General features: G+C 43.7%; 5 protein-coding genes, 1 long non-coding RNA gene and 2 other non-coding genes across 8 annotated transcripts in view; 5 read left to right on the forward strand and 3 right to left on the reverse strand.

The window, feature by feature from the left end:
- C14H8orf74 (chromosome 14 C8orf74 homolog) overlaps positions 1-8970 on the forward strand; it is a 28400-nt gene extending 19430 nt beyond the window's left edge. The window contains exons 3-4 of the mRNA XM_043487393.1: positions 7495-7898; positions 8615-8970. Coding sequence (XP_043343328.1) covers positions 7495-7898; positions 8615-8851 — 641 coding nt within the window. The 3' untranslated portion in view covers positions 8852-8970. The remainder of the gene's footprint in view (positions 1-7494; positions 7899-8614) is intronic.
- Positions 8971-29853: 20883 nt separating this feature from the next.
- SOX7 (SRY-box transcription factor 7) lies at positions 29854-36868 on the reverse strand. Its single transcript, XM_043487076.1, has 2 exons — positions 36421-36868; positions 29854-32930 (listed from the first exon to the last, which is right to left on the reverse strand). Exons 1-2 carry the CDS (start codon positions 36656-36658, stop codon positions 32005-32007), a joined length of 1164 nt encoding a protein of 387 aa, XP_043343011.1. The 5' UTR covers positions 36659-36868; the 3' UTR covers positions 29854-32004.
- Positions 36657-40210, forward strand: LOC122452772 (translation initiation factor IF-2-like). Its single transcript, XM_043486408.1, has 4 exons — positions 36657-36693; positions 36747-37209; positions 38322-39015; positions 39982-40210. The coding sequence occupies exons 1-4, from the start codon at positions 36657-36659 to the stop codon at positions 40063-40065; spliced, it is 1278 nt and encodes a 425-aa protein (XP_043342343.1). The 3' UTR covers positions 40066-40210.
- Positions 40211-53329: 13119 nt separating this feature from the next.
- Positions 53330-114772, reverse strand: PINX1 (PIN2 (TERF1) interacting telomerase inhibitor 1). Its single transcript, XM_043486965.1, has 7 exons — positions 114621-114772; positions 109822-109931; positions 107686-107778; positions 105751-105829; positions 100448-100540; positions 94094-94170; positions 53330-54019 (listed from the first exon to the last, which is right to left on the reverse strand). The coding sequence occupies exons 1-7, from the start codon at positions 114637-114639 to the stop codon at positions 53549-53551; spliced, it is 942 nt and encodes a 313-aa protein (XP_043342900.1). The 5' UTR covers positions 114640-114772; the 3' UTR covers positions 53330-53548.
- LOC122453437 lies at positions 86170-86278 on the forward strand. Its single transcript, XR_006273060.1, has one exon. It is a non-coding gene; the product is annotated as a U6 spliceosomal RNA (small nuclear RNA).
- A 5084-nt stretch (positions 114773-119856) lies between the features above and the next one.
- LOC122453095 lies at positions 119857-138826 on the forward strand. Its single transcript, XR_006272948.1, has 3 exons — positions 119857-120073; positions 122269-122270; positions 138798-138826. It is a non-coding gene; the product is annotated as an uncharacterized LOC122453095 (long non-coding RNA).
- Positions 138827-182415: 43589 nt separating this feature from the next.
- XKR6 (XK related 6) overlaps positions 182416-288358 on the forward strand; it is a 255255-nt gene continuing 149312 nt past the window's right edge. The window contains exon 1 of the mRNA XM_043486779.1: positions 182416-184046. Coding sequence (XP_043342714.1) covers positions 183310-184046 — 737 coding nt within the window. The 5' untranslated portion in view covers positions 182416-183309. The remainder of the gene's footprint in view (positions 184047-288358) is intronic.
- LOC122453424 lies at positions 228538-228644 on the reverse strand. The gene has a single exon (XR_006273047.1). It is a non-coding gene; the product is annotated as a U6 spliceosomal RNA (small nuclear RNA).

A 288358-nucleotide genomic window follows, 5' to 3' on the forward strand; every position in this document is an offset into this window, starting at 1 on the left:
CTTACAACCACAGACAGCTCTGAGGCATGGCCCCAGCGTCGAGGCCGTCTTCAGGCCAGAGGGCTGCCCTGGGCTCCCTGGTGGCCTCCTCGAAACTCTGAATGGTGGCTGAGAACAGAGCACATGGTTGGCAAGGTGCAGAGTGAGTGGATCCTGGGTACTGTGGTCTTGGTGTTGGTCAGGCAGCAGCTATCAGCATCGAGGCAAGACTCTCCACCAGCAAAAAGATGACACCTCCCTGAAGGTTCGGTGATGGTTAGCATTTTCAGAAGTAAATATTTTTTTTAAAAGGGTTGCACACTATTTTTTAGACAGAGTGCTATTGTACACTTAAGACTACATATAGTGTAAGTGTAACGTTCATGAGCACTGGGAAACCAAACAATTCAGGTGACTCACTTTATTGCAAAGTTCGCTTCATTGCAGTGGTCTGCAACTGAACTTGATATACCTCCAAGGTCTACATGTGTTTGCCTCCAATACATCTAAGAAATATTGCATAGACTCAACCCTTTCTGGCCATTTGCTGAGCCTATTAGCATATTCTGCTGTGCTCATGAGCATGTTAAGGACACCTGTTTAATTTCCCTGGCTCCAACCTGTATTCAAGGCCACGCATTTCTGTGTAATACCTGTTGCAAAACCACCTTTGGAAAACTGTGACCGAGAGTGTTGGGGGCCCCTTCCAGTGTCCATCTCCAGGGTTTACAAAGCAAGTCCAAGCCACTGCAGTCTGGATGCTGAAAGAGGCCTCCCCAGGTCAGGCTGGGGTTGGAACTCTGGCTCTGCAACTCTTCAGCTGTGTGTGTGCATGCGTGCTAAGTCACTTCAGTCGTCGTGTCCAACTCTTTCGCCACTCTGGACCGTAGCCCACCAGGCTCCTCTGTCCATGGGCTTCTCCAGGCAAAAATACTGGAGTGAGTTTCCATGCCCTCCTCCAGGGGATCTTCTGGACCCAGGGATGGAACTTGCGTTTCTTATGTCTTCTGCATTGGCAGGCTGCTTCTTTACCACTAGGGCCACCTGGTGTGCCCTGCGGCATATCCCTTGACCTCTTGGAGCCTCAGGTTCTCTCTCAGGTAAAGTGGGGCTGGCGGTTCCACCTGCTCACCTTGCCGGGAGGCCTTGGGCGGCGCCTGAGATGACCCAGGGCACGCGGGCCAACAAAGGGAGCTCCCTGAATAAGAGTCCTCTCTTGCCCCAAAGAAAACACACACCCTCTTCTGAGCTGGCACCAGCACCCTGGGGCGGATGAGTTTGGCAGAACCTTTTCAAGGGCACAAAGGGGGTCATCGGGGGCAGCATTCGGGACCCCGAATGGGGGTGGGGTGGAGGGTCCTGGCTTTCCTCTGCTTTCCCAGCGTCCCAGGCTGCCCTGGCAGGAGCTCAGGCATTGGGAACTGTAAGGCAGGTCAGGCTGCAGCCTGACGGGTTTCCTCCCCTCGCAGCCAAGGCGGGGGCAAACCAAACTGGTTTGTCAGGGGCCACCAGTAGCACCTGGATTCTCCCCCTCATGCCCACCCAAAAGGAGCAGCCCCTCTTCTCCTTTCCCAACTCCCCCCCTCCTTCCATGTGCTCCCCCTTGCCCAGCCCCAGATCCTACAGTCTGGGTGGGAGGAAGGGAGGGAGCCCGGCCCGCCTGGTCCGGGCCCTGGGTCCCTTTGCCCTGATTCTGGAGCATCTAGGCTGTCATCCCACCCACGCTATCCCCAAGCTCCCCTCCCCACTCCCACCAGCTTTGCGCAGGTGCTGGCCTCCAGGCCCTTGGGGACCGTCTTCAGGAAGTTCCCAGCAGCCAAATGCAAATTAAGCCAGACACTCCCTGTAAATTGAAGAGCAACTTGCAAGGACAGATCTGGCCGCCTGGCAGCCGGAGACTTCTCCCAGAGACTTAATCCCTAGCTTTCTGAGTCATCAGGGGCTTCTCTTGGCAGAGAAGAGTGTTATGGGGCTTTGGCACCATCCTTCTACCAGTTGGTCAATTCGTGATGGCCCCTGGGTATGAAAGTCTGAGTTCTCTGGCTCAATCTGCCTCATAACTCGGATGGAAGTCAGGCAGCAGTCATCGTGGAGTCAGACCCCATCGTGGAGTCAGTGGTTCTTTTCCTGAGATGGTTGGGAGTATGTGTATATGGGGAGGGAGGGGGTGCTGTATTTTTAGAAAGCTCTGGGTGGTGATGGAACCCAGGGCTCCCGCTGGTCCCTGGGGCACAGGTTCAGGGGTGGAGACCCCAGAATCAGCAGCCAGCTTATTTCCTGGCACAAGAGACAGTCCAAGGAATGAATGGGTCACTGGTCTCTGTGACACAGGTGGGAAGCTATGAGGCTCAATCAGAAACAGGAGGAAAGTGCGTTGTTCTGGAGCTGCTGGAGCTGTGTCTCCACCCACGTAGTTTTATCACTATCATTTCCCTGAGAAGCTGTCACATTTATTTATTTTTCTGGGTGGTTGTTTGTTGTTTAGTTGCTAAGTCATATCCTACTCTTTTGTGATCCTCACGGACTGTAGCTCTCTAGGCTCCTCTATCCATGGGATTCTCCAGGCAAGAATACTGGAGTGGGTTGCTATTTCCTTCTCCAGGGGATCTTCCCAACCCAGGGATTGAACATGAGTCTCCTGACAAATAAAATGTATCCATTTGTCAATAATTGAGAAATAAGTACTGAAGTTACACCCCAATGATTTCCTCATCCACTACCTCACAGAGTCACCACTTCAGTTTGTAGCGAGAACACTTGTAGCACATTTCAAATACACAGAGCGGTGTTGTTGGCTGTGGGGACGTCCTCTGTGGTCCGTCTCCAGCGCTTTCTCGTCCTGTATAACTGAAGCTCTGTCCTTGACTCACAGCTCCGCATGTCCCCCTCTGCGTCTACGAGTTCCACCTTTTTAGATTCCAACTACGAGTGAGATCATGCAGTATTTGTCCTTCTGTGTCTTGCTTATTTCAATTAGCATAATGTCCTTCAGGTCCATCCATGTTGTTGCAAATGACAGCATTTCCTTCTTTTTAAGGCTAAATAGTATTCCACTGTGTGTGTGTGTGTGTATATCCTAGTTTATTTAACCATTCATCCATCAACAGACCTGACAGGCACAGGCTCTTTCCATACCTCAGCTCTTGTGAATAACATGGGGATACAGCTACAGCTTCAAGATCTTGGTTTCATTTCTTTGGACGTATACTCCGAAATGGGATTGCTGGAGCCTTTTGAGAAGCCATTTTAGAGCTTTTTTCCCCTAATTGCCCAACGTCATCAAATTTCAATAACATAAGTATTCTGCATGTATGATTATACACTATATGTATATCTGCTTTATACATTATAAAGCTTACTCTTTATATTCAATGCAAGGTTAAAGATGAGTAAATAACATTTTAAAATTAAATTGAAAATTGAAAAACTATTAACATCAAACTTAACTGTACTTTCTGAGTAACTTTTAATGTGGCTTATTTATGTACCTAATTTGCAATTGTCAAATTATATAAGCAAAGAAACTATATAAATATGACAAGAGCAATGCAAACAATTCTTAAAATGTCATTCAAAACTGTTATTTTCCTTGGAAAACAATGGACAAAATTAATTCCTTAAAATTATTTTCAGTAAATTTAACTTTCAACTTTTGCTTAATACAGCGAGGTAACCAGTTGACTTTGGCCACCTCATGCGAAGAGTTGACTCATTGGAAAAGACCCTGATGCTGGGAGGGGTTGGGGGCAGGAGGAGAAGGGGACGACAGAGGATGAGATGGTTGGATGGCATCCCTGACTCGATGGGCATGAGTTTGGGTGGACTCCGGGAGTTGGTGGTGGACAGGGAGGCCTGGTATGCTATGATTCATGGGGTTGCAAAGAGTCAGACACGACTGAGCGACTGAACTGAACTGAACTGAACTGAACCAGTTGATAAGAGATGTGGGGTGGGTGGTCTAGGAGACCTCTGTGAGAACCAGGGGTCCCGCTGGCTGCTCTCCAGCCCGCCAACCCCCAATCCTCAGCATTTCCATTCCTCAGATGAGCCACGTTCTCTCCAGCCATGCGGCCTTTGTGCATGCTGTTTCCCCTGCTTCCCCCTTTTCCGCCTTTCTTTGCTCAGTGATTCCCTCTGACACAGCCCGCCCCCTGTCCTTCCCCACTTCCTCAGGGACCTGATCCCTTGACTTCCTTGAGAAAGTCCCTTCTTTCTACAGTCTGCCCACCCAGCACTAAGTAGCCCTGAGCAGGATTATACTGTGTGTGTTTCCCCCAGCACTTCACCACCTTCCTGGACCGTAGGTGAGTTCTTGGCCCATGGAAGCAAGGTCCCTAATGAATCCTTGTTGAAGGGATAAATGAATAGCTCCATTACTACACTTCACATGTCACAATTTGTCCACTGACTCACTAGATATGTATTGACCCTCACTGAGCACAGAGCCCTGAGCTGCGGGCTGAGAGAAAAAGAGGGAATGTCATCTGTCCAGCTGTCTCCTCTTCCCCAGACTGGAAGCGCTCTGAGGGCAGGGGTCACAACAGACTTACATCCCACCTGTGTCATATTATCGTGGTGGCCGTCCTGCCCCTTAAGGGTCCCCAGGAAAAGGCTGTGAGTCAGGCAGGCCTCTATCCCCCTCCACACCTGACCGTTGGTCCTGCCACTCAAATCTGTCCTTGCTGCCCGTGCCTGCTGACCTGGCACTCTTAGGCCACATGACTCCTGTCTGGACTGGGCCGAAGTCTCCCCACAGGCCACCACGTGACCACAGTCTCCCTGGGCAGGCCCTGGGCTGCCTGGAGTACAAGTGCTGGCTTCCAACACAGCACTCAAGGCCCTCCCATCTGCCTTCCTCCCACCTCTCCACTCTACATGCTGTTTTCTGCCTCTGCCGATAGGTGCCAACGACAACAAACTCAGTCTTGTTTCCCACCCGGGCCATGTGGCTCCTTGCCCCTCGGATCTCGCTCAGGCCGCACCCATGCCGTGCCTCCCCCTCAATCTTTCCTGGCTCAGCCCCACTCAGCCTCTGAGATGTCGCTTATGCCTCATCTTCTCCAGGAGAACCCATATCCTCAACTGAGCATTCCCTATCACCTGATTCTGTTCCTCTTTACACATGTGTCAATATCAGCTTGTGTATCTCTCCTGTGTGAACTTTGAAGGCAAGAGATGTGTCTAGTAAGACACATCATAATGTTGCTAGAACTTAGCATAATGCCTAGCAATTAATAGGCCCTCAGTAACAGCTTGACAAATTAATTGTGGATGGATAAATAGATGGATGCAAGCATGCATGGATGGAAAGATGGTTGGGTGGAGAGATGGATGAATGAATAATGAGTGAATGGATGATAGGTGAATGGAGAGATGGATGAATGGATGACGAGTGAATGTTCGGATGATGGATAGATGGATGGAGAGAGGGATGGATAAATGACAAGACCTATGGAGAGGTACAAAGATGTGGCCTGGAGAGTTTTCTCACAGTGGAGAAACAAACACTTCTTTTCCTGCAGCATTCATTGACTACTACCTTGTAGTGGGCTCTGTATAAGGCACTTGGACACACCATCCCACTTGATCCCCCTACCAATCCTGTGAAGTAAACATGACTATTCCCTATTTTACATTTGAGGGAATGGTGGTCCAAGAGTCACAACTAGGAGGACACAGAGTTGTGTCCATCATGCAGGCCCAGCACCCTCCCCTACCCCATCCTGAGACGGGCTACTGTCTTGGACCGTGGAGTTGCTGATTTGCCTTGAAAGGAAGGGAAAGCACAGCCCACTAACCTTTAATTCTGCACGGTGGAGAGGCTCCCCGCTCCCTTCCCCCAGGGGTTGCTGTTGTTCAGTCGCTCAGTTGTGTCTGACTCTGTGACCCCACGGACTAGAGCACACCCGGCTTCCCTGTCCTTCTCTATCTCTTGGAGTTTACACAAATTCATGTCCATTGAGTCAGTGATGCCATCCAACCATCTCATCCTCTGTCACCCTCTTCTCCTTCTGCCCTCAATCTTTCCTAGCATCAGGGTCTTTTCCAATGAGTTAGCTCTTCGTGTCAGGTGGCCAAAGTATTGGGGCTTCAGCTTCAGCAACAGTCTTTTCAATGAACATTCAGGGTTGATCTCCTTTAGGATGGATGGGTTTGACCTCCCCTGTGAGACTAAAGCCTAAATCTTAGTGACACTTCACAGCACTTTCTACTGAGGTTCAAGGTGGAGCAGTGCTCCATGTGCTAATATTTCTGTAAGCCCTGCTCTCTCAGACTCTGGGGAGAGTTAAGGTTAAAACACCCATGCAGAGCCAAGACTGAGGAGCCAAAGTGAAGGCAGAATCAGCGGGTGGGGAGGGCTTGAAAAACAGCCCTATGGGCCGGGCAGAGACAGCCCCTCCTGAAGGCCCCAGGGGCACTCTGGCAGGGCCCTGAAGAGGATGGTCACCAGGTGGGGGGATCTGCAAGCAGGCTGGCCTCCACCCCAGGAGAAAAGCCAGGCTCCCTGGTCTCTGTCGACATAGAGGGAGCTGTGAAATCCCCCTGTCTGTGCCCAAGCTCTTGTCCTGCAGAGCTGACAATGAGTCGGTGGGTGAGAGAGACATGGCTGAGCTCACGGCGCCCCTAGAGGGTGGCACCTGTGTGAGGGTCCAGGGTCCTTCTCTGTCACTTGTCCTGTCCTCTCCCTGCCAGAGATCTGTCCACAGGGCACGCACCTCAGTCAGCGAGACCCTTTACTGAACCACCTCTGTCTTGAGACACAATCACATGCTCGGGAGAGTCCTGCCCTCCTGACCACACTCTTACCCTGAGCCTCTGATGGAGTTGTGAGCCAGAGGCGTGAAAGGCGGACTTCTCTGCTGGTCCAGTGGTTAAGAATATGTACTTCCGTTGCAGGGGGCATGAGTTCGATCCCTGGTCAGGGAACTAAGATCCTGTATGCCACACAGTGTGGCTGAAAAGTAAACAAATTAAAAAAGAGTGAGATGTGAAAGGAAGAAGATGGGAGAAGATGGTTTATCCTCCAAGGAGCATTGCCCAGTGCTACCCTCAGGGCTGATCTCTACACAGTCTAAAGAATACTTGCCTAAGTCAGTGACCCCAGTGGCCAGTATAATGTCTTTGTCTCTGCAACCATCTCACACTCCACTCATATCAGAATCCCTTTGATACCCTCACTTCGTTCCTGAAGGGTCTGAAGTGGAAACAGCATAAAGCACAGCTGAAATAAGCCTTTAAAACAAGAGCTAAATGTCAAAATATAGGCAAGGAGTGGGATAATCATATAAGAAAAAAATAGGATAAAGGTAAGTTACTGCATAAAATTGCCCCTGAGCTTCCCAGGAGCCAAGGGAAAAAGGGAAACATGATACACCCCACGACTTTCTTGATCTAAAAAATGGTGACATACAACAGTTGGTAGGACATGGTCTCTGGGGTCAGCAGATATTGATCAGCCATCCCTGCCACTTTGGTCCGGTTCATACTTGCTACCCGGCCCTTCTGTGCCCACAGGCTGCTCCATCACCGAGGCTGTGACAATCCTGGGGAACAAGCTCAGAGATTACCAGGGGCAGTTCAACACCACCCACCTGCTGGCCCTGTGTGACTACTTCCACAACACCTTCATCCGCCACTACAAACTCTATCAGTACGTCCTGGGCCAGGACCGGGATGTCAACCTGACTGTTGCTGACCTGGAGGTGTGCACGCCGCCCCAGCCGCTCCCACTGGCCGAGGGCAAGGACCGGGAAGTCTGGAAGCATGAGCAGCAGCTGGAGGAGCTGAGAACGGCCGAGGTGCAGAAGCGGACCAACATGCTGCTGCTGAAGGGGGCCCTGCGCCTGGAGCAGCAGCACCTGCTGCAGGAGACATTCTCCGAGCTGCCTGGGCAGCGGCACCAGGCTCTGAAGAGAGAAGTGAGAGGGGCCCGTGGGGCAGGGGGAGGCTTGCCTGTCCCAGCCTACGTCCCTTCCCGCCAAGAGAACCTGCGGGCGGGACCCTGGGGTTCTCGCTCCTGGGAGGGCACAGGAGGGGACGGGTTTTGTGCACATGTTTCATGAAACATCCCTCAGATGTATAATTCATGTCCCCATTTTAGTGATGAGATGGCTGAGGCTCAGAGGGTTTAACTGATTTGCCCAAGGTCCCCGAGCTGGCATGTGGTCCAGTTTACATTTGGACTGAGGCCTGGTTGACCCCCAAGTCCAAGTTCTTTCTAGCACAGATTCCACCAAAGGAGCCCCCAGTTTCCAAACCACCATAGACTCTCGCAGTGCCCTGTCTGCCTGCAGAGCTGGCATTCATGGAGGCATGGGAGTGAAGGAAGGGCCATGGAGGTTTCATCCTCTCCTCGCCCTCCGATCTCCTGCCAGGGCCTCCCATTGGCTGAACCCAGTCGGTAGTGACAGGTCAAGGGAGCTGGTTGATGCAGCTCCTAAAAGTCACCTCCTGGGGCATAGAGTAGGGTAGAGATGGATAGAGAGTAACTCTGGGGAGCAGGGGATGCAAGGCCCCAGCACACTGAGCAAGGAGGCTGCTGGGTTGAGAAGTGGCACCTGTGATGGGACTCTGTCTGCAGGCGGCCTCAGCTTTCCCCAGGCCCTGTTCACCAGCCACGTTCTGTTTCTTCCAGGAGCTAGAGAAACTCATCAATGAGGCCATTCACATCCAGATCGAGTGCCTCAAGGAGCTGCTGCAGTATGAGATACAGATAACCTTTGATATTTTGGACCTGAAACTTCAGAAGAAGACTCTAAACCTCAACGCTCCCATCCCTCCCTTGGTCCCCATTGCTGGTCAGTCAGGCCAAGACGAAGCTCTTCAGTTGTCCAAAACCAACAAAAGGAAGAAAGCAAAAGCAAAGAAGTAGAAGGCCCCTGATGTCTACAGTCTGAAGACTGAGGAAGAACCATTTTCAATGATGAAAGGATTATGTGATGTGCTCGGCACCCTATAGGTCAGAGATGTCTAGTGATTAAAAGAAACACACGGAAGTCCTGGCTGCAGTACTTATTGAATGTCTGTTTCATGTGTAACTGAGTTACGTGGGTGAAGGAGGTGGGGACAGGGAAGACACAACACTTATTGCATGTTCTGTATCTTCTTGCTGGACATCATCTTTCACCACCTGAAAATCCAATCCAAATAGATTTTCCCTGCAGGATGGGAGAGGGCTGTCCCATGAGGCCAGTCAGACACCACTGGTGACTAAGTCTGAGCTCAGACAACAGACACGAACAACACAACAGCCTCGAGAAGGTCTCAACAGGAAAGAGGGTGGGTGGTCCTGTCCCCCAAGGAAGACCTGCAGCACCGTCCGGGGAACAGATGCTGGGACCCCTTCCTCTCTGAGGATCTACCATGTGCAGCCTGCCGTACCTAGCGGCTTTCCTGCTGGAGGGCGCAGAGCCCATACCTCTGGAAAATGCTTCTTTCTGTGAGAATCCATCTTGTTTAGCCTGAGACAGGGGAACGGGCACCATCCTAGAGGCCAGAGACCCAGCGTTGCACCCAGCACTGTTGGCATCTGTGATCTTGTCCATGTCCCTTCTGTCTCTGAGCCCACCGCTCGGAAGTCCCACTCCCACACTAACCTCCTCAGCGAGAGATGAATCACCCCCGAGAGCCCAAGAATAAAGCACTCCAGAGGCGCGGTGACCACCCGCTCCGGTTGGTCTGGGACGGTCCTGGTTGACTTTTATTGTCCTGGAGTCTTGCCTGGTGTGTCATTGTTCAATGGAGTGTTATTCGGAATCTCTCTACAAGAAGCCAGGACGAGACCGACACCCCTCCACTTGGACTTCAGCTCCTGCCAGCTTCCTAGTTTGTGAGTCACATGGACAGTGAGTGAGTTTTCAGTAAACTTGAGGCTAAAACCGGAAGATGACAAGGCTTGACCTCTGTCTCCTTCCCAAGCTTTTCCTGCCTTGGTGTAACCCTCTCAAAGACAGAGTGTGCGGCTCTCCCTGGAATGCTGGAATTCTGGCGGGTACAAGCAACTCAGGAGAGCTGACTCCTGCTCTGGGGTGGGCAAAGGGATGGACTGTTGCTGCTCTAGCCAGTGATGCCAGGCCTGTAAGAGTCACAAGGCCACTGGGCCACCGGAAGGCCAGTGGGGAAGCTGGAGTGGCAGGCGAAGGGTATATTCGTGACATGCAGGACCTCTAAGGCAGGAATCTTGTAGAAGGGCTCAGAGGCAGTACTTGGAGCAGACTTGCTGCAGCAACTTTGCCACTTACTGGAGGGTGTAAACCTGCAACTATTTATCTTGGTGTTTGCAATTGAATTTTCATTTTTCAATACACCTATAGCAGCAATGAGTTCAACGAGAAAGTGCCTGAGTTGTGAAAATGTAAGGATCTAGACTTCCTCTTTTTCAAGAAAGTTAATGCAAATGGTTCTCTGCATTTACCAACCACCCTGAGAACCATACTGGTGTTACTGAAAACAAGACAAAAATCTGCTCCAGGATCATCAGCATGTAACTCAAAAGACTGTCTAAAGTCCTGGCCAAACATTATTCTGCATGTTTCTGACAGGGTGTTTTTTGGATGAGATTAACATTTGAATCTGTAGATTCAAAGTAAAGCAGATTGCCTTCCCTAATGTGGGTGGGCCTTGTCCAATCAGTTGAAGGCTTAATAAACCAAAACCCTGACCTCTTGAGTAAGAGCAAAATGATTGGAGGGATATAGAGGCTGGAAGAGGGGAGACCAGGAAGGGAGCTATTAAAATAATTCAAGCCAAGTATAATATTAACTATCAGGTATGTAGTACACAAATATTTAGTAAGTACTTACTGTGTGCTAGCAGCTATTCTGAGCCTTGAGAATACTGCACCAAACAGTCAAAAAAGAGCCCCTGCTTTATAATCTCATGGGATGAGAGAAAGTCAGTGAATTAACAAGCAAATATTTGATGTAACATGATGACAAGTTACATGAGTTGAACATATACTGTGTGCCAGGTACTCTTGTAAGCACTTGATGTGTAGTAACATTTTATTTTCATGACAATCCTATGAGGTGGGTACTATTATTACCATCACCGTTTTACAGATGAGAAAGCTGATGAGCAGGGGCTAAAAAAACACCAGGGAGGCTAGACATAGATAGTATTCTTCGCCTCCCCATTTTACTGCCTTTCAAGTATCGGTGGCCTGGCAATGGCAGGGGGTGGGGAAAAGTCCAGAAGCAGGGGCCTCCCTCTCCCCAGACCAGACATCCTGAGTCCCTCAGCCTCCCTGCTCTCCTCCACTCCAACAGCTCCTGAGCACTCATCATTTTGCGCTCCTGGTCCTCGTTTGCAACTCCTGCCAGCCTACAACTCCTTTGAGAGCCAGGAGCCATTGTACATCTGTGATGTCGTCTTAGATCATCAGACGGTGTCAGGCACATTGTATGGGTGTAGACCGGAGAGCATTGCCAAAAATCACCAGTTCAGCAAAATGCGGCTGTGTGGACAGAGTAGAAAAAGAAAACCACGGTGGGAGAAGTCCTTTAAAGGCACTCACAGTGTTCTCTGTTTTTAAATGAGAGAACTGTTTTATCAATACGACATGGAATTTTCATTAATAGGTGATAAGTCAAGTCCTCAACCTTCTTGGCCAGGATACTCAGACTGGAGCAGGGTCTCAGTCCCCGGTCATCCTCGCAGAAACACAGGTACAGGGCTAACAACAGAAATACTGACATTACTTTACAGGGACCCGGCACCTATAGGCTTACAAAGTAGCCCTACACCTCAGTGAACACTTACAGTTTTGACTGCCCAGATCAACAACTTCTTCTTTGAAAAACTGGTCTCCACTGCCTGCCCCAACCAGAGGGTTCTGATGGAGGCTCTCAGCCTTAATGCCTCCCTCCCTGGCCAAAGGAAGAGCACATTCCACTCGTGGACCAGTACTAGGACACCATTGCGCTGGGCCACCGTGATTGGGCCAGGCATGGGCACATGACCCGAGCTAGACCAATCAAAATGCTCCATAGTCACCCCACCTACCCCACCTCCAGCCCCGGTGACTGATTCAGGGGTTTTTCTGCTTAAAGCTCCCTCCCTTTTGGTGGGAGGCTATAAGGATTCTAGGAGACTGATATTCTAGCAGCTAAGATTCCAAGCTGAGAGAAGGAAGACACCACGCAAAGGGGAGCAGAAGAGACAGAAGAGAGGTTGCTCCTTAATCCAGTCGCCTGAGAGGCAGCTCCACCCTGTCAGTGGTTTGAGCCGCACACCCATTACTTGATTGACGTCAGTAAGCTGGCAAGGCAGGGAATGCTTCTCCCATGAACAGATGAAGAAACTGAGGCTCACATAGGTGAAATGATTACTCAAGGTCACTTGACTAATGGGGGCGGGGGGTGAAGTCATGACAGATGCATCCAGAGCTCCAGCCTCTAGATGAGAGCTTTTGTCTTCTCTACTGTCTCAAAAGGCAGGGTCCCTGTAGCCAAGACCACCACCCTCCCTGAATGTGTAATGGCACCTGGGTTTAAGCCACACTTTTTGTTCTGGACTCTGAGCCAGACCACAGTATCCACTCTTAGATGGAAGACTATTCAGGGGCCAGGGGACAGAACCTGAATAGTCTCTTCTATGTGAGCTTGCACTTTTAAAGTCAAATGGGTGATTTGAGCAATGCTGACCTGACTCATATGCAGAGTACATCATGAGAAACGCTGGGCTGGAGGAAGCACAAGCTGGAATCAAGATTGCTGGGAGAAATATCAATAACCTCAGATATGCAGATGACACCACCCTTAAGGCAGAAAGTGAAGAGGACCTAAAGAGCCTCTTGATGAAAGTAAAAGAGGAGAGTGAAAAAGTTGTCTTAAAGCTCAATATTCAGAAAACTAAGATCACGGCATCCGGTCCCATCACTTTATGGCAAATAGATGGGGAAACAGTGGGAAAAGTGGCTGACTTTATTTTTGGGGAGCTCCAAAATCACTGCAGATGGTGACTGCAGCCATGAAATTAAAAGATGCTTACTCCTTGGAAGGAAAGTTATGACCAACCTAAACAGCATATTGAAGAGCAGAGACATTACTTTGTCAACAAAGGTCCATCTAGTCAAGGCTGTGGCTTTTCTAGTGGTCATGTATGGATGTGAGAGTTGGACTATAAAAAAAGCTGAGTGCAGAAGAATTGATGCTTTTGAACTGTGGTGTTGGAGAAGACTCCTGAGAGTCCCTTGGACTGCAAGGAGATCCAACCAGTCCATCCTAAAGGAGATCAGTCCTGGGTGTTCATTGGTGGGACTGATGTTGAAGCTGAAACTCCAATACTTTGGCCACCTGATCTGAAGAGCTGTCTCATTTGAGAAGACCCCAATGCTGGGAAAGATTGAGGGCAGGAGGAGAAGGGGACAACAGAGGATGAGATGCTTGGATGGCATCACTGACTCAATGGACATGAGTTTGGGTAGACTCTGGGAGTTGGTGATGGACAGGGAGGCCTGGCGTGCTGCAGTTCATGGGGTAGCAAAGAGTTGGACTCGACTGAGCAACTGAACTGAACTAATGACCTGACTTTATCCATCATTATCATTCCCTCTTCAGAAAACATTCACCCCAACAGCAATGTCATCATACCCTGTTCATTCAGTAGTCTCTGCTATAAAATTCATTAAGTCCAAACTTCTGTCAACCATTCATGCTTTATTATTATAACTCCCTATGATGGTACTTTTAAAATGTCCTCCAAAGGACCCCAGGACTTTCTGACATTTTCTGTAAAATTCTTTCATACCAGCTCCAAAGGTTGATTAAACAGAGACCATCCCCAGTTCCCACATTTTTGAAACGAGGAGCAAGGTAACCCTTGTAACCTTTCTGAAAGTGAAAGTGTTAGTCACTCAGTCACGTCCAACTCTTTGTGACTCCATGGACTGTAGCCCGCTAAGGCTCCTCTGTGCATGGGATTCTCCAGGCCAGAATACTGGAGTGGGCTGCCATGCCCTCCTCCAGGGGATCTTCCCAACCCAGGGATCAAACCCGTGTCTCTTATATGTCCTGCATTGGCAGGTGGGTTCTTTACCATCTGAGGATCCTGCCTACTCCAATCTTCTGATAACTTGGCCATGTAGCTCCCAGCCTAGGTTCTAAGACAAAATGAGGGCAGAGACAGTTTTCTGAACTTGCTACAATATTGATACATATACACTACCGTGTGTAAAATAGATAGCTAGCGGGAGGCTGCTGTATAGTGCAAGAAGCTCAACTGGGTGCTCTGTGATGACCTAGAGGGGTGGGATGAAGGGTGGGAGGGAGACCCAGGAGGGAGGGGACCTGTATACACTTATGGCTGATTCACGTTGTTGGACAGCGGAGACTAACACAGCACTGTAAAGCAACTATACTCCAATTGCAAAAAAAAAAAAGGACGGTATTCTCCAGGCGCCATCATCCCGGAAGAGTGTCCTGGGAGGCTGTCCTTCCTGTGGATTTCAGATTTCCAGCACAGCCTGGGAATGCCGCCTCCATGATCCCTGTCCAAAGGAAGTGGTACAGCTAGAAAGAGCCTCTTCTGTAAACCGGACTTAGGTGTTTTCTTCCGGAAGACTCCCAGTGCCTCTAACGTTGTTGCGAATAATTTAGGCCAGATGGGTGAACAAAAGCTTTGGAGCTGTCTTAGCAAAAGGATAGAGCTGTTGCTGGAAGGTGGGCAGCGCTGCTCAAGGTTCTTCTTTGCAAGAAGCACTAATGTGGGCCACCAGCTACTGCCTCCAGGACAAAGCCAGTTGGACGTCTTAGTGTCCTGAGGAGACTCGCTTTCAAGCTCTGAACCAGGAGGTTGCTGGTGATCGGGACTCAGAGCCCAGAATTATCACCAGCCTGCAGGTGCAACTGAGAAAAACCGACAGCTTCACGGAGGAGCCACAGCGCATGCGCTAAGAAGGGCACCAGCTGTTCCGCTTCTCAAAGGGCCGTGTCATCCCGGATGTTTCTTGTGGGCCACCTCCCATTCTCAGGGCCTCACCTCAGATTCCAGCCACGTCTACAGTAACTGCTTCGTGCTGATTTTGTCCATTCAATACTGCCAATCCTTACTCCAATGTTTGCCAAATGTCCCCCGCTTCCTGCCGGGGGGCTCCTGTCACAGCCTGAGGCACTGTCAGGGACCATGCACATTCTGGAAGTGCGGGGGGCCCTAACATCCCATAGAACACTCCAGCCAATGGGGGGAGTGGGCCGGTGGCTAAATACTTCTTCCTTTCGTCTCTCAGGCAGACCATTCTAAGTGAAACACCATCTATGGGGCTCCTCAGAAGGTCCCATGGGATCAAGCACTAGTTGCCCACAGTAGTGGACAACTCAGAGACACACCTAAGTATTGGCTTTCCCCCCTCTGTCTTCCCTGTTTGGGCTTCATTTCTGCTTTTTGAGGTTACTTCTCAAAGAAACTATATGCTGCAAGCAAGCCTTTGTCTTAGGTTCTGGTTTTAAAAGGAACATAGACTAAAACATGAATTTATCTTTGGGTTCCCACATACCAGCACTCCTGGAGAATGAAATGGCTACCCACTCCATTATTCTTGCCTGGAGAATTCCATGGACAGAGGAGCCTGGTGGGCTACAGTCCATGGAGGTCACAAGAGTTGGACACGACTGAGAAACTAAACCATCACCACCACCACCATACCAGCGCTAGCTCTGAAGTTTCAGTCACTATTGCTGGGTAACAAACTAGCTCCAAAATTAATGGCTTAAAATAACAACGATCAGGATCATTCTACCTGGGCAGGGTTCATATGGACTGCTTGTCTCTGCTCCACATGGCTCAACTCCACATGGCTCAACTTGGGCTGAAGGAGCCACTTCAAAGATGCTTGACTTGCATGGCTAGCAGGTATGTTGGTACTGGTGGCTGGCTGGGAGCTCAGCTGAGACTGTTGACTTGGAGCCCTGACCTTCCATGTGGGTTCTCTGTATGGTTGCTTGGGCTTCCTCACAACATGGCAACCAGGTTCCAAGCAGTAGGAAATAGAAGGTGATAAACCTCTTAAAGCAGAGCATCACTTCAACTGCATTCTATTGTTCTATTGGTCAAAGCAGTGCCAGATCCAGCTCAGAATCAAGGGAGTGGGAAAATAGACATGCCTTTCAGGGCAAGGAGTGACAAAGCATTCTTAACCAACTTTGATCTGCCACACTGACACAGAACACAGGATAAATGAAGAGTTAAGTAAATTGTTAATTACAGAAGCAAATTCATTAATTAATGCTACCCACCAATACTCAACAATTACTATCCCCTGCAACCCATATGGCTACTGTCATTCTATCTGAAATTTGAGAATAAAATACTACTTTTATTTGAGACAAGGAGGGTTTTTTTACCTCAGAGTTGTAGAACAGCAGAGATGAAGGGATCCTAGGGGTACCCACTTTAGCCACCTTGAAGTACAGCAGAGGAGAATGAGTACCAGGGAGAGAAAGGGAACTGCCCAAGGTCACCATCGTGGTCTTTGGTGATGACACCAACTCAGGGATCAAATACCTGGAATGCTGGGTGGAAGGGTGCCAGAGGGGCTGCCTTCTCCCTGCCACCAAGTCTTTGTCCCCGAAAATCCCACACTCAGATCTATTGTGAACAGCTATTGAAAACTTTTCAAACGTGCAGCACAGGAGGGAGGCTGTGAAAGGGCTGAGGGTATCAACCTGGGGAAGGGGCTCAGATTAGAACCGAAAAGGCCTCCGGGAAGAGCTTTGCTTGTTCCACGTTCGTGACCATCACTGGCACACAACCTAGCCAAGCATGCTGGCTGCTACTCCATTCAAAGAGCACTTGTGGAACCCCCAGAATGAATGAGACACAGAGAAGACTGCAAAAAATAGCACAATGAAGGTCATCTCTAACTTAATACCAAGTAACTACCAGGTGCCAGACACCTTATTTCAATACACTCATTTTACAGATGAGAACACTGAAGTTCAGAGGAGTCAGAGAACTCACCTACCATTCCCAAGCTAATAAGTGACCTGCTGGGTTTTGAACCCAGGTCCCTGACACCTAACCCTAAGCGTCCACTCTTCTCCCTAAACCAGCCATCACATCAATGCAACCCCTCCCTTCTAGGAGGCTGGAGCTAGAGGTGAGCCCCAAAGGAGCTGGTACCCTGTCCATAGGGCACGTGTGACCGTGGGTGACAGCCCACAGGCACACAGGTCAGGAGGGCGCCAGAAGGGAGGCCTCAGGGGCAGGTGGAGCTTGAGTAAGGGCTCCTGCTGGGAGGAGGGTGATGGTTAGGGTGGGTGGTGGTGACGGAGGACAGGCTGGCTGGTGGAATCTGGAGCTCAGAATGTCTGTGTATAGAGGGGTGCTGGGGGCCTCCTGGAGTCCAGGTTTAAAGGGAAATAAGGGAGCCTACCTTGAATTTGCATTTGCACAGTGACCCTCTTGTATTTTAATTTCTGTGCACCCAGGCACCGTCCACCAAGCCAGATTGGTGCAGACCAGGATTGGGAGGGACTGTGGGAAAGGGCCCCCAGTGTGAGTCGTGTCCCCAGATGGGCAGTAACAAGATGAAACCAAAAGAAAAGCGCGTATTTATTAAGCACCACTTTTGAGTCATTTGATGAGAAACTGGAATCTCAATCCACCCTCCCATCCAGTGAGGGGGGCCTCAGGATCCGTGTTCTTCCAGCTAAGGAAACTGAGGCTGGAGGAAGTGAGTGACTCACCCCAGGCCCCACAGGCAGCAAGAGGGGGAGCCCTGCCCTCTGGGCATTCTCTTCCCCGATATCGGGGAGACAGGAAGACCATGTCCTGCACAGTCACAGTCAACCTGGACCGAGGGGACATGCACAGGAAAAGGTCACCCCAAAGTCACTGGGCCGTTTCTAGCAGAGGAGGCACCTCCAAGCCTGGTCACCCCTGGGCCTTTACCCTCCTTCCCAGGAAGAGAGGTTTCCGCCCTGAGCAAGACGGTGCACGTCAGAGGCCGGGCGGCCGTGCTGGGCCCCGGGCTGGTTCCCAGCACTCAGGGCAGCCGGGCCAAGCTGCTGACTCACCGCGAAGCCGCGGACAAGTCACTTCCCTCTGGGTGCCCGGCCTGGCCTTGCAAGTGGGCATCCTTGCAGCCTGCACCTGGGCCCTAGGGGCCTTACCCTGAGAGCCGGCTGGTGGATGACTCGGGGGAGTATGGAACACATCATTCGAGAATAGACATTCAATGGCATATAAAACCCAAATTTATTTATTTAGCTCCCCAGCAGGTGGGATCTTGTTTCCTGGACCAGGGATCAAAACTGTACCCCCTGCATTGGAAGCATAGAGTCTTAACCACTGGATCACCAGGGAAGTCCCAGAACCCACATTTAGAAAGTGAACATGTGCCTCCTTATCTTTGTGGCAAGAGAGCCCCACACACTCTTTGGGCAATGGGAATATGCTCAGGAGAGAGCCCTAAGGTGGGATGGCTTCTGCAAAGGGGGCCTCGCTGAAGGCTGAGGTACACCAAAGATTTCGGTTGTACACCTTGCTCCTCAGTGTGACCGGCAGGTCAACTCTCTGGTCGAGGAAGTAGGTTCTCATTTACGGCAATTCAGGCTTCGTCAGCAAACTGGGGCATTTGTGGGGTTCCGTAACATGGGGATCGGAAACGTGATTTCTAGAAGAGCCCACAACAGAGTTCATCACCTGTTCAGAGGCCCGCACTACTGTAAAAATGTATTCAGGTTACATTTTCACTTTTTACAAAAGCGAATTTACAAAACAATGTAATCCCAATATCCTAAAATAAAATTTAAAAATATATGGGTAAACACATACATAAACCTAGGGTGAGAAAACTCTAGAAGGACTACAGCAAAAAATAATAAAAGGTTTTTAAATTAGACCTGGAAAAGATAACTTAGCAAGGGGCTAAATTTGCTTCCAAAGTGAACGTACATCCTTATTACTATAGAATTAGCAGCCAACTCCTTACTTTGAAGGTTGAGCACCACAGAATTGATACTTTTAAACTGTGGTGCTGGAGAAGACTCTTGAGAGTCCCTTGGACTGCAAGGAGATCCAACCAGTTAATCCTAAAGGAAATCAGTCCTGAATATTCATTGGAAGGACTGATGCTGAAGCTGAAGCTCCAACACTTTGGCCACCTGATGTGAAGAGCTGACTCATTGGAAAAGACCCTGATGCTGGGAAAGATTGAGGGCGGGAGGACAAGAGGGTGACAGAGGATGAGATGGTTGGATGGCATCATCGACTCAATGGACATGAGTTTGAACAAAATCTGGGAGACAGTGAGGGACAGGGAAGCCTAGCGTGCTGCAGTCCATGGGGTCACAAACAGTTGGACACAACTGAGCAACTGAACAACAGCAACAGGAATCTTTAGAGCCAGCTGCTTGGATTGGCCCCATTGGGGTGGGAGAATAAGCTGGCCCAAAGTCTTTTGTATCAGGCCTTGGAAAGTCATGATATGTGTGTATATGCATGCAGTATGTATTTATGTATAAGTGATTATGTGCAATATATGTGTGTACAGGTGTATAATATATGTGTATGTAATACATATGTGTGTGTAATATATGTATATATAGGAGTTTGTGTAATATATATGTGTATGTATCATCTCCCCACATGTAGCACTGATTTTCTTCCTGACCTGCTCCTGTGGGGACATTACAAATAGTTTTCATTCCTGACAGACGGCCAAGGGTGGGGTACAGGCACAGGCTAAAAGGTGGCAGACAGCCAGTGTAGAATTAAAATTTTCCAGTGATCATCAAAAGGTGATTGTGGGACTTCCGTGAGGGTACAGTGGATAAGAATCTGCCTGCCAATGCAGGGGACACAGGTTCGATCCCTGGATCAGGGTGATTCCTCATGCTGAGGAGTAACTAAGCCCATGCACCACAATTACTGCAACGAGTGAAGCAGTAGTGAGCCTGCATGCTGCAACTAGTGAAGCCTGTGCTCCGCAACAAGAGGAGCCACCACAATAAGCAGCCCACTGCTCCCCAACTACAAAGAGCCCCAACAGCAACAAAGGCCCAGCGCAGTCAAGTTTAAAAAAAAGAGAGAGAGAGAGATTGCATTATGAATGTAAACTTCACCATTGATCATCTCCTGAGTTTCGATTTTTAATTGCCGTAATCTGAAATCTCTCAACATAAGCGAGTACTGACTGATTTACAAGTAGAAAAACCAAGTCCCAGAGAAAAATGAAGCGACTCGTCTAAGGTCAAACACTGAGCAGAAGGCAGACCAGAAGTGTTGGAGCCCTGAGCAGCTTCTATCATCCAGCAGACGCTGAGGGGGCACCTACTGTGTGCCTGGCACGAAGCAGGTCCCAGGGAATCAAAGATAAAGACGATGCTTTTCCCAGATAAATCCATTCCTAGACTAGCAGGAGGACACAGGCTGGAAAACAGAGGCATTATCACGTGCTCGGTACTGCATGAGAGGCTGGGGGGACATGCACACACGCTCTGGGGGCGTGGGCTGGGGGAGGTGGGTCGGATGGGTGGAGAGTGCTTGGAGGAGGCTTTCTGAGAGGAGAAACATCTGAGCTGCGTCCTGAGACATGGGTAGGAGTCCAAGTGAAGATGTGGGGAAGGGCATCTCAGCCTGAGGGAACAGCCCAAGCAAAGGCAGGGGGGAATGAGGAAACAAGCCCCATTTGGAAATCTGCTGTGCCCAGAACACAGGGCGCGCTGTGGGCAGTGAGTCAGGGAAGAGGAGGCTGCCAGCTGGGCTGGGGCCTGAGCATCCCTCAGAGAGGTCTGGGCCTCACCTTGCTGGTGGTAGCAGGCAGGCAGAAGCTTGCCCCAAAGCGACATTTGCAGACGTTATGGGCCCCTCTGGCTGGACTCAGGACCATAGTCAAGTGACTGTGGGGAGGCCCGGGAGTGGACAGCGCTTGTGGGCTTGGGAGGGTGGAGTCCTGGAGTCCCCCTTGACCACGGAGGGCCCAGCTGCAGCCTTCCCTTGGTCCTGCCTGACGGGAGGGACGCTCCTGGGTATCAGGGTTACGTGAGGACCTACCAGGCTGGGCTCTGACAGCAGAGGCCTCTTGCCTCATCTCGTCAGGCCAAATACCCTCTGCGGAAAGGGAGACAGATCAGGTGACTTGGGCAAGGTGAGGCAGAGTTCCCAGGAGGTGGTGCCAAGGGCTGGTGACACATAGAATGGGGCCCAGCCAGGTGTCTGGGGGCCTTAGGCCGTGGCCTGGCGACAAGGCTGGGCGAGAGCCCAAGGCAGCTGGGCAAGGAGGGATGATGAGGAAGGATGTGTTCAGGGCCTGAACGTGGGAGCCACACCCCCAGCACAGGTGTGTGCAGCTCAGGGGGACCCCACCCAGGGACTCCCCCATGACTGCCACCTCCCTAGAGACCACTCCCAGGCTGAGGCCAGGAGTAGAGAGGAGGGGAACACCTCTTCTTCTTGCTCCTTTTCACAGGTTCAGAGAACCAGGGTATTCTAGCCTCCAGAGACTCTCAAGTCCAGATTTCTAATTTACAGAGGCCCAGAGAGGGAAAGTAACTTGCCCAAAGTCACACAGCAGACAAGTGGCTGAGCCAGGCTCTGCAGAGCATAAAATGGAAAGGCTTAGAATACAGTTTCCTTCCTCCACCCACCTCTCCTATCTACAGGCCTCCCATGACCAGGCGACCCCAGATCAGGGGACAGCACAGCCCAGGCAGCTCGCGTGGCCCTGCGCCATCAGCCAGGCTGCGAGCTGACTAGCAGCCCAGGGAATTCCCCACCTTCCTCTCCGCTGCCCACCAGCTGTTCAGGGTCAGCTGTGATGGGTGGACGCTCACCCCAGGCACAGCCATCCTCTGAGGCAGGAACCAGGGAGGGTACGTTTGTCTCCTGCTCCATCGGCGGGATCCCCGTCTCTAAGCGACGGGACCTGACTCAGCCCTGCTTTGCCTCACCTGAGCATCAGTTCCACCTGTGAAAGGGTATAATCATACCTGCATTGGGATGGCTGCCATGGTCACGGGAGACACCATTCATCAGAAGCGCTTTGTAGACAGTGCCTCCAAGTGTGAAGGGCAGAGTGCTGCCCACGTCTCCTCATGCACGTGCCCACTAGGGTGTCCGCCAATACCTAGGCACATGTCTTCTGCAAGGCAAGCACATGTTCACCTGTGCTGGGCATTAAATTCTCCCTCTGCACACTTTAATGACCAAGAACTGGCTTCCTGCTGAGGGTGGAGGGGGTGCCTTTATCAGGGGCCTGGGGAGCAGGTCTGGGCTTGAGGGAGGAGGTGCACCCCAGTTTGGGGGCAGAGTGCCCAGAGCAGAGGGCCTGTGAGAGGGCCAGCTGCTGGGTTGGCAGGGGGCATGCCTGGATGTCGGCAGCCTGCGGTCCTGGTGGGGTCCCCATTGATGGCTGTGTGTCTGAGCAGCCGCCTACCCTCTCCAGGACTGGTGTCTCTGAGAAGCCCCCTCTTGCCTGCCTTGGGGTCCTAGGCATAATCCTTGCCCCCAACCTGGAGTCCCAAGTATCCTGACTCCCAGGGAGGAGACCGGGCCCAGGGACGGGATGGCGGGAGCGAGACCGGAGAGGATGTTCTCTATGGGAGAGGAAAGCAGAGCAGGGGCAAGTCAGCTCAAGGTGACATTAATGAGCAGGCGCTGCCCCTCCAGGCGCTCCTCCCCTCCCTCCGTGGGGACGGGCTGCTCTCTGAGAGCCAGCCCTTCTCAGGGGGGTGGTCACTGCCCATGCGGCTCCCCAAGTCCCTGGGAGGGAGACCCTCTGCTCCTGTGTGGCTGCTGCTCCTCATCCTTCCAGTTAGAAGGGAGCAGGGCTCAGAAAGGGTCGGGACCTCACTCCAGCCACACAGCCCATTAGGGCAGAGCAGGGCAGCAGCTGGGGCCCCGGGCAGCCCTGGCCCCTCCCTCTGCGCCAGCCTGGCGTCGGGCCTGCCAAGCCCACCACTGTCCGCCCTCTGCCCTCGGATGGCGGCCAGGTGGGAGGGGGCCAGTGCGTGGACTGACAAGAAATGGACCAGCTTTGCAGCCTGAACCCCAGGCATGAGATCTGACAAACACATTAAAAGATTTGCAGTCCCTGCCCTCCTTGGAGAGGATTGACTTTGGAGCAGGAAGGCGTCCGCTCTCGGGGGACGTGGCCTCTGAGGCCCCAAGACAGGCCGGAGTCCCTGGGCCTGGAGCCTGAGTGCTCTGAAGGTGGGGACCTCTGGGCGTGCTGGCCCCAGCCCCGTTTCCTGTGGCTGCTTCAGTACGGGGCGGGGGAGGAAGGCTCGGCCTGGGCTAGCTAATCTGGAGAAGTGATTTTCCTCCTCGGCCGGCCCCTCCCTGGGCAGGGCTCTGGGCGCGAAGGTGGCCTGGCCGTGGCTCCCAGGGAGGGGCCGGCTTATCAGGCAGGAAACACTGGGCTCAGGCCACATCCTCCTCCTCCTGGTCACAGCAGCTCCCAGGGGCAGGAAAACACTCGGCACCAGGCTGCTCCTCCGCCCTCTCCGGGCCCCTCCTGCAGGCCTTCGTCCTCCTCTCGGTCCCCCAGCCTCCAGGGAGGCAGACCGTGCTGGGTTGTGATGGCCACTTCGGGGTTCTGCCCCGGCTTCCCAGCCCCTCTGCCAACCCTGAACCACCTACTACTTTTTTTGGGCGCTGGCAGCCTGGTCACAGAGGGGGCAGGCGGGGGTGGCAGAAACACTACAAAGGGGCCCAGGCTTCCAGAGATGTCCGGGTTCTTCTGTGCCCCCCTCCACCATTCCCAGAAGGGCCGGGGAGCCGAGGGCCAGGTGCCCACCTCCCACCAGAGCACACGAGGCTCTCCCTTCCCAGGACACTCATCCCCAGCCTCCCTCTCCTGCGTCAGCACCCGGAGGCTGCAGGAATCCAGGAAGAGGCTTCTGGGGAAGTCTCCTGGTCATGCCCACTCACAGGCTCCTGCATCCCCTACTGTCTGCATTCCGAGGAACACTTTGTCCCATCACCTGTGTCCTTGCTGTGCCACTAGCCAGCCCCCCACCCCCCTACCCCCACTCAAGGCTGAGACGCCCCTCATCCAGCAGAGAGGCCACGGAGGTGGCGTTCTCCCCCAGCCAGCACTGCTGAGGATGACTGGCCAGGCTGGGTCCTGAGGGGCGGGGCCCCTCCTGGCCCCTCCCCTTCACAGCTCCGCACTCAAGGCCCTTCACCAGTTTCTGCTCCAAGCTGCTCCCTCTCAAGTGAATCCCTTGACCTCTCCTGGCCTCCAATTCCTTTTTCATCAAATCTGGGGATTGACAGCACGATAACAGTTCCTGGGGTTCCCTGGTGGTCCAGTGGATAAGAATCTGCCTGCCAGTGCAGGGAACACAGGTTCAATTCCTGGCCTAGGAAGATCCCACGTGCCAAGGAGCCTGTATCCCACAGCTGCTGAGCCTGTGCTCTACAATAGGAGAAGCCACCAGGGTGAGAAGCCTGTGCACCGTGAGAAAATAGTCCCCACACCCTGCAGCCAGAGAGAGCCTGTGTGCAGCAGCATAGACCCAGTGAGTCAAAAGTAAATAAACAATAAATAAATAAAGCAAAAAAAAAAATTCCTTCCAGCTCTGACCTCTCATTTTGTTCAGGGTCACAGAGCTAGGATGAGAATTCTTTCCAGTAAAAATGTAACTGCTTTATTTACATGAGGACACCTCATTCGATTGATGGTCCTCATTGGAACAAATCAATCTAGCTTATTATACCCTGTCTTGCAGATCTTAACGACGTTACACATGCTTTCCTGAAGCTTCACAGCACCCTGAATGGGGCAGCTGGTGCTTCTACTTTTCAGGAAAGGGGATAAAGAAAAAGGAAGTCATAAGGCTTGTCAAAGTTGGAGCGGAGGAGCTACACAGCTCTCTTGGGTTCTCTGATGTGACAAGGACAAGCCAGCATGCTTGTGGAGCACGTGGACACACGTGTGGAGCATGTGGACACCCTGGGGCACCCGTCCTCATGGGAGGACCCCCACCTGTAGAAGCTGACCACATCTCTCAGGTCTCATCAACAGAACCTCTAAGACACAGTGGCCCTGAGGCCCCTGCTGCAAAGATATTTCACTCATCAGAATCCACTGATTTTTCCAGAATCCAGGGGCTTACGTTCCTTGTTTTAAGGTTCCCCAATTTGTCCCAGAACTGTGCCTCCCCAAGGCCCCTTAGATGGATGGAAGGTGAGTGACCAGTGAAAGGACAGTGAGCAGAGCTCGGGGACTCACATTCTGGCCCAGATGTGACCCTCTGAGAGATGGCTACACCCCAGGCCTACACGTAGAACATCCCAGAAGTGCCCACAGAGTCCTCTCCCAGTCTTGGGTGATCCCCCGCCTTCCTCGCTCATGGTTTGTATAACAGGGGGACCTTCCTTGTCACCCCCACCCTAATCCCATGTCCCTCCAGTTCAAGAGAAGGCAGGCCTGAGAGGATCTGGAGGAAATCCAGGCTGCATCGGGGCCTCTACATGGTCTCATGATGAAGAGGGGAAGAGCATGACCACCAGCCTCCAGGGGGAGGACCACTTGAGGACAAGTCCCGTTAATTTCTGCAGATGACATTAAGTGTACATGGATTGAAACTGAGCAGGAGGGATTTAGGCGCGGTACAAGAAGGTACAAGATAGAACTTTTTAAAAACTTTTTGGCCGCACTGTGCAGCATACGGGATCTTGTTCCCTGTCCAGAGATCAAATCTGCACCTCCTGGAGTGGAAGCTCAGAGTCTTAACAAGTCAAGGATCTTCCTGGATCGCCAAGGAAGTCCTGAGAAAGAACTTTTGATGATGGAACTCATTAGACTCTCTTAAGAGAGAAAAACCCCTTTCTGTAGAGGACTCAAATCAATTAGAAACCCGTCTGAAGAAGAATGGCTAAGACTCAGTCCTCAGTATAGACAAGGGAGTGGACTGAATGACCCAGACTGTCTCTGTCAATCCCAGCTCGGGGCCAGACAAGGAAACAGAGGGTTCCTCTCTACAAGCCCCTCTCCCGCATCGTGAGGTCTATTGCACAATCCATCTCAGTGTGATAAACTGACTAACACATAGCTCCATAGCACCAGCCTCCAGGTCTAAAAGAAATAAAATTTGTTTAAAGAGATGTGAAGGAGACAACAGCTATTCTGTACGTGTGTATAAAAGCTTTACAATTTCTCACGAGCCCAGAAATTCACTAACTATCTGTCCCGGATGAGAGAACAGGTCCAGACATTAGCCCAAGTTCCAATCAAAATCCAGGGATGTGGGGAGGTCACTCCTGCCCTGGTTCCCAGGTCTTTCCAGACCCTCTCCTGCTCCCCGGAGCTCTGAGTGCCCTCTGAATGCAGCCAGCTGCCCTGTGCCCTGGGGGACTCTGAGGACCAGTTCGGTTCCCACACTGACTGGCAGGGGAAGCCTGTCTTCCGTAGAGTAAACTGATGATGCTTCAGGAAGGGTGTGCTGTCTACCGTGGTGACTGAGGAATGGAATACCTCCAGTGCGTCAGTAAAGCCGGTGGCAAGCTCATAACTGGTCCTTAGGAAGACGAGCTGCCGTGACAGGGGAAGGCCACTGAGCATGAGCAGATTGGAACCAAGTGTAGACTGTCTTCAGGAGCCTTCCTTCTTCCTGGTAGGAAAGAGTTCATTCTGGTGATTGATTGCATGGAGTCATTTTGTGCCTCGATGAAAAGCTGTAAACTTACTCATAGCTTAGACCTGCGATACCCGACTGTGAATGCAGCCAAAGGCAGAAACAAGTAAATGTTCACTGCCGTGCTATTTATAATGGCAAAAAATGAAAATGGAACAACTTAGTTATTTAGTACCAAGTAAATTAAGCCACAGTCCTGCACTGAAGTACTGTGTCGTCATCAAAAGTGATAAGCATGCAGACAGCTATCAATGTGGGACAATTTCTATAATAAGATGTTGGAAGGATAAAACCAAATACCAATGGTATCTATATCTCGAACGCATGGGGAGTTGAGTATACAAAAATGAACCAGTTATGTCAAGGTCATGGAGTGTGTAATTTTTCTTTTTTTCTAATATTTTTTTCATGTTGATTTTTCAACTGCCCTTTTCAACACTCTTAGCAGAAAAATAAAGTTTAAGGACATAAGAAAATGTCTATTTAATATTAATGAATAAAATGCCTGTCACAAAACACATGTGTCTCTGCAGAGCTAGACAAACAAAACAGGACTGGCATGAGTAAACAAACAAAATGCACTGATGTGTATAAAAAAATTACCAGTAATGTCACTAAGTTGTTGACCATAGATGACTTAATTTTTTCCCTATGATGTTATTTTTTCCTAAACTTTCTACAAAGACTATGTTTCTTCTGAAAATTAAAGTATCGGTAGATGATAGCTAGATAGATGATAAACGCCTAAGTGGGTGGATGGATGGGTAGAAAGATGATCAATGGGTAACTGAAGTGGGTGGATGGGTTCAACGGATGGATAGATGATACACAGATAAATATTTCGTTCCCTTCCTTCCTTCTTTCTGTCTAAATCCCTTTCACTAGGATGAAATCAACAGCACAGGCTTTCCAAAAGAAAGGTAGGAAGTTACAAATGCTACAAATCATCTGCCCTCAGCTGTATTCTGGTATTCTAGGATGAGATGGGAGAGGAGATGCTTGGGTCCCCTGTGCCCACCTCCTGACGTTTACTTCTGTAACAGGGGAGGGTATCTGGCCACGGCTGCATCAGATTCTGTCTCAGAGCCCCGAGAACTGCACACACAAGGGTTCCAGGGTCTGGGTTTCCAGAGATGAGTGGGAGATTAGGGACCCAGAAGATTTCAGGTCTTTAGCACCAGGACTCACTGCAACACCTACAGGACTTCTCAAATGTTTACCTTATTCATTTATTCATCCATTTACTTGTTGAGCAGCTACTATCTGCCCTGCTGGGGAAGACTCACACAAATGGATGACACCAACACCAGCTGTAAGTGCTAGATCCCATCAAGTCCTGTTGGAGCTCAGAGAGGAGAGTGACCCGCTTCCCCCACCCCCGAGCCAGCACGAATGGGAGTGTCGGAGCTGGATTTGGACAGTGGGTCAGATGTCATCAGACAGGCCGTGAGAGTGAGGGTCTCCCTGGTCGGGGAATAGTGCTGGGACACGCACAAAAGCCTGGGGAAAGAAAGCATTTTCAGAGAACAATAGGCTTTCCGTGCCATGGGTACACTGTGGGGAAGGGGCAGGGGGTGGGGGCTGGCCATGTGAACACAGTACCAGGGCCCCTCCCCGGACCCATGAACCTCGCAGGGCCCCTGGGGACCCACCTCTGCACTCACCCTGTGTGCCATGGGCGACGCACAGGCACCGAAGTGTCTTAAGGAAGTGTGACGTGGTAACGCTCATGTTTTAGGAAAACAGCCCATAAAACAGGGCACACGCATCAATTCTCATCAGCCAAAGCCAGAAATACGCGTGTCCTGGGAGGGGCAGGCAGGAGAGCTGGGTACCTGGGAGGGGCGGCTAAATCTCTAAAATACCCCTGGCTTCCGGGCATGACCGTTTCACTCACAGCTGAGCAAAAGTGAGAAAGCACCCTGTCGCCGGCCAGTTTCCTGCCCTCCCGAAGGCGGGGGACACCACCCTCGCCCCCACAGTGCGGCCGGAGTGAAACACGCCCCTCTGGCACCGCCCAGGGCCGGACGCTGACGCTGACACCCAGACACGACCAGTGGACGTTGCAGGACAAGCTCTCCTGACAGCGGATGACACTGCAGGCATTCACTGTCAGCTGGCCACGGGGGCGGGCCTAGGCAGCAAGGAATTCGGGTGTCATCTAATGCTAGCCTTGTCATTTCCCCTTTGTTCATCCTTTTTCCCTGGGAGGTGAGAGGTAAAAATGGGCCGGATGTAACCCCATGTCTGGTGAGTCTCCAGAAAAGGCATGAGCCTTCGAACTGGGAGACTGTCAATGCCAGCAAATGTATTTGAAGTGCTGAAAACCCAGCCTCCACCAGTTGAGTAGGGTGACCCCAGGGTGCCACCTCCCTCCCTGGGCCTCAGTGTTCCTGACTGTGCAATGGGGTGGAGTGATGACGGGCCCCATCTGGGGCTGGGAATGAGAAACAGACCATAAAACTTGCTGTAAAACTCCCTATATCTATAAAGTGCTATTAAAGTAATGACTAGAGATTACGATCCAATTTGCAGAAAGAACGTCTGCCCAATCAGACCCTCCCAAGACCTACTCCTTGGCCCAGAGGCCCTGGAAGAACACAGGGCTTCTATTGACATGAACAAGTTACAACGGCTTTCCCACAGAGAGGAGCCAGATGTAGTGAATGGCCTGGGGACTGAGGAATCATCACTTTTTTCCGGACACTGTTTGGCTGGGATTTTCATCCTAAACCCTAACAAGATATTACATCCTTTAATTACCCACCCTTGTGCTGCCCTGTCTTCTCTGCAACGTTCCAGGGAGCTTTGAGAACACATGATTCTTGTAAGACCACATCCCTAGATGCATAGATGCATAGAGGACAATCTAAATAGTCTTCAAAAGATGATTTCAAAAAGAAGGGGAAAATGGAGTTTCCCCTTAAGGAAGCAAATACTTGGGCCCCACTTCCCATCCTGAGACAGCCTGAGAACCACTGCATTCCATCTTACAAGTGTGAAGTCATCCTTTCCGAGGAGAAAATTGTTTCGCAACTAGGCTATGAATTTGTCTTTTCTTTCAATATCAAGAAGAATGACACTGTTTCTAAGGTGTAAAACTAGGCTTTATCTCTTTACCATAATTAATAAAATCAACCAATCAACTACTCCAACAAGATAACTTTTTAAAAAAAAAAAAGATGATGAAGAGAACATTTTGACCAACACCAGAAGGAGAACTGGCATAAATATCTATGCCTCACTTGAAAACTTTTTCTTTCACCAAACTGTATTTCAAATGATAGAATGATCGTGGTACAAAAATGTTTATTTAAATTAAATATTTTAGGCAAACCAATATCTACAACCATTCCAAAGCATATATAGTTCCTACAGAAAATGGAACAGTTTAGCTTAATGTCTGTGATACTGTTTTATAAGATTATTAATACACATTCTGGACTGCACCAATCATATTGTCCATGGTTTACTATTTATTACCAAAAGTCACATACAGTAATAGCATAAAGATTAATCATATCTTATAAGTGATTTTACAAGAGAATTCCTTGGAAGAAAAAAAAAAAAGGATCTTTCAACAATACAAAATATAAGGTGAAAATAATAGGAGAATATATAAAAACACTTACATATTTCATACAGGCAATAAAATGCTGAAATCATAAGACAACTGTCTTTTATGTCTGATAGGTATGTTCCTTCAACGGAGACTTGGAGGAAGGATAGAAATGTTTTTGGGATGGGGTCAGGGCTCAGAAATATTTTCTGAATCACAGTGCATTTCTATTCTTTGGGAAGTAAGTATAATAAAGGGAAGTTGCTTTGATGTGTTGGCTGAAGATGTTACCTGAAGAACCAGAGGGCTGGTGAGGAGAACAAATTCCCATTTCTGCCATAGGAATCATGCCTGGGATTTTTAAGTCAAGGGATCTTTGAATCAGTAGCCAATTCAGGGGTGAAGAAAGAACAGAAAAGAAGAGAAAAAAGAAATTTCAGGAAAGGAAGATCATTTTGCATCTGCAGAAGGGAGAGCATGGTGAAATTTTGCTCAAGAAATCAGCACAATCAGATTGGAAGACACTGATGCCACGGTGCTGAAACTCTTTCCAACTCCCTGCTCTTAGGTTCATTAGGAACGGAAGGCTGACAAGAAGTTGCCAAGGTCAGCAAACTGTATCCGATTCAGGCTGAGCATGAAGGTGTATGTGTTGTGTGTGTCTCATACACACTGTAAATATTCAGGCATGTATTTTGTTTTGAAATGTATGAAAGTGAAAAGAAAGTGAAAGTCACTCAGTCAGGTCTGACTCTTTGCAACCCCATGGATTATACAGTCCATGGAATTCTCCAGGCCAGAAACTGGAGTGGGTAGCCTTTCCCTTCTCCAGGGGATCTTCCCAACCCAGGGATCGAACCCAGGTCTCCCGCATTGCAGGTGGATTCTTTACCAGCTGAGCCACAAGGGAAGCCCCGAAAAACTGGAGGGGGTAGCCTATCCCTTCTCCAGCAGATCTTCCTGACCCAGGAATCAAACCAGGGTCTCCTGCATTGCAGGCAGATTCTTTACCAACTGAGCTATCAAAGAACTTATCTTAAAAAAAAAAAGTATGTTTTTAAAAAAGCAGCTTGAATTCAATTTCATTGTCAGTGATGCAGTTAACCCCCGGCGTTAATTCCCCAAATCACGATGAGTGTTTTTTCTCAAACTCATAAAGGGTCCTTTTGGAAGACTAGGATCATTCATATTGGAAGATGGTGACCAAGGGCAGCAGCCTGGCGTCCTTGGGCAGTGCACGGAATCCTCACCAGGTTGCACATGAATGAGTTCACTGAGGCCAGCTTCAGCTTCCTTTGGAGAGAATCCTAAATCAGAAAACCCTGGAGTGGAGGGTACCTAAGATACGGAGTCTGTCCCTCACTCCGTAGATGGGGGGGATGGGCTGGAAGGGGAGGCGAGGGGAGTCAGGTCTCCCCAGCCCCCGGAGGCAGAACTGGGATTGGACCGCCAGTGCCCCAATCTTAGCCCAGGGCTCCCCTCACCTGGAAGACCAAACAAAGGTCAGGACGGCAGGACCCCTGCGGCTGTGTCAGAAGCGGCAGGGATGCGAATGTTGCTGGGCTTTCCCAAATTTGTTTCCGGATTGAAGACTGAGAGGAGAGGTCAGTGAAAACTCTACCGGGAAATAGCGTCCTCAGCAACGACCGCGCCTGATTCCCAGGGTGGAGCCAGTGGAAACTCCTTTGAAGGAATACACTCCGAACGCAGGCCGCAGGCGGGCGGGGCGGGGCGGAGGGGCAGGGGCGGGGGGCGGGGCCCCGGACCCGCAGAGCCGACCGGTCGGCGGGCGGCGGGTGGAAGTGCGCGCCCACCCCGGGGCGCTGCGCTCGGCGCGGGAGGGCCCGGCGGCGGCGAGGCCGGGCCGGACGGGCCGCCCGGGCTCTAGGACACGCTGTAGCTGTTGTAGTACGTGGCCGTGGCGTCAGCCAGCACGGAAATGAGGCTGGTCTCTGTGGGGCCCGTCGGTGTCACCTCGGAGACCGCTGCGCCCTGCCCGCTGAGGGCCCCGGCGGCAGAGTCTGGGTGGCCGGGAGTGTTCAAGTACTGGTCGAATTCATTGCGATCCATGTCCCCCAGGAGTTCCACCTGGCTCAGCTGATCCAGGGCGTCGAAGCCGGGATGCTCGGGAGGCGGGGAGAGCTGGCCCAGGTGGGCGTGCAGGTTGGAGTGGAGAGGCGGGTAGGCGGCCTGGGAGTAATAGGCCGGAGACGCGGGACAGCCAGGCACGGTGGACATCATGGAGACGCCCGAGGACTGACCGAGGGCCAGGGAGCCCAGGGGGTGGCTGCAGTGGAGGGGGTTGGGGGCGTACTCCGGGGAGTAGGGGGGCCCGGGCAGGTGGGGGATGCGGCGGGAGTGCGCATGGTCCTCCTGGCATGGGGAGGAGAAGAAGGTCTGCTCCGGCTCCAGCACGTCCAAGGGTGACATCTCCGGCGGGGTGGGCAGCCCGTAGGGGTACGCGTCCACGCTGCCCGGGGTGCCGCCGCCGCCGCCGCCGGCTGGGCCGTCGTGGAAGCAGCCCCGCAGGCCGGGCAGCGCGGAGCCCGGGGAGTACTCACCCCGGTCCTCCTTCTCCCCCGGCGCCCCCCGGCCGCCGCCCCGCTTCTCGGGCAGGGAGTTCTGGTCGCGGGAGAGCGAGCTGAGCAGGAAGCCTGGGTCCACGCGCTTGCACAGGCGCTTGGCCTGCTTCTTCCTGCGCGGCCGGTACTTGTAGTTGGGGTAGTCCTGCATGTGCTGGAGTCTCAGCCGCTCCGCCTCGTCCACGTAGGGCCGCTTTTGGGACAGCGTCAGCGCCTTCCACGACTTTCCTGCTCACACAAGTCAGACAAGGCCGCCGTCAGTCTCTGCGCGGCTCGGGGCGCCCCCGTGCACCTGTCTCTGGGGCCGCCACATGCTTGCCGCCTCGGGTCCCCTGTCCCTCCCCCCACCCCAGTGCCCCCTCTTCACACAAGGCGCCCCACACTCCTCGCACCCTCTTCTCAGCCCACATCCTGCACGCGCAGTAAGGCCAAACCAACCTCTCCCACTTGCATGCTCCAAGGCATTCGTGCAAAAGACACACACACAAACACAATCATGGCACCTCTCCTATCAAAGCCACCAGACAACACGAATGTGTAAACAGTGTGAGATTCTCAGTGAATGGTCCACCTAACCCAGTGTCACCCACAGGACAAAAATATGTAGACCACAACATTGATTTGGGCTCCCTTCACCCTCAGAGGGTCAGTTCTTATCATTTGTGCATCCTAATGAAAACTCTGCCTTCCTGAGTTATCGCTGCCCTTCAGGAAGTGACACTATATTATTTATTTGTGGCATATGTCTATCACAGGTTTTCTTGTGAGGGAACTCAGGATCAGTCAGCTTCACAGATGGAGGTAAATTACAAGATGTAAACTACAGGGTCTCACTTATGGCAACAGAGGATTAGCCCTTACATTTGAAGGTCAAACAGAACCTTCATGCCACACACACACACACACACACACACACACACACACACACAAGCTATGGCTTCTGTCTACTGTGACCATGGCAGAGGGCACCTTATCAGCCAGACTCTCTATACAGAAGTAAACCCCTTACCTTCCCCGGATCTTTGTTTTCCCCGCAGTAAACCAAAACTCCCGTCTGAAGAAGCATCCCACAATTGTGTCCCACTGGTGCACAAATGCTGCTCTCATGTGTATTTTCTGTTCATCCTTTTCACTTGTGTGTAATTGCGTAGATTACTTTAGTGTCTCTTTCTTTCTTAAAGCACATTGCCCATCCCGCTGCAGGTTTTCTAAAGGTCACTTCTGGACACCTTAGATGGTTACCTCCTAGGGTAGGCTTGGGAACTTAAGTTCCCCTATGACTCTACTGTACCCGAAGTCTGAGACAAACTAGCCCAGAGGGCAGCCCCCTGCCCCAAAACTTGGAAGGAAAGGGGCCGCATCTCCCACCCAGAGCACTCGGCACAGGGCCAAGTCCAGAGCTATGTCGTGGCTGCCCTTCATGGGGGTGCTGGCTGGCCCTCGGTGTGAGGTACACAGAGGAGGCTGGAGGAAAGTGATCATCCAGTACCGTTTGGATGAAAGTATATAACACTATTCCAGTGATGTTGTCAATTAATACAATTAGCTCTCAGTTGAAAAGACAACTTTAAAAGTGTCAGGAACTCCAATTTTAGTATATGTGCCGCCAAAGCGAGCACTGTCAGGAACTCCAGATTTGGAGTTGGCCATTAGTTCCCAGCCTGTGGTTAAGGCCACAAGTTGTGGCAAGAGGCCCAAGACCCAGACACACCCACACCCTGACTGTGGACTGAATGTAAAATGTGACTCAAAGTTTCTGAGTGTACCGAGATATTGTAGTATTCATAAAATATAGGTTCATTTTTAAAACCACTAAATGTATAACTGTCTTTACCTGCTTTCTCATTCATAACATACATGAGTGCTACTGTGTGATGCTTTTAGAGTCAAAGACTGGAGAGCTAATAGTCAAAAAAGTCTGGGCTCTCGCATTCAGCCTTTTCCCTTTCCTAAGTCAGAAAGGAAAGGGCTGGGCAAGATCATGGGCTTGGGATGGAAATAGATCATCCTGCTGCCCCCTCCCCTTCAGCAGGTGTAGAAAATCCACATTTTTCAAAGCAACACTAGGTCAGTTTCCTTTGCCTAGTGCCAGGGGCTGTGTGGTTAAGCAGGAAGGAATCCATATCTTTCCTGCAAAATGCACTGTAACCTCTAGAAGCCTAAGTGCCAACTGCCAATAGGAACCAGCTTACAGGAGGCATTTGTTACCCAAGTCCCTTTGCCTGTCCCTTCCCTGGGAGCAGGCAGCCCCAATCCTGCAAGGCTCTCCAACCTGAGTTCTCCCACCCTTGGCTGGGCCTGCTCTATCCTCCTCACAAGAGCTGTGCTTGGGCAACAGGCGTAGCACCTGGGTCACACCAAAAAATTACGTTTAGGAGCTCACCAAAAAAAAAGTATATTCATTGCTTTAGAAATCTCAAGAAAAATATAAACTTTCTGCTTGAAGAAACTGTTTTATTATTGTATATCTTAATATATTTGTCTTTATGCCAACACAGTATAAAGTATGATTTTAAGTATTTTTTATCTGGGACAGGGCTCGCTAAGACACACTGGCCCACTAACTCGTCCTGGGAACAGCTAGCCAGGGGGCTGGGCAGAGGGTGGGAGGCTCTTTGAAACCAGCACTCTATCAGCTGCTTTGAAAGGGCACTCAAACTGCAAGAGGACCCCTTCTGCCAGAGGGCCTGTGGCTTTAGACAGCACAAAGAGGGGTGGCAGGCCTCATTCCACCGATCTGGGGAAGGAGCCCCAAGCTCCAGTGGAAAAAGGAAAAAGAAAAGGCTCCAAGCTGGTCCGGGTGGGGTTGCTGGGGGCAGGGCCAGCCTCGGGTGACCACACACTGTCCTTTTTCACAGGGCCTGGCGCCTGCTGGGCACACAAAAGTGCTTTGAAAGATTCCCATCCGTCAAAATGAATAAAAACTACCACGAAGGGCAAAGAGGTGAGGCGTTGGCTGGAGCTGATATAGTGCCCAGCTTCTGACAGTGGAGAGAGAAGAAACCCCCGACCTCCAGAACATCCTTTCTCTATTGGCCTGACTTGTCCCCAGCCCAGCGTCTGGGGCTGGGACCGCGGGGCAGCCCCAGGGAATCGGCCGGGTTCTGGGACATACCCGCACAGGCCGTCCTAAGCCTCCGAATCAAATTTTCTACACTCCTGCGACTGAGAAAGAGGCTCGAATCAAGTCCATTTTGCTGTTGGTTTGATAATTAAGTTAAAGCAGGAATAGGCCACCGCAAGGTCTCTCTTTACGAATATTCGTTAATGAGAGGTACGACCTCCTTCTGTGATTGTGCCCGTGGTGAAGTTCAGCGGATGATGGGTTTTCCTGTTGCCTTACACCCGACCTGTCCGTGCACGCGAGGATCTCCGAAGCCGAGTCCCCCGCACCAGGCCGCAGCTCAGACCCGCCCGTGCCCCAGGGCCCCTAACTCGGCTCCCGTCCCTTCCAGTGGGCCTCCCCGGCCACCCCGGCGGGCCGTGCCGGTTCACTCTGGGCCTGATCCACGCGTCTCTGCGTGGAATCCCAGTCCCCGCGCGCACACCCACGCTCGCCCAGATGCCCAACCTCGCGGGCACGGTGCGCGCCCCCGTGCGTCCCCCACGCCTAGTCTGTCCCACCCCCGCCCCGCGCGCCCTCACTGCACCCGCCCGGCCTCCAGCCCCCAGACCCCCCGCCCGCCGACTTCGGGCCGCGCCCCGCCCGCTCACTCACCCAGCATCTTGCTGAGCTCGGCGTTGTGCAGGTCCGGGTTCTGCACCGCCAGACGTTTCCTCTCGTCCTTGGCCCACACCATGAAGGCGTTCATGGGCCGCCGGATACGGCTCTCCGAGCCCTTGTCCCCCGGCGGGCGGGGGGCGGCCGGCGGCGACAGCCCGTCCGACAGCTCGGCTTCCAGGGCCGGGCACTCGAGACCCTCGGGCCACGGGTAAGTTCCTAGCAGCGAGGCCATGGCCGCACGGGGGTCGCCTCGCTTCGCGTCGTCGGGCCGGCGCTGACCTGGCCCTCGCACCGGTTGCGGCGTCCAACTTGGCCGGCAGCCGCGGCCCGGCCCCTTATTTATCAGCTTCGAGAGGCCGCGTCCTCCAATGACTCTCGAAGGCGGCGCGGCCCCTCCCTCCTTCACGGCGCGGGCCCCCCTCCCAGCGTCCCGGGCCGCCGCGTCCCGGCTCCGACCTGCGGGGAGGAGAGGCGGGAGGCGGGCCGCTTCCCCAGGGTGTGCCCGCCCCCGGCCCGCCCCTCCGTCTCCCCGGTGGTTCCCAGGGATCAGTGCCCCGAAGCCCCGGGGGCGCCCCTCCGCCCGCCAGCTCCCAGCGCAGGTGCCTCCGGCAGGGAGGCGGGAGCCGCCTGTGATCGCGGGGCCCGGGAGCGGGAGCCGGCCTCCAGCCCCTCGTCCCGACTGGCTGCGGCCTCCCAGGGCCAGGTTCCGCCAGCTCCTCCCGTGCGTGGAATCCTACGGAGAATAGAAGCCAAACAGGTTTCTCTGGGAATGGCCTGGCACGAGTGACTTTTGGCGATGACACCCGGCCTGTGACCTGGGCGGCCACAATCTCGCCCCCCACCCCCAGCCAACTTGGGCAGGCAAAGAGACTGGAGGCGGGGCTGGATCCCGTTTCGGGTTCTCCGTGGCACCCACTGGAGGGTTTCCTCGACGCTCAGCAGCTCCCTGGCTCTTCAGAGAGCACGCCTTTGGCCTCAGTTCTCTCATTCACCCTGGCCTCTGATGTCTTTCTATTTACACCTCTACCCCCACCCCACCCTGGTCTCTGGCGTCCCAGCCTCCAGTTCCCTCGCCTCCAGCCTTTCTCTCGCGAAATTCCCTTTTCCTGTCTTCTCTGTTCTTTGCCGACCATCAGTCCTGCTTCTCAGAGCAGAGTCCTTCTGTCCCTCCACCCCTGCCGTCTGACTATCCTAGGCTTTGGCACAAAGCGGGCTCCCGAGTTCCCCTCCTCCTGACACCACCCCCCTCACCCTAGACCAGATTGGGCCTGCGCTCCACTGGAAGGCTTGCGGGCTGGAAGCTCAGGGCCCTCTGTGGGGCACATAAAGCCCTGCTCAGAGGACAGCTCCTCATCCTGCTTCATCTTGTGAATAGGGCTGTTCCTCACTTGAGCACCAGCACACAGTAGGTGGTCAGGAAAGGCCGAATAAGTGGATGAATAAATGAGTGAGCAGATATGGCTTAGACACACTCTACTATATAAAACAGGGAAGTCGTGAGGAATCCGATCCTGGAATCCGATCCACAGAGTATTTACTGAGCAGCCATCGCCGTGCAGGGCTCCGCAGAGGTGACCCTGAAAGCACCGGCATTTTGAGAGGACCGTGGGATTGGGTCTGGAGGTAGGACCGGTCTTCAGTGCTGGGTTACCTAATGCATGACTCAGGGCTCTTCTCCCAGTCTGAAATGAGGAGGATACGACTGACCTCACAGGGCTGTGTGTGAAAGCTGAAACTCCATGCATACATGACGGTTGATGTTAATATAACTTCACATGCAGCCCGTAAATTCTAAGCCTGGACTTCAGGGTCCCTGCCTGCAGTGACTGACCTCACGGGTGCCTCTGTGGGCAACATACCCTCCGGAAGCAGCGCCAGGGCTAAGACCTGGTAAGCGGATGGAAAAATGCAACTTCTCAAGTCCCACCTTCAACCTACAGCGCCCCGGGCTTTACACGTAGAATAGATTGCCTACTTTTCCTCCCTCCTCCAGCCAGGACCCAGAGGCAGCACCCTAGGCTCCAGCTCTCCACCCCTTCGCTCTCGCGGGCCCCAGATGAACAGCAAAGGACGGGGAGCAGCCCTGGCTGGACAGTGGATGCCGGAGCGGAGAGAGCATCTTGGAAGCCGGGGTGGAGCGGGCGGAGCTGGCTGGCACCGGGGACCGGGAAGGAAGGGGGTGATTTGCCTAGTGAATGTGTCCGCGGTCTAGGTGGACTTCCCTATTTGGGGAAGCCTAGGCCGTTGCCCCTGTTGAACTCCTCTACCAGAAATCTCTCAACTAAAATCCCCAGACCGGAATGCTCCGGGAACCTCGGGGAGCTACGGCCGCGCCTGGCCGGGGGTGGCCCTAGTTGTGGAGAGAGAGACCGGATCCCCGCAGGTGTATTTGCGCGGCAGCCCCCCTGGAAGGACTCTACCCTTTCTAACCGCACTGCCTCTCCAGGACGGGACGATGGTCCGCAGGATCAGAAGCCTCTAGGGGACAGCGCCCCCTTGCCGGCCGCGGGCGTCCCCTTCCCCGCCTGCAGCCTCGCGCGCTCCCAGCGCGCGGTTCCGGAGCAGAGAGTGCCCGCATTCAAGCACCAGGTGAGGAAGATGCTCGGGCGCCGGGGAGCGCAGGGCTGTCCAGAAGGATTCCAAAGTCCGACAGCAGATGGAGGAAACGGCGAGGGCAGAGAGAATAGGTGTTGCGGTTGTTGTCTACAATAATTATTTCTGGCATTTCGTCCGGACAGAGCGCGCGAGCCTAGATTGTGCAGGACCTGGGCGTTAAACGCCGCGTTGCCAACAGGGGCTCCGCTCCGAGCGCGTGAGCTGTGAGCACCCAGGAACTCGGGCTCTCTAGCTGTCTCCCTTTATTTCTTCATTGATTTGCATCCACGCATTGATTCACCTGGGCAACTTTATGCAAAAGCGCCCTGGTGCGGGCGGTGCTCAGGGTTGCTGGGTAGCTGTGACCCCAGCTGCCTCTCGGACCTTCAGTGCCTGAGCTCCGCATGGAGCTCAAGCGTCCCCAAAGCCCGGGGCTCAGAGGGCTGAGCGAGAGGGTCCAGGACTGGCATGCCCCGTCCGAGGCATCCCCGATACCTGTCTGAGCAGCGCTGGGCCCAGGACCTGTCTGACCAGTTGTTGGCAGAGGTTCATCCGTGGAGATGGCGAGGTGCATTCAGGGCAACTATGCCAAGAAGGACTGAGATGTATAAGTCTGCGGTGCCGGGGTCTGCGGGCGCTTGGACCGCCGCGGGATGGGATGGGTGTTTCCGAAGCCTTGGAGAGTACAGCTGAGGGCTTGCCATGTGACGATTCAGGGGGACAGTGGACCTGTCTGCTCACAGACTGAGCCTTACTCTTGCGGTGTATATTATGCGAACTCTACCCTCTCTCAAATGACTTTTTTCCTTCTTCCCTTTTTCCTTTCCTCCTTCCCTGCTTCGCTGCTCACCTCCTTCCCTTTCTAGTCTCCCCCTTCTCCTCCTTCCCCTTTCTCCTACTTCCCCTCTCTCCTTCCTCCCCTCTCCTCTCCCCTCTCCCCTCCCTCTCATCTTCCTTTAGGTTTGTTGTAGTTCACTGAACAGCATTTACAGGAACACGGGACTTGAAGTCAAAAATGGTTGCTTCAAGTTACTAGTGGTGTGATGATAGTTCATTCACCCGATCTCAGCCTCAATTTCTTCGCCAGTGAAATGGGGATAATACAGGATTCCTGACATGGTGTTTTTGAAAGAACCTCAGGCAACCGGTCCCATCACTTCATGGCAGATAGATGGGGAAACAGTGGAAACAGTGGCTGGCTTAGTTTTTCTGGGCTCCAAAATCACTGCAGATGGTGACTGCAGCCATGAAATTAAAAGATGCTTACTCCTTGGAAGGAAAGTTATGACCAACCTAGACAGCATATTAAAAAGCAGAGACGTTACTTTGCCAACAAAGGTTCATCTAGTCAAGGCTATGGTTTTACCAGTAGTCATGTATGGATGTGAGAGTTGGACCATAAAGAAAGCTGAGCGCCAAAGAATTGATGCTTTTGAACTGTGGTGTTGGAGAAGACTCTTGAGGGTCCCTTGGACTGCAAGGAGATCCAACCAGTCCATCCTAAAGGAGATCAGTCCTGAGTGTTCATTGGAAGGACTGATGTTGAAGCTGAAACTCCAATACTTTGGCCACCTGATGTGAAGAGCTGAATCATTTGAAAAGACCCTGATGCTGGGCAAGATTGAGGGCAGGAGGAGAAGAGGACAACAGAAGATGAGATGATTGGATGGCATCACTGACTCGATGGACATGGGTTTGGGTGGACTCTGGGAGTTGGTGATGGACAGGGAGGCCTGGCATGCTGTGGCTCACGGGGTCGCAAAGAGTCGGACCTGACTGAGCGACTGAACTGAACTGAACATGCACCTTAAATAACTGTGAAATGTTATATAATAATGAATGGATGGAACCTTAAATATAAAATTAATAGGGTTCAGCCCACAAAACTTTCCCCTCGAGGAGCTTCCCTGATTCTATTCCCAACTGAAGAGTTCTGGTGATTCTAGAAGGAGAGAGAAGGGAGGCGGGCACACATCCCTGCCTCGAGGCAGCAGGCCTGGCTCCTGACCCTGCACTCTGCCCAGGAGCACGTGCTGGCTGGCCATGCTGAGCTGGGGCTGCCGCGGCCCCCAGCCCTCCTCCCTGTGGTTTTGTGCACGTGTCTTATCGGGGCTTTCTGTCCCTCACACAGGCTGGAGGTCGAAGTCATCATCACCAGGATGGTCATCTTTGCTCACACTGACTTATCTGGACTCCACTGACCGCCCTTGCAAAGGTCATTCCCAGGTTGTCCTTGCCTCCATACAACCCTCTGTGAATTAGGCAGCCCAGATGGTAGTATTAATTCCCAGATAAGGCAGGTGGCAGAGCAGAGACCTGAACACACATCTCATCCTCAGGTCTCTGCTCCTCAGTTCTGGGGCTTCCCTGTGTCGGCTTCTGACTCAGATCAGAGCCCCACAGCAGACAGAGTGCTTCTAACGAGCACGGATGGTTAGTGCCACTCCTGGTGCTTCTAATCAGAGCATAAGTGCTTCTAACCCCTGCTTGTCTACCCTCTCCATATGTATCGCTCAAGTTCCACTGGACCTTTCCTCCTCCAAAGGGCACTTGAAGTTCAAGGTAAGGCGAAAAGCAAATGGGTAAACCCTGTTGCCTACAGGGGAGGCGGGAGACCTGGTCCAGGCCTGCTGGCTGCCTTCTCCTTCCTCCTCGCCCCCTCCGCAGGCCTGACTTCCCTCTCAGAAACAGAGTTCCCCTCTTTCAGCCAAAAGAAATCTCTTCACAGTCAGAAGTTTAGGAGAAATTCATCATGTTCTTGGATTTAGAATAATTTGGGGGGATTAAACCAGACAGCAGAGATGTATGATAGACATGGAGGACCACCTCAGTGGACACAAGGACAGCTGGACAGAGTCCCACAGCATCCTAGACGTGACAGCTGCTCTGCAGGGCACCTGGGGGAGGTGGGAATAGGATTTTCAGATGACACTGCTCCTGAGTGCGGGTAGTGGAGGCGCCTGGTAACATCAAAACCCTTGATGTTTGGATTTGAGAGTAACAAAACACTGGGGTAGAGAAACTTGGGGTTTCCCAGATCAGACTCTCTGGTTACTACAGAATGCCCCCTCTACATGTGTGTGTTTATGTCTGATCAGTCACGTCTCTCAGCGAATGGGGGACAGATCCTGACCTAGAGCCGCAAGTCCAGTCCCATCTGTGCACATCTGAGCGAGTCTCTCGGCCAGCAAACAGGGTAGGCAGCCTCGGAGGCCCAGGGAAGCGCTGAGGGGCTTGCCTGTGCTGTGTGCATGCCCAAGACAGCGCCCAGGTAAGCGGTGCTCATCCCGGGATCTGTGTTTGCCCCCTCCCTAGCACTGAGGGCCAGGAGAGTTCCATGTCAAGAACAGATGTTTTCCACATTAATTTTCTCCTGCTCCACTCTGAACAATGATCAGATTTCCTTCTGCAGGGAAGCATGCATGTAGAATGACTGCACTGAAATGATCTTTTTTTTTTTAATGTTTATTTATTTATGTATGTGTGTGTGTGGTTGGTTGTACCGGGTCTACATTGCAGCAAGCAGGAACCTTTAGTTGCAGCAGGCGAACTTTTAGCTGTGTCACTTGGGATCTAGTTCTCTGACCAGGGATCGACTCCGGGCCCGCTGCATTGGGAGCGTGGAGTCTTAGCAACTGGACCACCAGGGAAAGTCCCTGAAATGATCTTTAATTGGTCAGAAGCTAAACTCTCAGACAAATTTAAATGGAAAACCAGCAAATGGCAAGAAAAACTAAGAACTGGTTCAAGGAGGTATGTTTCTGTCTCTTCAATCCTATTGCCTCTTCTTTTCAAATGTCTCAGAGGAAGAAGAGAGACTGACTAGGAATCACCTATAATTAATACAAAATGGGAAATATGTCTTTTCTGAGCCTATGTGAACACGTGTCAGGATAATGAGTGACATGATGAGGCAGGACTGATAGCGATCTCATCACGGGGCACTCTGTCATCAGGCAGCAATTCTGGTGTGAGAAACCAAGGATACTTCTTTATTTGTTTGGCTCTGTGTGATTGCTTTAATGGGTGGGTTTCAAGCTACCATTATTTTGTGTTTGGTTTTTTAATCAGATGCTCGCTGAGGTTCAGTGTACCCACGGAGAAGTGCACAGACATGCGTGCTGGCAGAGATTTCCCAGGGGACCACACCCGCGTTAAGCAGTGCTCACATCATGTGACAGAATGCTGCTGCCACCGCCACCAACTTTGAAATTCCTTTAGGGCAGGGACTGGGTGTCATTCTGTAATACTGTATCATAAAAAAATCAATTAATCTAATTTATACAAGACAGGAGAAGAGGAAAAAAGAAACAAACAAACAAAAAACATATGGGACAAAATAGAAAACACAATAGGGTGTTAGATTAAAACCCAACTATATCAATGATTACATTAAGCATTTATGACCTAGCTACTCCATTTAAAAGGCGGCAACTGTCAGATTGGATAAAAAGAAGCAAGACTCAACTGCATGGTGACTGTAAAGAAATCCACTTTAAACACGAAGACACAGATGAATTAAAAGTAAAAGAATGGGAATTCTGGTTTCTAGTTTGCCATGCAAGGGGCTTAGAAGTTATCAGTCACATTTGTGTTGTTCACTCAAGTTATGTCCAACTGTTTGCAACCCCATGGACTGCAGCACGCCAGGCTTACCTGTCCTTCAGTGTCTCCCGGAGTTTGCTCAAATTCATGTCCACAGAGTCAGTAATGCCATCCAACCATCTGATCATCCGCTGCCCTCTTCTCCTTTTGCCTTCAATCTTTCCCAGCATCAGGGTCTTTTTCAGTGAGTTAGCTCTCTGTATCAGGTGGCCAAAGTCCTTCCAATGAGTATTCAGGGCTGATTTCCTTTAGAATTGACTGGTTTGATCTCCTTGCAGTCCAAGGGACTCTCAAGAGTCTTCTCCAACACTACAGTTCAAAAGCCTCAATTCTTTGGCACTCAGCTTTCTTTATGGTCCAAGTCTTATATCTGTATGTGACTACTGGAAAAACCATAGCTTTGACTATATGGATCTTTATTGGCAAAGTGATGTCTCTGCTTTTTAATACGCTGTCTAGATTTGTCATAGCTTTTCTTCCAAGGAGCAAACATCTTTTAATTTCATAGCTACAGTCACCGTCTGCAGTGATTTTGGAGCCCAAGAGTATAAAATCAGTCACTGTTTCCACTTTTTCCCCTTCTATTTGCCATGAAGTGATGGGACCAGATGCCGTGATCTTAGTTTTTTGAATGTTGAGTTTTAAACCAGCCAAGTCACATTCTAACAACAAGAAAAAAAAGATGAACAAACCAAAAATCAACAATCTTCTTAGATCCATCAGAGAATTAGGTCACAGGATGTGAGATAATAGAAAATATACATTGGTCTCTGCCTCTGGTTCCTGGCACAGAGTTCCTGAAGCCCTTGTAAATTCCTAAGTGATAAGAGCACTAGGGGCATCTTTTGTTCTACTGAGGTGACTCTGGGTGGGCATCTGGACAAGGGCTGGTCACCAGAAAGACCAAAGCATAATTAGAAGCTTGGAATTTTCAGCCCCACCCTCCATCCTCCTGAGAAGGGAAAGGGGCTGAAAATAGAGTTAATCATGCATGAAAAAAACTCCATAGAAATTCTGAAGTACAGTATTCAGAGAGCCTTCAAGATGGTGAACGCATCCACATCAGGAGGGCGATGGGCCCCCAGCTTCAGGGGACAGAAGCTCCTGTGCTGGGGACCCTCCCCGACCTCTGACCTGTGTATCTCTTCATCTGACTACTCATGTGTATCCTTTATCACATGCTTTAATAAACTGTTAAGTGTAAGGAAGAGTTTCCCTGAGTTCTTGCAATTTGATTACACCCAAGGAGGGGGGTATTGGAACCTCTGATCTGTAATTTGTTGGTCAGAAGCAGGTGACAACCTGGGCTTGCAGCTGGGGTCTGAAGTGGGGCAGGGGGCCCCGGGTGGGGCAGTCTTTTGAGACCGAATCCTTAATGCTATCTCCGGGTAGACGGCTTCAGAACTGAGTTAAATTGTAGAACACACAGGTGGTATTGCAGAAAATTGGTCAGTGAAAAACCACACATTTGGTGACCAGAAATGAAGTGTTTTGTTTGAGTTAGTGAAGGAGAGTCATAGGGAAGAAACATACAGTAGGGAAGAACTGGTCTGTTTGCTTCCCCACAACACCCCCACCCTTTGCCATTCAAAAGACAAAAACTGAGGTTTGGTCTAAACACAGGACAAGCTGATGCTCCCAAGACTGGAGAGATACAGATGGATACAGAAGAAGGGCAACTTACCAGAGGACAAACCATGAGGATAAACCTCCTCAGGAAGCAGCACCAGGTTCCTTTTTACCCAGTACATCATGTCTGGCTTTCAACAAAAAATTTACAAATTATACCAAAGGGCAAACCACACAGTTTGAAAAGAAGGAGCAAGTATCAGAGTAAATTCAGATATGACATGGATGTTGTGGTTATCAGACTGGGAATTTTAACTGTGATCAGTAATTCCCTGGCGGTCCAGTAGTTAGGACTCCTCACTTCCACTGAAAGGGCATGGGTTCAGTCCCTGATCTGGGAACTAAGACCCCACAAGCCTTGTGGTGTGACCAAAAAACAGAGAAAAATCTCTATGATTAAATTGCTAAAGGTCTAGTGGGAAAACTAGACAACATGCAAGAACAGATGGGTAATGTAAGCAGGGAGATGGGAATTCCAGGAAAGAGTAAAAAAGAGATGCTCAAAATCAAAAACACCGTCACAGAAGTGAAGAATGCCTTATGGGTTCATTAGTAGACTGCACACAGCTGAGCAAAGAGTCAGTGAGCTTGCTGCTGCTGCTGCTGCTAAGTCGCTTCAGTCGTGTCCGACTCTGTGCAACCCCATAGACGTCAGCCCACCAGGCTCCCCCGTCCCTGGGATTCTCCAGGCAAGAACACTGGAGTGGTTTGCCATTTCCTTCTCCAATGCATGAAAGTGAAAAGTGAAAGTGAAGTCGCTCAGTCGTGTCCGACTCTTAGTGACCCCATGGACTGCAGCCTACCAGGCTGCTCCGTCCCTGGGATTTTCCAGGCAAGAGTACTGGAGTGGGGTGCCATTGCCTTCTCCGCAGTGAGCTTGAGGACATGTCAATAAAAATGCCCCAAACTGAAAAGCAAAGAGAAAAAAGACAAGAAAAAAAAAAAAAAGAAACAGTATATTCAAGAATGGTGATTCAACTACAAAAGCTGTAAAGTGTTAGTCACTCAGCCATGTCTGATTCTTTGCAACCCCATGGACTGTAGCCTGCCAGGCTCCTCTGTCCATGGGATTTCCCAGGCAAGAATACGAGAGTGGGTTGCCATTTCCTTTTTCGAGGGATCTTCCCAACCCAGGCTTCCATGCCCAAATGGACTAAGTTATACCTTAAGCAAAATTAATTCAACTATTCAAAACAAAAAATCAAATGTAGTACTCAGGCTTCCATGCCCAAATGGACTAAGTTACATCTTGAGCAAAATTAATTCAACTATTCAAAACAAAAATCAAATGTAATACCCATAACCTTTCCAGGATCAAAAAAGGGTTGGGCTTGGGGAGACACCATTCCAACGGGCACTTTGTGAACTGACGACCTTGGTCAAGGTACTTAGAAACTCTGAACCTCTTTCTTCATCTTCAAGATGTCGTGGGGTGGCTCTCGCGGCGTTGAGGAGAGCAGAATCGCTGTTCTCGGAGACGGCAGTTTGGAAGGGTCCTCTGGTTTGGAAGCCCAAGGACACTTGTCGCGCCTCTGCCGGCACCGGCTCGCACTGTGCGTTCATCTCGGGTTGGCAGCACCTCGCCCCATCATGGCAGGATGTTGTAATCCCTCCAGGCTGAATTGCAACAACTTGCTCGACTCAGCCCACCAAGGAGACCCAGGGAGGGCAGGATCCGGAGTCTGCCACCTGAGAAATCTGAGTCAATGTGACCACACCCGGCCTGCCTCAGGGCCCAGCCCACAGCTCGCCTCCCAGTGGGAGTGCTAAGCCCTCCTGGGACTCTTCTGTTTTCAGGATGACCTGGCCACACCTTCCTCTGCTGCACCCAGAGCCGGTCCCCCACGAAGGGGTTCGGGAGCCCCCGGTGACAGGGAGCTGGCCCTGCTGCCAGTACGTCCTCTTCTGAGGGGCCACCAGTGCCTTCCCATGACTGGGGTCCCCACTTCGTGTGATGAGTTAGTTGCTAAAGTGAAGTGAAAGTGATAAGTCACTCAATCCTCTGCGGGAATTCTCCAGGCCAGGATACTGGAGTGGGTAGCCTTTCCCTTCTCCAGAGGATCTTCCCAACCCAGGGATCGAACTCAGGTCTCTCACATTGCAGGCGGATTTTTTTTTACCAGCTGAGCCACCAGGGAAGCCTGATTTAGTTGCTGAGTTGTATCCAACTCTTGCGACCCCGTGGACTGTAACCCGCCAGGCTTGTCTGTTCGCGGGGTGTCCTGTAGGCAGCTCTTACTCTCATTCTCCTCTTGTGCTCGGAGGAAGAGACAGACTGCATTGAGAGTCTTCTCCAGGTGTTTCACTAGGTCCTTTTTTCATTTAATCCCACAACCACCACTGGAGGAAGGAAACCTTGAGAATGGGGCCCTGAGAAGGGCCATTTGAGCTCCCAGTGGCGAGGTGACAAGGAAGGCGTGGGGGTAAAGTGGGGAGAAGTTCATGATCAAGCCCCCAGGCTGGGTGTGGAGGTCTCAGACATAGGGGTTCTCGTGTTGAGAATCGGAAGGAACTCCCAAGTTGGGGCTGTAGCTATGGCGGTGCAGCCCTGATTGAGCATCTTCATCTCGGGATACACTTCAGGCCTTCAGGGCGCAGTCCCTGCTGTGGTCTTTTCATCTGCTTCTTCATTTAAGGGTCGTCCTGAATCTGCGGTGCGCCAGGCACTGTCCTGGGAGCTCCAGGAATACAAAGATTAACTCTGCCTCCAGAGTTAATGGGGAAAATGATACATCCCAAAGTTGTAACACAGGGCTTCCCAGGTGGCACTTGTGTAAAGCATCCGCCTGCCAATGCAAGAGACATGGGCTCTATCTCTGAGTTGGGAAGATCCCCTGGAGAAAGAAATGGCAACCCACTCCAGTATTCTTGCCTGGGAAACCCCATGGACAGAGGAGCCTGGTGGGCTACAGTCCGTGGGGTCCCATGCAGCCCCTCACCAGGGGAAGCCACGAGGATGAGGGAGAAGGGGACTCTTCTGCCAGCCAAGGTGCTGGGCATCGCCCCTGAGTTCTCACACCTTCATTTCCCCAGGTTCTGAAGGCTGGATGGAGTTGGGATCTGCCTTCAGCTGTTTTCTATTTTCTTAACAAATGTTTGTTCTTTTGTTTGTTTGTTTACTTCTGACTGTGCTGGGTTTTCGTCGCTGCGTGTAGGCTTTCTCTAGCTTCCTTGAGCAGGGCTGGCTGCTCTCTGCTGTGATGCCGACCTCTCGCTGCGGCAGCGTCTCGTGCCGCAGAGGACTGGCTACAGAGAGCAGGCTCAGCAGTTGTGGCACACGCCTTTAGTTGCCCTGTGGCCTGTGGCTCGTGGAATCTTCCCGAATCAGGGCTCGAATCCATGTTCCCTGTGTCAGCAGGGGGATTCTTATCCACTGCGCCGCCAGGGAAGTCCTGTTAATAGGCTTTTGTTCCATCTGGGTTCAAAGGGTGTCCCGGCTGTTAGGTGAAGGGAGGCTACCTGAAGGCCAGCCCCTCTAATTCTTCCACACCTGGTTCCCTCAGCTGATGCGCTGGTGACAGGAGGGACAAGGGGAAGGGGAGGTGGAGATAGAAGCTGGGGTCTTTCTCACACTCCCCACTTACACAAAACACGTTTCTAGATTACTCTATATGGAGGGATGTGGCTTCTCAGGTGGCATAGTGGGAAAGAATCCACCTGCCAATGCAGGAGACACAGGTTTGATCCGTGGGTTGGGAAGATCCCCTGGAGGAGGAAATGGCAGCCCACTCCAGTATTCATGCCTGGGAAATCCCACAGACATAGGAGCCTGGTGGGCTACGGTCCATGGGGTCACAAAGAGATACTATTGAGCACACACGCATATGGAGGAATGTGCATATAATTCTGCCTATTTATCACAGAGTTAAAAATGTTGTTAATAAAGGAGATTGTAGGAGAAAGTCACTCTTCAGGTTCAGGTCAAATGAGTCAGCAAAGAACTTCCCGAAGCTCACCACCCAACCTGATAACGCCCACATGACAGCTGAGGAAGGTGCAGCACCATCAAGCCTGTGTAAACGTAGCCAGGTCTCAGGTATGGCCCACAGAGTATGTCCCAGGGCACGGCAACGCATTCCCAATGACACAAGTTGGTAGGTCTTGAGGGTGGGTGGACCCTGTACTAAATTTGTTTCTCTGTCCTGAACTGGCCTGGGCGCAGCCTGAGGTTGGGGCTCAGTAGACATTTTCAGAACTAATAAATGTCTTTCAGCAACCATGTACTTTTCTCTGAGGAAATGCGACATGGGACATACCAACAGAAAATTTAAGATGAAACTGGTTACAAAATTCTTCCTTTGGTCAAATAATTCACTGTGCTGTAGTTTTCCTTAAAAGTTGACTACTTATGTGGCGGTAAAGAATCTCCCTGCAATGTAGGACACGTGGGTTTGATCCCTGGGTCTGGAAGATCTTCTGGAGAAGGAAATGGCAACCCACTCCAGTATACTGGCCTGGAGAATCCCATGGACGGAGGAGCCTGGAGGGCTCCAGTCCATGAGGTTGCAAAGAGTCGGACACAATTTAGCGATTAAACAGCAAACGCTTCTGCAAAAGTTCAGCTCAGGTGGGAGGAAGGCACCCTGCCATCACCCCTCGCTGGCAACCCAAACGCCCATTCCTCCCTACCCTTTCCTACGCACTGCCTCTGTTTGCATCCCCTGCGCTGACCCCATCAAGGCTTTGAGCGTGGCTTCTGAGTGTATTCAGGATTTCCTAAGTGAAGAGCATATTTTCCTCAAGGAGTCTAGTCATCCTCTTTATGAGGACACGATACTAATTTGCTCAGTAATAACTGAGCGCTATAAAACCTGGTATCAGAGCATCCAATCTGACCTGGCCAGCTCCACAAGCCAGTGCAACAGGCTCCAAACTGCAGTGGCTGCAGAACCTGCGAGACAGACAGGGTGACGGCGGGGAATTTCTTGCTCAAATCCAAGGCAGGCGCTGCTGGCCGGACCAGAGGCTGAGATCGCTGCGGCAGACGGTGCTGACACGTTTCTCTGATGTTGTTCCTAAAAAACGCAGGTCCCGGCTTGTCCTGCCAGGGTCAGCCAGCAGGTGAGTAGAGAAGAGATACGCACCGTGGTATGAAACAACTGCTCGTTTTGGTTTCACCTTTCAGGAGCATGAGTATTTTCTACAAACTGGAAGGAATTCCATCTTTGTTTCATAGACTGGCAAACAGGTCTTAGGAAGCTGAGTTACTCACACAATATCCCACCAACCTCTTGACCACGATGGAAAAGAAAAACCTATTGAGAATTTCTAACATGCCATGAACCCAAAAGTATTTTCCGGTTTGTATGAACAATACTAACTCAAGTTAACTGTAAAAATCTTTGCAGTTTGCCAGCTGCTTTCAAATATATTCTCATTTAAAAGTAACTAGGGCATGTGAAGAGCATCAGCCATAGAAAATTTTGCTAAGATCCCGCATGTCGCATGGCCATGGCCACAAAAAAAAAGAAGGAAAAAAAGAGAATTTTTTTGCTAGGACAGGTGACGTCACAAGGGTGAGGACTAAATAAAAAATCTTGGGTGTGTGGCCAGGGAAGAGAAGGGACTGGAGCATCGCTGGTTCCCTGGGAGCAGCATCAACCTAGTGATAAAAATTGAAAGAGGTCCTTTTATAAAATACAGTTTACCCATAAAAGGGGATAACAATAATAGTTAACAATAATAATAGATAACAATAGATAACAATAGTTAACAATAGATAACAATAATAGTTATCTTACTGGGTTGTTTGAAGACTAAATGAGTTGATTTATTTAAAGTGCTTGGAACAAGGCTGGGCACATAAGACCACATGTAGTAATATTATTTTCTATTACAATTAACAGTAAAGCAAAGAAGGGCATTACCGACAACATTTAAGAACCTCTTAATGGCAGAAAGATTTTCCTAGGCACCTACATTCCCCTCTTAAAATTGAAGGATGCCAAAGAAAGCATTAACAGCTACAGTATTAACATATTTTCACCTAGTGAGATAACCTAATGCAAAAAACATGGCTCATATATTAACTGCTTTTAAAATATCACGCCTATGAAATTCAGGTGTCCACATGCACTTCATTGTTCTAAATTCCACCTTAGATCCGGAAAACGAAGTGGCCTGAGAAAGAGATACTTCGGAAAAATGGAAGCTGAGCATTTCTAGAGAAAAATAAAAGATTCTGTGTCAAAGCAAATGGTCACACTGTCTGCTCTTTGCTGCGTGTGTGCCTTTTTCTCAGGCTACCCTCTCGATTATTAAAGTCATCTGGTTCCTTCTGTGGCCCACTAAAACAATCATCACGGTCTACAGGTGCTCTCCGTGAGAGCCACACTTACCTAGTCTCGCCATGTCACTGCCCTGGGCTTCCAGCTCTGAGAGCGCCCCGCAGCCCCTCCCTCCTCTGGTCTTCCCACCACCCCATGAACCCCAGGTGACTGGTGTGCATTTAGCTGCTCCCTAAATGCCCATTCACTTCCTCCTCCTGCACACAGTTCAGCATATTCTCCTGACTCTTCATTTTTATTGGTAAAGGAAGTTAAAGTAAACAAAAGGCAAAAAAGAGACAAACCCACCCCAGTCTATATACATATAAAGATAATTATCTTTAGGTTTTCTACATGGCCACTCCCTTCTGAAATTCTAGTTCCATAACAAGACAGGACAAGCAGAGATAACTTGGGCATGTGCCTTCTGGGAAGAAAAGTGACTTTAAAAATCTTTGGTGCTTTATTATACCGGACCTTGCTTGGAATTCTAAACGCTGAGGGCCACGATAAACTCAGAAACTAGACCTCATAAGAATTTTCCCTGTGGTGTGTGTGTGTATACTTTTAAGCAGTCAGCATCATTCAGAGTATTAGGAGACTAAAATCAAACATACTTCATACACTTTCTCCGTTTTAAGAATCTCAGGGCCATGCTTCTTCATATATAATGTGTGACCCCAAGGGTTTAAATCAAGGGCATGAGTTCATCAGGTGGTGGTTTGAGTTTTCATTCCTCTTATCCAGGAGCATATCTACAAATCAGGTGGAAGGCAGCACATTGCCCGCCCGCGTGCCACAGCCCCGCCGGCTCCAGACAGGTCTGCAGGATGGGGAGCAGGCAGCCAGCAAGGGCTAAGAGGAAAACCGGGAATGGAAAATAAGAGGGGAGCAGGGAGGAGGGAGTGCAAGGGGGAAAGGATGCAGAAGAGAAGGCAGAGGTCAAGAGAACAAAGAGAGCGGAAGAGAGGAAACCACAGCACTGGACCTCAAAACCCGCTGCACTTTTCTTTTTCATTCTGTGTCCCAAAGAGGTGTCATGGTGTCTGCAGTTTTCTGGGGAAACCCGAGTGTGGAGAGTTGAACCATCACACAGGCAGACAGGGTGTGTCGGGGCGGGTATAAACACAGGAGGTGACACCAGTTGGTGTGAGCAAGGCTGAAGGTATCTTTTACACTTTATGTAATATTCATTTATTTTATTACTATTACGGGAGTCTCAAACGTGATGAAATTAACTTCATAAACTTAACAGTCTCATTGTTTTGTTTTGTTTAGCCTCCTGAGGATCTCCTGATGGTCAGAGGTGAAGAGGAGCTCTCTCTAGGGGATCTGTCCTCAGGGACCCCAACTGGATACGTATCTGACCTCCGACTCCCGCTGAGGAACCGCGAGAGGCCTCCTGTGAGAGCCGGGAAGTTAAACTGTCTTCACTGTCACCTTACTGCTTCAATCTGCAGTCTTGGGGAAGAAGACCTCAAAATGCACGGCTGTCACTGCTCAGTGGGGGAGCGAGCATTAGCGCAGTTTCCCCATCACCACCAAACCAGACCAAAGCAACGCTCTGATTTGGGAATGTAATCATATAAAACCAACTTGGCAGAGACACGTGGGTTGGCTATAGAACAGAAAGAACTCTCTGGATGCCTTTTAATCCTTTAATTAGACTAAGTCCTTCAGAAGCAAGCACAGTTCATTGTTACTGAAGGAAACCAAGAGCAAATACAGACAGTGAGAGACACACACACGTGTGTGCATATAACGCTGTGCTCACACGAAGGTGAATAAATGTGCCAAAGGACTCAGAGTCTAGTGAGAAATTTATTTGTCTGTGACAGCCATGACTTGGAACATTGAAACGTTCTGGGAACAGGATTTGGGAAAACGTGGTGCGGGCGAGACGCGGCAGGGGCCAGGCATGTCGGAGGCGGCGTGGCCCCCCGGGTGAACCCGGCTGACGCCCGGCCGGGAGTCTGTCCCGGCAGCGCCCCGACACAGAGGAGCTGGGAGGCGCTGCCCCAGAGAACTTACTTGGAACCTTTCTTCTTTTTCTTCCTTTTCACTGGTGTTTCATCTAGCATACTACCCACTGCTGCTTCAACTTGCTCTGGTCCCTTTTCCTTTTCTCTCCTTTTCTTGGGCTTTGGTGGGAAGTCCTGCTCGTCGAGTGGCCCCACGCGACCCTCTCCAGCCCCAGCTGAAGCCCCAGGATTCTCGTCCCAGCGAGGGTCTCCCAGCTCACATTCCACTTGGTTTCTCTTCTTCTTGGCCTTAGGTTGGATGTCGTTGTCTGCATTTTTATCTTTTGCCTCTTTCTTTCTCTTCTTCCCCCCTTTCCTTTCCACTGGGGTCTCTGAAGCCTCGGGCCCTGCAGCCCCGCCTTGCGCCTTGCTCTTCCGCTCCGCCATGCGCCTGGCAAAGTACTCGCCGATGGTGAAGGCGCTGGTGGTCGTGCGGGAGGTGTCCGTCTCCTCCGTGGCAGACGGGCTGGGGAGGTCCTGGGGTGGGGAAGAGTGAAAAACAGTTATTTACCAGCTAATTACGCCTCACCACATCCAGGAGGCCTCCGCCCGGAGCCCCACACACTTGGCAGCCCAGAGACCAGGCTAGGGGACCAGGTCTCCCCTCGTCTCCTCCTCCTTGCTGGCCAGAGCCGAGCTGCACGACACGGAACAAGGCGGCCAGGTGCACCGGCTGAGGACTGCCCAGGGCCGGAGGCCGGACAGGAAGACGCTAACTTCACAAGGTAGACGGCAAGTCACCTGGACGGAATTCTGAGTGAACAGCTCCTTGGCAACAACACGATAAATGGCAACAAAAGTCCTAGAGGCTCAGAAACAAAGACCCTGAAAGCCCGGAGCTTTGTGGTTTCATCAAGACACCTCCTTCGGCTCGCTGTGGATACACAGGCTTTTGTGCCCTGACCCACAAGCTTAGAAACTGTGTATATGTAAACCCCAGAAGCCACATGCCAACCTGGACCCTAGTGTGTCCAGGGCACCTTCTTTTCCCTCCAAAGGCAAAGCGTGGCCCTCTGGCAGCCACTCAGGGGAGGAGGCGCCAGGGCTGGGAGACGGGAGATGTCCCCTCCCGCCCCCCAACTGCCGTGACCTAGACACTTGTGGCTGTGTCCGTCCTGCTTCTAAATGGAGGAATTACTCACTCGTAACCACTGGGATTAACTGCGGTTTACATTTTAATTTTAAATAAATACACTCCCAGTTGTAAAGCTTGAGAAGAGAAAAAAAAACCCTAACTTAATAGGTTGGGGAAAAAATGAAATGCTAGTATCACACCATATAGGTTGTGGCTGGCTGGTAGTAAGGAGATAAAAAGGTGTGTGTAAAAAAGGAAGTACCTTCAAGTGGAAGAATATAAGGACTGTGTTTTAAGTAAAGTCAGTGTCTGGAATAATTTTGCCCACAGTCGTTTAAAATAAGCCATTAAGCAATTAAGCTAAACTTAGGTTTTCATAATTACCTGGGTTCTTCCTTCATATTCACTTATTCACAGAGGAAGAGATTGGTTGTCCGACCCTTTCCAGGTTGGAAAACAGTTTTCTAAATAAATCCATTTCCAATTGGAGTCCACAAATTATTCTGAACTTGGCGGGCAAAACTCTGTTCATGCAGCTAACTTTATTACAACCAACACATATAACTGAACTACATATCTTCTTGTTACAGCAACACTCCAGACCCAGCCCAGTGGCCTCCAGCCTGAAGCTCTGACTGACTCAGTATTATTTCAGTGGGCAACGGGGCTTTGAATGGCCATTGCCCCAGACAGCTGTCACCAAAGATACCTTACCAACAACAGCAAACTTATTTGATCAATACAAACCTAGTTTTACTCAGGGCTAAAAACACAAAATCATGTAGTCAGTTTTTTAAATTTCAAAAGGTAAAATGTAGAACACCTTTAACCAAGGTGGAATAAACCAACTGAGCTTTTTAAATGTTATCTATCAAAATAAATAAATAAATAAATGTTATCTATCAGTATTCGATTTTGCCTGGAAGCCCAAGAAGTAATTTTGAGGAAAATTTAAAATTAGCTGCACAGGAGCCAAAAACAAGGTCACTTTGTCTTCTGGTTCCTCAAATGTTGAAAAAGATCTGAAGTTTTGCAGAACAGGATGAAAAATCTTAAGACTCTCTTGATCCCAGCCAATCCCAGTCTCATGGACAAGAAAGGTCCTGCCTTCCATGAAGTAAGGGCACACAGCCACACACAGCAAGTCTGTATGAAGGCGGCCTGTTTATATAAAACAGGGCTTATTTAGTTTCACAGTATTAAAGGAGTTTGTTTTATGTGGGCCAACTCCTCTGGGGCGTCTCTGTGTCTTAGGAGCTCAAATTCAAGTCATATCCTATGGCTCCTTACCTTGTTCACTCATTTATTACCTTCTGAATTCCTGCTTTTAACAGTTAAATCACAGGAACTAATTACTGGTGTTAATCACACTTTTAGTTACTAGAAAATACAAGATCATTTTTGAGTCACTTATTGAATTCAGCGGGCCTTTCTAGTCCCAGAAAATAACTCTGCTCATAATCAACTCCTCTGGTGATGAGGATTTTGATAATCACGGGCCACTGCACATCAAGCTCAGCAGGGCATGGAGACAAGCCAGAGGTGCCGGCACCCAAATGCTGTTGATCCCGAGGAGAGTGTGGGCAAGACAATGACTTTCGGGGAGAGCTGGGGAATGCCAGGGGCAGCCTCCCACACTCCAAGAGTGTATCTGATTTAAACACCATGGACACGAAGGAGGGACAGGTTGCAAATCTGAATGCTGTAGGAGCAAGGAAGGCCCTGGTCTCATATTTCATGCTTTTACAGATCCAACACCCCATTTTACTGCAGTGATTACAATTCTTGTTTCTATATTCTCAGCCACAAATGTGAAAAATGCACACTTCTTCAAGAAAACTAATACTTTTCATATCTAGTTGCTTCTTCAAAGTAAATAAGTACTGAGAAACGCGCTAGATACTTTTTAGTACTGAGATAGAATCCACTTGCTTCTTCCCAGGTTTCCACTAAACACATAATGCAACCTCAAAAAAATAAATTCTGTAATACCAGATGTGACTCACACTACTTCATAAACTTTGAGACTCCCAATTTGCTAGCAGTGTTCTAAAAATGAGTAAAATAAGTTTAACTGGAAAACTTCCTGGTTCATACAAAATACTAGCAAGGGAGGTATGGCTAACTAATGATTTTACCAAATATTTGATTAACCTCAGGGATTTAGGAAACCTCTTCTTTTAAAATTCCAATTTCTGCTATTAACTAATGGAGAGCCTTAGATAAATCCCATAACTTCTCTGGGTCTCAGTTACTAAGCAAGTGAAATAAGTAGATTAGATTCAACTTGAAAGTCTAAAGGTTACTGAACTCTGAAATGATGTTCGGGGCAGCCATTCCTCTGGGCCACCGAGAGCAGAGGAGGGAGAGTGAGGCCGGAGAAGCAAGTAGCAGGATGAGCTCGGCTCAGAGAGGACGAGCACCCCAACTGCCAAATCAAGATGCAGAAGTGCTAGCGATGCACTCACAAGTCCTTGCACAGAAAATATTTTATATTAACCACCTGTATAAAAATACTTTATACCAACCATCTGCCAGAGAGCAGATCTAGTAATCCACTTAGGAAAGCAGAAGGGGCCAAATACTATTTGCACTGAATAATTTGTAAGAATACATTTAAAAGAATTAACACTATATATTAGAAGCTAAAATCAATAAAAGCAAGAAACTGGGGTTGACTATTAACTGGAATATGAATCTATTTTAAACTTACTTCCTGGAAATCACTCCAATGTTTCTAAAAAAAGGTGGTAAGAAGCTGTAACTTTTAAAATAGCAATCCCATTTTGTACTTAAGGGTTTTTTGTTTTTTTTTAATTATTATTATTTATTTATTTGGCTGCATCTTGTCTTAGTTGCAGGCTTCCCAGGTGGCGCTAGTGGTAAAGAACCCACCTGCCAACATAGGTAGACATAAGAGATGTGGGTTCAATCCCTGGGTCAGGAAGATCCCCTGGAAGAGGGCACGACAACCCACTCAAGGATTCTTGCCTGGAGAATCCCATGGACTGAGGAGCCTGGCAGGCTGCAGTCCATAGGGTCGCACAGAGTTGGACACAACTGAAGCAACTTAGCACACACACAGTCTTAATGGAGGCGTGCAAAGTGTTAGCTACAGCATGTGGGATCTAGTTCCCTGACCAGGGATCAAACCTGGGCCCCCTGCATTGGGAGCGTGAAATCCCATGGACAAAGGAGACTGGCAGGCCACAGTCCATGGTGTCATAAAGAGTCAGACACAACTGAGCACACCCACATCCCACAAGCATCTCGGGTGCCTGAAAGATGCCCGTCACCTTTTCTCAGAAGAGGCTGTCCTTTGCTTTTGTTAGGCGCTCTCTCTAGAGGCTGCCAGCTCCGTGAGCCATGTGCTCAGCCTCTCTGGGTTCCCTGTCCTCCGTGCCACTCAAATACCCCATCAGATGGATTAACAGTAAAAGGACCAAATAAAGAGGGTTCTCTTTATTATTCTCAGAAGACTGTTGTTAGTAATGTTTGAGGCAGGGAAACACAGCAGTCTGGATAGAGAATTTAGAGAGAAGTTTAACAGCAGATGCACCTTAAACCTAAAATCTTACCACTTGTGATAAGCTTACAGTCCAGGATGAAGTTTAAAGGCAAAACTTAGCAACCCAGCCTTTCTCATGTGTCACTGCTGATCTTAAGTGACAAGATGATTGAAGCCTTTTGATTTCCACACCAAGACACAGAGATCACGGTGCAACAGTAATCCTCCAGTGAGCTTTTCTCACTGAAAGGAAAAGCAGACACCAGCGCTCCAGGGTGATAGACTCGGCAGTGGGGTCATTAGCTCTGAGTGCTGTGGCTTGTGAAGAACAAAAGCTCACTTCCACCCTGGCCTGTCATCAGCTTGCGCTGGATCCGTCTGGGAAGAGTTAAGAGAGCTTGGCAAGTGACAAGTTCGAAAGAACACTTGGCATATTTTCTAAGCTCTCCAGAGGGACAGTTCTGACAAACACAAATTAATTACGTCTTGATGTCATCGTGGGAGGTAGAAATTGCACCCATCCACTTAGGACAGTGATGAATTCAGGTCAGAAGCGATTTCATGTCCCATCAAGAGGAGGGCAGAGCTGAGGTGAGGGCGGTGCCTGACTGTGGGGGCACGAAACGCTTTGCCGACAGAGGGGGCAGAGGTCGCTGCTGGGGTCATCCACTGTGTTCCCTGCAATGCTCTTCAGACCCTCCGTATGCAGCCGCAGGCATCACTTCCTTAAAGATCAAGTACAAAAGCGCCTCCCCCCAGAAGCTGGTCCCTTGGGGAATGACCTCTCCTGTTTACTACCTGTGACTAGCAATTTGTTACTTTTACATTCTGGTCTTGTAGAGTCTGCTTTCTAAGCATCTTCCCATGGAAACTGTAAGTCCCCTGAAGGCAGGAACCATTGCTCTTTCATCTGAAGCAAGCCTCTCAAGAAAAGCAAACACATGGTGCGGGTTCCAGGGAAGCACCAACCCCGGCAGATCAAGGCTGGGACGCGCTCCCACCACCCCCACTGCACCGGAAGCTCTGTGTCTGCTCGCTCAGGGTCCCCTGCAAGCCAGGCAGGGCTAATGACTGGAAGGTGCATGGAAGAGCGGGAAGGAAAGACAGAGCTGGCATTCTGAGGTGGCTGTTCTTCCTACAGGATAAAACCATGCTCCTCTAATCAGAGGCCACCAGTGCCTTTTTAATGTGATCAGCCGATTACTCCCTGCGGCCCTGAGCAATGCACAGTTCTGCCAAATGATCCACTCATGTCTCCTCTGGTCTGTTATTCCACTTGTTATCACACCACCTTCCAGAAAATTAGGTATTAATAAATCAGCAAAATGACGTGGCGTGTTGTAGGGGTATTGTCACAGGCGTGATGTGTGGTGAGCTGAACACAAGCAATAAAATAACCTGCGCGGTTTAAGCTAACTATTCGTGCCATCAAAAGAAGAGACTGGAAAGCAAGAGAGTTCTAGGGTACAGAGGCAAAGGTAGGAGACATTCTGAAAAGACAAACAGTCGGGTCAAGTTCCACGAGAAGCCCCACCTTGACAGCAGCCTGCAGGTTGTCTTGAGCTGATCACACAACTGGTGAGGCTGCTGACTGCAGGCAGTCATCAGAATGGTTTGTCTCCAAAGGTTAAGCTCAAAAGTGATCAACACGCTGGTTAGAAAATACGGACAGTGTGACTCTGTCGACACCTCTTCTCTTGCCTTCTATGGCATCTTTTTGGTTTCCATATGATTGAAAACAGTGTTCCACTGACAAAGAGCTATTTCTGCACTCACAAGAAGTTTACGCAAGTGTGAAATCTTGCGTGTTTTGTTTTTGTTTTTTTTTCAAGATTATCATTTACTCACATCTGGAGTTAGGCTAAACATACAAAGTTAGGCTAAACATCTCAGGAAATAACCAGCCTTGTGGAATCTGCCTGGAAGACACAATCACTTTCAGGTGGGCAAGTATCCTAAGAGTTAAAATCAAATACAAGACTCTACTGACCGGAGGAAGGTTTGATTTGAAGAGAGGTTAAAAATAAAAAAGTACAATGGGACTAGAATTATGCAGCACCTCTTAACTTTATGTGTGTGTGTGTAATGTGTATCTGCTCATGCAAACAGGTTCTAGGGGCCTGTGCAGGGGTTCCAGGAAGGCTCGAGTTCTCTCTCTTTTTTTTTTGCCGCAGCACACAACATGTAACATACGGGACATGTAATATCAGTTCCCTAACCAGAGATCAAACCAGTGCCCCTCATCCCCATGTTGGAAGTGCAGAGTCTTAAGCACTGGACCACCAGGGAAGTCTCCAGGAGGGCTCTTTCTAGAACAGGGCAAGCAGAGAACAGCCCAAGGGCCAAATCCAACCGCTGCAGATCTTTGCACACCTCACGGTGTGCTAAGAACGGTTTTTACATTATAAATAGTTCAGGGGGAAAAGAAAAATCAAAGGAAGACTATTTCATGACATGTGAAAATTATGTGAATTTCAAACTTAAAGTTTTGAATTTCATCAGAAAAAAAAAATTGTGGAAATGTGTTTTTTCTCCAGTATATACGTAAACTAAGTAACTAAGCTAAGTAAATACCTGCTGAATGAATGAACTGATTGTGAAATATAATCTGCTATTTGGAAATGTTAGATGCATGTGAAGTACATACACGCACACACATACACACACACATACGGAGTTGGAGGGCTTGAGGCTTCGATGAAGTTCTAATTTCAGTCTCTTGCTACTTTACTGAATTATACTGGTGAGTGCTAGAGAGGGCCGCTATTTGCCATTTGATTTCTGACAGACAAGGAAGAAGTTTGGTTATGAAGTGATCTGATGTTAAAGAGAACTCACACCCCCCTGTAAGCAGGCAGACACCTCTCTAATGTTAAAACGCTGGAACACTGCCTGGAACCTACAGACTCAGAGAAATGAACTGGACATCTCAGAGAAGATAATGGGAACTGGAAGGGACAAAGTATCTTGCTTTTCCCTGGACAACAGCAGAGAAATACAAATAACGCCAAATTCCTCATAGGAAGGTCAACGCTAACAAAGCTGTTCATTTTGTTTTTCCACTTGCCTCATCAGCTGCTCAAATGACCACCCATTAAGAAAAGCCAACATAAACATATTTTAAAAGGATGGTTCTCTATGACAACAACTCCTCTCAAGTAACTGACATCAGAGCTCCTGATAAGAGTCATGCAGCCTCTGGGGAAAGAAGAAAGGAGCAGGTTTTCCAGCCTCTCTGAAAGGTCTCAAGGCTTGGAAAGTTGCAGCGATCCGTGTGGCAACAGCTCACAACACACTGGCCGTTACAAGATAAACGAGGCTCCTCCAAAGCTAGAAATGATCAATGTGACATAGGTACCAACTGCTTTGAATGAAGCCTAAAAATAATCCAAGTTGACTGTATTTTATAATTCTAGGTCAACTGGTTCTGTTCCCTGCTCTCTGGAGGCAGGACAAATAGCTTTGATAAGTGGTTGAAGGCTTGTGCCGGGACCTCCAAAAGCAGACACAGCAGCTAACGAAGGGTCTGTCTCCTCCTTCTTTACTCCACTGACTTGAAAATTGCTTAAGAATCATAACACCTCAAATTTAGGCCTCTTATTATAGAAAGCATAGCATCTTTTGAAGATGCTAGAGAATCTAGTATTTTGAAACAAGGAATAGAATATGAACAGTTATTTGGAAGAGTCACGATTATTAAGAAGAGAAAGATAAATTAATTTAGGTGAACGAAGTTATTATTAAGTCCTCTCCCTCTGTTCTTGTGTACTATATAAGATTAATTATCATATAGACCTCTTTTTAAATTTTTTATTGGAGTAGAGTTGATTTACAACGTTACGTTACTTTCTGATGCACAGTGAAGTCAGTTTTATATGTGTGTATCCATTGTATATACATGTGTATCCACTGTTTTTTAGATTTTCTTCCCATATAGGTTATTACAGAGTACTGAATAAAGCTTCCTGTGCTATACAGTAGGTTATTATTATCTATTTTAAATATAGTACTGTGTATATGTCATTCCCAATCTTCCAATTTATCCCCTCCGCCCCATAACCACAAATTTGTTTTCTACATCTGTGATTCAACTTCTGTTTTGTAAATAAGTTCATGTGTATCATTTCTTTAGATTCTACATATAAGTGATGTCATACTTGTCTTTCTCTGATTTACTTCACTCAGTATGACAATCTCTACTATAGACCTCTTTTTAATTGACCAGAAATTAAAATAGCAAATGAAAATATTTCTAAAATACTTCGAGGAGTAAATATGGAAGGGCAAAATAATTCTGTGTTTAAAGGATATTTAAGGTGCCTCAGTGGCATCTTCTTCCTGCTAGTGCAAGAGACACAGGAGACATGGGTTTGATCCTTGGGTTGGGAAGATCCCCTAGAGGAGGAAACGGCAACCCACTCCAGTACTCTTGCCTGGGAAATCCCATGGACAGTGGAGCCTGGAGGGCTACAGTCCACAGGGTTGCTAAGAGTCGGACACCACTGAGCACACACGCACAGTTAGTAAGAGTAAATTAGACAAAATTCTGAAGTCATTGAGTCATGCTATAAAAGTGAATTATACAAAAAAAAGGAGAGAGAGACTGAGGACCAAAAATGTGGCCATCCAGCCCTTCCTGGAGCAGCTAGAGCAGCTACTGTTTACTTGACCAGGGCCAGGGCCCAGAAAGGAGCTCCCACCTCGGGGAGACACACAGTTTAAAAAAAAGCCGGGGGGAGGCGGGGAGCGGGGGAATGGTCTGAGACCTCATGTAAGTATTCTTACCACAATAAAAATTTTTTTTTTAATAATATATCAGGAGAATGTATTTTTTAGGGCAGAAACTAAACAAGAAAACTAACTACAACACAACTCCACTCAACAAAACCTCTAACCAATTAAACTGAGATTACAATTCCAGAGAGTTCATAAAACAAAAAAAATTATTACTGCTATTAAATATATAATCCTTCTCTTATACATTATCATACATATAATGTAAATATATAATCTCTTAGTTTCACATAAACTATAATTTTATTTTATAACCAAAAAATTATTAGGGAGAAAGAACAAGTAATATACTGCCTCCCTGTTTGTTCAGAATCCTAAAAGTTCCTAAAGCAAGAGCTGCCGCTTGTTTGTAGACCCCTGACTGGCTCAACTCAATGCCTACAGAACAGCACTTCCCAAACTACCAAAGGAGAAGGACCATTTTTCATTTTACTTTTTTTCTTTTTAAAATCTCCAATCCATTGCTGGCCAAGATTTTTGTTTAAAATAAAAATAAAAATTACTAGGAAAACAAAATTTCAAAAAGACACATAAAACGCAAGTTCCAATTTCTAAAACTTAATATCACACTATTATAAAAGTTTCTAAATGCTTACTCTCAATTTCTTGCCCTGTCACAAGCTGGCCATACTTTGAGTGGCACTGGTATAAAATATTCAAAGGAAAGAAAGGTGCTGAGTTTGGTACAATAGAAATGGCAATGACCTAGGTGTCAAGAAATCTGTCCTTTTGGACCTCAAAGCAAATCGTCTGCAAAACAAGCAAGGAGGGCTACTCAGTGACTTTCTTTAAACACGGTTTTAGCAGTGTGTGCCTTTCTCCAAGCAAAGTCTTAAACAGAAGGTTAGCGTGTAACACCTGAGGGGAACTGTGGTTGAGGTGTCACTGGGAAAACCAGAGCTCACATACCTCCTCTCCCCTTGTCAGGCCCCGGACAAACTCAGTGCTCTGTGGAATACAGTTTGAAAAGCAACAGCTATTGCTAAGGTCCATTACAATTTTAATGTTCATTTTAGCCTAGATAATTTCACAGCACTCAGTAACAGGAGGCTAAAAAGCTTTCAAGAATAAAATTGGACATTTACCATTACCTAATAAGTACAATTCTAAAGCTGTTAATAACTTTTGGAATTCCAACAATTGGCTGTTTGTGAGCACTGGCCAGTGACCAACGTCTTCCAAAAGTGGTAGCAAAGTACCAAACCTGGTCTCTTCAATAGTGTAAAGTCTTAAGCTGCAAACTAGACGCTGAGGGTCTAGATGACTGAGGATGAAGTCAAGGTTGACCGCCTCCTACCTAGCGTGGCTCCAAAGAGGACCCAGAGGAGAAATAGTTAACTCGTAGACCTGCGTCACCAGTGCCCTACCAGTCACTTCAGACTACAGCAAGACAAGCAAAGCGCCGCCTCGCTAGCCACTAGCTGTGCCCTAACCCAAGGGAAGGTTCCTCTTCATCCTATTTTCATTACAGCACAGGATGGAGATCTCAGAGAGAATGTTATTTCTACTTTCCAGCCAGAGGGAGCAAAGGAAAAATGTATCAATATTTCACTCGTCTCCTCCAACACTGGGCCATCTATGTGTCGATTTCTTAATATCACAAAAGCTTTTAAACCGTTTGTTTGATCTGTCAACAAACAAAAAGCCAAATCTAATCCTTTCAGGCCAAACCTATGTCCTGGCAAAAGTCTAACCAAACAAAACAGCCCAGGGACTTGTAGCTCTGGCTGTTTTGGTAGCCCTTTCCCTCAGCCCTCGCTGCTTTTTCTTTCCTTCTGCTTTTTTTCATTCGTGTCTTATTATGAAGTTATGTTTGTTGATCTGGAAGACGACACACATTTTTAGTGGTACTAAAACAATCTTCAAAAAAGTGATGACCCACTTTCTCCTTTCTGGCCTTACAGAAAGTAGAGGCAGGCTCCCGAGCCCTGTTTGAAGTCCTTGCTGCCAGGAGATGGTCGGTTTATGTCTCTTGTCTGAGGACAGGAAAAGGACGCACTCTCGGCACCGTGTGCTGGAGAGAGATAAGACCAGAGATTTCTGTCCTCGGCACCTTATCAGCTCTTCCTGCTACTTTCCAGAGCGGAGAGCACCATGACTGGCAATAAACTAGCCTAAGCAGGGGCTGGGTGGCGGGCAGCTTGGGGATTGGAGGGAGGGAGGTAGGAAGGGGTGCAGAATGAAGAAAAGATATGAGGTTTGTAATATATATCAAAATGGTTCGGTCCAAATAAAATTGCCTTAAAAAAGGTACAAATACCCATATTTTACATCTCACTTTGCTAAAACTGCAGCAACAGGGGTAGACGTTTTTATAAGAACTTCCTCTCTGGTTGGAATGCATTACCACCTTCCTTGCTCCGAGCCCTGCCCCTAACTGCTTTGTGCTACTGGCTTCCGGGCACGTAGCACAAGTCTGATCTGCCTGTCTGCCTGTCTGCCTGTCGATGCTCTGCCTGGCGGGGGAAGGGGAGGGATGGGGGGCACGCGGCGGGAGGCCTATGAACTAGAGGCTGCAGACAGAATGGTTTCTATGGGCACATGTGCCTCCACTTATTTGACTTCTAAGTTAATTTTTCTTGGAGTCCAGTTGCTTTATAATGTTGTGTAGGTTTCTACTGTACAGTAGACGTGTCTTCATTTAGAACCAGTGTTTCTTTTGGGGATTATGTGTGGGCAGTAAGAGCTGCACGGCCTGACCAGTGGGATAACCAGGTAAAGAAGAAAGATCTTGGAATCAGGCTCCATGCAAAAAGTCTGTGCAGAATTTAAATTACAGAAGTGAATAATTCACAACATAAGAGAATAAAAATGGAGAATATAATCAGGAATCAGTAGACAAATAACAAAGTTAAAATTTAAGAATGCAATTTCTAAAAATAAAATGAAGGCTTCCCTGGTGGCTCAGTGGTAAAGAATCTGCCTGCCAATGCAGAAGACACAGGTTCTATCCCTGGTCCTGGAGGATCCCATATGCCGTGGAGTAATTAAGCCCATGCACCACAACTACTGAACCTGAACTTGAGTCCGGGAGCCACAATAAGCAAAGCCACTGCAATGAGAAGCCTAGCACCCCAACAAGAGAGTAGCCTCCATTCCCCACAACTAGGGAAAGTCTGCACACAGCAACAAAGACCAAGACAGTCAAAAATAAATAAATAAAATTCTAAAAAAATAAAATGAAATGAACTTGATTTTGCAATCAGTCAATTGAATCCTTTTACAGAACAAAATTCCAAATGACTTTGAAACACTGTAATTTGACTGTACATAACCTAATAGATATACCATAAGGGACAAAAAGAATTGCCAAAAATAATTTTTTAAAAACACCTCAACCTACTTTTTCTTCTTTTTTTTTTTTTTTTGATAATCAAGTTATTGATGTTATTCTGTGACTACTATATATTCAATGGGAAATAAGCAAATGAATAATGTGTCATTTAAATGCTTTTATTTCTAGAATTGAGAAATTCCTAGATTTCTTACTGTGGCTAAATAAAAATAAAAGATTAATGACATTAAGTCTTGTGGTCCTGAATTTGAATGAGCAGTGTGAATATAAACTCATGATATACTTTATCATTTGAAAAGGGTTGTGTCTTATTTGTTTAATCATCTGTCATTCAACAATGCTTTTAGATGGCAAGGAGAAATATCTGAGTTAAGAAGAAAAAGGAATTGGAAGGGTCTGGATCAAGGGAACTAAAAAGGAAGAAAGCAATTAAAATAACGTTACTCAGAAGAAGAATGATCAAATAATGAGAGATTATACTGCAGGGAGCTGTGACCATCCCTGGAGCCTCTTTATACACAGCCTGTTATACAGTATTGGCTAAACTATAAGATCCAGGCTGAGCCTAAATGACTAGAAAGCGGGCTCTGAAGTTCACTTGTAACTTCAACTCAAAGACAGCTGCTTTTATCCAATAATTTTAAGAAGGTGCCTCCAAGATATCAGCCTAATAGTCCTAGATTTTTCTTGGGATCTCTAAAAAGGAGTCTAAGATACATGGTAACCAATGATAATGTGTCATACATCATGATTAATCCAATCCCAAGTAACTGGGGCCCATTAAAAAACAGAATAGTGTGAATGCCAAGCTTTTGCCTCCATAAAAACATATTTATCATGGTAACAAGGAGGAAGGGCTGGGATGAGCATGGGGTGTGATAATCTAAAATTAGATGACTGATTTAACTAAATGAATAATGTCACTGTTTTAAAAGTACATCACACACTTTTTAAAAAGAATTTCTTAGGATCACAAAGTAAGCGGGTAAACAACGTCCAATCTGAAACTTTAATAATTTTGGAATAAGAGTTAGATGACTAAAACTGACACTCTATTATAGGCCTCCTTTTATTTATTTAATAACTTCATTTACTGACTTTTGGCTGTGCCGGGCCGCCGTTGCTGAGCACGGGCTTCCTCTAGCTGTGGGCAGTGGGGCCCCTCTCCAGCTGTGGTGTGCCGGCTTCTCACTGCAGTGGCCTGTGTTGCTGTGGAGCAAGGGCCCTAGACGCACAGGCTTCGGTAGCTGCAGCAAGTGGGCTCACAGTTGCAGCTCCCGGGCTCTACAGCACAGGCTCAGGGGTTGTGGCGCATGGGCTTAGTTGCTCCGAGGCATGTGAGATCTTCCTGGACTAGGGATTGAACCTGTGTCTCCTGCATTGACAGGTGGATTTTTACCACTGAGCCACCAGGGAAGCCTATAGGCTTCCTTTTAGAAAGAGCACCAGCAAGAATGTTCAGATAGTACTTAGGGAAAGCAGCTTCCTCCGGTCAGCTTCCGTGTTTGAAACCCCATCTAATCTAGGTTACAGAAATCCAGACATAAAATGCATTTTAAGGCTAATTAAATTATCCAACCAGTCCATCCTAAAGGAGATCAGTCCTGGGTGTTCATTGGAAGGACTGATGCTGAAGCTGAAACTCCAATACTTTGGCCACCTCATGTGAAGAGTTGATTCACTGGAAAAGACCCTGATGCTGGGAGGGATTGGGGGCAGGAGGAGAAGGGGACGACAGAGGGTGAGATGGCTGGATGGCATCACCGACTCGATGGACATGAGTTTGAGTAAACTCCGGGAGTTGGTGATGGACAGGGAGGCCTGGCATGCTGTGATTCATGGGGTCGCAGAGTCGGACACGACTGAGCAACTGAACTGAACTGAAAGTTCAGGCCCACAAAACATTTCAAAACTGGTCAAGTAAAACTGAGACCCTCCATGTGATTTTGAGAGTTGAGATGAGAATTACAAAAGGAGCCCTGGACAAATGTCAGGGGATGCAAGTGAGCAGGCTGACTGTCACTACAGCTACTACATTGCTTAAAATGACTCTTCCTAATGCAGAAAACATCAGAAAGGCAACAGATGACAAAACAAAACCCAGCCACTTTGGCCTTGCGCTATTTGCAGAGACTGAGTGCTGTTTGAAGAAAAAAAAAGCTGGGTGAATTTCCTAGCAGCTCACTGGGTTTTAGTTAAGAAGTAACAGAACCCTGACCAACAGAAGTACCATTTTATGGTGGGATGAAATGGGAGATTAGGGTTGACATATAGACACTACCATGTGTAAAACAGAAAGCTCGTGGGAGCCCGTGTAACGCACAGGAGCTCGGCTCAGTGCTCCGTGAGGACCTAGAGGAGTGGAATGGGGGGCGGGGGGGAGGTCCAAGAGGGAGGAGATATATGCATACATATAGCTAATTCACTTTGTTGTTCAGCAGAGACCAGCACAAAATTGTAAAGCAATTACACTCCAATTAAAATAACAGAATACCATTATAATATCAAAAAAGAAAGGCCTACCAGAACTCTGACTCCCAATAAACACAGAGAATTTATCATTTAAACCTTATGGAAGAAAAAAATTATCCAGCAAATTCCTGTAAAGCTTTAAAGATTTTCTGTTTTAAACAGAATTTTTTGGCTGTTAAAAAGTAGATCCAGTGGAATTACTTAGGATTACGATGTAATGACTGATAAGCATTGAGAATTCTATTAAACTACACTAAGAGCTCCTGGTGAAATCCTGCTAATTTAGGGCTGAGTTTAAGCTTCTCCCATTATCTCTATGGCCTGGCAAATTAACAAATCAGAATCCTCCTTAATACTTTCCAGTCAAAGTCTACAGAAGACAAGATTCTTACGCTTCATCCAACAGTGCTTCAGTGATCAATTCTCCAAACGACTTAATGACAAAATAGTCCAAATTACAAAGAGTGCCTAAGAGAAATACTTATTTAAACAACACTGAACAAGCCAGTGTTGAAACAGCAATTTTTAAATAACCAGTTTATGAATGCACGTTGTGATATATGACTCTCTATATCTTTCTCTATATCAATATGTGGGTATACACTCTCCACATGAGGATAGAGTCATGCATCCTAAAAGGAATACGGCAATGTACTGTGAAAAGTTCTTTCCTCCTTAGCGAAACAAGGAGCGATTTGTTGTCAGGGAAATCAAATTAAACATGGAAGGACTGGTTACCTAAAAGATCCTGGGCTGGTGCCATGGCTAGGAGATGAAGGGCTTTTGTGTGGTTAACCTGGCAGAACTAGGACATGCTGTGCGGAAAGACGAGGCCATCCATTTTCCCACTGAAGATGCATAGGACACACAACGTTCAGACTGTGCTTAGGTAAAGTAGCTTCCCTGTTTATAGAAACAGAAACCTCACCAAATCGAGGTTGTTGAAGTCAGACACATAAAACTAAGCACTTGTTGAAAAGCCATTTGGAGTTCATGACCCTGGTCGTTTTTTTCACATTTTCATTAATCCTTGCAATGCTATAGAATCAGCCCTTCATCACTTATTTCTTTGTCAACATACGTGAAGAGTCATTGAGAGGAATTAGCCAGCTGAGAGTTTTGATGGCCAGAGAAACGACTCCTTTCTCAGTTGCTCCACTGTTCTGCAGTAACTAACCATGTAAGCCTGTGATGTGACATCTGGTGGGAGAGGATGCCTAAGTCAGATACCGCTGATCACCTGCTGCCCTGGCAGGAGTCTTACATTCTAGGTGAGTTTTTCAGGGCATTAAGCCTGATAATATCACCAAGAACAAGTCTGTGGATGGCGACACTTTCTCAAGTCAATAAAAAGGTGAAGAGGCCTTGGAATTATTCCTTTTCTCTTCTCTTGCCTAGCTTGTAGTGTGACAACAGCTGTATCTGTAACAACAAGCAGTTTGTCTGGCACAGGTGAGCAGGGGAAGAGTCATGGTAAAATATGGAAGCTGTGTGATTTTTCCTAGGCTAGGGGAGCCAGGACAGCGTGTGCAGAAACATGCTTCCTGAAGGAAAGGAAAACACCCCCCAAACCTCTCAGTTTGGCTGTTGCTCAGGCAGAACCCTTTTGGCTCTATTTTGAGAAAATTAAAATGAGCTCTGGCAGCAACTCCCGTGCTGCATCCCCAGACCTGCCCTTTAGGACTGAAGGGTTTGTTCCTGGGTCAGTCCTCCTGGGAGCAGCCCCCTGACCTAAGGTCACACTCCCATTCCTGGGGGACAGGGGCCTGGCCCCAGTGACTGCTCACTGCAGGGCCATGAAGGCCCAGCTCCTGCAAAGATCTGGAGGGATTCTGAGGAAATCCTGGGGAGCCAGCTGAGGGAGGACTTGACTACATCATGGAGGCCCAGCTGCTCTCCCTGCCTGATCCCGTTTCCTCCCCCTGAGCACCCCTCAAAGCGAAGTCTCCACACAGCACCTCGCAATATATTTCCTTCATGCTAATTAATGTCCATTTGAGAGTCTGCTTCCTGGGGAACCAGGCTTAATGGTGTTCCCATAGTTCAGAGCTCCACTTCCATCCTTAGTAACTTAGCGCCTACAAGCCAATATGTTCATGCTACTGTTTTTGAGTTTTAAAGATCGCCCCTAGTAGCCTCCTTGGTCTGAGTGAATTATTTCATGAGGCAACACTGTGTGTGTGGTGGGGGGAGGGTGGGGAAAGGTGGGGTGGAGAGGCCAACGTGTGTGGTCTTGGTTACAAAACTGCATAGATTTCAGCAGTTTACCTCTTACCTGAGGTTCCCCACAAACTCTATTATTTTTAAAATGGAATTCTGCAAAATCTAACATTTTTCAAGCACACACACATTGTGTTTTAACAGAGATGCCTATATTTGACATTATGCTTTATAATATTTATTTCTGGACACTGGTACTTTGGAAGAGCTTACGATATTAACTACTGTCTTTCAGAATATACTGTGTCCCATGAAGGCAAGAACCATTCACCTGGTAAAGAGCCAGGCAAGTTGCTCTGTTACGATACAAGAGGGGTGTCAGCAGGCATGGTGATTTATGCTGTAAAAGGATTCATTGTGGGACTTAAAAAGTGAATGTAGTCAATATATTAAAGGATGTAGATGAAGTCAACAAGATCCAGCATACAGAAAAAGCCTGTAGGACAAGGAACTCAAGGTTTCTTCAACAATAAAGTACAAGGAAAAAAGAAAGGAGGAATTAGAACCTATAGGTTAGAAGAGTCTAAAGATATTATCATTTAACTGCAATATACAAATCTTGTTAGGATCCTGATTCAAACACACACACTAACTAAAAAATTACAAGGCAACTGGGAACATTTTTGAATACTGACTGGATCTAATGCCATTCAGAAATTGTGGTTCAATATTTAGGTGTGATAATGGTGCTGGGGTGGTGTGTTTAAGAGTCCTTATCTGTTAGAGAAGTAATAATGAAATGCTAAAATCCGATAATAAGATAAAGTGATATGATGTCTAGGAATTGCTTCAATAACTGGAGAGAAAAGTGGGTGGAGTACAGCTGACACAATATTGGCCACTGAACTGATCACTGAGGATTGAGCTGGGAACAGATAGGTAGGGACTCTGATTATTCTGCATTTTTACATGTTAAGTTTTGCATAATAAAATATTTTAAAAAGTGAATGCCGGTGTATAAGGAGAATTGTCCCTGGAGTAGAGTGAGTAACCCAAGGCATCTACTGGTGAGTAAAAGTGATCACTATCTAAGTGGCCTAACTGAAGCTGGCGGTTCCATCATCCTAAGAGACATCACTTAGGGCTCCAAGAAGGGATAAATCAGAGGGGAACCCGACCGTGGCCAAGCGGTATTCCCACATGCGTGCTGACTCAGACGGGAACACAGAGGCCAGCATGGTGGTGTGCTTCCCATGTGAGATCATGGATTGGCCACCAACAGTCACTACTAATGTTAGAACAGGGTTTTTCCCTGAAAGAGTCACAATTCCTCTTCGCTAGCAAAACAGGAACTGATTCTAACAGGAATATTATGTAATTCCAGGGAACTGAGGAGACTGGGAAAAGCAGGATGAGGGGGAGAGAACAGCACAGGATGAAGGTGGAGGCGGGGAATGGAAACTGCTGGTGGGCTCGTGAAAGGGGCCCAGCCCGGGACAGCTTCCTGCCTGCCTCACCCCTTCCAGCCAGCTCCTTCACTCCCTGGGTTACCATGCAACTTTTAGGCCATCAAAACATGATAGGGTGTGGGGGTCACTTGGTGGGGGGGGAACAGATGGGGGAGTGAAAAAGCCTCTCTTCTCCATAGCTAACAAGCAGAACTAAGGGGATCCTAGGGAAAGAGAAGAACAGTAGGCTAACGATGGGGCGGCAGGCCACTCTCCCTGTAGAAAGAACAGTTGTCCGGGGGGGTGCCTTCAGGAACCGGCCAGGAAGTATGGGGCCCGTAAGCAGCATGCTTCTCAGGCTCAGTGGCTAAAATCACAAGCTCCCAAAGAGGCATGTGCACATTTTTTAAAAGCTGCACCAGGGTATGTACACTGTGATCCTGCTTTTGAGACGCCAGGAGGTGGTAGACACCGCCTCCAGCATGCCCACACTCCTCTGCATTCCGAGGTTTAATTAGGGTTATCTCTGGGTGTTTGGATCATGGCTTTCTTCCTTTTTTCCTTACCCTCAATTTAATGAGAAAGTCTTTTTTTTTTTTTTTTGCCACAGAGCATGGGGGATCTTAGTTCCCTGACCAGGGATCAAACCCACACCCTCTGCAGTGAAGGTGCAGTCTTAACTACCAGACCACCAGGGAAGTCCCTGGATCATGGCTTTTTTCCACTTCTAAATCCATACCTATAGGCAGTAGTTTTTCTACAGTGAATATTTACCACTTTTATAATAAAGAGATCATTTGAAATTTACACACACACACAAACAGGAAAAAAAAAACAAACCCACAAGCTTAGGGCAGAGTGCTCTTTCCTCCAGGATAATCACACTTAGGGCAGACTACTGTCATCCCAAGAGGCAGGTATAGCCTTGACTCTGAACTAATAACCCCAGGAGCATCTTCTGAGTTTCCTCTGCCACTCGCTCAGCTCCTTCCCACATCCCCGCACCTCCAGGGGAGTCCCTATGCCTCTCTCGAGGCCCCTCCCCCTCAAACCCACCAGCTTGTGTCTACAGGGACTCTCATGAGACCCAAGGGAGAATGCCTTCAATCACATGAAGTGATAGGAGAAAGAAGCCCAGTGACAAGGAAGGAGGATCAGCAGGAAGACATGGCTCAAAGGAAGAGAGGCTTTGGCAGACGTGGATGGGTCCACAGAAAAAGGACCTCATGGCATCAGGTGAAAGGTGAGCAAAAACAACAGTAACAGCAAGAAAATGAGAGGCAAGTGAATGCATAGTGAGTGGGAACAAAGAAAAACGTGTGACAGCAGGGAAGGCCCAGAACGACACGCACACGTGCTGAGTTAGTACTTCACTGCTGCGCTGATCAGCAGCCCAGATCTGTTCCTAGCTCAGTACTCCTCATCCCCGGGAACCACACTACCGTCCACTCGTGCGGCTGCCTAGCTGAGAGCCGAGTCAGACCCCAAGTCCTGGGGCATCCATCCTGCCCTCCAGCATCACTCAAACCTGCTCCTTTCTCTCCAGCTTGGCCCAGGCCTTCCTGACCCCTCTGGAACAACAGCCTCTCCACTGAGGGGTCTGTTTAGTCTTGCCCCCTCCCGCCTGCACCCTTCTTCCCATATCTCCTGCAGCCAAGGGATCTTTCTAAATTGCAGAAATGATCATGCCCTTTGTGTGCTTCAGATCCCTCAGTTGCTCCAAGTGCATGCAGCGTTCCCGGCGCTGAGTTCCCGGCACATGTCTGCACAGGGTTCCCTGGAGGCCTGTCTCCAGTATGCCTGCATTGAAGAGTGCCTGGCACACGGCAGCCTCAGGAGTTGCTCATGATTAATGAAAGAAGTAAAGCAGATTCACAGTAAGACAGTCTTAGAATGGATTTATGAGGGATTTGCAAATGGCATGCCATATGCAAACAAGGGACTCATATAAGGTTTAGTGATATTTTAGGACCTTCAGACTAACAGTTTATCAACAGGTTGAACACAACAGGGAACAAGCACCAATTAAGTGCTTCCGGTGGGCTTCCCGGGTCGCTCAGTGGGTAAAGAACCTGCCTGAAATTGGGGAGACGCCAGAGATATGGGTTCGATTCCTGTATCAGGAAGATCCCCTGGAGGAGGGCATAGCAACCCAGTCCAGTATTCTTGCCTGGAGAATCAGATGGACAGGTGAGCCTGGCGGGCTACAGTCCATAGGTCACAAAGAGGCAGACACGACTCAAGCAACTGAGCGTGAACAGGGATAGGACAGGCTCGCTCTGTGTGTGACACACGGCCCACAGTGTATATGACCTGGATTAGCAACAAATAGCATTCTACTGTATGCATGTGTGTATATAGACATCACACGTATATATGATGTAGTTACAACTTGTGATATTACTTATGTCATAATGTATATTCAGTTCAGTTCAGTCACTCAGTCGTGTCCGACTCTTTGAGACCACATGAACCGCAGCATACCAGGCCTCCCTGTATATCACCAACTTCCGGAGTCCACCCAAACCCAAGTCCATTGAGTTGGTGATGTCATCCAACCATTTTATCCTCTGTCGTCCCCTTCTCCTCCTGCCCTCAATGTTTCCCAGCATCAGGGTCTTTTCCAATGAATCAGCTCTTTGCATCAGGTGGCCAAAGTATTGAGTTTCAGCTTCAACATCAGTCCTTCCAATGAACATCCAGGACTGATCTCCTTTAGGATGGACTGGTTGGATCTCCTTGCAGTCCACGGCACTCTCAATTACATACAGTTATAATATATCATATGTACAACTGAACAAAATAAACCCCTTTTCACTGGAGACTCCCATCTTACAGGCTGTCCCAGGTCACTGCCCACCTCTTCCCCAGGGAGGCATCTCCCATGCCCAGGGAGATGCTGACACTCCTAGCCTCGTTCCACAGTCTTCTTCGCCAGTCATGTTCCCCTGGCGGTGGATCTCAGTGCACGCACACCTCCAACCCTAGCACCATCTGCGGCGTGCCTGCTGCGTGCCAAGACTTTGCTAGAGTTGGAGATCTGCCTTGAGGACTTTCTAGAAGCATAAGCTCGAGTAGTTCCTGCCCTCAAATGTGTATCCACTCTTGCTTGCATTTCCTAAACTATTTTAACGAGCAAGTGTCTATATAATCCTCTTTAGCTGGTCTTTAAAAATTGTCCGGCCAAATGATTATTTATGACACAAGAGTTTTCTGAGCCACGAATTATGTTCCTGAGCCTGGTCTGTTCAAATGTCTTGTGCCAGACGATTATTTCCCACTCAAGAGCTCCTAATGGGCTAATGCTAAGGGAAGCACTCAGAGATCCACTGGAACGTCGGCACTTGCTTTAACTTTTATGGCGAAAGGTCATTAGTTTTAATAACCAAACAAAAAGGAGTCTATCTTCAAAAATAAAAGTAGAGTAAGTTTACAAGTCATTTAGCCTCAGGGACCTCTGTCAAAAAGCAGCAACATAAATACAGTTAATGAATGTTGTTATAACAAATCATGGTAACATGAGTCATTTCAGTGTGTTCCTTATTACCTGTGGAGATCTGACTTAAGATAAACTTAAAACAAATATTATTGCAATGAGTATCCATTAACATATTGAAACAAGAAGCAAGATAACTCAAACAGGGTGTGGTGAAAGCTACGCAGTCCAGCACAGCTTTTGTACAAGAAAACTACATCCAAAGATTTAGGAATTTGAACAAATGTAAACTGTTAAAAAATGGATTTGCTAGTGGCCTAGCAGTTGTTTGTCAATTAATATAATAACTCTCTTCATTGACTTTTCTGTTCAGGAATAAAAATGCAATGCAAGAGCCGTGAGGGTGTATTTCTAGGAACAGTCTCATAAGAACCAAAGTTACCAATGCTCACTGATTGGTAATCTGTCACCAATTAAAATCTGTAATTACAAATATATAGCTTCTGTACACATTCACACATACACCTCCTTTAATTAAGAAGAAAAGGAACTTTTGTTTTCTCATAAGAAGTAGCTTTGTTATATATTTGCTTAAGGCTGAAGCAATATGGTGAAGTAAAAAGCATCAAACCTTTTGCCTATTATTACTTTTGCTTTTGTTCAGCTGTGCTACATGTGGGATCTTAGTTCCTGACCAGGGATTGAACTTGTACCCCCTGCAGTGGAAGTACAGAGTCGTAACCACTGGACCATCAGGGAAGTCCCTATTACTAGCTTTAAAATGAGTGGAAAAATAATGTATGCTTTCAAATTAGACTTTTGGAATTCAAAACTAAAATCCAACTGCACCAGTATTTTTAAGATGGCATTTTTTGTGTTGCGACATCAAAACAAAAAGTGCTCTGAATTCTTCTCAGGAAGAGAAAGACCATTTATTTACTGTATTTATTCAGGACAAGCTTTCTTGTGTGTGTCAGAATGGGAACTTTAACATCACTGTAGAAGAGAAACAGTGATAAAGGAGGTGGAAGTCAGAAAAAGCACATCACACATTTCCAAATATTTACAGAGGGTCAATGTTCTGCCCACTTAAAAAGTGGGCATTCATTTAGAGAATCAGAAAATTCAAGTTTCTTGATTTTAAAAGTGAGAAAGTCTAAGATTAACGCACCCGACAGCAGCAACAACAATCACTTGGACGGGGGTAAAGTGCTAATATCAAAGGAAAAAAATATCACCAGACCCACCGGGCTAGGGGTTATCAAGCTTCCTCCTCAGCCAAGTAAGCTCACAGAATTCCTCTGACCTGGTTGCAAAGAACTTGGCTCACTCCCGTATGCTTTCTTTCTCAGCTGCTATAATCAAGAGGTAGAAAGGGTCCCTTCTAAAGGTGCCAACAAACATTTTCAACAATCAATGTCACCTTAAGTAAAAGAAAGTCTTTACCTTGTAACTTCATGACACACTTCATAGTCACTACTTATTTAAAAAAAAAAAAAAATCAAGACTCCCAAAGCATACCTAAATTGGTAAAGTTAAAATTAAGGTGATCCCACAGTTTTTAAAATTCAAGTCTATGATAGGGAGTTTCAAATATTATGACAGTCACAAAAACCAACGAAAAAGGCCCCATCCACAAATATTATTTGAATCCTTTTCACACTGCCTACCATTCCTTCCTTTCAACTGAACATAGAATTTGTATGGGTGAATAAAATAGAGACACTCCTTTAATTGCCAGTTGTGGTTTAAGCAAAACTATTATCCACACAGAAGAAAGGTAAAGATACTCCATAAAGAGAATTAGCTGATGACTTGGGATGCCGAGTGGTAAAAGAGCTCAGCGATCTGGAGAAATAGTGGGCTCAGAAAAGAATGAGATGGAAGGTTTCTAACGCTGCAAAGCGTATCTAATGACCACTGAGTGCATGAAGCAGCCTGTTCGCACTGATAAGACTTCTACGGAACTGGATGCAAAAACTAGGTGCTGGGCAGCCTGCAGGAGGGCTCCCCTCTGAAGTCAGAGGGCCGCAGGCAGGTGAGGGGCACAGGTGCTGTCCCCCGCCCAGACGGAGCTGCCGGCAATTTTGATTTGGTTAATTTCCACCAGAGTGAAGACAATCTGTAAGAAATCCAGTGAGTCAGAACCTTTCAAACTTACATTACAGCCTCCATCCTAATATTCACTTGGCTATCAAATCACACTCCAGAAAACAGAACAGGAAAAGAAATGACTGTAATTCTCTGTTATACAGAAGACCCAGTGAGTGAGGCATGCCTTGTCCACTGCTGTCCTATTTGTTTAGTTGTATCCTGGTAATAAATTTTCCTCTAAGCATACAATGTTTAGGACATAGGAAAGTTCTAGAAAACTAACTTGTTTAACTTCAGGTAGACCATAAAAATCTGTTGCTCTGCCTAGACTTCTTTATGGGTAATTTCTTCTTTTAGTGACCTAGAGCAGTGTTCCTCAACTTTCTGCAAGAGGTATAAACAGGTGGTTTTTCAAAAAGAGGTGTCCACAGTCAAATAAGTAACAGAAGCTTTGAAGATATATCTTCAAAATATGTTTATTACCACATAAAGAATTTTAAGAATGCAGTAAAAAAAACTACATAAAACATATAAACTAAAACTACATATAAAAACTTACATAATTATATGTTTCATCAGGTGTTTCCCAAATGTATTCAAACATGTGACATGACAATCATCAACTCCCACCGTCAAATATCTATTAACACGGTCTCGTGTTTTGAGGAACATCTTTGGGGGGATCCCTCCCTGACAGCAATGTTGACAGTAAGACCCAACCACGAGAAACAGCACCAAGGTGTGAACTGAGGTTGATTCGGTCTCCCTCTGACCCTCAGCACAGCTCCCCTAGGTCAATCTGCAGCACCAGGAGGCTGAACTACAGCACGGATGCTGCTGAGTTCAAATCAAAATCCCTGTTTTACGGCACAGGTCCTGACACTTGTTTGAATCCTCAACAAAGTAATAAAATCTCTGAATCGTCCTCATATTCAACACCTGCCCTGCCCACCTCTCAGAGTTGGTATCTCATGATGTAGAATGAAACAATATTGAGACTGTACTTGCTAACCCAAAAGCGCCATAAAAAATAAGGCATTATTATTACTGTTGTTGTAATGACAAAAACAACTCCTGGACCTTCTGTATTTAGTTCAGACCTGCCAGGGAGAGTCTAAACCAGTCAATAGTGGTTCTACTGATCTCAGTGAAAGCTTTGAACCCGTGTCTGGTTATAGCAGGCAACATAATTCCTATCCAAATGACAACAGTAAAACTCACAACAACAGAGACTTTCTAAAGACAAAAGCACGCCTGAGTCATGTAGATTACTGCAGTCTGAGCGTATTAGCACACAAATATTTTATTCAAAATAAAAAGAGAACCTCTGAGTCAGAGATACAGAAAAGAAATCTAAATCATAGATGCCCGGGATCAAAGATATCTGAAACTCACTTTTATTCCTAGCGCTTCATCATCACGATAAAAAGCTCCAAAGACATCTTTTGGTTATTTCTAACAATTTAAAGAAACAGTAAACTAGTAGCATACTTTGAGTCACAGAGAAATTCATAATTATTTGGTAATTACAAAATGGGACAATTGTAACTAATGTCTTTTCAGTTTCTGATGGAGAGAAGAAATCTGCATTAACACATCAATGTCAGAAGAATCTCAGTCATCCTAAAATGTGTTAAAGCTATAAATGATGAATTAAGCCAAAACAACAGCTGCTACTCTACTTAGTCTTTAGGTCTCACATTTAAGTCTTTAATCAATTTTGAGTTTATTTTGGTATCTGGTGTAAGAAAGTAGTCCAGTTTGATTCTTTTGCACACAGCTAACCAATTTTCCCAACAATATTGATGAGACTGTCTTTTCCTCAGTGTATAGTATAATCTTGGCTCCTTTGTGATAAATTAATTGACCATATAAACATGGTTTTGCTTCTGGGCTCTATATTCTGTTCCACTGATCTATGTGTCTGTGTTTGTGCCAATACCATACTGGTTTTGATGACTACAGTCCTACAGTTTGTAGTATGGCTGAAATCAGGGAGCATGATACCTTCAGCTTCATTGTTTTTTTTGAAGAGTGTTTTAGCCATTTGGGGTCTTTCGTAGATACACAGAAATTTTAGGATTACTAGTTACAGTTCTGTATTTTGAGAGTGGTTGCATTAAATCTATAGATTGCTTTGGGTGGTATAAAGACTCTAACAATATTAATTCTTCCAATTCATGAGTGCAGTATATCTTCCCATTTATTTGTATTGTCTTCAGCTTCTTTCATCAATGTTTTATAGTTTTTAGACTATAGGTCTTTCACTTCCTTGGCTAAATTTATTCTAGTTATAAAGTTCCTAGGTATTTTATTCTTATTCAGGCAGTTATAAGTGGGACTGTTTCTTAATTTCTCTTTCTCATTGCTCATTACTAGTGTATAGAAATGTAGGTTTCTGTATATTGATCAACTTCTCCTAGAGCATATGTGATCTGGGTAAAGCTTTCAAAGCCCACTAAAGTGTGTGCATGTGTGTAGGACTAGAATACTGAGAGCAGCATAGTGGTCAGCACCAAGGCCTTATTTAAAGATGGCTTTCAGGCCTTCCCACATCCATTTGCCCCACACATAACCAGTGAAGGAGGTAGTATGGCTAACATTTTTTTTTTAACCAGCTTTTAAATAGCAGGTGGTTCAAAAAGGAAAAGTCAATATGAAGGTATACTTTCAACTGATATATATTTATAAAAGAAAACCATAAAATGGAAATTATCAAAGAAGAGAAAAAATAAAATTTCTTATTATCACTCAAGCTTGCAGCTGGGACTCCTGATTTATGAAAAGTCAACCAGGAAATTCAAAAGCTGTGCTGGGTGGGTATTTAGGAGAAGTCCTTTGGCAGTAAGCTGCTGAAAACTGAAACCCTTCCACATCATTATAAATTACTTTTGCAACTAATATGGTGGGGGTCTGGGGGCTGTGAATAAGTCACTGCTCAGTAGCTCCCTCTAGTGTTAGCTTTTTTCAGAAAATAATGGTTTTCCCAAATTATGCACAAGAAGCAATTATTTGATATTAGGAAAACAACCATCACCCCCACCCCCAAAGGCTTGCCTCACTGAGAAAACCCTCCCCTCTCCTCGGCTGTTCGTTTGGTTAGGGATTATCTGTGCTGAGTTACACATGTTGCCTGCGCCTCACTTTCTACTCTAAGGAAAGCTGCCCCTTCCATCACACATGTATTGTAAGAAAGTGAGAGCTTGTACCTAAAAACACTTTTACAGAAAAGAAATTAGAGATGAGGACTCTTCCTATTTTTTTAGAAAATAAGTGGAGCATGATGTATAAGATTTGTTTGAATAAACTACAGGATTTGAGAAAGGTTTTCTGTTTGTCCATATTTTAAGTTTCAGTGCATTTAGAATCTATTCTACTATTTGGACAGAAGAAAAAAATTCAGAAAATGGTAGGCCTAGATAAATATACGACAGACCTGCATTTATGTTTTATACTGTTAACTGTATTTGAATACGTTATCAGTGTAAGATAGTCTCAGTAAAACTGACAAGACTTCAAAATGTGTGTTCACGCCTGAAGCATTTCAGTGTTGTTGCTTTTACGTTACAGGATAAACAGTTCCCTTCAAGCCCCAGAAGCCTGGCAGTTGCTGGGGAGATGAGTGGACCTGTCTGCTCTTGTTTTAACTTTTCTCCAGTCTGGCTCTGCTACTCACCTTACTCTGCATTCTACAGCTGCTATGAAAGATTCCAGGTCATTCCCACCACGTGTGCCTGGCTTACGGAAGTCCATCTTTGATGGGATCCGAAATGCACAGGTGAGTGGCTAGCCCAGAGGAAGTATGCAGGAAGAAGCACAAATACTTGAGCCAAAGCCAAATGGGCAAGCAGCCCACAGCTGTTTGGTGTCACCCACTGCCACTCTCAGCTCGGGTGCAGTGAACAGAACAAGATCTCCGCATGCACCTGAGCATGCACGGGGGCCAGGAGAGGAGAAGTCAGCTCATGGGGTCAGAGGACAGTGTTCAAGGAGTATGGGTTTGAACATGGATCTTAGAAATTTTATTGGGAAAAGTAGGTTCTTTTTCCCCAACGTAGGGTAACTTCCAACAAAGCTGAAGAGGGAACCTATTCCAAATTGGAGTCTAGGTAGTCTTGGCTGGGCTATCTGTCACCACCTGCCTCCTGGAAAGCTGGCAAAATTCCTGCTGAAGGTCGGAGAACTCACGGGGCTGAGTCAAGACTGAGACCCAGGTCTGCAGCAAGCCTGTACTCATCTGCTACCCCACACCGTTCTTCCATTTGTTACCTCTGTTCTTTAAGATTTCTGTTTGTCTTAGTTTTAGTTTAAATTACATTTTCTGCTGACACTGTCACTGCCACAAAGCGAGACCCTGGGTGCAGGCACATTACCTAGTAAGAGTCTGTTATTCGGTACGAGCCTTAGGGTTTCGCGGCTGCTTTGACACTGGAAACGTATGAAGGCACTGGCCAATTGAAGAGTGACCCTGCACTAAACTGGGCTTCCCCGCTGGCTCAAACAGTAAAGAACCCGCCTGGAATGCAGGAGATCTGGGTTCAATCCCTGGGGTGGGAAGATTCCCTGGAGAAGGGAGTGGCTACCCACTCTAGTATTTTTGCCTGGAGAATCCCGTGGACAGAGGAGCCTGGCGGGTTACAGTGCATGGGCTGCAAAGAGCCAGACAGGACTGAGCGACAAATAACACAACACTGTCACTAAACTACACCGATGCAACCGGCTGTCACTGCAGAGTTCTATGCAGTGTCAACAATGACACAATGTCAGTGGGACTGCAAACGCTGTTATGAGTAAACTGGGTTTCTCTTGGTCATGGTTAACTAAAACAATGGGATGGAGTTCATCTACACGTGCAGGTTGAGAGTAAAGTGCACATTCTTAAGGTGACACGAGCCTCAAAAGGAAAGGCCACTGCCCTCTTGTCCTTGCCCCCCACAGCCTCCCCCCAACACTTCCCAAGGCGAGCGCTCAGCAGAACCCAGTAACAAAGCATGTGGACAACAAATCTGTCCAACTCTCCTCTCTGCACTCTGCCTATGCTGACGTAGTGGCCCTGCTGGATCTGTGGCAGAGGTCTGCTACATTTTAGTATCACAAACTCAGCAAAATAGAGACAAATACATTTCATGTACATAACTGCTACTAAAAATAGAATGCTAGAACACACAAAAACTTAAGTGAATTCTTCCTAATATCACAGATTAATCTGGCCTCATCCTACAGAAAGAGAAGTAAGGTGGGAATAAAGACTGAAGACTCACACAACTGCACCCCAAACTCAATTTCTCATATGCTAAAGTAGAAGAAAATGAATATGATCCAGGTTATTTGTTTGTACTTACTTCCTATCATTTGAAAGATAATGACACTCTTTACATTTGCTTTCTGTCTGAATGAAATGCTCTCTCTCTCTCTCTCTCACACACACACACACACACACACACACACAATTTCATCCATACTGTCCAGATGAGGAAGCAGAAGCAAAGGGCAATTAAGTAGCCAGATAACGGTGTAGTCCCTCAACCACAAGTGAAGAATGGAATCCTCTCACCCAGCCTGTGGTTGAGCCCAACCTCTACAGACTCTGGTTTCCTTTTCTGAAAGTTAAGGGGAGAACTAGATGGTCCCTTTCTGTTCTAAAACCCTACAACTCGCTCAAAGTCACACAGAGGGTTAAGTGACAGAACTGGGATTTGCACCTAAGTTTTCTGGCTTTTGACAGAATCAATACTCACTGAACTATGCCAAGCCCCTTCTAATAAATAGAACATCCATTGTCCTTCTAATCTGATCCTGGATGTTTGAAGCCTGTGATCAGTAACTCAAGAATCCTAACTACCAGCCAAACAAGTTTGCCTAAAAGATAAAAGCACTTCTATTATGGATCGTGGATTTCATCATAGCCCCACAAGAGACCCTGCTGGTCATAGACTAAGAGTGGTAAAGAAAACATCGCATCTTGCAAGGGAGCCACTGAAATGAAGCCAACTTACAACACTGTCCCTCCAACGTGAAAAGGAAGTAAGAGATGTATTAAATGCCTGACAAGTCATGACTCTGTCCTATGAATAAGCTGAAAATGCACAGTGAAGATAAGGAAAGGAACCCAAAGATAGCAGAGAAATGAGCAAATAAAGAGCTTGGGGGACGGGGGACCAGAGGAACAAGTCATAAATCGGAGGAACTCCCTCCCCAGCAGCACACAGAACAGCTTCAGGAGTAAGCTCAGGGAGCCAACGACACCTCAGTCCCCTGGGCTGGTGAGACAAACCTCTGAGACTTCACACAGTGAGTAACTCACAAGTCAAAGACAATTCCCTCTGAACTTTTCACTGCACGGACAAGGGTAAACTTCAGTCTGAAAACAACTTTCACTCATGGAAAATGAAAGTGAAAGTCGCCCAGTCGTGTCTGACTCTTTGCAACCCCATGGACTATACAGCCCATGGAATTTTCCAGGTCAGAATACTGGAGAGGGTAGCCTTTCCCTTCTGCAGAGGATCTTCCCAACCCAGGGATCAGATCCAGGTCTCCCGCATTCCAGGCAGATTCTTGACCTGCTGAGCCACAAGCAAAGCCCAAGAATCTTGGAGTGGGTAGCCTATCCCTTCTCCAGTGGATTTTCCCGACCCAGGAATTGAGCCAGGGTTTCCTGCACTTGTGGATCAGTAATCATATCTGGATACTGTAGGCCTGGAAAAGTTTTGCATTCCACTCCTAAGTCTGATGATAAAACCACCATTTTTTGAACTTGTTCCCACTCTGGGACTAAAGTCTTTTTGCCAGAGCCCAAATGATGGCAAAAACCTATGAGTTACCCTATGCTCCTATATCTTTCTTCCTGCTTGTTACTCCCAGATCTAGATTTCCCAAGCAGGCACAGACAGGCAGAGGACAGTGGACCCAGGAGGAACCAAGGACTCTGCTGTCTCTACACCTCGTCTCTGTGCCACGCCATCAGGAGGATGAACTGTAAGTAAGGACCGTGGCAGAACTCCAGGTACGGGGGAAGGAAGTGCTCAGAGAACAGGCAAATTACATTCAGTGAAAGAATCAAAATACCTATTCTCTGGTGGCATGCATCCTTCATCCACCTTTATTCCCTGTCTCCACTGGCTTCCATCCTTGATTTCTATTAATATTAACATAGATGACAAGAAGACTTATTGAAAGGATTTAAGGGAGGAGCAAACTAGGACACATTATGACAAAAATAAACTGGGCACTAACAACCTTGCACTTGAAGAATGACCATGACATTTTGACCTACCACGAAAATAATTCAACTATTCTTTGAGCAGAGTGAAATAAACATTAAAGAATATTACAACTAGTGGGTTCTTTGGCAGATTTTGTATTATGGAAACTTTCAGATACATACAAAATTGATGAACTCCCAATATTTCTGTCAATGTCTAGCAAGATTTTGTCACGTCACTACTTCATTCTTCTGTTCTTTGCTAATGTAATTTTATTTTATTTTTTTTGCTAATGTAATTTTTAAAGCAGTAACGAGAAGCTTAACAATTCTTATGTACAGTTATTGATTAAGAAACAGGAAAATTAACCTGTAACTAAAATGATACATTTGGATTCCCATGAGTATTAAAAAAAAAGTTCAGCCTATCTAAGCATTTAATTATACCAATTAACTCACAGTTATCTAGCTTCTTAGGAAGCAACTATTAGAGACAGTGGGCTAGGGCCTATGAATGAACAGAAGTCATGGCCATGGTCTAATGGGGTAAATAAATGAGTAAGACAGGGACTCCCCAGGTGGTCCAGGCTGGGGAGCTGAGATTACACGGGACTCATGGCCAAGAAACCAAAACATAAACAACAACAACAACCAAAAAAACCCAGAAATAATATTGTAACAAGTTTAATACAGACTTCAAAAATGGTCCACGTGGAAAAAAAAAAATCTTAAAATTAAAAAAAAAGTTAAAGAGAGAAGTGAGACAGACACGATGAAGAGGAAAATGAAGAGGTGCCTCGCTAAGGCGGCACCTTAGGGAGAGCAAATTCAAACGGCTGCAGAGGCGGGTGAAGAGAGAGGCCGCCGCGAGGAATCCTTTCCTGAAGGTGCAGCTGTGACGCAGGCCCCGAGGGCAGCAGTCCCTGTCTGCTTTGCCACGGCTGCATCACTAGTGCCCAGCAAAGAGGCATTTAGTCAAAGCCTGCTGACATGAATGAGCCAGGACTTTAAGTCCAGTGCTTGCTCAACTGAACAACTGTGTGTCCCCTCTTACTTCCTCGATGGCAGGAAGCAGGACTAGAGCTGCACTGGAAGGACTCGGACAGGCAGGGCGGAGCAGGCAAGGGCAATGAAAGTGGAGGCGGTGCTCGCTTCGGCAGCACATATACTAAAAAATTGGAACGATACAGAGAAGATTAGCATGGCCCCTGCGCAAGGATGACACGCAAATTCATGAAGCGGTCCATATTTTAAAAAAAAAAAAAAAAAAGAAAGTGGAGGCGGTGATGTGGGGGCACGAAGACGTGGGAGGAGAAGCTGCCCGGGGCCGCAGGGGGTCGTCCTTGGTGCGGGGCGGTGCTCTGCAGCTCGGAGAAGCAGGCATTTCCACCAGGGACAGACAGCAGGGCGAGCTGGTGGAGGCTCTGGTGTGCTGGTCATAGGGAGTCAGTGAGGGAGTGTGTGTGGGGGGGACGTAGGTGATGACTGAGAAGACGCTGATGCTACAAGAGAGAGATTTTGAGAGAACAGATGACAACAGGACACTCTGAAAAGAAGAAAAACTGGGGTCAGGGAGGCCAGTTCCGAGAGAAATTCAGGGGCAATCATGATCAGGACATCAGTAAACATGGAAAACCAGGAAGAATGCAGTAGCTATGTTAAACATACAAAATCAACAGAGTTGGTGATGTTTGACAGGATATGAAGGTTAAAGGAAAGAAGCAAATCAAATATTATCCTCAAGTTCACTATCCGACTGCATAGGGTAAGTATGATCCACAACGATGAAAAAGATGCTTCATGCTCTTAGGTTATTCCCCCTGTAACTTGGGGTACATGTTTCATCTACTCATAGTTGTTCTCACCTGGAATGACCCTGCCAATGCCTCCATCTAAACTCAGGACCAGAGAAGTTAGAAGCTTGGCTTGGGGCCACAAGGGTGCCCTGAGACTAAAGAGGAGACTCTCTTGTCACTCAGCTCATGACCATTTCCACTTCGGCATCATGACTAGTGTCCACGCATCTCTCCCAACGAAGCAATGATAATTCTGAGAAAGGCACATCTGCAGCAGGTGAGGCTCCTGTCTTCCAGCAGAACACCGCGCATTCTTTCTGCAGGAGAGGAAAATGGAGCCAGGGCCAGAGACATGACCCATGGCCTCCCATGTGTGCATGGAGAACACACACAAGAGGCGGCTGGCCGGCTACAGGAATCAGCCTAAGAGGCTTCCGCGCTGGGCTCACAGCAACAACAGTGTACTTCTGGATGCTCCGAGTACTTTCTGCAACCCACTCACACACCACTAGGGGCTGAGTTAGGAACTGCACATTTTCAAGACATGCTATAGACAACCGAGGAGCTCAGAGACTGCGTTGTGCTAAAATTCATAACAAAGGTGAATATTAGAGCTGATTCTTTACCAGCTGAGCCACAAGGGAAGCCCAAGAATACTGGAGCGGGTAGCCTATCCCTTCTCTAGTGGATCTTCCCAACCCAGGAACAGAACCGGGGTCTCCCACATTGCAGGTGGATTCTTTACCAGCTGAGTAATGCGGGAGACCTGGGTTCAATCCCTGGGTTGGGAAGATCCCCTGGAGAAGGAAAAGGCTACCCTCTCCAGTATTCTGGACTAGAGAATTACAGTCCATGAAGTTGCAAAGAGTTAGACACGACTGAGCGACTTTCATTTTCATTAGAGCCGAGGGAAAGAAGAGTAACGAAAAATACACAAACTCCTTCACTTCGAAGTGGGAGTTTTTTCAGTCTTAACCAGGTTCATGTTCTGAAGGTGGGAGTAGGAGATACTCAAGAGGATGGGGAGCAGGAAGAGGAAGTCCACAGGAGAGGCCAGGGACAACTTACAGTTTAGATTATTTCTAGACCAACCCTGTTTAAAGACACTTCATATAAGGAAGTAAATCTGAGTAGCAAATAAAGCAAGATTTTGGTTTTTTGTTTTAGAATCAGAAAAATGCTGGGGCCAGGATATGAAAACAACACCTCTACCCAAGTCTTTTGAGATAGAACAGTTTACAATTTGGAACTGATAAATGAGGAAAAGGGTTGTTAAATTTTGAACAAAAGTTTTCTTTTGATTCGAAAGGGCTTTCTCTCAGTTTCTAACTCTCTTTCCTTTAGTAACTATTAGCTGAATGTCCCTATCCACTTACAGAATGAGGAATAGACAATTTTTCCCCCTAAAATAAAAACGTGTGAGGATACACAGGCTTACTCTTTCAGGGAGACTGAGCTTCAGTGGCTCACCTAGGCCGCGGCTGGAGGGCAGGGAAGACAGCCACCCAAGGCGGCAGAGGACTGCGCATGCGTGCAGGGCCCTCCCGCCCCAGGCGCCCCCTGGGGCAAGAGTGCCTTTCCGGAGGAACCGAACCGCTGAAGAAAAGACCTGCGAGAATTCTGACATCCATCCGGGGGTTCCCTAAGGAAAAAGCCAACTCGCCATGACCACTCCACAGCACAACTCAGGCGCTGAGCGCTGCCGCTAGGCAGACAGGGCCCTCGATCCGCTGCTCACTGACGGACTCTTAAAGCGCAGAGCGAAGGAGCATCGGACAGTGCGGACCTCCCCCGGCACCGAAGAAACGAGTCAAAACTGAGAGAAAAGGAGCCCGGGGACAAAGACAGAAAACAACCTGTACGTCTCGTAACATGCATTCAGAGACAAGGGGACATGTATGGAATCCATGAAATAAGAAGATGCTATTTAAAGATAAAGATAAATAAAAAGGGACAATCAGCTGATGAAAAATAGCTCAGGGAAATTAAAAATATGAGAGCAAAACTCAAAATTAACAGAAAAATTGGAAGATAAAAGTCAAGAAAATTTTTTTAAAAATCAAGAAAATCTCCCCAAAAGAAGAACAAAATAGGAGACAAAAGATAAGAAAAATCTGAGGAATAACCTGATGTCCACCACTTACCTAATGATTCCAGATAAAAGAGAAAAAAAAAAAAGAATCAAAGAATAAAAAGTAATTTTTCAGAACTGATAGAATAACATGAATCTTCACACTGGGAGGCCTAGCAAGAGTCTGATGAATAAAAATATGCAAAAATTGACATTTCCACAAGATTTTAGAAATCTAAGGATAAGAAGATTCTAAAAAATCTTTAAGACAAAATAAAGAAAATAAATATGTGTCATGGAGAGAAATAAGAAGGGTACCAATGGATATCAGAAGACAGTAGAGCAACATCCTCTAAATTCTGAAAGCAAATAATGTTCAGTCCAGAATTCTATACCCACACAATGTGCCATGATATTCTGATTTTCAGAACTGCAGGGCTTCTCAGAAAGCTGCTGGAAGACGGGCGAGCAGACAGACACGGGATGCAGGCCAGAGCAGGTAAGAGGAGCAAGGCAGAGTGGACCGTCTACAGTGAACAAGGCAAATCCAACAGCCAATCCAGAGTGAGCGGCCGAGGGGGTCTGAGGAGGGCGGGGTCCTGGGGAAAACACCGAGCTGACAGACCGTCAGACATAAATGACACAGCAGAAAGTTCTGCACGCTGTGGCCAGCAGAGGGTACGGGGAAATTACACAGTTACACCTCACTCCCCAACAGAAAACATAACAAAAGTGTGAAAAGAAACGTCATGAGGGTACGCTACTTGGCTTAGCAGGGAACACTATTTACATAGTCATAAAAATATAAACACCAAACACTAAAATAACACTATAATAAATAATAAGAATAATGCATCAGCATTTTGAGTGGTAAAAGGCCTAAATCCTAACCTACCAAAATAAAAGTCCAGATAACATCAGGAACTAAGACATGAAGAGAGTCAATGTAAGATCTGTGCTTTAAATGTAAAGATAAATACCATATAAGATACCATGTGAAAAATGAAGGTGCTATAAGAAACAGGCTTAGGAGATAAAGAGGTGAGGGGTATGACTGAGGAATGTTGTTTTTTGTGATGTTTACTGCAGCTTAATTTTTTAAATCTATGTGCATATGTTACTTTGGAAGCAGGATTCAAATTCAGACAGTGTGGACCTAAATCTGGAGATCTTAACTTTGAAAGAAGGCAGGAAAATTTATAATCCATCAATTATTTTGGAGACAGCTATCTGATTTTCTTTCACCTCCTGATAAGCCTAGACAATCAAAAGCAATCAGACTAACAGACACGAGTAAGGAGAAAGCATTTATTTTCTCATATCTAAAATCCTATATTTTTCTATCAACAGCAACAGAAAATACAGCCTAAACAGCCAGAGCAGCAGAAAAGGAAAAGTTGGAAAAAATTGCAGTCACACAAACTATAGTTAAAAAATGACTAAGTTTCCTTGATATATGAATTTGTTGGAAAGCCATTTATCAACAGCCTGTTTCTCTCCAGCAGAGTCCCTCAAGCCGAGAGCCATGTCATTCCCCTTTGACTGATTAATTAGCCAATCAGGGGACATTTTTCATTGTGAGGCATGATGGTTTATTCCAGCTAATGTTTGGTCTCTAATGGCAACATATTAAAGCCAACTCGGCTATTTTAGCCCCGTGGAGTGACCAAAAGGAAAGGATAGAAGATAAATCAAAAGAGCTCCCTTCAGTTTCCCTTCAGTCCTTAACAAAACCCCCAAGGAGAAAATGGCTGGAGGAAAGATCCTCTACCAATAGAGAAAAAAACAAAGAAAAGAAGGGTGGAAACGCCTTCAAGCCAAGGGGGATCCTTTCCTGCTTCTGAAGAGCAATAATTTATCCTCTGTTGATTAACAGACCACTGATAGAACAGGCACCAAAAAGTCAATACCTAGCTCTTCTTGCTTTTATCAAAAGCTGTGTTCAATAGAAAATCTCGCTCTGCAATGCTTCTTCCTCACTTGGAACGATTTCACCCGCACTCTGAATTAGACGAGGCTAGCGAGGAACCTGATTGAAGGCACTATTTATACCCCTGCAGACAGGCAGCTGCCCACTGTGCTCCACGTTCCCTAAGCTTCTCACCCTTCTCTGTGCCCTTGACAGGCAAAGCATGGAGAACTTGGAGCATCAGAGGAACACAAGCTCCTCCAGAGGACAGATATGAGCATTCACATATCAGGAGACAGGAAGCACATCTTACCCACGCTCAGTACACACTGCCAAACACTCTCAACAAGACAGTCCAAGCAGCTAGTCTCCACCACGCAGTTCCACTCCTGTGTACATAACACTGCCCAGCTGTCTCACTTGCAGGTAAGTGAAGGATTACAAACTAGCAGTCTGCGTCCGGTGAGATCACTGACACCATCATCATGGTTATTATTTTGTGAATCTTGCACACTTTCAGACCAGGCTATGAGTTTCCCTGATTCCCTGTCATCTTAAAGTCAGACTACTCACACATTTCCAGTCACATGCCTGGACCCACTGGCACTTGAGTTTGAGGCCTGGGAAGAGCTGTTATTCATGGTACATATTCTTTTTTGTGCTTTGTCCATTCAGAGACTCCTGCCCTTTGGGCCCAGGTCAATCATCAGTTTTCTCTGTAGCTGTTTCTAACTTCTCCAGTAGTAGTGTTGATGATGCCCTAGTCTGTACTGTTCCCCCAAGGATTAAAGTATACATCAACAGCTGAATTCAATTCAACAAAAACTTCATTGAGAACCTACTCCATGGCGGGCCTGGTTCTAGATGGTAAAAACTGCTGCCCTCATGGAGGTTCCAGTCTACTAAGGAAACACAGATGGTACAAGCAAACTATTTAGTACCTCAGACGGTGATAACTGCTATGGAGAAAAATAAAGCAAAGGAGAGGGGACGAGAGTATCAGGGAGTTTTGTTGTTATTGTTTGTATTTTCTGCTATTATAAATTAGGGTGTCAAGGAAGGCCAGCTGAGGCGACATTTGCACAAAAATGTGAGTTGGGGACAAGCACTCCATGCAGAGGGGCCACCAATGCTGAAAGTCAAGGCAGGAACCCTCCTGAAGTGCTGGAGGAACTGGAAGCCAGAGTGACGGGCAGAGCCGCAGGGAGAACCAGCTGAGGATGGCAGTGAGCGCGAGGGTGAGTGAGAGCTGGGAGGGCTGGTCATGCAGGGCTTCAGGCCCCTGTGAGGGCAACCTGCTATTTCACCTCAACATCATTTGATTTCTTCTTTACACACATCAAACAATTCACACTCATCTCCTGGAAAAAGGACATAAGTAGATAGTCAAAACTGCCCCACACACCTGAAGTTAAGGAAGAGCATTTGGAGTAATGGTCTCTCCTTTGCGGTCTAGGAAAAGGTAAACCTTCAAGTCAAATACCATTTCAGATGTGCGTATTTCGTGTGTTCACTTTCCTCCAGAATCAGAGAACGTTGGACCCGAGTGCTCCCATGCACACAGTTCATGCTCACCTATTGCAAGAATCCCTCCAGGAAACTAACCACGCGGTACATCCTGCCCAGCTGGCCCGCTCTGCCAGCCCACACTGTTTCCTTTCTCTGAGGAGAAATCTTTCTATGAATTTCGTCCACCAGTACTAGTCTGTCCTCTGAAGTTTACCAAACCAATCTGTTCCTTTCCTAGAGGACCCCTGAAACCATTCAAATGTTCAAAGTCAGGGTCTCTCTGTAGTCCAGGCAGAATCTCCTAACTGCTCATCTGCTAATTCCTGTGCAAAACTCGCTTTCCAGGTATCTTTGGCCCAACTGCCACGCTCTGAACACATTCTTATAAAATACAGCACCCAGTCACCAGTGCAGAAAACACCCCCAACATCTGTTGCTTCCAGTTGCTTTTAAAGCAGCCCAAGCCTGAACTCAGGACAGTTGCCACACTGCATTTCTTATTCTGACTTAGGTCAAACTTGTGGGCAGTTGACATGTTCCCAGCCTCTAAGTTAATTCTCATTCAGATGAGTTCTTTTCAAAGATTCAATTAGATTTTACACATCTTCACAAAATTTGATCTATCTGGCTTTGGTCAAATGTACCAGCTCAGAGAAATTATTATGAATCTTGATTCAAAATCAATGGTCAACATGCTGATAAAAATTACTGAAGTCATCACTGCTGGCAAAAAAATACAGACCTAAAATGTGTTAATGAGCTTGTTTGTGGGCTTAGTTTAAATTTACTGCTAACCAAAAGGTGCTTCCTAGAAAAATGACCTTAGCAAACTCTAGGCTGGGAAAGCAGCTCAACTCATGAATGGTGATGCCAGGTCTGGGTGAGGAGGAGGAGGCAGAGAGACAGAGACTTGTAGGAGGAAGGGAAATTCAAATTCAAGAGTCCACATCTAGCAAACCACTCACAAGACTCAACCCAATTCACAAAAAAGAACATGAAAATTTAGAACTAATGAGGAACAACCAACCAACCAGGGACTTCCCTGGTTGTCCAGTGGCTAAGATGCCGGGCTTCCAATGCAGGGGCCCGGGTTTCCATCCCTGGTCAGGGAACTAGATCCCACATGCTGCAACTAAAGATCTCTTGTGAAATCAGTTAATCAATCAATAATTCTTCTTTTTTTTTAATTTAACCAACCAAAAAAAAGTCTGCTTGGAAGTTCGTTTTCAGATTTGACAATCAGCAAGAAATGGGAGACACTAAAAAACTATTTCCATTTAGTTCCTATCTGGTTGAACTTCCTGATACTCCTTTCTTTTTTTTTCCTTCTCTCAATTTTTCCCTCCCCCACGTTCCCAGTTTCCTTCCGCTATCCAGCTTGTTTCCTGTTTCAGCCTTATCACTAGAGAAAATACTCCTAAACCACATAGAGGATCGAGAGTGTGCCCCCAGCATTCCTGCTCTGTTTCTCTAAACAACACGCCTCTGGCTTAGGCTTTTGGCAACGGGAGTTCTTCCCTGAGGTTAGTCTAGTCCACACACCAGGAGGAAAAAACTCCAGATAATACACATTCTTTTTAAGGCTCCTTGTAATCTATCAACTATTATTATCACCTATCAATTTATTATCAAGGGGATCACATTTAGCCTTTGTATGAAGCCTCTAAAGGTTTTTTTGGTAACTTTGTCTGGAAAGTACTATTAGTAATAAACATAAATAGCTCTATACACAGCTGAAAATCAGTGTTGAGACACAATGCATCAATCGTCAGCAGTTTAATACCTCAGGAGTCGTCTTCTTCTGTCTTTTTCCAAAAATGCAGTCAAGATCTGTTTGGCTCCGAGATGAGAGATCCTTCCCTAGAAAAACATGATGCCTTCAGTAATACATTCTAGAATAAGGAGCACAAATATAAACTATGAAACTGGGTTTTGGAAAATAAATAAACAATTTTGTAAACGACCAACTTTCTCTTTCCCTTTCACAGATTTTTGTTGTTGTTCAGTTGCTAAGTCTTGTCTGATTCCTTGCAACCCCATGGACTGCAACAGGCCAGACTTCCCTGTCCCTCACTATCTCCCAGAGTTTGCCCAAATTCATGTCCATTGAGTCAGTGATGCAAAATCCAACCATCTCATCCTCTGCTGCCCCCTTCTCCTTTTGCCTTCAATCTTTTCCAGCATCAGGGTCACACTGTTTAATCAGTAAATACAATTAATTAAACTTAAAAATCAAACAAGTGAACCAGAACCCCTGACTTCCTCTTAATGGTACAAACAAGCCTGAGTACGCAGGTGGAGAGGAAAACTAAATTCTCAAGCTAGCTCTACTACTGGTACACTTTCAAGGTATAATTTCTGGGCCTCTGGGTTCCCTTAGTAAACAGTAAAATTCCGTTACTTCAAGGAGACAGAAGTTATACTCAATGAGGGTTACAAACTCTAGAATAAAAATATGCTGCTAAGATACATAGCTCCAAAACCCCACCTGTGCACAGGAATGAGAACATCCTATGTTGACACATACAACCTCAGTAATTAATTGAATGTATGAACTTTTTTAATAAATGCAAATAAAAATTGCTGCATTAGGGTGAAAAGATTTCAGGCTTTTTTTGTTTTTTTCACTGTAATAGTGCTATCATTTTAAATAAAAGGATAATTAATGAGTAGGAAATTAAATGGCTTCTGGCAAAAATGGTATCCAAAGGATCCTTGATTCTTATTAAAAACACTAAACTCTTTAACTTAATTTCAAACCCACAAACCAACTAATTTAAAATTCACTTCTATGGAATTTCCACTTCTACCAACAATACTGTTTGAGCAGCCAACCAAATCTATTCCCATTTGTCAACTTCGTGGTAGATGTATAAGTCTGAAAGCTCTGGGGGAGTGAGGCTCTGGGTTAGACACAGGAATCTGTGCTCTGAGTTGGAAACCTGAGTGCACTGTCAGGGGCTCAGTTATCTTCTTGGCTTCCTGCGGCAACCTGACTTGGCACAGAACTGTCGTGACCCAGAAGGGTTCCAGTTCACTGGCTATCGCTGGGGCATTCAAATGTGATATTGCTCAGTGACTCCATGAAATTAAAAAAAAAAAAACAAAAACACCCTGCAATGTAATGCAAAACCAGGTGCCAAAACCCGTCTCCGAGGCTGCCGTCCCAGGCTCGCGAGTCCAGTCGGCGCGGCCTGCTCCCACCTGGAAGGCGGGCTCTGCACTGCACTCCCCTCTCCTCTGAGCTGGGAGTAAAGATAGCTTCCTGCTTCTAGCCGGTCAGTCCACAGAGCCCAGACAGGTGACCCCAGAGCAAGCCTACTCGTGAGCAAAATGAAGCCTCCCAGATGGGAACGCAGACAGTGAACCAGGAGAGTGGAGAATAAAGCTGGCCACTGAGGGGAGACGTGCACAACCCTCAGGAGGCCTGCGGTCTGTTCTGAGCTTAGTCCTCAGTATGACCCATTCCACACTGCAGAGAACACTCAGGGCGGCAGCTTCTATTTCAGAAAAAGGAGTTGTACTGGGATCAAAATACGTAGTGGCCACCCACCCCTAAGCTAGCTTCTGAAACAGAACAGACACCCTAAAAGAAATGCAAATGACAATCACTTTTACAACAACTAAAAAGAATGCTCGAGGGATTTGGGGGGGGGGGGGGCGCGGCGAGCATGCAAGATCACAGTTCTAAAACAGGATGCCAAAACATGAACACGCAGAGATGAAAAATGAAGCTAAAAATCAAAGGGAAAGCTGTCAAGCTAATAAGAGAATGTACCAATGAAGGTGCAAGTGTCTCTAAAGTTTTGGTGACGGGTTCTTGTATCAGAAATGCTTATCCTTTAGCAAAGTTCACTTAAGCAAATGTGGAAACCAGGACTGTTACAGGCCTTGCTCTGGATTTGATCTGGAAAACAAAACACAGAGAAGAATTAAGAGTCAGAGACCAAAGGAAAGGAACTTAAAGGTAGATAAAACTGTGAAGATGGAAGTGATATTGAAATAGTTATTAGTTAATCGTCCTGGTTGAATAGTTTATAAATGTTATAAAATTATGGCCAGTTTTGAATACAATATGTATATTAAAAATGAGTTTGAAAGTTACTGGTCTCCATTCTCAATCATGGTCAAATCACAGCAAATACTGTTGATGAACTTCTCTCTTAGAGAAAAGGACATCAAAAAATTGAACAGAATAGGAAATATATGACATCTGCCTGGATTTGGTTTCTGTCCCCACTAGTCTTCAACTGGCCACAATATTCTAAGAATCAAGGAAAAAAGAGATTCCAGTAGCCAAGCTGATGTAACAAAGTCATGAAAGGATGATCTGATTCTTTCAGAGAACAGCACTTTACTTATGATCATTTTAGCTGTTTTTCTAATAATGAGGACTTTCAGGTGTTCCCGTCTATCAGTGTAGCAATTTGGAGAGAAGAATGTGACCACTACAGCCAGACTCACTTTCAACACCAAGAAGTCCATGTGGAAGCATGTGAAACTGTAAAAAACCAGCACAAGAACCTCAGAATCATGGAGCTGCAGAGCCTCTCTTAGCTTAAGGGCAAAAGTCATAGAGCCCAACAAGTGAGCACTGTGTTATAACCAGAGCACAAAAAGCTGAGTTTTTCTCCTCATAGTAAAGGCACACGGGAAAGGAAATGCAGGTTGAAAAATACACCAGTTAAATAAAAAATACTGAAGGGTTATATAGGTAGCTAGCTTCACTTGCTTCAAAAATTTACTTGCATTCCCCAATCAAGAAGGATAAAACAGATGATATTATATTTTGACTTTGTTTTTTAATGAAAACATATAGAACTGCTAACAAGCCAAGGAATGGAAGATTAGAAAACTTCTCTGAAAGGGTAATATTGTGAGAAAATCAGGAAACCTGAAAGAATCGAAACAGGGGGTGAAATGAGATCCTCACAACTGCTAAGACAGCTGGAATATTTTTTAAAGCCCGCAATGGTGCTCCTTTTACACTTAAATGTGCAAAGAGCCAGAAGCAGCAGAACACCCACCTCTAGTAGAGTCTGACTGCAGGGAGCCAGCCTCGTCAGGACACTAAAGTCAGTGTCGGACGAGCAGCTGACCACGGGGACACGCGAGAGGAGTGCAAGCACTTTCCTTATTTAAGGAGTGAAGTATCACAGACTGTTGCAGGAAAAAGAAGTCTAAATACATGAAGCTGCACAAGTAATGTCTACACAACCTTCCACCCACTCAGCCACCGCACGACTGGGAGCAAAAAGCTGGGCTCTCTGGACAAGGTCTCCCTGTTAAACATTTAAAACCTCAAAAGCAGCTTTGGAGAAATTGACGTCTTCCGTAATTTTCTTTTCTTTGCAGATACAGCCTCACCAAATGTTTTTTAGATTAAAAGAAACTACCACTGAGTTTAGGCCCTTAAACAAATATGGATGGAATTAACATCTTGGAATTATGTAATAAATTATGTCAAATTTAAATTATAAACTTAGGATGAGAGAAAGGAATAATTATGTATCAGAACTAAAATGCTACAGCCAATATTTAAACAGTAACAAATTTTGCTGCTGTAATCTCTCTGCAGTGAAATTTTTATCTTCACTCTTCACATCAAGCTAAATAAAATGCTACCTTCTAGTGTTTTGGTTTTCTGGACCACTGATGGAGCTACAATATGAACCCTCCTCATCCAATGAGTGAGTTATTGTAACTAAGAGCAGATCCCTGAGCTAAAATCCTTATCATCCATTATGCTGAACACCCATGATTTCCACATAATGGCATCATTTCTGATAAATTCTAAAAAAGAACCTACTTTAGAACTCAACAATGACTTAAAAAAGATCTTTCATTTCACAAAAAAGGAAACTGAGGCTGACAGAAGGCAAGAGGTTAAGAGATTTGTCTGAGAGAGTCACAGCCAGAACCCAGTTTCCTGTGACCTAAGATAGTCTGCCATGGAGGAAACAGAGTTTATCATTCACATGCAGTGACAACAGTTGCTCTGCAAGGAAGACTTCTTTCAATAAATTAAAGAACTTTAAAATAAACTTACACTGTGGACTGTTAAAATAGATGGCAACTGATTATTTCCTCACTACCTGGATTTCTGCCTCCTTTGTGTTTTCTACTGATTCCCACTCTGCTTTTCCTCTGTTTTCCCACTCAATCTTCTCTGCTACCTTTGTAATATATCTTGAATTATCATCCCTGCATACCAATCCTCCCTTCTCCCCAAACAAAGCTAATAAATAAGCAAACCTCATATTATTTTATTTTTAACAATTTTTTTTTAAGTCTTCAATTGAATTTGTTACAATATTGCTTCTGTTTTGTTTTTTGGTCCTGAGGCATGTGGGATCCTAACTGCCTGACCAGTGAATGAACCTGCACCCCCTGCATATGAAAGCGAAGTCTTAACCACTGGACCACCAGGGAAGTCCCACAAACTTCATTTCAAAAGAGACAAAAAGAAGGAATAACACACCAAGCAGGCTGACAGGGTGAACTGGCAAGGGGATGGCTTAACTAGAAATAGAAAGAAGATATTCCCGGCATCCATAGATTAAAGCAGATCGAAGAGGTTTATTCCGGCTTCAGCAAATGCTTCAGGTGAAATCATGCATGCAGGCTACCACCAAAGGAAAATAAGAAGATTCTATTTGCAAAAGTGAAAGCTTAAAAGGCTGCCATGCTATCCAAAAGTCACAGGGCACTTTTAATTTCATTTGTTTGCTCGGCACCCTTCTGCTGTATCTTTTTTTTTTCTTCTATAGGGTCTAATGAAAAGGAAGGTTATTTCAGGGATGGGGATGAAGTGAGCATTTAGCCCCTCCTGAAAAGGACTGAGGGGCCACCAAGGACTGTTTTCTGTCCTGCAGCAGGTCAGGGGTGGAGAGAACCCCTGCTCAGAAGCCATACAGGAGAACGACAGAGAAGGTTCTATCCTGGGAGAAAGAAGAGGGGCCAACGTGATGAGCCAGATGACCATGCCTGCCGGGAGACGGAAGGGGGAAGCCCCAGTCTCTCTCTGCATATGTCCCCAAAACTAATCAGCTCTGCCAGGAGCCCTTCCTCACACTGAGCCCAGTCTATCTTGTGGGGTCCTGCTCCAAATGAGAACCACCGTGAACAGTTTAGAGCAGTGGAAACTCCAGCTCCTACTGCCCCTCAGGGGGTTCTAGGAGTCAGGGAATTCCCAATCACGTCAACAAGACTAAAGCAAAGAGATGTGCTTTGCTCGCCATATAGAGGTAGAAATACACATCCAGTCCTCCATAGATGAACCATCACATGGTGACTAGATAACATAATTATCATCATACTTATACTTTAAGTATATTAATATAATAAACAGGGTTTTGTACCTGGGAAGTATGCTTAATACATAACAATGGGAAAACATCTGGGGAGTTGAGGAGTGCAAAGTTAAATGGTTTCTTTCCAATACAAGACTGCCACCTCCTGGTTAAAGAGGACAAGCTGCACCCACAACTGACCATGTACAGCCCTGGAACCGGAGTCGGGAGGTGGCGATGGAGGAAGACTAACATTACCTTTGCAATGACCATGGAACAGTTAAGTTTGCACTACGTGAAACAGAGAAACGGTATGGAACAAGAGAAGAGTCAACTCAGGACTGAGATCTTTCATACTAGAGAACTCAATACAGAGACCACTTCATGAATATTTATGAATCTCATATAGATTCTATATGATTTCTAAATGGGTCCATTTCAAGAGCTGTTCAACACCAAAATTAAACTCTAAAAAAAGCTTAATGCAACTACGAGAAATGTAACTAAAAGTACTGAGCGATAAATTTAGCCACATAAAAGTCTGTTTTCTCCTCTAAATATTAATAGAAAGTTAACTTCCGCGCTCAGCTTTGCCAGAGGACTTGCATGCAGTCTAAGGGCGAATCTGGGGCCCATGAGTGAGGCTGCGTCTGCACTTAACAAGACCCCCGGTGACTCACAAGTGCGGACACCTCAGCACTGCTGTGGATCAAGCCGGTCAGGGGGTCCCTCCTTTTCCAATTTGTACATAAGACAAGTGATGCTGGCGAAGAGCTAAAAATGCGCTAAGAAACCCAGATGTGAACACAGAGATTTAAAACAAATAAAGAAACACGCAATTTTACCTTTTGTGAATTTCATATAGTGAACACGGTTTTTGGAGACTTTGGACTTCTCCTCAAGACTGAAAGACTTCTTTTCCTTGTTGTCTGGGGAGTCTTTTAAAAGAAAAGGATGAAAAGCATTACGTTAAACTCTGCATTCCATTCTCAATCCCCTACGGTGACACAGTCTTATAGAAATAAAACCCTTAGGAGCCTTATCATTTATTACTGAACTGTAACCAAAAATTAGAAATATTCTTAAACTATGTACTACGGATCAGGCAAGGCTATTTTCCAGAAACTTATAACATCCTGAAGGACGAGAAATGAAAATCTGTGTTCACACAAAACCTCCACGTGAATGTTCATGACAGTCTTATTTGTGACCATAAGATACTGGAAATAAACCAAAATGCCTTCAGTGGGTGAATGGCTAAGCAAATTCTGGTACTCCCTTACATGGGAGCATTACTCCACGATAAAGAGGAAGGAGATATTGACTCTGTGTGACAAGCTGGATGGACTTCACTGGCGGGGATTATGCTTAAGAGAAAAAGTCAATCTACATACTCAATGATCCACTCAGACATTCTGGAAAGGAAAAACTACGGAGATGGAGAACAGTGAGAGGTTTACAGGGGACAAAGATGAAAGTGGATTTTGGAAGCTGGAGGGGTAAGGTGGGTACAGATACAGAAAGGCAGCATGAGACAGCTCTTTTGTGGTGATAAAGCAATTCTGTGTCTTGAATGTGGTGGTAGCTACATGAATCTATACATGTGATAAAGCTGCATTGGAACTACACACACACAATTAAATGAAGGCTAAAAAACCCCAAAACTGGCGAAAGCTGAATAAGAACTGTGGTCCAGTTAACAGTCAACACCAGAGTCAATTTCCTAGTTTTGATACCATGCTATGGCTCTATTAGATGTCATCGTTGAAGAAACTGGATGAAAGGTATTCAGCACCCTTTCTACAACTATTTTTGCCATTTCCTGTAAGCCTAAAATTGTTTCAAAATAAAAGGTTCTTTTAAAAAGTGCGTAAAGGTAAGACAGGCCAATGATAATCCAAACACAGATCAGAGGTGAGATGAGGAGCAGAGCTGGCACTGAGCAGATTCAGCTGGAGGCTCACCTTCCGGGGTAAAAGCAGCAATAAAAACAAGTCACTGAGGAATGAAGTCAGTGGTAATACTCCTTTGATGAAAGAGGAAAATGTGGGGGAGAATGCAGTCCCTCACCCGAAATATCAAAGCAAGTAGATTTGGGGTGAGAGTCAGTGACAGGATTCTAGCGAGCTGCCTGTATGCCCTCATCTTTATCTATTTGTCAAATTCAAGTAGCAGAAAGAGAACATCATAGGTAGAAAAGAGACTGAATTTTCCTATAGTTATGTCATAAGGAAATACACAAACATGAGATTAGAGAAAGGAGAAAAAAAGAAATTTTCACTTTAATGCCGAAGGAAAACAAGCGCATGCTTGTTTAACATGATTAAACATGTTAACTAACTGTAATTCTTCCCAGGAAATTACACAGTAAGTCTCCAAACAACATAAAGGTAGATGCTTCAAGTTTTCAGATTAAGCATGGCTTAATCACATTAACAGCCTGAAACATTCTCCATGATCACTTCCAAGAACAACTTGCAACTTCTTTCAAAGACATCCTACCCATAAATTTCTTCTGCTCTTTTTGCAGGCAAAAAATTTCATATACCACATTACAGTCTCTATTTTGATGTTCCAAACACAAATCACCAAGTAACGTACCAGATTGAAGTACTTTTTACCAATGGAAGGCTTATTAAGTCCTAGGTGCTGGGCTAAGCTTTCTATGCATTCCTGCATTTCATCTCACAACCACCCTGGAAGAGAGCTGCTATGACTATTAAACCACCTCACAGGACACCGAAGCATGGGGGGTAAAATAAGACCCACTGATGAGGTGGCTGTGAGGGAACTGGAAGCCAGGCAGATACATCTGAGAGTGTGCATCCTTAACATGTGCACTTATCCCCGCAGAGCTGTGCTCACACTTAGGGGAGGGGAGAACCTCCTGGGAGCCTCACCACCTTCCCAGAGCAAACCTGAGCCCTGACACGTCCCAGGGCACCAGTTTCTACCTGCCTGTCCACGTGCACGCTCACCTAAAGCTGCTCTGTTCTGTGCAAACGCATCACTCCGGTTCCTCCTCCTTCGCTTCTCCTCTGCGTCCTCCTCCCACTTTACACCAGAGGAGCACAGGTCTCCTTGCACCAGGATCAATAAGGAACAAGCTGCAGTGCTGGTGTGAGCGAGGGGTCCTTTCATCAAAGCCAGTCCCCTCCCCACCCTATCTATCTCATCAAGAGATGCAGTTCCAGAAAGGTTTTACCATTCTAACAATTGTTTATCAAAACTTGCATTTCCTGGTTTTGTTAATTGTTGTTCAGTTACCCAGTTGTGTCCGACTCTTTGCGACCCCATGGACTACAACACACCGGGCCTCTCTCTCCCTTACCATCTCCCGGAGTTTGCCCAAGTTCAAGTTCATTGCATCGGTGATGCCGTCCAGCTGTCTCATCCTCTGATGCCTTCTTTTCCTTCTGCCCTCAATATTTCCTAGCATCAGGGTCTTTTCCAATGAGGTGTCTGTTTGCATCAGATGACCAAAATACTAGTTTACTAGTTATAACCTACTAATTAGTAATGACAACTGAATCCAAAGGAAAAATATTTACATGGAGGCCTTGAGGTTACTAGAAATAAACCAAAAGTGTATATGTATTTGTTTTGTAGCAGAGAAACATGACAAGGTGATGAGTTTTTAAAAATTCAAGCAAAAAATATATTAATACTAAATATCATGGGGTATATACAATGGAATTATTTCAGAGGAAAAAAAAACTAGAAAATATAGTATTGCTGAGTGTTAAAGGACTTGCTTTTCTATTTCTAAACAGAAGACCATGGATACCAAATTGCCCTAGTATTAAATACCTACTGAACACATTTGAGACTGATGAAAAGCTCTTATTTTCAAAAGTCGATATTTCGCAAATAGGCCAGATACACATTCTTTGCAACTATTTAAAACTATGATTAAAAACATTACAGCCATCAATCTAAAAATGTGAGACAGAGTATCAGTTCAATTCAGTCACTCAGTTGTGTCCGACTCTTTGCGACCCCATGGACTGCAGCACACCAGGCCTCCCTGTCCATCACCAGCTCCCAGAGTTTACTCAGACTCATGTCCATTGAGTCAGTGGTGCCATCCAACCATCTCATCCTCTGCCATCCCCTTCTCCTCCCGCCTTTAATCTCTCTTAACACCAGGGTCTTTTCAAATGAGTCAGTTCTTTGCATGAGGTGGCCAAAGTATTGGAGTTTCAGCTTCAGCATCAGTCCTTCCAATGAACACCCAGGACTGATCTCCTTCAGGATGGACTGGTTGGATCTCCTTGCAGTCCAAGGGACTCTCAAGAGTCTTCTCCAACACCACAGTTCAAAAGCATGAATTCTTGGGTGCTCAGCTTTCTTTATAGTCCAACTCTCACATCCATACATGACGACTAGAAAAACCATAGCCTTGACTAGACAGACCTTTGTTGGCAAAGTAATGTCTCTGCTTTTTAATATGCTGTCTAGGTTGGTCATAACTTTCCTTCCAAGGAGTAAGCGTCTTTTACTGTTTTTCAAATTGCCTCAGAGGCTCTGGGAGCAAAAAAACTTGAAGATCCTTGTCCTAAACCACACCTCTGTGGATGACAGGCTAACAGCATCCCAGTTTATTTCCAAAAATATTTAAAATCACAAGGAACAAAATATCTGATAGAAGTAAAAAGCATTTCTTGAAACCATGAGGTAAGTCCACCAAAAAGCCAAGCTGAGTCATATGTTAACTACTTGAGATAGGATAATTTTTAAAAATAAAATTTTAAAGACTATAGAGTTTTCTCGTGTCCCACAAGGAAATAAGTGTTATTTCTAAAATTTGTGCAAGATTCTATGAAGAAAATAGTTTGGAATCTGTTTAGTTGACAGGCAAACTGTGTAATTAGGTAAGCAATCTTAAAGAACTAAAAATATTATAGCAGAAAAATAGGTTACTAGGTTAGCCATCAGCTTTAATTCAAGTAATATGACCAAAAATTCATCTGGATGAAGATATTGTATTTACCAGAGATGATTTGGCAGAAAAATGGTCTCAGCTCTCCAGGTCCCTGGCCAGGTTTTCCCTTAAAGGAATATTTAAAGGCTTTTCAGTACTGGGACTGGCAGTAGCAAGGCCTGGTTTGAACTGTACTGGAGACAGAGCTAATAGCACCATACCTATCACAGGGAGACAGTGCCCTCTAGTGGTCTTGAGGTGGACAAGTTCAGAGTTGGGGCATTGTGCCCACGGGACATGAGGTGATATCAGGAGATATTTTTGATTGTCACAACTAGGGAGAGGGTGCAAATGGTATCCAGTGGATAGCGGTCAAGGATGCTGCTAATCGTCCTAAATGCAGAGGACATGCCTCATAGCAGAGAATGATCTGGCCCAAAACATCAGCAGTGCCATGGCTGAGAAAGGCTTTACAGGCTCTTGCAATGATCCACAGGAAATACCAGCTGCTCAGACCACGTTGGTTACAGTGTAGGTGACAAGAGGAAGTCAGGGTCTGAATATATTTTAAAGGCAGAACCGACAACAGCTCTTTCGCTGGAACAACTAGAAGGATGAAGCTGACATCACCTGAAATGGGGAAGATGGTGGATAAAACAGGTTGTGGGGTATGCGGGTCCAACTGTTTGCAGGGTGGGAGTTGAGGAGGTGCAGAATTGAAGTTTGGACATGTTGAGTTCCGGAAGTCGAGGAAACCCTGATGAGGATGCTGAGCAGGGGGCTCAGTACAAGTCTGGGATCCAGGAGACAGGGTGGAGCAGTGGAGAGAAATGTGGCAATGGGCACCACACCCGCTGGGAGGCCGGATGGCAAACTAAGAGTGCAGATGAAAGATGAAAAAGGGCCAGGCCTGAACTGCAGGGCCCCGGACACTGTAAGGCTGGGATAAGGGGACTGCAGCAGAGAAATGTAAACTGAATAAACTGATCCTGTCATTCTCAAACTCTTAACGGGGAAAAAAAGCCTCTGCTTATGACTAATGTTAATTCAATGTGAGTACCCAGAAATGTAAACAGACTATTTGTGATAGCTACAATCAATTAACTTTCAGATATGACACTAACAGTAAAAAAAAAAAAGTTGATAAAAATATTTTATATTGAGATTCAGTTCAGTTCAGTCACTCAGTTGCGTCTAATGGATAAAAAGCAAAGGTTTCCCCACCTGTTGTTTCCTGCCCATGGCAAGTGTTCAGCTGGGCCAGAAGCTGGTTAAAATCATCTTGATGAGCAATCCAGTTGTCCTGAAAAATACCAAAAAATCAATTAGAGGCAAACCTGTTATCTACCTACACTGAGATAAGATATATACTGCAATCAAGGAAATCTGAATTTTTAAATGTTTCACCAAAACATTACTTTATAAATTTGAATGAAGAAGAAATAGTATAAATTTGAACTGTATTTATCTATTTGTTGTTGTGTCTGACTCTTTTGCGACCCCATGGACTGTAGCCCACCAGGCTCCTCTGTCCATGGGATTTCCCAGGCAAGAATACTGGAGTGGGTTGCCATCTCCTTCTCCAGGGGATCTTCTCGACCCAGGAATCAAACCCCAGTCTCCTGCCTTGCAGGCAAATTCTTTTCTACTGAGCCACTGAGCATCTTGGAAGCTTAAGCCCTGATTTCAAATGTGGGTAACTTATCAAGTCAACTAATAGTCAAATAAACAGCAGGCAACCTTTGTGCTAAATATTAAAATAAAGCAAAACAAAAAATTTTTTTTCACACTAAGGGAAAATTATGTAGGTTAAAGGGAAAAAGCAGGGATAGATTTGAGGGCTTTGCTTCGCTTTTTGGAGCCTGTATGCCAATTCTATTTGCTTACATCCATCCCAATGTGAGAAACCACCACTGGGGAGGGTGAGGGAAGGGCTCCAAGTCCCCCAAGTCAACAAGCGCCCACTGGTAAGGTGCTCAGTTAGTAAGTTCATCGTAACAGAGTCTCACTTAAAACAGAATGAGCATCTTCAGAATAATATCAACTTGTAGGGAGCAGGGTTTCCCTTTAGGAAGTTGCCTCATAGGTACTTTTCAAAGAATGCTTAAATATGTTATTTTTGAAAATGCTAAAGCCTATTAAATAGGCAATGTTTCTCCTAAAAAATTAAGTATATTTATATATCCACCTCTAAGAAGCTACCTACAAAAATCAACCTTATGCAAACTCTTTTAAAAAAATTGTCTAAGGTGTGTTTATTAATTGATGAAAATACAGAAGATATCGCTACACGTTGCAACTACTAAGTGTGTGCACTGTGAACCCCCTGAAGTACTGGTCTTAGATTTTGTCAGACAGTTACCGCATTTGTTTCCATTTTATTGAGATATAACTGACATAAAACATTGTATTAGTTTTAGGTGTACAACATGATGATTTGACAAATGTATAAACTCTTCCTTTAGTGGTTTAAGCTTTCAGCTGTTAGCCCAAACAATCTTAGCTGCTCCAGTCTACCACTCAGAGCTACTGAACAAAGCAAAGTCATCCAGTTCACCTAAAGTAATTCTCCAGATTTTCTACCAGATTCTGTTGGCTGCAAAAATGTAAGAACAAAGCTTTCAGTTTAGATGCTTCCTAAAGTGAGCAACGATACTGAAAATGAAAGGCAGGGCAAGCCATGAACTTTTAATTACAGGGTCATATTTTCGAAGCGTTGGTGTTTACTAGGAAATGTGAATTATCTCAACTGCTATACACCAACAGTCAGAAACAGACAATGGACAAGAAAAGAACGGTACTCTCTTGCAGTATTTCCAAAACAAAATGCCACCAATTTTAGCAGTATAAGCTAATAGTCCAACAGAGGTCAAGATGAAAATTCCTCTCTGTCCTAAAGTGCAAAAAAAACCCACCACTTTTTGCAAAGTTCAGCAATAAGGCTACTTGGAATCTTTTATGCATAAGCAATAAGGCAAAATGATTGCATGTTCCATGATGCACAGCAGCTTAGTCACTGGCTTGTTATCCAAAACATGGACTGCACACTCTTGAATAGCTTAAAACTGATCAATCAATTTGACTGGATTAATTTGTTTTTACACTGACAAAAATAACAACGATGCAGGGAAACCCCCCAGCAGACACGCTGTTGCTCACTTCGTTATTGATAGTAGCTCCTAGTCCCAGGTGGTTATTTTTGACTTGAACTTTGATATGATCAGTGGCTCCTTGCTCCTGAGCCCCTAAACCCTGTGGAGATTAAACATAAAGAGAGTTAGCATTTTCATCAGGTAGAAAAGAAATTACCTCTCTCTTCCTTCATTAACCGATTCATCACTCACATTAGAAGGCTCCATCCTTGTCCTCAAGAGGACAGTCTAGTGGGTTCTTTCAGATATGTCTGTAACACCAAGGATGCGCTTACAGTGTGGTGCTGCGTAAGTCGCTTCAGCCGTGTCTGACTCTCTGAGAACCTGTGGACTGTAGCCCACCAGGCTCCTCTGTCCATGGGATTCTCCAGGCGAGAATACTGGAGTGGGTTGCCAGGACCTCCTCCAGGGGATCTTTCAACCCAGATATCAGACCTGTGTCTCATGTCACTGGCCTTGGCAGGGGAGTTCTTGACCACTAGCGCCACCTGGGAAGCCCTGCACTCAGAGTAATGAATGCCAATTCTTCAACCTGAGGCTCGCTTTAAAGACCATGAAAATACTAAAGAGAACGTGCCTTTTCCTGATGCGCAAAAGCAGAATGCTACTACCAAACTAACAGAAGCCCATCAGAGGCATTACAAGTCTGTGGCACTTTCCATTAAATAATTCTACAAAACAACCCTGAGGAAGGGGACCCCAAGTCCCCCGCATCATTAACACTCATTTGTAAGGTGTCCCTGAGCACCTGGTGTACTAAAAGTCACCCGAGGTGGCTCTAGTAGAGTGGATGGAGAAAAAAAATAAGAGATATAAAGGGACCAGATCTCAAGGACCTTGGACATTATGGGAAGAATTTGGATTCTATTATTTTTCTGGTTTTTTTGGCCACGCCCCCTGGCTTGCAGGATCTTAGTTCCCCAGACAGGGACTGAACCCGTGCCCTTGACAGTGAAAGTGCAGAGTCCAAATCAAGGATCACCATGGAATTTCCAGATTTTATCTCTTTAAAACAATGGGAAATCACTGAACTTTTAAGCAAAGGAATGACATGATCGAATTTCTATACTTTAAAAGCTCACAACGGCTGCTGTAAGGCAAATGCCCAGAGAAGGAAAAGAAGGGAGGCAGGGAAACAGCTGAGAGGCCGCTGTGTCGGTCAGGACAGGCGGTGGCGGTGGCTAGTCCAGGACAGGCCCGCGCAGAGAGGAGTCGTGACTGGGGGCGCAGGAAGTGAGGCAGGGGTGGGGCCAGCACCACCTCCAGGCTTCCGGCTTAGGTAAAGAAACTTGAGAAGAAAAAGATTTGAGAGGGATCAAAAAGTTTTATAATAAAAATAATCAACTTAAGATGCTAACTCAAGTGAAAATGCCAAGCAGGCTGATGAATTTATAACCTTGGAGCTCAAAGGAGAGGCTTGAATCTGGACTAGATAGAAAAGTGACAACTCTCAGAATTTAGATAATTCAAAGCATGGCATGGAATGAATGAGTTCACCCAAGCAGAGGACAGAAAAGGGCCTGGGGCTGAACCCCAAGGAATTCCAAAGCTCAAGAGTCTAGAGGAGGAAGAGCCAGCAACACATTTTGGGGTGGTTAGTAAAGCAGAGGGGAAAACCAGGACAGAGGGCAGTATTGTGGAAGCCAAGACAGAGGTACTTCAAGCAGGGGTGGTTGATGACATCCAATGCTGCTGAGGGATGAAGTGATGTGAGAACCAAAAAAGGATTCACTGGGTTTGGAAACAAGATCTTCAAAGACCTTGGCAAGAACCATATAGAGACATCCAGAAGCCCTATTTGAGTAAGGAATAAATGAAATGAGAGAAAAAGGAGAAAATGTGTAGTCCAGTTATAAGCGTGAATAAAACTTTAAGCAACGTAAAACTGATGGTTAAGTGTGATTCCAAATGCAACCAACTAAAAGGCACCATCGACAAATATCAGAGCAGGTTAAACGATTAACAAAGACAGCTGGCACGCATGTTCAATTCTAATTTTACTATCACAACGTCTTTAAAACTTAGTTATTTTTCTAAAATCACTTATTGATCCAAAATAAATTCTCCCAGTCTAAGAAAGATACAATCTCCTGATCTATAATTCTCTGCCTGGCTCCAATTCCTGTGCTCTTCTTCGAGGTACCTTTCCTTTAGACCACCCCATCTTCTCCAGCATCCTCTGGCCAAACTTGGAATCATCGTTACTCCACGCAGTGTTTCTTGGGTCCACAGCCCACTTCTGCTTCCGCCGACCTGTCAATGACAAAGTATCACATGAGCAGCTTGTCTTTCAAGTCTGAAAACACCTCACAAACACACACACACCTATGGCACACACACAACACTTCTATAAATGCAACATACAGTTTTATTAGATACAGATGTCAGATGCGGCATCCACTGGGACATAATATCAGCTTGGATCATTCATCCTAGTTTCCCCAAAAACTCTATAATCTGAACATACAAACTGATCTTGTAAAAGTGAAATAAAAATGTTTCCTCCAAATGTGACAAATCGAAATACATGATGCAGCATCAGTCGGGCCTTCCATTCAGCGATTGGCAGCAACGTAAGGCCCCTGTGACACCAAGGTCGCCATCACCCGTCATTACACACACATGGGAAGTGCCAAATGCATCCATACGCTCTCAGTTTCCACAGTAACCCAATGAGGGGAGACAGTCTGATCTCTGCTTTTCAGATGAGAAAATCTGAGGCCTTCAGGAGGCATACGCCTAATACCCCCAAGCAAAGACCAGAGTCTTTATACAAACCAAGGTCCTACCAACTCCAAAGCTCACATTCTTAATCCATAGCACACAGCTGTCATGAACTTGGGGAGAATCAACCTCCACACGACCTACAGATACTAATCTCACTGAAACACCCTACAGCCATATATGACCCCTTCTCTGAACTCACACGATAAATTACCTGTTTCTTTTCTTTGGCATTTATTTAACATTCCTCTGTATTACAGTTGTTTACATCCATCTCTTATGTTTGCTATTCTGCCATAAGCTCTTTAAGGCTCACATCTATGTTCTTATTCTTTCTTATGCTTCATTGCATTTGCCCATAGCAGGCATTCAGGAAAAAACACGATTGAATATATGAATGACTGAGAAACAAAAAAAAGGAGGGAAGGAAGAAGAAAGGCGACAAGAAAAGGGGAAAGGGAAAAAAGGAAGATAATTGAATTGAGGAAACTGCTTTGAGTCCCTACAAGTTGTTTTTGTTTTTTAATGTATATAACTAACTGACCCTGATGCTGGGAAAGGTTGAGGGCAGGAGAAGGGGACGACAGAGGATGAGATGGTTGGATGGCATCACCAACTCAATGGACATGGGTTTGGGTGGACTCCGGGAGTTGGTGATGGACAGGGAGGCCTGGCGTGCTGCGGTTCATGGGGTCGCAGAGTCGGACACGACTGAACTGAACTGAACTAACTGACCATTAGAAACTCAAACTTACTGCTACACTTTTAAGGAAACTTACAGGCGAGAAAAAGGACTCCAGAAGTTTATTACACAAGCATATGAAACCCAAAGTAAACGGTGGCCAAGTGGAAAATCTGAAGGTCAAATGCCATCACCATTTATCTGTCGCACCAATGGAAGCAGAGTACCAACAGCGGCTCATGCGTCAGCAGTGTCCTAACTGATTTACCGCACATAAAACCAATTAAGAGATTTTTAACTATCCACACTGTAGCAATAGGTAAACCTTTACAGGCATGCAGGCAGAAAAAGACGACTGAAAAAGGAAAATGAGCTGGGCTTAGATTTATCGTGTTTCGCAGGGAAAGGGGGACCCCAAAACGCTACTAAGGTGACTAAGTTACCACTTACTTATCTTAGTAAATACACAGCCTCACGTTGCCTCTGCTAACGAAGAGCTTAAGAGATGAGCCTGGCTAACGAGGGCTCTCTCTGCAAGGCTGCTTCCAGGTGCATGTTGGAGCCATGTCTCCAAACTAGCGTCGGCCAGGGGTCTCTGACTGGGGCTTGTGTGAAAGAGACATTTTTGAGAATGAGTGTGCCCACCCTCTGCAATAAAGATGGCATACAGTTTATGTCACAAACCCATTACTATAATGCTGGCACAAGAGCAGAGTCAGCCAAGGTCAGCTTTGCTTTCCCAGGGAAATGGCAGGTATCTTCAACCAACAGAGTGCACACATATGTGCTCAGTCGTGTCCGACTCTTTGTGACCTCGTGCACTGTAGCCCGCCAGGCTCCTCTGTCCAGTGGATTTCCCAGGCAAGAATACTGGGGTAGGGTGCCATTTCCCTCTCCAGGCGATCTTCCCAACCCAAGGATCAAACCTGCATCTCTTGTGTCTCCTGCACTGCAGGCAGATTCTTCACCAGTGTACCACCTGGGACGCCAATGCAGTAGGCCAGTGTTTCCCAAGTAAGGATGTTAAATGCAGGGGAGGACTCAGGATAGTGTCCTGAATCTGCAGAATCACTCTTTGGGATGAAGGGGGTAACCATCCTCTAGCAGGGACTCCTCCTATATGGAGATCTAGCCAGATATTTTCAGGGTAACCCTAACAAACAACCCTGCACACAAGAGGTACCAGGTCTAATCACTCCACGCCCAGGACCACAAAGTTTATGCCAGGATTCAGCTTACTCTGGGAAGTGTTTTGAGTGCCAAGAGCCAGGGGCAGAAGTTTTCTCTTTTTTCTTTTTTTTTGCCCAAAGACACTTTCAGATATTCAAGACCTCAAAAAATATATCCTCCACCCATGTATTCTTATTAAAACATTTTTTGAGACATAGATTAAGGCATAGATTAATTTTGAAATAGAGTCAAGATTAAGGGAACAGCAGCATAAAATTGTAATGCAATGACCACTAAAATCCGTTAATGATAGCACTGTCATTTGATTAGAAAATGTAATAATTGCAAGTGTCAAACACTGGTCCTAATAAAATGTGGGTCTAAGACTCCAAATTAAATAAGGATTCAGAAGTGAGAGTGATAAATGAAATTTTTCTCTTATGTTTCAGTAGGCTAGATTTCTTACCTTAAATAGGGGAAGTCAATAAAATATATTTGACAATTAGAGAAACGCAGGATAAAGGATGTTTTTGAGAAACATAAAGAAAAGTGCTACATTTTTAAAACAGGATAGATGCCTGTGAAGATAAAAGAGAACACAATCTAGTCCATATGGCAAGGGAAAACAAAGGAAACAGTAGTGAAAATAGTAACAGAAGGTTAATCAGCGGGAAAAAGTAGGTTACAAAACTGTATCTACAGAATTATTACAATTTTACAAACTATCAGAGAAAATAACTGCTGGGTAGTGAAATGGCAAACTGGGATTTCTCTAAGCTTCTGTTTTCTCACTTCTAAAATAAGAACACCAGTCCTAAGTGTCTAATATCAGGGGATGCCACTAATTTAGTAAATCATATTACAAGGCAACACAGAATATTGGGTTGGCCAAAGTATAGGGTATGGAAAAAACTTGAGTGAACTTTCTGGCCAACCCAATGTTATCTATTATTATGCCAAAGATTTGAAAATCTGGAGACATGGGGATGGGGGGAGAACTGAAAATCCTCTCTTGAAATCCTGCAGTCTGAATTACTGATGTCCCCAGATGGCACCGCGCATCCGTGTTTTGAACTGTTTTCACATTCACCATCTCACTGACTTTTTTAAGGCAACCTAGTGATGAACATAATCAAACATGTTTTTAATAGCCCCAGAGAAACAGGTCATGGAAAGAGACATAAATGAATAGCAGAACTAGAGCTAATGTTTCCAGGTACACGCTGAACTAAGTGTACATCAGAGAATATTAAAACCAGGAGACATTTAGCCACGCTGGTTATACAGATGAAGAAACAGCCCACAGGGTCACTCTAACACATACATACTCCGATCTGGAAGTTCTAATTTAAAAACCAAGAGTAGTCTGCTGACGCTAGTGACAAGAATGTAAAGAAACAGCGACAACTAGATCAATTTTGTCACTTTCTACCTCAACGACTTGGGGTGAATTATTTCCTCTGAATCTCAACTTCTGTCCCTGTAAAACTTGAATGGTGTCTTACCCACTTAGTTTTGTGCTCCCAATCCTCCATCTCTTTAGATGAGAGGATGCCAACAGCATTTATTTCAAGGAGTCCCTGTGTAGTTGCTGTTGGTCTGTTAAATATGCTGGTTTTGGTCCTTGTTCACCAAACACTTTCAAAGTGACCGGCCGGCTTTTCAGGGCCAAAGCACGACTGCCCTCTGGTGGCCGGTAGCCTTAACTACAGGTGCCATTCAAAACTTAAAAGCCGCTCCAAAGGAAGGAAATTGACGAACTTCACAAAATAATAGTGAATGTCAAAGGCAAACAGGCGCCGCGGGCGTTGCGGCCAACACGCCTCTCAAAGAAGACTGTTACTAATTCCAACTACCAAAGTCACACCCACCGCGATTTTATTTAGAATCATTCATTAGCCCTGCTTCCCCTTAAAAACACTAACTTCCAGTGTTTACTGCTCCTAAGCTCTTGGCTTTTCTTTTTCTTGAGTCAATACATCTTCAAGGACGGGCTTTCACTGCTGGCCCAACAACTTCTTTTTAGCCAAAGGACGCTGAGGCCTGGGGAAGTAAGAGTTCAGGTTCCCAAAACCAGAGTCCTGACCCCCACTGGAACCCACCGCCCACGTGTCCGGGCTTGAGAGCGAGGACAAGCGTCCCAAGTGGACACTCGGTCTCATCAGCAGGCCTGCAGCTAACTTTCGAGGAAGGCTGAGCCGGGAAATCTCCGCGGCAGCCAGGGAGAGCCGAGATGGGCTTCCAGGACACCCGCCCCCGGCAACCTCCGGCCCACTGCGCGCCGGGGACCCGCGCCGTCTGTGGCCACCGTGTCACCCAGAACCTTCACCCTCGAGCCCGGTCGAGCCTCCGCGCCCAACACTCACGCTCAGCCAGCATCGACATGTCGCCGAGCCTGTGACGCTGCGGATCTCGGGACCTGAATGACCGCAATTACCGCAGGGCCGACCCGAGGAGAAGCTGAAACTACCGAACTCGCACGCCGGGGAAACGGCAGCGGCGGGGGGCGCGCTCTGATGACGTCACGAGGCGCGACTCGCTCCGCGAACCGCTCGGCGCCGAGTGGGCGGGGTGCGGGCCGCGTAGCACTCTGCCTTTGGGAGAATACCCGGTAGATTAAATGGTTTCCAAGGCTTGTTCCAACTTCAGCGTTCCGCGTGTCCGTGAAATATCTATGAGGAACATCCACTAAAAAGAACCGTTACTAAGTTTGGGTGTTTTGTTTTGTTTTTTTATATTACAGAATCTTGATATTTTTAAATTGTCAGCTGGAAGTTCCTGGTGGTTCAGACGGTAAAGAAAATGCCCGCAAAGCAGAAGACCCGACTAAAATCCCTCGGTGGGGAAGATCCTCTGGAGAAGGGAATGGATACCCACTCCAGTATTCTTGCTGGAGAATTCCATGAATAGAGGTGGGCTATAATCAGGGCATGGAGTCGCGAAGAGTTGGACTCGACTGAGCGACTGACACTTTTAACTATTTTTCAGTAGATACTGCACTTTTAAAAAGAAGGTGACAATGTGAGACATTCCATCCTGTTCTTTAGTCTCATGGCAGACCCGCATAGAGCAGGGCTGCCCAAACTTTAAAGTGCGAGTAAATCACCTGGGAATCTTGTTGAAATGCAGTTTCTGGCTCAGCAGGTCTGGAATGGAGCCAGAGATTCTGTATTTCTAACAAGCTTCCAATGATGTGGCTGATGATGGCCTTACTTTGTATAGCAGGCCATCGAACAACCAAAGGCAGGAAGGAACTCAGGGTTAAGATATACTCTTTTCTTTTTTCCTGTTCAAGAAAAATACTTTATGAAGAACACTAGATGATGGTGATAAACACTTTCAAAACACTTCAAAGAACTGAACCCAGATGATTTAGGTAAGTCATCTGTGCTATTCCCCTACCTTCAGGCAAGTAAAGACCAGTATCAGGGACTGAAGGTCACAACTTCTTTTCTACACCTCTGGTAAGTCTCATATCCACCCTTGCTCGCCCCCACCCCACCGCCCCACGCCATTACACACTCACAGTTGTAAAAACTAGCTACACATTTCTGTACAGGCACAAAAAAGGATTCTTATGTGTTGCGTTACATCTTTATTTTCTATTCCAGATATGTCACTAACATTGTATCTATAAAGGAAATAAAGCTGAATCTTGCCAGTTTAATTTAGCTAATTTCTAAGCAGCACTAGAGCGATACAATGCAGGGCTGGGGAATGGGGAGCAGTCAGAGAACAGTGACAAAGCCTAAATTCTGCTACCAGCTTGGGGTGAGCCCTTGGGCAAGTCATTTCACCTCTTTTGATATCTCCTTCCATTCTATGAAAAAAGGATGATCTCTGGGATCATTTCCAATACCTGAAAGATTTTCAGAGAATTACTTTAATCAGATCTAGTTGCTGTTACCCAAAGAATGAAAGGCTCATTGCTCCTGGAGGATTTCTCCTGCAGTCCTGGCCATGTCTTCCTCAGTCCCCACGAGGAACACAGGTTGAGAAGCATCTACCCACCCTGAGATCTAATACACTGGAAATGGTTGCTTGATGTCTTGCTGAGATTTATTTACCTATTGTGGGAGATGGGGAGTGTCTGGTTTTGCTGGGTTCTTCCCCCTTCAATCTGCTTTAAATTCCATCCCATTTCAGTTGCTTATACTGCCTCTGAGTAGGAGAATGTGTCAGTCATTCTGGTTTTTTTTTTTAAGATTTTTTTTTTTAATATGGACCATTTTTAAAGTCTTTGGTGAATTTGTTACAATATTGCTTGTTTTTTTTTTAACCTTTTAGTTTTGTTTTGTTTTTTGACCTGGAGGCATGTGGGATCTCAGCTCCCCAACCACAGATCCAACCTGCCCCCCTGCATTGGAAGGGGAAGTTCTCACCACTGGATGCCAGGGAAGTCCCTGATAGTGTTTTATTTCAAGTCGACAAGCCCCATAAATACCAGCTTACGGCCCTCACGTTCCAGGCCACCCAGTAGTTTATCTTGTCCTCTCTTGAAGTCTTTATCTGTTGTGGAAGCTCAAACAGAAAGGCAAGCCCTAGCCAACTGCTGTGGGCAGAGTACCCTCTTTCTAGATCCCAGTCTAGAAATGACTTCCGGCTCCCCAGCAGCAGTTCTGGCCGGCCATCCCTCCTCTGTTGATCCTGCCTATCAAAATGTTGTGACTTCAGGCTTTAGCCTCCACAAAATCTATGAATCTCAACAATGGAAAATTGTGTCCAGAGGTCAAATCTGATTTTTTTTACTGCCTTATGATCATTTTCTTTACTGTCTTAGGTGAGCCTTCTCTGGCCTTCGAGCAAAATAACACTTTAGTTTCTTTATCTCGAGATAGTTTTAGGACTATAGGTGGTGGGGAGGAAAGGTATAGGAGTGGGGTCAGGGAGATGCCTGCAAAGGGAACCAAGAGACACGGAGTGGGAGTTGGATGATGAAGGAGGAAGGGCTGACTTGGTTACCAAGGGCTGACATAGTCTGAAGGCCATGCTAGTCCACTGGGACCAGAGCTGAAATAGCTCAGGTCGCTTGTAGAATGTTGTGAGGAGTCCAGAGTGTGGGAGCCTGGCTGTTTGCAAAGGTATTCATTACCCTTTCACTCTTACCTGGTATTTAGGAAGGGCATCTGGAAAGCTCCGGCAGTGAAGGGAGTGGGACTGGTGCAGTGGCAGGCACAGAAGGACCCCATGGAGAGTCACTTTCTAGGGCTAAACCTAGCAGAGCCTGAAGTTGTTTTATTTATTTTTTCCAAACTTATTTTTAATTGAAAGAAAGTTGCCTCAGAATATTGTGTTGGCCTCTGCCATACATCACCGTGAGTCGGCCGTAGGTATACATGTGTCCCCTCCCTCTTGAAGCTGCCACCCCTCCGCGCTCCTCTGGGTTGTTACGGAGCCCTGGTTTGCATTCCCTGAATCATATGGCAGGTTCCCATTGGCTGTCTATTTTACACATGGTAGGTAGTGTATATGCTTCCACGTTACTCTCTCCATTCATCCCATTCATTTGTGTGTGTGTTTTTAATCTTTTTTGGAAATCATAATTGGACCACAAACAATTAACAGCAAATCTGGGAAACCTCCCTCCCAAGGAGAAGAAGTAGGTGGAAAAACAAAACAAAACCAATTCTAGGAGTCTAGGCTCTAGGCTGAGCTGATTTTCTGGAGGCGTATCGATGTTTTCTTGCAGTCATCTGACATCATTTTATGATTCTAGGCTCTTGATTCAAGGTCTATAAAGGAATCAGCTGCTCCCAGAAAACAAACAGCAAATGAAAAATTTTCCAAGTGTTTTCTGTGTTCATGTTAATGTGGTATTTCCAGATACAGGGCCAGACACAGCAGAGTTTCCATCTTCCTGGTACAGCTTCTAAAATTCCTCCCCAAATGCCTAAGGCCCTTCCTCTTCAGCAGATAGATGAGGAGAGCTTGCCTAACAAGATGAGAGTACTGTCCAATAAAGTTGGGGTGGAGGGGTCAATATACGCATGAAAATTCTTTACTCTTCCTTTGTGTTCTACCATAATCTGTGCGTGGGTTGGAAAAGAATTTCCAGATATGAGGCAAAATGAGAGGAAAATAAAGTTTATTAGAGTAGGATACACTGTTAGAACAGTGAGCTGGCTCAAGGGAGAGCTGACCCCTTTCGTGGGCTGGTAGCCAATTTTTATGACCTCAAGATTCCTATGGAAAGGTAGCATTAGGTGATTGGTTAGGGTGTTATATGGTGGGTATTTTATCTAATATGAGGTCAAGAAACTGGCTGATTTAAACCCAGAGGCTCATGGCAACAGTCACGAAGTTGTTCAGTCGCTAAGTTGTGTCTGATTCTTTGAGACCCCATGGACTGCCGTACGCCACGCTTCCCTGTCCTCTCGGGAGTTTGCTCAGACTTGTGTCCATTGGTCGGTGATGCCATCCAACCATCTCGTCCTCTGTTACTGTGGGACTTGGTTAATTCTGGAGATTTTCATCCTGTGACCTTGGCATAGGGCTGCTCAGTACCTTAGCTGATACACCGCCTCATTTCCACATTCTTCTGGAGTTGCCTTCGAATGAGGCATTGCCTTTATTTGACTTTGTCTTAAGTATGTCTTTTTATTCTGATACTTTAACATCTGGGGCCTTGCTGACCCAGTTCATGGATGAAGTAAACTGTAAAACAAGTTCATGTGACTGACGCACAGTGAGGCCAAACAGACTGAAATGTTGGGGTTTTGTGTAGAGGAAGGTTTATTGCAGGGCCATGCAAGGTGGCCCTAAAAGATCCTCAAGTTCCCTGAAGTTTCGGCAAAGCACTTTTAAAGCCAGGTGTGGGGGCCGGGGGGCGGCGCTGTGCGATCTGTGATCAGCTTATGCACATTTCTCTGATTGGCTGATGGTGAGGTAACAGGGCAGTGTCCCAGGGTTGAACAGTTTCAATCCCTAGGCTCCAGGAATTCTGGGGCTCTGTGCTCCTGGTCACCAGATAGTTAATGTCCTCTTTTTGTTGGAGAGGGGGAGGTTTTGTTTTTGTTTTTGTTTTTTTTTATGTCTGCTAAATAAACAGCTCAGGAAGTGTGCATCAAATACTGTTATCTAGGTACTTCAGAGAGGAGCTAAAGCAGAGGATGTGGGGGAAGACCCGTTTCCACACACCCCCAATCTGCCAAGGTCCCGTGGGGACCTGCTCCAACTGAGTTACAAAACCACTTGGCTAGGAGCTCTCCTTTCCTATGCAAACCAACCCGTCCAGCCCACTTCCCAGACCACCTCCTTTATTGGGCTCTGACAGTCTGGGCCACTGTCTCCTTGTCCTAATCACCCCAGGCCCGGGTACCAGACAACTAGAGACAGCCCTGTGCCCCTCCAAAATTATTCAGACTAGCCCACCCCAGCCTGCTTGTCCTTGTGTAAACCACAGCTTCCCCTTTCTCCCGCTGCACCCTGACCAACCCTAGTGCTTCCCACGCGGCTCCCCTTAGCTTCGTGTGCGCCCTCCTCCTGAGAAGTGTGAGTCATAAACTGTTATCTCAGTGTGGCTTTTCTTGACCTGTCAGCCTTACCATACCTGAATCATAGTAAAAGCCCACATTTCAAAAGCAGACATATTGTGAAGTGGCAGGATATCAGACCCGTGTATGTTCAAGTGTAGGTTCCAGGGCAGTTTCCACTATCTAGAAGGACTATCTGGCATATTGTGCACAGCACTTTAACAGCATCGACTTTTAGGAGCTGAAATAGCTCAGTTGGAATCCCATCACCGCCACTAGCTTTGTATGTACTAATGCTTCCTAAGACCCACTTGACTTCACATTCCAGGATGTCTGGCTCTAGGTCAGTGACCACACCAACTTGGTTATCTGGGTCATTAAGACCTTTTTTTGTACAGTTCTTCTGTGTATTCTTGCCTCCTCTTCTTAATCTCTTCTGCTTCCGTTAGGTCCTTACCATTTCTGTCCTTTATTGTGTCCATCTTTGCATGAAATGTTCCCTTGGTATCTCTAATATTCTTGAAGAGATTGTTTTCCTCTATTTCTCTGCATTGTTCACTTAAGAAAGAGTACCTACTGTGGTTCAGAAATAGTGCTGCTAATGGAAGCTCTGGAGGTGTCAGGCCCAGGCAGGGCTGGATCAGCGCAGCAGAGCCGCTAGAGTCTATCACGTGGTGTGTCCTGCCAGGGTGCTGGTGTGGCGAGCTGCCCGCAGAGACAGGGGTGTGGTCCTTTGCAGCCAAGGGCAGGTGTTTGCTATCTAATGTGAGAGAGATAACGCCCCCGCTATGGAGCAAAATTCAGACCAGCCTCCAGCCCACTGGAGACAACTGGGTTCATGAAGCTTCTTCCCTGTGAAGCCAGCTGCGCCTATCAGGCGCTGGTTCCTATCACATCACCTGCTGGGAACTGGGGTTGGGGGGCAGGCTGGTACCCTGGGCACTGCTGTTGTTCCGAGTAATAGCATCCTTTGTCTCTGACCCAGAAGTCTCGTGTCTGACAGGCTAACTCACCAGCTTGTTAGTAGGGTTACTCTTAGCTCCTCCTCCCTGAATTGTTGGCCCTCTCTACCCAATCCCAGTCTCCTGGGGTGGGTCTTGTTCTTCCCTCTATCACTATCAGTGAGGATGGTCTCCTTGAGGAATGGCTCTGTGTCCACCTCTGGAGGGACAGGCGTCAGGAGGTAGAGCCAGGCTGGCTGTGCTTACCCAAATGAGGGGTCACTGACCACTGGGTCACAGAGGCCCCACCAACCACCAAGCCAAGTAACAGAAGGAACTTCCTTTGGGAAAGCCCGTCTATCAGTCTGCTCAAGTTTCCATCACAAAATGTCACAGACTGCGGGATTTAAACTGCAGAGATATCTTTTCTCAGTTCTGGAGCCTGGAAGCCCCCGGTCCAGGTCCAGGTGGACCCCTCAAGGTCCAGGTGGCCACTTCAGGTCCTCGTGAGAACACTCTTCCTGGCTTGGCCACCTTCCTAATCCATCCTGTACGGGGCTGCTCCAAACACAACCCCATGCAGAGTAGGAAGTGCGCCTGTCCTTTTTCTTCCTTTTCCCCTTGAGGGAGAGGTGCCATCCACTTGCCAAAGGAAAGGGGGATCGGGTGGTATAGTCAGCTTGAGAAAGAATGTAAGGGTCCCATCACTTCCCAGCTGGCTCGGTGGTAAAGAATCCGTCTGCCAGTGCAGGAGATGCAGGAGATATGGGTTCGATCCCTGGGTTGGGAAGATCCCCTTGAAGAGGAAATTGCAGCCCACTCCAGTATTCTTGTCTGGAGAATTCCACGGACAAAGGAACCTGGCAGACTACAGTCCATGGGGTCGCAAGAACTGGACACGTTCATCATCATGGGGGAAGGAGCTTGATAGACAAGGAGAGATGACAGGTAGCTGCCACAAAAGAGAGGGAGACTCGGGGGACAGGCATCCAGGATATAGGACTAATACCAGGAAAGCTCACGAGACTTGTCAAGAGCTCCAGAAGCTGCACAGGGATCCTTTGTTAGCTGGCTTCAGTCTTGCTCAGAGGTGACCAAATAGGTGGACTTAGCTAAGACCCTCCCAAATGCCAGTGAACAGCCACTCACCTGGGCTCATATTCTGCAGAAGAGAAGTCAGGGAGGAGAGGCATAGAACCCCTTGTTGAATGCCTAGAATATTTCCTCCAGGACAACAGTGTGGAGCTGGCACAAGTGTGCTTCCCAACGTACATATCTGACTTTGGGTGCTTCAGGAAGACATCTGCTCAACCATCTTAAGCACCTGCCAGCCATGGAGATCCAGAGACTTTTTTTCAATAAGCAGAGGGGTTTTTTGTTTTTTGGTTTTTTTCTTACAAATCCCTGAGTGACAAAAGCACAGATTCTTGCTGGGACTGCAGAAAGCTGGCAGTGTTAGCCCGAGGCTGCTATCTAAGGAAAACATTCTGCTGAGGCCTTGTGGACAACATGGTTTCGTGTGCTCATTTATTTCACACCCGTGTTTTAAAATAATTCCTTTCAGCTGAAAATGTATTTTCACGTAACATAATAGAAGGAAGTTGTGAGCTGGTTCCATTTCCCCAGTGACATTAGCATATGGGCTACCTTTCCTTCCAGAATCCCACCCCCTCTTTCTCTTTTTGCTTTTCTTTTTCTGGCGCCAAGAAGGAAAATTTGAAAAGAGAATATTACTTTTATAACATAGCTCTTACTCATCTTCCTTTCCCCAACCATTTTACAGGAGACAGTGGGGAGCCTTCCTACTCTGGTCCTTACCCTTTCCTGCGTTTGCATCCCCATGGTTTTTGCCCAAGTCAAGCCCTTGCCTTCTCCTGCCTGGATTGTTACAGTACCCCCACCCTCTCCTGGGCTTCCCTGGGGGCTCAGATGGTAAAGAGAATCTGCCTGCATTGCAGGAAACCTGGGTTGGATCCCTGGGTTGGGGAGAACCCCTTGAGAAAGGAATGGCTACCCCCTCCAGTATTCTTGCCTGGAGAATTCCAAGATGGGCTAGAGTCCATGGGGTTGCAAAGAATTAAACATGACTGAGCGACTAAGACTTTCACTTTTCACTGTCACCTTCTCCTAGTGGGCCTGTGACCTTCCATTTTGCCTTTTAATCCATTGTCTCCATTGCAAAGAGGGTAATCTCTCTGCAGCTGCACACTGCTGCCCTCCTGGTTCACCCTTTACTGACTTCCCATTGATTACAGGATGCACCCAGCCTCCATACCAAGCCATTCACCTCTGAGTCTTCACCCTCCTCCATCACTCCACATGGTATCAAGCTGTTCTACTCAGGTTCATGGTTTTTCTATCTTCCCGAAATGCCTTTGCCCTCCTTGCAACTGGCGAACTCCTAGTCACTCAGTCATCACTTACTCTTGGAAATGTCTTATGTCCACAGAGGTTGAGCTGATCAGTGCTTCCGAGGCTCTTCCATCAAGCCTGGCATGTGTTCCCGGGGATTTCCCTGCCTGACTGAGTACCTACCTATGAGGACTGATCTTCCTCTTCTTTGCAACTTCAACACTAGTCCAGTGTTTGGCTTCAAGTAGACTCTTAAAAGCTATGTTGAAGAAGTTTGGCTGGTGGCAATGGTAAATCCTACCCTTTATGATTACTAGAAGGGTCACTCCAGTTCAACAAGTATGTATGGACTCTTTCAGTCTGTGCTGGGTGTTCTTCTGGGCAATGAAGACACACAGGTAAACAGAACATCATTTCTTCAGTTGATGACCCCATAGTTGATGAAAGACTTCCCTGGTGGCTCAGACGGTAAAGAATCTGCCTGCAAGGCGGTAGACCTGGGTTCAATCCCTGGGTTGGCTGGAGGAGAGCATGGCAACCCACTCCAGTGTTTTGGACAGAGGAGCATGGTGGGCTACAGTCCGTGGGGTCACAAAGAGTTGGACATGACTGAGTGACTCAGCACAGCACCCACTAGTTGATGAAAGAAGACCCCTAATACTAAAGGATTGTTACTGTACCGTGGGTAGGAGCAAAGTGCTGTGCCAGATGCCCTCAACGTGGCTATACAGCCAACTCTAGGGAGTTTAAAAAATACACATGATTCCACTTACATTAAGTTTCTGAAATAGTCAAACTGAGGAATTCCCTGGTGGTCCACTGGTTGGAGCTCTGAGTGCTCATTGCTGAGGGCCCGGGTTTGATCCCTAGTCAGGGAACTAAGATCCCACAAGCCAAGCAGTGTGGCCAAATAAATAAATACAAATAAAACAGTCAAACACATAGAAGCAAAAAATATAAAGGTAGATGCCTGGCGGACGAGGAAACAAGTTGCTAATTAACGTGTAAAATTTCAATTATGCAAGATAAGTTAGCTCTAGAGATCTGATATATGTTGTTCCTATAATTGAAATCATACAATATGTACTCATTTATTGTGGCTTTTTTTTACTCAACTGTATGCTCTAGAGAGTTCCCAGTGTCATGCGGCTGTATTTGTTCATTCTCATCACCATAAAGTAATCCCTAGAGTAAAATACCCATTCTACTGTGTTCCAGTGTTTGGCTACTATAACTTGGGCTGTTGCGAACATTCTTGTGTCTTTTGGTGAATATATGTACATTTTTATGTGGGGCTTACACCTAGGAGTAGAAATGCTGGACTATAGATTATATACATATTCAGCTTTATAGATACTGTCAAGCAATTTTGAAAGTGGTTGTACAAATATATACTCCTGTCGACAGTCTATGAGCATTTCAGTTCTACATCTACTTAATATGTTCTGTCTTTTTCACTTTAGCCATTCTGGTTGGGATGGGGTGGCATCTCATCTTGGTTTTAATTTGTATTTCCTGGATGACAAATGAAGTGTAGCCCCTTCTCATGAGCTTATAGGTCATGTGGATATCCTTTTGAAGTGACTGTTCGTATCTTCTGTCCATTTTTCTATTGAGTGGTATTCCTTTTTCTTGTAGGTTTGTAGGATTTTTTTCTGTATATTCTAGATAAGAATTTTTGTTTGGTATGTATTACAAATGTCTTCCCTCATTCTGTGGGTCACATTTGACTGTCAATGGTGATGTTTGATGAACAGTTCTTAATTTTAATATAATCTAATTTATCTATTTTTTTTCCTTTATGGATATTGTTTTTTGTATCCTGTTTTAAAAATCTTTATCTCCTTCAAAGTCATGACAATGTTCTGCCTCCCTAAAATCTGTGTTGTTTTACTTTTCATGTTTGGGTATGCAATCCGTTGGAGATCGTTGTTTCATTTGGTGTAAGAGTCATGGTTAATTTTCTCCCATATGGATATCGAGTTGATTCAGCATGATCTATTGAAGGGCTTCCCAGTGGTAAAGAACTTGCCTGCCAATGCAGGAGATGTAAGAGACATAGGTTCTATCCCTGGGTCAGGAAGATCTTGCCTGGATATAGTATTCTTGCCTGGAGAATTCCACAAACAGAGGAGCCTGGTCAGCTACAATCCATAGGGTCAGAAAGAGCTGGACACAACTGAAGCAGCACGCACCCTTGCTTTCAGTTATATAAGCTATATATAACTGGATCACTGTGTTGTACACCTTAAACTAATGCAACTTTGTAAGTCAACTATACCAATCAATCAATCAAAATAAAATTTTAAAAAGGAAAAAGATCATTTTTCTCCAGCCCACTTCAATATCCACTAAAATGCCTTTAGTAGTCCAGTTAACTATTCATATATGAGATTATCTCTAGACACTCTATTCTGTTCCAGTAGTCTTGTCTGTGCTTGAATGAATACCATATTTGTCTTAACTATTACATATTTCAGTAGGTCTTAATACTGACAGTGTAAGTCCCCCAGTTTTTTGGAAACTACCCCCTACAAATGAGGAGCCAGGTGAGATTATCCACTATCATCACTTCCACTCAACATAGTCCTGGCAGCTGTAGGCCATGCAATAAAGCAAGGGGGAAGAAGGCAAAGAAACTGGAAAGGAAGAAAGACAACTGGTATTATCTTCAGATAACATGATTTTATTTTATTTTTTTTTAGATAACATGATTTTATAATGAGTAAATTTATTTTACTTTCCTGGTGGTCCAGTGTTTAAGACTTCACCTTCTAATACTCAGGGTACGGGTTCTATCCCTGGTTGGGAGCTAAGATCCACATGCCTCGTGGCCAAAAATCCAAAACATAAGACAGAAGCGATATTATAACAAACTTAATAAAGACTTTAAAAATGTCCGACATTAAAAAATCTTTAAAAAATGTCCATCAACTAGATATAGGGTTCTACGTCAAAAACTATATAATAATATAGGTACTCACTGTCCCATTCTTTGCGACCCTATGGACTATAGTCAGCCAGGCTTCTCTGTTCGTGGAATTCTCAAGGCAAGAATGCTGGAGTAGGTAGCCATTCTCTTTTTCAGGGCATCTTCCCCACCCAGGGATTGAACCTGGGTCTCCTGCATTGCAGGGAGATTCTTTACCGTCTGAGCCACTAGGAATATTCCTCTGACAAGATTTGGCGGTTCATTTGAGTCAAGAAGACAGGCGAGAGGAGGAGGAAAAAAGGGCAACCAATGACCGTGGCAACCCACTCCAGTATTCTTGCCTGGAGAATTCCATGGACAGATGAGCCTGGTGGGCTCTAGTCCATGGGGGTCACAAAGAGTCAGATGTGACTCAGTGACTCACACACACACACAATGACCAAACCTTGCGTAAAGGTTGTACTATTTTTCTGACACAGTACTTTGCTGGGGAGAGGACACAGATGTACCTACACTTTAGCTTTTTAGGTGTGGGAGCCCTTGCAGTGCGTTTGGGAAGACAGGGGTTTTAAGTTAAAACAATGAAAACAGTCTGAAATTAAAGTTTACATAGCCTGGTTCTTCTGAGTTGTTTCTCAACCACGGCTTAGCCTCTGTCCTTGTTTCTCTGCAGTCCTGCCTTCCATTCCTTCTTGCTGTCTGTCTCCCTTATTTGTTTTAAATGCAGAAAAGTTTTAGCGATTGCTTTTCTGTTTTGTTTTCTGGGTTTTGTTTATGTTTTTGATGCCCCCTGGATATAAGTATCCAGCGCCAACAGGCTTATCAAAGACAGTTTCCTCTCCAAGAGGAAATCTGGTGCCAGGTGTTAGGAGCCCACTTTTATTACTCCATTACAGAACTTCCGGTCTTTCATTATGTATAAATTCGACTCTAGAGAGGTCCACCCTGTGGCCTGATGTCCTCAGCTATGAATGGTTATATTCATGTGTTGACTCTGTATTTTAATTTATAAAGGGAAACCTAAATACAGAGCTCTTAAAACATTAGCATGAGTTGACTGACAATCACCTGGAGCTCCTGGAAATAACAGGGTTTAAGGCTTCACTTTTAAAGAGTCCTTTAGTAGGTTTGGAATAAAGCCAAAAAGTCTCCCTTTCTGGCATCTTACACTCAGCCTTTCTCCCAGATGGTTTTGAAAAAGGTGGTTCCAGCACTGCGCTGAGAAACAATGCCCTGATGGCTGTGGAAATGCAATGGGACGCCCCCCACGCAACCAGCCTGTTTCCACTGCCCAAGAGCAATTGGCCTTAGATAAGTGCTTGACATGGCGGTTCACCATCCCAGTAACCCTATGTAATAGGTAGTATTCAGTCAGTTCAGTTCAGCCGCTCAGTCGTGTCCGACTCTTTGGGACCCCATGAATCGCAGCACGCCAGGCCTCCCTGTCCATCACAAACTCCCGGAGTTTACTCAAGCCCATGTCCATCGAGTCGGTGATGCCATCCAACCATCTCATCCTCGGTTATCCTCTTCTCCTCCTGCCCCCAATCCCTCCCAGTATCAGGGTCTTTTCCAGTGAGTCAGCTCTTCGCATGAGGTGGCCAAAGTATTAGAGTTTCAGCTTTAGCATCAGTCCTTCCAATGAACACCCAGGACTGATCTCCTTCAGGATGGACTGGTTGGATCTCCTTGCAGTCCAAGGGACTCTCAAGAGTCTTCTCCAACACCACAGTTCAAAACTCTCAATTCTTTGGCGCTCAACTTTCTTCACAGTCCAACTCTCACATCCATACATGACCACTGGAAAAACCATAGCCTTGACTAGACGGACCTTTGTTGGCAAAGTAATCTCTCTGCTTTTTAATATGCTATCTAGGTTGGTCACAAATTTCCTTCCAAGGAGTAAGCGTCTTTTAATTTCATGGCTGTAACCACCATCTGCAATGATGTTGGAGCCCCAAAAAATAAAGTTTGACACTGTTTCCACTGTCTCCCCATCTATTTGCCATGAAGTGATGGGACCATGATCTTAGTTTTCTGAATGTTGAGCTTTAAGCTAACTTTTTCACTCTCCTCTTTCACTTTCATCAAGAGGCTTTTTAGTTCATCTTCACTTTCTGCCATAAGGGTGGTGTCATCTGCATATCTGAGGTTATTGATATTTCTCCCGGCAATCTTGATTCCAGCTTGTGCTTCTTCCAGCCCAGCGTTTCTCATGATGTACTCTGCATATAAGTTAAATAAGCAGGGTGACAATATACAGCCTTGACGCACTCCTTTTCCTATTTGGAACCAGTCTGTTGTTCCATGTCCAGTTCTAACTGTTGCTTCCTGACCTGCATACAGGTTTCTCAAGAGGCAGGTCAGGTGGTCTGGTATTCCCATCTCTTTCAGAATTTTTCACAGTTTATTATGATCCACATGAAGGCTTTGGCGTAGTCAATAAAGCAGAGATAGGTGTTTTTCTGGAACTCTCTTGCTTTTTCGATGATCCAGCAGATGTTGGCAATTTGATCTCTGGTTCCTCTGCCTTTTCTGAAACCATAGGTAGTATTATTACCCCCATTTCACAGGTGGGAAAACTGAGGCTCAGAATCGTTCACTTGCTCCAGGTGTCACAAGTAGTTCTCACCCATTCACTGACTCATTCATTTCTGCACCACCATATGATCCGCACTGTTCCAGGTGCCAGCAGGTGGCAGAGCAAGCATATGAGCTCAACTCCAAGCCCATGTTCTTCACCAGGATGACATTCTTCCTAAATACTACTCAGACAGCTTATAGACTGTGGAGGCTATGTATTGGGTTGGGCAAAAAGTTCATTCCAGTTTTTCCATTCCGTGTTACGGAAAACTCAAATGAACTTTTTGAGCAACCCACTACGATGATAGGCCAGAGGGTGCAGGTGGGAAGGGGGCTTCATTGTGCTGGGCTGGTGCTGGCATCCCAGAGGATGCAGACAGGGCCTTGTGGGCCAGCAGGGGGCATCCTCTGGGTGTCGAGGTGTGACCAGGGGCCACTCTGACCCCAGGATAGCAAGACCAGAAGCAGCAGGAACAACTCCCACCGGAGCTGGGAGTCCTGGGATTCAGGAGAGAATGGAGCTCGTGTTCAAATCCATCCACCCTCCCTAAACTCCTCTTTTTCTTCCTTTCTCTCTTCTCCCCTCCTGGCTCTTCCCTGACCCCCTCCATTTCTTCTCTCTTCTTCCTTCTTCGACACCCCCCTGCTTCCCTTTTCCCACTTTCCTTTGATCTCCTCTCCTCTGACTCTTTGGCTGGGTGTCCTTGGAGGTCTGGGTTCCTGGGATCATGCCTGCCTAGCTCCCTCCCCTGGGAGGACTCTTCACAGTTTCAGCGCCACCCCTGGGCCCCAGGACTGGTCTTGAGGGAGACAGTGTGAAATTACTCAGCCATCCCTCACCTGAGCTCCACTTGGGTTCAGGGACCGTGCAAGTGCCTGAGGTGAAATGAGATCTCTGTCCCCAAGACATCAGGGACACAACTCAGAGGGAGGGGATGAGACATTTTAAAAAGTGGGAAAACGTTACCAAAGAGGTACAGAGCGATTCCACCCAGATACTCTCTTCATCTGTTGCCTTTTCTACACTCTTGCCACCGCTGACCTGGTCTCTTATTTACTTGGTTTACTGCAAGGGGCCTCCTGCACCACAGCATCATTACCTGGTGCATTCTAAGTCGTGTCCGACTCTTTGCACCCAATGGACTGTAGCCCACCAGGCTCCCCTGTCCATGGGATTCTCCAGGCAAGAACACTGGAATGGGTTGCCATGTCCTCCTCCAGGGGATCTTCCCTCCCCAGGGATCGAACCCGTGTCTTTTATGTGCTGCACTGGCATCTCGTGCTTGCCTCTCTGTCTGCTTCTCCCACTTGATGCTCCAAGGACAGGGATGAGCCCTGTAGTCTTCTTCTTGCAGTGGGCACTTCACACATGTGCCCAGATTAGTCCTTTTCTGTCCCATCTTTCTCTCCAGGCTCCCACGCTGCAGTTACTCTTGTATTTATCTGTTTCTCCAGGGCATCAAGTATTGGTAACCTGCACAGCTGTGCTCCACTCTTCTTCTCAAGTATAAGCCTCGAGACATTTTTGGTCCAGTCTCATCAAGACATGGGACTTCCCCGGTGGCACTAATGGTACAGAACCTGCCTGCCAATGCAGGAGACACAAGAGAAGCAGGTTCAATCCCTGGGTCAGGAAGATCCCCTGGAGGAGGACATGGCAACCCACTCCAGTATTCTTGCCCAGAGAATCACATGGATGGAGGAGCCTGGTGGGCTACAGTCCGTAGGGTTGCAAAGAGTCGGACACAACCGAAGCAACTCAGCATGCACGCACCCCCAAGACACGAGCCGCATCTGAGTCTCTGCCTTTGTGTGAATTCCCCTCCATCCTGCCATTAGTCCACCTGCCTGGCACTGCAGGTGACTTCTAGAAGGGGCCACAGCATATATCTTAGAATGTGCCCCTTTTCTTCTGATGTGGCAGCATTTCCAAAAGCAAAGCATTTCAGCTTAGTGAGCCCTCTGCCTCAGGCCTGCTGAACTCAGTCCCATAGCCCTAATGAGAATGAGAATTTCAAAGAAGAGGGAGGAGAGGTGAGCTGCATATTTTTTTCTTAAGGCAGAGATCTTTTCTTTATCATTTCCAGCAGCACAATAGCAGCAGGCACTATTTTAAAGCCTTGGATAATTCAATCTTAATTATATGGTATGTAGAGGCAGTAATAAGTTTACAAATCTGCCAGCAACACTAAACACATATGTCTTAGAAAATGCTACCCTCTTCCTTGCTTATTATAAGACTAGGAACTTAAGTAATTGTGAGCAATTAAGAGGGAGTGACCAAATGGTGACTCACAGGAATCCTCCAGAGACAAGGACGCCCATAGAAGCAACAAGTCTGGCCGGGTGGGCGAGGGGAACCTGGGGGCTGGAGAGGAAGCCTGGGGCTCAAAATTGTGGATTGATCCATCACGGCTGAATAATCCAGAAAAGCATGTCAGAAGAGCCGAGGGGTGCTACGTGGATGCCAAGAGGCCTGGTGTAGCTTTGAGGAGAAAAAACGCTGTGGAAGAAACACAAGTGCCTCCCAGTGCCTCGAGTCTTGGTGGGTAAAGCTGGTGTGGACCTTGGTCTCCCAATCTGGATCTTCACTCATCTGCCGGATGTCACTGGGCAAGTTACCGTGAGTGTCCCTTAGTGTCTTCGTTGTAGAACGGGGAAAATACCTCCCTCGTGGGAATCACGTTGGAAGTAACTGACAGAGCATGTGTGCAACCTCAAGCGGAGGTAGCTATGCAGTTAATACCTATTCCGTTCCCTCCTGCCTCCTTTCTTCAGAAGAAGACAGAACGCTCTTACAAGGCCATCTGTACATTCCCTGGCCTGTGGAAGGTACTTCATCCATATTGGTCCCAGGAAGGAACAAATAATTGTTTCTTCTGTGTGTGTTAGTCATTCAGTCGTGTCCAACCCTTTGCCACCCCATGGACTCTAGACTGCCAGGCTTCTCTGTCCATGGGATTCTCCAGTCAAGAATACTGGAGTGGGTTCCCGGTTCCTTCCCCAGGGGATCTTCCCGACCCAGGGATCAAACCCAGGTCTCCCACATTCCAGGCAGATTCTTTACCATCTGAACCATCAGGGAAGCCTCAATTATTTCCTACCTCATCAAAAAAACCAAAAGCACAAAGAGGCTAAGTAACTTGGCAAAAGCATACAGCAAATAGATGGTAAGCTGGACTTTAGACCTAATGAGGGTCCAAACTCAGCACAGCTGAATTCAACAGAGAGAACCAGACTACAGTGTGAGAATCAATCCTTTAATCTTTGTTTTGAGGTTGCACTATTTTAAAAAAATGTTGGCATTCCAAGGCATGTGGGATAGTAATTTCTGGACCAGAGATGGAATCCACGCCCCCTGCTTTAGAAGGCGGAATCCTAACCACTGGACCTCCAGGGAAATCCCTGAGGTTGCACTAGTTTACAAGAATGCTTATTTCAAAGAGGATAAAAAGAATCACCCAAAGAGCCAGAGGAGTATGAATGCCTGATTACAGTCTTCTTTGAATAAAACGGAAACTTTGCTTCTGTGGTATGTGTGTTTAGGCAGATTAAATTCATGTTTGATTATAAACCCCCGGGTAGAAGGAAAATATGTTCATGAAGACTAGGAGGTCCCAAAGGGAGGAAGAGGAAAAAAATCATTAGTTTATACCCTGGTGGCTGCTGTCTCTAGGAGCGTCTCGATGAATCTCACCATGGCACCACCGTGCTCAGAGACCCACTTTGGATGGTCCCTCATCTCCCCAGAGTGTCTATGCTCCCAAGCATGGCTTTCATGGCCCTCTTGTATGAATCTAAAATATTTTCTGGCCTCAGCTCTTCGGCCTTCTCCTTCGGTGTGCGTGCTAAGTCTCTTCAGTCATGTCTGACTCTTTGTGACCCCATGGACTGTAACCAACCAGGCTCCTCAGTCCAGGGGATTCTCCAGGCAAGAACACTGGAGTGGGTTGCCATTTCCTTCTCCAATGCATGAAAGTGAAAAGTGAAAGTGAAGTCGCTCAGTCGTGTCCAACTCTTAGCGACCCCATGGACTGCAGCCCACCAGGCTCCTCCGTCCATGGGATTTTCCAGGCAAGAGTACTGGAGTGGGGTGCCATTGCCTTCTCCGGTTGGGACATGCTAATCAGCCTTTAAAGTCCAGTTGAAATGGCTAAATCCCCTCTAAGTTCTTTCCTAGCACCTTGGCAGGAAGTGATTACTTCCTCTGCAGCCCCAAAGCACTTGGTAGCTTTCTTATTCCATTCATTAAAATCTGCCTTTTATTAAAAGGACATTTATTTGTGAACATGCCTGTCTTTCCCTCTGAATCTGTAAACATCCTCTTGGTCCCCCACCTACATCGCCCTGAACGCAAGAAGTGTTCGAAGAATGTTAATTGATGGAAAACAATTTCAGTAGAGGCCCAGATGAATCGGTTTTGGAACAGCCTTGCAGTGGGATGATGCATTTAAAAGAAGCAGAAGTATAGCTTTTGGCATTTGTGTTTGTGCTACCCTCGTGTGACCACAGCTACTCACAGAACATTCCATCTGCTTTCATTCATCTCCCTGCCTTGTTGCCTGAGTTAGGTGGGGCCATGGAAGTATTTAATCAATGGGATAGAACCACAAGTGATTCTACCAAAGCAATGAAAAGCCCATGTGACCCTCCCAGGCTTTCCTATGCTGCCGTGGTGACTGACATGGCCAAAGGGTCCAGACAGTGCAGCTACCAAATGTCAGTGCCTCTGTTACCTGGATACCTGAGGGACTGTGTGCTGCAGAGGTATGATGGACAGGTTTCAGAAATGAGAACTAAATCTTTGTTGTGTCAAGCCACTGGGATTTTGAGCAAAATACAAAACAAAGATGTCAGTACCTCCTGTATAGGCTACCACAACCATGAAATGTGAGCACAGAACCTAACACAGTGCTTGGCATGTATTACTAGTAAATACTTGCTCAATACTAGCCCTGTCTCCCCGTCTATTCTCCCATGTGATGACCTTTAAACTTTCCTTTGGTAGATCCAGTTATTTAGCAGAGTGGAAGTTGTAATGGAGCCTAGAACATATGGTGTGGCACCTGCTCTAAGTGTGACCCAGATGGGTGTCTTGGAGCAGCGATCCCCAACCTTTCTGGAGCCAGGTACTATTTTTGTGGATGACAGTTTTTCCACGGACAGAAGTGGGGGATGGTTTAAGGATAATTCATGTGCATTACATTTATTGTGCACTTTATTTCTCCTATTATTTCATCAGCTCCACCTCAGATCATCAGGCATTAGATCCTGGAAGTTGGGTTCCCCTGACTCTGAGGAAACTCTGAAAGGATGAGTGTGATGGCTCTGAGCCTCCAGCATGGATGCAGAAATGAGGAGCCCAGGGATGCCCAGAGTTTTGTAGTTTTGACTTCTGGCTTGTTTGCCCTCTCTTATATCATGGAGGAAATTAATCCTTGCCTGAGTAGGGCAAGAGGGCGAGGCACACAGAGACATTTCTGGCTGTCCGGCGTGAGGGACAGAGCAGAGAGCTCGGGGGCTGTGTCAGGGGATAAGATGTTGTGAAAAGGGGCGAGGCGCAGGAGGCTTAGGAGAAAGGAAAGTGTCCTGTTTAATCCTGTTTGTCCTATGGGAGTTTTCCAAAGCAGACAAAAGACATGGTGTCTAATGCCTAGTCACACACAGACACCCAGGACAGTCTTCATGTTCTTTTTATACTCTGCCACACACTTGGCTGCACAGATTTTAAGACGGACAAAGGTTGTCTTAATAGCGTTAATGGGGGGTGATGGGCGGATCATAATCTTATAACCAAAATGGTTCACTCATTCGTGTCAGCTATTGAAAGCAAAGACTCTTTGGTAGGTAAAGAAGAAAAGGATTTGAAATTGCTTGCCACCCACCTCCTCCACAGGAGAGCTGTGAGCATTAATGAGGGAACGTCTTAGTGCTGTGATCGCCCTGGAAAGAAGTTGCTTTGCCAATTTCAAATATTACTGTGACTCACTTAGGCAGAGCTGAAGGAATGATGGAGGTGGGAGGCTGGCTACTCCATGTGGTGTTTTTCTTTGGGGGCTCCTGAGTTGCTTCAGAAGCAGAACGACCGCTGAGAAACAGCCAAGGAGAGCAGAGTACCTATTCTGGATTCTTTGTCCCACAATGCACTTGACTTCCTGGGGGACCCTGCTCTCCATATGGTGCCTTGCTGTGGTTTCATGTGGCTTCAGCAGCTAGCTTTTAAACTTTGTTTTGAAGGGGCACATTCGGAACTTGCAAAAGCTTGTTGGAAACATGGAAATAAACAAATACCATTAGCATAATAATGCCATGAAGATAAACCTTAGAAATGTTCTATGATCTTCTTTGCCAAACAACTTAAAATGCTTCCAGAGGAGTATTTCACTGGTGGAGAGCTGTGTGTTTAACTACTAGCATGAAGTTAGGTCACAGAAAATCATCACAGTAATAATAACTATCTTGTATTTGTAAAGCAGTTTAGAGCTCACAAAGCACATTCGATGCATTTATCTTCTGTGATCCTACAACACTGAATTCAGGTAAGCAGATGAAGCCGATCACAATTGCCTCTGTGTCATAGGTAAGAACAACCAGGCTGTCTGAGCTGAAAAGTCTGAGCAAAATAGCTAGTACAGTCTTCTGGTTTCAGATCCCTTTTTTAAACAAACGAACAAAAAAGGAAATATTCCAAAATAAAAAGCAAAACACACCAAGAAAAATGACTAAGACTCATACTCAATGATTTTTTTAAAAGTAGTAGAAGTGATGAGGAGAGATTTTATAGACGTTTAAGTAGTGATTTTTAAACAAATTTTGTTTTGCTTTGTTTTTTGCATAAGGAAACTGTGGTGTATGTTGGTGGAAGGGAGCACAGCCTTTTTGTCACGTGGAAGAAGAAAATATGGTGGGTTCCAGAGGCACGAGGGTAGATAAGTACTTTGCTAATGGGCTTCCCTGGTGGCTCAGATGGTGAAGAATCTGCCTGCAATGCAGGAGACCCAGGTTTGATCCCTGGGTTGGGAAGATCCTCTGGAAAAGAAATGGCAACCCACTCCAGTATTCTTGCCTGGGAAATCCCATGGACAGAGGGGGCTTGCAGGCTACGATCCATGAGGTCACAAAGAGGTGGACACGACTGACTGACTGAGTGACTGACTCACATTTTCACTACTTTCCAATCTGAAGATGCAACGAAACTCAGGGTGGTGCAAAGACAGGGCACTTGGGTAAATTAGTGGAAAAACCTCAAAGTCCATGATTAGTTTAAATTTGACTCAAGGAATCATTAGAAACCTGAGTCCGTTTCTAAGAAAGGATGTGACAGAGGCAAAATGCTTGAGGGAGATGATTCTGAAGACACACGAAGCCATACAAAAGGGGGAAATGTGTGTGTCATTGGGCGATGTCCCGGAGGGAGAGGTGTGAGGCTTTGTGACAGAATGCAGGAGTCACACTGGTCTTTAGAGCAGTCCCTGGAGAGGAGGAAACGATTTTGGAGGCTGACAGTCAGTCACCTAAATAGTCACTGAAATGACAAAACCCTCGTTCTCTCCACCCACCCTGCTCTCACTTGTATCTCTCAAGATGCCCAACAGACTTTCCAAGAGTTGGGTGTGTATCAGGAAAGGCTCTCCCGGTGGGACACAGAAAAGGATGAGAATGAGACCCCAGTCTCAGGAGAGCTGAGGTCTAACAATTGAGTGCCCAGGTGGTGAGCCAGAACTGCACTATGCTGTGCTATGTGATATGATGGAGGCGTATAGAGAAAGCTCTGGAAATGTGAGTGAAGGAATGATTCATCCCACATAGATAGGAGGAGGGTCACACAAAGTTAAGGATGAGTCATTTTCATCCCTCACTGCACATTTTAAAAAAAACTAATAAAATCAGGCCCTGCAGGTTGGGACGTGAGCATTGCATGTTCAGTTGCTTCTAGCTCTTTATGACCCGATGGACCATAGCCCACCAGGCTCCTCTGTCCATGGGATTCTGCAGGCAAGAATACTGGGGTGGGTTGCCATGCCCTCCTCCAGGGGATCTTCCCAACCCAGGAATCCTTCACCACTAGCACCATCTGAGAAGCCTAGTAGGATTTCTTAAAAGCTCCTCAGGTGATTCTAGTGCATTTGGGGCTGAGAATGGCCATTGGGGCTCAAGGTTATCTTAGCCTTTGAGGAAGGAATAGATGTTTTCTAGCAAGATCATCCTGAAAGTACTAAGACAGAATATTTTTTAGAAGAGAGATAAGAGAGACCTGTTTTGTAACAATTCCAGAGGGTGAGAACAGAAGGATTTCTAACTTTGTCTTAATTTCTTTGCACTTAGGGACCCATTTTTGCCTATCAGTTCAGTTCAGTCGCTCAGTCATGTCCAACTCTTGGCAACCCCATAGACTATAGCGCAGAGGGCTTCCCTGTCCAACACCAACGCCTGAAGCTTACTCAAACTCATATCCTTTGAGTCAGTGATGCCATCCAACCATCTCATCCTCTATCGGCACCTTCTCCTTCTGCCCTCAATCTTTCCCAGCATCAGTGCAGTGCAGTTCAGTTCAGTTCAGTCTCTCAGTCGTGTCTGACTCTCTGCGATCCCATGAACTGCAGCATGCCAGGCCTCCCTGTCCATCACCAACTCCCGGAGTCCACCCAAACCCATGTCCATCGAGTCGATGATGCCATCCAATCATCTCCTCCTCTGCCGTCCCCTTCTCCTCCTGCCCTCAATCTTTCCCAGCACCAGGGTCTTTTCCAATGAGTCAGCTCTTTGCATCAGGTGGCCAAAGTATTGGAGTTTCAGCTTCAGCATCAGTCCTTCCAATGAACACCCAGGACTGATCTCCTTTAGGATGGACTGGTTGGATCTCCTTGCAGTCCAAGGGACTCTAAAGAGTCTTCTCCAACACCATGGTTCAAAACAAAAGCATCAGTTCTTCAGCATCAGGGTCTTTTCAGTGAGTCAGTTCTTCACATCAGGTGGCCAAAGTACTGAAGTTTCAGCTTCAGCATCAGTCCTTCCAATGAATATTCAGGACTGATTTCCTTAAGGATTGACGGGATTAACCTCCTTGCTGTCCAAGGGACTCTCAAGAGACTTCTCCAACACCACACTTCAAAAGCATCAATTCTTCAGCACTCAGCTTTCTTTATGTCCAACTCTCACATCCATACCTGACTACTGGAAAAGCCATAGCTTTGACTACATGGACCTTTCTTGGCAAAGTAATGTCTCTGCTTTCTAATATGCTGTCTAGGTTGGTCATAACTTTTCTTCCAAGGAGCAGGTGTCTTTTGACTTCATGGCTGCAATCACCATCTGCAGTGATTTTGCAGCCCAAGAAAATAAAGTCTGTCATGGTTTCCATTGTTTCCCCATCTATTTGCCATGAAGTGATGGGACCAGATGCCATGATCTTAGTTTTTTGAATGTTGAGCTTTAAGCCAACTTTTTCACTCTCCTCTCATTTTCATCAGGAGGCTCTTTAGTTCTTCTTCACTTTCTGCCGTAAGGGTGGTATCATCTGCATATCTGAGGTTATTGATATTTCTCCCGGCAATCTTGATTCCAGCTTGTCCTTCATCCAGCCCAGCGTTTCTCATGATGTACTCTGCATAGAAGTTAAATAAGCAGGATGACAGTATACAGCCTTGACATACTCCTTTCCCAATTTTGAACCAGTCCATTGTTCCATATCCAGTTTTAACTGTTGCTTCTTCACCTGCATACAGATTTCTCAGGAAGCAGGTCAGGTGCTCTGGTATTCCCATCTCTTTCAGAATTGTCCACAGTTTGCTGTGAACCACACAGTCAAAGGCTTTGGTGTAGTCAATAAAGCAGAAATAGATGTTTTTCTGGAAATCTCTTGCTTTTTCGATGATCCAGTGGATGTTGGCAATTTGATCTCTGGTTCCTCTGCCTTTTCTAAATCCAGCTTGAACATCTGGAAGTTCTTGGTTCACGTACTGTTGAAGCCTGGCTTGGAGAATTTCGAGTATTACTTTGCTAGTGTGTGAGATGTGTGCGGTAGCTTGAACAATTTTTGGCATTGCCTTTCTTTGGGATTGGAATGAAAACTGACATTTTCAAGTCCTGTGGCCACTGCTGAGTTTTACAAATTCGCTGGCATAATGAGTGTAGCACTTTCACAGCATCATCTTTTGGGATTTGAAATAGCTCAACTGGAATTCCATCACCTCCACTAGCTTTGTTCATAGTGATGCTTTCTAAGACCCACTTGACTTCACATTCCAGGATGTCTGGCTCTAGGTGAGTGATCACACCGTCATGATTATCTGGGTTGTGAAGATCTTTTTTGTACAGTTCTTCTGTGTATTCTTGCCACCTCTTCTTAATATCTTCTTCTTCTGTTAGGTTCATACCATTTCTGTCCTTTATTGTACCCATCTTTGCATGAAATGTTCCCTTGGTATCTCTAATTTTCTTGAAGAGATCTCTAGTCTTTCCCATTCTATTGTTTTCCTCTATTTCTTTGCATTGATCACCGAGGAAAGCTTTCTTATCTCTCTTTGGTATTCTTTGGAACGCTGCATTCAGATGGGTATATCTTTCCTTTTCTTCTTTGCCTTTAGCTTCTCTTCTTTTCTCAGCTATTTGCAAGGCCTCCTCAGACAACCATTCTGCCTTTTTGCATTTATTTTTCTTGGGGATGGTCTTAATCACTGCCTCTTGTACAGTGTCTTGAACCTCTGGCCATGGTTCTTCAGGCACTCTGTCTATCAGGTCTAATCCCTTGAATCTATTTGTCACTTGCACTGTATAATCATAAGGGATTTGATTTAGGTTGTATCTGAATAACTAGTGGTTTTTCCTACTTTCTTCAATTTAAGTCTGAATTTGGCAATAAGGAGTTCCTGATCTCAGCTACAGTCAGCTCCCATTCTTGTTTTTGCTGACTGTATAGAGCTTCTCCTTCTTTGGCTGCAAATATAATCAGTTTGATTTTGGTATTGGCATTTGGTGATGCCCATGTGTAGAGTCATCTCTTGTGTTGGAAGAGGGTATTTGCTATGACAAATGCGTTCCCTTGGCAAAATTCCGTTAGCCTTTGCCCTGCTTCATTTTGTACTCCAAGGCCAAACTTGCCTGTTACTCCAGGTATCTCTTGACTTCCTACTTTTGCATTTCAGTCCCCTATGATGAAAAGGATATCTTTTTTTTGGGTGTTTGCTCTAGAAGGTCTTGTAGGTCTTCATAGAACCATACAATTTCAGCTTCTTCAGCATTAGTGATTGGGGCACAGACTTGGGTTCTTGTGATATTCACTGGTTTGCCTTGGAAACAGAGATCATTCTATCATTTATGACAGTGCACCCAAGTACTGTAGTTTGGACTCCTTCGTTGACCATGAGGGCTCCTTCATTTCTTTTTAAGGATTCTTGCCCACAGTAGTAGATATAATGGTCATCTGAATTAAATTCGCCTATTCCGGTCCATTTTAGTTCACTGATTCCTAAAATGTCGATGTTCACTCTTGCCATCTCCTCTTCGTCCCCTTCCAATTTACCTTGATTCATGGACCTAACATCCCAGGTTCCTGTGCAATATTATTCTTTATAGCATCAGACTTTATTTCCATCACCAGTCACATCCACAACTGGGTGCTGTTTTTGCTTTCGTTCCATCTCCTCTTTCTTTCTGGAGTTATTTCTCCACTCTTCTCCAGTAGCATATTGGGCACCTACCGACCTGGGGAGTTCATCTTTCTGTGTCCTATCTTTTTGCCTTATCATACTGTTCATGGGTTTCTCATTTTTGCATATTGTTGTGATAAAGCAATGGTCATCAAGTCTTGGAAAATAATATGCTTGATAGCCACAAAGATGAATCTCTTTATTCTACATGAAATAATTCTTTGTTAGTAGAATGAAAAGTGTCAGGGCCCACTTCTCTTTGAAAGTACCAAAGTGTGAGATTTTTCTCCCTTCATTGTCTTCTGAAGATTAGGAGAAGTGATTTCAAGATTGCCAGTCCTTTCAAATGAGGAATTTAACCCCTCTGCCCCAACTTTTGATAACAATTTCATGCAACACATTTGTATCTGGAAACACATAAAGGCAGGCATTTCAAAGTCAGTCTTAGACAATGAGGCTGATCTTTGTCCCAGGGTGAGGCGAGGGTTATGTGCATATTAAGTCCTCCCTTTTCTATGTCTTTCCCTGTCTTCCTTATTGTTTTTTAGTCACTCAGTTACGTCAGACTCTTTGCAGCCGGCCAGGCTTCTCTGTCCCTGGGATTTCCCAGGCAAGAATACCAAGTGATCTTAATATTACACTGAAGTTTTATTTTAATTCTTCATTGCTTTTACTGAATAATTCTATTTCTGTTTTGAAATTTAAAAGTTGATGAATGAAAGTTCATATTTAAACCTTTTCAAAACCTTTCAATTAAGTTGATTTTTATACCTTTATTCTTGGATTGTGGGCTTTTTTTCTTTCTTTCCCTTCTGTGAATCCTATCTGTTAATACAAAGTACACAAACAGTTTCCAGATGGCAGTAAAAGTTTAATGGTGGGTGGGAATGCTGAGGACCTGAGGTTTACAGATGCTTAATTTTATTTTTAGACTCAGATGGATTTCCTCCTTCAGTGCACCCCTCAAGTATTCATTGAACACCCACTGAATATCCATCATGGATCAAGCCCCCTGGGTAGGGGTGGGGGACAGAGTGAATAAGCCAATCAGTCCTTGGTCCCATCTCATCTTCCCAGTAACTTTAAGGTATAAGTAGGTAACAAGATTATTTTTACATGATTAACCTGGGACTCAGAAGGGTAGAGGGCACAGACGGAGGCTAAATAAAAGTGGATCCAAGATGGCTGTATCCTTGGAGTGATGCCCAAAGCAAAGCCTTGCATCGTGTGATGCGTTTCAGTAGCACCTGACTTACTGCGGAGGCGGTGGTGACTGACAATCTACTTTAGTGTGATGGAGAAAGTGATATTTCTATTACATGTTATTGTTTTGAGATTTTAAAGCATGAACTGAAAAAATTGATAGAGCCTGCTGAAGCAATTATTTAACGTAAGGGATTAACTACTTCATTCCTGTTTCCTGTTGGGAAAGGACATAATTGTTTTTTGTCTGGTTTACATTTTATTACTGGAGTATAGCTGCTTTACAATGTTGTGCTAGTTTCTGCTGTGCAAGGTGAACTAACCCCACGTGTACATATATCCCTTCCCGCCTGAGCCTCCCACCCCCGCCCCATCCCTCGTCTAGATCCTCACAGAGCACCCGGCTGAGCTCCCTGCGTTACCTAGCAGCTTCCCACGAGCTGTCTGTCTAACACGTGGTACGGTGTACATGTCAGCGCTGCTCTTCCAGTTTGCCCGGCCCTCCCGCGCCCCTTCTGCGCCCACAAGTCCATTCTCCACAACTGATCTCAATTCCTGCTTTGCAGATGGGTTCATCTGTCCTATTTTTCTAGATTCCATATATATGGGTTAATATACAATATTTGTTTTTCTCTTTCTGACTTATTCACTCTGAATGACAGACTCTAGGAAGAACAACATGCTTTAATAAGATGTTTTAATAAATATTTTTATTTAATATTTTAATAGAACATTGTCCTGAAAAACCCTTCCAGAATTACAGACCCTTAACAAGTATTAACTGAGCCAAAGACTATTAAATTCCATATGGTTTATATTTATATATTTAAAGTTTTAAGTAAGATCACTAATAACAATGAGCATGATTTTGCATTTTCATCTAACTATCTTTAAACTTTGAAGGACCTCAATGATCAGTTCAGTTCAGTCACTCAGTCATGTCTGACTCTTTGTGATCCCATGAACCACAGCACACCAGGCCTCCCTGTCCATCACCAACTCTCAGAATTTACCCAAACTCATGCCCATTGAGTCCATGATGCCATTCAACCATCTCATCCTCTGTCATCCCCTTCTCCTCCTGCCCTCAATCTTTCCCAGCATCAGGGTCTTTTGAAATGAGTCAGTTCTTCCCATCAGGTGGCCAAAGTATTGGTGTTTCAGCTTGAAAATCAGTCCTTCCAATGAACACCCAGGATGGATCTCCTTTAGGATGGACTGGTTGCATCTCCTTGCAGTCCAAGGGACTCTCAAGAGTCTTCTCCAACAACACAGTTCAAAAGCCCCAATTCTTCAGTGCTCAGCTTTCTTCACCATCCAAATCTCACATCCATACATGACTACCGGAAAAACCATAGCCTTGACTAGGAAGAACTTTGTTGACAAACTAATGTCTCTGCTTTTTAATATGTTGTCTAGGTTTGTCATTACTTTTCTTCCAAGGACTAGGCATCTTTTAATTTCATGACTGCAATCACCATCTGCAGTGATTTTGGAGCCCCAAAAAATAAAGTCAGCCACTGTTTCCACTGTTTCCCCAACTATTTGCCATGAAGTGATGGGACCAGATGCCATAATCTTAGTTTTCTGAATGTTGAGCTTCAAGCCAACTTTTTCACTCTCCTCTTTCACTTTTATCAAGAGGCTTTTTAGTTCCTCTTTACTTTCTGCCATAAGGGTGGTGTCATCTGCATATCTGAGGTTATTGATATTTCTCCCGGCAATCTTGACTCCAACTTGTGCTTCTTCCAGCCCAGTGTTTCTCATGATGTACTCTGCATATAAGTTAAATAAGCAGGGTGACAATATACAGCTTTGACACACTCTTTTTCCTATTTGGAACCAGTCTGTTGTTCTATGTCTAGCTCTAACTGTTGCTTCCTGACCTGCATACAGGTTTCTCAAGAGGCAGGTCACATGATCTGGTATTCCCATCTCTTTCAGAATTTTCCACAGTTTATTGTGATCCACACAGTCAAAGGCTTTGGCATAGTCAATAAAGCAGAAATAGATGTTTTTCTAGAACTTTCTTGCTTTCTCAATGATCCAGCAGATGTTGGCAATTTGATCTCTGTTTCCTCTGCCTTTTCTAAAACCAGCTTGAACATCTGGAAGTTCTCGGTTCACCTATTGCTGAAGCCTGGCTTGGAGAATTTTGAGCATTACTTTACTAGCGTGTGAGATGAGTACAATTGTGCGGTAGTTTGAGCATTCTTTGGCATTGCCTTTCTTTGGGATTGGAATGAAAACTGACATTTTCCAGTCCTGTGGCCACTGCTGAGTTTTCCTAAAATGCTGGCATACTGAGTGCAGCACTTTCACAACATCATCTTTTACAATTTGAAATAGCTCCACTGGAATTCCATCACCTCCACTAGCTTTGTTCATAGTGACACTTTCTAAGGCCCACTTGACTTCACATTCCAGGATGTCTGGCTCTAGGTGAGTGGTCACACCATCGTGATTATCTGGGTTGTGAAGATCTTTCTTGTACAGTTCTTCTGTGTATTCTTGCCACCTCTTCTTAATATCTTCTTCTTCTGTTAGGTCCATACCATTTCTGTCCTTTATTGTACCCATCTTTGCATGAAATGTTCCTTGGTATCCCTAATTTCTTGAAGAGATTCTTAGTCTTTCCCATTCTGTTGTTTTCCTCTATTTCTTTGCATTGATCGCTGAGGAAGGCTTTCTTATCTCTCCTTGCTATTCTTTGGAACTCTGCATTCAAATGGGTGTATCTTTCCTTTTCTCCTTTGCTTTTTGTTTCTCTTCTTTTCACAGCTATTTGTAAGTTCTCCTCAGACAGTCATTTTGCTTTTTTGCATTTCTTTTTCTTGGGGAATGATCTTGATCCCTGTCTCCTGTAAAATGTCATGAACCTCTGTCCATAGTTCATCAGGCACTCTGTCTATCAGATCTAGTCCTTTAAATCTATTTCTCACTTCCATTGTATAATCAGAAGGGATTTCATTTAGGTCATACCTGAATGGTCTAATGGTTTTCCCTACTTTCTTCAACTTAAGTCTGAATTTGGCAATAAGGAGTTCATGATCTGAGCTGCAGTCAGCTCCCGTTCTTGTCTTTGCTGACTGTATAGAGCTTCTCCATCTTTAGCTGCAAAGAATATAATCAATCTGATTTTGGTTTTGGCCATTGGTGATGTCCATGTGTAGAGTCTAGTCTTGTGTTGTTGGAAGAGGGTGTTTGCTATGATCAGTGCATTCTCTTGGCAAAACTCTATTAGCCTTTGCCCTGCTTCATTCTATACTCCAGGGACAATTTTGCCTGTCACTCCAGGTGTTTCTTGACTTCCTACTTTTGCATTCCAGTCCTCTATAATGAAAAGGACATCTTTTTTGGGTGTTAGTTCTAAAAGGTCTTGTAGGTCTTCATAGAACCATTCAATTTCAGCTTCTTCAGCATTACTGGTTGGGGCATTGACTTGGATTACTGTGATATTGAATGGGTTGCCTTGGAAACGAACAGAGATCATTCTGTCATTTTTGAGATTGCATCCAAGTACTGCATTTTGGACTCTTTTGTTGACCATGATGGCTACTCCATTTCTTTTAAGGAATTCCTGCCCACAGTAGTAGATATAATGGTCATCTGAGTTAAATTCACCCATTCCAGTCCCGCTTAATTCACTGATTCCTACGCTGATTCCTAGAATGTCTACATTCATTCTTGCCATCTCCTGTTTGACGACTTCCAATTTGCCTTGATTCATGGACCTAACATTCCAGGTTCCCATGCAATATTGCTCTTTACAGCAATGGATTTTACTTCCATCACCAGTCACAGCCACAACTGGGTGTTTTTGCTTTGGCTCCATCCCTTCATTCTTTCTGGAGTTATTTCTCCACTGATCTCCAATAGCATATTGGGCACCTACCGACTTGGGGAGTTCATCTTTCTGTGTCCTATCTTTTTGCCTTTTCATACTGTTCATGGGGTTCTCAAGGCAAGAATACTGAATTGGCTTGCCATTCCCTTCTCCAGTGGACCACATTCTGTCAGACCTCTCCACCATGACCTGTTCGTCTTTGCTGGCCCCACACAGCATGGCTTAGTTTCATTGAGTTAGACAAGCTGTGGTCCGTGTGATCCGATTGGCTAGTTGTCTGTGATTGTGGTTTCAGTCTAATAGACACCAAAATATGAAAATTCTAGCCTACAAGGAATCTTTCTTACTTAACCCTTACCAGTGTTTTAGACCTTAAATATGTTTTTTTTAATCATATTCTGAGGGATCCTGTAATTCTTTATATTGAAACCTACTCCTGAACTTCATTTTAAAAGGAAGCAACAAGAAACTTTCTGAGCTATTGAATAGACACACAAATAGTTACACGTTCCCTTTTTACTCACTGCTGTGTTCTGTTCCTTTTCCACGCAATGTCTTCTTTTTTCCATTGGCTAATACAGGTGATTCTGATCATTTTCTTAAGTGATTTGAAGTGGCTAAGGTGTAATTTATTAACTTTATATTTTGTGTTTTCAATGTTGAAAGTTCACTCATGTGGTACTAAGGATTCAGGGCTTCCCAGGTGGCTCAGGGGTAAAGAATCCTCCTGCCAATATAGGAGACACAGGAGAGGTGGGTTCTATCCCTGGGTCAGGATGGTCCCCTGGAGGAGGAAATGTCAACTCACTCCAGTATTCTTGCTGGGAGAATTCCACGGACAGAGGAGCCCGTCGGGCTACAGTCCATGGGGTCACTAAGAGTCAGACGTGGCTGAGCACACAGTAAGGACACCACCCCATTTCTTACCCCACCTCAGACCAATTCTCTTTTTATTCCCCTTTGCTGAGTGTGAGGCAAGGAGCAAGAGCTCTTGCAAGCAATGTACAGAGGAACTCGAATTAAAATCCCAGCTTCACTACTTATTGTCTGTTAACTTGGGGAAACCACTCAACTTCTCTGCAGCTAAGTTTCCTCCTGGGCAAAATGGGGATAATTTCTTGTCTTCAGGAGGGTGGTAAAAATTAAGTATAATGCATGTTAACCCCCTGGGCCAAAGCCTGGTACAGAGCAAGTTCTTTTTTTTTTTTTTTTTTTAGAGCAAGTTCTTAATGGAGGTGAGTGTCCCTATCTCTGTTTCTGGTAAGCAGATAAATGAAAACATAAACAAAACCCTTCTTACTCTGGATACTTCCCTTCCTAGCTCTTTTTGTTTTAAGCTACAAAATCACATTCACAGACTCTTTATCCTGAATCAGACATTTTCAAATATACATGCCATGAAAGCTGAGTTCTTATTTCTGTTTCTCTAGAGAAAGAGCAGCTGTATTAACTCTGCTTTCTTTGGGAAATGCTAGCTTTCACTTCAGAAATCACAATCTTTGGAGGTTGGATTAAACATTTGAAAAGTCAGTTGGGTTGCAATTGCAAGTGCATTTAAATAAGTTAAAAGTATATTTTATTATTTCTTTCTGTAAAAGGGCATACCAAAGATGGATGCTCTTATCAGTTGGGCAACCAGCCACAGGTATAAATGATAAATCTGTTTGTTCTGGACTTTTATGGGATTTTCCCTTCTCTTGGTAACATAACCTTTCTGTGGTTTACCCTGTAAGTTCTTCCCTGACTCACTCTGCCTTCTGCCCCAACCATGATTGGTTGACCCAGGAGAGGACACCCAGAAGAGCCAAAGAGTCCTTTCTCTAGGACTTTTGGCCTCAGAACAAAAGAGGTCAATTAGCATTTCTCTAGCAGCACAAACTGGAAGATGTGAAATGTGAGAACCACAGTGGACATATTTCCTACCACTTGGATAAATCTGGTGAAACAAGTAGGGATGAAAGATGGAGAGTGAATCTTGGATGTCTTGGGAGGCAATGAGTTGTAAAACCCACTCCCAAGTGAATTTATAATCCTCCAGTTAGCTTTCCTTGGGGCTCTGCATTTCTTTATTCCCAAGATAAAGGATTTTGAGTAAGGAGGAGGGAGAGAGAGAGAAAGGGTAACTAAGTCCTCTATCCTTTGGGAAAAGCTTCTCTGGAGGTAGTTGGTTTTAAATCAGTCAATCTAAACAGCAACCCACTCCAGTGTTCTTGCCTGGGAAATCCCATGGACAGAGGAGCATGGTGGGCTACAGTCCGTGGGGTCACAAAGAGTTGTAATGAGTGAGTGAATAAAGAACAACAAATTCATAACTATGCAGTAATCACATGAGTTATTATTTTAAAGTTTGTAGGCTAGAGCCTTCAATCAACTGTTTGCTGGGTTATCTGCCTCCTTTTCATCAACAAATTGACCCATACCTTTCATAGTAAAACAATTTTTGATGAGGATTAGAAGACAAAGTGAGAGGAGCTACCCCATGCCTGAGGTCAGAGGCGGCGGCCGAGAGGAGCAACCCCACGTCCAGGAAGCGGCGGCTGCCCGGGTGCAGGAGAGTCAAGAGGAGCTACTCCACGTTCAAGGTCAGGAGGGGCGGCCGTGAGGAGATACCCCTCATCCAAGGTAAGGAGCAGTTGCTGCGCTTTGCTGGAGCAGAGGTGAAGAGATACCCTACATCCAAGGTAAGAGAAACCCAAGTAAGATGGTAGGTGTTGCTAGAGGGTATCAGAGGGCAGACACACTTAAACCATAATCACAGAAAACTAGCCAATCTGATCACAGGGCCACAGTCTTGTCTAACTCAATGAAACTAGGCCATGCCGTGCGGGGCCACCCAAGACAGACGGGTCATGGTGGAGAGGTCTGACAGAATGTGGTCCACTGGAGAAGGGAACAGCAAACCACTTCAGTATTCTTGCCTTGAGAACCCCATGAACAGTATGAAAAGGCAAAAAGATAGGACACAGAAAGATGAACTCCCCAAGTCGGTAGGTGCCCAATATGCTATTGGAGATCAGTGGAGAAATAACTCCAGAAAGAATGAAGGGATGGAGCCAAAGCAAAAACAACACACAATTGTGGCTGTGACTGGTGATGGAAGTAAAATCCATTGCTGTAAAGAGCAATACTGCATAGGAACCTGGAATGTTAGGTCCATGAATCAAGGCAAATTGGAAGTCGTCAAACAGGAGATGGCAAGAGTGAATGTCAACATTCTAGGAATCAGTGAATTAAGCGGGACTGGAATGGGTGAATTTAACTCAGATGACCATTATATCTACTACTGTGGGCAGGAATTCCTTAAAAGAAATGGAGTAGCCATCATGGTCAACAAAAGAGTCCAAAATGCAGTACTTGGATGCAATCTCAAAAATGACAGAATGATCTCTGTTCATTTCCAAGGTGAGCCATTCAATATCACGGTAATGCAAGCCTATGCCCTGACCAGTAATGCTGAAGAAGCTGAAATTGAGTGGTTCTATGAAGACCTACAAGACCTTTTAGAACTAACACCCCCAAAAGATGTCCTTTTCATTATAGTGGACTGGAATACAAAGTAGGAAGTCAAGAAACACCTGGAGTGACAGGCAAAATTGTCCCTGGAGTACAGAATGAAGCAGGGCAAAGGCTAAGAGAGTTTTGCCAAGATAATGCACTGATCATAGCAAACACCCTCTTCCAACAACACAAGAGAAGAGTCTACACATGGACATCACCAGATGGTCAACACCGAAATCATATTGATTATATTTGCAGCCAAAGATGGAGAAGCTCTATACAGTCAGCAGAAACAAGACCGGGAGCAGACTGTGGCTCAGGTCATGAACTCCTTTTTGACAAATTCAGGCTTAAATTGAAGAAAGTAGGGAAAACCATTAGACCATTCAGGTATGACCAAATCAAATCCCTTATGACTATACAGTGGATGTGACAAATAGATTCAAAGGACTAGATCTGATAGACAGAGTGCCTGAGGAACAATAGACAGAGGTTCGTGACATTGTACAGGAGACAGAGATCAAGACAATCTCCATGGAAAAGAAATGCAAAAAAGCAAAATGGTTGTGTGAGGAGGCCTTACAAATAGCTGTGAAAAGAAGAGAAGCAAAAAGCAAAGGAGGAAAGGAGAGATATTCCCATTTGAATGCAGAGTTCGAAAGAATAGCAAGGAGAGATAAGAAAGCCTTCCTCAGTGATCAATGCAAAGAAATAGAGGAAAACAATAGAATGGGAAAGACTAGAGATCTCTTCAAGAAAATTAGAGATACCAAGGGAACATTTCATGCAAAGATGGGTACAATAAAGGACAGAAATGGTAGGGACCTAACAGAAGCAGAAGATATTAAGCAGAGGTGGCAAGAATACACAGAAGAACTATACAAAAAAGATCTTCACAACCCAGATAATCACGATGGTGTGACCACTCACCTAGAGCCAGACATCCTGGAATGTGAAGTCAAGTGGGCCTTAGAAAGCATCACTATGAACAAAGCTAGTGGAGGTGATGGAATTCCAGTGGAGCTATTTCAAATCCTGAAAAATGATGCTGTGAAAGTGCTGCACTCAATATGCCAGCATTTTTGGAAAACTCAGCAGTGGCCACAGGACTGGAAAACGTCCGTTTTCATTCCAATCCCAAAGAAAGGCAATGCCAAAGAATGCTCCAACTACCACACAATTGCACTCATCTCACATGCTACTAAAGAAATGCTCAAAATCCTCCAAGCCAGGCTTCAATAGTACATGAACCAAGAACTTCCAGATGTTCAAGCTGGTTTTAGAAAAGGCAGAGGAAACAGAGATCAAATTGCCAACATCTGCTGGATCATTGAAAAAGCAAGAAAGTTCCAGAAAAACATCTACTTCTGCTTTATTGACTATGCCAAAGCCTTTGACTGTGTGGATCACAATAAACTGGAAAATTCTGAAAGAGATGGGAATACCAGATCATGTGACCTGCCTCTTGAGAAACCTGTATGCAGGTCAGGAAGCAACAGTTAGAACAGGACATAGAACAACAGACTGGTTCCAAATAGGAAAAAGAGTGCGTCAAGGCTGTCTATTGTCACTCTGCTTATTTAACTTATATGCAGAGTACATCATGAGAAACGCTGGGCTGGATGAAGCACAAGCTGGAATCAAGATTGCCGGGGGAAATAGCAATAACCTCAGATATGCAGATGACACCACCCTTATGGCAGGAAGTGAAGAGGAACCAAAAAGCCTCTTGATGAAAGTGAAAGAGGAGAGTGAAAAAGTTGGCTTAAAGCTCAACATTCAGAAAACTAAGATCATGGCATCTGGTCTCATCACTTCATGGCAAATAGTTGGGGAATCAGTGGAAACAGTGAGAGACTTTATTTTTTTGGGCTCCAAAATCACTGCAGATGGTGATTGCAGCCATGAAATTAAAAGACGCTTACTCCTTGGAAGAAAAGTTATGACCAACCTAGATAGCATATTAAAAAGCAGAGACATTACTTTGCCAATAATCGTCCGTCTAGTCAAGGCTATGGTTTTTCTAGTGGTCGTGTATGGATGTGATGTTATAGCCACGCTTTCTGGGAAACAGACTCACTCAGAAGGACAATGCAGATAGTGGAGTGCAGTGTATTACGCCGGCGGGCCCAAGGCAGAGTCTCCTCTTAGCCAAGGACCCCATCCAGCATTTGTGAAAATCTTTTATACCCCATGCGTACGTGTCCAAACCCACCACCTACCCCATGTGTATGTGCCCAAACCCACCACCTTCCCCGTGTGTACGTGTCCAAACAGTCAATAGTCAGTAAGCCCGCAGTTACATTCCAACCAGTTAATAATCGATAAGCCTGTGATTACATCCTGATAGATACGAAAAAAGTTTATGACCTGTCCGGAGACAGGGGTGATTACAGTATGCTTCCTCTTAGGCAATGAGTAGCCTGGATGTGATCTTCAAGATTCCCCTGTCTGGAGGGGGTCTTATCCTTCCATTGTCATCCCCACAGGCACTAAGCAGAGAGTTCAGAGTCCGCTGGAGAGGCAGCCGAGCACGGCCAGCACGGACAGGCCTGAGATGGAGTCCAGGCCCTATGAATTCCTTCTTCATTCCCCCCTCTTGATGCTCTTAGTTTCTATAATGAGCATCACTCATTGAGATATATTGTACCTTAGCCCTCTTGTACCCACATGAGAGAATGCTATCAACCTCTGGGTTACAAAATTCACAAGACATTGTAGGAAGCAGGGCCCACAGAGCAGTATGATTAAGATTACTATAACAACAGTTACAATGGTTTTCCACCAGTCTCCCTTTCCCCAGGAGAGAACTGAAGTCCAATAGGGAATATTTTCATTAGACATGGCTTTCACTTGATTTTGCATATCCTTCAAGGCAGTAGATACACTTCCAGACAGGTCAGGGATGTAAACACAACATGCGACTTTAATTACGGTGCAAGTCCCCCCCTGGGCTGCTGTGAGTATGTCTAATGCCATCCTATTTTGAATTACTGCCTTCCTCATCTGAATTTGTTCTTCGTTCAAAGCTTGAATGGCTTTTGTACTGTCTAAGAGGGCCTGTTTAGTGAAATTAGTTAAGGCCTCTACCTTAACCATGATATCCGTTGTCCCTACAGAGGGTACAAACAAGGCAGCAAGATAGTCATACCATTGGAACACAGATCGTGTCCATCTTGCATGCAGATAAGGCAGGTTTACTGGAGGCTGGTGTAGGCTAGGCTTAATTCTGCCATGGGCAAAAGCAAATCCTAATGTGCAACGCCCCACCCAGCCAACTGGTAACCATGGCCATAAGTTAAGCCCACAGAGCCACTGGGTCCCATTGGGGGCTACCCAGCGGATTCCAGGGTTATATTTCCAGTCAGAACCGGGCCACTGAACAGACTGATTGGGGTGATAGGTAACTTCCAAGATTTGTTTACATTGTTCAGGGGGCAAATAACCCACATATTTTAATTCTTTTGGGTCTAGGGGGTGGTCTCCAAATCCAACTTTCTGTTCTTTTTGTTCCCAGCAAATAGTAGCAGGGGTAATCAACTGTCCTTTCTCAGGAGTCATCCAGAAATATTCATCCCAGACCTGGTAGTATTGCTCAAGGTACCGGGAGTCCTGTCCCCCTTTTGTTAAGGGAGCCCTTTTCCTCTTTAATTTTCATATATGAGGTATAAGCCTTTGTTATCTCCATAAGGCTGGTGTTCATGTTAAATGTAACCCTATGTCCCTGGCCCATTGATGGCTTCTTCTTACACCAGGAGAACAAAGAAAGGTTATGATTGGTGAGAGAGAGAAAAGTTCCTTTCTGTTGCTCTAAGAAGGAACACAGTGGTATAAAATCCCCATAACGGAGTGGCGATACCCACCAGGGGAGTCCGTCCACTACGGATAGGGGCATGGCCCCACATACCCAATAGTTGGAGGAGTTGTGGAAGTTTGCGTAAGAATGTGCCCAGAGATGAAGACGTTGTCCTGTGCAGGAACACTGGTCAGGTTCAGAATTGCGTTGATGAGGCCGAGCAGCAGGAGTCGTTTACCCAGCTCCATCCTGTAGAGGGCTCGTCCGGGATCTCGTTCTCTTCTTCCTCTTCAGAATGATCTTGGTTCCCCATGGGTCGGTGGGGTCCTTCTGGGTGGTCCACTTGGTGTCCTCCGGGTCAGTGTGGTATGCCTTCTTTGCTCTGGTGTGATGGATCAAGGGACAATACCTGCAACTTTAACTGCAGTAGGGGTAGTTAGAATAACATAAGGGCCCTTTCACCAAAGGGCTAGCAAATCATGTTCCCAATCTTTGACCCATACTTGGTCACCAAGTGTAAACTCATGAATCTGTTCCCCAAGGGGGAACGGCACCCTTTCTGGTACAAACTTAGTTACCCGATTTATTACCTTACCCAGTTCCATATGCTGTGAAATCCTATCCCCCCTTACCTGAGGCAAATTTGTTGACACCTGTTTTATTATGGGAGGAGGCCTCCCATACACAATTTCGTATGGAGAATAGCCTTGGGACTGTGGGGTCATCCTGAGTCTGAGCAGAGCCATCGGAAGCAAGTCCACTCAGGAGCAGTCAGTCTCTCTGATCCACTTGGAGAGTCTCTCTAAGTGTCCGGTTGGTTCATTCCACCATCTCAGAACTCTGGGCCTATATGCAGTGTGCAGTTTCCATTTGATGTTTAAAGTTTTGCTTACTTGTTGTACTAAATCAGCTGCAAAAGCCAGGCCATTGCATGATCTAATGCTGGTAGGAAATCCAAATCTGGGAACCATTTCCCTAAGCAGGCACCGGGCTACTTCTGATGCTCTTTCAGTCCAGGTAGGAAAAGCTTTTACCCATCTCGGGAACGTACATACCATGACCAGCAGATAATGGTAGTGTCGGTGAGGTTTCATTTCAGTGAAGTCCACTCCCAGGTGTTCAAGGGGCAGTGTGCCTTTCAACTGAATACCTGGAGGTTTTTGTCTGAATACCCAAGAGGCAGCATTAACCTGTGAGCAGGCAGCATGGCCTAGGTGGGTCACTTGGTGTGTTTGGCTTACCAGAGTGTGTGCCAGCTCCTCCGGTACCAATTCGTCACTTGACAATTCCCACCATCTCTTTTCAGTCTTGATGGCCCCTTCTGCTCTGGCTAACCCAACAGCTGTTGTCCTTGTTTTATCAGGCTAGTGCCATCAGTATATAGGACCCAATTAGGGTCTGGAACCTTGAGCCCTTCTTTAAAACAAACCCCAGATACCTTACCTCCTCTTTGTAGATTGTGCCTTCTATTTCAACACCCGGTAACCTGCTTCCATCAACAGCTGGAGCAGTGCATTTGTCCCTTTCTAGCATTTTTCCTTGGTCTCAGGCAGCCAGCAGCAGTTCATCCCCGTATTGTAGGAGCTGACATCCATACTCTTCTGGATGGAATGAGTCCAGATCAGAAGCCAAGGCTTCCCCAAAGATGGCTGTGGAGTTAGCCTTTGTTATCTGGTGCTCCCGACTGAATCTTCCCATTCAAAGGCAATGATGGGCTGTGATGCTGGGGCGAGGTGTATGCAGAAGAAGGCATCCTTGAGATCTAGGCAAGTGTAAACTTTAGTCCTCAGCGGGAGGAGGCTAAGCAAGGTATAGGGGTTTGGAACAGTGGCGTGTAAAGTCACGGTAGCCTGGTTGACTAGCCTGAGATCTTGTACAGGCCTACAGTCCTGTCCTCCTTCCCTTTTGACTGGCAGGATTGGCGTATTCCAAGCCGACTGGCACTCTACTAGAATGCCTGCTTGTTTCGATCTATTGATGTGGGGCAATATGCCGGTTCAGGCTCCATCTGTAGCGGGTACCGGCGCCCTCTAACCGGGATGGTGCCTGGTTTGAGTTCCATTATCACTGGGCCGTGATGTTCAGCCAGCCTGGGGGGAGGGGGGGTTGTCTTCCACCCAGACCTCAGGGAACAATTGAGTTAGCTCCCTCATGCTCTTCCGGCCCACCCGGCTCTGCCTTCAGGGGCTCATGCAACCTCCACTCATCTTGGGTTGGCACTGAGAGAGAGGGCAAATACGTCATAGAGTCCATCCAGAAGGTGGGCCTCTCCTCAGGGGAGAAAGTCAACTGTGCTCCTAGTTTGGAGAGCAAGTCTCCTCCCAACAGGGGTACTGGGCACTCAGGAATGTCACTTGGTGCCCCCCCCCCCCCATCTGACATTTTCTGGGCTGGCAAAATGATTTAAACGTCTCTTCTCCCGATACCCCAGTTACAGCGGTAGTCTTTTTGGACAGAGGTGCCACAGATTTTGTTACTACCGACAGTTCTGCTCCTGTATCCACCATGAAGTCAATGTTTTGGTCCCCCACTTTTACGGTTACCATGGGCTCTCAGGGACCTGATATCTCTGAGCCCTGGCAGCCCTAGTTAATTTCCAAGTCAGCAAGCCCCCAAACTGCGGGAGCTTCCTCTTCCTTCCTTGCCTTAGGGCATTCATTCTTCCAGTGGCCAAAAGCTTGCACCTGGCACAATGGTTTGGCTGTAACAGGGACAGGGGCCTCCCTTGGGACCGGCTGAAGGACTGTCCTGTCCCTGGGGCAGATGAGGTTTTCTGGAGGGCCCGAGATAGACTTTCCCAGAGCAGCAGCTAGCGCTGTAAGTCTCTTGTCTGTTCTCTTTTATTCCCTCTGGCTCTCTGGCAGCGTGCAGTCTCTGCTTAATTCCAACATCTCCCTCCCCCTCTTGTCAGTACTCACTGGGAGAGGCGGGTATAGCTTGGGCCATTCAGTTGGAGCCGGATCCTGGAAGTGTTGGCCAGAGGCTTCTGTCACCGGGATCGGAGCCTGCCCAAACGGCGGCTCTACGAACTCCGGGAAAGCTGGCGGAGGAGCAGTGGCTGTTGTAGAAACTTCACCTGGCCCTGGATCGGGCATTAAGGCGGCCTCCGGTCCTGGTGAAGCACTGGGAGGCAGGCGTGTCATTATCCAGCATGGGGGAGGGGTCAGGTCATCCCCGTCCAAATCCTGTAGAATTTCCTTTTTTATCATCAGTCAATTTTTGTGCCCTTAATATTTTTCCCTTTCCCTTCTGGATACAGAACCTTGTCCAAGTAGGAGGGTCTCAAGCTAACCCTAGCCATGAGTCAATATATGGATATTGATCCAGGTGTCCTGGCTCTCTTGTGACTACTGGATAGACTGCTTCTACTATTTTTAAGTTCACGGTGTTCTCTGATGGCCATCCTGCTTCCATAGGGGTCCATTCGACCTCACAGAGTATGTGGAGGCAGTTAGGCTTCATCTTCACCCCATAGTCTCCTCCTAATCCATTCTTTAAATTTTTAATCATGCACTCCAATACAGTTGCCTTAGATTCACTTTCCCCCATCTTGCTTACCTTCTCAGACCTTCTTCTACGTTTACTTTTCGTTCTGTCTACGAAGTTCTCAGTACTCTATGTACTTCTGATATTTCCACTCAGTGACACTTAAATTGCCATTCTGCCTCCTTCCTAATTGGGGTGAGAAGAGCCTTACCTGCCATATCCCAGAGGGAGAAGGGGGATCAGCGTGTCTTCACCTGCTGGTCAGCACAGCTGAACCAGAACATCACATGGTCCGAGACTGTTTTTCCCTTAAAGTCCATTCTGCCTTGGTGGGCTTGATCAGGTGCGGATGAAAACACAGATGGGTTAAATATCTCATGTCCCAGGCCATCTCCGGAAAAGCCAATTCATACTCACTTCTGTATCCCCCTCCTTCTAGCCTAACAATTCCGAGGGGGTCAAGAATTTCACAGCAGATGGGACACCTCCTGGGGGAGGGCAGAATATGAGCATACAAGGACCAGTTTCTTATCCTAAAAATCCCCTGGCGATCGCTTGGTAATAATTTTCCCCGAGACGGCGTGGACACACCTCCTATATGTCCTTCACAAATTTCCTTCCTAAACCCTAGCACGCTCGTCGACCTGTGTACCAAGCAATCGCCACCTGCCTATTCCAGGCTCCTGTGGGTCCCCGCTCCTTCTAGTCCCTCCCAGGGGGGTGATCAGGCCCCCTCTTCCACCCTGCTGGGTGGGCTCCTCCTCACCTGAGCGCTCAGTTCCCTGCTGCCGTCCACTACCTGCCAAAGCGAAGAAACCGGGCTTTGAAAGGCTGAATTCTTCCAGAGGGGCGAGGCGCCTTCCCCCCTCTAGGAGATTCAAGCCACAAAGCCTCGGGGTGGCCTCAAATGAGACCTGTCTCCTCAAAGTGAGGAGTTTCCCGGCCAATGCACCAAATGTTATAGCCACGCTTTCCGGGAAACAGACTCACTCAGAAGGACAATGCAGATAGTGGAGTGCAGTTTATTACGCCGGCGGGCCCAAGGCAGAGTCTCCTCTTAGCCAAGGACCCCGACCAGCATTTGTGAAAATCTTTTATACCCCATGCGTACGTGTCCAGACCCACCACCTACCCCATGTGTACGTGTCCAAACCCACCACCTACCCCATGTGTATGTAAACCCACCACCTACCCCATGTGTACGTGTCCAAACAGTCAATAGTCAATAAGCCCGCAGTTACATTCCAACCAGTTAATAATCGATAAGCCTGTGATTACATCCTGATAGATACGAAAAAAGTTTATGACCTGTCCGGAGACAGGGGTGATTACGGTATGCTTCCTCTTAGGCAATGAGTAGCCTGGATGTGATCTTCAAGATTCCCCTGTCTGGAGGGGGTCTTATCCTTCCATTGTCGTCCCCACAGGCACTAAGCAGAGAGTTCAGAGTCCGCTGGAGAGGCAGCCGAGCACGGCCAGCACGGACAGGCCTGAGATGGAGTCCAGGCCCTATGAATTCCTTCTTCAGTGAGAGTTGAACTCTGAAGAAAGCTGAGCACTGAAGAATTGATGCTTTTGAACTGTGGTGTTGGAGAAGACTCTTGAGAGTCCCTTGGACTGCAAGGAGATGTAACCAGTTCATCCTGAAGGAGATCAGTCCTGAGTGTTCATTGGAAGGACTGATGCTGAAGCTGAAACTCCAATATTTTGGCCACCTCATGCGAAGAGTTGACTCATTGGAAAAGACCCTGATGCTGGGAGGGATTGGGGGCAGGAGGAGAAGGGGACGACAGAGAATGAGATGGCTGGATGACATCACCAACTCGATGGGCATGAGTTTGCCTAAACTCTGGGAGTTTGTGATGGACAGGGAGGCCTGGCGTGCTATAATTCATGGGGTCACAAAGAGTCAGACACAGCTGAGCGACTGAACTGAACTGAACTGAGAAGACAAAGTGTGTTTATATGTGTGTCTTTGGATGTCTGGAGCATGACACTTCACAATTAAAATGAAATGATAGAGAATATGTATTGTGTGGTACTGCATGTTGTTCTAAGAGTTTACATGTAGTAACTGATTTAATTCCTATAACATCCTATGTCAAGGTAGTTGTCATCCCCATTGTATAGCTGAAGATAATGTGGGTCAGAGAGGCTAAGTATCTTGTCCAAGGTCACACAGGTAAAATGTGGGTGTTGAGTCAAGATTCAAACCCAGGCAGCCTTGCTTCAGAGTCCTTACTCTGAGTCCTTACTCTTACTGCCCATTGTTTAAGTCACTAAGTCATGTCCGTTTCTTTTGGGATGCCATGGACTATAGCCCACTAGGCTCCTCTGTCCATGGGATTTCTCAGGCAAAGATACTGGAGTTGATTGCCATTTTCTTCTCCAGGTGATCTTTTCGCCTCAAGAACAAACCTCATCTCCTTTGTCTCCTGCATTTCAGGCAGATTCTTTACCCAGTGAGCCATTGGGAAAGCCTTTCCTTACCCATATTAAACAGCTAACACACAATTTGATGGATAAACACACGAGCAACAACTAGTTATAAAGACTGTCTAAATGTATAAGAGGGATCTGAAACTTGATGGGCCAATCTGAGTGGTTGGATTACAGATGATTTTCACTGTGTTTTTCGCTTTTTTAACCAAGAGCATGTATCCCATTTTTTCAATCAGAAAGAAAGTATGCTTCAAAAGAGGAACATTCAGATACATTGATGATTATGTGTTGGATTTTGATTCATCTTTGAGTTTTATACCCCTGGGTTCAGAAATATTTCATGTGATCCCAGTGTAAAGTTATGGTATTTATTAATGGTATTTATTAATAATATGTTCCCTTTGTATAAGACCCTGTCATTCTTGATTGAAAAAAAATCATACAATTACAAAATACCAAATGGAACTCTTAGAACACTGGAATTAGAAAAAGTACAAATATTCATGGACACATGTATTAATTATATGCAACTAAATAGTAATTGAAAATCCTAATTTTTTCTACATTTTTTCATATTTTTTGATTCAAGCAGATCCTTCATCACCTTAGGGAAAGGCAGAGGCAGGCAGGAAGTAGAACGTGCCTATCAGATCTCCAGGCTTGTGTTTCAAAAAGCCTAATTCATTAAGGATGACAGAGTCTGAGAGAGAGAAGGTTCCAAAATCAAAAAGGAAAAGTTCCTATTTGGATTACAGCAGCGAGACTGCAGTGCTGGAATAGCAAAGTTCCCTCTGTCACTAGCTGAGGGTGATGGGGAGGGATGCAAGTTGTGTTTGGGGTGTGGGACCATGTACACGAGGGAGTCTAGCCTTGTGGACCCATCCTGATGCCCCAACACTGCCTGAAAGCAGTTGGACTGAGTGTACCCAGTTCTTGACCAGAAATAAGGAGGAGTAGTTCTATGAATACAGAATCTTCATAATTTCACCAATGAAAAATGTGTAACCCTCTTTATAAAAGGAGCTGTATGTAGAATGAGATCATATGCTGCAAGATAGCAAATATCCCTTTTATATTTGAAATATTTGTTTTAGGCAATTAATCAGCTCAGTTCAGTCACTCAGTCGTGTCCAACTTTTTGTGACCCCATGGACTGCAGCATGCCAGGCCTCCCTGTCCATCACCAACTCCCAGAGTTTACTTAAACTCATGTCCATTGAGGCAGTGATGCCATCCAACCATCTCATCCTCTATCGTCCGCTTCTCCTCCTACCTTCAATCTTTCCCAGCATCAGGATCTTTTCAAATGAGTCAGTTCTTTGAATCAGGTGGCCAGAGTACTGGAGTTTCAGCTTCAGCATCAGTCCTTCCAATGAATATTCAGGACTGATTTCCTTTAGGATGGACTGGATGGATCTCCTTGCAGTCCAAGGGACTCTCAAGAGTCTTCTCCAACACCACAGTTCAAAAGCATCAATTCTTCAGCACTCGGCTTTCTTTGTAGTCCAATTCTCACATCCATACATGATTACTGGAAAAACCATAACTTTGACTAGATGGACCTTTGAGGGCAAAGTAGTGTCTCTGCTTTTTAAGAAGCTGTCTAGGTTGGCCATAACTTTTCTTCCAAGGAGCAAGTGTCTTTTGATTTCATGGCTTCAGTCACCATCTGCAGTGATTCTGGAGCCCCCCAAAATAAAGTCTTCACTGTTTCCACTATTTCCCCATCTATTTGCCATGGAAAATATGGGAAATGATATGGGACCAGAAGTGGTCCCATCTCATGGGAAATGATGGGACCAGATGCCATGATCTGAATTTTCTGAATGTTGAGTTTTAAGTCAGGCTTTTAACTTTCACTTTCATCAAGAGGCTCTTTATCTTCTTTGCTTTCTGCCATAAGGGTGGTGTCATCTGCATATCTGAGGTTATTGATATTTCTCCCGGCAATCTTGATTGCAGCGTGTGCTTCATCCAGTCCAGCGTTTCTCATGATGTACTCTTCACAGAAGTTAAATAAGCAGGGTGAAAATAGACAGCCTTGACGTACTCCTTTCCTGATTTGGAACCAGTCTGTTGTTCCATGTCCAGTTTTAACTGTTGCTTCCTGACCTGCATGCAGGTTTCTCAAGAGGCAAGTCAGGTGGTCTGGTATTCCCATCTCTTTCAGGATTTTCCACACTTTATTGTGATCCACACAGTCAAAGACTTTGGCGTAGTCAATAAAGCAGAAGTAGATTTTTTTCTGGAACTCTCTTGCTTTTTCAATGATTCAGTGGATATTGGCAATTTGATCTCTGGTTCCTCTGCCTTTTCTAAATCCAGCTTGAACAATTTGGAAGTTCACGGTTTATGTATTGCTGAAGCCTGGTTTGGAGAATTTTGAGTATTACTTTACCATCGTGTGCTGCCGCTGCTAAGTTACTTCAGTCGTGTCCGACTCTCTGCGACCCCATAGACGGCAGCCCACCAGGCTTCCCCGTCCCTGGGATTCTCCAGGCAAGAACACTGGAGTGGGTTGCCATTTCCCTCTCCAATGCATGAAAGTGAAAAGTGAAAGTGAAGTCGCTTAGTCATGTCCAAATCGTAGCGTGTGAGATGAGTGCAATTGTGCGGTAATTCGAGCATTCTTTGGCGTTGCTTTTCTTTGGGATTGGAATGGAGACTGACCTTTTCCAGTCTTATGGCCACTGCTGAGTTTTCCAAAGTTGCTGGCATATTGAGTGCAGCACTTTCACAGCATCACCTTTTAGGATTTGAAATAACTCAACTGGAATTCCATCACCTCCACTAGCTTTGTTTGTAGTGATGCTTTCTAAGGCCCACTTGACTTCACAATCAGGATGTCTGGCTCTAGGTGAGTGATCACACCATCGTGATTATCTGGGTTGTGAAGATCTTTTTTGTACAGTTCTTCTGTGTATTCTTGCCACCTCTTCTTAATATCTTCTGCTTCTGTTAGGTCCCTACCATTTCTGTCCTTTATTGAGCCCATCTTTACATGAAATGTTCCCTTGGTATCTCTAATTTTCTTGAAGAGATCTCTAGTCTTTCCCATTCTATTGTTTTCCTCTATTTCTTTGCATTGATCACTGAGGAAGGCTTTCTTATCTCTCCTTGCTATTCTTTCGAACCCTACATTCAAATAGGAATATCTTTTCTTTCCTCCTTTGCCTTTCACTTCTCTTTTCATAGCTGTCTATAAAGCCTCCTCAGACAAACATTTTACCTTTTTGCATTTCTTTTTCTTGCGGGTGTTCTTGATCCCTGTATCCTGTACAGTGTCATGAACCTCTGTTCATAGTTCTTCAGGCATTCTGTCTATCAGATCTAATCCCTTGAATCTATTATCACTCCTACTGTATAGTCATCAGTGATTTGATTTAGGTCATACATGAATGGTCTAATGGTTTTCCCTAATTTCTTCCATTTGAGTCTGAATTTGGCAATAAGGAGTTCATGATCTGAGGCACAGTCAGCTCCTGATCTTGTTTTTGCTGACTGTATAGAGCTTCTCCATCTTTGGCTGCAAAGAATATAATCAATCTGATTTCGGTGTTAGCCCTTGGTGATGTCCATGTGTAGACTCTTGTCTTGTATTGTTGGAAGAGGGTGTTTGCTATGACCAGTGCGTTCTCTTGCCAAAACTCTGTTAGCCTTTGTCCTGCTTCATTCTATACTCCAGGGCCAAATTTGCCTGCTACTCTAGGCATTTCTTAAAAGAGTTCCTACTTTTGTATTCCAGTCCCCTATAATGAAAAGGACATCTTTTTTGGGTGTTAGTTCTAGAAGATCTTGTAGGTCTTCATAGACCATTCAATTTCAGCTTCTTCAGCATTATGCAGTACTTTGATGCAATCTCAAAAATGACAGAATGATCTCTGTTCGTTTCCAAGGCAAACCATTCAACATCACGGTAATGCAAGCCTATGCCCCAACCAGTAATGCTGAAGAAGCTGAAGTTGAATGGTTCTATGAAGACCTACAAGACCTTTTAGAACTAACACCCAAAAAAGATGTCCTTTTCAACATAGGGGACTGGAATGCAAAAGTAGGAAGTCAAGAAACACCTGGAGTATCAGGCAAATTTGGCCTTGGAGTACGGAATGAAGCAGGGCAAAGGCTAATAGAATTTTGGCAAGAGAACGCACTGGTCATAGCAAACACCCTCTTCCATCAACACAAGACAAGAGTCTACACATGGACATAACCAATGGCCAACTGAAATCAGATTGATTATATTCTTTGCAGCCAAAGATGGAGAAGCTCTATACAGTCAGCAAAGACAAGATCGGGAGCTGACTGTGGCTCAGGTCATGAACTCCTTATTGCCAAATTCAGACTTAAACTGAAGAGAGTAGGGATAACCACTAGATCATTCAGGTATGACCTAAATCAAATCCCTTATGAATATACAGTGGAAGTGAGCAATAGATTTAAGGGACTAGATCTGATAGACAGAGAGCCTGATGAACTATGGACGGAGGTTCGTGACATTGTACAGGAGACAAGGATCAAGACCATCCCCATGGAAACGAAATGCAAAAAGGCAAAATGATTGTCTGAGGAGGGCTTACAAATAGCTGTGAAAAGAAGAGAAGCAAACAGCAAAGGAGAAAAGGAAAGATATTCCCATTTAAATGCAGAGTTCCAAAGAATAGCAAGGAGAGATAAGAAAGCCTTCCTCAGCAATCAATGCAAAGAAATAGAGGAAAACAATAGAATGGGAAAGACTAGAGATCTCTTCAAGAAAATTAGAGATACCAAGGGAACATTTCATGCAAAGATGGGCTCAATAAAGGACAGAAATGGTAGGGACCTAACAGAAGCAGAAGATATTAAGCAGAGGTGGCAAGAATACACAGAAGAACTGTACAAAAAAGATCTTCATGACCCAGATAATCACAATGGTGTGATCATTCACCTAGAGCGAGACATTCTGGAATGTGAAGTCAAGTGGGCCTTAGAAAGCATCACTACGAACAAAGCTAGTGGAGGTGATGGAATTCCAGTGGAGCTATTTCAAATCCTGAAAAATGATGCTGTGAAAGTGCTGCACTCAATATGCCAGCAACTTTGGAAAACTCAGCAGTGGCCACAGGACTGGAAAACGTCCGTTTTCATTCCAATCCCAAAGAAAGGCAATGCCAAAGAATGCTCAAACTACCGCACAATTGTACTCATCTCACACTCTACTAAAGTAATGCTCAAAATTCTCCAAGCCAGGCTTCAGCAATACATGAACCGAGAACTTCCAGATGTTCAAGCTGGTTTTAGAAAAAGCAGAGGATCCAGAGATCAAATTGCCAATACCCGCTGGATCATCAAAAAAGCAAGCGAGTTCCAGAAAAACATCTATGTCTGCTTTATTGACTACGCCAAAGCCTTCGACTGTGGATCACAATAAACTGTGGAAAATTCTGAAGGAGATGGGAATACCAGACCAGCTGACCTGCCTCTTGAGAAACGTTTGCAGGTCAGGAAGCAACAGTTAGAACTGGACATGGAACAACAGACTGGTTCCAAATAGGAAAAGGAGTACGTCAAGGCTGTCTATTGTCACCCTGCTTACTTAACTTATATGCAGAGTATATCATGAGAAACGCTGGGCTGGAAGAAGCACAAGTTGGAGTCAAGATTGCCGGGGGAAATATCAATAACCTCAGATATGCAGATGACACCACCCTTATGGCAGAAAGTGAAGATGAACTAAAAAGCCTCTTGATGAAAGTGAAAGAGGAGAGTGAAAAAGTTAGCTTAAAGCTCAACATTCAGAAAACTAAGATCATGGCATCCGGTCCCATCACTTCATGGCAAATAGATGGGGAATCAGTGGAAACGTGTCAGACTTTATTTTGGGGGGCTCCCAGATCCCTGCAGATGGTGATTGCAGCCATGAAATTAAAAGACGCTCACTCCTTGGAAGGAAATTTGTGACCAACCTAGATAGCATATTAAAAAGCAGAGACATTACTTTGCCTACAAAGGTCCGTCTAGTCAAGGCTATGGTTTTTCCAGTGGTCATGTGTGGATGTGAGAGTTGGACTGTGAAGACAGCTGAGTGCCGAAAAATTGATGCTTTTGAACTGTGGTGTTGGAGAAGACTCTTGAGAGTCCCTTGGACTGCAAGGAGGTGTAACCAGTCTATCCTGAAGGAGATCAGTCCTGGGTGTTCATTGGAAGGACTGATGCTGAAGCTGAAACTCCAATACTTTGGCCACCTCATGCGAAGAGTTGACTCATTGGAAAAGACCCTGATGCTGGGAGGGATTGGGGGCAGGAGGAGAAGGGGACTACAGAGAATGAGATGGCTGGATGACATCACCAACTCGATGGGCATGAGTTTGAGTAAACTCCGGGAGCTGGTGATGGACAGGGAGGCCTAATGTGCTGCGATTCATGGGGTCACAAAGAGTCGGACACGACTGAGCGACTGAACTGAACTGAACTGCCCTCTGATGGATAAGGATAAGAGGCTTATAAGAAGCTTCCTGATGGGTGAGACTGACTGAGGGGGAACTGGGTCTTATTCTGATGGGCGGGGCCATGCTCAGTAAATCTTTAATCCAATTTTCTGTTTAAGGGGCTGTGTTCTCTCTGTGTTATTTGACATGAGGCCAAATTAATTAATAGAAGGACAATTTTATGGCTAAAATTTTTTAGAATACATGAATGATTATTTTTTATCCACCTTAAAGTTGTATTTCTACCTGATGGGGAAATGGAACAAGATATGTCAGTATAATTGTTTTATATTAAATCATCTACTAAACGGTGGTGGTTATGGCATAAATCACAGAAAATGTATTTGGGTCTTTTTTTTTCACATTTTCCTGATAAGAGTGTAACTATGAAAAAAGTTGTTCTCAGTAAAGTGACTTAATATGTAATATGCAAACTGAAATTTAGGGGGAAAAAAAAAGTGGAAGACTGGCTGAGGGCCAGAAGGAGTTACCCCATTTTAGGCTGTTTAAGGGCTGAGTTGTGCCCACATGCTTCCCCCCACCAAATTTATATGTTGAAACTTAACCCTCAGTACTGCAGAGTGTGGCTATATTTGGAGATAAGATATTAAAGAGGTAATTATTGTAAAACAAGGTCATATTGATGAGCTTTAATCCAGTCCTGCTGGTTCCCTGTAAGAAGAGATTAGGACACAGACAAGCCCAGAGGGAAGATTTGTGAAGACAGAGCAGGGAGAAGCCGAGGAGAGGGTCCTTAGAAGAAGCCAACTGTCCTGACACTTTAGTCTTGGACTCCTGGCCTCCAGAAGTGTGAGAGATAAATTTTTGTTATTTAAGCTGTGGACTGTGGCATTTTGTTTTGACAGCCCAAGCAAACTAATATGTACTAACTCTGTACCTGACCTCAGGACCCTATCACATCCCTGGGAGGACCACTCTAAGGACCATCTGCAGCTAAGAACCTACAGATAGGATTAGCATGTAGAATAGAAATTCAATTGTTTAATGAATACTAAAACAGTGTCTTATTTCTTCCACACCTAACCTTGAGCCCTAGGATTCAAACTTAGTAGTTGCAGCTATTTTGTTTCATGTTGATTTTGCTACATTATATTTTGAGGGATTTGTTTTTATTTATATACTATTTTTTATCCACCCTTTTAATGTGTCTCTCTTAGAACACATTAGTTTATGACCCATTCTCAAGTTATTTGAAATCACCTAGTACATTTCCCACTTCTTTTTTTTCCCCCCAGAAAGCTTAGTTATAGTGAATTTTGTGTTAAGTGTTCAGAGGGGAGTTGCAGAAGACCCAGGTGTGATCCCTTAGTTGGGAAGATCTCCTGGAGGAGGGAATGGCTACGTACTCCAGTATTCTTGCCTCGAGACTTGGAAGAAAGAACTGGGAACCAATCTCCCAGTTTGCAGCTGATTCAGCTGATAAAAGACAAACCAGCGCTAAATAGTGAGAATCATGAAAAAGTCTTGAAGATTTTGTGATTTTTATCAGCAGATGGCAAGTGTAATTTTATAGACAAACTAAGAATTAATTGGGGAGCAAGGAGGCCAGTCCAGCGATGTGCCTAGGCAGAAAATAATCCTCTAACACACAGATCAAGAAAAGGATTTAGGGATTTTTCTTGAAAAATCTTTAAAACTATCAGCCTAGTGCATAGTTCTGGGAACAAAAGGAACACAGTGTTAGCAGAGAGAAAGCACAGAAGCTGGAGGTGGCATCTGTTAGTTTGAAAATGACTTGTTTGATCTAGTTGGGAGTCTCACCATGATAGCCATTATGATGCAAGAAGGTGACAGAAGAATCGTGAAAACTCAAGAATCACACGTGTTTACTCATATAAGAGGGTGTTAGTCACTCAGTCCTGTCCAACCCTGTGACCCTATAGACTGTAGCTCACCGGGCTCCTCTGTCCATGGGATTTCCCAGGCAAGAATACTGGCGTGGGTAGCCATGCACTTCTCCAGGGGATCTTACTGGCCCAGGGATCAAACCCGGGTCTCCTACATTGCAGGCAGATTCTTTACTGTTTGAGCCAGCAGGGAAGCCCTGTATAAGAGGGCCACAAACTCAAAGACCTCCCAGGACCAAGCAGATGAGGAAATGTGTGAGTTGTCATGGTAAGACTTTGCAGAATGGTGGGAACTGGGTCAGAATGGAGGATGCTTAAAGGCTTTTAGATTCACACACACACACACACACACACACACTCACTGTCGTTGCCCAACAGGACACATCCTTCTGCTCAATTCAGCTTTTTGGACCCCTGACTTAGAGAGTTTTGTTCTGTCTCTCTTCGATTCCTCCCTAATCTGAAGGACCCTGGAGGATAGGGAGTGTCTTAATCTTATATCCTGCACTGTATTAAGGGTTGTTCTCTGTGCCATGAAGGTTGGTTGAAAATGAAGAAGCTCTCTGCTCTACATAGCAGAACATGCTGCTGACACTTGCTGCGTCTATTCCTCAGTAGCTGCTGTGTCTGAAGTTGTGTCTTAAAGATCTTGTGAGTGGGTGTGGAAGCCTGCTCTGTGCTTGGCTCAGCCTCACGTACCTGATTTGCATACGGTGTGTAAATTATTTCTGTCTCTGTTATGTACAATGCTGCGTTTTCTCTCTTCTGTCTGCTCCTCCCACCTAAATCTGCTTTTCTTCATCTCAGATTTTCCCCCTTTCCTTTTTTAGTGACATAAAAAGGAATTTCTCAGTTGGTTTTTCCTTTTCTGCCTTCTCATCCTGGTTTGTTTTGCTTTGTATTCTTTCCTTTTTCTCATTATACCTATGCTATAAAAGATGGGAAACAAAAACCATCTCAATGAATTATGTCCTCAGGGAGTGTGATATTCTGGTTAGCAGAGTTTATGTTTACCTGATATTCTACTCTTTCAAATGGCACAGTCCTGTTATGGTAGGTAAGAGAAACAGGTTAACAATGAAGAAGTACATTAGGCTGAGCTTAAGATTTATTTTTATTTTTTTAACATGCACTTATACATATAGAAAACCTGGGCTTCCCTGGTGGGGCAAATGGTAAAGAATCTGCCTGCAATGCAGGAGACCCAGGTTTGACCCCTGGGTCAGGAAGATCCCCTGAAGAAGGGAATGTCTAACCATTACAGTATTCTTGCCTGGAGAATTCTATGGACAGAGGAGTCTGGCAGGCTATACAGTACATGGGGTCACAAAAGAGTTGGACATGACTGATTGACTAACACAAACTAAATTATTAAACATAATAATAAATGAATAGCTGTGAACCTACCTCTCAAGAACTAGAATGTTAAAAATGCTGTTAAAGCTTCTGTATTTTTTTTCCTTTATTTATTTATTTTTTCAGTGGGTTTTGTCATACATTGATATGAATCAGCCATAGATTCACACGTATTCCCCATCCCGATCCCCCCTCCCACCTCCCTCTCCACCCGATTCCTCTGGGTCTTAAGCTTCTGTATTTTACTTAGTGTTTCTTTGATGTCCACCAGTCCTGCCTTAGGACCATTACCATGAGCATCAGATATGACTGTACAGTACTTCGGTTGCTCAGGCTAATGCTGACAAATGAGGATGTCCCCGGTGGTCCAGTGCTTAAGTAGTCTCCATGCTTCGAATGCAGGGGGTGCAGGTTCCATCCCTTGAAGGGGAACTAAGATCCCACATGCTGTGCAGCATGGCCAAAAATATCTTTCTCTTGCTTGCTCAGTCATGTCCAACTCTTTGTGACCCCATGGACTGTAGTCCACTGGGTTCCTCTGTCCATAGGATTCTCCAGCCGAGAATACTGGTGTGGGCTGCCATGTCCTTCTCCAGGGAATCTTCCTGACCCAGGGATAGAACTGATGTCTCCTGCATTACCTGCATTGCAGCCAAATTCTTACTATCTATCTATGTAGATAGATGGATAGATAGTTATATATACACTATCTATACTATATGTATATATATATAAAATAAGACTCTGAGTTGTTTCTTGCATCTGTCTCCTTTTCTTCTTCCAGATTCCATTGCTGAGGCCCAGGTCTGAGATGGTTTTAGACCATAATACCAGCCCCTTTACTTGTCTCTCTTCACCCAGGTGTTTTTTTTTTTTTTAACTATCTAGGTAATTTGGCTGTAGCAGGTGTTAGTTGCAGCACATGGGATCTTTGATCTTCATTGCTGCATGAGAACTCTTAGTAGCAACAGGTGGGATCTAGTTCCCTGACCAGGGATTGAACCCAGACCCCCCTGCACTGGGAACGTGGACTCTTAACCACTGGACCACCAGGAAAGTCCCTTCACCCAGGGTTGAAACTGTATCGGATCATGGGGCAGGCCAGTAGGGCAGTTGTGGGTTGGGGGATATAGTGTATTAGAAATAGAAACATATTTGAACCAATTAGAAATATGGTGCCAATTAATTAAATTTTTATACAACTCTAAATAGCCAGTAAAATGTGAACTGCATCTGTCTAGATACTGTATTAGTTTTCTATTGTTCCATAACAAATAACCACACACCAAGCAAGTTTAAAACAATACACATTTATTGTCCTGCAGTTTCTTGGGGCAGGAGTTCAGGCACAGTTTGACTTGGTCCTCTGCTCAGCTCTCCTATGGCTGTGATCAAGGTGTAGACTGGGCAGTGTTCTCATATGGAGTCTCGACAGAGGAAGAGTCTGCTGCTAAAGTTGGGTTTCTGGCAGAAACTGTTTCTTTCCTTGTGGTTTCATCACTGAAGGCCCTAGCTTCTTGCTGGCAGGAGGTTGTTCCCCTATCCTAGAGGTTACCTTGCCACATCCAGCCCACAGGGGGAGGCTCCAGCTTCAGGCTGCTGAGATGGAGTCTTATATGATGGATTCTTATATCCAGAAGAGTGATATCATGTCACTTCTGCAACATTCCACAGGTTAGAAGCAAGCCACAAAGTTCCCGTCCACATTCAAAGGGAGGGGACTACAAAGGTGTGAATACTAGGAGACAAATCCTTGAAGGTCATCTTAGGATGTGTCCACAACATATGCCTAGGTAGACAATGATTTGGAGTAAAAAAAAAAATCCTAGTCAGGCATATATATACATATATATATATATATATATACATTTTAAAGTCTCTTTGCAAAGATTTTGTGTGATTATAATTAACTGAAAGTTGGCATTCTGCTGAAATTTTAAAACCAAATAATGTGTTGTGTAGTGCTGACTATTTGGAAGGACTGAGTTATTTTAGTATCTAAAATTTAAATCCTTTAATGTGTGCCCCAAAAGTTCTTTAGCTTAGAAAATCACAAAATAGAACTGATGGATGCAAGAGGACTATATAAAAGGAGTAACATTTTGCCAGTTTTTTAAAGGACAATTGATTCTGCTTTGTTATTCAGTCACTCAGTTGTGTCCAACTTTTTGTGACCCCCATGGACTGTAGTCCACCAGGCTCTCCTGTCCTTCACTGTCTCTTGGAGTTTGCTCAAATTCATGTCCATTGAGTCAATGATGCCATTGAATCATCTCATTCTCTGTCACCCCCTTCTCCTCCTGCCCTCAGTCTTTCCCAGCATGATTTTGTTTGCACTTAGGACCTCCCTTTTGAGAAACCTGTATGCAGGTCAGGAAGCAACAGTTAGAACTGGACATGGAACAACAGACTGGTTCCAAATAGGAAAAGGAGTACATCAAGGCTGTATATTGTCACCCTGCTTATTTAACTTATATGCAGGGTACATCATGAGAAACACTGGGCAGGAAGAAGCACAAGCTGGAATCAAGATTGCCGGGAGAAATATCAATAACCTCAGATATGCAGATGACACCACCCTTATGGAAGAAAGTGAAGATGAACTAAAAAGCCTCTTGATGAAAGTGAAAGAGGAGAGTGAAAAAGTTGGTTTAAAGCTCAACATTCAGAAAACTAAGATCATGGAATCTGGTCCCATCACTTCATGGGAGATAGATGGGGAGACAGTGGAAACAGTATCAGACTTTATTTTTTGGGGGGCTCCAAAATCACTGCAGATGGTGATTGCAGCCATGAAATTAAAAGATGCTTACTCCTTGGAAGGAAAGTTATGACCAACCTAGATAGCATATTAAAAAGCAGAGATATTACTTTGCCTACAAAGGCCCATCTAGTCAAGGCTATGGTTTTTCCAATGGTCATATATGGATGTGAGAGTTGGACTGTGAGGAAAGCTGAGTGCCGGAAAATTGATGCTTTTGAACTGTGGTGTTGGAGAAGACTCTTGAGAGTCCCTTGGACTGCAACGAGATGTAACCAGTCCATCTTGAAGGAGATAAGTCCTGGGTGTTCATTGGAAGGACTGATGCTGAAGCTGAAACTCCAATACTTTGGCCACCTCATGCGAAGGGTTGACTCACTGGAAAAGACCCTGATGCTGGGAGGGATTGGAGGCAGGAGGAGAAGGGGATGACAGAGGATGAGATGGCTGGATGGCATCACTGACTCAATGGGCATGAGTTTGAGTAAACTCCGGGAGTTTGTGATGGACAGGGAGGCCTGGCGTGCTGGGATTCATGGGGTCGCAAAGAGTCGGACATGACTGAGTGACTGAACCGAACCGAACTGAGGAACATTTCATCCATTTCTGTATACGATTTTTATCAAAAAGAATATTAGTTTCTACCCATCTGCACTAATAAACGTTGAGCCAAAAAAAATTCTGGTTTATAGGGATGCCAAAGAATTAGTCATCTTAGGATATCTACATGTTGTTAGTGTCTGCTCTAACTTTTCCATTTTCATCAAAGCTGTTTGCCTAAAACAAAAACTTAATTTTGTCATTTCTCTGAATCAAAGCCTCTGATGATTTTCTACTTCCTATACAATCAACTTTAGAGTCTTAAACCTGATTTTTATGTGTCTTCAAAAATTGGTCCCAGTCTACGTTCACCATCTTCCTCTCCCTTCACACATCTCCCTGCATCTGATGCTATAGACACACTGAACAGTCTCGTGAGCCCCAGAGCTCCTTCATGTCACTGCCTCTGCATCTGCTATATCCTCAACTTGACACATGTCCATCCTCTTTTCTGGGAGTTCTAGAGACTTTGCTTTGTTCACCACTAGATTTCCTTGGGCAAAGTGCTTAATAGAGAGTATGCATGCATGCTCAGTCATTTCAGTCATATCTAACTCATTGCGACCCCACAGACTGTAGCCCACCCGGCCTCTCTGTCCATGGGATTCTCAAGGCAAGAATTCTGGAGTGGGTTGCCATTCCCTCCTCCAGGGGATCTTCCTGACCCAGGGATCAAACCCATGTTTCTTGTGTCACTGCAGTGGAGGCAGATTCTTTACCCACTAATCCACCTGGGGAGCCTTAATACATAGTAAGTACTCAATAAACATTGCTTGAATAAACGGGTCTCAGATTGTTCTTATTTCAATGAGATTGGATGAAATGATGGCTCCTTACTGCTCTATTTCTATTTTTAAAAATTTTTTATTTATTTATGGCTTCACTTGGTGCGGTCTTTCTCCAGTTGTGGTAACCGGGGGCTACTCTTCGTTGCTGTGTGTGGGCTTCTCATTACAGTGGTTTCTCCTGTTGTGGCGCATGCTCTAGGCACATAGGCTTTAGTAGTTGTGGTGCATGGGTTCAGCAGTTGCAGTTTATGGACTGTAGATCGCTGGCTCAGTAGTTGTGCCCATGGACTTAGTTGTTTTGAGCCATGTGGGATCTTCCTGGACCAGTGATTGAACCCATGTTCCCTGCAATGGCCAGACAGATTCTTTACCACTGAGCTACCAGCAAAGCCCTCTATTTCTCTTTTTTAATCATTACACAAAATTAGAGAATTTAAGACTACATATAGATAAAGTAAGATTTGTGGTTGAAATTTTAAATGCTACAGCAATTCAGAGGAGGAAGTTATCATTCTGTGTTGGAATAATCAAGGACGTAATTTACTGAAGAAAGTGGGATTTGAAACAGATATTGAAAGATGAGAGTGATTTTGAGCCATTGCTAGTGTGACACCTTCTTCATAGTAGACCTTCATTACATTTATTGATTTGAATGTTTGAACTGAATGATAAACAAAGAGGAGGTAAATAGATTTTGTGAATGGAAACCAACAAGATCAGAAGCTCGAGTGCAGGAATGAGCCAGGTATGTCTGGAAAATGAGAAAATTTTCCTGATATGGGTGTGTTCTATTCAACATTGAAGATTTTGACTATATAGGTTGGGAACAAAATTATGGAAGATCCGAAAACTATGGGGTGCAGGTGGATTTGGTGTTATAGTAAATAGCGAGCTATTACCTGTTTTCACAGTACTGTGATAGGATTTTAGGTTTGTTTGTCTGGGGACGGTGGGCAGGCTTTGTGGAAAAGCAAGAGAATAAAGTCATGGTGACTAGGTAGGGGGTCTCAACTTGGAAAAAAGTCATTCCTTATGTATTTTATGCATCCACTAAACCTAAACCTACAAGAGAGCTTCTCTCAACAAGCCTCAGAGGAAGGTGGGGCAGATGCTAATATTCTTATCCTATATGAGAATTGAGATTCAATCTGGATTTGTCTGAAGATGTAGATCTGGCAAAGGGTGTCCCTGGAACTCACACCTACTTTGTGTGTTTTTAATCTCTAAGTCCACTATTTCTGTCATTAGGAAATAGAAATGAAAGAGGAGACATCAGATATTGAAAGCTGAAAAATCTGAACAACTTTGTAAGGTATAATCCATATTGTATAGCAGAAAGAGTTCTGGCCCGAACATCAGGAAACCTTAAATCCTAATCTTTGAATTAATGTGATCAAGTGTGACCTTAAATAATTGTCTTCTATTGTCCACTTCACCTTCTGCATCTGTAACATAGGAGCTGTATACACAGCGCTCTTTAAATTCATTCTGGCTCAGTGACCTTGGGGTTTGTGAGAGAGTCATAACAGGATGACTTCTTTTTTATTTTTTAAAATAAAAAACGTTTTAAGGAGACAGTTTAGTGGTTTTGGGCTTCCCAGGTGGCTCAGATGGTAGAGAATCTGCCTACAATGCAGGAGTCTCAGGTTTGATCCCTGGGTTGGGAAGATCCCCTGGGAAAGGGAATGGCTACCCAGTCTAATATTCTTGCCTGGAGAATCCCACAGACAGAGGAGCCTGGTGGGCTACAGCCTATGGGGTCACAAAGAGTCAGATATGATTGAGTGACTAACGCGCTATAGAGGTGACGTGATTGCTGGTTTTGAATATGGAGGAGGGATAGGAGCTGAGGAATGCAAGGAGCCTCTGGATCTCAAAAAGGCAAGGACATGGTCTCTCCCCAGAGCCTCCAGAAGAAACACAACCCTGCTACCCCCTCGACACCCACTGAGACCCACTCTGGACTTGTGACTTTCAAAACTGTGAGGTAATAAATCTGTGTTGGTTTAACCCACTAAGTTTGTGGTAATTTGTCCTCAATAGAAAACAAGTACAGAGGTGGGGCAGGGGGGTGACTAGGGAAGGAGGACTAATATTATTCACTTAGCATCGACTATCCCTCAGGCATTGGTATGCTTACTGTTTTATCCATCAGGAAAGTAGATCTGAGAGTGGAAGTGACTTGCCTGGGTGACAGAGTAAGGGGCTGGGCTGGGAATTCAGACTTGGGGCCGTGTGACTCTGGGATCTATCACCCAGTTTCTAGTATGAAAGGCAAAGTCCACAAGAAGCTTGACAGTTCCTTAACCTCACAGTGCTGGAAAACCAGAGGAAATGTGATTTAAAAAATCAGTGAACCAGGAGCTTGGGAACCAGAGAAGACATTCATTAAGATCTGGCTACATGAAGCAGGGGAGGGCCAGCAACACGTATTAATACTCCACAGTAGGTACATTATACACACGCTATTTCCATAAACCATCACAAACCACACTGTGAGGTAGATTTTATTCTCCCTATTTTTATGGCTGAGGAACTGAGGCTTGAATAAGAAAGTACCTTGCCTCAAATCAGGGGTCCTCAACCTCTGGGCCAAGGACAAATACCTCCTGTCAGATCAGTGGCAGCATTAGGTTAGAAATAAAGTCCATAACAAATGTCATGTGATTAAATCATCCCCAAACCATGCTCCCTATCTCCCAATCCATGGAACAACTGTCCTCACGAAACCCGACCCTGGTGCTGAAAGGTTGGGGACCACTGCTATAGCTAATGACAGAGCTGGGGTTTAAATACAAAGCTTACCTTTATGACCCCCCAAAACACACCCCAAACAAAACAAACCAACCCCCCCCAACTTTTATTTCTTTAAAAAGGAAGAGCCAGAGAAAGACATAATTTAATTATCATTTGGAAATATATGACACCCCCTTCCCCCCACGACCAGACTCACACGAAAGATTGTAATTGGCTTGAGGTTAAGGATGTTTATGTCATTACTTGTTCTCAGCGTGCTTACAATCAATCACTTTAGAACAGACTGTAGGCTCCCAATATATACTCACTAGATAGAGTCTGTCAGCAGGATAGAGGGGCTTTTGTATAAGGTTGACTGAAAAGCCTGGAACCCACAGTCTGGAAGGATGAAGGCTGAGATCTGATGGAACCTAAACGTAACAGAGTCCCCACTCCCCCTTAAACCTTTTCCCCAGGACTCCATCCACTCCTAATTTTCTTTCTCCTTCCTGATTGCCCCAAGCTCTTGAGCACGTGATCACTGTTCTGCGCGGCGTCCCGCTACAGTGATAGCAAGAGCGCCCCCTGCCTCTTGCATCAAGCCTAACTTTCTAGTCTCCCCACCCCTCTCTCATCTTTCCTCTCCAGCCTGATCCTTTGTCTATGCAAATCCTTGTCCCTGGTCTGCCTGACGACTGGAGCCGGTGGAAACCCTGCCTCACTCCAACCTTTATCTAGGTTCTCCTTGTCCATTGCCACAACTTTGGGGATTAATTTTCCCTTCCCCCACAACACCTTCTTTTAACTCTCCCAGTTGTATCCTCCACTTCCTCTAATCCTTTTGTTAGTGTTGCCTGTACCATGTAATTAACACTTCAAATAAAACAAAATTCTCTAGTGTGATTTAAATGCCTCCTTCTTCAATTTTACAGTTTCCTTCCCCCCACCTAATCATTCAACTGTGGTAAAATACACATAAGATTTACCATCTTTTTCTTTCAGTAATTTTATTTTCTAATTTTTCTTTGCTACTATATGAAAATAAATTGATTTTTGTATATTGACCTTGTACCATTAAATACTGTTAAATTAGTATATTAGTTCCAGTTTCATGTTTATAGAATCTTGGGATTTTCTACATAGACAATCCAATAAAATTTCCAAATAGAGGATTTCACTTCTTTTTCCAATCTGCATGCCTTCAATTCAAAATTTCTTCCCTATATTATTGCATTGGCTAAAACCTCCAGTTCAGTGAACAGACATGGTGAGAGCAGACATCTTTGCTTGTGTCCAACCTTAAGGAAGTTTTCATTGTTCACTCTAAAATATGTTCTTAGCTCTAGGTATTTCTTAAAGATATCCTTTATTAGTTTAAGGAAGTTCTTTCTCATTCCTAATTTGTTGAGAAGGTTTTTTATTTTTTTCCCTGCAGTTTTTATTTTTTAAATTAATTTTTAAATGTTTTTATTTGTCTGTTTCTTTTTAGCTGTGATGGGTCTTCGTTGCTGCACCGGCTTTTTCTCTAGTTGGGGTGAGCGGGGGGCTGCACTCTAGTTGTGGTGCGTAGGCTCCTCGTTGCGGGGGCTTCTCTTGTTGGAGGACATGGGCTCTGTGGCACACCGGCTTTAGAGGCTGCAGCATGAGGGCTCATGCTGGTTAAGTGGCTAAGGCTTCTGAGCTCTAGGTCACAGGGTCAATAGTTGTGGTGCAAGGGCGTAGTTGCTCCACCACCTGCTCCACCGCAAGCTCCCCTGCATACGGATCTTCCCAGCCCAGGGATTGAACCCGTGTCTCCTGCATTGGCAGTCAGATTCTTTACCATTGAGTCACCAGGGAAGCCCCCAGGTTAATAATTTTTATTAGAGTATAGTTCCTTTACAATATTGTATTAGTTTCTATTGTACAGCAAAATGAATTAGCTTTACGTATACATATAGCTCCTCTTTAACGCAAAAGCAAAAGCTGCTCAGTTATATCTGACTCTTTGCAACTCCACGGACTGCAGCCTGCCAGGCTCCTCTGTCCATGGACCTCTCTAGGCCAGCACACTGGAGTGGGTGGCTGTTCTGTTCTCCAGCGGCTCTTCCTAACTCAGGGGTTGGACCCAGGTCTCCCGCGTTGCAGGCAGATTCTTTACTGTCTGAGCCACCAGGGAAGCCCCTGAATCTCTTTAAGATTTACCACCATGATCTAGGTTAAGGGTACAGCTCGGCAGTGGGAAGTACATCCACAGTGGTGAGCAGCCAGCACCACCATCCGTCTCCGGAACTCGTCTTGCAAAGCTGAGACTCTGCATCACAGTCTTCCTCAGATCCACTCTCCCCTTTGCAATGCTAGGTACCTGCAGGCTGGCCTCATGTCAGTTTCTCCAACAGGCCAAGCAGTTCACAGCTCAGGCCCTGACAAGATGATTTTCTTCATCTGGAAGGCATTTTTCAGCACCACGCCACATGGTCCCTCCAGCAAAGACTGGTCCCTCCTCACCCTTCAATCTCAATTTAAATGTCACCTTAGAATTGGCATCCTGATCTCTTACATTTAAGTAAGTTCTCTGCTTAAAACAAAAACAAGTGAAACTCCACTCATTGGGTATTTCTTAAAGCTTTTATAAATATTCTCTTGCCTTCTTCATCTTTAGAATTATTCAGTTATTCTCTGTCACTTCTATGTAACTGTAAGCTCTATGGGGGCCAGAACCAGGCCTGTTTTGTTCTCAGTGCCTCGGGGGGTGTCTGACATGAACCAGGCACTTTAATATTTGTTGGTAAATTAATATCCTATATTGTACTCTCTAATTAATAATAGTTTTATGAATTTCTGCATCACTTCATGACTTATTCATAATGCTGTTTTGTTAACTGATGTTTGTAGGTGTTTATTTTCCATCATCAATGGACTGCAGTTTGTAGAAATTACATCTATTTCTTTGCACCAAAGGAAATTAGATACATTGTAGGTTTTCAATAAACAGTTGCTAAATTAACTTAGACTTAACTTATTGTCTGTCACATACTGAAATGCTACAATCAGGAAATATGTCTAAAACTTGAGAGAGACACAACTGTGGGGTTACATATTACTTGAAAGTACTGTTGGTAATGGTTAGCCTCTGCAGTTAGCACTGAGCATAAGAGCTGCGTATGCTCACATTTTTCTTTGTTTTGAAGACATCATTATCAGTTTGCCGAAAAGACCGACCCAGTCAGATTGTCTTCCAGTATCAGATCAAGTCTTGTACCTTTGGTTGAAGACCACAGAAGAGACCTGGCTCGCTTTCAGGGGCCATGGTGCAGGACATACATAAATCTTTAAATTCTAGACTCATACTTGGCCTGGTAAGACAATCATATGATTGGAATGAAGGTCTATTGTGAAAATAGCATATTTCCATTTCCCATCTCACACTCAACCTGGGGACTGCGTAGGCTTCTTCTCTGAAATGGCCTATATGATTCTGATTTATTACTTGCTCTTCATTTTCCTTTAGTGGAGCATGAATACTTGATTTCACATAAGTTAAGGGTATGTATGGCTTCCCACGTGACAACAGTGGTAAAGAATCTACCTGCTGATACAGGAGACATGAGTTGAATCCCGGGTCAGGAAGATCCTCTGGAGAAGGAAATGGCAACCCACTCCAGTATTCTTGCCTGGAAAATTCCATAGACAGAGGACCTTGGTGGGCTACAGTCCTTAGGGTTGCAAAGAGTTGGACATAACTGAACACAACAAGGATATGTATGATGAGCTTATACTGTCCTCTGCTCTGTGGGGTGTTAACTCATGAAACTCATTATTCTTATTCAGACAATATAGTGGATAAAAATAAAAGGTCGCTGAAGAAGTCAATTCACAGGTGTCAGAGTTCTTGAGACAGAAACACTTACAAAATACTCCTCTGTGGAGTTATTATCCAGAAGTACAGATGTGCCTTCCATAGAGATTGTACCATTTTATAACACCAGCAGGAATGTACACAAGCTCATTAAGATTTCAGTTCTTAATATCAAACGTAGATATGAAGCTTCTCAGGATAATGGGTTCTCTGCACTCACTCTGCAGTGCTCAGAGAAGTCCTATTTCTATAGAAGACAACACGCTACAGGGAATAGAATTGATAAGGATGACATCTGCCTACTGGTTGTGAGGCTTTACCCGGTCTCAAATTAGGAAAATCTTGTGAAGCACATGTGAGGAAGCTTCTCTGGAATACTTTTGCTAGGGCAAATTCTCATGTTGGAATTCAAGTGTCCTGTTCCCTAGAGAGGTATCAGCAACATAACAGAGAACCTCCATTGACTAATACAGTAACACTGACTTCATTTTGAGGGGCCAAATGCTGCCTGGCCCAGGGAAACAGTAAAAAATCCTCCTGCAATGCAGAAGACCCTGGTTTGATTCCTGAGTCAAGAAGATCTGCTGGAGAAGAGATAGGCTCCCCACTCCAGTATTCTTGGGCTTCCCTGGTGGCTCAGCTGGTAAAGAATCTGCCTGCAATGTGGAAGATCTGGGTTCAACCCCTGGGGTGGGAAGATCCCCTGGAGAAGGGGACAGCTACCCACTCCAGTATTCTGGCCTAGAGAGTTCCATGGACTGTATAGTCCATGGGGTCGCAAAAAGTTGGACACGACTGACTTTCACTTTCAAGTAATTTATTAATAGGTTTTGGATTCTAATCTAGGCCCCCCTACCTCCCACAGGTGTGATTCTGGATGTCATTAGGCTGATTCAAGGCTGTCTTCTAGGCCATTAAAATGGTGATACTAATGGCCATGCCATTTTGGACTGTTGTGAGATTAAATGGAATTACTTTTGGGACAGTGACTGATACACAATAGCATTCAACACTAACTTTCCCCTCTTTGCCTTTCTGAAAATAAGAGAGTTGGGACAAAAATCCCCAAAGTTCTCTCTGAACAGCCCAAAACGTATGCCACAATTTCTATATACTATATCTGTCTTACTTTACTTATAGAAGAGTCTCTAAAAATCTATTTATTATTATTCATGTGTTATTCCAACACCCTTTGTGGTTTGGCTTCCCAGCCTATATCAGAGTGGATAGAACAGGGGCTACACTTGTTAACTGACTGAAGGATGAACAGTAGAGCTTAAAAAATTATTTGGAAACAACAATAACAACAAAAGTGATCAGTAGGTCTGGTGGCTTACCAGTAGGAGGGTGGCTCCTTGGTAAGTCCACAAATAGTCAGAGCCTCTTAGCATAAGGCTGCCTTAAGGTTAAGTCATCAAGAAAGAGTTAACTTGTGCTGGTAGGAAAGCAGATCAGTGGACAATATATTTCTTTTATTTAATTCTTTTATTCTCTTCCCTATCTCTTGTTTACTGAAAAATTGAGGTATCGTTGTAATATATCAATTGAGTTTTATGAAGATTTACATCTTAAAATGTAAAATAATACAATGGGAAACACTTGAAAGGGTAAATTTCAGTTATCTGAAAAATAATTTACTCATTTAACCAATATTTATTGAGTGCTCACTATGTGTTCATCACTGTGCTGGCTGTTGAATTTGCTTGGACACCTAATTGCCCCAAAATCCTACATAAAAAAGCACCATTCATAGCACAGTCCAAATTTATGTTAACCTTTTAGTGAGTCTTCATGATAGGTTTCTTATCACAGATTTTAATTTTAGAACCTCCTGGGTTCTACATAGTATCCTCTCCAAAGAAGGCAGAATGATAAAATTGTTGAAACAGCAAATGTAAAGTTGAAATCACTTGACAGTCCGTGGATCTTTAAGTATCTATTTGAAACTTCAACTGTGATAAGCCCTTTTGACTTAGCCCTATTTGTCAGCTTAATATAGTGAATGTAATTTACTTAGCTAATTTCACTAGTAGATGATGTTCTTCCAGGGCACAGAGAAGTAGAAATCATAAATATGTCATTGCTTCTTGCTTTTGTATCTCATTTCACAGCCTCACAGGCTCAAATAGAGAAAATATATTTAAAAACAAATCAATTGCATCTATTTCCTAGAAGCATTTGAAAATGTCTTCATTTATATTAGAGATACTAAATCTACTGGCTCATAGAATTCAAGTAACTATATGTTGGTATATGTGAACATAACAAATAGTTACCATTCATCCAATGCTTACTACTCATCAGGTATATTGTGTTGAGAGCTTTAAATAGATTACCATCTTTAAACTGCCCAACAACTTTTCAAAGAGGGCACTGTTACATTCCCATTATATAATGGAGGAAACTGGGGTTTAAAAAGGTTAGCTATCTTGCTCACATTATTCATGTATTATTTTAGTGGAACTGGGATCCAACCCTGGGCAGTCCTATTCTATACCCATGCCATCTTTTAAAAGTATTATTAAATAAAATTCAGTAAAGAAACAAAATCTCAACTATATAAAGAAATAATCCTTACCCATTGTCTATAAGTTTCACTCCCCTAGGAACAAGGAGGCTTAAATCATAGTGTGAAATAAAAGGATACCCTTATGTGACTTGTTTCCAAAAGCAGATTTTGTATTACTTCTCCCCAAATGGCAGATGTAAAAATTCTCTATGACTACTTTCTGTAAAGTCCTTACAGGTTTTACCTTTGCATAAATATCCATGAAAAATTGTGAACTAACATACAGAACACTCACCTTGCTCTGTCACCTCCAAAACTGAAGTAGGAACTTTGGTGTTAAACACTATCTCAAAATAAGGGTACTGAAAATTTCAAAGGCATTTTTCTTCCATAAAACCTCAATGCCATATAAATATTACCTAGTTTGTCCTCTATATTCCAAAGAAAATTATTGGCATCATTAGGTTTTTCTGAAGGGAGATGTAGAATCAGAAAAATGACCACAAAAATCCAGAGACATCAAGGAGAAAATTCAGTTTGAAATTTTTTTTCTTGTAACTCCAAAATGTTCCTCTCACCTGACCAGTAACAGCTGTGACCATGCAGCTTGCTCTATCTGGCTTCCAATATACTTTCACTAGAAGATCACTGTAATTCAAACCCATTCAGTGCTGCTTCACTTTTGTAAATTGTTAAGATTAAGTAGTGTACCCTGCACCTATTTTAATGATTTAGCACATTGATAATATTTTCATTTATTTAAAGCCATGTTTATTGACCAGAGGCTTAGCACCCCCAAAATTCTAGGAGGCAATTTTCACACATCCAAAACCTTGAACAAGTACTTGAAACAGCTTAAACCCTGGCTAGTTTTGAATTTTCCAAATTAAGGTCACAAAATTGAAAAAACTGCATACTTTTAAAAAAAGTTGGTAGAAACACATTTTAATAGTGAAGAAAATACACTCAAGGTCACAATATGCCAATCCAGTCTCTATGCTCTACTTTTAAAGATGCAATTAAGCTGATTTTTAACTGGATTTTGCCTGCATTTTTCTTGAGGGAATGGTGGGAAGTTTATTGCAAAAGATGGAAGTTATCAGAGACAAGGAAGTCAGGGGGTCAACAGAGGTAAAAGAGGAGGGAGTTGTCTATATGGAAGTGAGAGTTAATAAGTTGTGAGTGGGAACCTAAACTGACATACAATTTCTAAAGACCCTCAAAATAAGAAAAGAACAGGAAATAAATTTAAAAGAAAAACATCAAAAAGGGGGGGGGGGGAACAGCCAAAGAGGTGAGACACAGCCATTTTGATGGGGGGTGGGTTGTCTAACTACACAATGAGGTCATCCTATCTCCCGGAAGTGACACGTAATCACCTGCTTTGCACTAGCTCCGCCCCTTCCCTCAGAGGTCCCGCCCCTCCGCCAGCAGCCGGGAGGGTGTTAGGGGGCGTTTCTCCAGGAGGAAAGCTGAGAGCTGCGACGCTGAGGAAGGGGACCCCAAAACGTCTGGCACTGCCCCCTCCAGGGATCACTTTGGACCGCCTTACTCGGCCCAGCGGGATTCAGAAACGCCGAGGGGTCAACCTGATGGGTTTCGGGGTCAACGGAAGAGGGGAAGGGGAGCCCTGGCGGGGTGAACCCCCCGGTCCCCCGCCAAGCAGCTGAGGCACAGGAGGGCGGCCATCTTGGCCGGGAGGGTAGGGCTGGGGAGCTGCGGGCGCCGTGCGATTGGGGGGCTCGCCCGGAAGTGACGCCAACTACCCGGAAGCGGAGGGGGTTCCCTGGCCCACTCCCCCCTCGTTCGTTTGCTCCCCCGCTTCCTCCCCGCCCCCCTTCCTCTCCATTCGTTTTCCCCCCCCTCCCCGTTCCCTGCCTTCTTACCCCCCCCGTCCCTCCCCCCCCAACCTCCGGAGCTGGGAAGAGAGTCAAGATGGCGGCGAAATCCGATGGCGGTGGCGTGGGGGTGGGCTTCGCCCAGTTGCACAACCTGGACGAGGCGGTGGGCAGCGGCGGCGAGGAGGACGGGGAGCCCGGGGGAGGCGGCTGTGGCGGCGGCGGCGGCGACGGCAGCGAACCCGGCGAGAGCAGCTCTCTGCACATCTGCCACTGCTGCAACACCTCCTCGTGCTACTGGGGCTGCCGCTCCGCCTGCCTGCGCTCCCTCCTGGGCAAGAAGCCGCGCCGCAGCGCCGCCGCCGCCGACGGGGGGGACCAGCCGCTGCAGCCGCCCGCGGCCGCCGGTCGCCAACCCCCGACGCCCTCGGCCGAGCGGCCGCAGCCGCCGCAGGTGGAGCGGCCGTGGCTCGACTGCCTGTGGATCGTGCTGGCGCTACTGGTCTTCTTCGGGGACGTGGGCACCGACCTGTGGCTGGCCCTCGACTACTACCGCAAGGGGGACTACGGCTACTTCGGGCTGACCCTATTCTTCGTGCTGGTGCCGTCGCTGCTGGTGCAGAGCCTAAGCTTCCGCTGGTTCGTGCAGGACTACACGGGCGGCGGGCTGGGCGCCGTGGAGGGGCTCAGCAGCCGGGGCCCCCCCATGATGGGGGCCGGCTACGGCCACGGCGCGGGGGCCACGGCCACGCCGGGGGCGCAGCGCCTCTGCCGCCTCTCCGTGTGGATCTGGCAGTCGGTCATCCACCTGCTGCAGATGGGGCAGGTGTGGAGGTAAGAACACTGCGGGGGTGGGGGCGGGGGCCTGGCCAGCCAGCCCTGCAGAGGGCCCCGCGGGCGAGGCCGAGCCCTCCAGAGTGCGCTCTGCCCCCGAGGTGCCCTGCAGGTGGGCTCCTCGGACGGGCCTTGGCCCGGGGGTCTTGAAGGAGGGTTTGCCACGCACTTCCCCTGGCGTCTCAAGTAGACCATCGTTCGGTCTGGATCCCTGGCCACGCCTTTTGGCCCGGGGAGGCCCAAGTCCGGCTGTTTGTCTCCATCCCTGGTTCGCACTTAGCGCAGACCCTGCCTCACCCTTTCTCTCCCCTCTTATCTCCGTAGACCTCTCATATTCCCGGGGTCCCTTTGCCCTGTATCCCAAGGTAACCAGCCGCTAGCGCTTTTTATCTGCACCCCAGCTCGCCTCCTGGGGGGGAACCTTCCTTCTTCCAGCCAGTTTGCACTCGGTTTTGTCCCCCGGTGAGACATCCTCCCCTCTTTTCCCCGTCTTCTCTCCGCAGTGGCCTGTGTGGGGGCCCTGTGCAAACCCCCTGGCTGGCTCTTCTTTTGGCCCCCCTCCATTCCACGCCCCCTCCTCCTTTCCTGCAATCCCGTGCCTTGCAAATGACTACAAACTGCTGCTCTCCTTGAAGGAAAAAGGACTTTTTTTGGGGGGTGTTTTGGGCTGAATTAGACGTGCCTTTTTTTTTTAATAACAGGTAAAATTGTATAGTATGTGATGGGTGTAAGCGTTTTTAATTCTCACTTGCAGAAAATCACTCAGCCACCTGGATACACACCCTGGTGGAATGTTGGTTTTGGTAGCCAGGGCAGTACGTAGGTGATATATGTTTGCACAAGCCCCAAGCTTGGCTCTGGGGGCCTTACCCCCTTGTACATTTCCCGTGTGCCAGGTAAATCCTTCAAAAACCACTTGCAGATCCCCCCCCCCCCCTTTTTTTGACAGCGTTAACTGGCTAAACTAAGGCAATGATCTTATAAAAACCTTGGTAAATCTGCGTCCTCCAACTTAAATCAGTTTGAATGTATTTTGGAGACACTGAGGTGTGGATGAGAGTGTTTACAAGAAAAAAAAAAACCTTCCTGAAGAGAAATTATAGGAAGCTCTTCAGGTACGTTGCTTCTGTGAGAAGACATTTTGCCTAGATTGCTCAGGCTCCTATGCCTAGGAGGAGATTTTAGGTGCTCAGATTTTTCTGTTTACTGAGATGTACCTAGGTTAACTGAAATAAAGTTCGTTGTCTTTTGTATTGTCTAGGTGGCTATTCAGAATTTTAAATACAAATGTTTCAGAAAGCATGGAATTGAATTAAGTAGAATCACAATGTGAGACTTTTGTCCTCCAGAATTTACATGCAAATTCAGGATTGGAGTTTTCCTGATCTTGTGAGTGGTTTTCCTGGTCTTGTGTTCCTAGGTTGAACAAGCAACTTTTTTTCCCAGCCGTGTTTGCAGATAATTTGTTTCCTGCTGATAGGTCTATAGAAAAAGGGGGTAAAAATGGGGGGGGGGGATGCTGATTAACTTTTAGCTATTATGAGCCAAATTTGGGGGTCAAGGGAAATTTTGAAGTATGTTTTAAATTGGAAGTCTAGCTCTGAAAACATCCCAATCCGTACTGAATCGAAGAGTATGTTTGGTATGGGGGATACTGTTTTTGGTTTCTTGTAGGTTGGTGACAGGCGAAGGAATGAAGGCAAGAGAGACAAAAAATATAGGGAGAGGTTTTTGAAATAGTAGTAAAGTTTAACAGCATGTAATTAATAAGTAGGCTTGTATCGAATAAGCCTAAGTTACCTATCTCTCCAGGTTTTAGACATGGAGATGTGGGCAATCAAAACCTTGGTGTCAGGTTCAGATTCCTGAGAAAATTGTTTCTAATGTAATCCATCCTAGGTATTTCTTAGTAGTAAGCTTTTGGAACATACTAAAATTGGAGTTCTGTTTCACAAATATTTTAGCCAGAATAATCCCCCCAACCCGACCCATTTACCTAAACCTTAATTGTATTTGACAGAGTAAAAGTTCAGGTTGTGGACTTTTTTTTGAAAGGTATCTGTGATTTACCATGTCTGAGTTTTTTGTTCTTTTTTCAAGATTAGGATATATGTCTGAATGGTTTATAAAGTTGATACTAAAAGACATGGTAATGGAGCTATGTTATTTATTCTAATGTATTAATACTGTACTTCAATTGAAATACTTACTGAGGAAGGATTTTTCTAAATTTTTTTTTTCTTGTTTTGCTTGAAATACTCCAGGAGCAGGGTCTTTCTTTAACACATGCTAGGCACGTGGCTTCCATGGAAATCATTCATAAGTAAAAGCTTTGGAGAAAAGTGTTTATTCTTTTTTAGCTTTAATCTCTTGGCAAGCTTGTCATTGTTTATAAACATACATCATCTCAGCTTTTTTGCAGATCTTTTGGGTTACAGAAGTTCTCTGAGTCATGTTTGCTCCTTAAATTTTATGTACTTCACGTGGTCATGTGACTTAAAGGCTAAGATCTAAGTATTTGTTTTGGGCTAAATTCCCAAGAAAAGATGTTGGTGAGGTTGTCAAAACTGATTGCATTAAACCATGAAACTTGTCTCTTCACTTGCCTTTTTTTTTTTTTTTAATGTAAAATTATTTGACTCTTTGCTTGGACCAAAGCACAGTGCTTATTTAAGAAAAATTAGGTTTTTTTGACAGTAAAGTGGTGAATTTCTGTGCATGTTGCCTTTCCTGTCAAGATGGAAAACATTTGACATCTCTTTCATCAGATGACTCCCTAGAATGTCGAAAAATGTTTTTGGTTGGGCCAAAACATGGAAGCATGGAAGGATAGTTACCTGTAGGATGACTGTTTCATGAACCTTGTGATTGAAGTCTGTTTAATGCATGCTTTACCATCACTAATTACTTAATGTGGAGCTTTCTGTCTAGCTTTATGTGCTCTATTTTTCAGGTGTTTTCCCAGGGATAGCAGGTCTGTGAGTCACTCATACCAGGAACAGGAGTTATACCAGGCTTCACAGTTTAGGACAATGTGTTGTTATTAGAAAGTGAGATCATTTTCTTGGAAGGTTGAAGCTTAGGAATAGGTTTGCATATTGCATTTTTGTGTGTTAAGTTTTTTCCTTCAGTGTATCAGCCTTTCTTTGCTTTTGTGCTACTTTTAGAGAGTGCTTGGTGTGCTGGTAGTTCACTGCAGTCAAGGAGCACAGTTTCTTTGACTAAAATGTCGTGGAATGTCATGATGTTGCAATCCAATCATTAATTTTTCTTTTTATGTACTTATTTTTATGGGTATGTTTTAAAGATTTTTCTTAAAATATTAATTCTTTCTGCCACTTTAAAAGTGAACTTCAGTTGGTCTTTACCTTGGGAGATGAGGTGGAGTAAAGGGTTGCCTTCAAGGGACCAAAAAAAGGGAAAAATGGTTCACCTACCATAATGGGGTCATCAACCTGTGAACAATCTAAAGCTTTATTTTAGCTTTTTTTTTTCACTTCAAGACTGTGGTATAACATAAGGACATAGGACATAGCTCTCTGTAATCAGCAGCAAGTATTGGTGAAGATGCTTCTATAAATTATCCACTTCCCCTTACCCCCAAGTGTAGGGATACTTAGAAAATTATGGAGGTTTGTTCTTGTTGAATATTTTAGAATAGTGGTTCTTAATTCAGGCTGAGAATAGAACCTACTACAACATTAAAAAAAAAAAAAAATGCCTGAGCATTGCTGGACCTGCTGAGGAAGAATCCCAAGGTGAGACCCAAGCAATCTTATTTTTAGAAGCTCCACAGGTAATCAGATGGTCAGCCAGGCTTGAGAAGCGCTTTTAGAATTGGGTTTCAGCCTTATTCCATTTGGAGATTGTTATTGGATTTGTGTTCTTAATATGTTGGAACAATTGGGAATGGAATGCTTTGATAATGTGAAACTTGGTTCCTGGACAATACCATAACAAAACAACTTTACCTTGGAAACATGAGTGTCTAAACACAGTACTTGGGATTATCTTAAGTGTATGCACTTATCATACTCAGGGTTTTTTTCTTTGAACCTAAGCATGGATCTCATTCTAAAAGGATTCCTAAACTCAAAGTATTCTTCTTTGCCTTTTAATGTGATTCAAATAGCACTTTTATGATTGTGTTGCATGTTGAAGGGAAATTAATTTTTAAATGATTCTCCTAAGTAGACTTGAGGTAAATATGACTGGGATTACAAGAGGTGTTGGACTAAGTGGTCTGTAATGTCCCTCTAGCTCTAAAATGTTGTGATTTAGGAATGGAAGTGTTATTTTACAAATAAGGAAAATCATTCATTTGGGGCCAGAATCCTAGTCAGAGTCACCATAAAAGATTGTATATGTGAGTTTGTGTCTATGTCTGTGTGTGTGTAGGGGGACTTTCTGTAGTATCTGTTTATTACTGGATGGGAATCTCAATATTGTAAGAATCTTTTCCCCCCATTTTTGTGTATATATTTAATAGAATTCTGGTTCAAAAGAAAGTCAGTGGGTGTTTTTTTTTTTTTTTTTTGGACGGTAAACCCGAGAAAAATTGATCTGAGAAAATGATGCATGTATATAGTCAAAAAAAATCTTGAAAAAGAAAAATGTTCCTCTGTCAAAAAGTGAATGTACTATAAAGTGTCAATAATTAGATCAATGTGCCACTGGCAGAGGAATAAAGCAAATAGGTGTTGAAGTAGGATAAAGAGAAATTGACAGGTTTCTGGGAATTTAGTAGATAGTGAAGGTGGCATTTCTAATCAGTGAAGGGAGAAGAAGATTATTTAGCAAATGATAGTCAATTGACTACCTAGTTAGGGGGAAAATTGCTCTCTACATAAACAAAAATTCTAAAAGAATTAAAAGTAAACATAGGAAATTTTAAATTATAAAAGCACTAAAAGAAGATGTAAGATAACTTATCATCTTTTAATGGGCAAGAAGCTTTGATACCATCAAGAAAAAAAGGGACAAATTTAACAAAGACAGTCCCTTCTTGTTATTGTCTTCCTCCTCTCACCACTTGAAAAATCATAGAAATACATGATTAGTTGTGAGAGTAGAAGAGTTATATTTGGACAAAGAGCTATGTACCTAAAGGAGAGTATGAGGAGAGACTCTCTGAAGATTATTTCTTATTTTTGAGTGGACAGAAACAGAACAAACTAGACATCTATGGTGAATTTTCAAAGGAAGGTGATGAAAAAATGGCACACTTTTAGTAAAATTGTAAAGTGTTGAAGGAAGGCTAGTATTTTCAGAATGATCCAGAAACAAAACACCAAATTCATATTGCCCGAAACCTAGTAGGCACGTGTCATAAATCATGGGCAGTTCATTTCTGCTTTTTAACATCATTTGCTTTGATTTTGCAAACTTCCATAAGGTCCGTCAGTTAGGGTTATGTAATGGTTAGATTCTGGAGTACTGAAGTGATTATGTTTGCATGCTCAGTCCCTCAGTCACATCCGAGTGTTTGTGACCCCATGCGTTGTAGCCCTCCAGGCTCCTCTGTCCCTGGGATTTTCCAGGCAAGAATAAATACTGGAGTGGATCTGCCAGTTCCTCCTCCAGGGGATCTTCCTGACCTAGGGATTGAACCCGTCTCTTGTGTGTCTCCTGCAGTGGCAGGCGGGTTCTTTACCACTGAGCTACCTGGGAAGCCATTGCAAAAATTAGGTGGGATGCAGAAAGAAAGAAAGTGTTTCTGTTGTTGCTGTTTTCGCCATGGGCTGGTTTGATTTACAGTGTGCTTTCTGCAAACACCATTGTGGGTAAAACTTCAGTTTACTCCTTGTGATACTCTCTGTACCCTGTTTATTCTACACAGAAATTCTGAATTTCTTATTTGGCTCCGAAAGCATTCATTTTTTTCAGAAAATAATGAAAGTGTAGCCTCATTTAGAAAGTTCACTGACTTGATTTTTGCCTAAGACAATCCACTATTTATCCCTATTGGAGATACTCAAAAAAGAAGGGAAAAAAAAATACCACAGGACACATCAATAATATAAAGGGGACATTGGAGTTAAGGAATCAGGTCTATCATTCTGCAAGTTGCCAAAAAACTCTGGACTCAATTTCCTCATGTTTGTCAAATAAAGACTTAGATTCATTGATTTTTCAGGTCCCTCCATTTTGGCGTCCATTGTGCTATAGGTATTAACACTCTGAAGTTTTAAACAAGAAATTTCAGACCCTAGTTTGAACAATTAAAATATTTTTAAGTGTGGATTTCCCAGGAACTACTTTGAAGTAGTATCATTTATTTTGACTTAATTTAAAATTTTTCATTACTTGTAATCATTTTGCTACCTATAGAAGCATTATATATATTAATATATTACTAGCTAAGGTTAAAATTTATAGCAGATAGTTGTTTTCCTGGTTTATTAGCAACTTTTATGGAATTTGCAATTTCAGCTAAAATTAAAGTGTCCTTTTATAATCTTCTGTTTAACATATTTTACTGTTAGGTTTAGCTAAAGTGATGTACATGTCTAACATACATTTTTGGGGTTTTTCTGAATTGATTACCAAGATTAATTTCTAATTGGGAAGAACCTTAAAGTCACCAACTGCAATTAATCGTTTGATATGTATTCTCTAACTTTGAAAAGTTAGTGTCAGTAAAAAAAAAAAAAAAATTTTTTTTAGAAAAATATTTTAGCTTTCTTGTTAGTTGTAAGCGATTTTTGGAAATGATTCTAAGTGAATCTTTTTGTGTTTTGTATTTTATTAGATAAAATTCAACCTTAGATTTTTCTTTTCTGCATGTCTAATGTAGGTAAATCTGTTGATCTTAGTATATTGCATTATTTTAATATACTTTAAAGCAAAATGACAGTATCCTAAAGGCAAAATTTTGCATATTGCTAACAAAAAGTGTCCTTTATGTATATTGCTTTCATCATGAAATATCAAACAAGTGGTTTTTAAAGTAACTTGTTTTGAATGCATATTTTGGTTGTTTTTCTTTTTAGTTGTGAGGAAGCTATTTCTGTTTTATCTTGGTCATGAATTTACAGAATGTGGATTGTATGTTCATCAACTCATTTCCAGGAAGAGATTTGAATATTCAGTTCACAGAAAAGGAAACACATCAGTTTTCTTCATAGCACCCTTGGAAGGGAGGAAGAGTTGATAGTTACTGTTTACTCTGGCTAGATGCTCCCAAAGAATCGTAGGTACTTGAAATAAAAAGTTTCTCTTTCCCCTTATGCCCCCTTTTCATCCTATCTTAAACATACTGCTCACATGAAGAAAGGTGGCAAAGGTGAGGAAGATACCAAATCCATGGCTTGGAAAGGCCAGTGAGAAAACAGCTGGCAGGGAATTAGGCACCCAGACCCTTCCAGACAGTACGCATGTTCTGCTTTCTCTCTTTGGCTGTGTTTCTTAGGGCGGTCAGAGAACTTCTTGTTCTCTGTTATCTTGTTAGGGTAGGCCTGGGACTTTAGGTCTACTAAGGGCTTAAAGAATCAGAACCTTAGGGAGTTGGACCAGGGAATGTGTAATTTTGGAGGGGAGACTGCATTGTGATGCCTGGGGGATCCTAGTCCCTGACCAGAGACCAAACTCGTTAACCCCTCCCCATTGGGATTTTGGAGTCTTAACCCCTGGACCTCCAGGGAAGTCTGGGAATGTGTATTTTTGCTGTCCTTGCCTGAATCAATTATGACTTTGCTGGTGGGAGGTGGGGTTTGTATTTTAAACAAGCTCCCCAGTCCTTCTTACCTCTCTAAAGTTGGAGGGCTGTTGCTATACTGGAATCAGAACCTGAGAGGTAAGGAAGAATTCCATCCTGAAGTTACTGTGAATCTAGGCACTGGTGGGTTTTCAGCCGGTTGTCAGTAGACAGAGTTTATGCTTCATGCTAGTTTTGGAGGAACAAAATTGAAATCTGTCTCATGTGTTCTCTTGTCTGTAATAGCAGTAACCTGAGGTAAGGGCTAATAAAAGTATGTATAATAGGTTAGAGTGTATGACTCAAAGGAGAGTGGAGATGGCATATAGAAATTCCGTTTTTACAAATATTGTCTCATTTAACTTTCTGTTAAGGTTTTTGTGCCCATTTTACAGGTGAAGAAATGGGTTTAGAGAGATTGAGTAATAAGTCATTGGTAACTGGTGGAGGAAAGTTTTGAAGCAGATCTCACTGATGGCAAAATATATGCAGTTTCTACATCCTATTTTTCTTATAATGATCAGGAGACTCTTCCCACCAAAAAACTTTGTTTTACTTTGGGGTTTTGCTCTTCTGGCTTATTGAAAGTGGAGGAATAATATTCTTGAACCACTGGGTTCGCTGGACGTACATGCTGAGGTTCTTGGAGACCTCTGATTTTTAGTCTAATGTGTTAAACTCTGCTGAGGGGATATATCCATATGTTGATTCTCTGTCTACCTGTTGTAAACACCAGGAGTAAAATAGCTCTTAAGGTTATAAAGCAGTTGTTTTCAGACCTTGACTTTGTGTCAGGATCACCTGGAGAGTCAGATATTTGGGTTCTGCCATAAGAGGTTATGACCTAGCAGGGCCTGGGATGGGCCTTGGAATCTATATATTTTAAAAACCTATGTTTTCAGAATGTTCCCCAAGCAGTGCAAGGATGAAAACCACATATCTATAGCTGATTTCTGGGCTTCCCTTATGCTCAGCTGGTAAAGAATCCGCCTGCTGTGTGGGAGACCTGGGTTCGATTTCTGGGTTGGGAAGATCCCCTGGAGAAGGGAAAGGCTACCCACTCCAGTATTCTGGCCTGAAGAATTCCATGGACTGTATAGACCATGAGGTCGCAAAGAGTCTGACACAACTGAGCGACTTTCACTTTCGCATCGACTGATTTCTATTAGTATTTACAGCAGTAGTTCTCAAGGAGAAGGAGTTTACATTAGAATCACTTGGAAATTTTTTTTTCTTGTAAACTTGAGCACTAGGTGTATCAGATATATAAAGGGGTGGAGTGAATAAAGGAAGCTCTGATGATGATTTAATGGAACACCAGTATTTAAGCAATCTCTAGTCAGACCTTACTCTTAGCTGGAATGGTTGGTGAACATGTATATTAATCCAGTGGGTATATTTCCCATATGCTATGGCATACCAGTTATACTTAAGATTGAGAATACTGTCAAAGAATTTCACATTAAAACTGTACAGCATATAATTGAATCTTCTTTTGATTCAGAAGCTTCTTTGGAAGTTTGAAGTACTTCAAGGTCATTATTAGCACGAATGATCACTGTTGGTGCTCCAGAAGTGCCAGGTTAGAGGCATTTTGTTATGTCAGGTAAATTGATATTCAATCCAGAGTGAATTTCATGTCTCAGATTTTCAGAAATGTTATATTTGTTGAAATTGGTGCCAAGGATAGGCTTCCTAAAAAGAAACTGGTGAATGAAAGGGGAGAAGTATCCTAATAGGTGTTAAATAGGTGTCATTAGAGACAGGAATGAAGGCAGCAGAGAAGAAAAATAACCTAACATTTGGCTTGATGGATTCACAGGCAGGAATGGCTCGAGGAGGGGTCAGGAAGGGGTTGTACAGTCTTTAACTGTGCTGTTCCCTGCTGGTAAGATACTAGTACAGGGATCAACAGGGTCCCCTAAAATCTATGCACACCAAAATAACACCCCGTTGAGCTCCATCTCGAAAGGTCCTGTGGTAGTGGTGAGAAAACCCGAGTTCCTTGTAACTGGGAAGCTCAGGATCAGAAACCCCAAGAGGGTCAATAGCTGGCAGAGAGGGACACAGGATGTAGGGGCAAGCACACCGTATGCTGGTTGTATTCTCTGTGATTCTGGATAAAAATGAAGAGAACTCCAAATCTGTCATTTTGCTTGGTTTTAAGGAATGCAGCTTTTGAGTAGTGAACTAAATAGTTAGTAGTTGTACATAGCCTTATATATTTAAGATACTGTCATTTTGCCTTCTGTAAGGCGGTTTTCATCAAAGCTGACTCTGAAGGAAGAGGTTGTACCTTCCAATAAAGAAGTTATATATTCAAAATTTAAGCAGTCTCAAGTGATTTTGCTTAAACCTAGTGGGTAATGGCACGTTTTGGGGTTGGAAGAAAAGAGAAGCTACATTAAGGACTTACTACTCTATTCGCAAATGTCAAAATGCAGCTGAAGTTAAAAGCAACTATAACATAAATTTGGAAACATAGAGAATTGGAACATCTTTGTGCCATTTGTGGGTCATATTTGTTATTTCCATTATTTAATAGGGACCACAGAATTTTGAGGTAGTTTTCAAGATGTAGTGGTCTAGGATGAAATAAGATGGTATTTGTCAGATATTTTACAAGATTTTGAGTGGGGTCCTGTAAGGTTGGAATGTGTCATTCTACCTATTTGGCATTTGTAGTTTACAGTCTCAATTCGTGGTACAGACATATCTACCATAATGTGATATTCCTGAAAACCCTCTCTTCTGTCAAATCAAACAATGAAGCTTACAGGACTGTGGGAAAAATAGGATTAAGGCTAGACTGCTTAAAACCATGTGACTTTATAACCAGAGCACTAACAAAAACAGTGACAATCCAAATAAAAATAATAGCATTGTAGCATTGGGGACATTTGTGCTCAGCTTCATATCTAGATGGTTCAAGACCTTGTTTTATCCTGGGACATGTTTTTCCTTCTTTGATCTGTAGATTCTTGCAGGTATTAGCTTCTATTGGTGACCAGTTTTCACCAAAATTAAAGCTCTGGTCCGGGATTTAGCCTTCCTGTGTGCCCACAAGCATCACCAGGTAGTGCAAAGTGCAACAGATACGGAAGACGCTAAGTCAGCCACCACTGCTTGTACTAAAGGAAGGTGCTTTGGTAAGAATCTCACCGATTTTCTACCCCCCATCCCACCCCCCACTGATTCTTTATTATTTGTGAAAAATATTGTCCTTGATAGCTTTGAAACACGAGCATGCTGGGAAGGATCACTTAGAAACCAGCATTACACTGCTGTCGTTCCCATTTTGCCAGTCATGTGTGAAAGACTCCATGTTACAGAAGCACGTGTTGTGGCATAACTGACATGCTTTTGAATCTGTGATGGTGTCAAGATGCAGAGTTTGGAGTTGTCCAGGTTCTGTTGTTTTAGAAAGTTCTGTTTTAGAAAGTCTCTCTAGTTTAGAGATCCTACAGTGTGTCAAGGTTAAGTGAAATTTATTATTCTTCTCGAGTTTTTTTGGACTTTATATACAATAAAGAAGTGAAGAGGGACTATTTCAATCGACTTACACATTTCTGCTCTGTAACATAGTCCTTGAATGGAATGAGTTCATGTCTCAGTGCTGTGTTAGCACTTGAGCTACATATATGAAGCAGGAATGGCTTTAAGTTTCGACTCATTTGAAATGTATTTATAGTGGGGTTTTAAATTAAAAGTCGTCTGAGCATACAGTAAATGGGAAAAAAGAGCAACAGTAGCCAGTTGTCAAGATAAAGACTGATGGGTAGAACAGACGGCTTTCAGCAATGTAAACAGTCTGTTTTCATAGGGTTTGGTTTTGTTTTAGGATTGGGAGAACTTCCACATTAAGTAGAAGTTAGTTAAATGTGAAAGGCAGCAAACATACGATGTGTATGTTGATATTGCATTGTTTTTCTTAAGTAACTGTAATATAATAAACATCTCCATGGCTCAACACGGGAAACGCATTGCCTACAGTGGGCAGTCCTGGCTGACCATGGTTTTGGCTTTCTTTAGGGACTCTACTCCCTCATCATTCAGCCAGAGAAAGAGAATATGAAGAAAGCATAACTGCTTCTCAAGTGCCCTGACTTGAAGCGACTCACATCACTGATGCTAATAACATCCCATAGGGAGAACTGCCCTGTGACCATGCCCACATAAAAGAAAGCCTGGGAATGTGGTCCTGCTGGGGGACAGCTTTGTGCAACAGAAGAGGGAGCTTGTGGTTTTGGTGACCAGAGACTGAGAAAGAATCCTGTACTTAGATCAGGTACCCTACAAATTAGGTTAAAAGAGGTTGTATGTGCGTGTGTGTGTATGTAATGTAAATTGCTATTACTTGGAAAATAAAAGAGACAGTTATTTTTAAAACTTTGATTTATATTTTAATTTAATATTTTAGGATTTGCTAGCCATGTCAGGTGCCTTATTTTACACTTAAAAATGTTAAAACCGTTCTTAGCCTGTGGGTCATAAAAATTAGATCGACTTTATTTTAACTGGTCAGGTAAGACAGGTAGCAATTTAAATTAGCTTTTAAAGGTAGCAGCTGTGTTTAATAATTTTGTGTGATCTATGCTAAATACACCAAGCTAAAATATACAACTAGAGTTTTGAATAATTTTTCTTTAGAAGAAACTTCATTGAGATTAAAGTGACCTTCATAGACTAAATAAAAAGTACTTAAAAAGAAAGTGCTCTATACCTGTGCCTTGTCAGTGTTTCAGGTCTTAAAAGAAATAGTTCATCTGTGTTTAGGACACTTTGGAATCTTGATAAATTGTTGTAACTTTAACAAAACTATATCCCGTACTTAGGGAACTTGTTGACTGCTATTCTCCAAATAACTGCTCTCAAAAGTCACTCCTTGTTTTTATCTGTTAATTGTACAGGCCACCAAATGTATAACCTAAATATGTGTGCAAAATTCTAAGAAATTTAAATTTAAAATACCTAAGAAATTTACACTAAAACTTTATACTGAAACTAATTGGATTTTGTTTTGTGTGTTAATAACCACTGGGAATGGATTAAAATTATCTAAAAATTCCTTATAAAGGTGTTAAAGCATCTAAGTATGATTTAATGTAAAAATGAAACTGAAAATTTTCATCAGAACATGTTGATATGTTTTATAAATCTTTCTGGAATTCAGAAAATATTTAAAGGTAGAGGCCTGTTTGTTTAATAGTGAAAATTTAACAGTTAACTTGTTTTAAGATACTTGTTTGTTAATTTCAAATGTGACTTAGGTTACATTTTCTGGTATTCTTAATTGGCTTTTAAAAATTACGTTACTAAAGCTTTAAGACATATATGTATTTATTTAGAGGTTATTTAATAATTAAAGTTTCTCTACATAATATCACCACCAGTTGAGACTGTACCAGGGTCTAGATGAGGATCTTTTTTTTTTTCTTACAAAGCCAAAATCTGTGACCTGTATAGGTAATACATAATTAATATCTTCTCAGACTATTGTGCTTGAGAGAGAAAACTGCAAATAATAATTAGAATAAAATCTAGACACCGAAATCCTTAATAGGAGCTGTATGGTGTTACAGGTCAAATACACACTACTTGAGATAACATTTTTTGTCTGGTTGATCTTATTAATATAACTTTTCATACTTTTAATGTGTTTACTTATATTATCTGGTGCTGGCATAGTCTTTCACTCCCAGCGTTGCATCAGTTGTATCCAGAGGACACTGCCCAGTCTGCAAGCAGACCTGACTCCCTCGTGTTGTGAGAAGCCTCTGGGCGACCCTGTCTGAGCTTGATCAAAGCAAATACTGTTACATTCAGGGATTCCGGAACTTAATACTGCTGCAGATGTTGAAATGCTGTACACTGTGTTTACAACCTTATTCACAAGCCTTTTCAGTTTTCCATTCATAAGCCCATGTGGGTGCACTCTCTGAAATCTTAGTGACACTGTAGCAATATTAATCAACACAGATTATAGGACTTCTCCAGACCAAAGGAAGAATGAATCACTAAATTTCACATGATTAATCACTCTTGGTTGATGTAGATACAGCTTTAAATAATAATGTTTTTAAAAATCCAGTAAATAATACTTCATACTCTTTAGACGACTCCTAACTACATTTGAAACTAGCATGATACTGTAAATCATCTATACTAGAATTTAAAGAAAAAGATGGCTCCGGTCAGAAAACCAGTATAACAAGTATTGGTGAGGTTGTAGAGAAATTGGGACCTTCATGCACTGTTGCTGGTAATGTAAAATTATGTAGACATTGTGAAAGAAGAATGGTGATTTTTTTAAAAATATATATATGATCCAGCAATTTGACTCTTGGGTGTATACCCTAAAGAACTGGAAACGGGAACATGAAGAGATGTCAGTACCACATGTTCATAACAGCATCATTCATAATAGCCAAAAGATGGAAGCAGCCTCACTGTCCATGGATGGATGAGTGGGTAAACAAAATATAATGTGTATGTATAATGGAACATTACTCAGCCTTAAAGCAGATGGATATTCTGACACATGATACAGCATTGGAGGAACCTTGATGCTGAGTGACATAAGCCAGTTAACAAAAAAAAGGACAGATACTGTATAATTCCACTTTTATGAGTTAACTAGAGTAGCCAGCCTCATAGAGGAACAGAAAGAATGGTGGTTGCCAGGGGCTGGGGGTGGGGAATGGCAGGTTACATAGTTTCAGTTCAGGAAGGTGAAAGAGTTCTGTGGATGGGTACTGGTGATGGTTGTGCCTAATGCCTCTGGACTCACTGTACACTGAAAAATGGTTAAGATAGTAAATTTTATGTCACGTGTATTTTATGAAAATTTGAAAAAATCAACAGACAAACCCTTCAGATAGTTTTATTTCTTCATAGTCCTGCTCACAACTTAAACACAGAAAACCAATGAACAAGCAATATCATTTTCTCTTCCTTGCCCAGTACTGTTGTCAGTTTAAAAAGCAAAAGCAACGCTAATTATTTCCCCACAGCCAATCATTGGGATCAGGGCACACCTCTTACCAGTGTTCCGGTCACAGTGTCCCACTGGGAACCGGCCTCAACTGTGTTACCTAAAAAATAATGTTTTGAAATTGGTCTCGTCTGCTTCTACCGCTCTTAGGTTAAAAAGGCCTAGTGTTGGTCACCACAGCGATACCCAGGGTCTCAACTTTGAAAAAGACAACGAAGTGTTATTAAATCTGAGCTGACCCCAATAAAGGATGGATGGTATCTGACATCCAAGTTCTCCCTCCTATCGCCTGGCCTGTGGTGACGAGACACTGCTTGTGAGGAGGCCCAAGGGAGCTGAGGCCCCCAGAGCACGTCTGGAGCCTGAGCGCTTAGTCTGAAGCTGTTAACTTGTATTGTTATCTAACCTCTCCTGTTTTGGGTTTCCTCATAGGTAAAATAGTACTTATTTGGGGTAGAAAGATCCAGAACAGCTTTGTGGAGGAGGATATTACTACCTTACAGGGTTGTTTTGAGAACGAGGAGTTAATACATGTAAAGTCTAAGAATAATGCTTTGATACTTACTAAACACTTACTAAATGTTAGATATGAACAGCTTTTTCTACCTGAAAATTGTACCTGGCATTGATAAGGTTCTTGCCAGACCAAATTTTCTTCCTTTATTTGACTGTTATCAAACCCTCTTTCTACATGTAGAAATATGCCTTGCTTAGGTGTTCAAAGTAAATTCTTCAACTAAGGATGTGATATTGTTAAAGCAGTTAGAAATACGTATCTGTTAAATGTGTGTTCTCATTGTAAGTGAAACCAAGAAGAAAACTATATTCACTTTGTAATTTATTTACATATTGATAAATGCTTGTATAAAAAATGAGTTGTCCATATTCAAGAATAGATTTAACAGTCAGTCTTTTATTTTTTTTAAAGTCTTCATTGAATTTGTTACAATATTGCTTCTGTTTTATGTTTTTTTTTAATTTATTTATTTTAATTAGAGGATAATTAAATATTGTGATGGCTCTTGCCGTACATCGACATGGATCAGCCATAGGTGCATATGTGTCCCCCCATCCTGAACTCCCCTCCTGCCTCCCCCTCCCCACCCCATCCCTTTGGGTTGTCCCAGAGCACCGGCTTCAGGTGCCCTGGCAGGCAGTCTTTTGACATACTGCTGCTGCTGCTAAGTCACTTCAGTTGTGTCCGACTCTGCGACCCCATAGACGGCAGCCCACCAGGCTCCCCCATCCCTGGGATTCTCCAGGCAAGAACACTGGAGTGGGTTGCCATTTCCTTCTCCAATGCATGAAAGTGAAAAGTGAAAGTGAAGTTGCTCAGTTGTGTGCGCCTCTTCACCACCCCATGGACCTCAGCCTACCAGGCTCCTTCGTCCATTGGATTTTCCAGGCAAGAGAACTGAAGTGGGGTGCCATTGCCTTCTCCCTTTTGACATACATTCTTGTCTAAAAGTCAAAACATACTATGTTTATATGAGTTTTTTAAGGAAAAAAAATATGAAATATTGTCCTGCATGTATAAACTTCTGATGGATAAAGAGTTCACCACCCTTCAGTTGATAGAGAAAATACTTCATACAAATGGTTTAACTATGCAACCGTTCTTTAAAATCCCCTCAGCCAAGATAGATGTTAACCAGCCATTTTATACTCTCTTCTAATAACATTGACAGATCTTAATTCTCTGAACCTCTCACCAGATCAAAGACCTTCAGTGGTCTCTCTTTGTTCACAGAAGGTAACCCAAACTTTTAAACCCAAAGTATGAAGTCTGTGCTTCCAGAAGGCTAGGGCCTATATTTCATTACCTCGTTACCCTACTACTCGGTTTTCATGATGAAACATTCTTCCAACACTCCGTATTTAACCAGACCATTCTCATCCCTCATACTGTTTGTCTCTGTGCATCCTAGTCTCTCATGGAACCTTGAAAACAGCCTTAGCCAACTCGTGATGGGGATGGGGCGGGGTTGCCAGTGACAGTTGCGCAGGGTCTGGTTGTTTCAGGTGGTGATTTTAATTTCTTGCCTTGGAAACGTTAGACAAACTGAAGAAGTTTAGTTTAGTCTGTTCTCTACGAATGGTGGCTAAAGTCCTGGTAGGAATTAGTAAATTAATAATCAATTACTTGCTTTTCATAAAGGAAGCATCTGTCAACTTGTAGTTCAATTGTCTGACTTAGACGGATCTTCTCTAGCTAGATGCCTGTTCTGTGGGCCACTGGACTCCTATAGGCTCAGGCAGAACCCAAACCAGTTAAAAAAAAAAAAAAGAGAAAAATGGAGAATTAAAGAGCAGAGGAAGAGTTTACCTGGTTCTTTATCAGATATCTTTAAGTTTTGTCTTAGTTCTATTTATAGCCAAAATTACAGTAAAATTAGAAGTTTTTGGTTTGATCTAAGCTCCTTGCCCATTTCTTTTTTTTAAGCTATCAGGTGTTTATTCTTAAAAACTTGGTACTTTTTAAAGTGATTTCTCCATTGTTGGGCTATTTTATATCCTGTTTTTGTCAGCTTTAATGTGTATGTATAAGAAAGTTCCTTTTTGATTGGAATTCAAATTGTACTCTTTCAGAACTGCCTCATGACCACCTGAAGCTGCATAAATAAGACTTCAATACAGTGATTTTGGGGGTCCATTTGTAATTTTCAGAGTTTCATAGTATTAGTATTAATTCCTGAGGTTGCTGCAGGTTGACCCCAGAGCTGTCAGACTTTCGAAAGATTAGAGTAGGCTAATTCATTGTTGAGCATGTGAGGTTACTGGGTGTGACTGGAAAATGTACCTGTGGTCTTTGGTAATTTTTGCCGGTGATGGTGTTCTCTAGGATAACCTCTCTCTCCATAGGATACTTTCCTGCTGCTTCTGCCTGTTGGGTGGAAGACCTGGGTCCCACGTGGCCTCTGTGGTACCAGGCCCTCTGTGCTATAGTCACCTCTGGCCTCTTATAAGACCAGGTGTAACGGGATCAGTGCTGTGTTGCTTACAGTTAAGAAGGACCTCGGACTTCAGGCTTTGTATGTCAGAGAGGTCTTGCAGTGTACATTATCCCACTGTATTAGCTTCCTTCTAAGGCTCTTGTGACAGAATGTCGTGAATGGTGTGGCTTACAGCTACAGAGATTTATTCTCACAGTTCTGAAGACTGGGAGTCTAAAACCAAGGTGCCAGAAGGGCCGTGTTCTCTCTGAGTCCCTGGGCAGAATCCTTCCTCGCCGCCTCCTAGCTGTTGATGATGGCCGTCAGTCCGTGGCATTCCTTGGCTTGTAGCTGCAAAGCTTCATTATCTGCCTCTGATGTCGCGTGAAATCCTTCTCTCTGTATCTATGTCCAAATTTTCCTTTTCTTACACCAGTCATGTTGGACTAAAGCCCAGCCTACTCTAGTATGACTCCATCTTCATTTATTACCTCTGCAGCTTACCCTGTTTCTAAATAAGATCTCAATCTGATATCCTGGGGGTTAGGACTTCACATGTCTTTTTGAGAGACAGGGTGCAACCTTTAACATACATGATTTTTTCTTAAACATTGCAGATTTGGAAATTCTCTTTTGACCCAATGTCAGTCTGACTAAAAATAAGGGCAGTTTGGGTATAGTAGTAACCTTTCAAACAAGAAAATTATGTGGTTATGAAAACAGACTATAATAAAGGTTATGAAAGAGGTAAAACTAGAGCTTCACTGTAGGATAAGCAAGGGTCTTTGAGCTGGGCTATATGATGTAATACAACCTGTTCCACCTAACTTCCTTATAGTCAAAACTGTGGTTTTCCCAGCAGTCATGTATGGATGTGAGAGTTGGACTGTAAAGAAGGCTGAACACTGAAGAATTAATGCTTTTGAACTGTGGTGTTGGAGAAGACTCTTGAGAGTCCCTTGGACAGCAAGGAGATCAAACCAGTCCATCCTAAAGGAAATCAGCCCTGAATACTCATTGGAAAGGCTGAAGCTCAAATACTTTGGTCACCTAATGTGAAGAGCTGACTCATTGGAAAAAGACCCTAATGATGGGAAAGATTGAGGGCAGGAGAAGGGAATGACAGAGGGTAAGATGGTTGGATGGCATCACCAACTCAATGGACATGAGTTTGAACAAGCTCCGGGAGATGGTGAAGGACAGGGAAGCCTGGCGTGCTGCAGTGAATGGGGTCACAGAGAGTCAGACACGACTGAGCAACTGAGCAACCACCACCACCACCACTAACTTCATACTGTAACAAATGGGAATATGGTGGGGCTCCCTTACCCACTACTGTAAACCCTACAGATAGTGCATTTTCATCAGGTTTTGTAGTGCTGTAGGCTTAGGCTCTGGAACAGATTGCTGAGTTCTCAAAGCCTTGGTTTGCCCCCAAGTGGAGTGAGAACTCTGCCTCCTAGGTTGGGTTATTCAAGGTCTGGATGAGTTGACGCTGGCAGAGCGTCTGGCACACGTGGCGCGCTTGCTCTGTGGGAGTCGCCCTCTCCGTCTTCTCGTAGTCTTGGCCACACTGGAAGTGGCTGTCAGCGGAGCAGCTGGAGTCCGCCTTGCTGCCAGCAGTAACATCTTGCTGCCAGTGGTGCCAGACTTTGCCCGATGTGGAACTAAGAATAGTAACCAGGAAGACCGCCAGAGGCGGTCTCTCGCTCCTTCCTAGAGGCTTTGTGGGGGTTTTCTCTGAGAGAGACACCCCACTTCATTAAGGCGCACTGGTGGCTGTGGGCCTGGGTCCCCGTGGTGCAGTGCTGGGGGTGTCAACACTGTGAGCCCCAAGTACACCTCATCTGCCTTCTCACCCAGCTGTTTCAGTATCCTTGGGTTTTGGGTGGCGGGAGGTACTGTGGGGCAGTACCTTAATGCTTTGGAAGACAGCCTAATGTGAAATTTAGTTCAACATAATTTTTTTAAGTATATACATTTGTTTCAGAAATAAAGGGACATTATAATAAAAACACCAGTTTACTGGTATATTTGAAATCATTTTTTGTCCTTTGAAGTGTCAATAATATGCTTAAGTTTTCTTTGGGGGGAATTTATTCTTGACATAGTAAATGCAGTCAATCCTTGCTAATCTTTTACAATAGGCCATTTACTCAGCTGACTCTCAGTTTCTGGTTCTGTAAATTGGGAATGATAGTACCTCTATACCAATCTTACACGATTATAAGCATCACAACAGGATACACTAATATCTTGGTCAATTGGACTAGATCATTTCTCAGGTTTACTTCAGTTGTGACATTATTCAGTTTTTTGAAGATGGATAACTTGTAAAAGTGCTTTAAAGATGCTAATTGTGTAGGACAATGATGATAATATCAATTTGGAAACACTTGGTACTCAAGTTGGGAACTTGTAAAATCAGTTTTTATAAGGTCATTTATTTTATACTCACAGAATCGTTTGTGAGGCAGTCTCTCTTGAAAGTCAGAAATTAATATTACTTTGTCCAGCTTTAAATGCACATCAGCCTCCTTCTGATTCTTTTAAGGATAAACTTGCACAGCTGTATTTTTGTGCTTGAATCACGCTCTTTGTACAGTCAAAAAAAGATCACCAAAAATGCTGAGTAGCCCTGTTGATACTGTTGACAGACTGTGGGAGGTCTAGTCATGATGCTGAGGTGTCATTGGTCTGGTAGGAGAGGGAAGCATAGTGAACAGGGTTTAAAAATCCTACATTGCTTTCAGACTGAAATAATGATTTTCAAGTAGATAATCAGAATTATTATTATTATTATTTTTTTAGTATTTACTCCAATAGGAATCTGAGGAATAGATCTTGCTATAGATCTTCCTTTTTTCCCTCCTGTATTTTGTATAGGAGCAAGCAGGATCCTGATAATTCCAAATTACTTTGGGATTTTGGTTAAATATTCTCCTATTCAGAATGTGGCTTAGGGGTATTTCAGAAGGTGAAAAGGTCCTTGGTTGTCATTTCCCTTTTGCTCCCCAGTGTCTTGAGGAACGGGTTACTGAAGAGAGCTGTAGGGCTTGTCAGGGGACCTCAGGTGGGAGCTGGACTTGGAGGAATCTCAAGTTAGGGACTCTACAACGGCAGGCAGTGTAACCTCTCACTTGATTAATGAACCACTAAAGGAAGGCATGTGTGTTCTTTGCTACAGTCACAGCCACTTTGTTCTTTGAATCAAAGGAAAGAACAGAATGTCTAATTATAATAATCTTCTAATAATTACAATATTTTGCATTCATTTTCTTTTAAAAATCTATTTGAGTAACTACTAGCCTTCAGAAGATGTTGGAAAATAGTATTTAGGCAGCAGCTGGCAGCTACCAGTGTTGGAGTCTGTGCAGTGCTCAGCTCGTAAAAGATTTCATTAGTTGGACATACACTTTGATTTCCTTATTGCTGCACAAGTACATTCTCTTGAGCAGCTGCTTTGGAAAGGAATGTACAATAAACATTTCTACACTTGTTTTAAATATGTGGGTTTTGTTGGAGTGTCACTTGCCATCTGGTAGAGAGAGGAGTGGCTTACTTGTAGAGAGGAAATGTCTGGAGTCTCTGCATGTGTTCCTAATGCAATTTCAGGTCCCCTTTTCATTCTTCATTCAGTAAGAGGAAATAATTGACAGTTGTCATTATTTTGTTCTCTTAGATCCTTAGGAAGAACTATATGTAGGATAGAATTTATAGAAAGAAATATTTTGAATTGCACCTTGTCAGTAGTAGTTTTAATTTGAAAGCAGATGTTTTTTCTAGTGTTTATTGAAACTTAGTAGATTTTAGACAAATAAATACATTGTCAACAAGTCAGACAAAAATACTGATATATGTAAAAAAAGAGCTGCCCTCCTCCCAAATCACAAACAGCAGAAAGGTGCCAGTGTTTTTTTCTATGTCCCATCAGCTAAGTGAATATCAGAATGATTTTGTGTGGAGTTCATAAAGAACTGATTTGTGGTTGTGTCATAACCACATTGATGGCTATTGATAAGCGCAATCAGATATTAGTTCTGTGGGGGCCACAGGGACTGGTGGAGGTGGGTTGAATAAAGGAAAATTCTGCCTCAACAGGGACATGGGCAGGAAGAGTCATCATCGAGGCACTTACTCATATTTGGAATAACCACCATCGCAACGACTGACTCACGTTGAGCGTCTCCTGGGGGCAAGGCATTAAGCACTGTACGTATGTCTTACATACATACATGAGTCCATGCAGCTATCCTTTGAGACTAGTACTGTTGTTCCCATTTACGGACATGGAAATGGAAGCACAGAGAAGTGAGTTGCCCAGCATCAGATGGCTTAGTGACGGGCTTGAATTTAGCTAGTCTGGCCCCAGAATCACATTCCCACAGTGTTACACCATCTTTTGGAAACACACGCCGGTTCTCTGGAAGCCGTTATATTTTAAAATCATACCTTTTGGTCCCCAAATGAGGCAAATGGAAATTGTAGATACATTAATGACTTAAATAGCAGATGAGAAAGTTGGTATAATTAATTAAATCTGTGACTTGAAACAATCCCACTGTTGCAAAGACTTGCAGGAATCCTCCTCCTGGTTTCGCTTGTTAAAGTAAATGTTTTTCCCCGTGAGTCTTCTGTAGTGTTTTACTCTTGGTGATTTTCTTTGGGCCTGCGTGCTTTCTGGCTTTTGCTCCTGCGGAGTAGGCAGACATATCTGGAGACAACCATGGAGTACAGGAAAGAAAAGCTCTGCAGTTTAGAATTGATTTATGTGGAAGGTGCTGCTGTGGTTCAAAAAAAAAGGTGGGGGGGAAGCTCTACCCTCCTTTAGGCATTAATCACACCCTGTTAGAGTAAACCAAACGTGTTTTATATGAGGGGGAGGCAGGCATGAATGTGTCAGAGGTCACTGCCACTGTGATATTCATGTGACTGCCTTGAGAAGTTATTGTTGAGAAAGTGTACTTGTGTGGATACAGAATGTGTAGGAAACCCCCCCCTGAAGATGGGTAAACTGACCTAAAGCCTGTGCCTTAGTGAAGGGATGGTATTTTGAGGGATGTTGCTGTTAACCTCTGGTAATTAGTAGTGTAACAGGCAACATCTCCTGGGCTGGTTTTTTTCCCTGTCAGTTTTTTAATTAGCTGTGTGTATGTGTGTGTGCACATTTCTGTGTGTCTACATGCCCCTAATTCTAGCACCAGCAGAATTCCTGATGAGCTTTTTTTGTTCTGAGGTGCTCTGTGTACAGTCGGTTTCTTTGGTGGCCCATACTGCAGCAAACCCCTTCCATGGATCACAGCCTTGTGGTGGTGAGGGGGCTTACGTGACTCAGTGAAGCTATGAGCCAGCCCACGCAGGGCAACCCGAGACAGACAGGTCATAGTGAAGAGCTCTGACAAAACGTGGTCCACTTGAGGAGGGAATGGCAAACCACTCCAGTATTCTTGCCGTGAGAACCCCATGAACAGTATGAAAAGGCAAAAAGATAGGACGCTGGAAGATGAGCCCCCTAGGTTGGAAGGTGTTCAGTATGTTCCTCGGGAAGAGCAGAGGGCAATTACTGATAGCTCCAAAAGAATGAAGCGGCTGGGCCAAATCAGAAATGGCAGTCAGGTATGGATGTGTCTGCTGGTGAAAGTTAAGTCCGATGATGTAAAGAACACTATTGCATAGGAACCTGGGATGTTAGGTCCATGAATCAAGGTAAATTGAATGTGATCACATAGGACATGGGAAGAGTGAACATCGACATTCTAGGAATCAGTGAACTAAAATGGACGGGAATGGGCAAATTTAGTTCAGTTAACTGTTATATCTCCTACTGTGGGCAAGAATCCCTCAAAAGAAGTAGAGTAGCCCTCATAGTCAACCAGAGTCTGAAATGCAGTTCTTGGGTGCAGTGTCAAAAACAGAATGATCTCGGTTTGTTTTGAAGGCAAACTGTTCAGCATAGCAGTAATCCAAGTCTGTGCCCCACCACTAATTAATGCCGAAGAAGCTGAAGTTGACCGGTTCTGTTTGAAGATCTATAAGATCTTCTAGAACTAACACCAAGAAAAGGTGTCCTTTTCATCATAGGGGATTGGAATGCAAAAGTAGGAAATCAGGAGATACCTGGAGTAACAGGCAAGTTTGCTCTTGGAGTACAAAATGAAGTGCAGCAAAGGCTAATGGAGTTTTGTCAGGAGAACACACTGGTCATAGCAAACACTCTTCCAACAACACAAGAAAGGACTCCGCACATGGACATAACCAAATGGTCAGTATCAAAATAAGATTGATTATATTGTTTGCAGCCATAGATGGAGAAGCTCTGTATAGTCAGTGATTACAAAACCTGGAGCTGACTGTGGCTCAGATCACAAGTTGCTTATAGCAAAATTCAGGCTTAAATTGCAGAAAGTAGGGAAAACCACCAGGGCATTCAGGTATGACCTAAATCCCTTATTATACAGTGGAGGCAACAAATAGATTCAAGGGATTAGATCTGGTAGACAGAGTGCCTGAAGAACTATGGACAGAGGTTTGTAACTTTGTACAGGAGGTGGTGACCAAAACCATCCCAAAGAAAAAGAAATGCAGGAAAACAAAGTGATTGTCTTTGGAGACTTTACAAATAGCTGAGGAAAGAAGAGAAGCAAAAGGGAAGGGGGACAGGGAAAAAGATATACCCAACTGAATGCAGAGTTTCAGAGAATAGCAAGGAGAAATAAGGCCTTCTTAAATGAACAATGCAAAGAAATAGAGGAAAACAATAGAATGGAAAAGATTAGAGATCTCTTCAAGAAAATTGGAGATATCAAGGGAATATTTCATGCAAGGATGGGCATGATAAAGGATGAGAATACACAGAGGAACTATACAAAAAAGATCTCAATGACCCGGATAACCACAATCGTGGTTATCTAGGTGATAACTCACCTAGAGCCAGATATCCTGAAGTGTGAAGTCAAGTAAGCCTTAGGAAGCATTACTACTAACAAAGCTAGTGGAGGTGATGGAATTCCAGCTGAGCTATTTATAAAATCCTGAAAGATAATGCTGTTAAAGTGCAGCACTCAATATGCTAGCAAATTTGGAAAACTGAGCAGTGGCCACAGGACTGGAAACTGTCAGTTTTCATTCCAATCTCAAAGAAGGGCAATGCCAAAGAATGCTCAAACTCCCATACAAATGGGCTCGTTTCACATGCTATTAAGATTGTGTTTAAAATCCTTCAAGATAGGCTTTAGCAGTGTGTCAGCAGAGCACTTCCAGATGAACAAACTGGGTTTAGAAAAGGCAGAGAAACCAGCGATCAAATTGTCAACATTCATTGGATCATAGAGAAAGCAAGAGAATTAAAAAAAAAAAAAAAAAGCCAAAAAACCTGCTTCATTGACTGTGCTAAAGTCTTTAACTGTGTGGATCACAGCAAACAGTGGAAAATTCTTCAAGAGATGGGAGTAGTAGACCACCTTACCTGTGTCCTAAGAAACCTGCATGCCAGTTAAGAAGCAGCAGTTAGAACCAGACGTAGAACAACTGACTGGTTCCAAGTTGGGAAATGAGTACAACAGGGCTGTATATAGTCATCCTACTTAATTAACTTCTATGCAGAGTATATCATGCAGAATGCTGGGCTGGATAAATCACAAGCTGGAATTAAAATTGCTGGAAGAAATATCAACAACCTCAGATACGCATATGATACCACCCTAATGGCAGAAAGTGAAGAGGAACTAAAGAGCCTCTTTGAGGATGAAAGAGGAGAGTGAAAAAGCTGGCTTGAAACTCAACATTCAAAAAAAAAAACTAAGATCCTGGCATCTGGTCCCTTCACTTCATGGCAAGTAGAAGGGGAAAAAGTGGAAGCAGTGACAGATTTTCTCTTCATGGGCTCCAAAATCATTACAAATAGTGACTGCAATCTTGAAATTAAAAGATGCTTGCTCCTTGGAGGGAAAACCTAGACAGCATATTGAAAAGCAGAGATATCTCTTTGCTGACAAAAGTCCGTAAAGTCAAAACTATGTTTTCTCCAGTAGTCATGTGTGGATGTGACAGTTTGACCATAAGGAAGGCTGAGCAATAAAGAATTGATGCTTTTGAATTGTGGTGCTGGAGAAGAGTCTTGAGAGTCCCTTGGACTGCAAGGAGATCAAACCAGTCAGTCCTAAAGAAAATCAACCTTGAATATTCATTAGAAGGACTGATACTGAAGTTCCAATACTTTGGCCACCTGATGCAAAGAGCCAGCTCACTGGAAAAGATCCTAATGCTGGGTAAGGTTGAAGGTGAAAGGAGAAGCGTGGGGCAGAGGATGAGAGGGTTGGATGGCATCACTGACTCAGTGGACATGAATTTAAGCAAACTTCAGGAGGTAGTTTTGGACAGGGGAGCCTGGCAGACTACAGTCCACGGGGTGACAGAGAGTTGGACACGACTTAGCAACTGAACAACAACAACTCCAGCAAATCCTTTCTTCTTTATGTCATTCTGTCCCCTCATCTGGCAAAGCCTGTGACATTTATGATAAAACAGACTTCAGGAACTCAAGAACAATGTATGTAAAAAGGGCAAAATATTTTGCCTTTTGTTTCTGTCGTAATTTCTAAACTAGTAAAGAGTCAAAAGTTCATTGTTGCTCATCTAAATCCTTAGGTTGGAGTAACCATTGTAGTGGGTGATAGAATAGAATATCATTTTAATTGTCCAAATCTAAGGATATTTTCTAACGTTGCTAAGACCTAAAAAACAAATGAGTTCAATGTACTTTGTGTTCAGATGCTCTTGTTTTCCTTTCTGAGATTCTGCTTTAGCACTTGAGATGATCACAGGCAGCAATTATTTTCAGCAGCTTAAGATATAATTGACATCATAAAATTTACCCATTTAAAGTGTATAATTCTGTGTTTTTAGTATATTCACAGTCACTGCAATCTCATTTTAGAACATTTTCATCCCTCCAGAAGGGGACCCTAAACCCATTGTGGTCACTCCTCCTTGCCCCTTGCCTGCAGCTCCTGGGAACCATCTGTAGAACAGTTGCCTCTTGGACATCTCCTTTAAGTGGAATCATACATCATGTCGTTTCTGATTGGCTGCTTTGACTTTTACGTAATGTTTCAAGCTTCATCCGTAGGGCAGCCTGTATCAGTGCTTCGTTGCTTTTTATGGCTGAATAAAATCCAGCTGTATTGATAACACTACATTTTGTTTGTCCATTTGGGTTGTTTCTACTCTCTGACTGTTAACAGTGCTGCTAAAATTCGTGTGCAGGTTTTTGTGTGAGCTGTTTTTATTTCTCTTCAACATATACCTCGGGGTGGACTTGCTGGGTCCTGTAATAATTCTCTGTTTAACATTTTGAGGTGCTGAGTAGGGTTGCAACTTAGCACTGTAATTTATCTTTTGTTTAGTATGAGACCTTATCTGATAATCAGGACCTTGTTTAAGTCATCTTCATTTAGAGCTCTCCTGGGGTACTTGTTACTGACCCAGAGCTAACATCAGATCCAGCTAGAAGTTGCAGTGTTCGTTTTCATGACTGCACAGGAGTAATGTTATTTCCTACACCTGTTGAGATCACATGGACTTTTATTTTTTGCTTCCTCTTTGTTTCTGTATTGAAAAAATATTTATAGTGGTAACATGTTAAGCATAAAATATACCATTTTAACATTTAAGATTTTTATCATTGTGGTAAAATATGCATAGGGAAATGTATCATTTTAACCAGTGTGCAGTTTGGTGACATTAAGTACATTCACAATGTTGTATAATAATCATCACCATCCATCTCCAGAACTTCTTAATCTTCCCAGACAGAAATTCTGTGCCAATTCAATGCTTATTCCCCATTGCCTCCTTCCCAAGCCCCTTGTTCCCTCTGTCCCACCTTCTGTTGTCAGGATCTAATAACCTCCTACACGGGGGTCATACATTGGTCCTTTTGTGTCTGGCTTATTTCACTTAGTGTGGTTCATAGGTTCATTTATCTTGTAGCATGTATCAGAACTTCATTCCTTTTTAAAACTGGAAAATATTCTGTCATACAGATATATACAGCATTTTCTTTATCTGTTCATAGTTTGGTGGGCGTTTGGATTGTTTCCACTGTTTGGCTTTTGCGAATAAAACTGCTGTGAACACTGTTATACAGATATCTTGTTGAGTCCCGTCTCTCACTTTTGGGTGTACAAATAGGTGTGGAATTGCAGGATTATATGATAATTTTGTGTTTAACTTTTTGAGTTAAAACTGCCAGCTGTTTTCCTCAGCAGCTGATGAACAAGTGTTCCAGTTTCTCCACATCTTCCCCAACACATCTTACTTTGCTTGTTTTTTTCGTTACATTCATCCTGGTAGGTGTGAAGGTATCTCACTGTGGTTTTGATTTACATTTCCTTAATGGCTGATGATACTGAGCATTCTTGTTGGCTATTCGTAGGTCTTTATGTCATCTTTGGGGAAATAGCTATTCAAGTCCTTCACTTGTTTAATTGGCTTGCTTGTTTACCTGGCAGCCATCATGGTTCTGTTATGCTGTTTTCAGTACTGTTATTGACTGAGTAGTAGTGTTAATATTTTTCCTATCTAAGATTAAATAAATAGATTAATAAATATTAATAATAAAAATAAATAATTAATTAAATAAAAATCTAAGATTTTAATAAGGTTTGGTGCCTTATAGCATAAGGCCACATTTTTGGATTATTTTCCCCTCTGGGTAAATGCACTTCTGAAATAACCCGAGACAGTGGTAGATGTGATTTGATTTACTCTTTTACAGTTACACACTTACCGGCAAAACTGAAGTACAGTTAGAATGGTTCTGTTTTATCTAGTTGATGGATAGTATGCGTTATAATCAGTTTGCAGGTATGGAAAGTTGGGATCATTTGGCAAAACATTAGATAGTGACTACTGCATGTTGCTTTTTAAGACCTTACTGTTCTCTTATGTAACATGAGACAGTATAACACAGAGTGTATTCAGGAGAAGACAAATTCTAGCATTATACATGACCAAATTTAGTGACCATTTGGACAAAAATTTGAGGCCCTTGGATGCAAGAACATATAGTGTTTTTGTGCTGTTCTTCGGCTACTTTTGTCCCTGTTCAGTTATGTTAATACTGGATTCGAACTCATTGTTAATTTTTTCAGGAGCGTGACCTAGGAGTTAACACATAACCTTTATTCTGAAGACTTAGTTGGGGCAAAAATAGGAAACAGGTACTAAGAAGTTACGGTTTGTGCGAAGTGAGCCCGAAGCCGCTGTGACCGTAGACAGCGTGCCATCTTCCCAGCTGTACATCATTGCCCCTCATCTTGCTTGTCCAGGCTTCAACTCGAAACATAATTTGGTTCAGAGTCTCCACAAAACCTTAGGAATTAGTAAATCTGCCCTTCTCAGATTAAAAGAGTAGTTACCAAGGAAAAGGTTGGGTGACTTGCTGTTGACATGTTGCTTCAGGAGGTTTTCTTGGACTGAAAATGTGTCTTAACCCTTTTGACATCTTTCGTTCTTTGGTGACACATTATCTCCTTTGAACCCCTCATTGGAAAGGTGAACAAAACCTTAAGGACTTTGAAATGCTTCATAAGTAAGTGATGGCAGTGTACTAGGAGCCACATCACACGTGTCCAGGTCTGATATTCTTTCTGATATTTCATGTCTGGCAAGTGGATTTTGAGAAATAGTTGAGTGTGTGATTAGGGAAGAGCAGTGTAGTTGGAAACTAGTGGATAGAAAAAAAGGGGGAATCCTAAGAACGAGAGACCTTGACTATTATGGCATAGATGTGTATATTTATTTACTATACTTGAGCCATTTATTCCTATGTTTTAATGCTTGGTTTATCTGAAAGGAACCAAACCATATACCTGTTAAAACAGTGACTTAAAACAGGACTCCTGAATTTTCATTTCATTATTTTTACTTTTCCTCTCAGACCTTTCATTTTCCCCACAGGAATCCATAGGGGAGAAGACTAGAATAACATAAATGTAGGAGCAGTAAAACCAAGGGGGAAAGGCTAAGCACAGCTCTGAGTAAGTGCTGGGAACAGAGCATGAACCCCAGGGGTGGAGAAAAGGCAAAAGTCTAGCGGGTGCCTAGAGTAATTGACCTCATTCCAGCATGGCTGCTATGAGACACAATTGCAGAGTTCCACACTGTAAAGGATCAGAGGACTGTTGGCTCTGCTTGAGGCACTTTCAAACCTCACTCCAGTACCTGAATCGAAGCGGAGGCCTGTGGGATGATTGGCTTTCTGGCTGTGAATAGGCCAGCTCAGTAGGGAAGCAAGTAGGAAGTAGTGCTGGCCTGGTCACTCTCCTCCTTCCCTCTGTAGAGGGAAGATTGTAAGGGTGGAGCGAAGATGCGAGGGACTCCTCCAGACACTTCTTTTCACGTTACCATTCAGAAGCACCAAGGCTATAACTTACCAGAAGCTGGGCTGAGGAAGGGTTGTCTTTTTGATGTCTGTTTGACCTTTTGTTTTGCATGCATTTGTCAGAGAGGATGGGGCCAGGAACAGCAGAGATTTAGAAAGAAGTAAAACTTAAACTTTTCATTTAGCGCTTGCTGTGACTGTGGGTACCTTGGGCATGTCAGTGAACTCAGCTCTGCCTCAGTTTCTCAGCTGTGAAATGAGTGACAGAGGTAAAATAAGTGAGTGAATGTATCTGAGGTGCTGAGGCAGTGCCTAGCACAGAGTAAGTACTACAGAAGTGGTGGTGGGAGTGTGAGACCCTGAAACCAGTGACAGACCATGCAGACAACAAAATGGATACGTATTTTACCCTACCTAGAAAAGTACTTCTACCAGATTCAGTGTGTATTTTGTCACTCAGTGTTCTTTTCTCTAGAGTTTCACCCTCAGATTTTATTACGGGGTTTAATTTTATCGTCGATGTCTGTCTCTAGCAAATGCAGAACATAGGTGTGTGACCAAGTGAAGACATGGTACTTGCAGATTTGGGTGGATTTTTTGAGCTCTTTTGAGAACACAGAAAATCTGACAGTGGAAACATCAAAAGACAAACTCTCTGATAAATTTTTCCTGCAACAGTGATTATTTATTAGAATTAAGTGCGTATGGAAATAGGCTTGGTAATACCTTGTCCTGGGTAATAAATGCTGTGCAGTGCTTATACTTCACATGCAACTGAATTTTTTAAAAAGTTTGAAAAAATGATAATTATTAGAACTGGACCCACACAGAGTATGATTTAATGTTTTCTAACAATTATTTGTTATTTGTTGATTTGTGATCACCATAAATGGCCTGATTTTATTAGAAAATGATTTTAGTCTGTAATCACTTGGTTTTGGTATGATACGGTATTAGTAAAGGGTTCTATTTTCCTTGCTTTCATGAAAGGGGGAACAAATCGGGTAAAACAAACCATCTCTTTAAACAACAGCTGTTTCCTCTTTCCTCGAAGTGATATTTCTGGTGGTCCATGGTCCAGAAAGCTTAGCTGGACTGAGAGTGGATCACTGACCAGTGCATGAAAATGTCTGTGAGGTCTCAAATGCTTGTCCTACGTAGTTCGGCTAGGTCTTAGCCATTGGATGTGACATCTAAGTAAATGGATAGTGGTTTGTGGTTCATTACAGAGTTCTTTTTCTAGATCCCAAATATCAGCCAGACAGACCATCTTAAAACTTTGAAGTTCAGTGCTGCACTGGGTTAATCAGTAGGCATTTTGTAATAAATAATGTCTTCAAAATTTTAGAAAGTCTAAGGTCACACTTTTATGTAAGCCAAAAACAAGCCAAAAAAAGTTTATTTTTTGTAGTTTTTGGAGAACAAAGTATGTACTGTACTTTTTCACTGTCACAGTGTCAGTATCCAACCATTTTTAGATTCTAGTTTAGCTAGCCAACTTAAAATGAAATTTGAGGTAAAACATGATTGTAATAAAAAATTAAGATTTTTTCCTCTTCCACAATTGGTTAGGAGCACTCTAGGTTGTGACCTTGGTGAGTCTTCATTCACCATTTACAAAATTAAGGCCATAAAGATGCAGTGAATTCAGAGCTGGAGAAGGCAATGGCACCCCACTCCAGTTCTCTTGCCTGGAAAATCCCGTGGATGGAGGAACCTGGTGGGCTGTAGTCCATGGGGTCACGAAGAGTCGGACACGATTGAGCTGCTTCACTTTCACTTTTCACTTTCATGCATTGGAGAAGGAAATGGCAACCCACTCCAGTGTTCTTGCCTGGAGAATCCCAGGAATGGGGGAGCCTGGTGGACTGCCGTCTGTGGGGTCGCACAGAGTTGGACATGACTGAAGCGACTTAGCAGCAGCAGCAGCAGAGTTCAGAGCATCTTTTGGACTAGGAAAAGAAGACGTTTCTGGATTTACTATGTGGTAGCATATATATTCCTATTTAATACAGCCCATGTGCATTATCTGCTTTTCCCTCCTTCCCTCAACTTTTTATGCCCTTAACTCTTGGATTTGTTTCTCTGTTCATTCTTTTAAAACATTCTGAAGGCTTTCTTTTTTAGTTTCATTTTACAATTAGGAAGGTTCCTGTCTTGGAAAATTTAAAAGGAGCTTTTTTTTTAAAAAAAAACAAAACCTTGAGATTATCACTTATTTTTCTGGGCCACTGTTTTTAAAATATATAAAATGTGATGGAGTTAGACTATTTTCCAGATAAGACATTCTGTGGAGTAGGGTGACATTGATCCTTCTGTTGATCTTCCTTCTGCTTTCTTTTTCTTTTATTCAGCTTCATATATTTGCCATGACCTGGATAACTAAGTAGAGTTCCCTTTTACAGAGGGAACTTTAGTTTTCCTTCTTTGTTAGTTAAGTCAACCAAAATTTTGATCTGCAGGTACTTGCTGATATAGTTTAATAAATATTTTACCATTATATAAATATATTAGGTATTAAACTCTTAAAAGATTTTTGATAGCTTTTAAAGTGATTGACTAATCAGTTAGATTTATTAAGGGCTTAAAATGACCCCAACATTGTAAAGAACTGTGGGGGCCCCTGAATGTGTTTACATTATAACTGGAAAAGTAAAAGCATCTGAGAGAACAGTCAAGTACTAAATCTTGCTCTCTTGAGTAAGTGCAATCTCAGTATAGAGGGAGATCTGTGCTGTGCATTATGGTAGTTGTTGGCGCTTACTGGCAGAAGAATCATGGCGTTCATCCTAACTGTGGGACTGGGTATTTTGGTTGTACTTCTCAAGGTTTTCTGATTTCAGGTGGGCAAGTGGTTAGTGACATCTTAGGTTTGTTGGGACATCATGAACAAAGGCACTGACAGTAATTAGTCTGGGATGGGGGAGAGGAAGGTCCTGGCTAGCTTTGGGATATGGATTGAGTAGACTTCTTATAGACTGGAAGCTATATCCAGGTAGGTAGTGGTGGTGGAGAGTTAGCTTTATCCCAACCACAGGAGTTTAGAGGTGGGTAGACCTTTGAAAGTGTTTGTTTTTTATAATTAAGAAGGGACCTTTTTTCTTGTAGCCTGCAGTTGCTATTGCTTGCTGATTTGATGCTTAGAGCTGCTACAGTCATAACTCTGTGTGGGCTATGAGTTTCACTCCTCAAAGATACCTTGATTTCTTAAAGTTAGTTTCTCCTAGGCACTCTGCTGAGATCACGTCCTCTTGAGAGTTTTGATTCAATTGTATGTTTTAATGAGTCTTCTTTCCTTTGCTGTATTCAGATATTTTAGAAAATATTAAAAGTTGGTTAGAAAATATTAAAATTAGAAAATTAAAATTAATATTACAAATATTAAAAGTTCTTAAAGTTGAAAGGATCCTTGGAGATAGTCAGATCTATGTTCTCAAGTACGTGAATCATACCTTTGGTATGGTTTTGAAGTGATCATTATGTTCTGCTGGAACGCATGAACCATTTTTTAAGACAACTCTTCCATTGGTAGATTTCATTCTTTAGGTTAAAATCTGCCTTTCCCAGCTTTATCTGGAGCTAGATAAAGTCTAATCCCCTTTTATTACTCCAGCCCTTCAGATATTTGAGACCAGTTATAATGCCCTCTTCTAAACTTTCTTTCTTCAGTCTAAATATTTTCCTTTGTCTTACTTTGTATTTCAAGACTCCTCACCATTATCCCTGCTCATCTTTTGTAGTCTGTGTCTTAGTGAAGACCCAGAATTGAAACTAATATCCTTTCAAATAATTGATTATGATTTTTTATTTTTTTAAGCAGTAAGCAACAAAAGAGCTTCTCTGGTGGCTTAGTGGTTAAGAATCCACCTGCCGATGCAGAAGATGCAGGTTTGATCCCTGGGTTGAGAAGATCCCCTAGAGAAGGAAGTGGCAACCCACTCTAGTATTCTTGCCTGGAAAATCCTGTGGATGGAAGAATCCTGATAGGCTATAGTCCATGGGGTTGCAAAAGAGTCAGACACGACTTAATGACTAAACAACAAGCAGTAGAAAACCCCTTCTCAATAAGAGGGTTAAACAATAAAGAATTTACTGTTTTCAGTTGCGAGATGTACCTTTTCTTCATATCTGAACATTCCTGACACTGAGACACTTTACACATTTAGGTGGATAGCTCGTCAGTGCAGTTGCCTGCATCTCCCTTCCTTGATGACTTATGAAATAAGGATGCTTTCTAGCATTGCTGTATATTTGATGAAACATGATATCTCAAATAGCAGGAGGTCTCATGGAAGTGTAGATTCACAATTGGTTATTTTTCACCTTGATTATACCAAGGATCCAGTATGGCAGATAGACTTGGCTTATCCTCTCAGCTACAAGATGGCTGCAGCAGTTCTAAGCATCAGCTCTCCAGTCAGCAACGTCTAGAGGCAGGAAGAGAGAAGATCCCTTCTTTGTGTTCATTTTTAAGAATAAGCAAAATTTCCAGGAGTACTCTTTCTAGGTCAGAGTTGTCACATGCCCATTCCTACACCAATCACTGACAAGATTAGGGGGAATTTACCATTATTAGCTCAGTGATTCTTAGTCAATGATTCTCAGACTGTGTGTACCAGAATAACCTGGAGAACTTCTTAAAACACAGATTGGTGGCCCTTACCTCTAGAGTTTTTGATTTACTACTTTGAATCGGGGACTGAGGATTTGCTTTCTTCACAAGTTGTGGGCGATGCCACTGCTACTGGAGATGGGCTCAGTCTTCCCTTAAAGTGCGTGGCCAAACGGATATCCAGACAAAGCAAGAGATGAGGTGTGTGGGGGCAGTGTGAGGTAAGCTGCTGTCCATTTCTATCATATAGACCAGCATTTCTCCTAGATGTTCTGACACACCAAAGTGTGGTTGTTACTGTAAGTTGTACAGAATTTAGTAGTAAGTTATATGCAGATGGTACCACCCTTATGGCACAAAGTGAAGAAGCACTAAAGAGCCTCTTGATGAAAGTGATAGAGGAGAGTGAAGAAGTTGGCTTAAAGCTCAACATTCAGAAAACTAAGATCATGGCGTCTGGTCCCATCACTTCATGGCAAATAGATGGGGAAACAGTGGAAACAGTGGCAGACTTTATTTTTTTGGGCTCCAAAATCACTGTAGATGGTGAATGCAGCCATGAAATTAAAAGACACTTGCTCCTTGGAAGAAAAGTTATGACCAACCTAGACAGCATATTAAAAAGCAGAGACATTACTTTGCCAACAAAGGTCCGTCTAGTCAAAGCTATGGTTTTTCCAGTAGTCATGTATGGATGTGAGATTATAAAGAAAGCTGGGTACCAAAGAATTGATGCTTTTGAACTGTGATGTTGGAGAAGACTCTTGAGAGTCGCTTGGACTGCCAGAAGATCTAACCAGTCCATCCTAAAGAAAATCAGTCTGGAATATCCTTTGAAAAGACTGATGCTGAAGCTGAAGCTCCAATACTTTGACCTGATTCGAAGAGCTGACTCAATTGAAAAGACCCTGATGCTGGGAAAGATTGAAGGTGGGAGGAGAAGGGGATGACAGAGGATGAGACTTCTGGATGGCATCACCAACTCAATGGGCACAAGTTTGAGTAAACTCCAGGAGGTGGTGGACAGGGAGGCCTGGCGTGCTGCGATTCATGGGGTTGCAAAGAGTCGGACACGACTGAGCGACTGAACTAATGACTTGAGAATGACTTTTGTAAATCATAGGAGTAGATCAAGTAGATTACAAGAACATGGTTGTTACTCTCTGACATGCTTTCTTGAGTGAGGAGAGAAAATGATTGCCGTTCAGTGAAGGCGCAGAGAATATACTCTTCCAGTGGTATATAGTGCCTATTAATAATAGCTGACAGTGGTAGTTCATAGTGTACTAATTACGTTAAAACATCAGACTCATTCATTAGATAGGGTCTGGTAACATCCACATTTCACGAGGCAGAAAACTGAGGCACAGAGAGGCTAAGGAATTTGCCTGGTGTCATGGAGTCAGGAAGTGGTAGAGCTGGGCTTCAAAACCCTGCAGTTTGGCCTCACAGCTCCTACTTTTAACTGTATGTTCTACTGTCATTTGGGGCTGAATATGTTGCAGGCCTTGAGAGGTTTCAGTTTATATTTTTGGCTTGTGTCAGTATGGTAGGGTTAATGTGGTGGGAATTCTTCTCTCCCTCCAGTCCCTCCCTCCTTCATCTCTGCCTGTTTGTAATGGATGCATTTGAACGTACATGTGGAACTTAGAGCATTGTGTTTGCAATGTCTGCTTACTTTTTGCAACCTATGCATTTTATAAACCTGCCTTCCATGTTGTTTTGCACCTACTGGGGAGAAAGAAAATTGTGTAGATAGGATCGAGCACAGAGACCTATGGTTAAACACTTAAGTTTTTGTTGTTGTTGAATATGATGGTATGGAGGTGGCATCTTCATAAGAGCAGTTCTGTCAGTCAGTCTTTATGGCAAATAATGAACTAAACACAAAGGTTTTTAGCTGCTCCAGAGTGGTTGGGAAAGCTAAAGAAGCTCTGACCAAGCTTCCAAGCACGACTTCCAAAAGCAGAATGAAGAGCTGATCTGCCTCTTTTCTTGCCATGCCCTGCTTAGCACGTCAGGCTCTCGCCGCACTGATGACCTGGCCGTGTCCTCTCTCTCGCAGGCTGCTCCCTCTGCCTGATACACCCAACCCACCGCCTCTGACAGATGCTTCCCATCCTAGATCTCCTTCTAAAGTTTTCATTTTTTTTGATCCTTCCATCTTACTCTCCTCAGACAGCTGATGCTCCTGCTCCATGCTTCCCTGTTGTGGTACCTAGATGTTTGTTATTGTTTGTTGGTCTGTTTGTCCCCACTCATTGCATGGTAGCACATTACAGTGCTTGAATGTAGGGAGTTGAATGGCTCAAATTTTAAAAATCACTAATTACACATTTGGAGTTTCATTACCAAGAAACAGATGCCAATCACAAACTTCTAAGTTGTAATTTATAATTTTCTTAATTGTAATTGATAGATTTTTGCTTTGGTTTGAGTAAAATACCCTTTATGGCATGTCTAATGTAACTTAATGGAGATTGGAAAACTGGTTTGTAAGCTAATGGTTCTTTGAAGTTTGGAAACTGAATCTGAGAAGTCTAGATGAAACTAGACTTTTAAAAATGAACTTTTTAAATTTTTGAACAGTTCTGTGTTTTCAGAAAAGTTGTAAAGACAGCATAGAGAGTTCCTCCACTGCTAAATCTTACGTTACCACGGTGAAGCGAAGCAAAGTGAAGCGGCTCAGTCGTGTCCGACCCTTTGCGACCCCGTGGACTGCAGCCCACCAGGCTTCTCCGTCCATGGGATTTTCCAGGCAAGAGTACTGGAGTGGGTTGCCATTTCCTTCTCCAGGGGATCTTCCTGACCCAGGGATCAAACCCGGGTCTCCCGCATTGTAGGCAGACGCTTTATCCTCTGAGCCACCAGGGAAGCCCTACATTATCATGGTACGTTTGTCCAAACCAGGACGCCAATATTGATGCATTACTATTAGCTAAAATCCAAGTTCTTTGTTTGAATTTCACCAGTTTTCCTATTTGTATCTTCTCTCTGTTCCAGGATCCAGTCCAGGGAGCCAAACTGCATTTTGTTGTCATATCTCCTCGGTCTCCTTTCGGCTGTGACAGTTTCAGTATTTCTTTGTTTTCATGACCCTGACAGTTTTGGGGAGTACTGGTCAGGCATTTTGTAGAACGTTACTCAGTTTGGATTTCTCCAATGTTTTTTTCATGGTTATACTGAGGTCATGGATTTTGCCCTTCTTGATATATTGCTGTCAAGGGGCTCATGATGCCTCCATGACATCATGGGTGAGGTTAACCTTCATCACTGGGGTAAGGTGGTGTTTACCAGGTTTCTTCACTTTAGTCTTTTTCTCTTGCCTTTCTCTTCTTTGGAAGCGAGTCACTCAGTGGCCCACCCTCCAGGACTCTGAGCGCATGTGTGTGAGGGGTCTGAGCTCTACCTCCTGGAGGGGCGTTGGCAGCATGTTACTTAGAAGTCTACAAGCACGGTGTGTTCCTTCTCTCCCGCAAAGTAAATGTTTAGATTCATCGCTCTGCAGTCACTCTGCAGGCATATTGATGACAATTTAATAGACACTTAACGGGTCTCACAGGTACCGTGCTGATTTAGGGGGCATATTTTAAAATTCTTTGGAGTCACATGCCTCTTTGAGAAACTGATAATTGCTGTAGACTTTAGGGGCCTCACAGGTCTTTGACTTCATTTAAGATCATCTCTGCCTTCCAGTAATTCAGTTCAACCAAGGAGACGGCAAGAAAATAAAATACATGTTGCCTGCTGTCAGGGAAGCTTGAGTTTAGTGTTTTGAAAACATAGATAAAGGAGTAGTTTTGTTTTGGGTGAAACACTACGGAAAGTTATGGAGAGGCGGTGCCATTTGAATTTGGCCTTGAAGAATGAGAAAGTTAAATCAACTAAAGGTTGGAAAAACATTCTAAGCAGAGGGAACACAAGGAATAAGACCTATTAAAAAAGGCATGGTGAAGATTTAGGTCTTGCCATGGTATTGCTGAAGTGGGAGGTGGGCTAGATATAAAATTGGAGTGGTAAGAGAAGGTCTACCCAAGAGGATTGAGTAACTTTCTCAGTTTATAAGTTTTGAAATGTTTAAATGACTATGTGATGATTTTGCCTGCAAATTATTTTCATCCTTAGTTTCACAGCTCTGTAATTTACTACTTCACTTGCATGTATAGTTAAAGAGTGAGTAGGAGGTGAGGAGATGTCGACCACTTTCTCAAGACTTTTGGACATGAAGGGACTTGAGGCAGTAGAGAACTGGAAGAGATTGTGGGGTTCAGAGAAGTTTATTCAAGTTGGGGCAGACTTGCATGTATTTAAATAAAAGGAAGGACCCAGTAGAGAAGGAAAGAGGGTAATTGAAATAAACCTACTAAAAAGGTGGGAAGGTTGGTCCAACAATAATGAATTGATACTCTGCCTCAGGAAAGAATGAGGAAAAATCTAATATATAATGAATGACTCCTGTACATTGTATTTAGAATTATCAGACTTATGTAAGGCTTACAGTTGGCTTATGGGTAAATTGGGCTGTGGCCTGACCTTCAGCCTTACTGCTACTGTATTCATTGTGCATATTTAATTCCTTTTATAAATATGTTTAAGGTCTTTGCTAAGTTCTGGTGATAGGAGAATGTATCAGAGTTCATGCTTTTGATGAACTGAGTTGAGGTCGTTAAGGATACAGGATAGGTATATGAAAGGATCAAAAATAAATATAAAGGGAGAATTTTAACAGTTTGTTCTCATGCCTGTGGCTGCAGGCTTTGGCCAGAGCAGGCACTCTTCATTTCTTTTCAGGCTATGGGGAAAACGAAGTTAGGGTCTGTGGTAATTTACCCTGTTCTAGTTTCTCGTTTAGAAGTGAATTCAGATGGTTGCACACTTAGTAATCCTTACTGGGCATTTTTCTTTTATTCTTAGATAATTTTAACTGTAAACTGTGAAGAGGGTTAATTTTTATGGTGACCTCTTTTCTTTCTTTTAAGTTAAGCCACAGTGTTAATTGCTAATTTCTTATCTGATAGATACTCATAATAAAAGAATCACCCTCTTACGAGGAAAATTATTCCTAAATAAAGCTTTAAAATTTAGCACATGTTTGAACATAGACTTGACCCTGTGCTTGAAAAAAGGAGGTTTTTGGTCATTGTTATAATGCCCTTTGGGCATGGTATTAATTGACTTTAGAAATTAAAATGAAACTTCATTAGGCAGCCATTATTCTTGCATTAATATTCTTTCTGCTCTGAATCCTTACTGAGAAAACATACACTCTTTAGATATATATTTTTTTATATGTATGTTTAATCTATATATTTATATACAAACCTTGTATACTGGTTTTATTGTTGAAAACCCGTGTAGTATTTTAATGACAAATAAAGGTGTGAGGAGTGTTTGAAGAGAAATTTTAATAAGGTTATATCATTTGTACTAATAATTGACTGAAGACTGTAAGGTCAGTAGATTTTGTGCTTCTAGACTCGTTCAATCAGCAAGCATGTGCAAGAGCATCATGTATATAGCGGAGGATAAGAAAGTCATGGTTTCTGTGTCAAGCTTCCAGTCTAGTGGAAACAAATTGAACAAGAGTAGTTGATGCTGTTATTTGATGTGGGTATATGTAGGTGCTTATTACCTCATTTGCACCAGCAGAGACCTCTTTAGTATTCTGAAATCTGCAGCAGAGAGATGAGTAGCATCGATAGAAGAGTGGGGGAAGGATGTATGAGGCGGTGGGCACAGTTATGAGGAAGGGAGTGTGCCTGTGGAGAGTGGGGTCCTGCACAAGCAGACCCAGAAGGTGAAGTGTATGTAAGCAGGAGGAGTGCAGGATGTGGTGACTAGCCCACCGGTGAGGGTCTTGTAATTTAAGGCTTCTGACTGTATCCTAAAGGGTCCAGAAAGCCACTGTGGGCAAAGATCAGATTCTCTTTTTAAATATTGGGGAGGTCACTCTGGAGTAGAGCAGAGGGGAACAGAGGTTGATGAGAGGTTTGAGCAAATATGGCAAGGCCAGTTAGCCTTGTGTGATCACAGTCTGCAGTGGGTGATGATGGATGCTTTATGAGAATTCAGTAATAAACTATTTTGAGAGATCTGAAATAGGTGAAAAGCTGGATACTTGTATAAAACAAATAGCACGTGCCTCTTTTACGTGTAAAGCTTTGTATAGTGTATATAGTTCTTGAATCTCATTTAAGGATCCTGAATTACACTGAGGATCTGTATCCTAAAGACGGTACAAGGCTATTATGAAAACTAATCATTTTTCCCCACTCTGGGGAGGGGATGTCCCTTGTTTGTTTTAATTTTTAATCAAACTTTAATATTCAAATTATAAAGTCTTTTGGCCTTACTGATTTGAAAACAGACTTTCTTTTCAGTTTGAAACATACCTGACCTCCTCTCTGGATTATTTGACCCTTAATTAACTCCTAAGGCACAGAATTCAATCTGCCCAAATGTTAAACAGTGCCATTTAAAATTGGAAGCCCAAAGCAAAACAGGCTGAGGTGACCACATCCAAGCCAAGCAGACTTGTTCTGAGTAACAAAATAGGCTTGTTAAATGAGCGCAATTCCAGGGAATATGTCATATGAAGACAGGAGAAGCAGGTACCAGTGGTTGGGGGACTCAGGATGAAACCATGGGCCTGGCCAGAAGTTTCTTAATTGTTTTCCTCCTCTTTCATGCAGCTCAGATAAATATGAACTTTTTACCTGTGTGAAAATTTTATATGAATGGTTCCATATACAAATCATATAGATTCCTTGGTGTGTGACTTCTTTAGCTCAGCGTTGTTTTGGAGATTCAGCTCTGTTGTTGGGTATAGTTGCAGATTGCTCTTTTGCCTTGCTGTATAGTGTTCCATTGTCTGAATATATAATTTGCTTATTTGTACTAATATTCATGGGCATTTGGATTGTCTTGGTTTTTGGATATTAGGAATAATGATACTATGAACATGTTTGCCCCTTGTCTTTTGATGCACACATCTCTATTGGGTATGTCTCTAAGAGTAAATTTCTTTGTTGGTTTTAATACTTTGTGTTTATTTTAGCTTTCTGTCGTGTTATTTCTTTTATTTTTTATTTGGTTTTTTATTTTGTTTTTTCTTTCTGCACATTGTCTTATGATCAGTTTTAGTAGATACTGACAAACATTTTTATAAAATGATGGTTTCTCTTTATAATTTGTACTCCTAGTAGCATTTTGCTTTACATCCTTGTTAACTCCTAGTATTGCTTATTTTAGTCTATTGGGTATATAAAACTCCATTCAGTGTTAGTATACTTTTATGTTTAATTTTATAGCTGATACTTTTCTTATTTCAGAATTTTCTGGTCAGTCTTACCTTTTTTTTTTTTTTTATTAGTTGGAGGCTAATTACTTCACAACATTTCAGTGGGTTTTGTCATACATTGATATGAATCAGCCACAGTCTTACCTTTCAGTCAAGGTGAACTTTAGGATCATTTTGCAGTTTACAAAGTATGTTGGAATTTTTATTTAGAATGTTACTGATTTATAAGTTACTTTGAAGTGAATTGGCAGCTTGCCATATTGAGTCTTCCAATTCAAAACCAGACACTTCCCAGTTAATTTGAGGCTTCTTTTATGTTCTCCAGTTGAGTGATATGGATTCTTTATACAGATCATGCACATTTCTTACTAAGTGGATACCTCATTGTTATGAGTTTTTAAAAGTCTGAATATGATATTTTTAAATTTTCTAATTGGAATACAAACCTTGATAAGGTATATTATTTCTTTAATGTTTAGCTGTATTTTTTCTATTGATATTATTATATTCCTCAGTTTTAGTAAGTTAAATTAACATGCCTTTTCATGTGTGGTACGTGTATTTGTGTGTTTTATTATTTTCCTTTTTTAAAGGAATTGGAAATTTTTCTTTCATCTGTTCATAGGGACACTTTAAATAGCCTTAGAACACCCTATTCCTTGACTGTGTAACAAATCATGCATGAAATACCTGGATTTGATACTTGGAATGTAGCTTTTTTGCTTTCTTTGTTCCATGCAAGATATTAGCCATTTATGGTTATTGTTCTTTGAATCAGTTTTGCTGACTCTTTATTCATTGGACCTTATTCTCATAATCAGCATTGAGTTAAGAAATTAGTCACCTATAATTTTTTTCACTTTTCTTCTTCTCATTTTTAGTTATGTGTATTTATCTATGACCTCTCTTTAACTTTTGAGTAGGCTGATTAGTGACTTATAGGTTATATTGAATTTTATTTCTAAGACACAGCCCTTTTTTGTGTGTGGATTTCAATTGATGGCATTCATAATGCCTCTTCTCTGGTTTCCTAAATTCATGTTTTGTTTTGTTTTGTTTTTCTGACTTCTTCATTTGTATACTTAATTTATTTCATTCTTTTTTTTTCCCATTTATTTTTATTAGTTGGAGGCTAATTACTTTACAGTATTGTAGTGGTTTTTGCCATACATTGACATGAATCAGCCATGGATTTACATGTGTTTCCCATCCTGAACCCCCCTCCCACCTCCCTCCCCATCCCATCCCTCTGGGTCATCCCAGTGCACCAGCCCCGAGCACTTGTCTCATGCATCCAACCTGGGCTGGTGATCTGTTTCACCCTTGATGGTATACTTGTTTCGATGCTGTTCTCTCAGAACATCCCACCCTCGCCTTCTCCCACAGAGTCTAAAAGTCTGTTCTGTACATCTGTGTCTCTTTTTCTGTTTTGCATATAGGGTTATCGTTACCATCTTTTAAATTCCATATATATGTGTTAGTATACTGTATTGGTGTTTATCTTTCTGGCTTACTTCACTCTGTATAATGGGCTCCAGTTTCATCCATCTCATTAGAACTGATTCAAATGAATTCTTTTTAATGGCTGAGTAATATTCCATGGTGTATATGTACCACAGCTTCCTTATCCATTCGTCTGCTGATGGGCATCTAGGTTGCTTCCATGTCCTGGCTATTATAAACAGTGCTGCGATGAACATTGGGGTGCACGTGTCTCTTTCAGATCTGGTTTCTCGGTGTGTATGCCCAGGAGTGGGATTGCTGGGTCATATGGCAGGTCTATTTCCAGTTTTTTAAGGAATCTCCACACTGTTCTCCATAGTGGCTGTACTAGTTTGCATTCCCACCAACAGTGTAAGAGGGTTCCCTTTTCTCCACACCCTCTCCAGCGTTTATTGCTTGTAGACTTTTGGATAGCAGCCATTCTGACTGGCATGTAGTGGTACCTCATTGTGGTTTTGATTTGCATTTCTCTGATAATGAGTGATGTTGAGCATCTTTTCATGTGTTTGTTAGCCATCTGTATGTCTTCTTTGGAGAAATGTCTGGAAAAATGACCAGTTTTCCCAGCACCACTTGTTAAAGAGGTTGTCTTTTTTCCATTGTATATTCTTGCCTCTTTTGTCAAAGATAAGGTGTCCGTAGGTATGTGGATATATCTCTGGGCTTTCTATTCTGTTCCATTGATCTATATTCCTGTCTTTGTGCCAGTACCATACTGTCTTGATGATTGTGGCTTTGTAGTAGAGCCTGAAGTCAGGCAGGTTGATTCCTCCAGTTCCATTCTTCTTTCTCAAGATTGCTTTGGCTATTTGAGGTTTTTTGTATTTCCATATAAATTGTGAAATTATTTGTTCTAGTTCTGTGAAGAATACTGTTGGTAGCTTGATAGGGATTGCATTGAATCTGTAGATTGCTTTGGGTAGTATACTCATTTTCACAATATTGATTCTTCCAATCCATGAATACGGTATGTTTCTCCATCTATGTGTGTCCTCTTTGATTTCTTTCATCAGTGTTTTATAGTTTTCTATGTTTAGGTCTTTTGTTTCTTTAGGTAGATATACTCCTAAAAATATGGAATGCTTCACGAATTTGCATGTCATCCTTGCGCAGGGGCCATGCTAATCTTCTCTGTATCGTTCCAATTTTAGTATATGTGCTGCTGAAGTGAGCACTGATTTTATTTCATTCTTATTCAGTAACATAGACATTTAAACTGTGAACTTTCTCATATTAAAGATTTGGTAGTGACCTGTAGATTCTGACATGGTTTTAAGTTTAATTATAATTTTTGAGATAATCTATAATTATGTATTTGATTTCCCCTTTGGTCTAATATTTATTTTTGAGAGAGTATTTTAAATTCTGGTAGGTTAGTGGATTTTTGGTTGGCTTTGCTGTTGTCATAAATCTCCAGTTTTATTTTATCATGATTAGAGTGTTTGAGTTATTTCTTCTTTTTGTAATTTGTTAAGATGTTCTCTACTGGTCTAATATTTCACTCTTTGTGTAGTGTTGTGACTCCTTGAATAGAAGAACAGTTCTCTTTTTATGATGTAGAGTTAGATGTGAGTGCATAGATATGAGTATGCGCCTGTGTGTCTCAGCTTAATATTTTTCTATATTCTTAACTTTTTACTTACTCCATCTGTCGTGGCCTGAAATAAGTTTATTAGTAACTTTTATTGATGGATGATTTTATGTCTGTTTTTCCTTTGTGGTATTAAATATGTAATATGCACATATTTAGATTTTTAAGTTTCATTGAAATATAATTGGCTTACAGAACACTATGCACATTTGAAGCATATAATTTGGTATGTTTTGGAATGTTTATCACCCTTGAGAGTCAAAGTTAAGATAATTAACATATATATCACTGTTCAAAGTTTCCTTGTGCACCTTTATAACTCTTTATTATCCCTTCCCTAGGCAGCTATTCATTTGCTTTTTCACTATAGATTGGTTTACCTTTTCTAGAATTTTATGCTAATGAAATTATATACTATGTCCTCTTTTTTTTTTTTCCTTAACTCATCATAATTATTTTTAGACTCAACCATGCTGGTGGATGTATTAATAGTTCATTCCTTTTTTTGGCTGGAATTATTCCATTGTAGAGACACTAGTTTGTCTATCCATTCATCTGTTAATGTATACTTGGGTTGTTTCCAGTTTGGAGCTATTATAAATAAATATGCCATGAACATTTGTGTACAAATCTTTGAGCTTTTTCTTTAGGTGGTAAGTACCTAGTTGTGGAATGGCTAGATCAAATGGGAGGTATATGTTTAAGGTTTTAAGACATTGTTACTGTTTTCCAAAGTGGTTTTACCATTTGGTATTTCCATGAGCTGCGTGAGAGTTATTTACTGTTGCTTCAGATCCTTGCTAAGTCAGTTTGCTAGGGCTACCATAACCAAACACCATAGACTGAGGGGCTTAAACAACAGAAATGAATTTCCTTGTGATTCCTGAGGGTGGAAGTCCAAGATGGAGGTGTTAGCAGAGTTGCTTTCTCCTGAGGCCACTTTCCTTGTTTTGTAAATGATTGCTGCTCTGTTGTTGCCTGTCACACAGTCTTTTCTTTATAGTCTTGTTCTGTGTCTAAATTTCCTCTTCTTAAAGATAAGTAAATAAATAAATAAATAAATTTCCTCTTCTTGTAGGGTCAGATTGGATTAGGGCCCCGCTCTAACTTTGTTTTAGTTTAATCATCTCTTTAAAGATCCACATATTCTGAGGTACTGGGGGTTAGGGCTTCAGCCCCTGAAGTTTGGGGCACACAGTTCAGACCAACACTTGTTCAGTGGAATCAGTTGTGATTTTAGCCTTTGTGTGGATCACAGCAAACTGGAAAATTCTTCAATAGATGGAAATACCAGACCACCTGACCTGCCTCCTGAGAAATCTGTATGCAGGTCAAGAAGCAACAGTTAGAACCAGACATGGAATAACAGACTGGTTCCAAATTGGGAAGGGAGTACATCAAGGCTGTATATTGTCACCTTGCTTATTTAACTTCTGTGCAGAGTACATCATGCAGAATGCTGGGCTGGAGGAAGCACAAGCTGGAATCAAGACTGCAGGGAGAAATATCAGTGTCCTCAGGTATGCAGATGATACCACCCTAATGGCAAAAAGCAAAGAGGAACTAAAGAGCTTCTTGATGGAAGTGAACGAGGAGAGTGAAAAAGTTGGCTTAAAACTCAGCATTCAGCAAACTAAGATCATGGCATCTGGTCCTATCACTTCATGACAAATAGATGGGGAAACAATGGAAACAGTGAGAGACTTTATTTTCTTGAGCTCCAAAATCACTGCAGATGGTGATTGCAGCCATGAAATTAAAAGACACTTGCTCCTTGGAAGAAAAGTTATGACCAACCTAGACAGCATATTAAAAAGCAGAGAGATTACTTTGCTGACAAATGTCTGTCTAGTCAAAGCTATGGTTTTTCTAATAGTCCTGTATGGATGTGAGAAGACAGCTGAGCACCAGAGAACTGATGCTTTTGAACTGTGGTGTTGGAGAAGACTTGAGAGTCCCTTGGACTGCAAGGAGATCAAACCAGTCAATCCTAAAAGAAATCAGTCCTGATATTCATTGGAAGGCTTGAAGCTGAAGCCCCAGTACTTTGGCCATCTGATGCAAAGAACTGACTCACTGGAAAAGATCCTGATGCTGGGAAAGATTGAAGACAGGGGGAGAAGGGGACAACAGAGGATGAGACGCTTGGATGGCACATGGGTTTGAGCATTCTCCAGGAGTTGGGAAGCCTGGTGTGCTGCAGTCCATGGGGTTGCAAAGAGTCAAACATGATTGAGTGGCTGAACTGAACTAAAGAGATGCATCGTGGTATCAGTTGACATTTCTCTAAATGACTAATATTGTTGAGCATATTTTCATCTGCTTGTTGCCATCCATATATCTTCTTTGGCAAGGTATCTGTTAAAATTTCATGCTCATTTTAAAATTAGGACGGTTTGGTTTCTTACTGTTGAGTACTGAGAAATGTTTATTTTGGATACAAGTTCTTTATCACATACATGCTTTGAAAATATTTTCTGCCAGTCTCTGGTTTGTGTTTTTATTCTTGTAACAATATCTTCTAATGAGCAGAAGTTTTAAATTTTGATGAAATCTGTTTTATTTTATTTTTTTAAATTAATTTATTTATTTTTTCAGTGGGTTTTGTCATACATTGATATGAATCAGCAATAGATTTACACGTATTCCCCATCCCGATCCCCCCCTCCCCCCTCCCTCTCCACCCGATTCCTCTGGGTCTTCCCAGTGCACCAGGCCGGAGCACTTTGTCTCATGCATCCCACCTGGGCTGGTGACCTGTTTCACCATAGATAATATACATGCTGTTCTTTCGAAACATCCCACCCTCACCTTCTCCCACAGAGTTCAAAAGTCTGTTCTGTACTTCTGTGTCTCTTTTTCTGTTTTGCATTAGGGTTGTCGTTACCATCTTTCTAAATTCCATATATATGTGTTAGTATGCTGTAATGTTCTTTTCTTTCTGGCTTACTTCACTCTGTATAATGGGCTCCAGTTTCATCCATCTCATTAGAACTGGTTCAAATGAATTCTTTTTAACGGCTGAGTAATATTCCATGGTGTATATGTACCACAGCTTCCTTATCCATTCATCTGCTGATGGGCATCTAGGTTGCTTCCATGTCCTGGCTATTATAAACAGTGCTGCGATGAACATTGGGGTGCACGTGTCTCTTTCAGATCTGGTTTCCTCAGTGTGTATGCCCAGAAGTGGTTGCTGGGTCATATGGCAGTTCTATTTCCAGTTTGTTAAAGAAATCTCCACACTGTTCTCCATAGTGGCTGTACTAGTTTGCATTCCCACCAACAGTGTAAGAGGGTTCCCTTTTCTCCACACCCTCTCCAGCATTTATTGCTTGTAGACTTTTGGATAGCAGCCATCTGACTGGCGTGTAATGGTACCTCATTGTGGTTTTGATTTGCATTTCTCTGATAATGAGTGATGTTGAGCATCTTTTCATGTGTTTGTTAGCCATCTGTATGTCTTCTTTGGAGAAATGTCTGTTTAGTTCTTTGGCCCATTTTTTGATTGGGTCATTTATTTTTCTGGAATTGAGCTTCAAGAGTTGCTTGTATATTTTTGAGATTAATCCTTTGTCTGTTTCTTCGTTTGCTATTATTTTCTCCCAATCTGAGGGCTGTCTTTTCACCTTACTTATAGTTTCCTTTGTAGTGCAAAAGTTTGATGAAATCTGTTTTATTAATTTATTCTTTTATGGATTGTGCTTCTGGTGTTGTATATTAGACATCTTTGACAAACCCAGGTACACAAAGATTGTCTTCTGTGTTATCTTATAGAAGTTTTACAGTTTTATGGGTTATATCTAGGTCTATGCTGTGATCCACTTTGTTGCCTTTTTTGGGTGTATAATATGAAGTATAGATCAGGGTTTTTTGTTTTTTTTTTGCTTATCAGCATCCAATTATTCTAGTTCATTTGTTGACAAGTTATTCTTTACTGAATTGCCTCTGCACCTTCGCTGAAAATCAGTTGCCCATAAATGTGTGATTCTATTTCTGAGCTCTGTTCTGTGCCATTGACCTTTTTGTGTATCTTAATGCAAATATCACGTTCTCTTGAATTACTGTAACTTTAAAAATTAGTCTTGAAGCCTCTTACTCTAAGTCTTCAAATACTCTTCTTCCTGAAAGTTGTTCTGGCTCTTTTTAATAGTAGAAACTTGTCTGAAAAATATAGTTTCTTTTCTTATATTAGATTTGTAACCAGTGTTCTGTTCCTCAAATAAAATAAATTCTGATTCTAATCCTTGATTATTCATACTAGTCAGAGAAAATGGTGGGAAAGCTGTACCTGCCAGTGTTTTGACATGTGATATGTCCTAAGTATGGATGATTCATTGTGGGAAGTACCTGTAGGATCTCCCTATGTTCCCTGCATTCATAACAATCTTTCTGGAATGGATTTTATGAATTTTTTTTCATTTATTTTTATGGGATGGATTTTAAGGGCAGAGTTTTAGCAGGTAATCATCTTCTAAGGTAGAGGCACATGTTTTAAGAATGTGGTTTACATTGAGTACAGTGATGAGAAGACCCTACCTTACTGCTCTTCTGTCTTCAGGGAGGAAAAGGGGTTGATGCCTGCTTCAGGTAGGGCAGTTAGAGAGAAGGGGCTTAGGGCATTTACTGTGGGTCAGGGGAGAGTGGTTTCAAGAAATAGGATTTCAGACTTAAGTCTTATTTTGGGGTATGTTTTATTTGTCAGTTTTGTTCCAGTATTTGTTTGTTTGTCTTAATTCTAAAGATCTTAGGACTCATGTACAATTCAGAAAGCCCGAGATTTAAGAGGAGATGATAAAGAGAAAAAAAGGACTGAAAAGATTCAGAACTAACCTGTTTTCTTACTTTTATTTCTGTTCAGCAAAATCTCCCTGCTTGTGCTTCATATTGTTCATATTGTGGAATGGTATTTTTCCATTTAGGAAAAGTATTTTGCTTCCTTATTCCATTTGACCCAAAAGAGCAGATTTTAGACCTTCTCCCTGCTCTCCTTTTTCTTCCAGAAAACTAGGGGCTGCTGAGATGTGGTGGCAGTTTGTGTGACCTTCCCCTAGAGTGGGGCAGTAGAGAACCTACTACCCCAGATAATGACTCAGATAATGACTTTAAGGAGATCCTCATGTATCGTTGAGATGCAAAGGCTACCGTCTAGGTTTGAAAGAGAACATCTCCTAACTCTTCTGGTTAGAATACGGGAATGAAGAAAGATTTCCATTGACCTTGTTCCCCCTGTAGTCTTTGCAGTTGTTGTTGTTTTTCTGTTTTATTATCTAGTATGTGTTGGTTTCTTGGAAGAATTAAAACATAATTTCAGTCGACATCTCCTCACTGCATATAGCTCTCGAGGAAGCTTCGTGGTAGAATGGTGGCTCTTTGCTGCTGCTGCTCCCCTGCCCAGGCTTCGGAAATATCAGAGAGGAATGTGGAGACATTTATGTTTTTTTTATATAAGTATGAGTCCAAAGGATGCTTTTGAGGAAATACAGGTGATTGGAGGATGAGGCTTTTTGATGGACGATCAGGACCAAAAGTAGGAAGCCAGGTCATGAATGACCTCGTTGTTCAGTTGCTGTCATGTCAGACTCTTTGCTACCCCATGAATTGCAGCACACCAGTGAATGACCTCATTCATAAGCAAGTAAAGTGTTTAGACTTCATTCTGTTAGTGAGGGGAAGTCATTGCTAGGTTTTAAAATAGGAGGTGACATGTTCTGGTTGGGTCTGTGGTGTAATGGTAGGCACCGAGTTAATTCTGTTTTGGGTGTGGGCTGGTTGTGAGATCTTGACATATCCTTGGGAAATAAACATAGGTTTTAAAAGGAACCAGGCTATTGGGAACGGTGGGAGTTTGCGCAAAGTGTTTGAGCTGCCTCCCTGCTTCTGAAGGAGGACTTTAAAAGCCCTGCTAGTAATGCTTTTCCCAGCAAAGGTTAGTCTGTTCTTCTGCATACAGTTCTTCCAGGAGTCAGCTAAGTCTTAGACTTTAATATGTTAGTATTTGTTCCTTTCCAGATCTCCCTGGAGAGTTCTTGGCTGCATTCTTTCCTTGGGGTCTGCGCTGCCTTATACTTTCACAAAATAAAACTGGGATCCTCAGTTCTTGCCCCTTCTCCAGGAAGGGAACCTGAAGGACATTTGGCCCAAAGATCTGTGTTTAGTTCCAGGGTTCAGAATGATGATTTATCGCTCCAGTCCACCTTCAATTTGCCTCTCACAAGGAGGTGTTTTGTATGAAGTTGGTACCACCTTTCTGTAGATCTGTCAAAATGTGATCCTGGCTGGTTATAAACATAACAATGATAATACTTTAGTTCTGACGCCTAAAAGCAATAAAGCTTTCAGTAAACGTGCGTTTAAATTCCAGCCCTGGTGCCCGTGTGCACCCTCCCCCTTGCGTGCTTGTGTTTAAAGCCAGTTACGTTCCTAGGTTTGCAGTGTAACTTGCCGTTCAGTATTTCTCTTCAACATAACACTAGATGTCAAATGAAATTTTTCCTTATTTTCCTTACAGATGGTTTTTTATCTCAGAAATGTGTAAATTTTCTTATAACCCTTCTTTTTGACTTGATCTATTTGACTTGACTCAAGCAAACTTCTGTCCCTGGCACTTATATTTTGGGCATTTCCACTGGAAGTTTTTTTCCAGGGCTGGAGATGAGGACACATCACATTACAGGTGGAAAGGAATGTAAATGGCCAAAACTAATGAAAAGTACATGTACATAGGAGAATAGTGTGAAGAAAGTAAAAGTTGAACATTAGGTGATTAGCAAGTAAGACAGAGGTTTGAATAAGAGGTTTAGTTGAGAGGTGATTATTATGACTATAGAATAGAGTTGCTTAGACAGTGCCTCTTAGAACCACCACCTGTGGCTGTGATGCACTGACTTAGACTTTGAAGACATTTAATGTCTGTAATAGATTATTTGGTTCAGTTCAGTCGCTCAGTCGTGTCCGACTCTCTGTGACCCCATGGATTGCAGCATACCAGACTTCCCTGTCCATCACCAGCTCCCAGAGCTTGCTCAAACTCATGTCCATCGAGTAGGTGGTGCCTACTCAGTAGAGGTGCCATCCTCTATCATCCCCTTCTCCTCCCACCTTCCATCTTTCCCAGCATCAGGGTCTTTTCCAATGAGTCAGTTCTTCGCATCAGTGGCCAGAGTATTGGGTTTTCAGCTTCAGCATCAGTCCTTCCAATGAATATTCAGGACTGATCTCCTTTAGGATGGACTGGTTGGATCTCCTTGCAGTCCAAGGGACTCTCAAGAGTCTTCTCCAACACCACGGCTCAAAAGCATCAATTCTTCTGTGCTCAGTTTTCTTTATGGAAAAGAAATTATTTGGAATTATTGGGTGAGTGCTTTTCAAAGTGTGGTCCTGGCATAGCAGCATCCCATCACTGGTACTTGTTAAGAGCACAAATTATTGAGCCCACCCCAGACTTGAACCAGAATCTCTGGTGGTGAGCCCCGTAGCCCTGAAGTTTAAGGCCCAAATGTTAGAGAAGATATGGCTCTGGGTCAGTAGTGCTAGGAAATTATGCTAGTTAAATACTGTGGTGCTGGAGAAGACATTTGAGAATTCCATGAATAGCAAAGAGATCAAACAAGTCAATGCTAAAGGAAACCAACCCTGAATATTCATTGGAAGGGCTGTTGCTGAAGCTTCAGTATTTTGGCCACCTGATGCAAAGAGCTGACTCATTGGAAGCTGGTGGGAAAGATTGAGGCCTAGAGGAGGAAGAGGCAACAGAGGATAAGATGGTCGGATGGCATCACTGACTCAGTGGACATGAGACTGAGCAAATTCTGGGAGATGGTGAAGGACAGGGAACCCTGGCATGCTGGGAGATAGTGAAGGACAGGGAAGCCTGGCGTGCTGCAGTTCATGGGGTCGCAAAGTATTGGACAGAACTGAGCGACTGAACAACAACAGTGTAATTGAGTACTTTGTTTTAGAGATCTTTTCTCTTCTTTTTTGCTCTGGTAATCCTTATTTGTAGCTATAATGTCAATGAAAAAAAAAAATTCCAAAGACTTGATGTTGTATTGAGTGTTACGTGTTCAGGTTCCACTCAGTGAGCAGCTTGCATTTTCTATAGCTTTACAGCTCTCAGCCTTTCTCTGTAGTTTTTAGATGGACAGGGTAAGTATACCCTCTTTCTCTTTCTTTAGGTTTTTAATCAGGATTATGCCTCTTTAGATTTCCATATGGAAATGTGTGTGTGGTTTTAGGAATTGAAATTTACTTGAAAGATATACAAAGAAGAGAGTCTTAATAGTAATTGAAATAGAGAATTGATGGAAAACATTTTATTGAGGTTTTCTTTTGAATTTGTGATATGAGAAGGGAAAATTCCTTAGAAACATAGATTTCATGATCTAACTAAAGTTAATATTTAAAAATTATTTTTGAGTGGTTTAGTGATATAAACTATAAAATCAAAGATACACAGTCTACCTGTCATCCTTGTCCCTCAGCCACTGGTTCTCTACCCCCGAGTCAGCCAATGTTGTTTGCCTATCCTTTTATATACATGTGCACGCACACACACATTTATAAATACATTACTGTTAAAGTATATTTATTTTTTTCCATAAAGAGTGGCATACCATACCTTTTATGATGGACAGTTACATTTTTGAAATCTTTTGCTGGTGCTGCTGTACTGTATTAAGCGTAAATGTACACCACACATGCATACATATACACATACACATCTAACCTTCACACATGTGTTAATGTATCAATATATCTATAGCGTAAGTTTCTAGAAGTTTACTAGCCATGTCACCAGGAGTATATGCCTGTGCAATTTTGATAGCTGTTGTCACATTGCCCTTTGTAAAAGCTGCACCAGTTTGAACTCCCACCAGTAGTGCAAGTAAGTGCTTATTTCTCCACAGCACCAACAAATTATTTTGAAGTTTTGCCAGTGTGGTTGGTAAAAAGTAATTTCTGAGCATAGTTTTAATTACGTATCATGTTGATCATCTGTTTATTTGTTTTCCTTTCCCATGAATTTCTGTCTGGTGGCTCAGACAGTAAAGAATCTGCCCACAATGCCAGAGACCCAGGTTCGATCCCTGGGTTGGAAAGATCCCTTGGAGAAGGGAATGATAACTGACTCCAGTATTCTTGCCTGGGAAATCCCATGGACACAGGAGCCTGGCTACAGTCCATGGGGTCTCAAAAAGTTGTACACGACTGAGTGACTAACTGTTTCTTTCATCCCATGAATTGCTGGTAGCTTTTGAATATACCTCTATAACTTTTCATTTACTCAACCAATATTCTTTGAGGAACTTCTCTCTAGCATTTTGTGAGCCTGAGAGATACCAAATTGAAAAGTTTGCTCTGGGGTCGATTTTTGTTTTTGGAAGATGGAAGACACTTTGAAATGAAGCATGCTGAAGAAGACAAGCCAGGAAAAGAGGGTGTGTTTGAAAGTACACAAAGAAAATGGCTGGTTGATAGAGGATTTAGGGAACCATAAAATGCCTGTTTAGTTAGAGATGTATTGTGTGTGATGTCATGACATCATTTCTAGGTCTTCTCAGAATTCACATTGTTTGATTATAAAATCTACTATTTGGAAACACATTTATTTTTCACATGATTAATGTTAATATTGCTGCAGTTATGTGGAATATTAAGAAGGATTGAAGGCTTCAATGGTTTTATGGTGATTCTAGTAGGTGTGTACATACTTGGATTCAGCGTTCTGTATAAAGGCCCCTAACTTTACTTCTCACTATCATGCCCCTTCCACATTACTTCTCTCTTTGTCTGGATGCCCCGTGACTGTGATGGAAGGTCCACAGTCTACCTTACAGTGTTTCATACAAGGTTCTCAATGCCTGTCCTGTAGGCAAAGTGCCCAGAGCTGAGCTAGATCACAGCAGATCCCAAGTAGGTCATAATGAGAACAAGATGCAGAGCAGGCCAAAGAAAGATTTTGTTTTTTTAAGGGCCAAGTATTAGCCATAGTCGAGAGATCCTACCCCCTTAGCTGAAAGAATTCCAAGGAGACCATACCGCTTAGGTTCAGATTTTGAGTGACCCTTTCCTATATGTCAGTGCCCTTGGCATTCTCTGTGTAACGTCCCAATCCTAGTTTTTGTCTGAAATCCTGATGAATCCAAGGAGCATTGATGGATACTGTGAGGAGAGAAGAAAGAAACTGTGAATTTCCCTTTAGAGATCTACCATACTATTAATGACACACTGCTCTAGTATGTCTAGTATACATTTACCATTGTAAAATGCTTGTTCTTTGGAAAACTTGAAAACTTAAGGTGCAAGTCTTGACTAGAAAGTGAAGAGGAACTGAATTTTTAACTATTTGCTCAAAAATATATCATTTTGGAATCATTAAAAATTAATAAATTTTAAACCGAGTTAACAGTTTAACAGCAACCCCAAAATAATTAAAACATGAAGCCACCCAACCGTTAGAAACTACCGGCACAGAGCAGGTGAGCAGCGGGGGCTCACTACGCAGCACGCTGAGCCGTATGCGGTGCCTCGTGATGACCTGGGATGGAGAGTAACCTGGAAAATACACAGCCGGGTCACTGCTGCCCGCCTACAGCTCACGCAGCACTGCAGACCAGCTGTGTCTCAGCAGCGACAACAAACACATGAAACCAGCTGCTCAGTACTTTTATGTGAATGCTAAATGCTAGCCTAGTTCTAGAACTGAAAATGACTGACTTGTCTTTCTAGAAGTATATGTTTTGAATATGTAATGAGATTTCTTTTCCCGTGGCTTTGAAGAATTGATTTTACTACTTTATTGTCAGACCTTTAATGTAAGAAGTGTGATCAGGGATTTTTCCATGCAATCTGGCACAAGAATTCAGATTGACACTTGAGCTTTGTACCTCAAATACCCCTTTTCCTTATCTGCTGTTATATATCAAATAGATGAGATTTTTTTCAAGTGAAGATTGAATTGTTTTCTCACATTTATTGTGAACTGGCAGAAAAATGAAGAGGATCTTTCTTTGAGACAGTTAGCTTTGGCTGGATAGAAAATATTCCTGTTTGTCTTACTTCCTTGTCCTTTTCACCTGGATTTTTAAAACTAGGTACAAGTGCAAAGTCCAAAAGTAAATTTAGGATGAATTAAAATTCTGGTTGAATTAAGATACTGTAATTTAGTTATATGGCATTTGACATTAAATGTATGTAATTCTTTTTTAAAATTTTTAGTTATTTTTTTAATTGAATGATAATTGCTTTACAGAATTTTCTTGTTTTCTGTCAAACCTCAACATGAATCAGCCATAGATATACATATATCCCCTCCCTTTTGAACCTGCCTCTCATCTCCCTCCCCACCCCACCCTTCTAGGTTGATACAGAGCAGCTGTTTGAGTTTCCTGAGACATACAGCAAATTTCTGTTGGCTGTCTGTTTTATATATATAATGTAAGTTTCCATGTTACTCCCTCCATACATCTCACCCTCTCCTGACCTCTCCCCCTGTCCATAAGTCTGTTCTCTATGTCTGTTTCTCCTTTGCTGCCCTGCAAATAAATTGTTCAGTACCATTTTTTCCAGATTCTGTGTATGTGATTAGTATACAATATTTATCTTTCTCTTTCTGACTTACTTCACTCTGTATAATAGGCTCTAGGTTCATCCATCTCATCAGAACTGACTCAAATGCCTTCCTTTTGATGGCTGAGTAATATTCCATTGTGTGTATGTACCACAACTTCTTTATCCATTCATCTGTTGCTGGACATCTAGATTGCTTCCATGTTCTAGCTATTATAAATAGTGCTGCAGTGAACAATGGGATTCATGTGTCTTTTGCAATTTTGGTTTCCTCAGGGTATATGCCTAGGTTTGGGATTGCTGGGTCATATGGTGCTTTTATTCCTAGTTTTTTAAAGAATCTCCATACCAAAAAAAAAAAAATCTCCATACCATCTTCCATAGTGGTTGTGTCAGTTTACATTCCCACCAACAGTGCAAGACTGTTCCCTTTTCTTCACACCCTCTCCAGCATTTATTGTTTGTAGACTTTTGGATGATGGCCATTCTGACTGGTGTGAGGTGATATCTCATTGTAGTTTTGATTTGTATTTCTCTCACAATGAACGATGTGTTTGTTATCTGTCTGTATGTCTTCTTTGGAGAAATGTCTGCCTAGGTCTTTTTCCCACTTTTTGATTGGGTTGTTTGTTTTTCTAGTATTGAATTGTATGAGCTGCTTGTATATTTTGGAAATTAATCCTTTGTCAGTTTTTCATTTGCTATTATTTTCTCCCATTCTGAGGGTTGTCTTTTCACCTTGCTGATAGTTTCCTTTGCTGTGCAAAAGCTGTTAAGTTTAATCAGGTCCCACTTGTTTACCTTTGTTTTTATTTCCATTACTCTAGGAGTGGGTCATCGGAGAAGGCAGTGGCACCCCACTCCAGTACTCTTGCCTGGAAAATCCCATGGATGGAGGAGCCTGGTAGGCTGCAGTCCATGGAGTTGCGAAAAGTCGGACACAGCTGAGCAACTTCACTTTCACTTTTCACTTTCATGCATTGGAGGAGGAAATGGCAACCCACTCCAGTATTCTTGCCTGGAGAATCCCAGGGATGGGGGAGCCTGGTGGGCTGCCATCTATGGGGTTGCACAGAGTCAGACATGACTGAAGCGACTTAACAGCAGCAGCAACTGGAGTGGGTGATAGAGGATCTTGCTTTGATTTATGTCATCGAGTGTTCTGCCTGTGTTTTCCTCTGAGTTTTCTAGTTTCTGGCCTTACATTTAGGTCTTTAATCCATTTTGAGTTTATCTTTGTGTATGGTGTTAGGAAGTGTTCTAATTTCATTCTTTTACATGTAGCTGTCCAGTTTTTCCAGCACCATTTATTGAAAAGGCTGTCTTTGCCCCACGATATATTCTTGCCTCCTTTGTCAAAAATAAGTTACCCATAGGTGCATGGGTTTATTTCTGGGCTTTTTATCTTGTTCCATTGGTCTATATTTCTGTTTTTGTGCCAGTACCACACTGTCTTGATGACTGTAGCTTTGTAGTCTAATCTGAAGTCAGGAAGGTTGATTCCTCCAACTCCATTCTTCTTTCTCACCACTGCTTTGGCTATTCAGGGTCTTTTGTGTTTCCATATGAAATGTGAATTTTTTTTTCCTAGTTCTGTGAAAAATGCCTTTGGTAGTTTGATAGGGATTGCATTGAATCTGTAGATTGCGTTTGGTAGTATAGTCATTTTCCCAATATTGATTCTTCCTACCCAGGATCATGGAATATCTCTCCATCTGTTTATGTCATCTTTGATTTCTTTCATCAGTGTCTTATAAGTTTCTGTGTACAATTCTTTTGTCTCCTTAGGTAAGTTTATTCCTAGATATTTTATTCTTTTTTGTTGCAATGGTGAATGGGATTGACTCCTTAATTTCTTTTTCTGATTTTTTATTGTTAGTATATAGAAATGCAAGTGATTTCTGTGTATTGATTTTGTATCCTGTCACTTTGCTAAATTCACTGATTAGCTCTAGTAATTTTCTGATTGTATCTTTAGGATTTTCTACATACAGTATGTCATCTGCAAACAGTGAGAGCTTTACTTCTTTTCTGATCCGGATTCCTTTTATTTCTTTCTCTTCTCTGATGTTACTTGTTGCTTTTAATATTCTTTCTTTGTGTTTAATCTTTGTTAGATTGATTAGTATGTGTCTTGGCGTGTTTCTCCTTGGGTTTATCCTGTATGGGACTGTTTGTGCCTTTTGGACTTGATTGACTATTTCCTTTTCCATGTTGGGGAAATTTTCGACTATAATCTCTTCAAAAATTTTCTCATACCCTTTCTTTTTCTCTTCTTCTGGGACCCTTATAATTTGAATGTTGGTTTGTTTGATATTGTCCCAGAGGTCTCTGAGACTATCCTCAGTTCTTTTCATTCTTTTTACTTCATTCAACTCTTCAGAAGTTATTTCCACCATTTTGTCTTCCAATTCACTGATTTGTTCCTCTGCTTCAGATATTCTGCTATTGATTCCTTCTAGAGTATTTTTAATTTCAGCAATTGTGTTGTTTGTCTGTGTATGTTTATTCTTTTAAATCTTCTAGGTCTTTGTTATTTCTTGCGTTTTCTCCATTTTGCTTTCAAGGTTTTTGACCATCTTTGCTATCATCATTCTGAACTCTTTTTCGGGTAGTTTGCCTGTTTCCTCTTCACTTACTTGGACTTCTGTGTTTCTAGTTTGTTCCTTCATCTGTGCAGTATTTCTCTGCCTTTTCTTTTTTTTAAAACTTACTGAGGTCTCCTTTTCCCAGGCTTCAGGGTTGAATTCTTTCTTCCTTTTGGTTTCTTCCCCCCTAAGACTGGTGCAGTAGTTTGTGTAAGCTTCGTATAGGGTGAGATTTATGCTGAGTTTTTTGTGTTTTTCATCTTAAGGGTGAGGCTGAGTGAGGTGGTAATCCTTTCTGCTGATGACTGGGTTTGTATTTGTTTTGTTCGTTGTTTAGATGAGGTGTCCTGCACAGGGTGCTACTGGTGGTTGGGTGACGCTGGGTCTTGTGTTCAGGTGGTTTCATTTGTGTGAGTTCTCACTATTTGATACTCCCTATGGTTAGTTCTCTGGTGGTCTAGGGTCTTGGAGTCAGTGCTCCCACTCCAAAGGCTCAGGGCTTGATCCCTGGTCAGGAAGGAAAATTCCACAAGTGGTTAGTTATGGCACTGAGATTAAAACAAATACCCAAAAGTGAGAAACCAAAGATGAACCCCAAACAAATGGCAGGTACAAAATCAGGCAAATGATAATTAAAATAATGGAATATACACGTATATATATACATCCATAAGCAAAATCAAAACAGTCCAACAAAAATAAGGTACAGTAGATTGACCCGGCAAATAAAGGAAACCAAAAATTATATCTACCAGTTAAGAACAAAAGTAACTAAAGCACAAACTGGAAAACAAAACTAAAGCAAGGTGCCAAGTGGGGAATAAAGCAGTGAGAACAAAACTAACACATGAGAGGAAAGGAAAGAAAGAAAAGAAAGAATAGACATGCAAAGTTAAATGAAAGTAGATAAAGGAGATTTTTATAACATTAAGATTAACTGCAAGGGGAGAAGAACAGTAGGAAAAGCAAACAAAGAAATATAGAAAAAATAATAAGTTTTAAAAATTAAGGATTAAAATTAAAAAAAGAAGAAAAAAGAAGAGGAAAGAAAAGGGAAACTCCACAGAACTGCAAAAGACAACGTAGAGGCAGAGGTTTGTAACAACAAGAAATAGTTTGATTGGAAAAAAACAAACCTCAAAAGCTTAATTAAATTTCACAGTCCCAATAAAATCGACAACTACAACAGAGTTGGGGGTGGGAGAAGAAGTAAAGAAAAAAAAAATCCAAAAGAAACTACAGAACAAATCAAAACATGAGAATAATAAGCGTTTCTCTTGAGTCACTGCTGTCAGCGCCCTTCCCCTCGCTGGGAGGCTCAGCCCCCCTCGCCTCCCTAGGATGCCCTCAAACGCTGTGCCGGCCTCGGGACCTGCCGTGGGGCAGCTCAGCTTCTCATCTGGTCCTCCTCCTGCGTGTTCTTGCCTCCAGTGTCCACAGCGATCAGAACTAGTGCATTTTCTTTTGTGGGAGTGCCCGGTGTCCTTTTATGTATTCTGCAGACACAGGGTCTGCCTGGTTGATCGTCTGGATTTAATCTGCAGCTTGTATAGCTCATGGGGAGGTTTTGGGTCTTCTTCCTTAGGCACACTGCCTCCGGGTCCTCCACTGGGGTTTGCTCCTGAGGCTGCCCTGGAGGACTTGGGTTCGCCCCTGTGAGGGCCAGGTGTGGAGGTGGTGCAGCTGCTTGGGTCGCAGGGGCTCTGGCAGCACCAGGGGAGTTGGCAGCTAGGGCAGCAGGAAATACAGTGCTCTAGAAGGGTATGGCAACCAATATTGGCCAATACACTCCAGTATTTTTGCCTGGGGAGCCCCCCTCCCTGACAGAGAAGCCTGGCAGTCCACAGGGTCACAGAGAGCTGGACACGACTGTAGTGACCCTGCATGCGTAGATGCAAGACTCTTCCTTTTTTGCCCGTGGCAGCTCTGCCCCAGTGAGGCCTAAGCATGAAGGTGGCGCAACTGCTGGGCCGTGGGGACCCCGGCGGCGCCAGGTGTAGAGGGACATGGACTCCTCAGCTGCAGGAGGGATGGCCCTTTCACAGTCTTTCTTGAGCCTCGTGTAGCTGGTGATGAGATGGCCTCTTTGGCTGGTCTTTCTCCATAGCTCTTCCTGTTCGGGCACTTAGAGGGCTCCCTTACCTGGGGTGCTCCTCTGTTGTTTGGCGTGTCGGGCACATAGAGGGGCCCCCTGGCTGGGGTCCTCCTCTGTAGTTCAGCGCGTCAGTCACTTAAGGCAGCACCCTGGGGGGGTCCTACTCTGTAGTTTGGTGCATCAGGTGCTTGACAGGCCAGCCTGTCTATTGTTCAGCTGCTGATGCTGGCATGTGGGGAGAGCGAGGCTATGGTGATGGCTACACCCGCTACGCGTGACTCAGCAGTATCCCTTTGCTTCCATGGCTGCCTGGCTTTCCTCCACAGGCATTTCCCACCACAGTCTCCTCCCTCACATCCACTCAGTCCGTCTCGCCAAAGTCAACAGCAGCCCTCCCCCTGGGATTGCTCCACAATCCCTAAGGTTCAGCTCCCAGCCACTGTACCTTCTAGAGGACCTGCATCCCTGTCTGGGGTATGTATGGCTGCGGCAAGGACTGTATGATTCTTATTCCATTTAGGCTGCCATAGATCAGCTGTTTCACTCTCAGCCTTAAATATTTCTCCTCTGACTCAGACAGTTGCCCCAATGTGGGGATTGGACCCCTGCTTCAGTTCCCCCACCCACCGAAGGCAGGTCCAGTCCTAGTAACACTCCTGTTTTTCCCCCTAGTTCCTTCATCCTACCGAGTTTTGCGTGGTTCTGTATATTCTTTTCCGCTGGTCAGGTTCTCCTATCCGCTGTTAGCTGGTGTTCTGCATGCACTTCTGTGTCTGAAGGTGTATTCCTGATGTATCCATGGAGAGCGATGTACTCCACGTCCACCAACTCCTCCACCATCTTGTTCTCAGCTGCATCATCTCTTATGTCCATGCACTTGCAGAATCTTCTCAGCTTTCCCACAAGTGAGCGTATCCTCAGTGAAGAAACAATGTTGGATATTGCAAACTTCCCTTCTATATCTCATAGATTGTGCTTGTTTCTCTGAGTGTCCAGAAGTCTCTGACGGAGGCGTGGGTTGGCAGTGGCCTTCTGCAGGGTTGGGGGCACTGAGTCTGTAATCTTCTTAAAAATGGTATTTTATGGTTGGTTGTGTCCTGTGAATTTGTTTTTGTTTAGTCGCTAAGTGGTGTCTGATTCTTTTGCGACCTCATGGACTTTTGTTTGCCAGATTCCTCTGTCCATGGAATTTCTCAGGCAAGAGTACTGGAGTGGGTTGCCATTTCCTTCTCCAGGGATCTTCCTGGCCCAGGGATCAAACTTGCATCTCCTATATTGTCAGGTGGATTCTTTACCATTGAGCCACCAGGTTGTTTAGTTTCTAGAATCAGTTATTAACTCTTGAACAAGAGATTGTTTGGGCATCTAGTGGTCTTCCTGTGGAAGTGGAAAGCAGATCTATATGCTTGGTAACATTTAAAGTCAAGGATTAAATTCAAGAAATGTTTGATGATCAGATTCTTTTTTAAAAGTCCCATCAGTGGACGAAAAATCATTGAAATACCTGATTTTTTAGCAATAAATCTTTTTAGTTTTTAGCACCAGTATTTTCCACAAAAAGGAGAGACTCTTTCTCTTTCTTCCTCCCTCCATCCCCAAAATAACCTGTCTTACTAAATTGAGAAATCACTTGGCAAATGAAAAGGAAGTGCTCCTTGAAAGCAGGAATTTATCTTATTCCCACTTTTGAATTGTGGTGTCTGTTTTAAAGCACAGGTACTATAGAAAGTACTCGGGTGACTGTCACTAAGGAAAGGTTAATGTGTGCTGTGCTGTCTCCTGTAGAGCAGGGAAATGTGCCTGACACAGGAGCTTGCTTTCAAATAGGTTAACTCAGAGAGCTTCTGCATTTAGAGGGATTTAATTCTGAAAATCAGAAGAAACCTTAGAGATATTGTAGCCACAGAAATGGAGGCGCAGAGCATTTGAATAGCCCATGCAGGCCACGCGGCTGGTTATGTAGTGGCAAAGCTGGCGTTGTAGCCAGAGCTCCTTCCTTGTAGCCCTCCCTGCGCAGTGCTTGAGGGGTGGGATGGAGCCCGCTCCCAAATTTACCTATGTGCATTTCACCTGCTAACTCTGTATTACTACCTCATAGAGCAGGGCTGGCAAGAAGAGAAACTTTATGTAATGATGTTTTTTAATCACTTCATATGTTCACTGTACATTAAGCTCCTGAAAGGTAACCTGCCTACATTGTGGCTTTGACTGCATTTCACTCTATTTAGTCTGTAGTCATCTTTGCACTGTTCATTCCTAATTAGTTAAAAATACCCAGTTTTAGATCCTCTTGAATTAGGAAAAGGACATTTTACATTTGCAAGTAAATGTCTGTCTTTAGCTTTTTGTTGTTAATTTCCAGTTCCCTTGCAGTTTGGCTAGCAGATTTGGCTTGTGTTGGTTTTTCTTTTGGACTGTGTTGAGATTTTCTTCATGGTCTAGTAATACATGATTAGTGTTTGTGAATATTCAAATATATCTTTGGAAAGAATGTATATTGTCTGTTAATTTATATATATAAATGTGTGTATATATACATTTTCTGTTATATATAATGCGACTTATTAATGAGTCTTTCAAATGCTTTGTTCTTGTTTTTTACCTGCTTCGTATTTTGATTTCTCAGAAAGATTTTGCTATGGTCTCAATGTGTTCCCTTACCCCCAGATTCTTACATAGAAATCTATAGCCCCCAAGGTGATGATATTAGGAGGTGATTAGGTCCTGAGGGCAAACCTTCCATGAGTGGGATTAGTGCCCCTGTAAAAGAGACACTGGAAAGCTTCTTTGACCCCTTCTGCCATATGAGTATGCAAGGTCTGCCCCTGGGAAGAGGGTCCTCACCTGAAAGTGCTAGCACCCTGATTTCTGACTTCAGCCTCCAAAGCTGTGAGGAATAAATTTCTGTTGTTTATAAGCTGCCCATTGATCAGAAATACCCATTGGTATTTTGTTACAACAACCGTACTATACCACGATTTGTTAAAGCTTCTCTCAGTGAATTTGCCAAGTTTTGTGATATTTTTATCAGAGCTGTTGTTGGTGGATACATAAAATGTATTATTTCTGTCTTCTTAGTGGATTGTTAATTTATTATGAAATAGTCCTTTCTGTCCTGTTTATTGCTTTGTTTACATTAAGTTGTACTATGAAACTAGTGCTGATATATCTATTTCTTTTGGTATATCTTTCTTCTTCATAACTTCTTTGCATCAGTGAAACTTAGATCCAGCCTAATGACCTTGTAACAACTTCTGTCCCTTTAGTCTGCTGACATCTCACCCCCCGTTTCGTCTTACCTTTATACCACTCAAGTGTTGCTGGTTGGTTTGTGGTCTGCCTCCCACTTTGAGAGTTGGCTTCAGGAGAGCAGACCTGATGCTTGGTCCCTTCCCTCCACCCCCATCTCCGTCTTAAACACCTCACAGAGTCCTGGCACACAGTGAGCATTTTATGAATGTTGAATGAATGAATGGAGTGACGGTTAGCATAAAAAGCAGTCAGTCGGGGTCCTTCATGAGGTTGGGGGGCATTGTTATGTTTAAAGAGTGGTTTTGGAGGGAGTGCAGTTGTTGGCCATGGGGACTATGCAGAGACCCCGCAGTGGGTGGCTAGGGTCGCTGTCGAAGGGAGGACTCAGGCTGGGCTGGGCTATCGGTGTGGGCGTTGGAGCCCCTGAGAAAGGTCGCAGAAGTTGTTTGGCTTTCAGCGCAGGACGGTGACGGGCACACTCACTCATGGCTGCTGGGCTCCCTGCGCCTTGTGTGTCAGGCTGCCTGCGGCCCGTGGCTTCGGAGGAGCTCCCAGATGGGAGGCTTTAATGTTCCCGGTTCTGCTTTCTTCTCGGAACGAGTGAGGTGTTGCTCTGTTGCCTTCTGGCGTGGGATGTGACTGTGGAAAAGTCTGAGGCCAGCCTGACTCCTTTTCTTTCTTGTGGGATTTGCTTTTTCTGCCTACATGCTTGAGGAGATCTTTATTTATAGCCTGTCTTTTTCTTTCTTTTGAATTGAGAGCAGGGTATGTGAAAGAAGACAAAATGCAGCTACATTAGGTAATTGACCCATGAGCCCCCTTAAACCTTAAAGTGACTAGAGCTCTAGTGTTTCTATATTTATTTATTTACTTGTCTGAGGCTCCTGGGCATCTGCAGAGTACACACTATTCTAGGTGTGGGCTCCGTCTTCCTGCAGTAACTTAGCTCTCTAAGCCTCCCCGAGACAGGCTCTGATTGTGGCCTAAAGCCCAAACTACTGTGAACCAGAAATTGTATTTCAACCAAGTACAACTGATGTGACTCCGTTCTAGAATTAATCCCTTCACTCTGTCTGCTAAGGCTCCCCAATGTTGCAATCTGATTTTTCTCTGACTGACCTTTGAATAGTCAAATACCTTCTGAAGTTGCACTCACTTGGGTTTAGAATCTAGGACTTAAAAGCCTAGAAGTTCTTTCGGGGCTGAGAGGAAGGAGGGAGTAGTTGATGGAGCTTTGAAGTCAGCGCCCCCAAGGTCAGGTCTCAGAAGTGCCTCTGATTAGTTTGATTCTGCCCAAGTTGCTTGGCATCATGGGGTCCTGCTTGGATGTTGTGAAGACTGCAGATAATATTTGTAACCTATGTTGCATACTACCTGCCATAGAGATGTTTAAGTGATAGTAATTTTTATTGGTTATTTTGTTAATTTGTGTTGCTGTTGCATATTGAGTTTTAAGAAGTTTTAAATTTAGACATGTTAAATCTACTTAGTGCTACTTCTGGATGGCTAGTTGTATATGTTAGTGCTTTTCCTTGATGTAAGCAAATTTTTATAGTCAAACTGTAGTTTGTCACCCTATGTTAATTGGGATTAAACTTTGAGATGGCTTAATAGTTGTCTCGCTCCCTGTTGCATCACCCAAGTACTTGGGGATCCTAAGCTTAGAGCTTCGGTAAAGTGGCCTCTTTTATCTCCAGTAATCTTTCTTCAGCCCTTCTCAGAACAGCAGCACTTTCAAGTTAGTCTTGAATGTAGTGTTAAATCATCGACTGCAGCAGCAGGGGTAATCTTAAGTATGACTCTTGATGAGTTAGGTCATCATAGAAGCCAAAGGAGGATAGTTGGCTGGTGTGTCTTGGTCTGGATCCTCCTCTCTCCAACTTTACAAGACTAGTTATTCAGAATGTTTCTAGCTGCCACCCTGATATTCATCCTTGGCCTTCCAGTCTGAGCATATTTCCTTTTGTGCTAATATAAAAGATGGTTAATTTTTTTATGCCTAGCACTTTGCTAAGTATTTTTATTGTCATTATCTCAGTTGATCCTTAGAACAGCCTAGTGAAGGATCTTCTTTCCATACATGGAAAAGAAACCCCCGAAGTCTGCAGAGTTGAAGAGACTTGCTCCAGACCACGTGGTTTAGTGGAATGACCCAGCTCACCAATATACAGTGGTGTTGACACAAGATTTTGTGTTGTCCACACTGCCTGAGAGGGCTTCTGTTTCAAATGATGTAAAATAAAATCCTGTGTGGGGGGTGTTTTTTCTTGGTGGGGAGGGTGAAAATTCACATAAAATTAACCATTTCAGAGATCAGTTCAACAGCATGTAGTACATTCAGCAGTATTGAGCAACCGTTACCTCTACCAGTTCCAGAACTTTTTCATCACCCTGAAAGAAAACCTGCACCCATTAAGCTATCACTTCCACCCCCTAGTCCCTGACAGACATCACTTTTCACTGTCTCATTTACCTCTTCTGAATATTTTATTCAAATGTGATCTTTTTGTCTTGTTTCTTTCACTTAACAATGTTCTCAAGGTTCATCCACATTGTAGCATTGTTTCATTCCTTTTTATGCCTAAATTCTATTCCATTGTATGGATTTGCCACTTTTTCCTTAAACATTTATCTGTTGATGGATGTTGGAGCTATTTCTGCATTTTGGTAGAAATAGTGAATAGTGCTGCCGTGAACATGCATGTACATGTTTTTAATCTATTTCAAAGCAATTAATGCTCCTACGTATTTACCCAGGAAACCAAACCTCACATCCTTGAAAAGATTTGTATAAGAATGTTTATTTATAACAGCTTTGTTTAATAGTCCAAAATTGGAAGTATTTCGAATCCTTATCTGGGTCTTTGTTATATGGTATGTATACTCATTGAAATGAAGTCTATTTAATTTCACTATACATGGATTTCATTTTTTTTTTTTCTTAAAGAGAAAGCAAATGGGGCAACCTGGGAACCTTAATTTCAAAATAAATTCTGGCTGCTGTAACAAAGTACCACAGACTGGCTTATGAACAACAGAAATGTATTTGTTATAGTTCTGGAGGCTGGAAGTACAAGATTAAGGCGCCAGCATGGTTCTGTTTTAATGAGGGTCCTCTTCCAGGTTCATCAGTTCAGTTCAGTCGCACAGTCATGTCCAACTCTCCAACCCCATTAACTGCAGCACGCCAGGCCTCCCTGTCCATCACCAACTCCTGGAGCATACCCAAACCCATGTCCATTGAGTCGGTGATGCCATCCAACCATCTCATCCTCTGTCGTCCCCTTCTCCTCCTGCCCTCAATCCTTCCCAGCATCAGGGTCCTTTCAAATGAGTCAGCTCTTTGCATCAGGTGGCCACACTATTGGAGTTTCAGCTTCAACATCAGTCCTTCCAATGAACACCCAGGACTGATCTCCTTTAGGATGGACTGGTTGGATCTCTTTGCAGTCCAAGGGACTCTCAAGAGTCTTCTCCAACACCACAGTTCAAAACCATCAATTCTTCGGTGCTCAGCTTTCTTCACTGTCCAACTCTCACATCCACACATGACCACTGGAAAAACCATAGCCTTGACCAGACGGACCTTTGTTGGCAAAGTAATGTCTCTGCTTGTTAATATGCTGCCTAGGTTGGTATTAACTTTCCTTCCAAGGAATAAGTGTCTTTTAATTTCATGACTGCAGTCACCATCTGCAGTGATTTTGGAGCTCCCAAAAATAAAGTCAGCGTTTCCACTGTTTCCCCGTATATTTGCCATGAAGTGACGGGACTGGATGCCATGATCTTCGTTTTCTGAATGTTGAGCTTTAAGCCAACTTTTTCAGTCTCTTCTTTCACTTTCATCAAGAGACTCTTTAGTTCTTTTTCACTTTCTGCCATAAGGGTGGTGTCATCTGCATATCTGAGGTTATTGATATTTCTCCCAGCAATCTTGACTCCAGCTTGTGCTTCATCTAGCCCAGCGTTTCTCACGATGTACTCTGCATATAAGTTAAATAAGCAGGGTGACCATATACAGCCTTGACGTACTCTTTTTCCTATTTGGAACCAGTCTGTTGTTCCCATGTCCAGTTCTAACTGTTGCTTCCTGACCTGCATATAGGTTTCTCAAGAGGCAGGTCAGGTGGTCTGGTATTCCCATCTCTTTCAGAATTTTCCACAGTTTATTGTGATAAACACAGTCAAAGGCTTTGGTGTAGTCAATAAAGCAGAAATAGATGTTTTTCTGGAACTCTCTTGCTTTTTCGATGATCCAGCGGATGTTGGCAATTTGATCTCTGGTTCTTCTGCCTTTTCTAAAACCAGATTGAACATCTGGAAGTTCACGGTTCACGTACTGTTGAATCCTGGCTTGGAGAATTTTGAGCATTACTTTACTAGTGTGTGAGATGAGTGCAATTGTGTGGTAGTTGGAGCATTCTTTGGCATTGCCTTTCTTTGGGATTGAGATGAAGACTGACTTTTCCAGTCCTATGGCCACTGCTGAGTTTTCCAAATTTGCTGACATATTGAGTGTGGCACTTTCACAGCATCATCTTTCAGGATTTGAAATAGCTCAACTGGAATTCCATCACCTCCACTAGCTTTGTTCCTAGTGATGCTTCCTAAGGACAACCTGACTTTGCATTCCAGGATGTCTGGCTCTAGCTGAGTGATCACACCATTGTGATTATCAGGGTCATGAGATCTTTTTTGTACAGTTCTTCTGTGTATTCTTGCCACCTCTTCTTAATATCTTCTGCTTCTGTTAGGTCCATACCATTTCTGTCCTTTATTGAATCCATCTTTGCATGAAATGTTCCCTTGGTATCTCTAATTTTCTTGGAGAGATCTCAGTCTTTCCCATTCTATTGTTTTCCTCTATTTCTTTGCACTGATCGCTGAGGAATGCTTTCTTATCTCTCCTTGCTATTCTTTGGAACTCTGCATTCAAATGGGAATATCTTTCCTTTTCTCCTTTGCTTTTCACTTCTCTTCATTTCACAGCTATTTGTAAGGCCTCCTCAGACAGCCATTTTGCTTTTTTGCATTCCTTTTTCTTGGGGATGGTCTTGATCCTTGTCTCCTGTACAAGGTCACAAACCTCTGTCCATAGTTCATCAGGCACTCTGTCTGTCAGATCTAGTCCCTTAAATCTATTTCTCACTTCTACTGTATATTCAGAAGGGATTTGATTTGGTCATACCTGAATGGTCTAGTGGTTTTCCCTACTTTCTTCAAGTCTGAATTTGGCAGTAAGGAGTTCATGATCTGAGCCACAGTCAGCTCCTCGTCTTATTTTTGCTGACTGTATAGAGCTTCTCCATCTTTGGCTGCGAAGAATATAATCAGTCTGATTTTGGTGTTGACCATCTGGTGAGGTCAATGTGTAGAGTCTTCTCTTGTGTTGTTGGAAGAGGGTGTTTGCTATGACCAGGGCGTTCTCTTGGCAAAACTCTTATTAGCCTTTGCCCTTCTTCATTCTATACTTAAGGCCAAATTTGCTTGTTACTCCAGGTGTTTCTTGACTTCCTACTTTTGCATTCCAGTCCCCTATAATGTAAAGGGCATCTTTTTTGGATGTTCGTTCTAAAAGGTCTTGTAAGTCTTCATAGAACTGTTCAACTTCAGCTTCTTCAGCATTACTGGTCGGGGCACAGACTCTTGGTTCATAGTGGAAGCTTTATCCTTGTGTCCTCACATGATGGAAGGGACAAGGGGGCTCCCTGGGGTGTACCAATCCCATTCATGAGGGCTCCACGCTGATGACCTGATCACGCCCCAAGGGCCCCCGTCTACTGATCCTGTCACTTTTTGGGGTTAGAGTTTCAATGTAATTTTGGGGAGATATAAACATAGCCTGTATTAATACAGGGGGGCAAAGGTGGAAACAGATTGGTTGGCAGTGGCTTGGCTCAAGATGGTATCACTGGAGCTGGTGTTTAGATTCTGTATCTATTTTGAAGGTAGAGCTAATTGGGTCTACTGATGGATACAGTGGTGGATATGAGGAAAAGAAAGTTGTCAGGGGTGGTGTTGAGGTTTTGGATGAGGTAAAGTTGCTATATACTGAGCTGAGAAAGACTCTGAGGAGCAGGCTTAAAGGGAAGTCAGAAATATGGTTTGGGACTTGCAGAGGTACCTGCTTGAAACTTAAAAGAGAAGCTGTTGAGTAGGTAGTTATAATCTAGGAGACAGCAGCAGTTCAGGGCTCTGATCCAAGCTTGAATGTAAAATTTGGAGTTCTCAGCACAATTGGTGGTTCAGATCCTGCGACTGAGTGACTTTCCCAAGGGAATATAGACAGGGAGGCCTGAGTACTGAACCCTGGGTCACCTCTAACTTTTAGGGTTATGTCATGTATGGATGTGAGAGTTGGACCATAAAGAAGGCTGAGTGCTGAAGAATTGATGCTTTCAAATTGTGGTGCTGGAGGAGACTCTTGAGAGTCCCTTGGTCAGCAAGGGGATTAAGCCAGTCAATCCTAAAGGAAATAAACCCTGAATATTCATTGGAAGGACTGAGCTGAAGCTGAGGCTCCAATACTTTGGTCACCTGATGCAAAGAGGTGACTCATTGGAAAAGACGCTGATGCTGAAAAGATTGAGGGCAGGAGGAAAAGGGGGGCAATAGAGAATGAGATGACTGGATGTCATCACTGATTCAATAGATATGAGTTTGAGCAAATTCTGGGAGATAGCCTGGACTGCTGCAGTCCATGGGTTCCCAAAGAGTCGGACACAACTTAGCCACTGAACTGAACTGGGCAAGAAGAATCTGGCAGTGAGCAGTGAGAAGGCCTGGCCAGTAGGGTGAAGGAAAACCAGAATACTCTGGTGTCTTGAAAGTCAAGTGTGGGAAGTGTTCATGGGTAAAGATTCATCATCTTGGTTGAGTAATGTGAAGACCAAGAATCGGCTGTTAAATTTAGTCATGTAAGGATTACTGAGAGCTGACTGTGAGACTGGAGGCTGACCATGGCTCAGGTCATGAGCTCCTTACTGCCATACTCAGACTTAAACTGAAGAAAGTAGGGAAAACCGCTAGACCATTTAGGTATCACCTACCTACATCAAATCCCTTACAGTTACACAGTGGAAGTGACAAATAGATTAAAGGGATTAGATGTGATAGACAGAGTGCCTAAAGAACTATGGACAGAGGTTTGTGACATTGTACAGGAGGCAGCAATCAAAACCATCCCCAAGAAAAAGGAATGCAAAAAGGCAAAATGGTTGTCAGAGGAGGCCTTACAAATAGCTGTGAAAAGAAGATAAGCAAAAAACAGAAGAGAAAAGGAAAGATATTCCCATTTGAATGCAGAGTTCCGAAGAATAGCAAGGAGAGATTTTTTTAAGAAAGCCTTCCTCAGCGATCAGTGCAAAGAAATAGAGGAAAACAATAGAATGGGAAAGACTAGAGATCTCTTCAAAAAAATTAGAGATACCAAGGGAACATTTCATGCAAAGATGGATTCAATAAAAGACAGAAATGGTATGGACCTAACAGAAGCAGAAGATATTAAGAAGAGGTGGCAAGAATACACAGAAGAACTGTACAAAAAAGATCTCATGACCCTGATAATCATGATGGTGTGATCCCTCACCTAGAGCCAGACATCCTGGAATGCAAAGTCAGGTTGTCCTTAGGAAGCATCACTAGGAACAAAGCTAGTGGAGGTGATGGAATTCCAGTTGAGCTATTTCAAATCCTGAAAGATGATGCTGTGAAAGTGCCACACTCAATATGTCAGCAAATTTGGAAAACTCAGCAGTGGCCATAGGACTGGAAAAGTCAGTCTTCATCTCAATCCCAAAGAATGCTGAAACTACCGCACATTGCACTCATCTTGCATGTTAGCAAAGTAATGCTCAAAATTCTCCAAGCCAGGTTTCAACAGTACATGAACCAAGGAATTCCAGATGTTCAAGCTGGATTTAGAAAAGGCAGTGAACCAGAGATCAAATTGCCAACATCCGTTGGATCAGTGAAAAAGCAAGAGAGTTCCAGAAAAGCATCTACTTTTGTTTTATTGATTACACAAAGCCTTTGACTGTGTGGATCACAGTAAACTGGAAAATCCTTCAAGAGATGGAAGAATGACCTGACCTGCCTCCTGAGAAATCTGTATGCAGGTCAAAAAGCAACAGTTAGGAGCAGACATGGAACAACAGACTGGTTCCAAATAGGAAAAAGAGTACGTCAAGGCTGTATATGGTCACCCTGCTTATTTAACTTACATGCAGAGTACCTCATGAGAAACGCTGGGCTGGAAGAAGCACAAGCTGGAATGAGATTGCCGGGAGAAATATCAATAACCTCAGATATGCAGATGATACCACCGTTATGGCAAAAAGTGAAGAGGAACTTAAGAGCCTTTGGAAAGAGGAGAGTGAAAAAGTTGGCTTAAAACTCAACATTGAAAAAACAAAGATCATGGCTACCCGTCCCATCACTTTATGGCAAATAGATGGGGAAACAATGGAAACCATGACAAACTTTATTTTCTTGGGCTCCAGAACCACTGCAGATGGTGATTACAGCCATGAAATTGAAAGATGCTTGCTCCTTGGAAGAAAAGTTATGACGAACCTAGACAGCATACTAAAAAGCAGAGACATTACTTTGCCAACAAAGGTTTCTCTGGTAGTCATGTATGGATATGAGAGTTGGAGTATAAAGAAAGCTGAACGCTGAAGAATTGATGGTTTTTAACTGTGCTGTTGAGGAAGACTCTTGAGAGTCCCCTTGGACTGTGAGGAGATCAAACCAGTCAATCCTAAAGGAAATCTGTCCTGGGTGTTCATTGGAAGGACTGATGTTGACGCTGAAACTCCAATACTTTGGCCACCTGGTGCAAAGAACTGTTATTGGAAAGACCCTGATGCTGGAAAAGATTGAAGGCAGGAGGAAAAGGGGATGACAGATGATGAGATGGTTGGATGTCCATCACCTACTCGATGGACATCAGTTTGAGTAAACTCTGGGAGTTGGTGATGGACAGGGAGGCCTGGCGTGCTGCAGTTCATGGGGTCGCAAAGAATTGGACACAACTGAGCGACTGAGCTGAACTGAACTGAAGGATTATTGATGACCTTGATGAGAAGTTTCTGTGGTATGTTGTGGGTGAGCACCTGATGTGTAGGCTAAGGAGAGTGCATGAGAATCCCTCAGTCGTGTCTGACTCTTTGTGATTCCATGAACTACACAGTCCATGGAATTCTCCAGGCCAGAATACTGGAGTGGGTTGCCATTCCCTTCTCCAGGGGGTCTTCCCAACCCAGTGATCGAACCCAGGTCTCCTGCATTGCAGGTGGATTCTTTACCAGCTGAGCCACAAGGGAGGCCCAGGAGAAGATGGGAGAAGGATGACTGAATAGGTGTGTGTAATGGGGAAAATTCCAGGCTGTTTGTCTGCTTATAAACATGCTCCACAGAGAGAAAAGGTGATGAAGCAGGAGGGGGGGTAGCTAGAGCTAGAGCTGCAGCCTTGATTTTTTAAAAGAAGGGAAAAGGTCAAAGACTGCAGTGAGGAAATGCCAATTAATCCAGACCAGTGGAGTCAGAGGAGCATATATGGGTAAGCTGCAAGTCAGTGGGTACAGGATGAGGTTAGATCCCATGGATCTGTTGGTTTCTGTTTGCTGAACGAAACAGGAAGTAACAGTTATCACCTTAAAGTGAGGATTGGGGAAGAAAGATCTTCAGGGTTACAGAGGGTGAGTGGTGTGAAATCATTATCTGGGAAAGTGGAAACTCAGTGGACTGAGGAAATGTAGTTTGATTAGGAGGTGGCTGAAAGGGGCTGTTTGTAGTTAGTGGTGGAGATTTGGCATGAAGTAGGCAGCAAGTTGGATATGAATGTTGGGTTTTTGCTAGTTGTGGTACCATGAGATGAGAGGAGCGAGGGGCAAGAATGTATCCTTAGGGAGTGGTGGACTGTGAGACTGGGATGTGAGGATCAGGACAGGGAAGGAATAACAAAAAAGTGGTAGGATCAATGAGTTGAAGGATCCGTTATGGTTGAGGAATTGTTGGAGCTGGCATCTCCAGGAGGTAAGCAACAGTCAGGACGACTACTCTGGAAGATTAGGTGGTGGGTGAATAGGATGCTTAAAATTGAGACAGTTGAAAGGTTGCACTTGTTTGGTAATTAGAGTTTGATTAATAAACTCAGTAGTTTGTTTCCATCCTTTGCATATTTGCCATTTTTAATAGGACAAACTCAATAAAACATTTAGATCTCTCTTATATATTAACTTCATTCTGGCTAATTGGTCCCGTATTAATTGGTACAGGGTATAGGCTTTAATGATTGCTTAACTCATATTTTTTTCTTTCCCCCATTGGTATATCAAACATCAGTCATCTTGTGTAAAAACTGAAATAGAAAACTGAAGTCTAATTCTAGTATAAACTATGCATGGAAATAGCCATGTCTTCCTTAGTTAATAGTATTGAAGTTTCCGGATAAATTGAACTTTTTCACCAAATTTAAAATGGGTGACATAGAATCAGTGGTGAGACTATATATATATATATATATATATATATCTATATGCAGTAACTCTGTGTAGGCCCGAATCATGATCCTCCAATGATGTCACATTCTAAGCCCCAGAAACTATAAGTATGTTAACTCACAGTGCAGAAGGGACTTTGTGGATATGATTAAGTTAAGGATTTGGAGATGGTGTGATTATCCTGGATTATCTAGGTGGGGTATATAATCTTAGGGGGCCTGACAAGTGAAAGGAGGGGACTGGATGGTCAGAGTCAGACGGATTTGAAGATCTGCACTGCTGCTGATGCTGACCTTGAAGATGGAGGAAGGGGTCCTGAGCCTGCCAGTGCATGTGATGCGGTCTCTAGAAGCTCCCCAGAGCCTACAGAAGCAGGAGTTGGCCTTGAGCTGTATCAGTATGACTACAGAGTCTGTAAGGCAGACTAACCTGCAGGCCAGCCGAACTTGATCATAGCCTGATGGGGTACATGGTATCTAGGTAAGAAGTGGCACTGTCAGGAACAGAGTTGGTTAGTCAGATAATACAGGCAGGTTTTTATACTGTTAATTCGAATACCAGAGCACCCCATTTAATACTCAGTTTTACTAGAGTAATAATCCTGTGGTAGAGAATGATAGCAGAGACTTTACCCTGATGTTTTAAAATATGTTAGATAATGAATTATTTTGCTTAGATTTCTGTGCTCCCTGAACAAATGCTTGATTATAATTTGGCTTCCTGTGTGGCATGTCTACATGGAAAGAGTTCAGTGAGCAAATGATTCAATTATCTGATTCGCTTTGATTATATATTGGTTTCCAGTATGGTGTGCTTGTGGACACGGGTGTGTGGGAATCATTGACCAGAGGGCTCTCATTTCTCTTGGTTCTGTTGGCTGTTGAAGCTATTCGCTGCTGAACTAGTATTCTGGTCTTAGTCAGTCCACTGAAATCAGTCCACCCCTGGGAGAGGACTCTCCTGGATACCTGTAACTGATTGTTTTTGCAGACCCTCAGAGGATTAGTTCTGGATCTTGGAATCAGCTAGGCAATGTAACCCCAGAAGGCTTGTGGAACATAGAATGTTTTCTCCAGGTATCATAGCCCTGCTTCTGCAAAGCTGAGAAGCAAACATGAGTGAGCTATGCTGAACTGAATTTCTGTAATTGAAAACCAGGAAAGAGGCAAGTATATCAGTTTTCAGAATCAAGATAGTTTCAACATCTGGATAGTTTGGAAAAATAGGCCAAAAGTGAAATGAGATATAGCATAACCAAGTGTAGAGTTCTGTATTGTACTGTATCATTTTTTAAAAAATGTGAAGTGTTAGTTATAAGAAGATAAAATTTATTGGAAGTCAGAAGAGTGCTCTGTAATGACCTAGCGGGGTGGGATGGAGGGGGAGGGAGGCTCAAGAGGGAGGGGATACTTGTATACATATGGCTGATTTACGTTGTTGTTCAGCAGAAACTAACACAATATTGTAAAGCAATTATACTCTAATTAAAAGAAAAAAAAGGCCTGAGAAGAGCTAAAAATATCTACAGCTTATGTTAGGTGAATATATTATTTTCTAAAATAACTCTTAAATATCTTTCTAGATTTGTTCTAATAGTTCTAATGGAATGTAGTCAGAACCCTTAAATGTTTAACTTAAATTTGATATCTTGCTCCACCTACCAAAATAAGGTGAAAATACTTGATGCTTATTTTCATTTACTAGAACATAAGTATGTTAATTTGCTGCTAAAATCGATAAATATGGTGGACACTGATGTTTAGCATTTGCCAAAGCTATGAAGAATGGAGAGAATAGCAGTATTCTGCAAAGTTTCAAAGTGAACAGCCCCATACACACATACATGTAAAAGGAAGCATACATCTAGTAACTTGCAGGATATAATGGCTAGTTAGTATGGGGTAGTTAGTGTGGTCATTGGCTTGTATTATTTGTAACAAAGTAATCATTTTTTTCAATGTAGGGTTTACCTGGATGTCTGTTATCTAATTTTAGTAATTTCAATATGGGAGAACTAGACCACTGCCACCCACAGCTACTGTGCTAAGCACAAATGAATTGCAGTGTAATCTGAACATTGTGTTCACATAGTGATCAGATTGTATCAGGGCATTTGTTTAAAGACATTTCTTGTTTGAGTTCATATATATCTCATCATTATGGGAGAAAGTAGGGCAAATCCATAAGGCAATTTGAAATATACCTACTAGTAGGGAATATTATTAAATATGCTTGCTTTCTTGTACTGTTGTAATTAGCTTTGTTATCAGTCTGTTTTCTTCCATTCTGACTTGTCCACTGTGCACATTTTGAATACCTACTATATAGAAAACATTATATATAGAAAACAACATTAAGCTAAATACTGAGAAATGGAAGATACAAAAATCAGTAACAGTTTGTGCTTTTAAGCTCAGAATAGAAGTCATTTCAGAAACTGAATTATCAGTTGAAGAGAGAAGATGCTGTTTGTTAGGAGTATGCAGGGAGCCTGTAAGAGAGTGCCTTAGGAGTACTTAGGAGTAAACTGTATTTGCTTATCTGTGTAATGGAATCATAAGCTCCCCAAGGGAGGGGCCTTGCTGATTTGTGTCCCCACGCTCTGGTACGTAGTCACTTTTCAGAAAATACTTTTGAGTGAATGAACGAATGTAGAACCCTCTACAAACTTGGCAGTAAACACAAAGAGGAAGAAGGACATTAGCTAAACTCAGTGGTGTGTTCAAGGAAATGGATTGTGGATTAGCCTCTGGATCAGGAAATCTGAAAGTGTCTGTAGACAAAAGGAAAGGAACCATTGGAGAGAAAACGGAAGATGTAAATGAAGGAGGGACTCATTCATGGAATAAAATTCCACAGGGACTGTGTGATAGGGGAAAAGTTAGCCTTAGGAAGGAGATCCCTGTGTACCCTTACATAGGAGAGAGAGAAGGGTTTGGAATTTATTACAATATGTTAGTAAGGGCTCAGGTAAAATTAATTAGCATTAATTAATATGCTGATAAGTCCCACAGCACTTTCAATTATAGTGGCCTAATAACTGAAGAAAAATGCAGGTTGAAAATGTTCAAAATTGTGTACATGCCAGTGGTTACGCACCGTGGCTCCCAGTGAGAAATGGTGCATTGTAATTATCAGGTCCATTTGTCATAAACTTTTGAGGGTGAAGGGCTCCTGCAAGTGCCAACATCTCATAGTGCCAGGGGAGGAGATATACCTCCTTGTCCTGCTGAATAATTGAAAAGTTCTGTCTCTGCTTAGTGCTGATTTGGGATAAACATGAAAAGGTTTATAGAGCTAAGACCATTTTTAAATGGACAGATTTTTTTTTTTTTTTTGGAGCCTGTTTTGTTCATTTTTTCCTCCTTTCTAGGAGACTGATTTTCTTCAGCAGTGTTTTACTGGGAAGCCTGGCCAGTTTCATGTATTGTTTATCATAGTGGGTATCACATTGAATGGCAAGATTGTCATTTGAAGGAGTTGGGTTTGGTGACTAAGATCACTGGAGACATCTCTAGCAACGGCACACTCATTGGACTGGCCCTGTCTCTAGGACAGAGGGTATGGTAAACAAGCGAAGACTGACTTCAAGGCACATGCTGAGCTATTATTGGGTAGCCCGTTAGGCACTTAAACGTAAACTCAAAACCTTGCAACCTGCCCCTGGTTTATAAGAGTGAGAGTGTACTTTGCCTGCAGGTGCAGATTTAAGAACATGAAGGAGCTAGTGGTGGCCAGCTTCAGGAAGCACAGTGCCCAGGGCCATGACAACAGTTTATATCAGGGTGACCACTGAGTGCCCCTGTGGTCCTCAAACAATTCTCACGTTCAGAGGATGGCTCGTGAGATGTGACTCAAGGCTGTAAATTCTCTTCCATTTTGAGAAATCAGTCCATAGTCTTGAAATGCTGAAATAGCAAAGCGTCCTTGAAAAACATTTTAGTTATAGAACAATAATTACATATATAACAAAAATTATATACAGTAGTTATAAAGTAATAAGTAGAAAGCCCTTCCCCCAATTCTTATATGTTTTGACAGTTTCTTGGATAGCTTTTCATAATTTTCATGTTTTTTCCTTTTTTTACTCACACTCTTGCATGCTTTTTAAAAATTATTTTTTAAATGAATGATATTGTATATCTATCTGTTTAGTGGTGTCATTTATGCACTTACTGATACTGGTATTCCCTACTTTTCGAAAGTTCTCTTTATTCTACTTCATTTTAAAGAAAGTCCTACTTTAGTGCCTATTTTCTCTAACCAGAAGAATTCCAAGGAGGATTTTTGCTTTTATGAAAAAGCCAAAATAGCCTTCAGTGTCTGTTTTCCAGCTGGCTATTACAGAGGCGATGTGCATCCCAGTCAGTGAAAGTGGCCCCACTAACATCTTTCCCCAGGAACCACACTCAGCATCTCGGTGTCCAGCTTCCATAGCTTTGAACTCTGTGAGCATCTATGCTTATCTCGATTTATTTTGTGCATCCGTTAGCAGGATGTGTCCTAAGGTAATTGCTTCTTTGCTTTATTCCGTTTTGGCGTATGAAAGGTTTTATAGGACTGCTGTTCTTTCAGATAGTTGGTGAAACGTGTTTATCTAGGACACCTTTCCTCAGCTAGATGAAATGAAACATGACTTTTTTAAACCAGCTTCCTTTTGACAGACATTAGGATGATTTTCCAGATTTTTCTTTCATTATTGTACATTAATGTTAGAGCTGTAATATTGTCATTATAGTCTCCTTGTACAAATATTTTTGCGTACATGAAAGAAGAAATATAAAGAATCCTGGTCCTAGAAGTCAAATTTGTGGGTCAAAAGCATGTAGGTTTCTACATTTTTGTAGATATTACCATTGTTCCACAAACATTTAGTATCAGTTTATACCTCTCCTAGTGGTACAGTTGAGCACCCCATCCCCCAGATTCTTGATCGTCATTGCTCATGTGTTAGTATGCTGTTTTAATTTGCATTTCTTAAGTTATGAGTGTTTGAAGATGTTTTCATGTTTATAGATCATTTTTATTTTTCAGTGAATTGTCTGTAGTCATTGCCCATTTCCCAGAGAATTGTCTTTTTCTTAGCAATTTGTCAAGACTGTGCATATTAATATTTGGTGCAAATATTTTCGTTGGTGTATTGTTTGTTTTTGTTTATAATTGATTTTTTGTTTGATTTATCTTTTATAAAATCAATTGTGACCTGTTTTTGACTTCTACAATTAAAAAAATCATGAAGTCCTTCCTGTGTTTTTTCTTCAAGTATTTCTGTAGTCTCATGTTGTAACTTTAGCCTTGTGGTGTACCTGGGATTTGTCCTGTAAAGGAATGAAGGTAAGGATTTAGTGAAAGTTTTCCAAATGGCTAGCAGTTGTCTCAACATCGTTTTTTGGAGCATTTTCCCATCTTCCCATTGAATCCTTGAATTTGGGATTTTCTGACTGATAAATGTATGGCACTTATAGTAACATCTAAACTAAGGGACTGATTTTCATGAGAATGTATATTTCATTGGGTGCACTTAAACAGATAGGCATTGTTTTTATAGAAATTTGATTCTATGATTTGTTGAAATTTATAATTAACTTAATGCAACTCTGATTTTATTTAACAGGAGACCTCAATATAGGAGTCTTGAAGTGGAGTTTTATGATTAGTATAACTTAAAACTGAGTATAAAATTACTTGCCTTAATTAGCTGTAAAACATGTTCTCCTGAGTATTAAAATCTCATTGGTTTATCATTAAAGGCCTTGACCAAAGTGGGAGCAGTGAAAATTGTAGAATTTAAAGAATAGTATCAGATATTTGTTGTTGCATTTTCTGGGTTGGATGGATTGGTTCAGGGAATATGATAGAGCTGTAATTTGTATGACAAAACATACTATGACTGAAGCAAAAGGGGGAAATGAAGCTGTGAACATAGTATGCATGAGGCTAAAAGTTACTCAAGGGAAAGATTTGAGTTTTGAAAGAGGCAGCTACTTTTTTGTTTTTGCCAAAGAATGCTAGCAAATATGAGTTGAGAAGAACTGTGAGTTCTCTTTGTTGATGTAAGATACAAATTTGAGATTTTTAGGTAAATGCTTAAGGCTTATAGAAAAAGTGTATCTACTGATTATTTATGTTTTCTTTGAAATTTATTGCAATGGAAAACAAGAATCTATGACATACGTGATAAAGGAGGCAGCACTGACTGCTTACAAATAAGACCAGCATGCAGTTTTCCTTGATGAAAATTTGAATGCATCAAAATAAAAAGCTTACAGAATCATCTTATGAACATCCATGGGAAAATGATCTTCAAAGCTTACTGAATTTGTTTTTAATATTTTCACTTGAGGCAAATCATACCCTAAATCTAGATATGACTCAAAACAGTTCTTTACTTCTTTATTCTAAATATTTAAGTATAAATTACAGTTTATTACTTTAAAGGATGGTTCAGAGACCTAGAAACTTGAGAGTCAAACCATTTAGCTTTGTAACAGTTGTATAGATACTAAATTTAGTTGGACTTCACATGAAAAAAATCAAAGAAGATAAATAATTCAGATGTGTTTATGACCCCTGATTTAAGACAAACATAGAGCTTAAATTGAATCATGTGTATATATTTTGATATTTTTTGGTAAGGTGCCATATTCATATACAATTAAAGAATTTCATTGGTATAGATCAAGCAGAAAAATGCAAAACATTAAACAGTGTGTAGACTTGAGTGGTAATTCATGTATTTTATTTAGTGGATATTTATGAATAGCATAAAAATTTATAAGATATTCATTTTCATTACACTATAGTTAAAGCCATCTCTTTTAGTGGAACTTTGGCTGCCGAGTTTCTGAGTTTTAAATTGTGGCTTCAGGTGAATGAAATACTGTTACAGTAAGTAATTTTGAAAGCTTCTTGGCTCATTTAGCCTTACAAAATAGTCTGAGATGTTTACACTTGTTGTTGAAACCACTGAGGCTGTACAAATGAAAGAGAACTAATTTTCAGGATTAATGTGGGGTTTTGAAAACACAAGCTTCACACTAAAATAGAGACCAGGGCTTCCCTGGTGGTGCAGTGGTTAAGAATCTGCCTTGCAATGTAAGGGACACTGGTTTGATCCCCAGTCTGGGAAGATCCCACATGCTGTGAAGCACCGCAGCTCCTGAGCCTGGGAGCCACAAGTACGGCAGCCCGCCAGCTTGAGCCCATGCTCGGCAACAAGAGAAGCCCCTGCAGTGAGACGCTCTCACACCACAGTGAGAGAGTAGCCCCCACTCGCCGCAGCCAGAGAAAGCAAAGACCAGCACGGCCAAAACAGTTAAAATTTTTTTTAAAAAATTAAGAAGAGACCAATTGGTGGCTGACATTCACTTGCATCATGAGAACTTGCTTCTGAGTGGGTTTTGTTTCCAGCCCTACAGTCTCATTCTGTTGTTGCTGATACATACTGCCTTCCTTAGCATTATAACCCAGACCTAAGAAAAAAAGTTAGGAAATAAAAGGCTAGGATCCCACTCACTGAGGTTTGGAGCCATCTTTCAATTTAGCATTTGGCTTCCAGCGCTTACAACGTTCAGTGTTTGTTGAATGAGTGAGCACTTACTTTGATTGTAGAAACAGGTTAATTTTCGTCTACGTTACTGTTGGAATGAGGAGTTCTTAGAATACATAAAAATGTGTTTCTTAGGGCCAGACCATTCTTCTGGTTCATTATTACACTTTTCTTTCTTGCCTTGGTTTATGTGCATAACGAAGAGCTTAGTTGCTGTCTAACACCATTAACTTTATTAATGATATTGTTATATTTAACTCTGTAAGAAATAAACATTTCATAATCTCAGGAGATGAATGAATAAACTACTCTGACTTTGTTGAACCACCTTGGAATTAAATTGTCATTATTGTCATACCTAGCAGCTGACAGGGTAAGAAGAGTACCCTCTCATTCTAAGTAAGGTTACGATACACTGGATGGGAATGTGTACCTTTTCATTTTTCTGAGATTAATAGTGGCTTCTGATATTTTACATTTCAGTGTCATGTTAGAGATTTCATTTCATGACCTTTTGTTCATTCACATGTATTTTTGTTTTTAGCTCTAAAGGAAAGACATGAGGCCTAAGACTGAAATGAGGTTGTTTTGAGGTCATCTGATTTCTGACTAGAAGGTGTGCGATCGCCTCGTCCTGAAACCACTGCAGACAGAATGGTAATGGCAAAGCCTGGGACAAAGCGAGGCCTTCATGTTTTTCTGTGTCTCCTCTCCAACCCCAATTCCTTTCTTTATAAGCTTAACTTTTTTTGTAAGTTGTGAACAAAAGATATTAAACAACATGCTGGCACCCTAACTAAACTGGTTCGAGTGTTTAATGGCAAAAGGATTAATTATATAAAACTATATATCAATTAAACCTTTTAGAGTTGGTTAAACATACTTTTAAAAACTTGAGATCTTGTGAGCTACTTAAGTAGCAGCAAAATGTTTATTATAGGAAAGCAACTCAGACTGTTAAGTATTTACAGATTGAAATAATTTTTTTTTTTTCCCCTTGGAAAACCAATATATATGTTTGCTCTCAAAAGGAACTGTGGACTTAATAAGTTTTTCAGACTAGATAGTAAGGATTCTTGCCACAGGTTTTTCTGTCATAAAGAATTTTGATATTTTATGTATGTATGTGTTTTTGGTTTTTTAAAATGTGAAGTGCCCATTAAGAGTGCTAGTCCTATCAGTGAACTCTGCTCTAATTATTACATGTATCTTAGTTCAAATTATATTTTATGATAGCAGCCCTCTACTATAGTAAAACATTTTTAGGGAGGTTTAGAGGCTCTCTTTATTAAGTTTATTCCGATGGACCATGTCCTGTTAAATGTGTTGATGGTAGCAGGCAATTCTTAGACCTGATCCTCCCAGAGCCCCCCAGAATGGAATTTCAGCAGAGTCTTTGCTCAACTTCAGATCTTATACTTAGCTACTTTTTCAGAGTAAGTGGTTCTTTATGTTATTTCATTTCCTCTACTACATGTAATGGCATTAATAGCAAAAATAATATTATAAATTTACTTACATTTAGTCTAAATAAATTATACATCAGTTTGTTTAATTGATGAGATGCTGAGAAAATGAAATTGTCATTCTTTCCAGAGAGTAATACAGAGGGCAAATTGTAAAATACTGATAGCATTAAAAATTATTTTTTTAAGTCATGTTTATTTTCATGTTTTCTTCTAGAGACTCAGTATAGTTCTAAACATCACCTAATTTCCCTACAAACAGTATCTTCTTACAAATAGTATTTTATGGATAGTATTTTCTCAGATGTTGAGAATGACCTAAAATTTATAAAATATATTCTTCTATTTCATGTTATATGACCTTCTGTGATGATAAACTTATTTACATGTTACGTAAATCCAGGCATTGTTTTGGCTAATCTAGAGTGCAATAACTATATCTGTGAGCTCAATTTATACTTAAATAATTCACCCTAGCCTTGTTCTAAAAAAAAGCAGTATACAATAGGTTGTTTCCTAATTTGTTGTTTTCCTCTTTTGGAAATGTGAACTCTGAACTTTCAATTTTCTATGGAATCATTAAATAGGCTTGTCTAAATAGCATGGTTTTTAAGCCTGTAATTAGGAGAATTGTTCCTATAGTTCATTTTTGTGTATTAATGTTTTTATGAGAATTACTGGTTAAAAATAACCATGTCTTATATTTTCCAAAGCAAAATTGTTTTTCTTTTTCAAATAAATCCTATATAGATGGACCCTTTTTTTGAGTTTGCAAGAACTTTGAAGGTCATCTTTCTTATTTCATGTGCTAAAAGCTAGTAATATAAGTACAAAGACTTTAACCACTATTAACTGGCTAAAACATAGTTTCTAAAGGTGAGTTACATAAGAAGGAAATAAAAAATTTCATTTATGCATCTGAATGTTTGTTACCTTAAGGATAGCTTTTTAAAAAAAATAAAGCCAAAACCAGTACCACTTTATATTTTCAAACTGTAAATATGAAGGTATTTTGACCCATTAAATATTTAAATAGGTAATGTGTATGAGTGTAGTTAAGTATTTATTTTGTTGTAAGTAAATAGCCTTGTTATTAAGGAGAACTTTGATGTTAGACTTTAAAAACGTATAACTGTAAATGGGGGAAAAAGCACTAACTTTAAAATGTCATTTTGAAAATTATAAAATACTGACCTTTTCTAAGAAAATATTTTCCTTTTGACATTGTTTAATTTTTTTTCCTTTTTGTTTTTTAGGTTTGCAATTTTTTTTGGTGATGGCATGTTCAGAATCTTGGATCCTTAAGTTGACTATGTTGGAAATATTTAGGAACTCTGGAAATTGTTGTTTTTGTATATATAATGACTTACTAGGTGAATCAATAGATTTATTAAAACATATAGAAGAACAGGCATTATAATTTTGTATTTCTAAGTTAGCATGCATGTCTCAAATTCTCAGCCGTTAGTATCAATGTCATACTCTGGAGACAGTTATCTTTTGAAGATCTGGCAGTTTATATAATCTTCCCATGCCAATTTGATCAACTTTTTTGCCTTTCTCTCTACCACATGTAGTGTCGCTTCCTCAGAGGCGATTCTTGATCAGGAGGAGAAACATGAAATAATTATCAGGTGATAGTCCTAAAGGTAGTAATTACAAAACTTCAATCTGGAAATGGCCTCAGCATGGTCATAGCAGGATATGCAAATTCTACCCAATAGATCCAGATACACCAGTGGCAAAATGCTGCCAGTTTTCAAATGAGATATCATGTGGGACGGAAGTGCCAATAAAGAGGGAAAGGAGCCGCTCGGTTCACCTGCTTCTCTCTCCCTGTTGTTGAATGAATGAATTAGGAAAGGAAAATGGCCATGAAACAGACTGTGTGAATGAAAAGGAGAAGGAACAAAACTTGACTTTCCAAGAAGGACTATTTCCCTTAAAAATGGAAAGTTGCCTGTATTCCACGTGCACTGTTTTAAAACTGGGGGTTACTCTGAAGGAGACCCAGAACGTGAACTAGGGCATTCTCTACCTAGGGGATGGATGGAGAACTGGCGTTTGACGGGAGAATTGGGCATTCTTTGGGTGACTGGAGTGCCGTGATTGGTAGGTGTCCTCTCTGGCTTGTTCCTGCTGGGATTAAGAGATGTAAGCATTCTGGGATGGGTAGTTACGTTGATGGTCAAATATGATTGCCTCCCTTTTCTTTTGACCAAAACTGGGGAAAGGTTGATTTTTTTAAGACCATATTCAGAGCAATTGAAAGAAGATTAAAGGGAAAGGATGAGGAGAATTCAAGGAACTTTAGAGACTGAGTGCTAGCTCAGTAGGGTGTTAATTATTTATTCCAAGTTTTATTATTAGTAGATAATCCAGTAATACAGAAATTGGTAGAACAGAACTTTTGATAATGTTTCTATTAGAAGGCATGTAGAACCTAATAAACTATATAGAATATACTGTAACTGCATCCTCCGTCCCCTTGCTTTGCTTGGTTTAATAGGAATTGACTGATATATATTTAATAAATGGCACAATGAAAAAAATCAGAATTTTTTAAAAATCAAGTTACATTTTACCCTAAGTATGTATTGCCTATTTAGCTGCTTTCCCATTACAACTGACTTTTTAAAAAACCTGTCCTTCTTGATACTTTTGTTAATGGAGGTGTTTCCTCTTAGCCAATTCTAGCCACAGTATTGACTGGGCCTAGGCATTTGATATATCCCAAAGGAATCAGCCAGGAAAAGACTTGGTCCCTACTGGAATGAATATTTTAAAGACCTTCTTAGATTCTGAACACTGTGAGTACAAATGAAAGAGACCCAAGAGAGGGAAAAACTTAAGAGCCCAAGAATAAAGATGATGGTGGGGATGAGGGGAGGGGTAAGCTCTTATATAACTAAGCTAAGGTGCTTGAAGGCAGGGAATTGGTTTCCTGGAGATTATGAGATAGTATGGGAAATCCCTTGAGCAGTAGGCATTCTGATGTTAATTTGGGTAGTTCACACTGGCATACTATTATTTTAAAGACAGTGGCAGGTGATATTGGGAAATACCTAGTGTTTCCTAGTAATGAGTTTGATTTCATTCTGGTATGTTATGAATGGGCATGTGGCTCAAAGATTAGCTTAATTCAAAATATCTTAAATAATTAGAGAAAATACCATAAAAATGGGTCTTTTGTCCCTGTTGTATAACTTCCGGAAATAGTGTAGAATCCTGAACATAGTGGAGAGTTGATGGCATGAATATAGTCAGTATTTGATGGTTGCCTTCTAGAAACTTCTAAATGAAACCTAAAGTTGTTTTACTTTGGCCTCAATTGTACGACAGTAGCATTTCTAGTGTGTGTCCCACAGGAAGTCTGTACCCTCTTGGCTCACTGCATGTCACAGCCTTACACATCAACTGTGAGGATTCAGAGACTGACTCAGTTACCTAAGGTTGGTTGGATATTTGGGGAGAGTCAGTACACAGCAGCACACACAAGAAAGTGAGCCTCAGACGACGGCTGTTTGTATTTTGGAAGTTTTAGACCCTGTTTGGAAGATCAGAAGAAAGCTTTGGATCATTTCCACAACAAAAGTAGTTTCTGAGTGTACAGGCTGGTTGTCATTCAGGAAGCCCTGATGATCTTAAAGACCGTCTTCATTTCACACCTGACCTTGTTCCGGCTTTGTTGTCACTCCCCATCAGTAGTTGTCTGTCACCTTTGAATGGAGCACCCTATCTTGAGGGGTACTTACCGCCTTACACACTGAACTGTTAAAGCCACAAGTCCAGACCTCTGTGACGTCACGGTGAAAAAGCTTTCTGCAAGGGGCTGCCGCAAAGGTGCAGATGGTAAGAACAGGGCCTGAGGCATTAGGTGTGGGATCGCCCTCCTAGGTAGTGCCTACCTCCTGCTGGCTTAGGGGCCTTTATTTCATAGTACATTGAATATTAATGTTTTGTTTTAAAAAATGAGCATATTTCCTCTAAAATTTTTAATTATTATAAAGATTTTCTACCTACATGTGACTTTTTCTCATGTTTTAGGATATCACATTCATAGTACGAATGAAATGTGTACTTCAAATGAACACAGTGACTGGAAATGTGGGATTCTGCTATTTGTGACTCTGAAATTTGTAGCACATTTTCAGGAAAATTGTTGAGATTCTCAGATACTTTGTTCTTTATTCCTTGAAGGTTTTCTTGAGTGTATGATTATTTCGGAATTTTGTTAATCTATTTATAACTTTAGGGAAAACTGCCTTCAGTTCATGTTTTGACTCAGAATACTTGGATTTATCTTAAATTAGCAGTGTGTTTTGAAAAAAATTCCATTTTTAGTAGCTCTCATCTCCGTTTTGGAATCTGAGATCAACTGTTCGTTACAGCGTTCATTGGGACTTTTCTGCAAAATACAACTCCACTGAGAAGGTCATCCTTGAAAAATCAAGAAATCTGAAGAAAGTAATTTTGGGATGAGTGGAAAGATGGAAGATCATCATGTTACAGCGCAGCACACTGGAAACACCTTAGACTTCACTGCTTTTGTACGTGAAACACAATTTGAATGTCTTCTGTGAACTGGACTTGTAGACAGATAAAATGTATCTTGACTAAGAAAAGCACAGCTCTAGCCTCTAAAGCAGTGCCGTCAGGACCGCTGACTCTTGATCGTTCACACTGGTGGAGGGAGCCTGGCTCTTTCAACCTGACTCAAGTTAGAATCATGCATTCCGATTCAAAGGTGTTTCCGTGTTCCTTTTGGAATATAGTGTTTGGATTTTACAATATGTGCCTCCCAATTTCACCTGCCCTGAGGGAAGAGCCTGAGTTCATCTGTGCCCCATGCTTGGTCTCTGTCCTTTTGTTTCTGAACTCTTGACCTAAACGTGGAGAAAGCATTGAGTATAAAGGATTCTAGAATTGATCAGACCTGTTAAGTCTGTTCCACTTCTCCTTCCTGGGTAATTTTATTCCATTTCCTTTTCAGCTCTTCTAAACATAGCCCAATTTCTGGCCCTTTGTCTTAGGTCAGGATAGAATTCTATAACCACTGTCCAGGCTTCTTCGCTCTCGTCATATTTTGTTCCGCCTGCAACGGGAGGTTCCTGCTGCTCTACTCTGAAGCAGTCTCCTCGTGTCCTTGCATTTCCATCTCCCTCCCTGCATGTTCTCGTGGGGAAATAGGATAGCGGCAGACTTAGCACTCCTGCCTATCTAAGATTTCCTGTAAAAATCCACAGTATTTTAAAGAGATCTTCTCAGCTGTGGTGTTGGCAGGCACCTCCGATTGTGCTCAGTCAGGTGTGGCTGGCCACTCTCCCTCGGTCCTCCTGAGAGCCAGGAATGGACCTCATCTCGCCCCAGGCACAGGATGAGCCAGTCTGACTTCTCTGTAAGCTTGCTAGTTCTTGCAGTCATGAGTTAGTGAGAAAGTTAGAAGAGATCCAGACGTTTCCCCCAGATGCTAGTAAAACAAATCATGTGCAGAGAAAACGACATCAATAAGCTTTTGAAAGCAAGATTTGTCAAAGAATATGCCAGATTTTAGGTTAACCTACACAAACCCGCATTGACCATCCAGTTTTGTCTTACTTAAAAAAATACGCAAATTAACATAATGCTTAGAAAATACTACCACAGTACCCGGACATTTTCAAAATGTGATAGATAGTACCTCTAAACATTTTTTTTTACAAGTAGCTTTCAGAAACACGTGCAAATGTGTTTTGTGTAGAAGAGTATATACTGAATATAATATTCTGTTATTCTAATAAAATTAAATCATCTCATTATTTAAAGCCTAATAGTTTGAAATTGTTTTTTGAGTAAAACTTTTATAGCATGAAACAATTTTCACTTCTCATAGAATGTACAGATATTTGTAGAAGCTGCTCGTGTGTGTGTGTTTTCCACATAAAATAAAAATATTGTAAACAGGGTCGTGTCTCCAGTAAGTTTCCAAACTTTTGGCTGTAATTACCAAATGCTTGGGATTGGGTTGACTGGAAATACATCTCAAGTTTTTCTGTATATGTAGCAAATTTTGTCCCAATAAAGTAGCTTTGTCCCCTGAAGGAGCTTTTAGTAATACTTTTGTTGAATAACATGTGAAAGTTAAAGGAACAAAAAGATCTGTAAATGCCGTGGCCTCAATTAGGGGTTTGTGAACTTTCTCCAAGTTAACAGTGGTAGTGAGTTGGGAGGAGTGGGGTGGATCCAAGTTTACAGTGGCAGTGAGTCAGTAGGAGTGGGATGGAGGTGGGATTTGTAGTTTGAAGGGATAAGGAAAGAGCCCTGTCTGGAATCAACAGTGCTGTGGGTCAGTGTGCGTACGCTGTGACCTGTGGACCCGAAGTGCTAGAAGTCTCAATCCACCCTTCCTGAATGACCAGCAGAAGGGTGTTGATCTGAGGCAAAATAGGAAAAAGAAAAGACGGTATAATGACTTCAAAATATATTTTCAGTTAAAAAAATTTGTCTACTCTATGCCCTTATTTGGTAAAAATAAAAAGTTTGCTATCCCGAGTTAGTTCTCTTAAAGCTATTTAGAGAATTTTATAGTGGTCTGTGAAATCAAAAAGCTGGGAGCGGCTGCTGCTTGGACTATTAGTTCCAGTATTCTGTGCAGTATTAGCATATTAGGGTCCCAGTTGTTTATTCCACAATCCATAACTCACAGAACAGTGACTAGGGTGTCAGAACAGTTTGGGAAGGTGTAGATAATTAACTTCAGCATTGCTGTGCCATGGGCGTCATCGTCTCAAACTGCTACACCTCATTACGGTTAGCAGCTAAAAGGATGGCTCATATCCCGTTTCAGCCAGTGGTTGACTGGAAATGTCCCAAACAAATTTCCAGTAGTTTCGTGTGAAAATGAACTGATAGCTCAAAGATCTGCTACAATACCAACTTGGAGGAAATTGTTTATACTGCCTTGCAGTTAACTTTTTTCAACCTGTAAAATGGTCACCAACCTGCAGAAAATTCTACGCTAATAAATGACTGGGAACTATGCAGTGGTTATAGTTTGTTTTCTTTCTATTTCTGCTTATCTCTAATATTAAAGTTCAAGATTGAATAGTCTTGTGTGACTAGACTACTTTTACTAATTTATCTTTAGAAAAACTGGACAAAAGAATCTGGAAGAAGGAGAAACTGAGGAATGAACCCAGGATGTGTTTGGGCGGCAGGGTGATCACCTTCATCTTTACCCCTGAAAGGGCATTTTCCAGAAAAGTACAAGCTACATAACACCAATGTTGTATCTCATCTACTTATGTGCTAGCCACTGTGCTAAGTGACATATATGTAAAACGTCTCTAGGAGTGAATTTTCAAGAAAGATACTGAGATTTCTTCCTTTGACAGCTTTGAGATGACCAGTGTCCTTCCTGAGCAGGTGCTTGTAGGCAAGTTCAGAGGGAGTCTGTGATCTCTAGTGTGGTTTACAATACTCCAAAGTACCTCCCTTTGTCTCCAGGGATGCTGCAAAATTCTCACTGAATTGCTCATTAGGGAAAGCTTGTCATATTCTACATTAAGTGCTTTCCTTAGAGACTTTATCTTAGGAGACCCAACTTTGAGTTATTAAACCCAGGGCTATGATTAGTGAGGCAGACACCTGCTTTCTCTATTCACTGGGACTTGAAAGCAAGAATGAAATTACCAAATAAAATGAAATTGGTTTGAGAGAGATTCTGGACTTCATTTCCTCTATGTTGTGCATCCTTTCCCAAGGGTAGAAAACAATCAGCAAGGGTTTTAAGTTTTACAATACTGGAAGGCACTACTTTCCCATTAAAATTTTGGATTAAGTATTTTGAGCATCTGTAATTTTGTAGCAGAGAAGGAATAATTGATGGAAATCGTTTCGCCTAAAATATGACCCAAGATTTTGTGGTAGGTTTGCAATTTTGTATTGGGAAGAGGAAGCACAAATTTCTTACTATGGGCCTTTGATAATAGTTATATGTGGGGAATTTAGTTTTTTTCCTCTCACTCACATCTACTCCAAACCGAGTAATGCTTTTAGTCAAATAATACCTCATAACTTTCCCTTAGGAATTGGGATTTTCTTTAGCTCCTGAGTTGCTCTCAGAGGCTTGAGGCTTCTCTAGGCCCCATTTTGACCTTAGAAAACTATTGGGTTGGCCAAAAGTTGATTCGGGTTTTCCCATATGCTGTTATAGGAAACCCGAATGAACTTTTGGCCAGCCCAATATACCACAGAGTGAGTTGTGCAATTTTAAAAGCCCCCTTTGCAGGATCCCTTATGAAATACAAAAATACGCACATTGTTGTAGGCTAGTTTTTCTCACTTTGAAAAGGGAGGGATACTCCTTTCTAGTGAATGGTTGGTTTGTGGATCTCAGTCAAGGCCTTCCCCAGTACTTCTTGGGCCTGATTCAGTAGGACTCCCCCCCCCCGCCCCCCCAACACGCACACCTGGGTTTTGGGGTTAAGGACCACGGCTGGACCTCAGGAAGTTTAAGGCAGGTGATGGAGTGTGGCTTTTCACATCTACCAGCATAAGCAGTTCCTCTTTGCTTGTTTTATAACATCTTTTCAGAAAGTCATTGTAGCAAATTGTAGTTTCTCCTTGCCTCAAGATTTTTTAATCTGTTTAAATTGAGATTTAAAAGTAGAGTTAATTCAGTCGTTTCCTCTTAAAAAAATGCCATCAGCTGCAGATTTAGAATTTCATCTTCCAAGTCCTAAATTCTGATTTCAAAAAAAATGATAAATTTGGTCTGAGTAGCATTTGAAAACCTTGTAATAGCCCTTTCTCTTTCCATTCTTTTTTATTTTTTTGAGCGGGCACTTCTAAAGGAAGATATATTTATGAATATATAACACTACAATAACAAAACCAATTATTTCAACAATACCACTGCTGTGGCAGAATGCAATTGGGTCTATCAAGTTAAGCAATATATTATTTTCTTAAAAAAAAAAAAACTTTTGTATTGGGATATAGCCAATTAACCATGTTGAGGTAGTTTTAAGTGAACAGCAAAAGGACTCAGCCATGCATATGCATGTATCCACTGTCCCCTCAACTCCCCTCCCATCCAGGCTGCCACATAACTATCTTTCCATTCTTGGCCTCCTACCCCTGCCGATCTTAAGTTGCTGGCCACTTTAAGGATTTAAAATTTAAAACAAGGCTTAAGAGGTGATCGAAGGGAATTTTGCACAGGGCTGAGTAGAAGTTCTTAAACTGCAACAAATACTGGACTAGGGTACAGTTACTGTTGGTTTTTATGGCTGAACTTACTGGAGCTGAGCGCTGTGTGTTAACTCTTGCCTCTTACGGTTCTGTTTTCATCCTCATCTTCCTCTTGTTGATGGAGACTTGAATTCTCACAAATGAAATATCTAAGCCCTGGATATCCTGGTGCCCCGCCAGCGATAAAGTGGGCAGAGTTTCTCCATCTTTTGACTGCTGAGTGAATGAAAAGACCACGTTTTTCAACAATTGCCACTCTTGCTTCCTGTTTCTCCCCACCTGAAAAGGTGGGAATCTCCAGCAAAATCATTTCTTCCTAAAACTATTCCGTAGAGGATCTTGAGAAGCTGGACATGTTGCTGCTGCTGCTGAATCACTTCAGTCGTGTCCGACTCTGTGCGACCCCATAGACGGCAGCCCACCAGGCTCCCCCGTCCCTGGGATTCTCCAGGCAAGAACACTGGAGTGGGTTGCCATTTCCTTCTCCAGTGCATGAAAGTGAAAAGTGAAAGTGAAGTCGCTCAGTCGTGTCCAACTCTTAGCGACCCCATGGACTGGGGCCTACCAGGCTCCTCCATCCATGGGATTTTCCAGGCAAGAGTACTGGAGTGGGGTGCCATGGCAGTTAAGTAAATTATTCATTCCTGCGCTATACAGATGGATGCTTACTCTGTTCTGGGCGCTCTTCTGGGCTCTTGGGGAACAATACACAAAGCATGTTGTTTACATTCTGGCAAAGGTAAACAGACACTAGTGAATGATCACACTGTGGAATAAACAGAAAAGAGTGAGAATGTGCCCAGGACCCTGGTGAGGGATGGAGGGGCAGGTGTCAGTTTTCAAATAGGGAGATCAGAGGTCTCCTCCCTGAAAAGTGTGACATGAGAAAGACAACCACAGTAATGGGAGCTGAAAAAAGAGGTTTATCTGAAGGGAGAAAGAAATACTGAGACATTTCCAACAGTTGTGTATGGCTTTTCTTGCCACTCCGTGACCTACGTTAGAGGCTTGCACTGCATCTGAGAACAGCTGTGCACATTCTTCCTGATTTCTGCCATTGTCATTCCTCCTGCCAAGAAGTTTCTTTCCCAGGGTCCAGCCCAGATGGCATCTCCATGACATTATTTGTGGAGATAGGCAAGGTCCTAACAAGCTGCACTGCATGGCACAATCTCAAGACTCAAAGAGTATGGAGGGTCGGCTAATGAAGGCTGGGCTTGTAGAAGGGGGCTTAGGCGCCATGGACTTTGAAAGGGGATTAGAAGGACAGGCCAGGCTGATCAAGGTCATACTCAAGGCGGGTGGGAATGAGACAGGTTGTGGAGGAACCCAAATGCCATGCAAGGAGTAGGGGTGGGGTTCTACAGGCAGCAGAGGACCACTGCTGTCCTTTTGGGCTTCTCCGACGTGAGCGTTTCCATCAAGTACAGCAAAGATTCACTGGCTCTTGGGGGATGGAAAAGAAGGTGGTTAGTAGTAATTTCCTCTCTTCCATCTCTCAATACCTATGTTTCCAAAATGCAATAACTTTTTTTCTCATAAAAAGGATATGATTTGTAAAAATTTAAACTGGCACAGAGAAATAAAAAGCAGAGTTCACCATTTCACTACTGTTAATATCTGGATCACCATCAGTTTAGACTTTTTTATTCTCAGGAGTACATAGTATTGATATTCGCCAATAGCATCCTTTGTAATAGGTGCTCCGTGCAGATACAACCAACACTCTATTGCGGGAAGTTTAGTGGTTTACAATTTTCGTTATTCAGGTTCTTTTCCGTTTTCGCCCTTATAAATTTCAGTGAATATCCTTCTGTAGGGTCTGCAACTTACCCAATCATCTAGTTATAAATTAGGGGCAATTCTGAAAACCGGGATCCTTAACAACTGAGATACATGGTACTGGGATTTAGCGCGGCAGGTACTTGGGAGCTGCGTGTGCGTGTGCACGCAGGCGCGGGTTTGAGGATGTTTGCGTGCGTGCCTGTGCGTGTGTACGCGAGTGCGTGTGTGCGGGCCTGTGCGTGTTCGTGCACTTCGCTGTGCGTCCCAGCGGCGGCGTACGTCGTCAGGCCTTGGTGAGAACAGTGGCTAGTGATTGAGAGTGGTGGCCTCCGCTTTGGGCGCGATGGGGACCGTGTCTGGTGTCTCTGCGTCCTCAGCCGCTTTCAGAAGCCGGATTCCCAGCCGCGCTGTCCGCAGAAGCCCTCGGTCTGTAAGTGCTTCCCCCATACGATAGCCAGACTCAGAACTTTCTCACTTCCTCCCGTGAAACTGCTTTGGTTCCATGATTCACTTTTCTCATTAGGCACATCAAAGAGACAACACGCTTTTCTGAGAAGCTGAACATCCTATGGCAGAACCCTGATCTATTTCTCAGAGTAGTAAGCCTTTATGAGCATTAAGCGTCTTACTCCCTTATTGTTCTTTCAGGGAAATGTTACCTCTGGAGGTGGTCAAATTGGATTACTCAGGGGGTCTTCCATACATGCCATCCTCCCCAGCCACTTTTCATCCTTAAGGTCTCTAGATGGTTCCTAGTTGGAACCATTGTGTACTACACACAGTGAGCAGAACTCAAGGAGCCCAAGACTCCGTGCCCTGTTACATGGGAGGCTTGGCTTAGGTTCAAGTCATAACCTCTTCTTAACAATGGGTTCCATTTAGAAACCGTAGTGGCTCAGATGGTAAAGAATCTGCCTGCAATGCAGGAGACCCAGGTTTGATCCCTGGGTTGGGAAGATCCCCTGGAGAAGGGAATGCAACCCACTCCAGTATTCTTGCCTGGAGAATCCCATGGACAGAGGACCCTGGCAGGCTAGACCATGGGGTCACAAAGAGTCAACCCAACTGAACATCTAACACCTTCACTTCCTTTTCACGAGAAACCATAGCTGTGCCACCTTTTCTGCTCATTGGCCAGCCCCAGTGGTAATCCCATTCCTTTATGCCTTAGGGCCTTTGCACTCACTGTTCCTCTTGCCTGGGATGCACCTCCAGGGGCTTACAGGGTTCCCCACCTTGCTTCAGTTAGCTCTCTGTAAATTGTCTCATCAGAAAGGCCCTCTCTGACCAGCCTGTGCAAAGCAGCATCTCTGATATTAGTTCCTTTATTTCTCCTTGCAACCATCATAACCTAACAGGAAAGATTTGTCTCCTCCACTAAACCATAAGCTCAGAGAGGACAAGGTCTTTGTTTTGTTCCTGGATGTTTCTTCAAAGCCTGGAACAACACTTGACATGTGTTAGATACTCAGTAAATACGTAATATTTGAAGGAGTGAATGAATGAATCCCCCACTACTGCACCTAGCTAGGGAGTTGTGAAGAAACTTGGGAGCTTTTAAAGAATCTGGAAGAAAGCTGAAGATATAAAAAAGCCCCAACTGCCTTAGAGGAGTGGACTTTGGGGCTGGGTCTCCAGGCGGGGTCAGCCTCACCAGCAGGTTGTTCCTGCCTCCAGCTCCTTCCCGGCCTGAATGATCCCTTGCAGCCATGGTGCTAACAGTCCCCTAGTTGGAAGGTGACTGTGCCTTTAGAAAACATTTTAATGCTTTAATGGATTCAATCGATTGATATTGTTGTTTAGTCGATGAGTTGTGTCCAACTCTGCAACCCCATGAACTACAACATACAAGGCTTCCCTGTTTCCTCCAGTGGTGCCATCCAACCATCTCATCCTGTGTCGCCCACCCCGCTTCTGCCCTCAATCTTTCCCATTCTCAGTGTCTTTTCCAGTGAGCCGGCTGTTTGCATCAGGTGGCCAAAGGATTGGAGCATCAACTTTAGCATCAGTCTTTCCAGTGAATATTCCTTTAGGATTGATTAGTTTGATCTCTTTGCTGTCCAAGGGACTCTCAAGAGTCTTCTCCAACACCACAATTCGAAAGCATCAATTATTTGCCAGTTAGCCTTCTTTATGGTCCAACTCTCACACCCATACATGACTACTGGAAAAAACCATAGCTTTGACTAGATGAACCTTTCTCGCAAAGTGATGTCTCTGCTTTTTAATACACTGTGTAGCTTTGTCATGGCTTTTCTTCCAAGGAGCAAGCGTGTTGTAATTTCTTGGCTGCAGTCACTGCCCACAGTGATTTTGGAGCCCTAGAAAATGAAATCTGTCACTGTTTCCATCATTCCCCCATCTGTTTGCCATGAAGTGATGGGAACAGATGCCATGATCTTAGTTTTTTGAATGTTGAGCTTTAAGCCAGCTTTTTCACTCTCTTTCACCTTCATCAAAAGACTCTTTAGTTCCTCTTTGCTTTCTGCCATTAGGGTAGTGTCATTTGCATATCTGCAGTTATTGATGTTTCTCCCAGCAGTCTTGATTCCAGTTTGTGCTTCATCCAACCCAGCATTTAGCATGATATCCTCTGCATGGAAGTTAAATAAGCAGGGTGACAATATGCAGTGTTAACGTACTCCTTTCCCAGTTTTGAACCAGTTTGTTGTTCCATGTCCAATTCTAACTGTTGCTTCTTGACCTGCATACAGGTTTCTCAGGAGGCAGATAAGGTGGTCTGGTTTTCCCATCTCTTTAAAAATTTTCCACAGTTTGTTGGATGATTGATGCCTTTTGGTAAATATGAACAAAGCCTGCTGCATAGTGGTAGTCCAATATATAGATGTACCTCACTCAGGCTATTTGGAGGCCTTGCTTTTAAACTTTGCCTCTGACAGTTTAACAAGGTATCCCTTGGCTTTACTTTCATATATTTGCTTTTCATTAAGATTAAATTTCTTGCATTTTTTTCTTTCGTGAAATGCCTGTTAGGTTCTTGGCACATTTTTCTCTTAGTTTCGTTGGTTTTTTTTTTTTTTTATGTTTAAGATTGTTTTATTGGAATGTAATTGCTTCACAGTCACATTAGTCTCTGCCGTACGGTGCGGTGAACCAGCCGTGTGCCCCTCCCTCCCGGACCTCCCTCCCTCCCCCATCCCGCCGTCTCCCTCATCACAGGCCCCGAGTGAGCTCCCTGTGCGATGCAGCGGCTTCCCGCTAGCTGTCTGTTTTACACGTAATCCCTGAACGCTCTGTCTTTACCTTTGTCACTTGTACACGTATTTCCCCTCGTTTAACTTTGCTTTTAGCATTTTTGACATTTAGAAAATTTTGTACTTTTGCTTAGTCAAATTTTTCAGTCTTTTATTTTATGCTTTCTACTGCATTTATACTTAAAAATGTCTTCACAGTCCTGAAATGAGATGATTGAAATTAGTTTTAATTGTAGACTTAATTGGAAGACAGTGGAATTCCGGCTTGGCAGCAAGCATTTCGAGGAAACTACAGCCACCAACTAACTACCTGTGAGCTAGTTTTAACCAAGTGTGTACATCAGAATCACCTGTGAGGGCTTTTAAAAATGTACAGATGCCTGAGTCACACCCCAGAGCCACTGAATCTGAAGCTTAAGAAAAACTACCAGGCGTTCCTTGGCAGTCCAGTGGTTAAGACTCCATGTTCCCAATAGAGGGGGTGTGAGTTCAATCCCTGCTTGGGGAACTAAGATCCCACTTGCCACATGGTGTGGCCAAAAAAAAAAGAAAAGAAAAGAAAAGAAACTTCCATAAGTCCACAAACATAATAAGAGCAGAACCAGTTGTATGTAATTTTTTTTAATTCTGCTCGCTTTGAGCATTACATTTTATTAACAGAGTGGGTATGTCTTGTCTTACCCTTTACTGCTTGTTAACTGGGAAGATCGGAGTGCTTTCTGAAGAAGCAGACTCGGAGCAGAGTACTGGGGAGCCCCCTGCATATGTACAGTGGGCCTCTGGAGGCCCCACTCTCCCAAGTCCACATTTAGTGGACATTCCTGTGATTATTTCCAAGCTCGGTGTCTGACCTGCATGCTTGCACTGCACTATGGCAAATGGATTATTTAAAAAAAAACAATTGGAAGAGATAAAATATTTACAAATGTAGTATATTTGATAAATATATAGAATGCAGCCTCTTTGAAGAATGTCTAGAATGTATCAGAAGGTACAATATATTTACAAATTATGAGTGTGATACTCCACATTTGTATGTTTATTTGAACCGAGATTCATTACTCTTGGCAAAGGAAATGGCAACCCACTGCAGTATCTCTGCCAGGAGAATTCCATGGACAGAGGGGCCTGGCAGGCTACAGTCCTTGAGGTCGCAAAGAGTCAGACATGACTGAGCGACTAACACTTTCACTCTCACTTTTCATGACTCTATGATATATGGCAGTATCTCATTTGAAATGGGGTATAGACCTTGCAAATTGGGGAAAAGTATTTACAATTTGGGAAAAGAAAGTCGAACCCAAAATGGCTAGCTGTATGTCTCTGAACAGATTTGAACTATGCTCATGCGTGAACGTTGAAAGTACACTCCTGTTTCTGTAGCCTGGAGCTGTCTCATTAAAAGGTTTTATAAGGAAAGCAAATCAACCTTTATTTTCTGCCTACAGATCAATCTATGTTTTTTTTACTGTCCACCCCATAAGTAGCATCCTGAATTCCAAAGAGCAGCCATTCCACCCATAGGAGGTGAGAGGAAGGCATGGACCAGCCTTGGCATCTCAGAGGCTCGGAAACAGCCGGAATGATGGTGGTGTGCCTCGTAGGGCTGTAAGAAGGACTAGGTGGTAATTGAAGTCCTGGGTCTGGCAGCCAGCAACTACCCCATTAAACGTGGTGCCACCATCCCCCAGCTGTTCACTGCTCTGGGTAACTTGAAGAAGGATTTGGGGGTTAGGGGCAGGAGATGGAGGGTTCCAAGGAGAGGTCTCTCTCTGTGTTTGAGTTCCCGTGATCAGTTAGAGAAATTATATATGCCCCCAACAAAAAGAGACAATATAAAGACACTGAAGTATAAACTGCTAAATTTTGTTACAGATAATATATTTATACTGAAGTATAAACTGCTAAATTTTGTGTTACAGATGATTCATGTATTACTTATGAAAAATAAAAAAAAGGAAGAGACAGGTGTGGGCTGAAGTATACAATTTTTAATATCATTTTCATGTAGAAAATGCTTCAATCAGACTTGAATGCATGTTAGGCAATCACATGGAGAAGAAAAGATCATATCGGGTTGGGAAGTTCCCCTGGAGAAGGGATAGGCTACCCAGTCCAGTATTCTTGGGCTTCCCTGGTGGCTCAGACGGTAAAGAATCCACCTGCAAACTCGAGAGACTTGGGTTTGATCCCTGGGTTGGGAATATCCCCTGGAGGAGGGCATGGCAACCCACTCCATTATTCTTGCCTGGAGCATCCCCATGGACAGAAGAGCCTGGTGGGCTACAGTCCATGGTGTCCCAAAGAGTCTGACATGACCGAGCAACTAAGCAGAGCACAGAATTCTAAAAATAAAGAGAATAAAAATAGAAAATATCAAAGGGCCTCATGTACTGTAAGGAAGTATTATTTAACAAAACATTTGTTTCAGTTTGATATATTTGTAGGGTGTGTGTGTGTATGTGTAACGAGTTTCAGTGGACACTGTATTTCTTACTCTGCATTGTAGTCAGAAAAGCTTACAAAGCAATGTTGTGGGCTCGCAATCCCTTATCTACAATTCCAAGACATGAACCTGTTTTCTTAAGTTTGGCACTAGTTCATTTGGCAGCAGAACATGACCTACGGTAGTTTAAGGGTATTTATAGTCTTTGTTTATCCCACTTACTATGAATATTTGTACACTTAACTGTAGAATGGAGTTGTACCTTTGACCCCAGCGGGCTTGTTGCACTTTTACTTTCCTAAGGGCCAAACAATTCTGAAGCACAGAGATTGCGGACCTGTGTAAGGGCTGAGGCAGTGTGACAGTTTCCATTCATTCAGCAGATGTTTATCTGGTGCTTTCTGTGGCCTCTGTGTTGTGCTGGGTGTCAAGTGTGCACGCCTGCTCAGCCACTGAGTCGTGTCCGATTCTTCAGGACTCCATGGAGCCCATCAGGTTCCTCTGTCCATGGGGTTTCCCAGGCAAGAATCCTGGAGTGGGTTGCCATTTCCTCCTCCAGGTGTGGAAAGAAGAAAAGTTTAGGTGAGATGAATTCTTTGGGAATTTCAGAGCCCCATAGTTGAAATTTCTAGTCTTTACTGTAGCTGTTCCCTCATTGGACCTGATGTTCCAGCCGTGGGCTTCCAAGTCACTCTTGGTGCTTGATGCTTTCCTGTCCCTTTGTCTTGGCCTGTGTGGTTTTCTTGGCTGTGATTTCCTTACCCTTTTCACCTGGTTATAGTAACCCAACCCCCTAACCCCCCCCCATCTATCTGTCTATCCATCCATCTATCCACCCATTTCTCCATCCCCCCACCTCCATCCATCCATCCACCCACTTCCATCTATCCATTCATCCATTCACTCACTCAGCCACCCAAATCATTTGTTTATTGAGCCTCTCCTGTGTGCAGGGCACATCCATCCTACTCTGGTTTACTCTGCCGTAAGTAATCACAACTTTCTTAAAATCCCCTAAATACCTTAAACCTCTAAAATAGTGTTTATCATATTACAGTTTATTTTGCCAGGTTAGGCACCAAAGAGCAGGTACAGTCCTATTCATTTTTAATGTTTTGCACTTGTAGGAGCTCATTAAATATGCTTGAAGAAATAAATTTCAGGTTGTATGTTCAAAACGTTAAAAGCAGTGTTAACATTATGGTTTAAGCTTCCTCACCCGAATCCACGTGTTCAGCATCTTCAGCTCATTGATTTTAGTGAGCATATCTGTTGGCTGAAGGAAGGGGGAACATTCTCCCTCAGCCTTTCTGCCTCCACATTCACTGAGAACCTGACTCTGGGGCACCCGATGTGATCTCACCTCTCTAGGGTCTTGGCATGAAGTTAGAGAAGGAAGATAGTGCCACAGAAAATTAGTAAGAAGACAAGGCAGTGTGAGGTGTGGGTCAAAGAAGTGGTGCTGGCATCATGATCTGAAACCAATCATAATGAAACAGCTTGTTTTATGCTTGGTAGTGTAAGACTGGTTTTGAGAGATTTTTCTTTTGCAAAGGGATCTGGGTCAGAATTATCATTTTATGTCAGATTGGATTTCGGTAAAAAAAATTGTTTTTGGCTCAAGTAGATATTTAACAGCATCTCTATTATATGTAAGCCGAAATTGTCTTCTGATATCACAATTCTGAGGTGTGAGCCCGAAGTCTTTCTGCCCTGACACTGAATGGAATTTTCTTAGCACATTTTCAAAACAGGTGTCAGTGAGTTCCGAGAGCTCCCGGCTTCCCTCGCACCCCTTCTTTTCCGGTACACTCCCAGGAAACAGTTTCCAACCACGCTGAGGCTAACTTTCTGTTTCCAACAACCAGTCACAGGTTGGTTGGTTGTGTCTGTGGTCATTCCTTACCCGGGGAGGCTATTTGAAACTGAGGATTGAAAGGAGTCTTTCGAGGCCTTTGCCCGTTCCAGGAAGATGTCTCTTCTCTGCCTTATGTGCCCGCTTGCACCTTTTTAGTGACGGGGAGCTGATCATTTCCCTCTGTTGATGACATCACTGTGGGATTAAACACCATGCTGTCTGAACGCAGTGAGAGGGCTGGGCTCTCCCAGCAGTGGTTCCCGGGGAGCATTCCAGGGAGCAGCCCCGATCCTCCTTGTGGGGTTCAGGATCTGCTGGCAGTGGATCTGTTGTAGTTTGGTTTGAGTCCTGACATCATCGGAGCCCTAACCTCAAGATTGCTGGTCAGATGCCTTCACGATCATTGTGAATGGCTCCTTTGTCCTCCGGAGCCACGAACAGTGGGATCCAGCTCTGGTTGTCTGAGTGGGGAGGCAGTGGGCAGAATGAGTGCGAAGGTTTAGGGAGAATTTAGGTGCCTGAGTGTGGATTGGACAGCAGACAGAGGATGGATGATGGGTGCATGGGGGAGCTGCAGAGGCCCTGACACAGCCACCCCAGCAGGAACAAGCTCATCAAAGTTTCAGGCATGACCCTGGAACCTCCAGGTGCCCTGCGGCCTGGTCAGCACGTCTAATTGGCAGAGACCGGGTCCTGTGCCCCCTTCCACCACCACCCCTCAGTTGTGCTCCCAGCGGAGGAACTGAGTGGAGATTTCCACTTCCAGGGTGGGCAGCGGCCACCCCCTGCTCCCAAGATTGCTTACACGGAAGCTAGGGGCCCAGCCAATGAGGAGAGGGCCGCTAGATGCCTAAGAGCCAATAGGGGTTGCTTTTCCATCGCAGACTTTGATCAAGTCCTGAAGTCACCATATTGAATATGACACCTAAAAAAGAAGAAAAAAGTACATTGGTTTCTTCTGTGTTTTGAGCTTTGGCACGTCTGTTTTATTGGCCAGAGAGGTAAATGGGAGTTTGTAACAGAACCAGTGTCAATTTAGCCCTGCCTTGCAGGGTCCAGAGACCACTGGGCCAGGACTAGGCAGGCTGGTGCTGGCATTAGGGGGTGTCCTGCAAGAGGGTGATCAATGTTCCTCCACGACTGTGGGCTTCTCACTAACACAGCACAGTCCCTCACTTCCTGGGTCACCTTAAAGCACAGTCAAGATTGCTGTTGAAATGGAAGTGTTTCTGTGACCTTTCTAACACTCAGAAGTTTGTTCTCTCTGCCTCTGGGTTCTGTGAATTGGGACGGAGCCCCTAGAGACCCAGGAAACCAGCTCCTGGCTGCCTGGCGTCCCTCCACTTGCCCGAGCCCCCCAGACCCTGGCTCCATCTTGGTATGGTCTCAAGTCCCCCCTGGCCACACCCCACCACCTTGCTCCTCAGCCTTCTGACCAGGTCCCTGTCTGTCCTGGGCCTCTCAGGGGTTTGACCCAACAGAGAGGTCTAAAGGTGGGACAGAGATGGTGTCTTGGATTCTAGAAAGAGTTCAGTCTTGACTCTTTAAGGAATGTGAACATAAGTAGTAGGTGCACTCTTCGCCATGTGTTTAGAAGGCCACCGTTGTATGTGTAGCTGGGGCTTAAAAGCTGAAAGTAATGGATTTACAGCCAGCTTGAGTGAACTCACGGGAGCTGGTTGCTGGATGGTTAGTGGCCACAGCTGACTGAGTGGAAGGATCTTATACGCAGGA

Source organism: Cervus canadensis, chromosome 14, assembly GCF_019320065.1.
Source record: "Cervus canadensis isolate Bull #8, Minnesota chromosome 14, ASM1932006v1, whole genome shotgun sequence".
Lineage (NCBI taxonomy): Eukaryota > Metazoa > Chordata > Mammalia > Artiodactyla > Cervidae > Cervus > Cervus canadensis.

Excerpts from the sequence above, each read along its gene's own strand:
- LOC122452772 (XM_043486408.1), top strand. The coding sequence starts at position 36,657 with ATGGCCGCACGGGGGTCGCCTCGCTTCGCGTCGTCGG. Across the intron at positions 36,694-36,746 it reads GCCTCGCTTCGCGTCGTCGG|CCGCGGCCCGGCCCCTTATT; the intron begins GCCGGCGCTGAC and ends CTTGGCCGGCAG. Across the intron at positions 37,210-38,321 it reads CTGGGAATGGCCTGGCACGA|CGGATGGAAAAATGCAACTT; the intron begins GTGACTTTTGGC and ends AGACCTGGTAAG.
- SOX7 (XM_043487076.1), bottom strand. The coding sequence starts at position 36,658 with ATGGCCTCGCTGCTAGGAACTTACCCGTGGCCCGAGGGTCTCGAGTGC. Across the intron at positions 32,931-36,420 it reads CGAGCTCAGCAAGATGCTGG|GAAAGTCGTGGAAGGCGCTG; the intron begins GTGAGTGAGCGG and ends TTGTGTGAGCAG.
- PINX1 (XM_043486965.1), bottom strand. Across the intron at positions 107,779-109,821 it reads TGGGGTGGTCTAAAGGAAAG|GGTTTAGGGGCTCAGGAGCA; the intron begins GTACCTCGAAGA and ends TAATCTCCACAG. Across the intron at positions 54,020-94,093 it reads AGAAGAAGACGACTCCTGAG|GACCTCCCCAGCCCGTCTGC; the intron begins GTATTAAACTGC and ends TCCCCACCCCAG.